Source organism: Pelophylax lessonae (assembly GCF_965119305.1).
Source record: "Pelophylax lessonae genome assembly, chromosome: 2".
NCBI lineage: Eukaryota > Metazoa > Chordata > Amphibia > Anura > Ranidae > Pelophylax > Pelophylax lessonae.
Window position 1 is genome coordinate 266,214,476 of NC_138769.1, and position 288,358 is coordinate 266,502,833.

Consider the following 288,358-nt stretch of genomic DNA (forward strand, 5'->3'; position numbering starts at 1 on the left):
ATGTGGGTCGGTGGTTCCGTTACAATTACATTTATAGAATTTTTTTATGCACTTATAATTTTGTGGGTGGAACACATACATATATTGTGTTTTTGAATTGCACTTATTAGTTGGTACTAGTGCTGTTCTTTAGCACATTCAAATATATAAATAGCAGGATTTTATCCAGGCCATAGCCAGTTGCCTCTTGGGGGATCAGAATTGTCTTTTTTTTCACTCGCTAGAGCAAATAAGATCATGCTTTAGATTTTTTTTTTTGTCCTTCTTTAGATCAACTGTGGGTATAAGATCGTGGGAGGATTTCTATACCTTTATCTTTTGGTTAAAAGATAGACTTGTGTCTTTTTATATCTAACTCTGTAACTATGTAATACAATGTTGTTTGTGTCACTTCCACATTAAAAATATGAAAGAAAAAAAGAGTTGAAATTGAAAAAAAAAATGAATTTATTTCTTTTGTTTTACAGTGATTAAAAAAGACAGGAAACGAGGAACGGACAACAGACAGATATAAACTGATTAGTGGTGCTCATGCAGTTCTCTGCTTGCTCCAAACAAACATAAAAAGGATTCAATGATACCTTTTTTTGTGAAAAAACATTGATTATTCATTTTTCAACGAGGGGGACACTACTGTCTTGGAGGACTTTGCAGCATCTCTAGCAAGAAGATTATTTATTACAAATTTCAACTCTGGCAAGTAAACCCGCTCAGCGGAAGAAAGTCGTTTTATTTGTTTAGTACCAAGAATCTATATGGGCAAACCAACATTCCATTGGTATAAACGTGATTAATGTATAATGATTAGATATAAATATATTAATGTTTCTCTGAGTGGTATTTAAACATGGATTTAAGTTACTATTTACAAGTCTTACTCAAACATAAAAAATGAAGGAATAGTTAGTGCAAAAGGAGAGACAAGGCCGAGTGTTATATAAGTATAGTTGGGACATCTTTGTACCACTATTACACAAGATGTGGGTGAAGGCACCCTTTTAATTTTGGGTGACTGTTAAGGCCCAATTTGGCAAAGCTTCAGAACACAGCTTAAGATATACTAAGGCAGTGCCAGCTCCCCTTAATTTGAACACACTCTGATATGGTACAGTATAGGCAGTGGAAGTTCCAGCCTTCTCCTTACACTCGATATGCATTAGTAGGACAGTATGTCTGTCACCACTATTTTGCTAGCATACTTGTCTGTAACAATATGGAAACACATACAATATTGTAAGGGTGCCACACCCACAGAGAAAAATAAGCTCTTATATGTATGCATATGCATAAGCATTCCCATTAGTGTATACAGTTTCACTTTGGATCTTTTGCAGTTCCCCTACCTTAGAACACAAATTGCTTATAACTTTCATTCAACATCTGATTTCTTATAATCACAAGCATTTACAAATACGGGCACTGCCAAGTCTTCTTCTTTACACACCCTTAATCGGTGCTGGTCCCATCTCCACGATTCTAATGAAAATGTTCTTCAAAATTAAAAGTAGATGAAAATTTGGGTGATCCAAACAGAAGACAAGACAGGAACAGATATGTTCTGCATAGATTGTTAGTGCCACAGACAGTAAAGGTTTATGTATGTCATATTGTTTTTTCACGTTCTTTGTACCTCTACTGTGTTGCTCCTTATATCCTTCTTGCAGAAAAGAGGTTAATGGCAGGAGTTGGCTCTTACACACTGAGATAGTGGGATATGTAAAGATAGCAGCTACAATCAAAGGTCCATGTGACTGGGATTTGTTCAATGGTAGTACCGTGTTCCCCATAAGCAGTAAAAAGAGTAAATTACACTGTCTGTGGGGAATTATAATGAAGCAACACAAATCCAGAGTGTCTTATTGCCCTATCTGTTATACATGTCATATTACAGAATACTCTGGAGCAGAGCATATAACTCATATTAAAATTGGAGGTAGGGAAAAAATTAATCGTTACCACATATTTGTTATATAGGGATTAAGTAAATAGCTGACCATCAATTATACTGCTGCAATGTCACATTATAAAGTAGGAAATGTTCAACTCAGTCTGGGAAAAGTTTGACTTTTGGAACAAATACTGTGAACTTTAGGAGAAGTTAGACAGCCCCTTTCTGAAGAAATTCCTATATATTTTGAATATCAGACAGTCATCCACCTGAGGAACTCAATGGAACTACAATTAACAGATTGCAAGGCAAGGCTCAAGGATGTCCCAGCAGGTAATAATACTGTGTAGGGCTTGTACAGGAACTGCAGCAGCTGTAGGAGGGGATTGCGCTCTACACTTCCATGGCTCCTAGTTGCATTTTGGATGGTAGTTGTCCTTTGAATGTTAGCATAATCAACACTCATGTGCAGGCTTACAATCTGAATTTTGCACGGTGAAGATGGAACCTGTGCTCCAAGGAGAGGCAAAGACATGGAGGTGGTAGTAGAGGAATAGGGAAGGTAAGAACCAGTGTCCTATGCCAAAGAATAAATGGCATTAACTGGTGAAGTGGCTTCTGAACTTTCATTTCCTTCTGTTTCATCTTTGTCCTTTTTAACTGTATACTGCCCTATAAATGATCCATCTTCATTAAACTGTCCTTCTCCTCCTTCACCATAATCAACAAGGCTGTCATCACTTTCCTGCTGCTTTATGGTTCCATCTATTGAAGTCTGGCTGCCCTGCAGTGGCTTGTTGTCTTCGTCACTTATTAAAAAAAAAAAAAAAAGAAAAATATATTACTTAAACAGTTCTATTTATTAGAGAGGTGAAACAACGTGCAGAAAACCATATCATACCCAGATTTTAATTTACACCTGTTTAGAATGCTTAGGGCAATTACAATTATTGCAGCTTGATTGCTAGGAATTAGTACATACTTAAATAAATTAAAGTATATCTAAAACCATTTTATTGGTAGAGTGGAGAAATATTGAAACCCTTCTAATATTTCTTCTGCAGTCTGCGTCCTTACTGACTAGACAACCCCTCTGTAGTTGTCTTGATGGCCATTGTCACTGGGACAGAAACGAATACGAAATCAAAAATATTACAGTTTTAACTTAAACGAGAAGTTATGGGATATCTTCCAATCATTACACTTATAGCAAAAAGAGAATTTCCCCTTACTTTGACAAGATTTCTGCTCAACCCCCCTATTGTGCCTTCATAACAGGAAGTGAAGCGCCATTTCCTTAATAGGACACAAAACGCAAAAAAAAAAAAAAACAGACAGGACTTTTAACTCTATCCCACTTTATCCAACACCTAAAAATGTGGTTTTAAATATACATTAATAATTATCTACTGCTGCAGAAAGGAAAATAAAGCAAGAAAAAGTTAAACCAGCTTGGCTCATATTATGTTATTGTTAAACATTTCTTAAAGTGGTATTAAACACAAAAACAACAATGTAATATATTGCAGCTTATTAATCATTGGATGTGGTGGCTGCATTCCCATCTGTGTTCACCTAGTGAACCGTCCAGTAACACACCTCCTGTATTAGAGTGTCTACATTCCGTATGAAGGAGCAACAGAGACATTATCGGACAGTAACACCATCAGTCTGGGGGTAGGGGAGTGTTAGATGTACTAGCAGATTTAGATACACTAACAAATCAAAGGCAAACTCCAACACACACTTTATAAGACATTACAGCAGCTGTTTTGTTTCTTTTAGGACAGGGATTCCCAAACCACGGCCCTGCAGTTGTTCAGAAACTACAATTCCCATCATGCCTAGTCATGTATGTGAATGTCAGAGTTTTACAATGCCTCATGGGATGTGTAGTTCCGCAACAGCTGCAGGGCTGTAGTTTGGGAATCCTTGTTTTAGGATAAAGGTTTACATAAATAAATAAAATCTTAATATTGTAAGTACCCTTGTCAGTGATAAATGGTTTGATCAACCCTCTAACTGCTAAACTGCAGGCTTACTGGTTGGATTACCAGGTCAAAATAAAAGAAAGCCTAAAGAAGAAAACTAATGCAGCCATCACATCTAAGAAGCTGCAATATAATACATGATTGCTTTTGGGTTTAATACTACTTTAGGAAAGCGAGAAAGGATGTTACATAGCATATGCATATAGTTAGTGAGATATGTAGGTCGTTGGCTACAGAACTATGAAGATTATGAGTGAGGTGTATCACGTCTCTACTGCAATAATTTCCTTTACCTGTAACATGTTAGGATGAATTTTTATTTATTTGTTCTATTATTCGGTGGAATTAAAAACTTTTATTACACTACTGAGTTAAAAGGATTCATAAAGCCTATGTAAACATCTCATGCTTCAGAAATAAATGTTGTTGGTTGTGCCTCATCCTTTTATATATAAGTATTAGACCCCATTCACACTGGGCCGACCTGTCAGGCGACCTGGTCGCCTGACAGGTCGCCGTAGGTCGCCTCCCATAGGGAAGCTGCGGACCCGTTCTAATAGGAGCGACACAAGTCACTCCGACTTAGAAAAAGGGTCCGGAGCTTCTTTGGGGTGACCTGGAGCGACCTGCATTGATTTCAATGTTATGAAGTCCGTGCCGGCCGCTCCGAGGTCGCGGTGCGAGCTGCGCGCCGCGACCTGTGAGGTCGCCCCGGCAAGTCGGATCGCCCCAGTGTGAACGGGGTCTTAGACAAGTATGTTTGTAAACCATTTTCTTTAGGGCCTAGGCACAAAATGTGTTTTAGAATCCCAGCGGGGTTGCAGTTTTTACAGAATGCACATTAAAATCTATATTTATAATAACTATGAATAAACATTGCAGTAAGTAACCTATTTAAAAATGCTTCTGAAAAATATAAATGCTGACAGTTATATGTTTCTAAAAAAAGGTCAAAGCTGACAAAGCAAAAGCATGCGTACGTCATGACCACATATGAAAAGGGCATTCAATCCATACATGTGAGGTATCGCCACAAACGTTAAAGTGAGAACAACAATTATAGCCAAAGACCTCCTCTGTAACTCTAAACTGGTAACCTGTAAAAAAATTTAAAGCGTTGCTTAAAGAGATTTTTAAGTACCGAAGTTTGGCGTCATTCCATGAGTGTGCGCAATTTTAAAGCGTGACACATTAGGTATCTATTTACTCAGCGTAACATCATATTTCACATTATACAAAAAAAATTGGGCTAACTGTAGTGTTTTATTTTTTTAAAATTTATAAAACAATTTTTTTTTTTAAATAAAAAACGCATTTGCAACTTTTTATGTCACACGGTATTTGTGCAGAAAATTTTCAATGACCACCATTTTATTCCCTAGGGTCTCTGCTAAAAAATATATATATATATATATAATGTTTGGGGGTTCTGAGTAATTTTCTACTTGTAGGAGCGGAAGTGCCAGAAATGGCCCGGCATGGAAGCAGTTAAGTGAATTTATTACAAATAGTAGTAAAACGTAGGGACCTGAGTTCCTCCAATCCTTTTTTATATGAGCAGCATAAATACTAATGTATAATCCTTATCACAGATTTGTATAAAAAAAAAAAAAATTGCTGAAACAGCATTGTTGGATGTGACTTATCTGTCTGACAACAGATCATTTACTGCACTGAGATGCTTAAATAGAATGCCTGGGGTGCTTCACAGCAGCTTCTTCACTATCAAGTCCTAACTTTAATAAATTGGATAGAAATCATGTGAGATTCCACAGTACAAATGGGGAAGGGAAGTGTTAACTTAAGGTGTCATAAAATAAAGTCTCCCTTTGCTTTATAGCATGATTAAATTACAGCGGTACATAATGTGGCTTACTTAATGTATGATAACAAGCTTATTAAACATCTCAAGGAAAGGCAGGATCTTGCATAAAATTTTATATTGACACAAAGAAAATGTATCAATTATACAAATGAATATGGTGTTCAGTTTATGAACTATAACTTGTTTATCAAGTTTTATCAAGAAAATGAAATTTGGTACTGTGCAAAGATTAAAGTATAACTAAATGTAAAACTTTTATTTTAGTTTTGGATGGAGTGGAGAGGGATTAGAACACGCACCTGTCAGATTTTTATTGCTGTTAAGGAGATTCTCTATGTGTCCTGTTTACTATTATCATTAAAATTGAAAGTAAAAGAAAAACCCAAAGTTTGGGTCATCCCTAGAAAAGTAATAGAGGGGAAATCTACCAATAGGGAACTAGTTCTGGTGACAAGAGGCAGCTCTTCAATTAGGCAAATTAGGTGGTCGCCTAAGGCGTGACGCTCACAAGGGCCTCACAGCCACCTAATTTGCCTAACATATTATCCCAGGATTTTTACTGTGAATTCTATCCATTCAGTCCAGGCCCTTAGGTCTGGTATGGATTTTGAGGGGAATTCCATGTCATAATTGAAAAAAAAAAAAAAAATGGCGTGGGGTTTCTCCCAAAGCAACCCCCCATGATGAGGGCATGTTGTCTGGTATGGTTCAGGAGGGGGGGGGGCACTCGCTTGTCTCCCCCTTTTCTTGGCCTGCCAGGCTGCATGCTTGGATAAGGGTCTGGTATGGATTTAGGGTGAAACCCCACACTATATTTTTTTCATTTTGGAGTGGAGTTCCCTTTAAAAATCTATACAAGAGCCAAAAGGCCTGGTATGGATTGGGGGGAGAAAACCACGCTGTTTTTTTTTTTTCTTTGTTTTTCATTGCCAGCAATTATTTTAATTACATTCAGCTGTCAGCAGGGAACCCGATTCATCAGTGGTTAAGGACCCGGTAGCCGGCTTTCCGGCCCACTTCTTAACAACCAGCTATTGTTAAAGATTTGCTCTGAAAATTTGCATCTGAACTGTATGTGGAAATCACAGCTGAACTGCTGCTTTGGAAATTCACAGTGACAATGGATGAGGAATTTGCACTGTACCTGTGTGAACCTAGTCTAAGACTCCTGGAGATAGGACCACCAGCCAATGAGGAGTGATGTTGCGTCTGCGCGCGTCACCCCTCCTATCCACCGCAAAAAGGTCTCAAGCTTGGAAGGCCTACTGAGGATCTCAATTTTGTAAGGCCTGCTGCGTAGCTAAAGGGTGGATGGACAGATGGATAGTAGGTGTAGTTCATAGGATTTAGGGTGCCTAAAATATGTAATTTATACAGTTAATTGTTGTCGCTTTAATTATTTTACCCATTATGGACATGAGTGGGGCCTCAGATTTAACCACTTTACCGCTGAGTACCGTAGTACTACTGCGGCAAAGTGGCTCTTGTAGGTCTGACGACGTAGACCTACGTCGCCAGACTCCTCCCCCTGTAGGCGGCGCTCGCGCGCCACCGGAGGCGCGCTCCCGCTGTTTTCATTCACAGCGGGAGTCGGGCCAGGGGAGGAGCAGCGGCGATCGCCGCTGCTCTGCCCCGATCGTCGGGGAATCCAGTTTGGAGATCCGCCCGCCTGTGTAAACAGAGCGGGCGGATCTCCTAAGTGACAGGGAGTGACAGATCGGAGTGTTCAGCATAGCTGGACATCCGATCTGTCCCTGTCTCACACAGTCACCTCCCCCCCCACACGTCAGTAAGCACCAGGCATACATTAACCCCTCCCTCTCCAATAAAATTAACCCCTTCCCTGCCAGTGTCATTTTTACAGTAACAGTGCATATATATAGCACTGATTACTGCAGTAATGTCACTGGTACCCCCAAAAGTGTCAAAAATGTCAGTCAAGGGTCCGATCTGTCCGCCGCAATGTCGCAGTCCCGCAAAAAAAATCGCAGATCGCCGCCATTACTCGTTAAAAAAAAACACCAAAAATGACATAAATCTTTCCCTTAGTTAGTAAACGCAATAACTCTTGCGCAAACCAATCAAAATACGCTTATTGCGATTTTTTTTACCAAACATATGTAGCAGAAAACAAATTGGCCAAAAATTTAAAAAAAAATTAGTTTTTACATCTTTTTTGGGGGGAATTTCATATAAAAAAATTTTTAAAAATATTGTTATTTTTTCAAAATAAACGCTATTTTTTTGTTTATAGCGCAAAAAGTAAAAATCGCACAGGTGATCAAATACCACCAAAAGAAAGCTCTGTTTGTGGGAAAAAAAGGACGTAAATTTCGTTTGGGTACGGCGTCGCACGACCGCGCAATTGTCAGTTAAATTCGCACAGCGCCGAATCGCAAAAAGTGGCCCAGACGTAAGACAGCAAAATGCTCTAGTGGTAAAGTGGTTAAGTTTTGCCTAAAGCCTCACAAAGTCTAGAGCTATCTCTGCTATTGTTCCTTTAGGAATTCCCCTAATTTCCTGTTTGGCTATGGGGCAGGAAGTGAAGGGATCTCCGCAATGGGCCACAGACGGTGAAAAAAAATCTGACAGGGGTTATAACCCTACCGTGCTCCATCCAAAGTTAAAAGAAAAGTTTTGCCTATAGTTCTACTTTAAATATATAGATGCAAAGAGGAAAAAAAATGACAGCATGATACCTTTAGTGACTAAATAAAAAATCTTAAATACAAGCTGTTGGAGCAACACTCTTCTTTGTCAGGTATACTCACCTAGTGAAGAATATGAGGACTCTGAACAGTATTTTAATTTTTTTATTAATGTTAGCTTCTGGAAGCACATAAACTGATCAACCATAACATTATGACCACCCACCATAACCCGTCAAGGCATGGACTCCACTAAACCTCTGAAGGTATGCTGTGGTATCTGGCAAAAAGCCATCAGTAGCAGAACTTTAAGTCCTATAAGTTGTACAGTGGGGCCTACATGGATTCAACATCATTTTCCAGCACATCCCACAAACATCCAAATGGATTGAGATCTGGAACTTACTGTGTTCCTCAAACCATTCTTAGCCACTTAAGCCCCAGAGGATTTGGCTGCTCAAAGACCAGGGCCTATTTTGCGATTCGGCACTGCAAGATTTTAACGGACAATTGCGCGGTCCTGCAAACCTGTACCCAAATGAAATTGACATCCTTATTTTCCTACAAACAGAGCTTTCTTTTGGTGGTATTTGATCACCTGTGCTATTTTTACTTTTTGCGCTATAAACAAAAAAAGACAATTTTGAAAAAATAACAATATTTTTCACATTTTTTTATATGAAATTCCCCCCCAAAAATTTAAAAATCAAAATTTTTTACCATTTTAGGCCAATTTGTTTTCTGCTACATATTTTTGGTAAAAAAAGATCACAATTTTGATTGGTTTGCGCAAAAGTTATTGCGTTTACTAACTACGGGAACGATTTATGTCATTTTTATTGTATTTTTTTAACTAGTAATGGCGGCGATCTGCGATTTTTTTTGCGGGACTGCGACATTGCGGCGGACAGATCGGACCCCTGACTGACATTTTTGACACTTTTGGGGGTACTAGTGACATTACTACAGTAATCAGTGCTATACATATGCACTGTTACTGTAAAAATGACACTGGCAGGGAAGGGGTTAACTTTATTGGTGATCAGTGGGTTAAATGTATCCCTAGGGGCGTGATTCTAACTGTGGGGAGGCATGGCTTGTGATGTAACCACAGAGACATACGATCCTACATAGCAGGATCGTATAGTCTCTGCAGTTACACAGGGGAGAATGACAGGCCGCTTTGTTTACATTAGCCATCTGCCTTTCTCCCTCTCCAGCGGGAAATCACGAGTGGCCGGCGGATATCGGAGCCACCGGTCACACACGCGGGGATGCCCGCGAACGAGCGGGGGCGGGAGCGCGCCTCCGGCGGCGCACGCTCGCCCCTACAGGCTCCTGGGTGAGCGACGTAGCCCTACTCCGGTTTGCCCAGGAGTGGCTGGCCGCCGCAGTAAATAGTCGTGCGGCTGTCGGCAAGTGGTTAAATTCATCAGACCAGGCTATATTTCTCCATTGCTCCATGGTCCAGTTCTCATGCTGACATGTCCATTGTAGGTGCCTTTGCCTGTGAACACAGGTCCACAGACAAAAGCACCTCACGGGACACACTGACTGGTCTACGGCTACACAGCCACGTACACAACAAACTGCAATGTGTTGCCTATTCTGACACCTTTCTATCAGAACCAGCATTAACTTTTCAGCAATTTGAGCTACAGTGGCAGATCGGTAGGCCTACACAGACCAGCCTTCGCTCACCACATGTTTCAATAAACCCTGGCCGCACATGGCCCTGCCCTGGTTTTCCTTACTTGGACCACTTTTGGTAGGCTCTGACCACTGCAGACCAGAAACATCTCACAAGAGCTGCAATTTTTGAGCTCCTCTGACCCAGTCATCTAGCCATTACAATTTGATCCTTGTCAAAGATGCTCAAATCCTTATGCTTGAGCGTAAGGGACAAAATGTTCACTTGCTGCCTTGTGCCTAATATATCCCATCCACTTTCAGGTGCCATAGTAACAAGATAATTAAAGCGGAGTTCCACCCAAAAGTGGAACTTCCGCTTTAGGGAGTCCTGACCCCCCGACATGCCACATTTGGCATGTCATTTTTTGGGGGGGGGAGCGGGTACCTAGTTTTGACAGGTACCCGCTCCCACTTCCGCTCGGAGCGCCGCGGCGCCCTGAGCGGAAGTTCTCCTCTCCCCCTCCCTCCCTGCAATCTTCTGGGACACGTCAGAGGTCCCAGAAGATTGCCGGCCAATCACGGCGCGCAGCGCGACTCGCGCATGCGCAGTGGGTACCCGGCTGTGAAGCCGCAAACTGTAACAGCCGGGTGCCCACAGCAGTGATGCCGGCGCCGAGGGAGAGGATCGAGGCTTCCGGTGGCCGCATCGCTGGACCGTTGGACAGGTGAGTAAATGGCTGGAACTCCGCTTTAATGTGATTCACTTTACCTGTCAGTGGTAAAAATGCTTTGGCTGATCGGTGTCCAGTAGGATTCAAGTTAGTTTGAAAAGGTTAATGTTGTTATTTCTTACCCTTCTTTATGTCACAAGCTACTGGAGTGACTAGGTTATTTTATAAACATTAGTATCAACAAGGAAAGGTTTACTTTAACAGACAAATAACTTTATCCTACCTTCCAAAAAACCTTAAATGGGAACAAATAGAAATATGATAATTATTTAGGAAAGGCGAATAAAGAGAATACAGAGACAAGAAAACCAATAAAAGGTAGGACACATATAAGAGATGGAGAAAGAGAAGCACACGTACTGATATAACATGGACACATCTATAGAGAAATCTGTTTCAATGAATCAAAGGAAACAATCCACTAGCTTATGAAAAAATGATGTTCAACTTGTATTACAGTTAAGAGATTGAACCTGGCTTGATAGTCAGATTTTGCTTAGTGCATTGTTTATCTTTACAATCCAAAGAGATGCACACATGACTTTATAGATTTTGCTCAAAAACAAAGCAGACTATTGGTTGTTTCATAGGCAGGTTGCTGGCACACATAACGCACAGAAGGTGACACGTAAGCAATGACGTGCCTCACCTGTGCTCTTTCCTGGAGAGCAGGAAGGAAACAAAGGCACACGTTATATGCACAGGCTGGTATGACAAAGCGGCAGAGAACTGTCCTTTGTGTGACACTGTGACTCTGTGTGTTGGCCACTGACCATGTCTGACTGATACTGACATATTTCTGAACCATTCTGTTTGCTGAAAACAAATATGTGACAATTATGAACTGTCTTGAATAAGTGCAATTTATTACACATATTATGTATCTATCATATAAGTGTACTTACAGATAAAGAAGCATACAATTATTATATTACATATTGATTTATTAGTGGTATTTATCTGTAAGGTATATACTGTACATGTCAGATTGTTTACAGGTAATAATACTACATTTTGAAACCTAACCTTACCTGTAATCAAATGATCCATCTTCATCCTTTTGATCTTCAGGACCCAAAGCCACTTCCTTTTTCTCTCGCACTAAAGTGTACAGCAGAAAGAAAGTTGACTTTATAAATATTTCCATGGGGCTCTATCACTGAATTTATGCACTAGCAGAAATGTGTCTATGTTCTAAAATAGGCATTGTTGGGGATACCAAGAACAAACAGTACTGCTTCATGAAGCAGTATGTGCAGGAGAGGAGTATTGGGCAGTATAGCAGCAGACAGTATGTGCAGAAGAGGAGTATTGGGTAGTATAGCAGCAGAGAGTATGTGCAGGAGAGGAGTATTGGGCAGTATAGCAGCAGACAGTATGTGCAGAAGAGAAGTATTGGGTAGTATAGCAGCAGAGAGTATGTGCAGGAGAGGAGTATTGGGCAGTATAGCAGCAGACAGTATGTGCAGAAGAGAAGTATTGGGTAGTATAGCAGCAGAGAGTATGTGCAGGAGAGGAGTATTGGGCAGTATAGCAGCAGACAGTATGTGCAGAAGAGAAGTATTGGGTAGTATAGCAGCAGACAGTATGTGCAGAAGAGGGTAACGGGCAGTATAGCAGCAGACAGTATGTGCAGGAGAGGAGTATTGGGCAGTATAGCAGCAGACAGTATGTGCAGGAGAGGAGTATTGGGCAGTATAGCAGAAGACAGTAAGTGCAGGAGAGGAGTATTGGGCAGTATAGCAGCAGACAGTATGTGCAGGAGAGGAGTATTGGGCAGTATAAGAGCAGACAGTATGTGCAGAAGAGGGTAATCGGCAGTATAGCAGCAGACAGTATGTACAGGAGAGGAGTGGCTAGTGTACAATGATGGGGAATATGTGGGGGAAAGGAAAGCCTACAGTATGACAGAGAGCAATATGTGCAAGAAATGGAGTGCCTGAGAATCAAGCATGAGACAAGATGCTCAAGACATGAGTGCCAGATCAAATGAGGGCAGACAGTATGCGCCGGATAAGAGTGAAAAGATTATGAAGGCAGAAAGTGTGTGCTGGGAAGGAGTTTGGATGGTAAGTAAGCAGAAGAGGAGAGAGAAGGGTATAAGGGCAGGCAGTATGCGTAGAAGTGCTTGAGGGTATGATAATGGGCAGGATGTGCAGTAATGGAGTGCTATAGGGTAATATGGCTGCCAATATGTGCAGGAGATGACTCTGGGGAGATATTTACAGGGCAGTATGTACAACAGAGAAGTATTGAGGATATAAGGGCATGCAGAATTTACAGAACAGAAGTGTGAGGGGTATAAGGATGGACAGTACCTAGAAGAGAGGAGTGGAGAGCAGGATAGAAGTGCAGAGTATATGAGGTGGCGCAGTATGTGCAGGTGGGGCATGTCAGAAGGTATAGGCTTGGGTAGCATGTCATCATGAGCAGGACAGAAGTGTGTAGAGCACGAGAACGTGCAGTATGTACAGCAAATGAGGCAAAACAATATGTACAGGACATAAGTGCAGACAGCATAATGGGGGCAATGTGAACCCTCAGCACAGCAGATAAGTGTACAGTGTGTATTGGTGTGCTGGGGGCATGCTAGTGGGCAATGTAAGACAGAAGTGCAAGCAATGACCTTGCATACATTTTGCATTTGTTGAAAAACGAGATATACTTTGGCCAATCTGATTTCTTTAAGCTATTTCTGGCAACTAGTAAAAGGGATGCCATGTAGATTGTCTTATGACATTGTGGTAAATTAGTGTTTCTAGAGTATGCTATATTTTATTTACATTTTCTGACATCTTACAGTGTACTCAATTTTTTTTTTTCCTAATAGATTTATTTATTTTTTTAAATTGTATTATTTTTTTACATCATATATAATATTGCGTTAAGATAAAATACTCAGGTCTCTATGAATATTTGCAACTGAGCTGTTAATCCTAATGGAAATCAATAAGTGGATATTAAAATACATATGCAGGATATACAATATATATGATGTAGATAGAATATGATACATTTTAGATAACATTTAAACTATTACTTTTGTTATTGCTAATGTAAACTCCCTCCAGAGGTGGTTCTGGCCAGTTCAGCAGATTCATTCCTATGTGAACATACTATAACTGGGTACTAATACTTATAGGTAAAGTTGATCCAGAGAATATCCGATTGCCTCTCGGGGGATCAGGAAGGAATTTTTTCCCTGCTGTAGCAAATTGGATCATGCCATGCTGGTGTTTTTCACCTTTCACTGGATCAACTGCGGATATAGGATTGTGTATATGGGATTGTATGTTTGTGTTTTCTTTTTTGTTTTTTTTATTGGTTGAGCTAGATGGACTTGCATCTTTTTTCAGCCTAACTATGTAACTATGTAATGTAGTGATATATAGACAACAAATATATTGAATACTTTAGAAATGTTGTCTGTGATCAACAGAATAATGATTGCATATAATTTAATAATATTAATGCTGCAAGTTCTAGTTTAGCTTGGCTTTGCTTTAGTATTTTTAATATATATATATATATACACACACATGATATCTCACAAAAGTGAGTACACCCCTACCATTTTTGTAAATATTTTATTATATATTTTCATGTGACAACACTAAAGAAATTACGCTTTGCTACAATGTAAAGTAGTGAGTGTACAGCTTGTATGACAGTGTACATTTGCTGTCCCCTCAAAATAACTTAACACACAGCCATTAATGTCTAAAGTGCTGGCAACAAAAGTGAGTACACCCCTCAATTAACATGTCCAAATTGGGCCCAAAGTGTCAATATTTTGTTTGGCCACCATTATTTTCCAGAACTGCCTTAACCCTCTTGGGCATGGAGTTCACCAGAGCTTCACAGGTTGCCACTGGAGTCCTCCTTCACTTCTCCATTACGACATCACGGAACTGGCAAAAGTTAGAGACCTTGCGTTCCTCAACCTTTCATTTGAGGATGCCCCACGGATGTTCAATGGGGTTTAGGTCTGGAGACATGCTTGGTCAGTCCATCACCTTTACCCTCAGCTTCTTTAGCAAGGCAATGGTCATCTTGGAGAAGTGTTTGGGATCGTTATCATGTTGGAATACTGCCCTGCAGCCTAGTCTCTGAAGGGAGGGGATCATGCTCTGCTTCAGTATGTCACAGTACATGTTGGCATTTATAGTTCCCTCAATTAACTTTAGCTCCCCAGTGCCAGCAGCACTCTGCAGCCCCAGACCATGATACTCCCACCACCATGCTTGACTGTAAGCAAGACACATTTGGCTTTGTAGTCCTCACCTGACTGCCACCACACACGCTTGACACCATCTGAACCAACTAAGTTTATCTTGGCCTCATCAGACCACAGAACATGGTTCCAGTAATTCATGTCCTTAGTCTGATTGTCTTTAGCAAACTGTTTGTGGGCTTTCTTGTGCATCATCTTTAGAAGAGGCTTCCTTCTTGGATGACAGCCATGCAGACCAGTTTGATACAGTGTGCGGTGTATGCTCTGAGCACTGACAGGCTGACCACCCACCCCTTCAACCTCTGCAGCAATGCTGTTAGCACTCATTAGTCTATTTCCCAAAGACAACCTCTAGATATGATGCTGAGCACGTGCTCTCAACTTCCTTGGTTGACCATAGCGAGGCCTGTTCTGAGCAGAACCTGACCGCTGTATGGTCTTGGCCACCGTGCTGCAGCTCATTTTCAGGGTCTTGGCAATCTTCTTATAACCAAGGCCATCTTTATGTAGAGCAACAATTCTTTTTTCAGATCCTCAGAGAGTTCTTTGCCATGAGGTGCCATGTTGAACTTCCAGTGACCAGTATGAGAGAGTGAGAGCGCTAACACCAAATTTAACACACCTGAGACCTTGTAACACTAACGAGTCACACAAAACCAGGGAGGGAAAATGGCTAATTGAGTCCAATTTGGACATTTTCACTTAGGGGTGTACTCACTTTTGTTGCCAATAGTTTAGACATTAATGGCTGTGTGTTGAGTTATTTTGAGGGGACAGCAAATTTACACTGTTATGTACACTCACTACTTTACATTGTAGCAAAGTGTAATTTCTTCAGTGTTGTCACATGAAAAGTTATACTAAAATATTTACAAAAATGTTAGGGGTGTACTCACTTTTTGTGAGATACTGTATATATATATATATATATATATATATATATATACTGTATAGACATATACAATGGGTAAAATAAGTATTAAACACTAAAATATGCATTCTATCAGGCTTTATATACTTTTTCTATTATTGCCCCCCATGTCTACTCCTAGATAAAAATCGAACTAATTTTACCACACATCTGTGATGCAGCCAAAAATGTTCTACTTACCTGGATATTTTCCTCCTCGACTCCTCTTAATGAAGCACACAATCAACAGGATAAGTACAAGCAGAGCCACAGCACACATGAGCCCAATGAACCAGCCTTGAGTGGCAATGTCTACTTGGTTTTTTGTATACGCTGCCAGAAGTAGAAAAAAAACATCAGTCATAAAGAAAAACTATACCTGGTGTAAACATGGCAAACAGCAATGTTTATGTACAACAAATAATACATAACCCACACAAGGAGGAAGAAAACAGTTTTAACAGTATTCAAAGAATGATGAAAGCTCGTATATCATCAGGACTGTAGAAGACAGAGCCCCATCCTTGTCCTTCAACTCAGACAGTAGTCTTTTTAGAGTCTCTTTACAGGATAGAAGGTGGGTATGTATGGGTCAATCACACAGTTTCTCTGGAGCTCATGTGAAGAGACCAAGTAACCAGGTTTTTTAGGGGGCTGTTGAGGATCGAAGAAAGGAACCTCTGTAGTTAGACAATCAAAACAGCAAAGGAGAAAAAACAGAACTTAGCCTAAAGTAATAGAACAAAAATGTGTGGACAAAATTTACTTGAGTATTTCTTTTACAAAGAGACATCTTGCAAGAAACTGAAGTATAAAACAACATAGTGCTTACATGTAAAACATGTATTAACAGCATATGATTTAAGGAAAATTTAGTTTACAAGTTAAATCACAAATACTCCTATGCTTAATTAAACGGGAGATCATATCCACACACATATTTTGCAGTTTGGTAAGGAAGATCCCTAATGGCACTTTTCCACTGCAAGCACCGGCTCGGCTCTACTCGGCCCTGCATGGCCCTGCTTGGCCCGGTTTGCTTTTCCACTGCTGGTACCGCATGGTACGGTTCGATACGGTACGGTATGGTTTGCTTTTCCACTAAAGTAGTACTAAAGTTAAGTGGGTGGGATAACAACGATTCTCTGACCAACCAGTGGCTAGTAGTGACTGCATGCAAAGGATTGTGGGATATGGTACCGGGTATGGTACCTCTTGGAACCACAATGCAGGTGGTACTGTTTTTGAGAGCCGTACCGTTCGGTTCCATGCAGTGGAAAAGCGCCGCCGTACCGAACCGTTCCTACACCGTACCATGCGGTACCAGCAGTGGAAAAGCACAAAAGCGAGCCGAACCGTTCGGTTCCATGCAGTGGAAAAGCGCCATAATATTTTTAACTGATCACTTAATAGTAGGTCAGATATTTTTCAATGAAAATGTGTCTTTCTGTTAACAAATGTTAAAGCTTAATCAAACAAGGAAGATATCTGAAGCGCCGGTCAAGAAGGTATTAGCATACACTAAAAAATAACAACTTACATTGAAAACTGATAAAAGCAGCTTGAAGTCTTAAATGCACCTCATCATTTTATGCTTCACTGATGAACAAGCTTGTTTAACAACATATTAAGCCATAGCAACCAATTTAAATGTATTTTCTTTAGTACAATTAAAAATAGTTTCTAATTACTTGCTATTACATACTGAACTATGCTCTGCTTTTTTTAAATGCCTTATTAGCCTGAATAAGCCCATAAAGGACATATAAAAAGCAAATGACCCTCCTAAAATTATTGACTAGGTAAAAGCTTCAAGCTCTACCTTCATTTGGTAAACTGGTTAAATTGTGCACGCAAAAAAAAATGTATATAGAAATATATATATATTTATTTTACAAAATATGAAATTAGTCCTAAAGTCACACACAGATTGGTGGATAGGTACAATAGTGCAGATAGACAGATTGGACAAACAGAGACAGAGAAACCTTACAGATAGTATGGTAATGTATTGTATGTATTCACAAAATATAAAAATATCTCAAAGTGTACCTTTCCCCTTTACACCTTTATCTTAAAAACTGTATTGCTTTTCAATTTGAATTTTGTTTTACAAATTATTTTTGTCATTACAATGATCAGAAAGATTGTACCTGTGTTGCCATTGAAGGAACACAAAGCCCTCACCTGAGCTGGTCTCGAACGTCACGTATGGGCTTGTGACTGAGTGGTGCTCCCGGGAATAAACCCGTACTCGGTAGGTCATCCCGGGGACCAGGTCAGACAGCTGAATTGAGGGGGGATGACCCTTAACGGGAACAGTTCTGTTCATGTTATTACCTGATAGGAAAGAGCTAAGGATGAATGTCGGCTGAGTTGACAGCAGAAGATGGAGAGGAAAGCCAGAGCAAAAATTTCATGCAATGTGCTGCAGACCCACATACGCACATAAAAAAAAAAACAAAAAAAAAAACTGTGCTATCAAACACTCTTGCTGCAAAAACTGCTAACCACAATGCTCAAATTGTAAAAATCTTACATGTAAACCTAAAGAAACATCCCTGATTTCGTTCCCAGACCTTGCCTTGTTTCTACAGGGGTACAAACACAATGCTTTTTTTTTGTATTCAGGGGAAGGGTTAGAAAACGTCAATTTATGATATTTCTCCTCATTTTATTTTTTTACCACTTGACCTCTGGAAGATTTTACCCCCTCCAGGCCATTTTTAGCTATACTGCACTGAGCTACTTTAACTGGTAATTGCGCGGTCATGCAACACCGTGAACAAATTAAATGTATATTTGCGTAAAAACTATAGCGTTATATATATATACGGTATGTACTGTATACTGGAATTTTTATTTTCTTTTTAAACTAGTAATGGCGGCGATCAGTGACTAGTGCGGCGGACAGTCTGACACCAGCTGATACTTTGTGGCCACAGACTAGCTGACACTGACATCTCCAGTGACACTAATAAAGTGATCAGTACTAAAAATATGCACTGTCACTTTACTAATGGCACTACATATTTTAAGGGGTTCAAACCTGGGGTAATAAAAGGGTTAACTGTGTGCCTAGCACGTGTAACTGTGTTAACTGTGTGCTGTTTTAGCTAAGGGATGTGGCAGTTTTTATTCCCTGCTTTGCAGGGAGACAAAAACCACCACATCCCCATTGAGATCTGTGTTGTTTCCTAACAATCCTGTATTCTGATCCAATGATTGGCGGGTCCCAGCCATGAATCATTGGCCGGGACCTACTGATCGGCATCTAAGGAAGCCAGTGAGAGCACAGCTGGGTGAGCACACTTCTATTGATGATGCCCTGGAAGGTGGGGCAAAACACGTCGATGTATTTCCGGGCACGCAGTAAGCATTGACGTCACTTCCTGTTATCCGTGGAATGCACACTAGTCGTGTCCCTATTCACTGTTTCAGGTCCGATTTCAGTCCGAATTTTTGGCTGAATTCCGACCTGAAATGGACCAGAAGACACACAGGACTCCTGTGCGATTGGCTCCGGAGATATGTGAACTGGCTCCATAGAAAGCCGGTCACAATCTCCTGACATGCGAATTGGATGCGGGGAAACCCTCATCCAATTCGCAATAGCGTGAACCCAGCCTTACGGTGACCTATAAAATGATTTCTTCTTTAAGCTAGCCAAATTTCACATTTAGATCAGGGCATCCCAGAAGCCAGGAACTTCTTCTATTTTGATATGGAAAGGGAGTTGCAATGCACTTTACATAAAGTAGAATTTCTAAAGTAGAAGACATAAACAACAGTATTTCCTTTACTCGTAAGCAAAAATATAATATAAATGAAAAGCCTTGTAGGGAACGGGAGCCTGTATTTTAGGCTGCATAAGTGTATTATGGCATTGGCAAAGCCATCAATCACCCTCCGGAGGTGGTTCTGGCCAGCTCACTAGATTACTTTAAAAAAAGCCCGGATTCTTTCCTAGGTGTACATAATATAAATGGGTACTAATATTTATAGGTAAAGTTGATCCAGGGAATATCCGATAGCCTCACGGGGGGTCAGGAAGGATTTTTCTCCCCCTGCTGTAGCAAATTGGATCATACTATGCTGGGGTTTTGCGCCACCCTCTGGATAAACTGCGGGTATAGGATTGTGTACATGGGATTGTATGGTTGTATTTTCATTACTGTTTTTTGTTTTTTATTGGTTGAGCCAGATGGGCTTTTGTCTTTTTTCAACCTGACTAACTATGTCACTATGTAATCTATGTTACATAAGCTTTATCATATGAATCTGATCCACTATATATCATATTTGTTATTCTTTTATAGATATAGAAGTGCACAATACACATATGCATAAACCAGGCATGTAGGCATATTGGCCATTTGTTTTTTACAATTCTTTGTATAGTGTTCCTAAACCTTCTACTACGTGCAACTGATGCCAAACAATCTGTCAAAGACAAGTGGAAAACCATTAAAACATCATTCTAGCAGACGACTGCATTGCTGTCTGTACACCACTTGGTAGAAACACATGTATAACTGTGCACAATACTTATCATTGGTTAATCTATGCTCATAACATCACAAGACACTTCCATTTTAAAAGTCTCTTCGCCACTAGTGCATCCATGTGGCTCTGTCTGTCAGTAGTGAACAATACGGATGCTGTTGACATGAAGCATTACAAATGAACACACACGCAAAGCAAATTCAGCGCAATGCATATCAGCCAAAAAACTCTTTGATATATGAGGTGACGAGACCTTTTTTAACTGTAAGAAAACATAATGAATGGGCAAAATGCCATGCCAAACACATTCATTTACCATAAGCAACTGGCCACCTTATATATACTGTATATATTCTATCTCAAACTCACAGTCATATATAGGAACTTCCAACCTAGAGAAAGGTGAAAACATCCTACTGTGCTTTTGTTGTGTTGTCGGTCTAGAATATTGTTATTTAAGACAGTTTTGCAAATTTGGAGCTGTGGTTTTTTTCGAATCATGGCAACACCAAAAAAATTTTATATTCTCTTGTAGGTTTGTATAATTTTTTTTACTCTCAAAAAACATATGATGAAAGTTCCTATAGATTTCTATGCAAAGACATAGCACTTAACCTGATCTTATAAGCTGATTAAATGCAAAATAGACACTCCAGGAGCAGGACGCTTAGGGTCAGATTTAAAAAATAGTGAATCTGACATTCACCAAACATTCATTGCTGGTGAATCTTCCTGCTTCCAAATTTCAGTGATTGATTTACCACCAGTAAATGTTTGTTGAAAGTCATATGAACTGCCTTATAAATGTGCCCATTAGAGCAAGCTAAATGAATTAAGTACCCAGGATTTCCAGGATTTATGTTGATATTACAAAGCAATTGCTGACCTGTTCTTCTGGAGATGTTAGTTGCCTGATAATTTGGCCTCAATACGCGTGTGTGTATGTGTGTGCCTCTAATACATATATAAGATACTCCTTTAATTGCAAGTGAGTGCAGGCATATAAAGAGTGTTAAGAGCCAGCTCCTGAAGTGCCTTTTTGTGCTTTGCTCAGTCATGGGTGCAGCAGTAGGTGATTGTATGTAGTAGCTAACAAAATCCATTATGGCTACACACAATACACATGCTGAAGTGATGCTTACTATCAATATACTCAACCATAAACTCAGAGCCAGGCCCTAAGTTATGCATCCAGGTGATGTTTGCCCAGTGGCTGTTGGGCAAAGCTGTGATGTTCCAAATAGGTTGTCCCGATGTCGCTAGGAAAGTGATTTAAAACAGGTTAGGACGAACAGCATTTTGATTAGGGCAACATCCTTGCAAACTGGGTGCCTAGTATTTCAAAGTATACCAACTTTATTTTGTTATTTAAAGAAAACAAATTCACTTAAAAAATGATTTTTCTCTGCAAGGGTCCAATCACACCACAGTAGACCTACTAGTGTGCACATTATGAGCACGTAATTGTGGGCATTTTACCTTGTGCTGACACGCAGTTTTAACACATATTGAAGTGTTTTTCTTTTCTTTTTATCTCTAATTGTTAATACTTAGTGCTGCAGCACATTGTGATGCATTCAGCATGTCGGATGGTTGCACCCGATTTCAGGGTGGAACATGTAACATGTTCCAGGTGCTGCAGTCGCCACCCACCAACCCCTCCCCCCCCCCCTGTGAAGTTCCCTGTACTAGTTGTGACTGTTTGAAAACAGTGCGGCTGTGCGGGGGCTTTGCTCACATGGCCGTGTCATTCATACACACAGCTCTGTGTATCCAAATGAACTACAAACCCCAAATCCTTAGCGGCTGTAGGTTTGTGGTTCTTAATGAACTACCACGGTGCTGTGGAGCACTGAGGAAGTTCATTAAGTCTTCCTGTCAGCGAGTATCAGCCTACCCGTACGGCATGGCATCACATTTCTTTACCTGCAAAAAAGATGTGCATTTATTATTTTTTGTAGAAAGGTGAACTTTTTCTTTAAACCACAGGGGTTGCTTGAGACTGCATTGGACAACTTAGCCCAACACAACCTAACACTGCTGGTGTGAATGGGCCCTAATTGCTGTTATATTGTACAATATAATTAATATTGCAAATATCTTATAATATACTGTACATCTTTGTCTTTTAATTAATACTTCTTTTTTTCTTTACTATTAACAGATATGCCTTGTTCAATGTATGCTTTGTAATGTGATAAATACAATATAGTGCTTTATGTACAAAAATACTGTGCTCTTGTATTCAAAGACAGTGATTATCGCTAGCAGCTATAGCAGCCGCTAGTGATAATTACAAGCAGATCTAGCGGGCTGATTGTACCAAAGTTGATCGATTGAACCGTGTTTGACTGGCCTAAGCTACTGTGGACCCACTTTTTAGGTTAAAAAGGAAGTAAACCCTCCTCTGACACTTTTACCTATAGGTAAGCCTATGATGAGGCTTACCTATAGGTACTGTAAATATCTCCTAAACATGCACCGCTTAGGAGATATTTACCTTACATGCAGCCAGTGACGTCAATGGCGCATGCGCTCTGAAGGAACGGCCGCTGGTGCCGTTTCTTCAGAGCCCCGTGCTGTGACTGTCGGCTCCCGCGCGCGTGCGCGGGAGTGACGTCACCGCGGCTCCGGCCAATCAGATGGCCGGATGCCGCGATCCCGGAAGATGGGCGACTGGACATGTCGCCTGTCATACAGGTAAGAGGGCGGCACGGCGGGGGCTCGTTCTAAGGTAAGTATTTCATAATGAGCTAGTATGCGATGCATACTAGCTCATTATGTGTTTCTCTTACAGGTTGCAAAAAAAAAAGTTGTATGGGTTTACAACCTCTTTAACCACTTAAGCCCCGGAGGATTTGGCTGCTAAAGGACCAGGGGTTTTTTTGCGATTTTTTACTGCGTGACTTTAACGGACAATTGCGCGGTCGTGCGACGCTGTACCTAAACGAATTTGACGTCCTTTTTTTCCCACAAACAGAGCTTTCTTTTGGTGGTATTTGATCACCTGTGCGATTTTTTGATCACGCGCTATAAACAAAAAAAGAGCGTAAATTTTGCAAAAATAACAATATTTTTCACATTTTTTTATATGAAATTCCCCAAAAAAAAAAGTAAAAATCAAAATTTTTTAACATTTTTCGGCCAATTTGTTTTATGCTACCTATGTTTGGTAAAAAAAATCGCAAAAAGCGTATTTTGATTGGTTTGCGCAAAAGTTATCGCGTTTACTAACAAAGAGAAAGATTTTTGTCATTTTTGGTGTTTTTTTTTTTAACGCGTAATGGCGGCGATCTGCGATTTTTTTTTCGGTACTGCGACATTGCGGCGGACAGATCGGACCCTTGACTGACATTTTTGACACTTTTGGGGTTACCAGTGACATTACTGCAGTAATCAGTGCTATACATATGCACTGTTACTGCAAAAATGACACTGGCAGGGAAGGGGTTAACTTTATTGGACAGGGAGGGGTTAAGTGTGTCCTAGGGGCGTGCTTTCTACTGTGTAGGGACATTCCTATTGGTGTAAAAGCAAAGATCAACCGTTCTACATAGTAGAACGGTCAGATCTTTACTTTTACACAGGGAGAACTGACAGGCAGCTTGTTTACACAAGCTGCTCTGTCTTTCTCCCTTCACAGGAGCGATCGCAGTGTGACTGGCGGACATCGAGTCCGCCGGTCACACGCACTGACTTGCCTGTGAACGAGCCGCGGCGGGCGCGCGCCTCGGCGGGCGCGCGCCTCGGCGGGCGCGCGCCCGCCCGCGATAGGCTCGCAAGTCAGTGACAGGCGAGTGACGTACCAATACGTCACTCTGCCTGGCCGGGGCTGACCGCCGCAGTATATAGTCGTGCGGCGGTCGGCAACCGGTTAAGAAGGTCATGAAGGCCTGGTGAGTGCACATTTTGAGTATGAAACCCATACTCTCTTGGTGCTCACACTCAGAGAAGGAGCTGTTTTGTAGTCCACTGCACATGGTTTGCTGGAAGCACATATTGAGATAATTTATTTAAATATAAAGGACACACTGGATGGACTTGATGGACTGAATTCACTTTATGGTTTTTCACTGGATAGTTATGACGTTAAAAAGGTTGATTATTTATCACATATGTTTTTTCACTTTGATTACAAGAGTACAGTATTTAAGTACATAAAGGGAGCACAACAATTTATTGTATTTATCACAAAATAACTTAGATAGGGGATATATTGTTAACAGTGCTAGCAGCGTCCAGGGCGTAGGAACACCACAGTAGTAGTATCAGCATAGTATCTTTGCTGTTTTCCACCATCCTTAGTAATGTAAATGAGAGGTATTTTCAGAAAGTAATCATTCCTATCGTTTAAAAAGGGCAGATGATCGCTGCTAATACTGTATTACTTATAGAGAATCTTAACAATAAACTGAAAGGTTTTTCTGTAAGAGTGTGTATAGACAAAACATGGAGAAGTAACAGTGCCAGACTTTTACATTGCAGTTTATTTAGAGAATTTACCTCCTCATCATTTTGTGTATGTCCTCATACAGGTCATATAAACAGAAATTGGTAAAAGCCAATAAAAAAATCTGTGTTCATGGATCTTCTATAGCACCAAGTAACTTCTGGAATTGTATTGATACTAATTCGGGTAATTTACTAAAGAAATCTGTTCACTTTGCAAAATGCATTTAGATGAGTGAATAAGGTGAAGTTGTGCAATCTCAATCATCTATTCAATCATAAATCATCTAACATTCTACAAAAAAGTGAGCTGCCATCTAGCCATTTAGATTGGGGGAGGCCAATGGGTGTGTTGTATCTGGATTTTGCAAAATAACTCAATACAGTTCCCCATAAACACTTTATCTACAAGCCGAGGTCTGTTGGCATGGACTATAAGGTTTGTTCTTGGATAGAAAATATGGTTACGGGGGCACGTCCAAAGGGTAGTGATAAATAATGTGTACTCAGGTCTGGATTGGTAAGTGGGGTACCCCAAAGCTTTGTCTTGGGACCAATTCTGTTTAATTTATTCTTAAATGATGAAGAGGATGGGATACATAGCTTAATCTCAGTTTTTTTCAGACAACACAAAAATAAGCAGGGCAATAACATCACATCAGGATATAGGAATTTTACAGAAAGACCTGACTAAAATAATGGAGTGGGGAACTACATGGTAAATTAGGTTTAATGTGGAGAAATAAAAGCACTTGGGGCAAAAAACACAAGCGCAAACTACTCACTAGGGGGAGAACCTCTGGAGGAATCAAGGATGGAGAAAGATCTGTGGGTCCTAGTAGAAGACAGACTGAGCAATAGCATGCATGTCAAACTGCAGCTATCAAAGCCAGCAGAACATCTGCATGCTTAAAAAAGGGGATATACTCCAGAGATACAACTATAATCCTGCCACTTTATAAAACTCTGGTTAGGCCACACCCGGAGTATTCCCTCCAGTTCTGGTCACTAGTCCTCAGAAGGGATGTGCTGGAGATGGAAAGAGTCCAAAGAAGGGCAACTAAATTATTACGGAGATTGGAGATTGGAGGACCTCAATTATGAGGAATATATTCTCACTGGAGATTAGACACTTGAGAGGGGATATGATAGCTATTTACAAATACCTCAATGGTGATCCCAGCATAGAAAAAATGATTTAGTCTCAGGGAGTGTGGAAGGAATCTATCTTTATTTATAGTATTGTCTTTATTGTGACTAATATGCTGTTCTTTAATTTCATAGCCAATCTCAATGCAGTACTCATAAATACTCCTGAAGAAGCCATAGGCTGGCGAAACATGTAGAGCGGGAGTTACTACATGCATACACTATCCGTATGATTATTGTACCATGCTTTTATTACATGTAAATTTGTTTTAAATGAATTGTTTCAATAAAACTTGTTATATTTTTTTCTATAATCCTTGTTCTTTTTTGGCTCTCATAAAATCCCATTTCTCTTTTGTTCATTGACAGACACAGCTTCATATCTTATTTGACTGATGGGCTATACTGTTCTCCTTAGGAGTAGGTCACTAGGCAGAAAAGAGTTAAAAAGCTTGACTACGCCTATAGGACAGTCCCAGGGGGTATACTCCCACTTCCTGCTATAGGATCTCAGTTTTTTTCTGCCTAGTCAAGAGTAAGGACCTAGCTCCTTGCTGGGATCTATGGTCCTAGCATTATTTCTTTTTAAACTGAACTTTTTTCCTTTTATTGTTTTCTTCTACAATCAAGTGTGTTTTCCTGTGAGAACTACAATCAACTGGGTGACGCACTGGATATCCTAGATCCTTACGTACTGCCCAGTCTGGCCAGTGAGCGCGTGCTGGCTGCAGCTCCACGCTAGGTCACCCGCGACATAGCCCCGCAGGACGGGGGCTGGTATGTGAGTGAGACAACTCGCGAAGACGAACATAACCTGGTCCCGGCCTGAGTCGCAGTGTACCTCTGGTCAACAGCACCCCCCATTCCAAGATGGGGAGGTGATCTGCCAGGAGTGGTGCCCGACCGGTTCCAAAGGTGGCCCCCGACGATCTTGGTACGCAGGCCAGGTAAGACTGGTAGCCGATGCCCCATAGCGACTTTCTCTCAGAGGAGATCTCAAGGACCGATCTTCCATCCTGCTTTACAGTCGCTGGCTTTAATGGCCTGGCTACTGAAAGCCAGGTACTGAAGGACAGGGGGTTGTCAGATTCGGTAAATCCTACTCTGTTGAATGGTAGGAAGACTTACCATCAAGTTTGGGAGGTGTACATTGCTTGGTGTGAGTCTCAGGGGTTTCCCCCCCCCTGTTCCTTTTTGATATCATGTCTGCTGGAGTTTCTAAAAAGAGGTGTTGATCAACGTTTGGCCCTGGGCACCATCAAGGGCCAGATTTCAGCCTTGGCAATTTTCTTCCAACGGCCGTTGGCCACAAATTCCTTGGTTCACACTTTCGTTCAGGGAGTTCGCTCCTCTGGTATGGTCCCTAGTGCCTCCATGGGATCTTAATCTTGTGCTGTCGGTTCTTCAAAAAACACTTTTCCAAAACATCCATGAGATCCCTCTACTTATCTTTTCACAGAGGGTTGCCTTCTTGGTAGCTATTACTTCTGCATGCAGGGTTTCAGAGCTGGCTGCGTTGTCCTGTCGGTCACCTTACCTTGTGGTTCACAGGGGCAAAGTGGTGCTCCGTCCCTGCCAGTCGTTCCTTCCTAAGGTTGTTTTTCAGGGTTCCATCTAAATTAAGACATTGTGTTGCCTTCATTGTGTCCTAAGCCTAAACATCCAAAAGAAATTGCCTTGCATTCCCTGGATGTAGTTCGGGCCATTAGGGTGTATCTGGCAGCGACTATTCGCAAATCGGATTCCTTATTTGTCCTTACAGATGGTTCTCGTAAGGGGCAGGGTGCATCCGCTGCGACCATCTCCAGATGGATCAGGCAGATGGTAGTGCAGGCTTATTTCATTAAGGGTCAGGTTCCTCCTTTTCCTGTTAAGGCCCATTCCACAAGGGCGCTTAGTGCCTCCTGGGCTTTCCGTCATCAGGCGTCAGTGGTCCAGGTTTGCAAAGCGGCCACTTGGTCATCTGTACACACATTCACTAAGTTTAACAAGGTGGATATTTTCGCATCTGCAGATGCTGCTTTTGGCCATAAAGTTTTTCAGGCCGCTGTTGCAGAGGCTTCAGCCTCTTGAGGGTGTAATTTTCTTGGTAGGTGAGCTCCAGTTGCTGACACTGCTTTGGGACGTCCCATCGTTCAAAGAAGATATTAAGCTGTGTCCGTCAATAAATTAAAGAGAAAACTGGATTGGTCTTACCATAAAATCCTTTTTTCTGATGTTCATTGATGGACACAGCACCCACCCCTCTGTAGACTTGGGTTATGTATTCTTCTGACACTGCTTGTTACAAAACTGAGATCCTAAAGCAGGAAGTGGGAGTATACCCCTTGGGACTGCCCTATAGGCACAGTCAAGCTTTCTAACTCTTTTCCACCTAGTGTCCTACTCCTAAGGAGAGCAGCATAACCCAAAGGTCAAAGAAGATATAATGCTGTGATCAGAGAAAAGAATTTTACAGTAAGACAAAAAATCCAGTTTATCATATTTCTCAAATATTAGTGAAAATCAACTTTACCAAGTGAACACGCATTACTCTTAGTAAACCAACTCCATTATGTATTAAACAAGATTAAATTGTGTATCTGCGAAACACACAAACCCCTTTATAACAAAATAACCAGTCAAATCGAATTCTTGGTAAATTTAGGTTTTTATAATCTACATAGAAAAATTGCACAGCTATGTGTGGTATGTTGGTTATAAAAGCAATCCTTTTAGGTGGTTTGTACCTATTTCGTGGATGCTAGCCACTGTTGATTGCCTGATTTCAGTAGCAGTAATGAAGGTAGTTGTAGAGAGTGTGGTTGTGCTAGTCGTAGTAGTAACAGTGGTTGTAGTACCAGGAGTGGTCAGGGGAACAGTTGGTATTTCTGTAGGCGCCTCGGTGGGAGATACTGGAGACGTAGGGGCAACTAAGAATGAGACGAGAAAGCAGAAGAGAAAGATGCAAGCCTTATACAAGAGGTATAAAGCATACATTGTGATATTAGGTCCAAAGATACATTCATGAATGTAAATGTTAGAATTCTACACACATGCACTGTGTCTTTTAAGCGCCTTTCAAATATATTTGTTGCAATGTGTTTACTTTCGCTGAAATGAAGCTAATACATGTATTACATGCATTGGGCAATGATAATATGTCCATTATAAAGTCAGAACAAAGCATCCCTATATATTGTAAATTAACCACTCCCCAACAGAATCCACAAAATATTTAAGAACCTAGCTCGTGATTCAACCAATCATTATCCATTTAATACAATATCACTTTTTTTTTTAAAGAAAATGCACTTTCAAAACAAATGCAGTTCACGTTTCTAAATTTTCAGTGCTACTGCATAACAATACAAGGGGTAGGTAGAGAAAGATGTGGGGATGGAGTGTTAGGCTGGATCCTATAAATTATTGGCCACTCTGGTACAAACTATTTACATCATCTTCCTACTGCTTCTACCCTTTGTGTTTATTATGCAGGAGACCATTAAAGATGCCAACACTGTGCTAGTGCTGTACTAGCTGGGCGGCTCAAAGAAATGCTTCTTTTTTGAACAGGTACAATTTTTTTTATACCTTGGCAAGATACGGCCTGCCTATGGCAGAAATGCATTTTCTTTATTTTAAATGCAGTTATCCTTAAAATTCTGGAGTAAACCAGCCGAAAAAGTCACAAAGAGTAAGCCTCGTGTGGATAAAACAAAGAAATACAAGAATCTAGATAAAAAGTAATGTAAACAATTAGGTAAAATGTAGAGCAAAAGTGATTATCTATCAAGAGAGTAAGCATACAGTAACTGTATGGCATGCGGAAAAAAAAAAAAAAAAAACAGGAATCATACAAGAAAAGGGTATGACCAAACAAGCTAATTTTTTTATTTTTACACCAACTTACCCAACAATTATATGTTAAATGTCTCTGCACAGCTTTATTTTGGGAACTATACAATCTGGCGATATCTCTCCGGTCAGGTCAACTCATATGCTATGCATTAACCTTTAAACAAAATTTAAAACTGTGTACTCAGTAAGGTTAGGTATACATTTTTTACTGCAGTGCGATGAATAGTTTGCATTTAGAAAAAAATGCAAAAGTATATTGATCTTGTACCAGTTTTAGAAAGTTTGAGATACAGTAGATCCTTATGCTGTATGTAATCCTCCTTTCACCCTTTTTGCTTGCACAGAATTCATTCTTACATAAAATGATTTCACAATAGTGGTTAAATCCCAGCCAAAGTTTTTTTGTAAGGGAGGGTTTTATTGTTGCCTTTGCCCTGTCTAGGGAGAGTTCTCCTCACCTCCTGTTCCAAATTCCATACATATGAAAACTGGCTGATCTGTCACTTTAATGCTGGAAGATATAAAGTAGAAATAGTACTTTAGCAGAACTAAACCCTTGAATCCTTTTCAACCCTCCTATCCTTTTCAGCCAGGGAAGCTGCCATCTTAGCCTCTGTTTGATCTGCAACTGCTATGGTGCTGCACATGTGATCTGATCAATTATGATTTCAGCCATTTGATGGTTTGACAGTTTGGTTGAAAGCACAAGTAAATGTGACAGTTAGCATTCCCGGCATGCTGGGAATGTAACTTTTTTTTTTAAACAGTTAAATTGATGGGTATAGTTCCGATTTAATTCTGTTATGTATTTATTGCAGTTATAAAGCACTGGGAGGGAAAGAGTCAAAACCTCAAAAAAAAATCAACTTTGCACAGTACTGTCAATCAACAGTTTGAAAATGTTTACAGGAGCAGGGAGCAGAGTGGGTTTGGTGTTTGAACCACAAAGCTGGCTAAACACAGATACAGTCCTTGGCAAATGAAACAGTCTAAGCTAAAATGCGTGTGCGCTGTGTACATTATGTAGGGGGAGTGAGGAGCGAGGTATTGTTAAGCTGGATACACACTACGCGACTTTTGTCGTTCGATTTCCTTTAGATTTACCTTCAACTACGTAGTGCAAGGGCCTGCCTAATTGCATACAAATTGAAAGTGTTTCGATTTGACCTCATATTATATGGTTTTGGTAAATCTAAAGGAAAAAAATCTAAAGACAATTGTATAGTGTGTATAGCTCATTACAATGCATTGCAATGTTTACATTTTCCCTCTCTTTTTTAAATAAAAAATTATATTTCAACTCTGTTCACTGCAGCATGTTGCAACACACTGTGGTGCAGTGACATAGGATGGTGTAAAAATGGGCCTGGATTGTGGAGAAAAAACCCTGATACTCATCAACATGGTATGAAATCCCCCCATGTCTTCAATTATATCATAGATGCTCTAACATCAGTATTTTGTTTTTTTTTTTTTTATGATGTGCAGTAATGGACATTCATTTGTTCTTTTGTACTCCCTACTCATTCCTTATATATCTAATGCAAATTGACAGTGATGTAATTGACCATAAACATGATGTCATGGTATTGTTTCTTGTTGCATACCATTAAACAAAGAATAAAAAAAAAAAAAAAACATTTGTTATTTGCCCTTCAAATACTTACCTGAGTCCTGTATCAATCCAGCACTGTTCCCACATGCCGGTCTTCTTTCATTTCTCCCCCCTCCCACAAGCTTGGTTGAGAGCAGCACGAGCCATTGGCTTCTGCTGCTGTCAATCCTGTGAATAGAAAGCAGGGTGGGGGTGGGGTCAATGGACACACAGCCCAGCTCGGGATAGAGCCTTCACACCTGCCCCTACAGCAAACATTTACAATGGGGGCAGACACAGAAGAGAAGGAGCTAAGATCGCCGACAGGAAACACCAGAAGAGGAGTTTTGGGGTTGCTCTGTGCAATACCATTGCACAGACAGGTGAGTACAACATGTTTAATATTTAACTTTAGAATGATTGCCTTTACAAATGATTTAACCACCTCCTTCCTAAGCCTATTCTGACACTTCGCTCCTACATGTAAAAATCTAAATTTTATTTGCTAGAATATTACTTAGAACCCCCAAACATCATATATATATTTTTTTTAGCAGAGACCCTATAGAATAATATGGTGTGTGTTGCAATTTTTTATGTCATATGGTATTTGCGCAGCGATTTTTCAAACGCAATTTTGGAAAAAGAACATATTCATGGATAAAAAAAAAAAACAAAACAGTAAAGTTAACTTAATTTTTTTGTATAATGTGAAAGAGGATGTTACACCGAATAAATAGATACCCAAAATGTCATGCTTTAAAATTGCATAGCCAATGCTAAAATTATTGCTCTCGCTCTGAGGTTCACAACAATACCTCACATGTGTGGTGCGATCACAGTTTACATATGCGTGCGGGAGTAACCTATGCATTCAAATTTGCGCATAAATATATGAACAATATCCCTTGTGATAGCATGGGCCGTGACAGGTCCTCTTTATGGAGAGATTTGGGGTCTATTAGACCCCAAATCTCTCATCTGGCCCCCCATGCAGCCAATCAGACCGAGATTGGTCTGATCGGTTGCTTCTCTGGCCGTTGGTGGCCAGGTAAACAAGGAAGCGGAACTGGAATGCATAGAATGCATTAAGATAAAAAAAACTTCTGACTTTAAAATCCCTTTAAGCCCAGTGTGCAAGGGCCTTAAATTTGCTAGGCTAACACTATCTTCTCCTCAGACTGCCAATGCTGCTGTCCAAAGGTGTCTGCTCTATTATTTTATCCAGAATGCAGACACCTTTACCACTTGCCGACCGTATAACTTACATATACGGTGGCAAAGTGGCACTGCTGCACAGGATCACATACCTTGTACGTGATCCTGTACTTCCAAGTCTGGGACGCGCATGCGCGCTGCCAGTGGCCGGCTCCCACTGATACATATAAGTGTCTAATGTCTAAATATAATACAAGACACTGCTGAGTTTTTCACAAGCTGTTATACATTGGAACTTGGAGGCCACCTTGGGTAAAAGAGGTACAAAGCTTGGATGTTGTTTTGGTACACTTGTTTAAAGTGGTTGTAGGGGATAAAGGTTTTTTTTTTTACCTTAAAGCAGAGTTCCACTCATTTTTGTGTTTATTAAAAGTCAGCAGCTACAAAAAATCTGTTGACTTTGAATAAAACAGCCACTCACCTGTCCCACAATCCAGTGATGCAGCCGGCCGAAGCCTCGCTCCTCTCCCTCTCCTCTCGGTGGCGCCGGCATCACTAGTGTGGGCACCCGGCTGTGACAGCTTGTGGCTTCATAGCTGGGTGCACACTGAATGGCCAGTCAATATTCTGGGACCTCTGCCGTGTCCCAGAAGATTGCAGGGTGGGAGGGGGAGAGAGGAGAACTTCTGCTCGAGCTGCCTAAGTGGCCCGAGTGGAAATGGGAGCCAGATACCCGCCCCCCCCCCCCCAAAAAATGTCGAATGTGGCATTTCAGGGGGTCAGGAGTACTTCAAGCGGAAGTTCCACTTTTGGGTGGAATTTTGCTTTAATGGATTCTCTGCTCCTCCTTAGCCCCTCTTTAAATACTTACCTGAGCCTGAACTCAATTCAGCGCTGTGCTTGAAAGCAGCAGTGCTGCTCTTTCTCTCTCTCCTCACTGGGACTCAGGAAGCAGCGGGAGCCATTCTGTGAAGCGGGAGCCATTCTGTGAAGAGGGAGGAGGGGCGGGGCCAAGCTGCACTGTGTATCAATAGACGCACACACAAGCCTGGCTCGGGATTGAGCCCGCACAAGTGCCGCCATAGGAAGCAGGTTTCTATGGGGGGCACACAGAGAAGAGAAGGAGCTGAGAAAGCCAGAAGTGGACCCCAGAAGAGGAGGTTCCACTGCACAGAGAAGGTTAAGTATAACATGTTTGTTTTTCTTTTTTTTTTTTTTAAACAATCCTTTACTATCACTTTAAGTGCATCTTTACAGAAATTAAGTATCATCAGGTTAAAATAAAAAAATCCCATTTCTGTCCTTGTTGATCCTTTGTTGCTTGATGGTAAAAAGTATATGTGTACATAAAAAAGAAACGTCTTAATACACATTTGTTTAAAATGTTGCCCACATTTATGCAAAGTACGGTCACGATGCGGCATGTCCGAATGCCAACCACATCTGAAATAATTTCCTGGATGAAAGATAGACAGTCATGCAAAAATTTAAACTGTAAACATGCATGAAACCCCCATGCATGTTACCTTGCTGTTACTACTTTACCTGACGTGGGGGGAACTGTAGACCTCACAGAAAGCCAAGAGTAAGGAAAAGCAAGGAAGAATAGAGAAAAGAAAGAAATAGAGTGGAACACATAAACACACATACTAGAGAGTATAAGTATCAAAGACAATGAGAAATCAGTCCAGCAAGGTATTTCTGCATGTGAATGACCCCACATTTATATAAGTGGCCGCACTCCAACATCTAAGAAATGAAAATATATCACAACACTTGATAACTATATACAGACATCTAGTCCATGGAAAAACATTTCCAAATGACACCAGTCACAATAAATGGCAAAATGTAAAATTTTCATTTACACCTTGATGCACTGTATATTAAAACGTTTGCAATATGAAATATTCTACTATTAAAGCACTGGACACATCTACCAGGCTCTGTCTTTTACCTTCATCTGGTTTAAGAGGTGTATCAACAGTGACAACTTCTCCAGCTCCAACCTGGGTCCTGGCGCTGAGCGTGAGTCGATAGCGTGAGATGGGATCTGTTCTTGTCAAGGTGTATTTTGTCTGATTTGGTGACAGCGTCTCTACCACTGGTCTTGCAAATCTGGTTCCATTAACTGATTGTAAAATGTAATAAAAATTAACAGATTATTAAATGAAATAGTGCTTGACTATACTTGATTGCATATTATATTCCCTAAATATTTAAATTATACATTCTCCCATATTACACTTGCAATTCCCCCATAAAGTGGTTTTCAAGTGTTAACCACTTGGGTGCCCAGGCCTTTTTCTCTCCAAATCTATCCCTGTACCACAGAGCATCTTTTTTTTTCTGTGATGTCTTGGTTCTGCATGTAACACCTTTTGGGTTCCATTCACACAGGGAAAATCCAGCAGCAAGAATCAGTCATAAATAACTGCAGCTGCTATCTGCCTGTCATTGCATTGTGCTGGCCTGAGCAGCCGCAGCTCTTCAAATGCAGTTTCTTTCCACTGGAATTAACAAGGTGTGCTTTTTTGGGGGACAGTTGGTAACAGATTTGGAAACAAAATTTTTAGTTCCTTTGAGAAGCGAACATTTTAAAAGAAAATGCATTTTGCTGTCATTTTTCCTAAAGAAAAGCTTACATAACTTGTGCCCCCCCCCCCCCCAATATTTACCCTAAAATATAATCAACAAAGTCAACTATTATGTCATTTAGCAGAACGGTAAAGCTCATGCAATTTTATGCATTTTACTTTAGGAAAACCTTATTCCCTTACTAATGTTACGTTGCTAAGTAATAAACCAAACTTAAAGACAAGTTGGTTTGGCAGGGGCCCAAATTAGCGTGACAACAACTTTTATATATGTTTGCAATTGCTAAAAATCCAAACGATTTGGGTTCACTTACTTAAAGAGGAACTGCAGTCTGCTCACATAATTTGTAATAAAAACATAGTTGCCATTCTGAAGCTTCCATCTAACCAATTTGCATAATATTTTATATATACTACGACTCTGTACTTGCCAAATAAGCTGCAAAAATCTCCCTCCACTAAGTCTGACCGCAGCCATTTTAACTGTGGGCAGCTGGAGCTGCTGCCTGTTCACTTCCCTGATTTACACAGACACACAGAGGCACACAGACAGACACACTCACACCACTTATTGCCTGCACATTTCTTCTCTCTTGATGAATACGCATAGATCTCTGCATTCTCCTGTTATCTCTGCCCTTATCCAGACCCCTCCAACTCTGTAGCTCTCCTTGGTTCTCCAATAACTCAACCCTCCTCCCTTGCTGGCAAAATTTTACGAGAGTGTATCTGCTACAAGATTATCTTAGTGCCCAGGCTTAGTTTCGGACCTGAACTTCTACCAGGACGCGCAGGAACTACTGATTCAGGAGCAGGAGCCACCGACTAAAACAACATTGGGAAGTAAAGATACACTCTACTAGCACCTGTTAAACAAGTACTGGTGACTCAAGTAGTTGAACAAAATGCATTTAAGTGTATAGAAATGCAACTGTGCATTTACAGTGTCTAAATCTCCCTTATAGCACATGAACCCTTTGTAGGATAAACATGCTCTATTCCTTTAGTAAGAGAGCCAAAAAGTAAACTGTCACCTACATAGGAAATTTTCACTTACCTTAGAAAATGTGGTGAACATTAACTTTGCAAAAAATACCACGTGCAAAGAAAAAAAATAGGATTTGTACTTGTACATGATTAGACAATAGAGGTCAGCACAGTTTGAAGTAAAGGGGAAATTCCCTTGCAAAGTGAAAGTTCTCTTTGCAAATGAACATGCTCTACTTCTTTAGTAAATCAGCCACTATGCCTCCAAAAAACCTTCACAGGTGCAAAACAGGTAGAGCTGTGTTAGGTTCTTTATACTCACATGCTTGGTAGCGTAGATTATATCCAGTTAGATTTCCATTTGGGTGCTCTGGAGGGCTCCATTCCAATATAATGGATTCACGATTTGGCTCACTGAATCTAAAGTTCTTAGGTTGACTAGGTGCTGCAAAAAAGGAAAGTTCTGTTAGATTGCATGTAAAAGTTGTAAGAGTAGTGTCCACTTGATATACAGTGCCTCGAAAAAGTATTCACACCCCTTGAAATTTTTCACATTTTGTCATGTTACAACCAAAGACGTAAATTTACTTTATTGGGATTTTATGTGATAGACCAACACAAAGTGGCACATATTTGTAAAGTGGAAGAAAAATGATAAATGGTTTTCAAATTTTTTTACAAATAAATATCTGAAAAGTGTGGCTGCATTTGTATTCAGCCCCCCTGAGTCAATACTTTGTAGAACCCCCTTTCGCTGCATTTACAGCTGCAAGTCTTTTTGAGTATGTCTCTACCAGCTTTGCACATCAAGAGAGTGAAATTTGTGCCCAATCTTCTTTGCAAAATAACTCAAGTGGTGTCAGATTGGATTGAGAGCATCTGTGAACAGCAATTTTCAAGTCTTGCCATAGATTCTCAAATGGATTTAGGTCTGGACTTTGACTGGGCCATTCTAACACATGAGTATGCTTTAATCTAAACCATTCAATTGTAGCTCTGGCTGTATGTTTAGGGTAGTTGTCCTTCTGGAAGATGAACCTCTGCTCCAGTCTCAAGTCTTTTGCAAACTCTAAAAGTTTTTCTTCTAAGATTGCCCTGTATTTCACTCCATCCATCTTCCCATCAACTCTGACCAGCTTCCCTGCCCATGCTAAAGAAAAGCATCTCCACAGCATGATGCTGCCACTACCATGTTTCACATGTGGGGAAGGTGTGTTTAGGGTAATGTGCAGTGTTAGTTTCCCGCCACACATAGCGTTTTGCTTTTGAGTGAAAAAGTTCAATTTTGGTCTCATCTGACCAGAGCACCTTCTTCCACATGCTTGCTGTGTCCCCCACGTGGCTTCTCCCAAACTGCAAATGGGACACAGCTTTCTTTCAACAATGGCTTTCTTCTTGCACAATCTTCCATAAAGGCCAGATTTATGGAGTGCACGAATAATAGTTGTCCTGTGGACAGATTCTCCCACCTGAGCTGTGGATCTCTACAGCTCCTCCAGAGTGACAATGGGCCTCTTGGCCGCTTCTCTGATTAATGCTTCCCTTGCCCAGCCTGTCAGTCTTGGTAGGTTTGTAGTTGTAACATACTCTTCCATTTTCGGATAATGGATTGAACAGTGCTCCCTGAGATGTTCAAAGCTTGGGATACGTTTTTATAACCTAAATTTCTCCACAACTTTATCCCTGACCTGTTTGGTGTGTTCCTTGGCCTTCATGATGCTGTTTGTTCACTAAGGTTCTCTAACAAACCTCTGAGGGCTTTACAGAAGACCTGTATTTATATAGAGATTAAATTACACACAGGTGGACTCTATTTACTATTTAGGTGACTTCTAAAGGCAATTGGTTCCAATAGATTTTAGTTAGGGGTATCAGAGTAAAGGGGGCTGAATACAAATGCATGCCAAACTTCAGATATTTATTTAAAAAAAAATGGAAAGCCATGTATCATTTTCCTCCCACTTCACAATTATGTGGCATTTTGTGTCGGTCAATCACATAAAATCCCAATAAAATACATTTACGTTTTTGGTTGTTGTAACATGAAAAAATATGGAAAATGTCAAGTGGTATGAATACTTTTTCAAGGCACTGTATATACTGCTTAGGTTTTGGAATGCAATTTTCTTTTTAAAATAAAACCATAAATACCTTTTTGCACATATCTGTAAAAAGAAAATAAGCTCTTACATTTATCAGCATTAGATAACAAATGACGGTTCCTATGTGTAATCTTAACAAAATGTAATTCTGCATGTTATATGGAAAAACGTACAGTCCTCTGGTATGGAGAAACTTACCGCCCTCTGGTGTAGTAAACTCCTTAATATCACTCTTCGGGCCATCCCCTCGCCCATTCACTGCTACCATGTATAATTTGTAGTTGCTGTAAGGTATCAGGAATGACACAATCCCCCGCACGCGATCTCCGATAAAACTCTGCTGTAACTTCTTTCGAGAGACCCAGTGTCCCCTCAGCAAACTACTCTCCCTCCAGTAATAGGCCTTCAAGATACACAACTCAATCATTTAGGAGCTAACATTTTATTATTAGTGGGAAGTTGATTGGGTTCTCAGGGAGTTAAGACAGTCAAGGGTTCACTGGTTAACATCGGAATTTTGAATAAACAACAGTCACATCCTTGGCACTGCACAATGGTTAGACATGGCTCAGATGGTATAAGAGCAAATACAGTACTGCCTTATAGATTATTTATCAATTCAATATTGGTTAGCTGGTAATTGGATCACACTGGGGAACATATGTTTAAAATTAATAAGTTTTTTTTTTCCATATTAATATTATTTAGATATCAGTGGAGTGTTATAAGTAGTAGGTGGAGGTTCTGCTCACTCTGTATTCCATGAGGCTTCCTTGGATAGAAGCAGGGGTCACACGACTCCACTGAAGGGAGATGGCAGTGCTGTTCATGACCCTTAATTTAATGTCAGAGGGTGCAGCCTTAGGATCTGAGGGTAAAGAAAAGCTTTAAACAAAGCTAACTATAAAATAGCTTCAGTCCTATAGAGACATTCCTTCTCATTCTTTAGACTTGCTTTACTGTTCCTTCCTGCTCCTCCTTATTTACTTCTTGATTAGACTGCTATTAAACAAAAAATTTTAGTTTTCATTGAAACATGTTTTTTAAATGCAGCTACCATTTTACTAAAAAGTACTACGCTATGCCAAGATATGGAGTATTAACAGGATCACCTAGAGTCCTCTCAAACTTCCTCTCTCCAGCTTGATTCACTGAAAATTTAATTGGGGTGTTGGCTATTTATGTTTTGATTCTGTGTATGGTACCAGATATTGATTGATTGATTCTGTGTATGGTACCCTCAGAGCTATTCATTACTTACTAATAGCTTTAATTATAAAGATTGGTGTCAGAAAAAATTGGATTTTTGTCTTACTGTAAAATCTTTTTCTCTGATGTTGACAGACACAGCTCCAGATCTTCTTGACTATTGGGTTATGTTGCCCTCTACAGGAGTAGGACACTAGGCAGGAAAAAGCTTTACCATGCCTATGGGGCAGTCCCAGGGGGTATACTCCCACTTCCTGCTATAGGCATTCAGTTTTGTTGCAAGCAGTGTCAGAAGAAAAATAATCCAACTCAATAGAGGGGTGGGTGCTGTGTCCGTCAATAAAAATCAGATAAAAAAAAGAAAAAAAAGCTTTTTCTTTAGTTACACTTTAAGTGCAGCTACTGCTTTTGGAGGAAACTCACAAACAAAACCGATCGTGAAGACAATAACACAAGGTGCATAGAGGTAGAGCAGTGTTGAGGATTACCAAAAGCAGCTGGAACTGCTTTTTTTTGCACTTCACAATCAGAGCATAGATTTCAAATTTGGAATAATTTTTTTTACAATCTCCTGTATAGCATCATGTTCTGGTCTTGCATATAACAGCTTTGCTTTAACAGCTAACCAGTGAAATAGAAATGATGGTGGAAGAAGGCTTGACAATAAAGTTGAACTACAGGCAAGCCTCTAAACACAAAACTTAATACAGATTCTGGATACCTCTCTCACAGGAAGCACAGCAATATCTTAAATCACTGCAGCATCACCAGCACAGTTTGGTCCAGAACAATTGCCCAATACATACCCATATCTTCCTGAATTGTCAATGAAACATCAGCAGTATTCTGATGGAGTAATTATAGGAGATTCATTTCAAAACAAAGCACTAGTTCATTTAAAATGCATTTCATTACCAATAATGGCTGTATTGATAGGGTTTCTTTATTTCTGACTAGGGTTAGCTTTAACGTAAATATTCATACTTTTATCCCCAAGCTGTACCATTAATCAAAAACCCTATAAGGGGTAAAATATATGGACTTTATTTGGTGTCTGTGGCTCTGAGCTAATCTCCCCACAGAAGTCAATGTGAATAGAAAAGCAACACAAAAAAGTTTAATGCAATGCAATGCAGTTTATTGGAGCTGCTCCTAACCTGCATTGAGCTGCTTCTTCAGCAAAGCAAGAGTACCTGAAAGCATACTGAATTTTACTTGATATCTACATAAGCCCTCCTGTTTTGCAGGCAAATATACAGCAACATAAGGTGTACAGTATATCAGAGTAATTAAAGCTGTCTTTTTATGTTACTGTGTCTTCTAGTACTTACAGTCTTCTCCTGAGTATCCAATGACAGTGTTCGGCTCTTGAGCTCTGCCATACTCATTTTCTGCCTGTACTCGTATCTCGTAAGGTGTGTACACTGGGGTGTTCCAAATAACATGCCTGTTATTCCAAACAGTGACATTATTCCAGGCTTCTCCTGATTGACGCTGTCGCCATTTCACATTGTATCGCAAGTTTGGCCCATATGCCTGTGTGGAGTTCAGTGGCTGTTGGTCGTAAAGAAAAATACACAAATATAAATGTAGTGTCCATGTAAAAACAGTTGAGCTTGTCTTACTAGCTACTTTAAATTGGACTCATACTCTCTTATCATTAAATGGTATCAAAACCATAATGTTCTTTGCTCATAAGCAAAATATTTCTTATTCGGAAATGCTGTAAAGCAGGGGTAGGCAACCTTTCAGAGGCTGAGTCGGACTGGACAACATGGAGGAAATCAAAGATCCCCCGGTGAAAGGGGGCACCCTTTAACCACTTGCTCATATAAGTTACTTATACTGTGGCAAGGTGGTACTGCTGTGCTGGATCACGTACCAAGTATGTGATCCAATTCTTCTGGTTCTAGGGGGCACATGTGCACTGCCGGTGACCCACTCCTGCTATAAACAGCAGGAGCTGATCTGCGGGTACCGCGCACTCTATGTCGGCTGGCACCCACCAATGATTCAGCACAGGGGCAGAACCGCGATCTGCCGATGTAAACAAGGCAGATCGCCATTCTGTCAGTAGGGAAGGCATGGATCCTGTGTTCCTGCAAAGCGGGGACATGGATCCATGCCTTCCCTAGTAAAAGCACCTTGACAGTACACAAACACACTAGCTAACACACACAGGCACAGAGTTATCCCTTTGAACTCCCCTGATGTTTAATCCCTTCCCAGCCAGTGTCATTAGTACAGTGACAGTCCATATTTTTAGCATTGATCACTGTATTAGTGTCACTGGTCCCTAAAAAGTGTCACAAGTGTCAGTTAGTGTCCATTTGTCCGCCACAATATCACAGTCCCGCTATCAGTCGCTGATCGCCACCATTACTAGTAAAATACATAAATAAAAACATCCCATAGTTTGTAAACTATCAAATTTTTCCGCAAAGTAATTTAACCACTTGCTGACCGCCCGCGCCCATTAGGAAGCGGAGAAGCCGATCCACGGGACCAATGGCCGCGTATGCTGCCGGGCACCCACGATCATTCCCCTCTGAGAGAGAACGACGGTCTGCTGTTTTAAACACATTACATTAACAAGGTGGTGATTGGTTGCTAGGACTCCCCGGCAGTGAAAAGTCAATTCCAGCAGCTCCCGCCCTCTATCCAGTACTGTGACTCTTCCAGCTCTCCGCTTTTTAGTGAATAGGACAGCATCGGAGGCTGGGGGAAGGACTGTGTGCAGGGTTGTGTTCCCGATTAACCTGATGATCGACTGCTCGCTGTCAACAGGTCAATCGCGATCGACGGCTTGCTGACCCCCCGCTGTAGAGTATTGCTGAATATTTCATGAACACAGAATCGCAAGAAAAGGATAAGAAATACACTATTGTTCCTTTCTAAAGATTTAGAGTATCTGCAACAGTGATCCAGACAGAAATAAAAATCTAACCGGGGTTCTACTATGGGGCTAAATACTCTACTAAAGAATTTTTTTTCTGTTTGTGATGCTGTCTGATAAAATATCAGCAGGACACAAAGTGAAGAAAAAAAGGGTCTCGATAGAGTATCTGACAGGGGTTCTAACACTAGCTTTATCCAAAACTAAGAAAAAGGCTTTGAATGGCTATACACTTATATTTACCTGTCAAGTGTGTTTTTTAATATAAAACCTAACACATTTTTATGAGAGGTAACCTTTGGTGGCTAAACATAAGAAAAAGTTGTATACATGGGTGTAAAATAAAACTGAAGCACAGCAATGATGTGCTCTTTCTACTTTTTAATGTAGCAATAAATATTGAAGGAAGAAGAATTACAACTGAGGTAAGCAGAAGGAAATGATAAAACCCTTGATTTACCTATTTATTTGTAGTACATGTAATCCAGTTATAAAGAGTGTTGTCAGATGTTAGTGAAATGCAGTTATAAACAGGGCTGCCCCAAGGCTGGCGAGATAACTGAATTAACATCTAACAAGTTACTTAAATTTTCGAAAAAGACATGATTGCTGATAACATTTATGAGACTACGTGTATCAGAAACTGAAATCGGTAAGTGCTGTCTAATGCAAGATGTATGTGCTTGCTAAACACTTGCAAAATATTACCGACAATAAATTAAGACTATATAAAAATCTAAACTGTTGCAATACCTTTTTAGGTATAAAAATAAAGTATACACTTGCATTAACTGTAGATAATGTATCGGCAACAATAAAGTGACACCAAGGGGTTGTTTTAATAAAACTGGAGAGTAGAGATGGGCTTAGGTGTGCTTAGGATCCTAGTTCCAATCCACCTGCCCTATCCTGCCAGGAAGCCTACACTACACACCGCTAAATCACAGGCAGTGAGACATTTCCAAGTCTGCAGCTGCACACATCGGGAAATCTCTCAATATCTGTGATTAGCGGTGTGCAGTGAGCTTCCTAGTGGTATCGGGCAGGTGCGTTAGGACTAGGATCCCGAACATGACTGAGCCCATCTCTAGTACAAAATCTGGTACAGCCGTGCATGGTAGACAATCAGCTTCAAACCTTAGCTTGTTCAATTAAGCTTTGACAAAAACATCTGGAAGCTGATTGGTTATTTTGCAGAGCTGCACCAGGTTTTGCTTCTCCAGTTTTAGTAAATCCTCCCCCAACTGTCTCCCATTATATTGTACGGAGAATGCAGTCTGTGAGGTCTGGGAGATGCAGGGCCATCTTATCGAATGGGCAGGCTGGGAAGTGGCCCAGGGGCCCCACTTGCCCGGATGGCCCCACCTGCCCAGCGAGCCAGCCACAGCCAAGCATTATTCCAGATTCCCGCGTGCATCCCGCCTTAGCAGATGGCAACTTAGCAGGTGGTAAGCGCCTGTCAGCCCTGCGCTGCTGTCAGGCCACTTGGCCCATGGAGGGGAAGCCCACAACTGCAGGAATGCCTGTCGGCCTCCACGGGAACAGGCACACACAGGACAGTCAAGTCTGACTCCCATCCATGTGTGAGCTCACCAGACCCAGCCGCCGAACTTGGAAACTGTCATTGGCCTGGCACTGCTGTACCAATAAATATCACCTTATCTATAATTTGCATTGCCCGGGGCCCTTTAATGCTCTTTAGATGGCACTGGGGAGATATTTTTGGTATGGTCAGAAAAACCCTGAAAGTGTCTAGTGTCACAAACGTGTCCATGGTAAGGAAGTGTAGAGATGTGGTGGACCGAGTCTAAACAAGTAAAATACATAGTTACATAGTTAGTCAGGTTGAAAAAAGACACAAGTCCATCTGGCTCAACCAATAAAAAAAAAAAAAAAAACAGTAATGAAAACCCAACCATACAATCCCATATACACAATCTTATACGTGCAGTTGATCCAGAGGAAGGCGGAAAAACCCCAGCAAAGCATGATCCAATTTGCTACAGCAGGGGAAAAAATTCCTTCCTGATCCCCCAAGAGGCAATCTGATATTCCCTGGATCAACTTTACCTATGAATATTAGTACCCACTTATATTGAGTACACCCAGGAAAGAATCCAGGCCTTTTTTAAAGCAATCTAGTGAGCTAGCCAGAACCACCTCTGGAGGGAGTCTATTCCACATTTTCACAGCTCTTACGGTGAATAAACCTTTCCGTATTTGGAGACAAATTCTCTTTTCCTCTAGACGTAAAGAGTGCCCCTTGTCCTCTGTGTTGACCTTAAAGTGAACAACTCAACACCAAGCTCACTATATGGACCCCTCAAGTATTTATACATGTTGATCATATCCCCTCTCAATCTCCTCTTCTCAAGAGAGAATAAATTTAGTTCCTCTAATCTTTTCTCATAGCTGAGCTCCTCCATGCCTCCTATCAGTTTGGTTGCCCTTCTCTGCACTTTCTCCAGTTCCCCGATATCCTTTTTAAGAACTGGTGCCCAAAACTGAACTGCATTCTCCAGATGAGGTCTTACTAATGATCTGTACAGGGGCAAAATGATATCTCTCTCTCTCTCTTTCTGGAGTCCATGCCGATATTAATACAAGAAAGGACTTTGCTTGCTTTGGAAACCACAGCTTGGCATTGCATGCTATTATTAAGCCTCTGATCTAACAGAACACCCAGATCCTTCTCCGCTATGGATTCCCCCAGTTCTACTCCACCTAGTGTGTATGATGCATGCATATCCCCCCCCCCCCCCCCCGATGCATAACTTTACATTTATCAACATTGAACCTCATTTGCCACATAGTTGCCCAATGAAACAGTGCATTGATGTCAGCTTGTAAGTTGGAGACATCTTACATATATAAGACGATAATAAAGGAGGATAATCAAATGTCGCTAGAGCCTAAAGCAAGCTCAGATGATAGAAAAAGATAAATCTTGGAGTTAATTTACAAAAACTGGAGAGTGAAAAATCTGGTGCAGCTGTGCATTGTAGCCAATCAGATTCTAACGTCAGCTTGTTCAATTAGGCTTTGACAATAAAACCTGTAAGCTGATTGGTTTCTATACAGAGCTACAAAAGGTTTTGCACTCTTCAGTTTTAGTAAATCAACTCCACTGTAACAATGAGTCAATAATAAGTTACAATGAAACAATGGCTCTTTCATAAACATCTGAGAATGTATAAGTAATGTATAAAAATATTTGTAAAAAGGAAATAAAGGCATATAACCAAATAGTAGTAAAAGATTAAAGCAGAACACTAATAATGGTAAAAAAAATAATAATCACAAGCAAGATTATGGGAAAAAAAAAAACTAGTGCAATGGTCAGCAAAATATCCTGTATGTAATATAAAATATATGCAGGGTAGCAGAAATGGAGGACATGAACTGAGGTAATGGACTATAAATAGGGATAAATATGGCAGTAAGCAAAATAAGTAAAGTACAATCACAAAAAGTCAACACAAGTCAACAGACACCTTCATAAATCTACAGAAACACTGGGCAGATAGGAGACAAAACACCACAAGAAATTTTAAAAGGAACAAACTGAACATCCTTCAAAACACATACTCAATACCCAAAACCCTCTTGAATGTTCTTACAAAAAAAAAGTGTTTTTACCAAACCACCCAACAAATGCCAGTTCCTGAACATCATTCTAACTTAGATCCTTCAATCTCCTAACCTATAACCCACAAAACTACTGAAAAGCATTTAGACACTACAGACGTTTCCTACATGCATAGTCCATTAATTTTTATAACTCCTGTCTAACCCAGTTAAATCCTAACCTGGTACACCGGAAAACAACAACTAAAACAACAAGACATTACTTAAAGTGGTTGTAAAGTCTTGTTTTTTTTTTTTTTTAATAACAAACACGTTATACTTACCTCCTCTGTGCAGTTTGTATTGCAAAGAGCAGCCCAGATCCTTCTCTTCTTGGGTCCCACTTTTCTGCTCCTGGCCTCTCCCTCCTATTGAGTGCCTCCACAGCAAACAGCTTGCTATGGGGGCACCTGAGCCGAGCTGCAGTTCTGTGTGTTCATTCAGACACGGAGCTGCCGCTCGGCCCTGCCCCCTCTCTCTCCTGATTGGCTCACTGACTTTGATTAACAGCTGTGGGAGCCAATGGCGCCACGGCTGTATCTCAGCCAATCAGAAGGGAGAGTCCCAGTATGGCCGAGGGACTCGTGGAAATCGCTGGACAGAGAGGGGGCATAGGTAAGTATTAGAGGTGCTGAGGAGGCTATACACAGAAGGCTTTTTATCTTAAAGCATAAAATGCATTAGGATAAAAAACCTTCCTGACTTTACAACTCCTTTAATTCTTCAAGCCCCTCAATACCTTAAAAGGTATCTATTTTTTTACTTTCACATCAAACGCCTTAAGAGTTCCCTTCACTGGTACTAAGGGGCCAAGCTCAACCCCTAAAAAACAATCCCACACCATAATCCCCCTTCAACCAAATGATTTGGACCAGTGCACAAAGCAAGGTCCATAAAGACATGGATGAGCGAGTTTGGGGTGGAGGAACTTGGCCAGCCCTGCACAAAGTCCTGACCTCAACCTGATAGAATATCTTTGGGATAAATTAGAGTGGAAACTGTGAGCCAGGCCTTCTCTTCTACAAAAGACCCAACATGCCTCTTTGAAAATACCTTGGGGTGATTGCTTTCCAAAATGTGGCCATTTTGTGAGTATTTCCACTGTTCTGGTTCTCCAGGGATTTAAAAAATGTGATTGGTAGTCAGGTAATTAAAATTTGTCATGTATGCCCCTGGAACGCCTGAAGATGCTCCTTGTATTTTAAGCCCCTCTATGTGGGTAGGCTGTGAAAAAGTCTCACACATGTGCTATTGTCATACTTGGAAGGAGTAGCAGAATGTGTTTTGGGGTGCAATTCTAAATATGTCCATGACGCGTGTTAGAATTATCTTAATAATTGACAACTTTCAGGGAAGAAATACATTTTAATTTTCTATACTGATTTTCCAAAGAATTGTGGCAAATATGACATTTTTCCATAGACTCACTATGCCCTCCAGTAAATACCTTGGAGTGTTTGCTTTCTAAAACAGTGCCATTTTGTGGGTGTTTGCACTGTTCTGGTGCTGCAGGGCCTCTAAAAATGTGATAAGTAGTCAGGAAATTGGATGTATAATTTATGCCTCTGGAGTGCTTGAAGGTGCTCCTTGGATTTTAGGCCCCTCTATGTATCAAGGCTGTTAAAAAGTCTCACACATGTTTTATCTCCATACTCAGAAGTCATAGCAGAATGTGTTTAGGAGTGTAATTGTAAATATGCCAATGCTATGTATGAAAAATAACTTAAACGGTAACTTAAAAGTTAAAATGACCACTTGTGACAGTGAAAAGAAAATGTATTTAATTTCTTCTTTTTCCAAGAAATTGTGACAAAAAAAATTACAATTTAAAAAACTCACTATGCCTCTTACTAAATAACTTGATCTTTCTACTTTCCAAAAAGGGGTCAGATTATTTGGGGGTAGGATTATTTGTACTGACCTGGCATTTTAGGGCCTCAAGAAATGAGATAGGCAGTCATTACATCAGGAATGATTAATTGATAAATATATACACCATAGTTTGTAAATTTTAGCACATTCACACAGAGTAAAAAGAATACACTGACTTAGTTTTTTTTTGACAAAATAAATGTAGCAGAAAACATTCTCTCCCAAATGTATGAAGAAAGAATATTTATTACAAAATGTTATCTAATCTCTAACAAGCAGGGCCTACTGATTCCTACTGTATTAAAGTGTATTGTACTTGTACTGTGTATCCTCAAGTTGAAAAGCGCTGCATAAACTGTTGGCGCTATATAAATCCTCTATAATAATAATAATAAATAACAGCAACTAAAAAAGTTTTTTTTTTTTTTTTTCTAAATCTTTAGTCTTTTTTCATATGTAGCAAAAAATAAACAATACCACCAAAAAATGCTATATATGTCTAAACAAATATACACAATTATTTTGGTTACAGAGTTGCATGAATCTTGAATTGGTTATATAACAGGTGTACCAGGAAGATTTCTGTAGCTGTAGGAGCTCTAAAAGACTTGAGGCCTGGAACAGCACTGGCTTATCCTCTAAATGAAGGGTAGAACACACTGCATCAACCCCTTATAAATAAGACTCATATGCAGGTAGCTGAAAAACAGCCTTTCCAGGAGTAGACCTTTAAACTGAATATTAATCAGCGATGGTAACAGGGACCTCAAACAAAAAATGATTTAGGGGCCCAGGAATGTCACAGATGGACTCTTTTAGGCATGGCCCCAGAGCACACTCCTCTGTGAACACATTGGTCTGGCACACATAGATAAAAAGTCTGAACTGGACAGAGAGTTCATGGTGAACACAAGGGAGGCCTTGACCCTGTCTGACAGAGCTGAAGAAGGTTCAGATGAAGATGAACCTGCAACAATGGGGGTCCCAGGTTCTCAGAAGGATATTGGGCAAGTGCCCCCAGAACCAAAAGGAGGGTATGGTCTGAGGCCACCAACAGCAGTGGGACTGTCCTCACTTGTGTGTATTTGAGAAGACATGTTGCACCGCATACCAAAAGCAGCTCATCTAGGCCCATTGTTAGGTAGACCTAAAAGCAGCTAGGCCCAATGTGAGGTGGACCCATCTAGAAGTTGGCCCTCTGCAGTTATCCAACATAATATACTCAGGTCTTGAAGGTGACATGCACATTGCAGGCGATTGTCCAAATTAGCAGGGTCTGGGCACAGCCTCCATAGCTGTTGATAAGGAGGTACTATTCAGGATAGATGCCATGTAGAAACCAGCTCAAGCACTAACATAAAAATCTTCATTGAAAACACTGAGGAAAATACATCAGCAGTGTCCACGAATAGGGAAAGTAATAGTGGGTGTATGCTACAGGCCCCCCAACCTGAGGGATGAGGGGGAGTCTGACTTCCTATTACAGTTAGGAATGGTGGCAAGGGAGGGAAATGTTATTATAATGGGGGATTTCAATTATCCAGATATTGACTGGACGGAAGGAACTACTCATGCATCTAAGGCTCGCCATTTCCTAAATGTCTTGCGGGATAATTTCATGGGTCAGTTGGTAAATTTTCCAATAAGAGAAAATGCATTACTAGACCTACTGATTACAAACAACACAGACCTGATCTGATGTGGAAATAGGGAGCAGCTTAGGAAACAGCGATCACAGGTTAATTCCATTCCCTATAAACCACAGGAAAAGGAAACTCAAGGGTAATACATTTACACTAAGTTTCAAAAGAACCAACTATCCTAAACTACGCTCTATACTACACGATATTGGGGATACAATCCTAGGAACTAGGAACACTGAGGAAAAATTGGAGGGCTTTAAGAACATACTAAAGGTTTTGGCCAATGTATTCCAATGAGCAATAAATATAAAAGAGCCAAGATTAAACCTGGGTAGCTAAACTATAATGTAAAAATGGAAAAGAAAAAAATGCCTTAAAAAAAAAAAAAAAAGGCTGAGGGGTCATTGGCTGCATTCCAACAATACAAGGAAAGCAATAAGAAGTGTAAGAGAGCAAATCAGAGTGGCTGAAATAGACCATGAAAAGCACATAGTGAAGGAGAGTAAAAAAACTCCCAAAATGTAAATACATTAATGCTAAGAAACTGAGGCCAGAGCATATTGACCCCATTAAGGATGATGAAGGGAATTTGGTTACAAAAGACATAGAGAAGGCAACCGTTTTAATTGCATTCTTCTCCTCTTCCTTTTCACAAAGGAAAAAGAGGGATATAGTAACCAAGACTGTAATGTTGAGAACACATCACAGAATGCACCCTTATGGGTCACAGAAGCTAGTATCAGAAATAGACTTGAAAACCTTTGCCCAAATAAATCACCAGGATCAGATGGCTAGACCATTGTTCCTGATTTTTCTAGACAGTTTATGGAATGGAATGATTACAGCTGACTGCAGGAAAGCCAATGTGGTACCAATGCCTAACAAAGGGCCAAGATATATCCTTGGAAACTACAGATCATAAACAGTTTGCAAGCTTTTGGAGGGGATGATAAGGGGTAATATCCAAGAATTTGCTGACAAAAACGGTATCATTAGTAGTAATCAGCATGGATTCATGAAGGACTGTTCTTGCCTAACCAATCTATTATCATTCTATGATAAGATGAGCTGCCATCTAGATAAACAAAGACCTAAATAAAATAATGGAATGTGGAAATAAGGTTTAATGTTGAAAAATGTAAAGTAATGCACTTGGGTGCGAAAAAAATACAAATGCAAGTCACTCACTAGGGGGAGAACCTCTGGGAGAATCCAGGATGGAAAAAGATCTGGGGGTCATTGTGAATGACAGGTTCAGCAATGGCATGCGATGCCAAGCTGCTGCAAGCAAAGGCAACAGAATAATAGTGTGTATTATAAAGGTGATTTACTCCAGAGATAAAACTATAATTTTCCCACTATACAAGACCCTGGTTCAGCCACATTTTCAGTATCCTGTCCAGTTCTGGGCACCAGTCCTCAAGAAGGATGTGCTGGAACTGGAAAGAGTTCAAAGAAGGGCAACAAGGCTAATAAGGGGACTGGAGGACCTCAGTTGTGGGGAAAGACTACAAGCATTAAACTCATTCTCTCTGAAGAAGAGACGCTTGGGAGGAGGTATGATAGCGATATTTAAATACCTTACCAGTGACCTTAGCATAGAAAAAAAATATTTCAGTGGGAGGGAGTTTAACTACTTGCCTACTGTGCACTTTCACCCCCTTCCTGCCTAGGCCAATTTTCAGCTTTCAGCGCTGTCACACTTTGAATGACATTGTGCGGTCATGCAATGTTGTACCCAAGCGTTGATAGTTTAAAAAAACTATTAGATGGGCAACTTAGCGATCACAACATACAGGGATATGCGTTTCATTATTGACATAAACGCACAAACACACACACACTGGATGTGCTGGTGTCTTTAGTCAACTTTACCAACTATGTAACTATGTAATTTTGATTGAGGTCACCAAGAAAAAAATATCACAAAGTCTAGCAAAAAAATAGTTAAACTTTTTTCAGCAGAGCCTGAAAAAAAGGCATCCAACCTTTTAGGACACTAACAAAAACACTGAGGCAAGATGGATAAAGGAGGGGTTTTATAGGGGGCTGGCTTACAACCTGTTCTGTTTGCCCCTGTTGTCCCAACGTCCTGTAGGTGACAGTATAAACCAAATGTTTCTGAATCCCCTAGTGTCCCTCAGTGGACAAATGAGAAACACACTTTGCTTATATAATGGTAGAGAGAATAGCATCCTGTAATCATTGCAACTCAACGCCTCAAATACAGCAAAGAGGATGGCAAGTGTGCCCGACCTTTCCAGAAGGAAGTCCATATGGGACTTGCGGGCTTATAGGGTCAGTCAGTTAGACCTCTCCAAATGTAAAAAGAACATTTACTCATTTCAGTTGCAGCAGAAGCCCTCAGCTGACCAATCTTGGGGAAAAGGTTGATGGGACAGGGTAGAACTGTCCAAAAAACATGCCTCCAGTTGTCAGCTCACATATTATTATGTGAAAAGAGTGGAATAAATTGCGCTCAACACTTAAAACACAACCAAAAAGTGCTTGTGTGCATGAATATGTGAATAAATGGTTATAAATAAATAAATATATACAGAATCCTAAACGTGAAAAAAGTCCTTGGTAAATAAATATATATATCAACAGTCTTTAAAGTGCCCAGTGCAATACAGATCTCTCAGCAATGACTGAATATCACTCCAACTTCAAGTGGGGGACCTCCACCTTAAGAGACTTTTCTCCACCCAGTGCTCGGGGTAAATACTTCTTACCAAAGCTGGTGGACCCCTTAATTACAGGGGGTCTAAAGCAGCGTAAATGGTCCACAAATGCCTCCAAGCTATCCTTCAGGTCCCTTGATATATGGCTCAGCTCGCATAAGGAACTCCAAGTATTTCAGGATATTGTGGGGAGAAAGATAAGGAAACTCCAATAGTGTAGTATGTTCTGATAATTAGGGTTTATTAATGAAATTGCACTTACTCAAACATTAGAATCAAATGCCTTCATGCAGTAAATGCAGCATGGGTTCGGTGTACGGGACGCTCCTCTGCTCCTGCGTATCACCAACCCGGAACTCCACAGATCAAGGGACCTGAAGGATAGCTTGGAGGCATTTGTGGACCATTTACGCTGCTTTAGACCCCCTGTAATTAAGGGGTCCACCAGCTTTGGTAAGAAGTATTTACCCCGAGCACTGGGTGGAGAAAAGTCTCTTAAGGTGGAGGTCCCTCACTTGAAGTTGGAGTGATATTCAGTCATTGCTGAGAGATCTGTATTGCACTGGGCACTTTAAAGACTGTTGATATATATATTTATTTACCAAGGACTTTTTTCACGTTTAGGATTCTGTATATATTTATTTATTTATAACCATTTATTCACATATTCATGCACACAAGCACTTTTTGGTTGTGTTTTAAGTGTTGAGCGCAATTTATTCCACTCTTTTCACATTTATGCGTTTTATACGTTTTTATTGCAGCTTGCACTATGGAAGCAATTCCTCTTATATATATTTAATTAATTAATTTATGACAATTTGATTGATTAATTTATTATCGAATATCACCATTTTTGCGCAGTTTCTTTTGGGCCACCAAAATTTTTTTCACATATTATTATAGCTAAATCTGGCTATCGTGTAGATATGTACACTTGCCATTAATCTTTGCTAAACACACAAATAGCTTAATGGCATTTGATTACTTTTGGTCTCTAGTTTAAAAACTGGCACTAAGTATACTCACTGTCCATGTTATCTCCATGTTGTCTTTCCGAGTGCCTGCTCCACGGACTTCGCTTGGGTTAACCTCTGGGGCTGAAATTGTAAATCAGGGTCAGTCGTAATGAAGATCAAATGAGAAAATATATGAAGTGGTGCAGTAATATTGAGAGCACTGATAAAGTAACCTTTGATTCCTTATCTGCTCACAGAGGCTTGGACTTGTTTTATCCTAAATAAATCCTAGTATGTTAGCAGGACAATGAGGCACACAACATTTTCATAACATGAATTGAAGTGTTGTGCTACACCCACACAAATTACAATAAGTATATCATTTTCTATATAGTTAATTACTGTATAAGCATAGAAATGTTTTGACTAATACATGGATTTAATTATAAATTAAATAAAAAGCTAGAAAGTTAAAACAGTATTTTTAGATGTGATTACTGGATTTGTTTCCCGTTTTTAGGCTTTTTTTTCTATTTTTCTATCTGGTGCTCCAGCTGGCAAGTCTGTTGATTTTCACAAGCTCTAGCTCTCCTCTCCAGCTGAATGTATCAAGTATATGGATGAGACAACCCATTTAATACTGGGTGCTTACACTGATCAGCTTTTATTTATTTATTTATGCAAAACCTTTAGGCTGCATTCACATGTCAGCGTATGGATCGCGGGCAGAAAAATTGTGGGACGCAATACGCTCCAAAGAAGCTCTTGTACTTTTTTGGGCGTAATGCATCCCGCGATTTTTTTTGCGCGATGTTACCGCGATTCCGCAGGCGGAAATCGCGGCAACATCGCTCAGCGTTTGGGGTGCTATTGCAAATCACAGGCAACGCACAGGCGTCCAGCGATTTGCAATGATCTCCGGATCGCGGGCGGAATCGCGTCGCGATCCATACGCTGACATGTGAATGCAGCCTTAGGCTCCGTTCACATGTAGGCGTTTTGGGGCGTTTTTGGGGAGTTTTTCTGCTCTAGGATCAGCTCTCAAAATGCCCAACAAGACAAATCCTATTCATTTCAATGGCCCCTGTTCACATCTGAGTGTTTTGACGCTGTGAGCAAAACGCCCAACGCTCAAAAAAGTACATGAGCTTCTTTTTGGGCAGATTACAGGCGTTTTCCATTGGTCTCTATTCAATCTAAAAACGCCTGCACAAAAAACGCCTGTAAAAACGCCTGTAAATCGCGTTAAAAAACACGCGAAAACGCTACGCTCAGGTGTGAATGGAGCCTTATCCCAACAGGAAAAAGATTGTTTGCTGTAACAGATTATAAAGTGTGAGCTGGAATTTAGCTTCAATTTGTTAGTGTATCTAAATCTGATAATACATTTAACACTAACAACCCCTCCCCCAAATGACAATGCTGCCTGTGCTCATTCCTCCAGAGTTGTCTCTCACTAACACCGGAGTTGTGTTTTTGCCAGGCCAGATCACCAGGTGAAAACACAGGGTAAAAAGTCAAAGAAAAGGAAACTGATGCAGCCACCACATCTAATGATTAGTAATTTGCAATATAATACATTTTTGGTTTCCGGTTTAATACTGCTCTAAGTAAGAAACACTGGAGTCTTGAGAAGTGTTGGACTAAAGGAAATAAAATATTCCACAATTTGGAATATAAACTTCTCTTTGCAGTTACTGTCTTTACTGCTGTTTTTTACTAAGACTTTTTTAGTTTTAAGCATATGTTTGCATTTTTTAACTATTTAAAAAATCAGGAAACACTGGATACAATTAAATTGTTTTAGAATAGTTTAAGGTACTCACGTGCCCCATTGGTCTGATATCTTTCAGAAGTTGTGCTTGGCATGCTGCTTCCAAGATCATTTATTGCCAGTACCCGAAATTGGTAGTTGACATATGGTGCGAGACGAAGCAAAGCAGAGTTTACATTACCAGGAACAGAGGCAAGGTTATGCCATGTGCCTGGCTGATAACGATCCTCTTCAAATTGTACAATAAAACCTGATAAATGAAAAATATTTTGGCAGAAGAAATAAAAAAAAATTAAGAAAACAGCATGACAGTTAGCGTGGTTCTAAAGTCAGTAGTTTTTTTTCTCGAATGCATTTTATGCATTAAAGTGTTACTAAGCCCAGGACCCTGCATTCACAATATCTGGTCTCCCACATTACACAGAACATGGAAATGCAACTATTTTAGTAAATATGAACTGCTAAATACATTTTTTCATCAGCAGCACATGACTTTCCTATCAGGATGCAGGACCCCCGACCCTCTATCAGGACAGTCTTGATTGGCCCTGTGCTGATCATATGCATCCTCCCAAGAAAAAAAAAAACTCTCTAGCAATACACACCAATCTGAGCATGTGCAGCCTGTCCCCTGGCTCCGTATCATAAGAAAATATATTGGGGACAGTGAAAAGAGGAGGGGATCAGAGGAGACAGGATCAAACAGCCTTTTTAGACAGTGCAAAGGATTAAACCCTTTGGTTCCACAGTGAGTATAACAAGCATGCTTTACTGTATATATAGACTGATTTTACTGTTGTTTAGTGAGTTTAGTAACACTTTAAGATAAAAAAAACACCTGTGTGCAGCAGTCCCCCTCAGCCCCCCTAAAATTTACACGAGCTCCATATTGATCCAGTGAGGTTGCACGAGAGTCTCAGCTGCGTGGCACTCTGCCTCCTCATTGGCTGAGACAGCAGTGGGGCACCATTGACTCCCGCTGCTGTCAATCAAAGTCTGTGAGCCAATAAGGAGAGAGAGGGGGCAGGGCCGAGCCACAGCTCAGTGTCTGAATGGACACACAGAGCAACAGGAGTGCTGACGAGGGACCCGAGTAGAGGAGGATCAGGGCTGCTCTGTGCAAAACCACTGCACAGATCAGGTAAGTATAACATCTTTGTTATTTTTTAATGGAAAAAAAAATTAGACTTTTGTAGCACTTTAAAAAATATATATAGTAAGAATGGCACAAGCAACATAAATAAAACTGAAGTATGCACCTTTTTGCATTAAGTGGTTAAAAATCAACTTTAAATAGTTTGAACTATCAAGCCCAGAACAATAACAAGTGTATCCAGCAATTTAAATTAATGTTTAATTTTACTCATTTAAGCAAAACTGAAATAACACTAACACTAATAAACAGCATTGCATTAGGGTTACTTTCACACTGCTCCGTTTTTACTATTATTTTGCCGCGTTTCTGGTGTGTTTTGCCCCAATAAAAACAAGACATATAACTTAAAATCCTCACCAGAAACACAACCAAGGTCCATTTTTGATTCATTTTTGCCAGATTTATTATAGGGTCACCAGCTGACAATCACCAGCTCTCTGCTGACGGAGCACTGAGAACTGAGCGATCAGCGTTGTTTGATCGCTCAATTCTCAGTCTTAGAGCTGGCGGGGGACAGATGCCACATCAGACCGATGCTGCCTCTACCTAGGTAAGTATGACTTTCAAAAAAAGTTAAAAAGTTTAAAAAAAATAAATAAACCTAAACTTCTCTTTTAAACACTGTGCTACCAAACTCTTAGCCCTGGTTCACACCAGTGCAGCTTTGAAAGTGCACTACTTCAACATGATTTCAAAGCTGCACATGTGTGCAATTTGCACAGCTGATTTCATTGCGGCTTGCGACTTCATTTCAAAGAAGTCTATGCAAGTTGCAAATAAATTAGTAAAAGTAGTATCCGTTTATATCACAACGACTTATGTCGCAGAAATTATGAAAAAGGTTCCTTAAGTCGTTGTGATATAAACGGTTCCATTGCTGCAATGGGGGTGCGACTTCTAAATGAGAAGTTGCAGTGCCAAGACATTCCTATGTCTGCAGTGTGAGCTAATCCAAGGCATATCCTACTCACCCCTGCTTCAAATGATTACTTTTCTTATTAAATTCAGAGTTTCTTCTTGAGTGACTGTGATGGTCTTTTCTGAGGGATTTCTAGAGTAGAAGCTGTACCTGAGGACCTGCAGTGCTTACTTACTTACTTCATACTAAGCAGCACTACCATCTCTCCTGCTGCCTGTTGATCATTCCCTCTACCAGCCATAAATAAGTAGCAGTTTGTTCATTTATCACCAGTCTTCAGAGCAGGCAGATCTGAGGCTGAGGGATATTAAATAATTTCTGGGGAAAAGATCAGCTTCTGGGAATATAACCGGTGACCAGTAATAATCTGACTACCATAGGTGTGCGCACAGGGTGTGCCAGGTGTGCCCAGGCACACCCTAATCACCCTGTGCAGCACAGATTCCCCCTACTGCATGGGCTCCACTCCCCCTTACCCCCACAGATCTTCTGGTTTCCCTCCACTCCTCTCCAGCCGGCTGTTGCTGTGGGGATGTTTTAAGATGAGCGGGGAAAGGGGCCGGTAAATATATAATTTGCCGTCCCCTTCCCTTTCTGAATGAACATTGTGAGTGATCGGTAGTCTGTGTTTGAGCTTTGGTGTGCACACCCTAAAGCCGCGCACATCTATGCTGACTACATTAACCTAAAATCTGTTTGGTTGCTTTAGGTTACTGTTCTTTGTAAATTATCATTGTTCTTTGCACTGTCTTACTGAATAAGCCTGTAAAATCCAAATCACATACAAATCTGAAAAGTCACTTAGCAAGTAACACCATTCACCTGTTATGGGACTGTTATTATCATCACCCGGGGTCCACGTAAGACGAACACTTCTTTCTGCAAGATCTGTCAGCTCCAAATCCATGGGTGAGTCTGGTTTGTCTATATATCAAAAGTGCGTAAATATATATTAAAAACTCAATCCTGAAACATGATGTGTGTTTACATATATGTGTGTGTGTGTGTGTTGTGTATGTGTGTGTCTTGAGAATGAATGAGAGGGTAAATGAGAAACATTTTTGGAACATATGTATAGATGGTAATAGTGTTGTTGGATTTTGATTCAGGTAGCTTGGCAACTATAGTAAAACTCAAATTCGTGGCTCTCACTCTAGAAAAATGGCAATCATTTGTGTACATGGAAACACAAGAGAGTACCAAGTGGCAACACTCTTTCAAGACCTCCCTTGGTAACCTGTGTCATCAGGTGGGTCTGTTTTCCCAACACTTATTTGACACCTTTGTGGGAAGGGATTTTCCACAATTCTGAAACTCGGGAACTCTGGGATTGCCCATGTCCCTTATCAAGTGCTTCATTAGAGCATGAAGATATTCCCAGGGAATCCTCTAATGGTTGTAAAGGTTTTCCTACATTTCCCTCGTCAATGTTAACAGGGGAAACAACAGGACCGAGGGAGAAGCCTTCATCCTTAGAAGAATAAAACAACCTCTTCTGTTTGCTCCAGGAGCTAAATGATGATGTCAAATTGATGAAACGTACGTAGAGGCCGAACATCCGGTGCGCAACTTCCGGTCCTAAACTTCCTGGTCAGTGGAATACACGCTGGCTCCTGGACACGATCAGGGCATTCTTATTTATATTGATATATGGCAGGATACATTAGTGCCTATGGATGGGCACTTTTTAATTTGAGCACATTGTCATATTATTATTTATTTTAATAAACCTACTTCACTATATACGATTACCATCTCTTTTGGTTTTCATGGTGGAGTGGAGGAGACATCAGGGGACTGATTAGATATCTGTGCCCCAATTGAAGTATGTTTTGAAGAATTTTTTACCTATATCTGAGGAGCCAGTGTGGTGTGAGGAGAAAACAAAGATAGAGCCTGTATTGACCTTTTTTTGGATTAAAGAAGTCAACATCATCTAGTGAGTGATCCATTCACAGGGGCACTTTGGTGTGAAGTAACACAGTATGCTGGAAGATTATTTGGCACTTTATTGTTATAATATGCATTGTATTGTTGTTTAGCATAGAAGGTTTAGCAGAAGGTTAATAAGACACACAATAGCGCCCCCTATATATTTTACAAGAAGAGAATTTGTGCTCCGCAATAAAGAGGTGTTTCAAGAATTGTCTGGTTGGGAATCCCAGACTGAACATGACATTACTATCCCAACAGGGAAAATGGCTAAGCTGAAACCCCATCAGATTCCAGAGGCCAGACAATAGGCAAAATTGCTTGAACTGGGAATTATAGAGGGGTCCAATAGTGATTGGTTCAGACCTAAAGTGTTAGTGCCCAAATCAGATGGAAACTCATGATTTTGCAATGACTTCCACCAATTGAAAAAAGATCACTAAGTTTGACACCTATCCGATGCCTCGCATAAATAAATTTATTGTTTATCTGGGGACAGCCAGGTATATGACAATGCTGGACCTGACCAAAGATTATTGGAATTTTTCCCTCTCTGAATTAGCCAAGGAAAAACAAAACACATTTGCAACTCCGGGTGGGTCCTTCATGTATTAGAGGATGGCTTTTGGGTTACAGAATGTTCCTGCAACATTTCAGCTGGCAATGGATAAGGCACTTCCATCCCCTCAATCCCATGCAGCTGCTTACTTAGCTGACATGATTATCCATAATGACGATTGGGACTCACATTTTCCAAAGGTTCAGGCTGTGTTAAACTCTATCTGAAAAAGTTGGGTTTACAGCCAATCCAAAACAATGTACCACTGGGTTAGAGGAGGTAAAGTATCTGGGTTATACCAATGAGAAAGGTATAATAAAACAGCATGTAAATGAAGTTGACATGATTATAAATTGGCCACGCCTCACCAACAAGAAGCAAGTTCTGGCATTTTTAGGGATTGCTGGCCATTACTGGCATTTTATTCTCTATTTTGCCTCCCAGGCTGCTCCCCCGACCAACATTTTACTCCCCTGATTTTTTGGGGGTCTTTGTGGTTTAGATGGATGTGTCAGATGTTGGGTTTGAAGTTGTATTGTCTAAGGTTTGGAAGGGGGAAAAACACCTCCTCATTTACCTCAACAGGAAACCGAAGTTCCATGAAGTAAAGTATGCCACCATTGAAAGAGCATTTAGCAGTAAAGTGGGTTTTAGATTCCCTCCAACACTACCTCTTGGGTGGACATTTTTAGAAGATTATGATTCATGCTCCTAAAGTGGATGGCACAAAAGAGACCAATAGGAAGGTGAATATGTAGTTCCAGGTCCTTCAAGAATTTAGCTTTACAATAAAATACTGCCCAGGTGTTTGGATGAGAAATGCAGATGCCTTCTCCAGGGTTCAAGCATGCCTGGCAACATGTGTCCCAACCCCAGGGGTGCAACAAGAGGTGGGGACAGGGATAACTTCTGGTTGTGTCCAGGCACTATTTGTCCCAGGTTCAGGTAGTATGCAGATGTTTTCCTTTTTCTGCTGTGTAGTGAGCTTGCTGGACTGGTTGAGGGGTTAACAAGCCCAGCTGAAGCAAATTTGGTTAATCTGGGCTCTATAAAACCCCCAGTCGGCTTAGGGAAGCAGCTCCACCCTGCAATCCATGTCAGATTTTGTGTGTCAGGCTGGGGAGCAGACAAATCACCTGTGTGGTAACAACCACATCCTGTGCAGATAGGACTGTTTTTCTATGTGACATTTACAGTCTATGTACCTGAGCAGCAGTAGGCTGCTCCAGGATAGTAAATCAGAGCCCAATGTGTTTGTTAGCAAGTCACCCAAAATGGAAAGGAATTAGTTTCTGGTTTTGTGTTTGTTGTGATGCCCGTACATCTTGGAAATATTTGCTGTAAAAAAACATCACATGCGTTTTCATCAAGACCTGCTGCTTGCCATGCTTATTACACATGCTATAGACTCATCCAAGGGTTATGCACACCTAGGTAATCCCTCACTAATTTCTTCTGCTCTATAAGAAGATCAGTTTAGAAAACTGGAATTATATACGTTGGTAAATTACACATAATGTATATGCCATGGTAGTAAACATTAGTTATTACGCTAACATTTCCAGTTTCCAGAAGGTTGACAGTGTTAGTAAGGAATGGTTACCTCTTAGTATTGTTGTCAGATGACTAGTAGGTGAGGAAGATGTTTCTGTGAAGCAACAGGGATATGTTAAAAACATAAAGGGTTATTGTTAAAGCAAATGCCTCAACCTACATTTTACCTGGAAACAAGGAAGACTTTCCTAGGGAAAAAAAAATTCTACCCACCAATAATAGCATATGCATCGAAGGAAAACATAAACTCAATTAGGGTATATAGTAGCAAAAAAAATCCCTCTATCATACCTTAGGTAAAGCTCCTTGTGGTGGTTGGTTGTTATGCATAGTTTAATATTTATGGTTAAGAATTGTTAAGCAGCTATCAACATAAGAAAGACCAGCAATGGACAGTGCATTGGACCACTACAACACATCTCTAATAATGATATACCCCTTTATATTTGGTTTTATAGACAACGTTGTCTTTTTTTTAATGGTGTGGGTCAGTGGATTTTGGAATTGGTGTTTATTTAATTGAATAAAGTATACCTTGATTATACCCAGGTGTCCTGTGTTGATCTTCTCCTTTCCCCCCTTTTTTTCATATGGATATATGTCAACAGACTGTACCCTAGTGGTCACTTCGGTACATGGGTTAAAGCAGTGGTCCTCAACCCTGGCCTACAGGGCCCACTAACAGGCCAGATTTGCAAGATAACTGAAATACATCCCAGGTGATATCATTTGCTGCTCAGTGATTGCAGTACTCTAGTCTGCATCTCCCCAAGGTAATACCTAAAATCTGGCCTGTTAGTGGGCCCTGTAGGCCAGGGTTGAGGACCACTGGGTTAAAGGGTCAGGATAATTACTATATGATATACCCCTGACTAAATTGGGAATTAAAGGTGTGATATTCTATTGATAATGATATAGGGTGGGTAAGCTGACTCATTTTTGTCACTGAAGCTAGTCTCTTAGCTGCTAGGGTACAAGCCTTTAGATGTTAGACAGAGAGGGCCCACTGACACCACGCTGCTTATCCGCTGCTTGGTTTTCACACAGAAGTCTGCTTGGCCACTACAAGCTTTTGCAGCTGCCAACATGCCATTGTTGCTTGCAGTAAAATAAATATTTTCTGGCATTTACTAGCTCTCAGTTTTATTAAGGTAAAGTGTAAGACCAGTTTTGTTGAGAAATATAAACAATCCTCTTGTGGTCGGATATATACAAATGCAAGGATTTTTACACATTGTAGTGCAAAGCTCAACCTGCTTCTATTTCTGTGGAGAATTTAAGAATTCTATTCACTCCCTACTATGGGTAGGCACTTGCTACCTCTTGAGTGCTGAGCAGGCGGTTTTGTCTGGAATTGTAACATGACTCACAGTTGTAACAAGAGAAAAGCCAACACAAAAAGCAGTCAACCAATTATACAAGTGGAAAATTACATTTCTGTGGGACTTCTGTACACAATAATGTACCGAATCCTGCCACTGTTGTAATGTTTGCCATAGTAAGCCAAATTCAATTTATTTTTTGACAGTTTTAGAAAATGTTAACTGGGTGAAGATTGAAATGGAAAGGTAAGTAACAGTAACAGTACTATACAAAATGGCTTATAGTAATTATATATTATACATTTTAAACACAAAATAAATATTTAGGATGTTCTTCTGCTTTACAGCTATAAGCTTACAAGACATGTAGATTTTATATTTTAAAAAGGGCTAACAAATTCAGTAAAAGAAATTACCCAGGATAGTGAGATATGCTTTTGCAAAGTCCTGATCCAGTTCTGTTTTAGCCACACAGGTATACGCTCCCTGATCCTTCTCTGCTACTCCAAATATGGTCAAGCCATCATCTTCCTTCTTCATTCTACAGTAAAATAAAAACAGCATTCCACAAAGTTTTTATTCTGTATGCAAAAATATGTGACATAACTATATTTAGAGGTCTATATGTAAAGGCAAGCAATTTGAAATGCCTTTCACTCATTTTTTAAAGTGCCTTTAAATATTTTTCCTCCATAAAACAGGTAACACACCTGCATTTCTTGTTTTTTTCTATAAATTTGCCTACCCTGTGTACAGTTGTAGTTCAAGGGGAAGCACATTAACAGGGCAGAAATACAACTGTAGTTTCAGCGTGGCTGGAAGACAGTTTCAAAAGTTAGCTCAGAAGTGGGAATGTATAGGAAAAACAGATAATGCATATGTTAATAGTTGTAAAAAAGGGAAAAAACTGTGCCAAGTAAAAAATATAATGTAGGGAAGTGTTCTTTCGTACACTGTCTGCAAGGTTGTTTACATTCATGCCTGGTAACTACCATAGAGTTCTTGTTACAGATTCTTCCTGTTAAGAGGTTGTTTCCTGTCTCTGCTTAAAGGTCAGGAAACCCTTCAAGAATATATATATATATATATATATATATATATATATATATACACAGTATATACTCAAGTATAAGCCGACCCGAATATAAGCCGAGGCACCTCATTTTACCACAAAAAAAAAATAGGAAAACTTATTGACTTGAGTATAAGCCTAGGGTGGGAAATGCAGCAGCTACTGGACCCAACTGGACCACCACGAGACCCCAAACAGGGGCTGCGGGCATGGTGCAGGGGCTGTGGACATGGTACAGGAGATGCAGGGCTGTGGGCATCGTACAGAAGATGGTACAGGAGATTGTACAGGCATGGCGCACAAGATGGTTCAGGCATGATACAGGAGATGGTAAAGGCATGGCACAGGAGATGGTACAGGCATAGCAAAGGAGATGGCACAGGTATGGCACAGGCATGGCACAGATATGGCACAGATGGTACAGGCATGGCACAGATGGTACAGAAGATGCAGTGCTGCGGGCATGGTAAAGGAGAATCTCCTGTATCATGCCCGTAGCACTGCATCTCCTGAGGAGATGCAGGGGGTGCGGAGGAGTCTCACTTACCTTTCCGCCTTACATTTAAAAATGGCGCCATCTGCCAGGGAATAGCCGAACGTGTATGGGCTTTCCTGAGCGACGCATGCGCACTGACTGGGAAAAAGGTAAGTGAGACCGTGACTCGAGTATAAGCCGAGGAGGGCTTTTTCAGCATAAAAAAACATGCTGAAAAAAGCGCCTTATACTTAAGTATATACGGTATATATATATATATATATATATATATATATATATATATATATATATATATATGTTCTATCAGAATACCGCTACCTATCAGATCCTGCAACTGGAAGTGACGTACAGACTAGAACAACTTACTGTGCATGCACCATGCATTCCAACATGGCCGCTATGCATTCCAATAGGTTTCCTATTGTGACAGAACACGAAGCAGAGGCGGACATCTTCTTACACCCGCAAGTCTTGAATTTTACATTTATTTTAGCAGTAAACTCACCTTGTATACTGAATCACAGTATTATATTTGTATTTTATATTGTATTCTAGTAAGTATAGCAAGAAACCTGCAGATAGAAGGTTGCAACGGCCATCTTTGTACACCCCGCACTGCTCAGCGACAAACTGATTATATAGTGAAATATAATATTTCACTCAGTCGCCGTGAAATAATCTATTTTAATACATAAGGTGAGTTTACTGCTAAAATAAATGTTAAATTCAAGACTTTTGTGGGTGTAAGAAGATGTCCGCCTCTGCTTCGTGTTCTGTCACATTAGGAGCCCTATTGGAACACATAGCAGCCATGTTGGAACGCATGGTGCATTCGCAAAAAGTTGTTCTCGTCCAAATGTCACTTCCGGTTGCAGAATCTGATAGGTATGATATTTTTACAGGAAGTGTAAAGATGTTTTACAGGAAGTGGAGAGGAGAGTGTGGCCAGCCACATGCTGTGCAAGCCAGAGGTGCTGAAAGCTGATTTTGTGTTGTATCTATCCAGATTGAAAAGGGATAAGTGTTACTGCACTGTGTAGCTCACTGTTTGTTATGTTACTGTCACTCCCATGTAACCACTCCTGTGTGGGAATCAGAGATATCTGTTAGAGGCTTCTCTGATTCGCTGAAACTTTCTTTTTGAATACTGCAATATACTTGGCTATTCTCAAGTGTATGAGACCAAAGCTCATTTAATTATAACCTATCAAGTGACTAGTTTGTGTTGAAGTGTATATCTACCACTTCATTATTTAAAGCAACAGTGTCCCATTTTGGACTGGGGAGTTCCTAGCTAGTATTAGCCTAGGGAACAGTAAACAGCTCAATGCAGCGACAGGATAGGCTTCTGATGGCCATTTAGATAGGTAGAGGCTCGGTAGCATTGATATCCTATAGTAAGGTTAGGGACCAAGAGATAGGTTAGATAGGCCTGATTTGCTTTTCAGGTGGTGCGTTCCAGACTTCTTCGCCATCGGTGTATTCGTCTGTACATGCGTCCCCAGGAAGCCACCACTACACAGATGTGTCTGCGTTTGTTCTTTTAAGCCGGATTGTGTTACCTACCATTGCTTTACTCTTAGAAATCTATGCTTGGTGTATTAGTATTACTACTGTCAGTTATTTTGGGTGAGTTACTACTTATTGTCCTAGAAAGGGATCACCTCTACATAGGCTGGAGCCCTGTTCTAGGTGGAGGCACTGCCAATTATATATATTCATAGTCCACTCTTCCTTTAGTGAAGGCTCTGGCTCATTTGGTTACCTGCTGGTTAGCGCCATAGCCTGTGTAGAGAGGACAACTTCATATGACCCCCCCATAACAGGGATATTTCGTGTTTATTTATTTATTTATTTATTCATTTTTTTGTGTGTTTGTTTTGCCCTGGTTGTTATGAATGTATTACTATGTTGTATAACTGAAAAAAAATAAATGTCTCAATAAAATTATAACTAAAAAGAAAAAAGGGGGAGGAAAAAAAAAAAAAGAATACAAAACCTCCTCTGAATGGTTAGCAGTGCTCAGCCCAACTCAGTATTGCTCCAGGAGTGAGAGGGGAAGTACTCATCCCCCTGGCAGAACACAGCGCTGCATACGGTATGTAGCTGAGGCTACATACAGTTTATACAGCACACACAGCTGCTGCAAAGTTAAGGAGTTTGTTTAGACTTTTGGTAAAGTCCAATGAAATGAAACATTAAAGGGGATGTAATGTCAGAAAGTTTTTTTTATCTTATGCATTCTATGCATGAAGATAAAAAACCTTTTGTGTGCAGCAGCCCCCCTCAGCCCCCCTAATGCTTACCTGAGCCCCCTCTCGATCCAGCAAAATCCACAATGGTCTCAGCCAGCCAGGACCCCCCTGCTCATTGGCTAAGACAAAACAGTGGTGCCACTGGCTCCCGCTGCTGTCAAACAAAGTCAGCTAGCCTTATGGACTTCTACAGACCAATCAGCAAATGTTACTCTCGTCAAGCCTCAAAATATAATAAGATTATGACTGGAATATCCAAAAAGTATAGAGAATATATCTCTAGAAAGTAGGGGACTTTAAAGGGAGTGATGATGTCATTGGAGGTCAGCATATGCAATGAAGGTATTTAACATTTTATCAAAATGTACTCATATTTCAAATAATTTAAAAGAAAAAACGAATATCACCAAATACAATAAAATCACATTCGCAGCTGGGACTGCGCAATTCAGTGTATAGACAGTGATGTTCGTAGATGTGGTCCAACGCGTTTCACAGAACACTGCTTCTTCAGGGAACCAATTTGTACATCTACATCTGCGAATGTGATTTTATTGTATTAGGGGATATTATTTTTTCTTTTAAATAATTTGAAATATGAATACATTTTGATAAAATTTGAAATACCTTTGTTGCATATGCTTACCTACAATGACGTCATCACTCCCTTCAAATTCCCAAACTCTCTAGAGCAGCGATCACTAAATGGCGGCCCGCCGTCCATTGGCAGACCGCACGATGCTTCCGCCCGGACCGCGAGGCCGCTACCTGTATTCAGTCATTGGTTTGCTGGGACCGCGGGTGTCCCAGCAACCAGTGACGTGCTGTGTGTGCGCCACACCCCCTCCTTACTGCTGCTCCCGGCTCACTCCCAGCCGGTGTCCTGTAGGGCCGCTATTAGGGGCGTGACGTCACGCGCGCGCCCTGCCCCCTGCTCCTGACTGCGGCTCCCTCTCAGCCGGGCAGCAAGTTAGGGCGTGACACTATGTGCACGCCCCGCCCCCCTGTTTGCGGCTTCTGGCTCAGCTCCTGGTTCCAGGTATGTGGAGCACATTTTAGGGGAGAATAGCTGCACTTTAAAAAAAACCTCTCCTAAGCTTTAACAAGTGTGCAGACTGATGGGCATATTTTGTTGTGCTCATTAGAGTGCCCCATAAAAAAAAAATGTGCCCATTAGAGTGCCCCCTAACATAAAATGTGCCCATCAGTGTGCACCTTATTTTATGCTAGGGGACACACTGATGGGCATATTTTATTTTAAGGGGCACTCTGATGGGCATATTTAATGTTAAGGGGCACTCTGATAGGCATATTTTATGTTAAGGGGCACTCTAATGGCCATATTTTATGTTAAGCGCAACGCCGGTCTAACGTTTTGTTTTGCCCATCAGAGTACCCCCTAACATAAAATGCGCCCATCAGCGTGCACCTTATTTTATGTTAGGGGACACACTGATGGGCATATTTTATGTTAAGGGGCACTCTGATGGGCATTTTTAATGTTAAGGGGCACTCTGATGGGCATATTTTATGTTATGTGCAACGCCGGTCTAACGTTTTGTTTTGCCCATCAGAGTGCCCCCTAACATAAAATGTGCCCATCAGCGTGCCCCTTATTTTATGTTAATGGTCACGCTGATGGGAATATTTTATGATAAAGGGCACTCTGATGGGCATATTTTATGTTAAGGAGCATGCTGATGTGCATATTTATGCTGTGGTACACACTGATGGGCATATTTTATGTTAAGGGGAACTCTGATGGGCATATTCTATGTTAAGAGCAACGCTGATTTACACGTTTTGTTTTGCCCATCAGCGATCCCACCATCATAAAATGTGCCCATCAGAGTGCCCCCTAACCTAAAATATGCCCATCAGCGTGCCCCTTATTTTATGTTAAGGGTCACGCTGATAGGCAAATGTTATGCTAAGGGGCACGCTGATGGGCATATTTTATGTTAAGGGTCACACTGGTGGGCACATTTTGTTCTGTCCATCAGAGTGCCCCTAACATAAAATGTGCTTATCAGCTTGCCCCTTATTTTATGCTATGGGGCACACTGATGGGCATATTTTATGTTAAGGGACACTCTGATGGGCACAATTTATGTTAAGGGGCACACTGATGGGGACAACTGATGTAAGGGGGCACTCTGACGGGAATGCCTGACGTAAGGTGGCCCTGTGATGGGGACACCTGATGTAAAGAAGCACTGCGATGGAGACCCCTGATGTAAGGGGGGCCCTCTGAAGGGAATGCCTGACGTAAGGTGGCACTGTGATGGGGACACCCAATGTAAAGGAGCACTGTCATGGGGACACCTAAAGTAAAGGAGTACTGTGATGGGGACACCTGATGTAAGGGGGCACTCTGACAGGAATGCCTGATGAAGGTGGTACTGTGATGGGGACACCCGATGTAAAGGAGCACTGTCATGGGGACACCCGATGTAAAGGAGCACTGTCATGGGGACACCTGATGTAAAGGAGTACTGTGATGGGCACATTTTTTTTGTGCCCAACAGCGTGCCCCTTAACATAAAATGTGCCCATCAGCGTGCCCCTTAACATAAAATGTGCCCATTAGAGTGCCCCTTAACATAAAATGTGCCTAGCATATTGCCACTTATATTATGTTAAGGAGCACGCTGATGGGCACATTTTATGTTAAGGGGCACGCTGATGGGCACATTTTATGTTAAGGGTCACGCTGATGGGCACATTTTATGTTAAGGGTCACACTGATGGGGATATCTGATGTAAGGCGGTACGCTGACGAGAATGCCTGATGTAAGGGAGCACTGTGATGGGGACACCTGATGTAAAGGGGCACTCTCATGGGCACACATAATCAAAAGGGCACTTTGATGGGTACACCTGATGTGGTGGGGATACCTGATGTAAGGAGGCCCCCCTATGGTGACACCTAATGTAAGGGGGCACTGTGATGGGGGAACCTTATATAATGGGGTACTCTGATGGGGACAAAAGATGTAAGGGGGAACACTAATGGGAGACACCAGATGTAAGAGGGCTTTCCATTGCAGAAACCTTATGTAATTGTACATGTCTCATTTTTTGATAAGACATACGGTGACTACAATCTTTCTGAGTCAGCACAGACTTGAGATTCGGACCTCGGCCCAATGAAAATTTTAGCGACCGGACCTCCTTGAATTTTAATTCATTACCCCTGCTCTAGAGATATATTCTCTATACTTTTTGGATATTTGAATGAAATGGGATGTGGGAGTGAAAGCCGTCTCTAGAGCTGGTATAAGTCATATAATGTTATAAAGATTATGACTGGAATAACTCCCCACAAAAGGTCTGTTTCATCATACAAAATCCTAAAAACACATACTACTACTACTACTACTATTTTAAAACATTCTGGACAGCTGGGTACCCAGTATAATGGTGCATATTTTATATCACCTTACCAGCTTGTAACAACCTTCCAATGTACGTAAGATGGTTCAAATCTCATCAAGCCAACTATATACAGTAGATCCACCCAAGTTCCCATCTGTTTTGCAAAGTGAGCAAATGAATCCTTTCTTAAGACAAGATTATATCAGGCAAAATACAGTATGTCAAATGAGCCCCATTGATGTCCACCAAGCTTCATATAAGCTATGTTAATTATGCTTCTAAAGTCATTATCTTGCTGGGCATCAGGCATACTTTTCTTAAAGAACTCAACCCAGCTTGCTCACATTGTCCATATTCTTTTGATATCCTCAGGGGTATATTCCACCACTGATGTTGATAATCACTTCACAAAGTAGCCATCTTCAAGGCCATGCATTTATGTTCTCTAGAGTGTTTTACTATACCAGAATGGTAAGATTTTGTAAAAATAAACAGGCATTTTGTAGGAAGAAGCTCCAGTCTCTATTGTATGAATTTTTGTTGTTTGATAACATTTGCTGACTGATTTCTGGAGTTCTTCCTTACATTGTACCCTATATTGGAGAGGAGTTTATGTCTCAGTTGGACCCTGTAGTAGGTTTTTGCCACCGTCCCAGAAGATTCTAAAATTGTGGTGGATGTGGGTGCCTCAAACCCAGGTAAGGGGACTTTAAGGGCAAGAGTAGGTTAGAAAATAACGTTGAAAAAGAAGAAAATTTATTGATAATAATAATAATAATAACAGATTACATATTAAAGATGGGATGACCCATAGACAATTGGTGTATGGGTAAAGCCCATAGTGTGAAAGTATGGAAAAATTGTGACTTGAAAACGGTGATAGAGATCCACCTATTTTGCTGTTTCTATTTTCCAGGTTGGGGATAAACAGAATCCAAAGCAAAATAAGGGAAAAGGATCTTGGGTATGATCCTAGTAATTCCTACGCGTTTCGGCCCGATGAGGGCCTTTCTCAAGGATAAATCACCAATTCTACAAAGCAATAATAGAAGTGTTATCATTTGATGCATAAACTCATAAAGTGAAATTAATGCAAAACAATGAAAATGATAATAATGAAGATTAATAACATACATGTTTTTAAGCCCGAATGTTGCATGTCAATGCACCTTTCTTTGATACTCAAACTGCAGCGGAAACCGTATGCTGCTAACAGGCGGCGTCACCCTCCTGTGTTGTGAACGAAAACAGAATGTTTATGGGAATTGAGTAGGGTTGATTTAAAAAAAAAAAAAGTGATAATAAAAATATTACTTTACTTTTGCAAAGAACTGTGTGATCCTGGTGGATTTCGTCACAGTTTGCATAATGTGTCAGAGGCTTCAATCCGTTGACTGAGTACGTTTCTAAGAAAATATATGGTATATAATAATTTCTTGGTCAGCTATTGTATTTAAAAGTAATCAATAGTGACAGTATTCATTTTTAGGGTGTATATTTCAAATAAAGTATTTTTGTATTATTACTTGTGTATCCAGTGTTGAAAATCCTGGTTACTTCAACTTTTTGTTACATCAGCAGAGAGATGCAAACTGTAGGGGTAAAAGTATAGGTAAAGTTCCCATTTAAATAATGGAGCAGCAATGTTTCCTTTTCCCAGGAGCTGGAAAGGACAACTAGGTAAGCTTCATTCCAGCTCCTGGGAAAAGGAAACATTGCTGCTCCATTATTTAAATGGGAACTTTACCTATACTTTTACCCCTACAGTTTGCATCTCTCTGCTGATGTAACAAAAAGTCAAAGTAACCAGGATTTTCAACACTGGATACACAAGTAATAATACAAAAATACTTTATTTGAAATATACACCCTAAAAATGAATACTGTCACTATTGATTACTTTTAAATACAATAGCTGACCAAGAAATTATTATATACCATATATTTTCTTAGAAACGTACTCAGTCAACGGATTGAAGCCTCTGACACATTATGCAAACTGTGACGAAATCCACCAGGATCACACAGTTCTTTGCAAAAGTAAAGTAATTTTTTTATTATTACTTTTTTTTTTTTTTAAATCAACCCTACTCAATTCCCATAAACATTCTGTTTTCGTTCACAACACAGGAGGGTGACGCCGCCTGTTAGCAGCATACGGTTCCCGCTGCAGTTTGAATATCAAAGAAAGGTGCATTGACATGCAACATTCGGGCTTAAAAACATGTATGTTATTAATCTTCATTATTATCATTTTCATTGTTTTGCATAAATTTCACTTTATGAGTTTATGCATCAAATGATAACACTTCTATTATTGCTTTGTAGAATTGGTGATTTATCCTTGAGAAAGGCCCTCATCGGGCCGAAACGCGTAGGACTTACTAGGATCATACCCAAGATCCTTTTCCCTTATTTTGCTTTGGATTCTGTTTATCCCCAACCTGGAAAATAGAAACAGCAAAATAGGTGGATCTCTATCACCGTTTTCAAGTCACAATTTTTCCATACTTTCACACTATGGGCTTTACCCATACACCAATTGTCTATGGGTCATCCCATCTTTAATATGTAATCTGTTATTATTATTATTATCAATAAATTTTCTTCTTTTTCAACGTTATTTTCTAACCTACTCTTGCCCTTATAGTCCCCTTACCTGGGTTTGAGGCACCCACATCCATCACAATTTTACATTGTACCCTATGCTGTCTTCTTGTATCTCATCCAGTCACCTCACCAAAATTCCTAGTTATGCCCAATTGTCTTGGCCAATATAATGCCAAATTGTGGTACACAGACACATTCTGATTCTCTATAATTCTGAAACAAAAAGATGAGGACAACATGTCTATATGTGTGATATGGCCTTATGGTGGTTAGTAAAGTGAGAAAGTAATGTCATAGATATTAAAAGTTGACAGGTGAATCAAACACCGGTCATCGCCCAAAACTTTAACAGGAATTTGTCAGTATAAATACATATGAGATGCCATTGCTGACTTTTTTTATTTTTTTTAAAGGTGCATACTCCGGGGTTGTCATATTTATCATTTATTTACTACTAGGAGCAGTATTAAACCCAAAAGCAAACATTTATTATATTGCAGCTTACCAATGCAGCTTACCAATTCTTAGATGTGATGGCTGCAATAGTTTTCTTTTTTTTTTTAGGGTTTCTTTCTTTTATATTGACCTGGTGATCTGGCCAGTATGTCTGTTGTTTACAAAAGAACAAGCTGTTCTACACATGTAGCAGTTATAGGGTTAAGACAAACCATTTACCACTGACAAGGGCACTTGCAATGATCAACTTATATTTATGTAATTTTTTTTTTTTAGGGTTTCTTTCTTTTATATTGACCTGGTGATCTGGCCAGTATGTCTGTTGTTTACAAAAGAACAAGCTGTTCTACACATGTAGCAGTTATAGGGTTAAGACAAACCATTTACCACTGACAGGGGAACTTGCAATGATCAACTTATATTTATGTACGTAAAACCTTTATCCCAAAAGAAAAAACCTGTTGTAAATGCACTTTAAGGTGGAGTTTGGCTTCAATTTCTTAGTGTTTCTAAATCTGATAGCACATTTAATACTCCCCTCCCTCCAGACTGACAAAAGTGCCCCTGTGCTCCTTCATGTTACTGGGCAGATAGATCACCAGGTGAAAACAGTGGGTAAAAGACTAAAAAAGAGAACTAATGCAGCCACCACATCAAAAGATTGGTAAGCTACAATGTATTCGATTTTTGGTTTTGAGCCTACTGCTGCTTTAATACTGCAGTACTACTGCAGTAATATGTGTGTGTGTGTGTGTGTGTGTATATATATATATATATATATAATATACACACATATATATATATATATATATACACACACACACACACACACACACACACATTTTACATTTTCATTTACCTTTGTGGCTCCTGCACTATGGCCTTAATTACTTGACACTTAATTAAATAACACAGATATGCCCAACAAGAGCTCAAACAATGCATTTTTCAATGTTCAGCATGTTTTAGAAGTAGTTGTAAGTATTTTAAAGTAGTTGTAAATTCACAAGTGAAATATGAACAAAGCACATCCCTCTAGTGTGTGGTTCTAAGTGTGGAGCTCTAAGTGTCATTTATGTCCCGTTTCATTCCTCTGCTATCAGCATGAGTCACTTCTGACAAGTTTTCCTGACACCAAGAGATAAAATGGTGGGGGATCTCCAGCTGACTGATAGCCTTAGCTCTGTTCATGTGTGCTGTGTGAAGTGGGGTGTGTCTCTTCTCTCCAATCAGCTCTCAGAGCTCCCCTCACTGAGGTCTGCAGTGTACCTTCAGCTCTCCACCCCCTTTTTTCTGAACTCTCAGACAAGCTCTGTAAATTTGGCACTTTGAACAGACATAGAGAAGATGGACGTGCAGATAAACAGGTACAACTTATGTAGGATGATTTTGTAATTTGTATGTTTCTAAACACATAATGTAGTTTGTTTAGACAAACCTGTTGCCTATGTACAGCTGAGTATCATCCTTCATCCAAGTGACTGTTAGTCTCAGTGTATTATCCCACCTAACACGACAGTCCAACCGAACAGTTGAGCCACGTCTAGCAATCTGATCTTCTGGGCCCTTCACAATGCGAGTTGGCTCTGGAGAAAAATATTAGGAAAGTGGACTTGCATAATATACTCTCGTCATTTACAAGGTGAAGTTATTAAAATGTATGAAAAATATGATGTGCGATATGTGGGAATCTGCCTATATATTATCTTCCTATAATACCTTGAACAGCAGGATTGGGAAAGAGAAGGACTGCAGTGAGAGCCTTGCACAATGCTTCAAGGCTTTAAGCCTGAGTAAAAGGAAACAGCAGAATGACGACTTCATCATTGTGCTGAAGCACCTTCACTGTCCAATTAGCAGACTGGAAAGGCTGGGTTACAGTGGGGAAAAGTGAGGCCTGCAATCTGTGCTGTCTGGCAGGGGTGGCTGGATCAAAAGAACAAAATTACAAAATGTTGACAAGTAAACAGTGCAAATGTCAACTGTGCAATTTTATTCATCTGAAGTTCAGGTTTGAAATGAAAACTGTTATATATAACAACTATACAAGGGACACCCCAGATGTCTATTTACTAAATGCAGGTAGACTGTTGAGCAACAATTTGGCCATCCACACTGATACCCAAATCTGACAGATAAGAGTGAATCAGACAGGTGTCAACCATTTGGCTATCAGTGGAAGATTTGTTATCAAGGACACATATTTGTAACGCTATAGCTAAATGACTTAATAACTAAATGAAAGTGATTATAAAAGAAAAAAGTTTCTTACCTTAATGCAGAGAGTGAGCACATCAGAAAAAAAAAAACGTTCAAAAGCTGCGTTCCCAATGAAGAGTTCACCTGTAGGAACAAGTTACGTGTTCCACCCGTATTTAGGTTGGAACATGTAACATGTTCCAGCAGCTGCACCCTCTCTACCTCCCCCAATGACAGCAAGTGGGGAATCTTCTGATCACTCCCGCTATCACTATTTGAAAATTACACAGTTGTGTGGGGCTCCTCCCACGCAGCCGCGTCATTCATTCATTCATTCGCAGTTTCTAGTGAATGCAGGAACTCCAACTGCCAACTGAAGATCACCATCACTTTCCTAAAGACACCTATAGGTGAAGGGATTCACCATCTACACGCCAATAGGACATTTACATTCCTATTGAGCTGTTTGTTAATTTTACACAATTTTGGCAAATATATATTTTGTCACTTACTTTATGGATTTTCATTGGTGACATGAATATATGCTGAAAAATGATTTTATATGAAATTTAGAGCACCATTACTCCACAATTGTATGGACACTGAGCACTTTGTTTATTGATTTTTTTTATATTATCACCATTTTTTACCATGTATATGAAATACTTGTATTCATGATTATGTTATGCATTTTATGAAATTTTATAACGCGGATACAGCAATATTTCATTTATAATATTTAACCATTCATAGGAAGGTACACCTTTATTATAGTCACATTGCACTTTGTAAGAGGCAGCACTGCACTATATCTCATATTGTACAACTACCATCAGTCATTATGGAACTGTAAGGCCCCTTTCACACGGTCCGCATTCCGTTGCGGACTATGCTCTGCTCAGTGGGGATCGATCCGCTGATCCCCGCTGAGCCGGCGGATGACAGCTCCGTCTCCGCACTGTGTGCGGAGAGGGAGGTGTCAGAGCCCCGCTGCTCTCTATGGAGAATCGGATGAAAGCGGACCGCCTGTCCGCTCTCATCCGATCCGATCCCCAGGACGGATGGAAAATAGGGTTTCCATCCGTCCGGATTTCACGGACAGGATCGGATGCGGATGGCAGCGGGCGTCAGCGGACATGTCACCGCTGACATCCGCTGCTCCATAGGGCTGAATGGGGCATCAGATCCGCCTAAAAAACTGACAGGCGGATCTGATTGGAACGCCCATGTGAAAGAGCCCTTACAGGGGAACATTTCAATAGGGACGGTTGTTCCTGAAAAAATTGTCTAAATAGGAATATCTATCACATTTGAAAACATCACTTTACTTCCTATTGAGTTTACAGGACAGAATGTAAAGGAACATCTCCCTGTGAGATACAGATGATAAAAAACTGATAGTGGTTTTAACCCTTCCCTACTCTACCCAAAACAGAATATATATATATATATTTGTTGGCTTTAGATATAATTGCCCAACTTTGTCATCCTCAGTTATTTCTCTGCCCCCAAGAACTGGCAGTAGTTCAAACACTGACCCATTATCAGTATGGGAAGTCTAAAAACTACATTTCTCTGCTGCTAATCTGCCCATAAACAATAGGCCACTAACCATGAATGTGATTCATTACCTAATGCTGTATATCCAACAATGTAAATTCACACCACCTAAGATGATTCTCTTTAGGTCAAAAGCTTCTATAGAAGCTTAAAACCTTCTTGTTCCATATCAGTTAAACATTCGCCCATATAATCTGTGAGATTACTGTGATTACACACAATTACACACTTGAAAACATGGTGAAAAACAATACTTGAATATTTTGATTACTACAGACAAAGTAGAGACAGTAGTAGAAAAAAATAACTTTCTGCCCATAATCCTACCTTTGACTTCCAGCCTTACGGTGTTTTCAGCATTGCCAAGGATGTTTGTAGCAACACAAGTGTATTTGCCTTGATCCTCCTTTCGCACAGTATTAATCTCCAGTGTACCATTTTCATGCACTCTGTAATTTCCTCCATCCAGGTTACTGCCCTGTCCGTTCTTAAACCTACCATGTCCGTTGAAACAGAGTAAAATAAAATGTATGATGTGGATCCAATTGTACAGCTGTCAAAAGTAAAATCCTGTTCTGCTTTTACTTGATATTCTCTTTAAAAGAATATTCAAAAACCACAATAGAGAAAGACATGTTGGCTACTTGCAGTACAAGCCTTACCAGCGAAGAGTAGGTATAGGAGATCCAAAAAAGGGGCAGTCTAACTGAGTCCTATTATATTCAATTACTCTAATGAACTGGTTCCGAGGGCCCAACATTCGCGATGGAATATCTACAATAGGGAACACAGAAGCACTGTAAATGTATGTATTTGTTCACAAGCCATCAGATGTAAAAATACTTTCTAAAGCAGGAATATACAGACAGCATGGTAGGGTGATAGAAAAATGTAGGGTGCCAAGAGATGCATGTAATGCTAGCAGTCTAAACAGTTATATATCGCTTTCATGGGTAGGATCAAAACACGGTGATAAATCAAAGTGCTGAACATCTGCATTCCAAAGAATTCCTAATTTCATATAAAAAAAACAGCACATTTCTATTTCATACCTCCAAACTCAAGAACTTCAAGTACAACTATAGGCAACTCTTTTTTTTTTCATTTTGGATAGAGTAGAGTTATAACTCCTGTAAGGTTAATTTTTGCCATTGGGGTCCTATTGGGGTGATTTACCTTTACTTCCTGTACCATAGCCAAACAGGAAGTGGGATGAAATCCCTGCAGGTTAGGAGAATCTTTTGGGGACCCCCAGGTCATCACAACTGCCTTATATCCTAAACTAAAAAAAAAACAAAAGTGTTGCCTTTAGTTGTACTTTAACAAAGAAGCCCACCTTAGAAAGAGGAGGTCCTGCGCACAGCTGGACCCAGTGAAAAGCGGGCACTACACTTAATACTGTAGGTAACAGAGGGGTTTGTTAGTCAGTTTCAGCTGCTTTGGTGTTAATTAAATTAAAATCAGGTGCTCTAGATGGGCAACAATGAGACAACCTCCAAAACAGGAATGGTTTTACAGGTGGAGGCAAATGGCATTTTTTACCCTGCACATCTTTTCTGACTGCTTTTCACTAGTTTTGCATTTGGATAGGGTCAGTGTCACTACTGGATGCATGAGGCAGTACCTGGACCCTATAGAGGCTGCACAGGCAGTCCAACTCCTCCAGGATGGCACATTAATACGTGCCATTGCCAGAAGGGCAAGAGCATGGAGGAGATTCCAGGAGACAGGCAGTTACTCTAGGGGAGCTGGACAGGGCCATAGCAGAACCAGTATCTGCTCCATTGTGCAAGGAGGAACAGGATGAGCACTGGCAGAACCCTACAAAATGACCTCCAGCAGGCCACTGGTGTGAATGTCTCTGATCAAACAATCAGAAACAGACTTCATGAGGGTGGCCTGGGGGCCCGACGACGTCCTCTAGTGGGCCCTGTGCTCACTGCCCGGCACCATGGAGCTTTATTTACACTTGCCATTGAACAGCTGAATTGGCAGGTCTGCCACTGGAGCACTGTGCTTTTCACAGAGGATAGTAGGTTCACTCTGAGCACATGTGACAGACGTGACAGGGTCTGAAGAAGCTGTGGAGAATTTTATGCTGCCTGTAACATCGTTTAGCATGACCGGTTTGGTGGTGGGTCAAGGATGGTCTGGGCATATCCATGGAGAGACGCACAGACCTCTACAGGCTAGACAATAGCACCCTGACTGCCATTTGGTATCAGGATGAAATCCTTGGACCCATTGTCAGATCCTATGCTGATGCTGTGGGTCCTGGATTCCTCCTGGTGCATGACAATGACCGGCCTCATGTGGCGAGAGCATGCAGCAAGTTCCTGGAGGATGAAGGAACTGATACCATTGAATGGTCCTCACACTCGCCTGACCTAAATCCAATAGAGCACCTCTGGGACATTATGTTTCGGTTAATCCGACGCCGCCAGGTTGCACCTGAGTCTGTTCAGGAGCTCAGTGATGCCCTGGTCCAGATCTGGGAGGAAATACCCTAGGACATTATTATTAGAAGCATGCCCCGATGCTGTCAGGCATGCATACATGAACGTGGGGCCATACAAACTACTGAGTACCATTTTGAGTTGCTGCAAGCACATTTCAGCAAAATGGACTCGCCTGCTGCATAATTATCACTTTGAGTTTTGGGTTGTCTTTGAATTCAGCCCTCTGTAGGTTTATCATTTTCATTTCCATCAACAATGTGGCATCCTTTCGTTCCTAACACATTACTTAGTCGATATCAATATAGATATCCAGCTTGATATATTTCCCCATTGAGATCTGATATGTTTTCAAAGAGTTCCTTTCATTTTTTTGAGCAGTATATACAGTATATATACATATATATATATGTGGCGAGGACTTGGGGTGGGCTATCATTCCCAACTCATGTGTGAACTGTGCTATCCTACATTCTCAAATAACCATATGTTCATAATATACCATAAACTTCATCCGCCTGGGATCTTGAGCTCTTCTCCAGTGTAGTGTGCTCATCCCCACCAGGGCGAGTGGGGATCAGCCAGAACATGTAGACCTGCCACAGCAGCTTCCCTGCACCACTCTGCATCAGGGAATCGCTCCTGTGCCCTCTTGACACCACAGTACTGTGCCCTTCTGACCCCCTAGTTCTGTGCCCTCTTGACCCCCCCCCCCTTCCCCATACCATGCCCCTCTGACTTTCCAAAACTGTGCCAAAGCTTATTTTATGACAAGTGAGAGAAGGAATGTTTCCTCAGTGGTACACAGACAAAATAAACTGGCAGGGGTTTTAACTTTTCCCTACTCTACTCAAAACTAAAGTTTTGAGTAGCCCGATGGAAGGCCTGACCCTCCATACATTAAGTGATATGTTGCTGTTTTGTTATGATTCTCTTCTGTACCATAATTCACGTAAAAAACCTAATAAAATACTTGCAAAAGAAAAATAAAGTTTTAGCTATACATACACATTAATTATATCTCTTTAGGCTATGTCAACTGTTTAGCTTGCTGTGGCCTAGCACAACACTATGTGCTGCAGCTTCTCAGTGATGTAGTGTGCCCCAGGGGGTTATAGTCTGTTTTATAATGACACCGTAATTGCTTATCAAATAGAATTATATAATTACATTTTCTGACTAAGCATCTCATAATATGGTATGTCTGACTTTATTTTAACATGGGATTCACTTTTTTTTTTTATCCTCCTCTGGTATATTAATTGAAGAAGATACCAGGTACTTCAGGGTATAGCGGAGCATGTGGTGATTCATTTTCCTTCCATGGGTAAAGCACAGGTTTGCATCCAGGGAATGGCCAAAACGACACAATAAAGGAACAAGAGATAGACAGAATATATGGTAACTTAATTTGACCTGACTACACCAACTACAGATGGACAGAAGATATAAGCCAATGTTCTGGATTTCATGTGGAATAACAGAGGCTGTTCCATGAAAACTGTAAAGGTTATACATAAACATCAACAAATTGGTCACATTTAATATAATCAATTTTTACTATTATATGCATACATATCTCTGCCAGATTGGTAAGCACTTATAAACAGATCACATCTGATACAGTATCTCACAAAAGTGAGTACACCCCTCACATTTTTGTAAATATTTTATTATATCTTTTCCTGTGACAACACTGAAGAAATTACACTTTGCTACAATGTAAAGTAGTGAGTGAACAGCTTGTATAACAGTCCAAATACGGAAAGGTTTCTTCACCATAAGAGCTGTGAAAATGTGGAATAGACTCCCTCCAGAGGTGGTTCTGGCTAGCTCACTAGATTGCTTTAAAAAAGGCCTGGATTCTTTCCTAGGTGTACATAATATAAATGGGTACTAAAAATTTTTTTTGATAAAGTGGATCCAGGGAATATCCGATTGCCTCTTGGGGGATCAGGAAGGAATTTTTTTCCCCTGCTGTAGCAAATTGGATCATGCCTAGCTGGGGTTTATTTCCGCCTTCCTCTGGATCAACAGCGGGTGTAGGATTGTGTATATGGGATTGTATGGTAGGGTTTTCAATACTGGGTTTTTTTTTTTTGTATGGTTGAACCGGATGAACTTGTGTCTTTTTTTAACCTGACTAACTATGTAACTTTGTATATTTGCTGTCCCCTCAAAATAACTCAACACACAGCCAATACCGTCTAAACCGCTGGCAACAAAAGTGAGCACACTCCTAAGAGAGAATGTCCAAACTGGGCCCAATTAGACATTTTCACTCACCGGTGTCATGTGACTCATTAGTGTTACAAGGCCTCAGGTGTGATTGGGGAGCAGGTGTGTTAAATTTGGTGTTATTGCTTTCACTCTCTCATACTGGTCACTGGAAGTTCAACATAGCACCTCCTGGCAAAGAACTCTGAGGATCTGAAAAAAAAAATTTGTTGCTCTACAGAAAGATGGCCTAGGCTATAAGAAGATTGCCAAGACCCTGAAACTGAGCTGCATCACGGTGGCCAAGACCATACAGCGGTTTAACAGGACAGGTTCCATCCAGAACAGTCCTCGCCATGGTTGACCAAAGAGGTTGAGTGCACGTACTCAGCGTCATATCCAGAGGTTGTCTTTGGGAAATAAACATATGAGTACTGCCAGCATTGCTGTAGAGGTTAAAGGGGTGGGGGGACAGCCTGTCAGTGCTCAGATCATACGCCACACACTGCATCAAAATGGTCTGCATGGCTGTTGTCTCAGAAGGAAGCCTCTTCTAAAGCACAAGTAAGCCCGCAAACAGTACAAAAAGCCCACCTGATGCACAAGAAAGCCCCCAAACAGTTTTCTGGAGACAATCAGACTAAGGACATGGATTACTGGAACCATGTCCTGTTGTCTGATGAGACCAAGGTAAACGCATTAGGTTCAGATGGCGTCAAGCGTGTGTGGTGGCAACCAGAATAGGAGTACAAAGACAAGTGTGTCTTGCCTACAGTTAAGCATGGTGGTGGGAGTGTCATGGTCTGGGGCTGCATGAGTGCTGCCAGCACTGGGGAGCTACAGTTCATTGAGGGAACCATAAATGATAATATGTACTGTGACATACTGAAGCAGAGCATGATCCCCTCCCTTCGGAGAATGGACCACAGGGCATTATTCCAACATGATAACGACCCCAAACAAACCTCCAAGACGACCACTGCCTTGCTAAAAAGCTAAGGGTAAAGGTGATGGACTGGGCAAGCATGTCTCCAGACCGTAATCCTATTGAGCATCTGTGGGGCATCCTCAAATGGAAGGTGGAAGAGCGCAAGGTCTCTAACAAACACCAGCTCCATGATGTCGTCATGGAGGAGTGGAAGAGGACTCCAGGGGCAACCTGTGAAGCTCTGGTGAACTCCATGCCCAAGAGGGTTAAGGCAGTCCTGGAAAATAATGGTGGCCACACAAAATATTAACACTTTGGGCCCAATTTGGAAATTTTGACTTAGGGGTGTACTCACTTTTGTTGCCAGCAGTTTAGACATTAATGGCTGTGTGTTGAATTATTTTGAGGGGACAGCAAATGTACACTGTTATACAAGCTGTACACTCCCTACATTACATTGTAGCAAAGTGTCATTTCTTCAGTGTTGTCACATGAAAAGACATAATATATTTTTACAAAAATGTGAAGGGTGTACTCATTTTTGTGAGATACTGTAATTCAGACATAAATAAATAAAGAAATACAATTTGAAATGACCTCACTTAAGAAAACTGTTAAATTTACCTGGTGTTTTATTATAATACAAAACAAATAATTAAACACTATGTTGTTATACTGTAGTGTACTTTACTTTTCTTACCAAGTATGGAGACAAAAGCATTAGCCAAAAGATATCCATGGGCATTAGAAGCATTACACTGAAAAACTGCGCTGTTACCAGTCTGCACATCTCGGAAAATGATAGTGTCACCAGCAACTTCAAAATTTGGGTTTGGAGCTGTTACAATGGAAATAACAAAACATTAAATAGTATCCTGCATTTGATAATAGTAAATTACTTTTTACTCAAAATTTCTCTAAACTCCTACAACATTCATCAGATATACCATACTATCAGTGGCGTAGGACAACATGGTAATGCAAAATAAATTATTTTACTTCAAACCAATAAACATATGCTTCTGCAATGCAGTGAATGTCCTTTTGAACTTAAGTGGAACTTTACCCGAAACAATTTGATAACAAATAATATTCTTTAACAAAAGAACATACATTCCACATTAAAACAATAAACTACCAAAATGAGTGTATACTGTAAATTTCCTCCAGCATTGTTTCTTCTTCCCAGAGCAGTCACTTCCTTTTTGGAAACTCTCTCCCTCTCCTTGGTCTCAAAAAATATATCACTTCCTTCATTTAAAAAAATGTGCATTTCTACCAGAATTTGTCCTGTCACTTCCCCTGCTTTTATTTTTTTTCCTTCCTAATCTATGTTCCTTCTGCAAAGTCTGCCATTCATGTTGCTTTCTTCCCCCTTCAGCTGACAGCTTAAAGATTAAAGCCTCGTACACACGCACCGATTGTTGGCCGACCGATCGGCCGTCTTTTGTCCAGTGTTGTTGTGTTGGTTGAAATGTGCTCTAGACTGCACATGAATTTTGTCGGCCAACAACAACCAACTGCAGAAGTGATGTCATGTTCTGGTTTACTTTCCGTGTGTTTTTTCTTCTCTGAGCATGCCCAGTCTTGCTCATCACATTTTTGTCTGCCGAAATCTGTACTGACTGAAGAACAATCGGCCGTCCTGGTGACGGCCAACAAAAATTTTATAGCATGCACATGATTTTGTTCGGCCGAAAAGTCGCAGTCGGTTGTCGGAAGCATCATACTAACAAGCCGACAATCGGCCGATCGGACGTTGGCCGAAAATTCACGGCCAACAATCGGTGCGTGTGTACGAGGCTTTAATCTTTAAGCTGTCAGCAGATTGGCCTCTACTGGCTCTGATTTTAGGCACAGTGTCAAGAATAGACAGCAACTGGGTATGTGCACAGCAGGGTGATACAGTACTGGATTGTTAATAGTATAGACAATTTGTAATGTTTTACATATACAGTGCCTTGCGAAAGTATTCTGCCCCCTTGATCTTTGCAACCTTTTGCCACATTTCAGGCTTCAAACATAAAGATATAAAACTGTAATGTTTTGGGAAGAATCAACAACAAGTGGGACACAATCATGAAATTTATTGGATATTTCAAACTTTTTTAACAAATAAAAAACTGAAAAATTGGGCGTGCAAAATTATTCAGCCCCCTTAAGTTAATACTTTGTAGCGCCACCTTTTGCTGCGATTACAGCTGTAAGTCGCTTGGCGTATGTCTCTATCAGTTTTTCACATCGAGAGACTGAAATTTTTGCCCATTCCTCCTTGCAAAACAGCTCAAGCTCAGTGAGGTTGGATGAAGAGCGTTTGTGAACAGCAGTTTTCAATTCTTTCAACAGATTCTCAATTGGATTCAGGTCTGGACTTTGACTTGGCCATTCTAACACCTGGATATGTTTATTTGTGAACAATTCCATTGTAGATTTTGCTTTATGTTTTGGATCATTGTCTTGTTGGAAGACAAATCTCTATCCCAGTCTCAGGTCTTTTGCAGACTCCATCAGGTTTTCTTCCAGAATGGTCCTGTATTTGGCTCCATCCATCTTCCCATCAATTCTAACCATCTTCCCTTTCCCTGCTGAAGAAAAGCAGGCCCAAACCATGATGCTGCCACCACCATGTTTGACAGTGGGGATGGTGTGTTCAGGGTGATGAGCTGTGTTGCTTTTACGCCAAACCTAACGTTTTGCATTCTTGCCAAAAAGTTTGATTTTTGTTTCATCTGACCAGAGCACCTTCTTCCACATGTTTCGTGTGTCTCCCAGGTGGCTTGGGGCAAACTTTAAACGACAATTTTTATGGATATCTTTAAGAAATGGCTTTCTTCTTGCCACTCTTCCATAAAGGCCAGATTTGTGCAGTATACGACTGATTGTTGTCCTATGGACAGAGTCTCCCACCTCAGCTGCAGATCTCTGCAGTTCATCCAGAGTGATCATGGGCCTCTTGGCTGCATCTCTGATCAGTCTTCTCCTTGTATGAGCTGAAAGTTTAGAGGGATGGCCAGGTCTTCGTAGATTTGCAGTGGTCTGATACTCCTTCCATTTCAATATTATCGCTTGCACAGTGCTCCTTGGGATGTTTAAAGCTTGGGAAATCTTTTTGTATCCAAATCCGGCTTTAAACTTCTCCACAACAGTATCTTGGACCTGCCTGGTGTGTTCCTTGTTCTTCATGATGCTCTCTGCGGTTTAAACGGACCCCTGAGACTATCACAGTGCAGGTGCATTTATACGGAGACTTGATTACACACAGGTGGATTCTATTTATCATCATTAGTCATTTAGGTCAACATTGGATCATTCAGAGATCCTCACTGAACTTCTGGAGAGAGTTTGCTGCACTGAAAGTAAAGGGGCTGAATAATTTTGCACGCCCAATTTTCCCGTTTTTTATTTGTTAACAAAGTTTGAAATATCCAATAAATTTCATTCCACTTCATGATTGTGTCCCACTTGTTGTTGATTCTTCACAAAAAATTACAGTTTTATATCTTTGTGTTTGAAGCCTGAAATGTGGCAAAAGTTCGCAAAGTTCAAGGAGGCCGAATACTTTCGTAAGGCACTGTACCTGTATATTGCAATACCTACAAAAGGGGCAAGTCTGAAGTGATCTATCAAGACTTAATTTTCTGAGTAAACTTCCACTTTAAGTAATGCATTTATTTCACAACAAAAAGTTTCTGCTGTCTTACCAGTAAGTAAATGAACTTGTATTTTAACATCTGATAAGGTTCTTCAAGATGAAAAATTGACAAAAGGACACTGGATATCACACAAATACCCAATGATAGTGCCCTGGGAGTATCCATATAGGCTCTTACTGGTAATATGGGGGTCAGCAGGAGGAACCAGTGAGAGCTGCAGGACACCCAGGAGATTTTCCTGTGGACTTTAGAAGAGGTCTTTTACAAGAATGCCTTAATTTCAAATGTTTACTATAGTGAGTGACAGAGTTTTTTTTAGGTACTTTAAAACTGAAAGTCCTAGTATGCACGTCCAGTCAAAATGTTTTGAGATCTGTAGTTTCACAGTGGCTACAGAGCAACATATTGCAAAAAATACCTTTTTTTGCTGAAACACTAAAATTGCATTGATGTACTTCTACTCAGATTGTGCTGGGTCTTGTTTTTCAGCTGTCACTGGGAAGCCAGGTGGTTTGGGAAAGTCTACCCTCTCATTGTTGCGAAACTACAAGTCCTAACATCCTCTATTTGGAGTGTTTTGGGATATGTAATTTTACATCAGCTAGAAGTTTGTGATAGTGGGTCTGGTTCAATATTATATGAGAGCAATAACAAATCTTCAGGTAGTTTGGAGGCACACATTATCATATGCAGAGGAGAACTGTCCACACATGCATGAGACCCCAGTCCTTCTGATATCACACTGCATTACTAAGTTAGATGTAACAGACATACATAATGAATGCAGCACCATACATTAAATTAACTTAAATAACAATTAAAATAAAATAGACCATAAATGTTCACCTGTGCCATACATACTGTTTTAGAAATCAATTATTAAACATATATACAGTTTTTAAAAAACTTGTTTAAAATTGAAAAGTATTTTAATTAAATAAAATTCCATCAATTCGTCAAATTACCAAACCACCATCAACACTCTGCACTTTCGAAAAGGGAGGCTTCCTGCCTGCCTATTATATTTTGTTAACTTTCCAATACTATGTTTTCTTAAAAGTTTGCCCTTTCTATGATGGGTTTTCATCTCTTAATATAATTGGTTTAGGGTATGCACAAGGGTAGATAGATATTTACAATGGAAATGGATTAATACATTATTTAAAATTGAAATGTAATGAAATGTTGTTTCAATATGTTGAATTTGTGGTACGGAATGTTGTCTTTTTGCTCAGTCTGCTATGTGTCCACTAGATGGCATTGTGAAATTCAACATAATTAAGAAAGTAAATTTTTGCAATCTTTACAACTTTTTGCTAATTTGCAATTAATGGATGGGTGACCATACGGTCGCCCGGGGGGCAGTGAGTACTCTGGTCATAGTCGTTTGCCTGACTGTTGTGGCAGGATATAGACACTGCCCTGATATGACTGCTGGTGTGCTGTCATCTTCCTCCCCTCTGCTGGCATAATCCTTGGCTGTGGATGGTTGAGGATTTTCCAAGATGGCGTCGGTTGAGGTTCAGTGTCATTTGACATCACTTCCGTCACCATCTTGCGCATGCGCAGTGGCAAATACCAGCGTCTGTGCCTCCATGAGCCTCCTAATGGACGCTGGAGGTGAGAGGTACAAATATGGGGGAGGAATGCAGAGCCAATGGCGCTGCAACCACCAGGGGAAACGGTGGTGTTCAAAGAACAGGACAACCTAGTTAAGATGATACAAACTATTTTAAAAGGACTGGTGTTTTTGTGACTTGGTTGTGGGATTGATACAAAATTGTCTTATTGCAGGTGCTTGGAAGGGCTCTTTTGGCCCTCCATAATAAATGGAAAAGATACCTCTCTAATATTTAAAAGTCAGCTGGTGTTTTTGCTGTATCTCCGAGGCGGCCCAGAGAGATGCGTGTGCAATCCTTTTGAGTGGGCATTAGCAATTTAAGGTACTTTTTTGTATAAAAGAATCATTGGATTATCAGGCATAAAAAGTTCAGATAAAATTGATTTAATTAGTTTAATCCTGTTAATCTTGTTTCCTCAGGTGTTCAGAATCTGACTCCCAGTACTTCAAGCAAGGGAAGCAGGAGTGTGTAAGCCGTGCGAAAAATGTGCTGCAAATGCACCAAAAAGCATAGTAAAAACACACCATGCTCTGCTAAAAAAAAGTGCTTATGCTTCTTTGGGGTAATTGCCGCGCAGCCCAATCAAGTGATGCCATGTGTGGAAAAGCGGTTTCCTGCTATGCGAAGATGTGAACAGGGCCCAACAGCTCAGTGTCTCTGTCCACTCCATCCTCCTATGTAGTTGTATAAAGCTGGCCATACGTTATGCAATCAAAAACAGGAGGACCCACCTGAACAATCTATTAAATTTGTATTAAATCAGACAGGCTCTTGCAATACAAAGCTGATGGTAGATCTAAAGGAGATTGTATAATCAGATTGTACAGAAAGTGGGTGGAAATAAAACAGGAGGTGGTATAGTAATGAGGAAGGTGTCGTCCAGAGTGGTGAACACACCCCTATCATGCCCTATTCTGTGATGCAGCAAACTAGTGCATATTAGGATTTAGAGCTTCCTAATGTCATATGATCTACAAGAAGTTATGGAAGCAGAAAACATATTTTAAGCACTAAAATAGACAGATGAAATTTCAAAGCTGCTATAGATAAGGTAAGTGAAAGCTTAGCACATTGGGATGGCTTGGACAGAAATAACATTCTAAAACGCTTCTATTTATCATGAAAAGTGAAATTTTGCCTGAAAAGGTGAACTAAGGCCCCTTTCACACACTCCGTCCGTCAAATCGGATGGGAACGGATGTAAAATAGGGTTTCCATCCATCCAGATTTGACGGATCGGATGTCAGCGGACATATCTCCCATAGGGATGAATGGGGGGACTGTTCAGATCCGCCAAAAAAATTGGCGGATCTGAACGGTCCGCCTGTGTGAAAGAGCCCTTAGGCCCTTAGGGCTCTTTCACACACGGGCGATCCGATCAGATCCGCCTGTCAGTTTTTTAGGCGGATCTGATCGGATCCTCCATGCAGCTCTATGGGGCAGCGGATGTCAGCGGAGACACCTCCGCTGACACCCGCTGCCATACGTATCCGATCCTGTCCATGAAATCTGGACGGATGGAAACCCTATTTTTCCAACCGTTCAGGGATCGGATGAGAGCGGACAGACGGTCCGCTCTCATCCGATCCCCCATAGAGAGCAACGGGAGCTGTGACACCTCCCTCTCCACACTGCAAGCGGAGACGGAGCTGTCATCCGCCGGCTCAGCGGGGATCGGCGGATCGATCCCCGCTAAGCAGCACGGATCCGCCTACGGAGGCGGACCGTGTGAAAGAGCCCTTAGTCTTTAAGCAGCAGCCAGCTTTTTTGGGCTTCACCACAAGAGGCAGTAGTGGACATTGTGTCTATATGGAAAAAAAAAACCTCAAAAAGCGTATTTATTATTTATAGATTTTGAGCAAGTTTTTACAAATATTTATTGATTCATTGATTTTAATATATTTATTTATTCATTGATTTTAATACAGTATGAATTGGCACAGGTGAACATTTATGGATTATTTTATTTTAGTTGTTGTCTAGGTTCATTTAATTTGTGGTGCTCTATTTATTATCGACAGTATTTATGAAGGAGGGTTTTACATATTGACCTCTATCAGCGAGCTGCCTGTTCTCTTACAGCGCTGACCTCTTTTTTTTAACATTTGCTTAGATGTAACAGGTTTTGTAGTACTTGTATATCATCCATGCTGTAATCTCAACTCTTTCATTATATAAAAACCTAAAGTATCTAAAGAGCATTTCCATATGAAAATAATTTTCTCAGTATTTAAAAAATAAAAATAAAATGTACATCTATGCAGTTAAATCTAGAAATAGAAATGAAAAATGTGTCACACAGACCTTTCCAAAGCTGTCCATAAAATCTTACCTGAGATTGCTTCTCCATTCATAAGCCACTGAATGGTGGGTTTGGGGTTGCCACTGGCTCGACAGACCAAGCGACCATTTTCTCCTGGGGCTAAGATCAAGTTTTTTGGTTCATCAAGCCAATAAGGAGCAGCTGAGGTAACAAAACCAAGATTTCGAATTTTACCAGCATTTTAATAAATTTCAGAATAAAATGGAAGTAAGACTGATGCATTTAATTTTACATGTAGTTCACTGCATGACTTTGCTACTTAGGATGCTCACAGATTATACTAAACAAAAAGCAAAATTATCCAGTTCTCTTTGAGAGAAAGTATACTGTAGGTTTAGATTCAGAAAGGCAGTCTCCTAGAGCTACACCACCTCAGGGTACAGGATTACATCAACAATAAAATGTATGACAAACAAATTAATCTTAAAACACATTAATATATATATATATATATATATATATATATATATATATATATATATATATATATTACTGTGCAAAAATCTTAGGTGGGTGTGAAAAAATTTATTATGAGTGCTTTCAGGAATAAAAGTGTTAATAGTTTACTTTTATCAATTAACAATATGGAAAGAAAATGAACACAAGAGAAATCCAAATCAAACTATTATTGGGTGTGACCACCCTTTGCCTTCAAAACAGCATCAGCTCTTCAATACGTCTAGGTACACTTGCACACAGTTTTTGAAAGAAATAGGCAGGTAGGTTGATCCTAATGTCTTGGAGAACTAACCACAGATCTTATGTGGATGCAGGCTGCTCTAAATCCTGCAGTCTCTTCATGTAATCCCGGATAGTTGAGTTGCTTAGCCTTTTTTCTCATGTCATATGTATGAAACATAGGAACTGGCATGCCGGAAAATGGCAGCAGGTGCTCTGGACTGATGAGTTACAATTTGAAATATTTGACTGTAGCAAAAGGCAGTTTGTTCATGAAGGGCTGGAGAGTTGTACAGGCAACAGTGAAGAAAGGGGCTGCATTTCTGGAAATGAAGTTGGAGGTTTGGTCGGAATCTGTGGTTTCCTCAATGCTGAAACATACAAGCAGATACTTATCCGTCATGCCATACCATCAAGGAGGCGTGTGATTGACCCCAAATTTATTCTGCAGCAGGACAACGACCCCGAACATGCAGACAATGTCATTAAGAACTATCTTCAGTGTAAATAAGAACAAGGAGTCCTGGAAGTGATGGTTTGGCTACCACAGAGCCCTGATTTCAACATTATCGAGTCTGCCTGGGATTACATGAAGAGGCAGAAAGATTTTAGGCAGCCTACATTTACAAAAGAACTGTGGTTAGTTCTCCAATATGTTTGGAACAACCTATCTGCCATGTTCATTCAAAAACTGTGCGCATGTGTTCCTAGAGGAGTTGATTCTGCTTTGAGGGCAAGGGGTGATCCCACCAAATATTGATTTGATTTTGATTTGTCTTCTATTAATTTACTTTCCATTTTGTTAATCAATGAAAATAAACTATAAACTTCTATTTCTGAAAGCATTCTTAATTTACAGCATTTTTCACACCTGCCTAAACTTTTTGCACAGTACGGTTATTATACAGTATATATATATATATATATATATATATATATATATATATATATAAAACACTCAGGTGATCAGAGAACATATATTATGCTAAGAGAGTGGTCATTGCCTTAGCCCATACAACTAAAGAAATACCCACAGGCCTGTGTTGGGTCTTACTACATTTGTACAATCTAATTCTGTAGTTAACACATACAGTAGGTATATGGGCATAGATATATTCATAACTGTATGTTTGAAGTTGTATCAAGGCTCTAAAGGTAACACACTGCACTCAAGAAAAATAAAAGGGAGGGGGGGGGGGGGTTGAATGAATGAGGGTAAATACGTGGTAGTTAAACTTAAATTGCAACTGCATCTTTGGAAAAGTTAAACTTTTATGGTAGTCCCCCATCCAAGTCTTTTACTCACCTGTGCCCGATCTACAGATTGCTCACCACATGTACAGTACTCTGCCCCTGAAATTCTGTGGTTAGTTGATATTTCTGCCACAGAGATATGAATGTTTGTTGAATAGCTGTGTGCACATTCCCTTAACCAGCAACAGTGTAACTCTTTGAGATCACCCTTTATAATCTGTTACATATATATATATACGGCATTTTACAACACAATTTACAATTTTCAGCTTTACCATAATTGGAAGGTGGGGGCTGGGGGGTAAGGCTACCCTATATAGAAGGTTTTTATTTCTGTACATGTCCCCATTGAGGAGAAGCTCCTTTACTTCCTACCCCTGTCACGTCCATACCAAAAAAGGGTGGGGGGAGTGCCATCATCAGGACATCGACATTTAGATAGCTATAAAAGCATTGTCAAAAAGATCTAACACTTCCCTACTCTACCACAATAAAATAAAAAAAGTCAGCATAATATTTATTACAATCCTACAGTGTCTAGCATATGCATATTATATATAGCTATAAAAAAAATGGATTTTTAAGAAAATGCAGAACGAGACATTCTAGCTACCTAACAGACTGGAATGGATAGGGAATATAGAAAAAACAAAAAATATTTTTTCATAACATTTACAAGCATTTATTACCTCTCACCCTTGACAATGCCATAATCTGCCCTTCTTTCCAGAAGGCTGGCAATATCTGTGCTCAGACTTCGTTTGGGATCAGAATCTCCTTTCTGGATTGAGATGATCATAGTGGCTCAGGGATAACACAATCATGCATATTCCTGTGCCTACGTAGTTGTTTGCTGTGTACACAACTAAAAACTCCACAATCAGTGAGATTTCAGCCAAAATTTTACTTTTTAGCACACTGATGGGAAAGTGCAGAAACCAAAAGTGAACAATCAGAAATAAAGATTATTTTTTCATATTTTTCAATTAGATCAGTAAAAGATGAATTCTGATTTGCTTTGGGCTACTGCATGTTCAAATTTAATATAAACTCACATAGTTTTCCTAAAAATTTGGTATATTTACATTACCAATGTTGTCCAATTTTCTTGTGCCTTACCCTTAACACGAACAGAAATGGTGTGTCTGATACTTCCCATCCTGTTTGATGCCTGGCAGAAATACTCCCCACTGTCTTCCTCAGAAACAGGTGAAATACGCAGGGTCTTGTTGTAATTCTCAAACTTCAGTTTCTGACTGGGCAGCTCTCCTCCTTTCTTATACCACATTATTTCTGGTGTGGGTCTGTTAAAAACACAAAATCACTACAAATTCAAGAAGATTTATAGGTTACATATTTTGATGTGTGCAAGAAAGATTATTTCCAGAGTTAGGATGAGTTCATGACAATCTAAAAACATGCACAGTACATGTGTATTGTGACGCAGAACTACATTTATTTTTGCCTGTTTTCTATTACAACTATTAGACTCGATTCACACCAGCGCGACTTGTCAGGCGACTTGTCAGCCTGACAGGTCGCGGTCCCTAGCGGGCCATTGACTGCTACAGGACCCGTTATAATAGGAGCGACACAAGTCGCTCCGACTTAGAAAAAGGGTCCTGTACTACTTCGGGGCGACCTCGGAGCGACTTGCATAGACATTCATTATATGAAGTCCGCGCAAGTCGCGCCGAAGTCGCGGTGCAGGGGACTTCACTGGTCGCCCCCGAAGTAGTACAGAGTCGTGTCGCCATAGTGTGAACCGACTCTTAAATAGTAATTAACAATTTCAGTTAAATCTAAACTATATTTTGAAAACACAGTTGACGAGGCAAAAATACACAACAGTACATGGGCTGGTTTACTGGAAGATTATATTTCACTAGACTATGCCAACTTTAAATATCTAATCAAGTTCAGATAAAACTAAAATCTGAAATTCCTGAGAACCTGATTATGTAGTTTAAGTGGGGGGAGCTAGGATAAATATTGCTTAATTGGTAAATAAAGCGTGGCTTCCCTGCCCGGGACAACGGACGCTGGCGCTTCCCTTGATACAAACTGTGAATCAGTAGGACAAAAGGAAGGACAATGATCATTTGGCCCCCTTCTCATTTGTTAAAGGTTGTTATAAAGGACCCCTACTTTTGGATGTTTTAAATGCAACAAGAATTTCTGTGAATGGAATTATATCTGATCCCCCTCTCTATGAGGCAATTTAGGACCTGAATATATACAAACAATCGTTTATCCCCCACAATCCAAACCCTAATACGCAATTGATGGTGTCTGGAAAACAGCAATGAGGTGTCCTGCTGGGACTTCCCTTGTTGCTCCGGTGCCACCCAGAGGGCCATATATACTGTATGCGGTGCTGATAGGATTGCTGTACTACATTTAAATGTCCTGATTAAGCTTAACTTCGGTGAAATGTGTTGACACATGAGGATCTCCCTTACAGTGGATTTTTCAAGCAAGAGCATTATATATGCTTTATGTACAGTTGATCAATTAAGTGCCATAAATAAATGTTTTTATGATATTTTCTGGTTTTAAAGACATAGGGGGTTTATTTACTAAAGGCAAATCTATTGTGCACTACAAGTGCACTTGGAAGTGCAGTTGCTCTAGATCTGAGGTAAAGCTCAGAAATGAGGGGAAGCTGTGCTGATTTCTATCATCCAATTATGTGCAAGTAAAAATGCTGTCTTTTATTTTCATTGCATGTACCCCCCCTCTGATCTACAGCAACTGCACTTCAAAGTGCACTTCCAAGGGCACTTGCAGTCACTTGTTGTGCACAGTGGATTTGCCTTTAGTAAATAAACCCCTATGTATAATCAAAAGTAGAATTTTATTTAAGACTCCTTGTCTGGCCTACATAGTCCGACCCGACTTCTTTTCTTATTTTGATTTGGTAAATAGGGCCACACAGTCTGAATGTGTGGTATATTTTTAGTATAATGTTGACTATTTAATTTTCTTTCATTGTCTGAAGTTGACTTTCTTCTAGGCACTATTGTAATTACTACTTTATTATTTGGCTTTAATTTATCTTAATACATCTGTATTTCAAGCAAACATCCAATATTATTCTGGGGAATGTTGTATCAATTCATCTTGTGCACACGTGGGTGCTTGAAATAAACCTAAATTATATGGGCTTAGTGAAAACATTCTTGTAGTAAACTACCTTCAAGTAAGTTATTAGAGTCAAACTAGCAGGGGTATGCATAAAGTACTGCATTCCTGAGAAACCTTTTTTAGACATGGTCAAACTTCCCAGTTTGAACAACTGTTTTAATGTCTATAATGTTGTTTTCTGTCATCTAAGTAATAGGATTTATATTGATAGTAGGTCAAAAGCAACTAGACCTTCTATGTAACCTTAAAAATGTTTCACCACTCATTTGACTAAACTCCTTGGCTCAGCTGAATCATAGCAAATTTCCTGGTATATGACCTCTTCTGGGTAAAGAAATTTGTTGGTACTGTAAACCATTCACAAGAATGGCTATGGATTCACTGGGAAAAATTGGATTTTTGACTTACCGTAAAATCCATTTCTCTAAAGTTCATTGATGGACACAGCTCTTCATCTTCATGACAGTAGGTTATACTGCCCCCTACAGGAGTGGGACACTAGGCAGAGAAAAAAGCTTGAGCACGCCTATGGGGCAGTCCCTGGGGGTATACTCCTACTTCATAGTTACATAGTTACATAGTAGGTGAGGTTGAATAAAGACAATAGTCCATCCAGTTCAACCTGTGTAGGTGTGTGTGACTGTAATCATCTAACATAGCCCTTAATCTCCTGATCCTTGAGATGTAAGTCTAAGAGTCTTTTGAAAGTCACCATACTACCCGCAGAAACCACCTCTTGTGGTAGACAATTCCACAATCTTGTAGCCCTAACAGTAAAGAACCCTCCTCGTTGCCTGAGGTTAAAACGCTTCTCCTCTAATCGCATTGTATGTCCTCGAGTCCTCATGCAATTCCTTCGAATGAACAGCTTTTTTTCAAAGCTGAGATCCCCATTAAGATATTTATAAATTGCTATCATGTCCCCTCTCAGACGTCTCTTCTCCAGGGAAAATAAATCGAGCGATTGCAGCCGCTCTTCATAGTTAAGGTCCTCCAACCCCCTAATCAGTTTAGTTGCCCTTCTCTGGACTTTCTCCAGCTCCAACACATCCCTCCTGAGGACTGGCGACCAGAACTGGACAGAATACTCCAGATGCGGTCGGACCAGAGTTTTATGAAGTGGAAGGATTATAGTCTTATCTCTGGAATACATCCCTTTCTTTATGCATGCTAATATTCTGTTGCCTTTGGAAGCTGCCGTTTGACATTGCATGCTGTTGCCTAATCTATCATCAACCAAGACTCCCAGATCTTTCTCCATTTTTGATTCCCCCAAGGGTTCCCCTCCTAACGTGTATTGTGTTTTTATGTTTTTAGTCCCCAAGTGCAGAACCTTACACTTCTGCACGTTAAACCTCATTTGCCATGTCGTTGCCCACTCCGTAATTTTGTCCAGGTCATTCTGTAGGATATCTGCTTCATGCTGTGCAGTTATTGCCCTGGCCAATTTTGTGTCATTTGCAAAAACTGATAACGAACTACTGATCCGTACTTCCTGCTATAAATATTCAGTTTTGTAACAAGCAGTGTCAGAAGAAAAAAACAACAACTCCAAAGGGGGGGGGGGGCGGATGCTGTGTCCGTCAATGAATATCAGAGAAATGGATTTTACAGTAAGTCAAATATTGAATTTTCTTTTTCGTTCATTGACGGACACAGTTCTTCATCTTCATGATCGTAGGAACGTCTCAAAGCAGTGTCAAACATGAGGGGTGGGAACAGCAGAAAACAAACTTTCCCAACGCTAAACATAGCCACCCCGGTAACTTGGAGCTCAACTGTTAACGACTAGAGCTCACCTGAAAAAAACACCCTCAAAGAGGACAAGTCCTCTAAACAGCAGTCTGCAAAACTTTGCGACCAAAAGAAGCAACTGCAGATGCCAAAACATCCACTTTATAAAACTCTGTGAATGTGTGCACAGACGACCAGGTGACCGCCTTGCAAACCTGCACCACTGATGCCTGACAGGGAAAGGAGGAACCTGACCGTTAATAGAATAAGCCTGAACCACACTCTGTCTGATCCATCTGAAAATGGTCGCAGCAGAAGCAGTCAGCCCCTTGTGAGGTCCATCTGTGAGGACAAATAGTGAGTCTGACTTCCTAAACGACTGCGTAGCTGCCAGGTACACCCTTATTGCCCGAACCCCATTTATGGAATGCAAGGCAGCTTCCTTAGGATGCTAAGGCTTGGGACACAGGGAGGGCAACACAATGTCTTCATTCAAATGAAAATCAGGGACGACCTTTGGAAGGAACGACGGACATGGCCGAAGAACCACCTTATCCTTGTGAACCACAAGATAAGGTGAACGACAAGACAGCGCCGCCAGCTCAGACACCCTGCGTACAGAAGTAATAGCCACCAAAAAGGCCACCTTCCGGGACAACGTAAGCAGGGGAATCATCCAAATATTTTCAAAGGGCGGTTTTTGGAGAACTGACAACACCAATTTGAGGTCCCAAGGCGGCCTTGGAGACCACACCGGGAGAACCAAGGAGTAAGTGACGTTGAAAGGAAATGGCCAAGGAAGACACTTGCCCCTTGATGGTACTCAAGGCCAGACGCTGCTTGACCCCTCGCTGGAAAAAGTCAAGATCTGAGTCACCGAACATGAGCGAGGGTAGACCCGTAGGGATTCACACCATGCAATGTACGTCTTCCAAGTACGATGGTAAATAAATCCAGACCCCCCTGAGCACACTCCTCCGACCTATCAGCCGGATCAGAGAATACCAGGGACTCTTCAACCAGTATTACAGTGGTTTTATTCAGCGTGAAAACTGGGGAGTCCACTACAGGAGGTACCGTCCATTTATTAGGGAGGGTCTCCCCATAAGGGTACCTCATTGCAAAATGCTTATGGATTGCAAAGGTGCGTTTTGGGCACCCCCACTGTTTTCAGACAATATCATCAAAGTAGGCGGGAAAGGGGAACACCCTCGCCTCTTTGGAGGACTTGTGGGTGCCAAAGGTGACCCATGCCTCGGATACTGCATTAGTCGCATCTACCATATGTAAGGTCTCCCACACCGATACAATCAGTGCATCCACTAGCGCCTTTTCATGTGTGGCTAGAGGAACAGAGAAACCATCCTTACTATCTGAGCATGCAGGGTGCGTGGTGCAGACCCCGAAAGGTAACTAGGATCCGCAGCAGCCGAATCAGACTCTGGATCTGATGAGACAGAGGAAGCAGGTGAAGGTGGGGAATGCTTTTTGCTAGCCCGTTTACCCAGGACCAAATCCACTTTAGACACCAAGGACTCTAGGACTGCCGTCAGTGCAGTCAGTTGTCGGACCCTGGAGGGCCGGACAGCCTCTGAAAGGTGGTGAAACATTGTTTAGCGACTCCATGAATAGAGAGGGGAACCCACACAAAAAAGTGTAAAAACACTGCAAGGGACACCCCACCGTGCTGTCGGCACAACAAGGCCCAGCACAGCACTACCGTTGCAATAGCAGAAAGAGAGAAAGAAAACCCCACAAGGCACTCACCACCCACAGTCAGCTCACAGCCCGAACTATCTGCACATCATGTGGCTCAGGAAGAGGAATATCCCACTATCAGCACTAGAGGCAGAGGAAGGGCTTCCCACCGCTGAATCACCACCCATCTGACTCCAAAAACATGGCCTCCGCTATTTGCAATGAAAAACTATAAGAAAAATGGCCACAGAGGCTATACAAACATGGCTGCTAAATATGTAGCACACAAGGCTACAAGAAAATGGCAGCGCTACGTGGCTCATAGGGGTCCTGGGAGGGTCCCAGAGCCAGAAAAAAATTAGCCCAAAAGTGAGGGGGGCCCTGGCAGGCGCCCCCACCAAGCCATTGCCCACCTGAAGAGTGCCCCCACCAAGCCATTGCCCCCCCCATCCCCATCGCCAGAGCAGCACCCCATTTAATACAAAAAATGTATGTTTGCTCCGGAGGGGGGAAGGGGGGTGTGTGGGCAGATGGGGGGCACAGGCCGCAATAGATTACCAAAATGGGGGGAGGGAGACGCGAATTGGGAGGGAGGGGAGCCCGGCGGTCCAAATATCCCAGGGATGGGCTCACGTCCACCCCAAAACCCTCCAGGGGTAGAAGGGAGCCAGCTACTTACCACACCAAGAAAAGGGTGGGCACTGCTCCAGACAGGACCTTGCTCCATCGTAAAGGAAACGCTGTGGCTCAGGTTGAAGTCAGTTTGTATGCACCCTCACGAGATGTTTAAATCACAGGCCAGCCCCCGTCCAGTGGGGCTATGTCGCGGCCAACCTAGCATGGAGCTGTGGTCTGCACGCGCTCGCTGGCCGGACCCTAAGGATCTAGATTATCCAGTTTGTCGCCCAGTCTGTGTCTGTTTATAGACATTACATTTCAATTTTAAGCAGATGAGAGTCCAGCAAAGGCCATACTTAGTATGAGCTAAGCTCCATTATGATACACAGAATGTTATCTTAGTATAGATATCTGGTAAGTGTCTCAACTGCCTATATATTAGGTATGAATGTGAAAAATGGTATTATATAATAGGGCACTACAGTCTAGGGATAGACCGATATGTTTTTTTTTTATGGCCGATACCGATGTTTTGGTCACTAAGTATTGGTATCGGCCGATATGGGCCAATATTTTGTACATTTAAAGTTTTGAAAAATAAAGACAATTTTTGACACAAATCTGGTATTGAACATGTTAATGTTTGTTTATTAACATTTTTAACAATACAGGGTCATTCTTCACACCTTACCTGCATGAAAACTAATAGGAAAACCGCACAGCTTTCACTTGCAGGGACATCAGTTTCACATCATGTGATTGTGAATGTACTGCAGCATAAACTGCTGCGGTAGTGCACTCACTCACTGCAATGATTTTAAATCACTACTGCAGTGCAGTCAGTGCAAAACTGCTAGAAAAACTGGTAGACAAAAGCTAGACAGTGGATTGGAGTGGACACTAGTACTACTACACTTTTCAATAGGCCCAGTTAAGTAGAACAGTAATATAGTACAGAAAGCATAACATTTCAGCATGTTCACCTGTTAAACGGTTTCTGTTTTTTTCATATATTGCTGCCACTTCATAAACATGCTCACTTGGTACAGGAGAGGAAAGAGGAGCAGAGAGGTATCTTCTAGCATGAAAGGCAAGTCTTTTGTAGTGTGCCTCATTTTCTTTCCACCACTGAAGAGGATCATCACTTCTGTCAATTACTGGTTCCTTCAAATAGAGATGAAGTTCATCATCCAGACTTATTATTGCAGATTCAGAAGAATCCTCCACATGAGGCCCCAATAAAACACTGAACATGCCATCAATTCAACCACGATGAAGATTCTCTTCTGTTCGTTGTCTTCTTTTTGGACATTTTTCTGTGTTTGCAGCATCCTGCTGCTCTTCCAGATTATAAAAATGCTGTTCTGGACCTGACTTTTCGGCAGAAACCTCCTGCATCTCCTGTTGAATATCTTCTGTCAGCCATTGTTTTGCCTTGGCCAATACATCATCAGAAAATAAAGCATGGTTCTTGTATCAAGGATCCAAAAGACTTGCCAGCACAACATTTTTAATCTCTTCATGCTTCTCAAAACATATATCAATCAAAGCTCTCTGGCTTGACAGACCATCATTTAGAAGTTGGAGGGTGTTGTGTGCCATGCAACTGAGGTCTGACACATCAGCAAGGCCTCATTCCTTTCCGCATGTTTGCTCCGCTGTCTCGGAGGAGCACAAGCATCACTCAGTCTTTGTTGATTCCCAAATCTTCAAGCATGCATAGAAACATTTCTCTATTGTGCTCAGTGTGCTGTCAATAAAGTGGCATGTAAGATTCATTAGAGACTCTCTTTGTCTTGACCAGCAGTCAGTCATGAATGAGAGTGAGTTGCCAGCATTCTCTGGTTGCAGCATAGTCTTTACTTTCTCAACAACCTTTTGGTGAATCTTTCCCAGTATTTTGGTTCGATAATACTTCTTACTCTTCAGTGTGTACCTTGGTTCAGCTATGGACATCAACCGCTTAAATCCAGAGTCAGACACCATTGTAAATAGCTGGTTATCAGTGACCATCATCTCTGTGATTACTCTGTCCAGCAGTTGGGATCTTCCATCTGAATGTATCCACCCGTTTTTTTTTCTGAAACATATCTCTTATTGTTGCCGTAGATAGTGGAGGAGGTATTTCACATTGTTATTGTGACTCATTTTGTTTCTGTGCTGCATTATATAATTCAACATGAAGAACTTATAGATGGACCCAAAGATTTTACATATTTTTGTTTTTTGCAGTTACTGATTCCATGCTTACATTGTGCATGTGTTGCACACTGCTGCTTTTCCTGGAGATGGTTGAGATGAGAAATAGTCCCAGATCACACTTTCACTTTTTCTGTCTGCATCCATCTCCACTGCAATTTGAAAGAGACAATATAAGGTTAAAAAAAATACTAACTGGCTGGCTGCTGGCACCCTGCTGTTGGTGGCTGGCTTGCTGGCTGGCTGGCACCCTGTTGTGGGTGGCTGGCTTGGTGTCACCCTGTTGTGGGTGGCTGGCTTGCTGGCACCCTGTTTTGGGGTGGGTGACTGGCTGGCACCCTACTGTGGCTGCTGGCTGTCTGGCACCCTGCTGTGGCTGCTGGCTGGCTGGCACCCTGCTGTGCGTGCCTGCTGGGTGTCACCCTGTTGTGGGTGGCCGCCTTGGTGTCACCTTGTTGTGGGTGGCTGGCTTGGTGTCACCCTGTTGTGGGTGGCTGGCTTGCTGGAACCCTGTTGTGGGGTGGGTGGATGGCCGCCTTGGTGTCACCTTGTTGTGGGTGGCTGGCTTGCTGGAACTCTGTTGTGGGTGGCTGGCTTGCTGGAACCCTGTTGTGGGTGGCTGGCTTGCTGGAACTCTGTTGTGGGTGGCTGGCTTGCTGGAACCCTGTTGTGGGTGGCTGGCTTGCTGTCACCCTGTTGTGGGTGGCTGGCTTGGTGTCACCCTGTTGTGGGTGGCTGGCTTGCTGGAACCCTGTTGTGGGGTGGGAGGGTGGCTTGCTGGAACCCTGTTGTGGGGTGGGTGGCTGGCTGCTGGCACCCTGTTGTGGGGTGGGTGGCTGGCTGGCACCCTGCTGTGGCTGCTGGTTGGCTGGCACCCTGTTGCAGGTGGGTGGCTGATTTGCTGGCACCCTGTTGAGGGGTGGGTGGGTGGCTTGCCGCTGGCACCCTGCTGTGGCTGGCTGGCACCCTGTGGTGGGTGGGTGGGTGGCTGGCACAGGGGCTGTGGGTGGCTGAGGCCAGGGTCTGTGGGTGGCTGGCTGGCACAGGGCTGCTGTGGGTGCCTGGGTGGGTGGCTGGCTGGCTGGCACCCGACTGCTGTGGGTGGCTGGATGGCTGCTTGCTGCTGGTCCGTTGCTATGCAGAATTGCGGATGCACAGCACAGTGCACCACTGTGACTGCACGCTGCCTGAGGCAAGGGAGGCGGCCTAAGAAGACAGAACGTGAAAAAGCTACGTGTGTTGTAGCGCAACGCGTCAGAGACAAGCCGCATTGACGTCACTTCCGGTCTACGGCCGAGACCGGAAGTATCGGAGTTCACCGCATCAGCGGCTGTTGGATGTACACTGCTCATTGTTCCTTGCCTTGTAGTAAGTGACCTGTACTTTTATAAATAAATGTTTACCCTTATATACTACACCATGAGAGCTTCTGTTTTGGAGTGAATGATAGATGTACCGTGGGATAGGAAGGAGATCGTGATATATCTGAGCTGGAATCAATATAATATTAACCCTGAATAAACGGCATAAGGATTGGAGATATAACAAGTTTACAGTTGTTGGAGAAGATTGAGATGTTTGAGAAGAGAAAAGATTGCATCTAAAACGCTCATTTGAGTGTAAATGGAGGTGAGCGGCCATTTCACTTAATGTCGGATTGCTAGCTCACCTACCCACGCACCTGGCTGTTATTGGAAAATTGAGCACCCAGCACTTTAATCACTGTAAAGATTTGTTAAAGGACTTTATGGACCTCTGTGCACCTTACTCAGCACTATAGCACTTTCCTACATTAATTGTCTGTTAATTTCGTATAGAATTAACTATTTTACTTTTTAGATCGGCACGTGTTATTCACCATTGTGTATTTATAGTTTTTCATCTACTTTTCACCACTGTATTTTTTATTATAATAAGCTGAATTATTGCTACATATTTGGATAAGAAATTGTCACTTTTTGTCACCCCTTTATTACGTTGTGACACATCAATATACCATTAAGCTGGCATCACTGTTTATTGTTTACATTTAGAACACCACTGTGACTTGTTTATTTATGATTGCTCCCACAGTTATTTTATGCTTTTAAGATACTCTTGAGGATATTAGAATAATATTACCATTCGATTGGTATATTATATTTTATATGTCAACACATAGAATACTTTTTATCTAGTGTTTTATTTTCCTTGCATTGTGCGTTTGTTTGTGTATAAGCGCCTGGAGTTATATTTATTACGAATTATTTATTCTCTTTAACGTTTTTTTATTTATGTAGAGTGGTCCATCTTTTAAAGGAGTTGAGCGCTGATTTCCTTTTTTCTTATGAATCATTGTGGTATGTGGTGACACTATCAAATCGGCTGCTCTATCCGTGGTGTTCCACGATAGTTTTTGTATTGATCGACCCTTTCCTCATATCCAGCAGGTCTTATACCTTATTTTAGCGCATAAGTTTACTTTTGTTAAATCCCTGATATGTTGTTATTGCTAATAGATGTTGGTGTACTTTTGATATAATAATTGATAGCATTGAGATAGTACAAAGATCTGATTAGATTCTAACTTTGAATTATCACCTGTGTTTGTATCTAAGAACATAAGATTGGGTCATTACTAAGATGTTCATAACATGAAAATGTTATTTATTTATTTTCTTTTTGTTTTCTGAAAATGTTTGAGCTTGTAATTTTACTAAAAATCCCCAAATACATTTGTTTAGCGACCGTTTGATAAAAATTCCAATTCCTTACAAAAAAGAGCTTACAGTACTTACACGCCAGATGCAATGCACTCCAGAAGTAGATCTTCATCACGCAGAACCAGTTTGGTGCTTGATGTCCCCATAGGCAGTAAGAATGTTGGTATACGCTCTGGTACCCCTCGAGCTGGAAAATGAACATACCAGAGATTAAACCTTTATTACAAAACTTTAAGGATTCCTGAACACAATCATATTTGATGTGTCTGTAAAGATGCACCATCCCTTACATAAATTAACTGATAGTAAAATTGTATGATCTCTCTAAAGCAGCAATTTATACTCTCCACATCGCAATAAAATGCTATATAAAACAGCCACCAACCCCCTTGCAAGACGTGTGAACACTATTACTGATTCTGTCATTATCTTTAGCCTTTATTAAGGCAAGGTGTTCTTCTATTGCTACATTAATCAAACAGTTCCAATAATAAACCATTAGAATCTAAATTTATAAGCAAGGTAGCAATATTAGAATTATAATCAATAGTATAAAATAAATGTATCCAGTAATATTATATTTATATTAGAACAAATTGCTGCTTTAGTCTGCCACACTGGAATTCAGTTGAGTCTTGGGTGAGATTTAAATTGTTATAAAGATCACAATACATGCTTATTAAGATGGACGGACAGATACACAGACAGACAGAGGTCTGTATGCTGTTCCTAATACAGTTTAGTTTATGTTGGGTAAACATGTGTGGTTTATACCTTTGTTTCCTATTGGCACATGTCACAGTATTAAATCCAAAAGCAAACGTTTATTATATTGCATCTTACCAATTCTAAAGATGTGATGGCTGTATAAGTTTTCTTTTTAAGCTTCCTTTCTTTTATTTTCATCTGGTAATACAGCCAGTAAGTCTGTTGTTTTTCAAAAGAACAAGCTCGCTTGCAGTTACAGGGATGAAACAAGCCATTTGACAGGGGCACTTATACTAAACAGATTTTATTTATTCGTGTAGAAAAAAACTTTTATCCCAAAAGTAAAGAAAATGTTTGTTGTATCTGCTTATAAAGTGTTATCTGGAGTTTGGCTTTAATTTGTTAGTGTATCTAAATCTGAAAGCACTGTACATTTAAGGAAAAAATACAATAAATGGTGGTTCCGCGATATGAAATTAAGTGTGAAACAAATTTAATATATATATATATACAGTGATCTGTATGTGTATGTTTCCTAGAAGCTCCTGTGTCCACTTAGAACAATTACCTAAGTAGATGTCATGAAATGAAGGAAAATGGGGGTTAAGTGGGTATGGCGCTGCTTGTTTGAGAGGTGCTGTAGTTATAGCTAATGCGTGTCACATAAGCTATATAGTAAACCAAAAATGAATAGAACTTAATAAAACTGCAACGTGCTATGTGCATTACAACATGTGCAATTCATGTGAAAAACATATAAAATATTATATTATTGTTAATCCATAAACAGTAAGTGTAGCAAAAAATAAGTGATAGATTTTCAATTATCATTCATGTGCCACTACATCAAAAATGCATTGGTAAATCAATCCCTTCGTGAGATTACATACAGTCCATAAGTGGTTTGAAAAAAGTGGCAAGTACCTAATTAGAGTTCATATAAAATTCATTGAAAATCACATAAAGTCAAAAAAAGTGCTGACAAGGTTTGCGCAGTCGAGCGGTGTGTCCGTGTCTCACTTGTGCTCCCCTCTTCCTTGCAGCACTCACCAGATGGAACTCCCCCTAGGGGGAAGTCAGCAATCACAGTACCCAAGGCTATAAGAAAGGTCCTCAGTCGAGAGGATGCCTTCTTAATCTCCACTGTCCCAGTGATCTCATGTAAAGATAATAAAGGCTCCCATAGCGTAATCCCATAATACAATGCTTCAATAGTCAAGTAAATATTGTACTTACAACAATCCAGGTAATAACAAGCGTCTGTGTAGATAAATCAGGAAGTCCGGGACGCCTTTGCATTCCACGGACCAAAACTGGATGTGACATAATGACGCTGTAGCTTCACCTTACGCGTTTCATCACGAAGACATCAACATGTAACCAGCGAACATCCTAAATTATGTTTTATCATTTTAAACGTAATAATATTAACCCCTAAAACCCTTTAACATTGTTTACAAGTTTTATCATTAAAGTATATATTTGTGGTCTTTTACTTTTTTCCCCCTTTTTGCTTTTTTCCCCCTCATTTTATATATGAATAAATATACTTGTAAACAATGTTAAATGTAGCAACAGAGATGACCCACTAACCCCGAGATGAGATGCTATTTCTTTAGATTTGTATTATTTAGGTTTTAGGGGTTAATATTATAACGTTTAAAATGATGAAACCCAGTGTAACATAATTTAAGATGGCTGCTGGTCACGTCTAGAGGTTGCTTGGTTACAGCACTCAATATATACCGGATGGTGTAGTAAGATGGCGCCCCTTCTGATGACATCTTTGTGATGGAATGCGTAAGGCAGGGCTACAGCCTCATTATGTCACATCTGGTTTTAGTCCATGAAACACACCATGTCCTGGACTTCCTGATTTATCTACACAAATGCGTGTTATTACCTGGATTGTTGTAAGTGCCATATTTACTATTAAAGCATTGCATTACGCTATGGGAGCCTTTTTTATCTTTATATGAGATCACTGGGACAGTGGAGATTAAGGAGGCATCCGCTTGACCGAGGACCTTTCTTACGGTCTTGGGCACTGTGATTGCTGGGTACCCCCTAGGGGGAAGTTCCATCTGGTGAATTGTGCAAGGAAGGAGGAGCACAAGTGAGACACGGACACACCGCTCGGCTGCGCAAACCTTGTCAGCAGTTTTCCACTTGATATGATTTTCAATGATTTTTATATGAACTCTATTTAAGCACTTGTCTCTTTTTTTAACCACTTGCCGCCCACCCACTGTCAAATGACAGCGGAGTGGTGCGGCTCTCGTTCTGGGACTAATTCATATGACGGCGCCCCAAAATGGGAGCTCTGGTTACAGTAAACCCAGAGTAGTGCCCATCAATGACACCAAACAGTGCCCATCAGTGACCCCAATCAGTGCCCATCAGTGACCCCAATCAGTGCCCATTAGTGATGCCAGTCAGTGCCTCTCAGTGCCTGCTTATCTATGCTGCCCATTAGTGCTGCCCATCAGTGCCGCCCACCAGTGCCGCCTATCAGTTTTCATCAATGCTGCCTATCAGTGCCAATCAGTGCCACCTATCAGTGCTCATCAGTGCCACATATCAGTGCCACCTATCAGTGCCCATCAGTGCAGCATTTTAGTGCCTCCTCATCAGTGCCGCCCAATCAGTGCCCTTCAGTGCCGCCTCATCAGTGTCCAAGAGTGCCACCTCATCAATGCCCATCAGTGCCACCTCTTTAGCGCACATCAGTGAAGGAGAAAAATTACTTATTTACAAAATTTACTGACAACTAAGAAAACCTTTTTTTTTCTCAAAATTTCCAGTCTTTTTTTTTTTTTTGTAAAAAATAAAAACCCAGCAGTGATTTCATACCACCAAAAGAAAGCTCTATTTGTGTGAAAAAAAATAATAATAATACAAATTTAATTTGGGTACAGCATTGCATGAATTGTCATTAAAAGTGTGACATCACTGAAAGCTGAAAACTGGCCAAGGGAAGAAGGGGGTGAAAGTGCTCTGTATTGAAGTGGTTAAACAATTTATGGACTTCATGAAATATCACGAAGGGATTCGTTTACCAATACATTATTTTATGTAGTGGCACGTGAATGATAAGTATTGGAACCTTCTTTGAATATATTTTATTATTGTTGTCTGTTATACCATTTGCACATTTTGTCACGGACTTAGCACTTTGAAAATCTATCATTTATCTTTTGCTACACTTACTGTTTATGGATTAACAATAATATATTATTTAATATATTTTTCACATGAATTGCACATGTTGTAATGCACCTAGCACTTTGCAGTCTTATTAATTTTTGGTTTACTATATAGCTTATGTAACACGCATTAGCTATAACTACAGCACCTATCTAACAAGCAGCACCATATCCATTTACCTCCCATTTTCCTTCAGTGTGCATTTAACACTCCCCTCCTCCCAGGCTGACAATGCTAAATCTGTCCTCTGTGCTCATTCAGGCTCGGTTCACACTAGATGCGGTGCCAATTCACAGGAAATTTACTCCACACCGCATCAAAATCGCAACCTGTCCATGCGAACTGATTGCGCAGTGTATGTTAAGTTTACACTCCGCAATCATTTTGCAAAACACAGTGCGATTTGCAGAATCAGAACACCCATGCGATCCTATTCTGGTGTGGACAAAAAAAAGGATCCTGCACAAGTTAGGTGTGAATCAATGCCATACAAATTATTGGTTCAAATTGTACCCCAGAGAAAACACATGTAATTCGCACAGGGATATGCTGCGATTCCGTTGCAAATGACATGCGGTGTCCCACAATGCATCAGTATGAACCCGGCCTCATCCAAAATGAGGGCACTCTAATACAGGAGGTGTGTTACTGGCCAGTTCATTAGGTTAAACACAAAAAACTTTAAAAAGAAAACTAATGCAGATAACACATCTAATGATTTGTTACATAGTTACATAGTTACATAGTAGGTGAGGTTGAATAAAGACAATAGTCCATCCAGTTCAACCTGTGTAGGTGTGTGTGACTGTAATCATCTCACATAGCCCTCAATCTCCTGATCCTTGAGATGTAAGTCTAAGAGTCTTTTGAAAGTCACCATACTACCCGCAGAAACCACCTCTTGTGGTAGACAATTCCACAATCTTGTAGCCCTAACAGTAAAGAACCCCCCACGTTGCCTGAGGTTAAAACGCTTCTCCTCTAATCGCATTGTATGTCCTCGAGTCCTCATGCAATTCCTTCGAATGAACAGCTTTTCTTCTAAGCTGAGATCCCCATTAAGATATTTATAAATTGCTATCATGTCCCCTCTCAGACGTCTTTTCTCCAGGGAAAATAAATCGAGCGATTGCAGCCGCTCTTCATAGGTAAGGTCCTCCAACCCCCTAATTAGTTTAGTTGCCCTTCTCTGGACTTTCTCCAGCTCCAACACATCCCTCCTGAGGACTGGCGACCAGAACTGGACAGAATACTCCAGATGCGGTCGGACCAGAGTTTTATAAAGTGGAAGGATTATAGTCTTATCTCTGGAATACATCCCTTTCTTTATGCATGCTAATATTCTGTTGGCTTTGGAAGCTGCCGCTTGGCATTGCATGCTGTTGCCTAATCTATCATCAACTAAGACTCCCAGATCCTTCTCCATTTTTGATTCCCCCAAGGGTTCCCCTCCTAACGTGTATTGTGTTTTTATGTTTTTGGTCCCCAAGTGCAAAACCTTACACTTCTCCACATTAAACCTCATTTGCCATGTCGTTGCCCACTCCGTAATTTTGTCCAGGTCATTCTGTAGGATATCTGCTTCATGCTGTGCAGTTATTGCCCTGGCCAATTTTGTGTCATCTGCAAAAACTGATAACGAACTACTGATCCCGTCCTCAATGCTGTTTATGAATAAATTGAACAAGGTTGGTCCCAGGACTGAGCCCTGGGGCACCCCGCTTACTACCTCAGACCAGTCTGAGTATTTGTAAGCTACAGTATATTCCATTTTTAGTTTTAGGTTTAATACCGCTTAAACTAGTGCCTCTGGCTGCAAGAAATAACAATTATCACCAACAGGAAAACTCTACGTCTTGACTTTCACCCAATTTTCAATTTGGCTAGAATAGAGCTGGGTATGGTCACTATAATACACTGCCTGGCCAAAAAAAAAAGTTGCCACCTGGAATTAACTTAGCATCTAACTAAACTAAGCATGCAGTAACTATCCTATTGGATAATTACTGCGTGTGCCCAAAGAATGAGGTCAGCTGACTACCTGAATATACTGAATGACCAGGTGATTCCATCAATGGATTTTTTCTTCCCTGATGGCACGGGCATATTCCAAGATGACAATGCTAGGATTGATCGGGCTCAAATTGTTAAAGAGTGGTTCAGGGAGCATGAGACATTATTTTCATACATGAATTGGCCACCACAGAGTCCAGAACCTAATACCATTGAGAATCTTTGGGATGTGCTGGAGAAGGCTTTGCGCAGTGGTCCGACTCTCCCATCATTAATACAAAATCTTGTTGAAAATTAAATGCAACACTGGACAAAAATAAATCTTGTGACATTGCAAAAGCTTATCGAAACAATGACACAGCAAATGCATGCCGTAATCAAAGCCATAGATATATAAATAATTAGAATTAAATAAAAATATTAGAGTGTGTGTGACCTTTTTTTTTTTTGGTGGCGACTTTTTTTTTTTTTGGCCAATCAGTGTATTATCTGCTCACTTATCTATATACAGAATTAGTAAATTGCATGTTACAATTTATGTAACATGTTGTGCTCTCAATAAGTGCTAATTCATGAAAAAAATGTAGTTAATATTTAGGAAACCTTGATGACTTTTTAATTAAAAATGAGCGGAGGGAGCATTTTCTTAGAATGCTGATATCCTATGTCTTTTGTCATTTTGATCCAGATATTGAAACTTGGAGAAATCTGAAATCATTTTATGCAAACAATCATGTTCTTGCTGAATTACAATTCCAGACATTTATGATATTTACGTTAATGATCATTGTAAAAAAATTAAATATCAACAATGCATATCTGAACAATCTTGGTGAAAAATGTCTCCTACAGGGAAGAGAGGAAAACAATCTTAGCACCTAAGTAAAAGTGGAGGTTTCCTTTTTTATAGCCATATTTGCTTTTTTTAGTCTCACTACTATACTTTATTTTGAGTTTTAAACTGCACTATTTTATAACTACCACTGAGAGAAGATGTAAAAAAAGAAATGGTTTATGTTTTTTTTTAAAAGGAGGAATTTTGGATGCTCTTTCAGAAACAAAACAAAGGGTATAAAAGTTTCTATGATCACTTTTTAATGTAGGCATTAACTAATCACTTCAGCTCTCAGATCTGTATACTCCTTATGGGGCAGTGTAACTTTTGCATTTTTGCTAGGGACCATTGCGCCATTGATAACTGTGTTACTACATAATATAACAAAGTAATACGTATATTGTTTTATTTTTTCTGTACCAACGAATACCACTAAGTCTTTCTCTTGGCAATATTGTCTTTCAAAAAAAATGTTCTTTTCTATACAATATAGAGACAAAATAGAAGAAAAACAAAAAAACATGTTTTTTTCTAGATTGACTAGTGTTAGTTTTTAAATGTCTAAGTGTTGCTGTAGCTCAAAAGTAAACCTTATAGAGGGGGCATGGCGACCACGAGCGTGGATGGTTGCATTCTGAGAAGGCTTTATCAGGCCCCAAGCTAATCCTCCTCCATCCGAGCTCATCACAGCCTGAGAGACCTCAATCTTCTCCCCATGTGTGCCAGGGACCAGGGGGGATGACCTTCCGAAGGAATGACCCGCTGATTCCCCAAAAAATGGATGGCTTCTTCAAACCTGTAGGCCTCAGTCTCCAACAAAATGGCGGAGGCTGGGAGATGCAAGTGAATCATAACGAAGCACTTCCACAGCACCAGCTGAACCCCTTAGGCAGTGGGGACTCCTCTGGAACATCTCCTCCCTCCTCTAGGAGCCCCTTTAAGTCTAAACCCTGCACGGTATCTCCCCCAGGGCCCACACAGTCTTTCAATATGGAGGTGAGTGCAACTAACCCTCCACAGGTCTCTGCCACAGTCCAACACACAGACCCCTTCCTGAACTTCCCCACACAAGGGCAGCCCGTATCAGATACTACCCTGAAGGAGATGCTTATTTCTTTAGGATCATCACTGCAATCTGATATCATAACTTGTATACATCAATGCAAATCTAAAATTCATCAGATAGGAGATAGAGTGGATAAAGTGGAAAACGCATTAAGTGAATATACAGCATCCTTCAACACTATGGTAGATGCTCATGCTGCCTATACAGATGAAATTGCACGGTTGAAAGATAAAGTTGCAGATCTGGAAGATAGGTCCAGGAGGAATAACAAGATACGTGGTATCCCCGAGACCATCTCAGCACCCCAGCTTCCTCTTTTCATACCAGAGCTATTTTCAAATCTTTCAGGCCTTGAGCTATCCATAGATAGGATACACAGGCTGCCTAAACCCTCGTTCATATCAACGGACGCTCCCAGAGATGTTCTATTACGCGTGCACTTCTACCAGGCCAAAAAGAGAATTATGATGGCCTTTCGCCAGACTGAACATATCCCAAAGCTATACTCTACCTTACAACTACTCCCAGACTTATCACGCCATACACTGCAAAGACAAAGAAACCTGGCCACAATAACGAAAGCCCTACGTAATCACAGCATCTCCAAATGGAGACACCCAACCACCTTATCCATTACCTATAATGAAGTATCATCCACCATCTCCACACTAGAAGAAGGATTACCCCTCAATGGGCGATAATTCCTGAGTCACTACCTCAACCTTCTCACCTTCCCCATCTGGATCCACTGGAACAAGTATGGCAAAAAGTCTCGCGAAAGAGCTCAGCTAAAAAATCTTTACATCAATCTGGAAGTTCGGGACACGACCTACAGACATCCAATTAAACTTGGGGCCTAGATGTGCCTAATTACTCTGTTTGTTCCCCAACATGCTCTTTGCGCAGCATTGCTGTACCTGTATCTCCTCTGAGAATACCCTTTTACCAGTTTTTTGTTTTTGTTTATATGTTTAATTGCCGTTAACCCTTCCAAGTTATGCAGTATTAGTACAACCAAGTGTATAACCCAAAACCCTCACACAATGACTTACTAGCACGCTTTCATCCTAGCTACAACATCCTACCCACAGCCTTGGTATGGGGATCGTCCAGCTATCATCATCATGAATACATATCTTGATACCCAACTTACCACAGTCTACAACCCTCACAAATATCAATATGCCACTAAAATGTATCTCCATCAATGTGAAAGTTTTAAACCATCCTGGTAAATGTTTTTCTTTATGGAAAGAGGCATCCAAAACAAAAGCAGATATTGTCTGTGCTCATGAAACGCACTACCTCAAAACTGCAATACCCAAATGCTCTCACAGAGACTATACTTTTTTCTGGCCAGTGCCCAGGAGAAAAAAAACGAGGAGTCTTAATGGCCTTTGGAAAGGCCAGCTGAAAAACTCCTACTCAGATAAAGAAGGTCGCTACAGCCTAGTCACAGGGGACTTAAAGCCGTTGTATACTCATGGAAAAAAAAAAAGGCATAATGAGCTAGTATGCATCGCAAGCGGGAGTTTCACTTTCCGGCCTTCAGAGCGCATGCCCCGCTGACGTCAGCGGCTGCATGCAGGTTGAATATCTCCTACACCATGCAGGTTTAGGAGATATTAATTGTACCTACAGGTAAGTTTTATTATAGGCTTACCTGTAGGTAAAAGTCAAATAGCGGAGTATACTACCGCTTTAAACAATGTATCCTACACCTTAGTTTCAGTGTATGCTCCGAACTCTCACCAATAAAGCTTATTGCTCAAGTCAAGTATTGGAGATTATTGATGTGTGGGGACTTTAACCTGACTGTTGATCCAACTTTGGACACCAGCTCGCCAACTCCAAGGCAACCACACACACTAAAAGATTTGTTACATACTGAGGAGATGTATGATGTCTGGAGGTGTAAACATGCCAATGAGCGAGACTACACTTTCTTCTCCCCCAGACATCATACATACTCCCGTATTGACTTAGTCATAGTGGATAAATGGCTATTACAAAATATCTCCTACTCCTCTATCCAGGACATCAATTGGTCTGACCATGCCGCAATAACAATAACAATGGGGGAGCAGGAAAGGGTAAATAGATCATCAATATTGCATTATAATGTAAACATCTTACAGGAGAAGGGACCACTTGAAACTATTTCTCAGCATCTCAGAGAATTCTTTGCTAACAACAAAGATTCAGTATCTGACCCTTTTATACTCTGAAAGGCTCACAAAGCCTTTATCAGAGGCATATGTATTCAACAAGGAGCTAGAACTAAAAAGGCCTATGCTTCTAAACTTAACTAACTGCTATCAGAAATCCACACATTAGAAATCAAGACCAAAGCTGCACCATCTTCCAACACCTCTCACTCCCTCGAGAGAAGAGTTGAGATCCTACCTGATAGACCAGTTTGACAAACACATGCATCGTATCAAATAAAATCACTATGCAGGGGCCAACAAAACAGGGAAATACTTAGCTAACAAACTCAAGTCAATAAAGGCAAGATCTAGGATATCACACCTAATCCACCCCACTCTAAAACACCACATCAATAACCCTAAGGAGATGACAATTTTGCAAATTACTATGGGGCTCTATATAACCTCCAGGAGGACCCCAACACCCCTCAACCCACACCTCCTGACATTCAAGAATTCTTATCCTCCATATAACTCCCTACACTTTCAGAAGCTCAACTCGAGGATCTCAATGCACCTATATCAAGCTTAGAAATAGCTAAAATAATTAAAGCACTTCCCAATGGCAAATCACCTGGCTCCGATGGCCTACCCAATGAATACTACAAGGTCCTAGGTCACATTCTAACACATCATCTAAAAGATATCTTTAAAACAGCAGCTGACAAATCACTGTTTCCCTCTGAGATGCTGAGAGCACTTGTGGTCACCTTACCCAAACCCGGAAAAGACCCGATAACACCAGCCAATTTCCGTCCAATTTCTTTGCTAATTTCGGATACCAAAATATATGCAAAACTACTGGCCATGCATCTGATGAAGATACTTCCATCATTAATTAAAAAAGATCAAACAGGGAGAGTCATAGACATTATCCACCATGCAGAAAAGATTTGATCGCCCTCTCTGCTGTTAGCAATTGACGCAGAGAAGGCGTTCGGTAGAGTAAATTGGTTATATATGACAATGGTATTGCAGAAGTTTGGTTTCCGCCTATCCGTTATCCCTTAAAATCCAAATATTTGAGACCCTAATCTCTAACCTATCAACCAAAACATTAACTGAACAAGGCATTATTCACTTAGAAGATATAGTAGTCAGAAAATCCCCTTATAGCCTGGAAGAATTGACCTCCAAACACCTTCTATCCACCCAAATGCAATTCTCCTACATAGGAACTCTACATTTCATGAAGAAACACAACACACCTAAGCTCGAATTACACCCCAAAGCATGGGAATTTTTCCTTTCACCCGAGCTTAAAACCAAAAGGTATTTCCCTGTTCTGCAATTTATTACAAAATAAAACTTTCTTTAGCAAATCAGATCCTATGCTTAAGTGGGAAAAAAGATTATTACTGGGCAGCACATCTGGTCCAAATCAAACATTTGTTCTCCCCAGAGAATCTTTCTCACCTGAACAATGGAAAGCAGCACTATGCTCAGTATCTCAAGCTTCTCACTGCTCAGGTATTCGAGAACTTTCTATGAAAATTACCAGTAGATAGTACTACACCCCTTATAGGCTAGCAAAAATGTCCATCTCCCAATCCCCTTTGTGCTGGCGCAAATGCGGGGTAGTTGAAAATCTTATCCACTCCTTTCCACTTGTACCAGAATTATAATTGAACCCACCCCTACTCTAGCAGTCTTAAACCTGGGAATCAACTGCTTTCCACCTTGACAAAGGACAGTAACATCTTACATACTATTGGCAGCGGGCCTTCTGATCCCAATAAATTGGAGATGCTCCTTATCCCTAAATGTCTCAGAGGTAGAAAAAATGGTTGAACACAATTATTACTTTGAGCGCATGATAGCACTAGGTATGACTAGCATAAAATGTAACAAAGCATGGAATATATGGCAAAATAGGAAAAAACCCTCATGTAATTGAGCTTCCTATGACAGTCAATAGCATATGCAAGTTTGATGGTTACTGTACTGCATTTTTCATAACCAGGTTCGTTAAGGTCCTACTTAAATAATTTACTTAAACATTCCTACTTCTATTCTAGTAAACACATCAAGATTCGGGGGAAGCAAGCAATCCCTTTAGTGGACTGGGTTGGTCCTATCCCCAGGCACAGCTTGCTCCCAGAGGGGGTGTCTGGGTAGGCTGATAATCCCAGATCCACTACTACTTAATTCGCAAGAAACTTCTAGCAAATGTTCATATTGTTATCCCTCGCTATTGCCTCCATTTGTTTCTCATACCCACCAATCTGTTGTAACAACCTGTGTTTTTAAATCTGTACACTGTTTAATGGAACATGTTTTCTTACTTTGTACTTTTGAAAACTCTAAGAAAAATGTATTACAAAAAAGTCAACTTTTTACTCTATAATTTTACAGTTAACAGTGACATTATATTTATGTTGCCAATACAAAGTGTTCCATACAAAGGAAACAAATTAAAACTGAAAATACTTTAACGTTAAAAAAATAAATATAGAAAAAAATAGCAAAATGATAGCTAAGGAAAGGAAGGAGTTAAAAAAAAATAATTTGGGATACAGTAAATCCCTTAAGTTTTAATTGCTGTGTTCCTGCTGGGAAGCTTCACCCCTCTATTTGTCCTAGTGACCAATATCACAGGACTAGAAAGTAAGAGGAAATATTTTAGAGCAAAAGACGAGGAAAAAAATCTTCCAGCGGAGACACCTGTTCCAGTGCCAACTTTCTAAGACTGGAATCCCAACCATATTAAAGAGATTTCCGCTCATGTCCTTTTGCTTTTTCAGGACAAAACACAACATTTCCCAACAAGGACACAGTCAGCAAAAAAAAAAATATATATATTTTAACCCTTTCCTACTCTATCTAAAAGTATAAAGACAATTGCTTGATTTACAGTAAAGACTGGAAAAAAAAGGGGGGGTGTTAATAAGGAGTTACATAGGGACACCATTTATTAAAATACATTTTTTACTTGCAAGGTTGCATTGACTGAGAGCACATTGAGATCAACATTCATCTCTTTGATCTGTTGTGAAAGAGTCAGACTAATTACAATGTAGCAACAGTAACTTTGCTACATCATAAGTATTATGACACATCCTGTTCTGTGAGTGTCTATTTACACAGGAACACATAAAGCTATCAAAGAGACAGCCAAGCCAGGAAATTTTCTTTCTGTTTTATTGTACAGGTTTATGTTGTCACACTACTTGTATATTGTCCGTGAACAATGTGGGAGGTACTTGAAAATTCCTCATTTATAAACAATAACAATTAACTTCAGTAGTAAAAAAAATTAGCTCCAAGGATGTGAGTATCTTGCTGTCTTAAAACCAATGACAAGAACTTGCTTGAAAACATGGAAGCCACAAATCACAAGTGCAAAGCCAGCTTTGGTTACAGGCACACACATAAAGCATCAGCCAGGCATATATTAAACTAGAAATAGAAGCAAAGCAAATGCATCTTTTAGGAAAACATACCTAGAACGTTTACTTAACAGCATTAAAATAGTTGGGGGAAATCTAGAGATAACACAATAATATGTTCATGTAACAATTATTTACATGTAGTTTCCCAGATCACCAGATCAGCTTGTCTGCGAAAATAGACAATGATTTAATCAAGATGAACATTAATATTTTTGTATAACCACATTAAATAATCATATGTCCTCTCAAACACCACATTGCTGTTTGAAGCTTACTTTTTAATTTGAAAAATGATGATCATGTCACAACTGCCTTAAGTCTCTTATTACTTTTTTAATACAAGCATGCCATAGTTTTATAAACTCCTGCCTTTGAGATAGAAAGAGGGTGGCTTTTTTTAAGGAAATGTATTATGGTTAGAAAGACTAAAAATGATGTAAAAATCAGCTTATTTCCTTCTAGACGGGTAAATATTTATAGGTAAAGTTGATCCAGGGAATATCTAGTTGCCTCTTGAAGGATCAGGAAGGTTCCCCCCCCCCGTGGGTATAGGATTGTGTATATGGAGGTTTTCGATGTGTGTGGTTTTTTTTTTTTCTCTATGGGTTGAACTGGATGGACAAGTGCCTTTTTCAACCAGACTAAGGCCCCTTTCACACAGGCGGACCGTTCAGATCCGCCTGTCCGTTTTTTTGGCGGATCTGAACGGTCCCGCCATGCATTCCTATGGGGCATCGGATGGCAGCGGAGACATGTCAAATCTGGACGGATGGAAACCCTATTTTCCATCCGTCCAGCGGATCGGATCGGATGGCATCGGGTGAGAACGGACTGACGGTCTGTTAACATCCGATTTCCCCCATAGAGATGCATGGGGAACTGTCAGCTGTGTCTCCGCACACAGCGCGGAGACACAGCTGTCCTCCTGCTGCTCAGCGGGGGATCGGCGGCTCGATCCCCCGCTGAGAAAAACGGACTCCGTCCAACAATAAAGCAGATATAGACAATTATAGTTTCTCTTAGTATGGGAAAAATCAATATGGGCACAAATACCTGGAAGGTATTTTAATTACCTGTATTTTTTTTAATTCACTTGCATTTTAATGACCATCATGGCGATGGAAACCAGGGTTAGTAATATTTTGTCTTCTTATTTATTTTTCCTCTTGAGTATTTAGGAGAAACATAGTTTCCTAAGACCTCTGTAACACATACTCCTTAAATTGAAACTATAATCATTTTGATTTGAGCTTGTGGATTTATGGATTTTTTAACATGTCACATTTTACAGCCCCTAGATCCTGCCTTTTTCCATTATATTATTATTAAGACTGGCTATATAAGCATCAGTCACTTTTGCTCAATCAAATCCCTTTTATTTACCTACATAAATATATTTCTACATTTGGAATTTATTAAGAGGATCAGAAGATCATGTAGGCTGGCAGTCATATAAACATTTCTAGTAAATCTAGCACCTACATTTCATATTTTTGAATAATGACCTGACTGTAGTTTTTACCTTTATGAAATGTTATAAGTATAATGAATACTGTTAGCTACAAGGTGAGTTAGATTGGAAGTCATAAGACCCCAAGGACTCACCATGATACATAATAGTATGGTTCACGGAATGTACTGCAGAGTCATTACGGGAATTCTCTGTAATAAACAAAACATGGTGAGAGCCCTGGAGAAAGTGATAGATATGAAGAAGAAAATATATAGGGAATAAAAAAACATGTAGGAACACTGGAAAGCTAGAAAGCAAAAAAAAAAAAAATACAAATGAAAGATTTAAGGACGTGAAAGATTGGGGCCTCTTTACAAAGGTTCTAATTGCTATCTCACTTTATTTTTTATACACAAAAATATGGTATATTAAATAGAAGGAAACTGCAAAAGAAGTTTCCTAAAGTTGGCATACATTTTTATACATTTTGGCAATTTTTAAGTGCTTTTTATTAATAATTTTTTAACCAATGTACTGTTTACCAATTTTGCTCTGAAGTCAAACCTTCCCATTTTGAAGTTTATAAATGTAATGAAATGCAATGAAGCAAATGGCAATCAGTCTTTATAAATAGGCCCCGTGGTAAGTATTTCAAAGACAATAGGCGTGAGTGTGCTCGCAAAAGCATGTAGCAAATATTCATTAGAAATTGTACCTTAAAAGTAGACACAATTAATAAGAACATTTCTTTAGTTGAAACAGATCACAAAAACAAGTGATAAAAGACAGAAGAATGAAACATTCTGGTCAGAAGAATGAAACATTCCACTATGCTAACATAGCTGAAATTAAAAACAGCAAGGCATTCTCAGCAGCAGCAACAAGCAAAATGCAATTATTACACAAAATTGTATTTTCCCTAAAGAGCATGGAAGCTCTAGTAAAATAAAAAGAAAAATATTAAATAACTTAAAACAAATAACAGCAATTTCTTGTGGCATATGGCAAAAACCATTTACCAATATGATCCAAAGGAGAACTTTGTCACACAGTTCAGGAAAAAAATGAAAGGTAACACATTATCAAATTCAACGTGACACGCTATTGACATCCTTAATACTGAGTGGCAGTGTAGGCCTTCTGACTTTCTTACATATACAGTACAGTACATAAGGATACAACTTAGTGGTGTCACTAGCTTCCAGTGCAGTCATGTGCTCTTATAACTATAGATGACAGTTACTGCTAATAAATGGATATTGATTTTGGAGATTTTTGTTGACCTTAGGCAGCCTATACATAAATCAGTTTTTTCTTCAACCAGCAGGTTGAAAGAAAAAATCTGACTCAATTCCCCCATCCACAAAATTGAGATGGATAGGGAAATCCTCCCCGCTGAGCTATTGTATTCTGACAGCTTGAAGACTTCCCTGCCTTCCGAATACACTGATAAGCGCTGCCAGCTATAGCCGGCAGCACTGATCGAGAAGCAAAACTTCCGACAGGATGGTTGTACATAAGCCGATCAGTAGACTGAGATCGGTACAACCACCCTGCCCATACCTTGATCGAAATTCTGCCAGAACCAGATGAATTTCGATCCATGTATGGCCAGCTTTAGGTATTATGAAGCTTTCTAAATATGTATATATTAAAAAAGGTCATAAAGCAGATTTTTTTTAAAGAAGTATAGATAAAGATTGCATAATGATGCCTAATATAGCATTATAACAGGTAACAGGGACTTGGTGTTGAATTAGGCTCTTCTTGAATGCAAGTGGATACCTTTGAAAAAAAAAATGTAATAAAACAAAGATTTGGGTCTATAAAATATAAAAGCTCACTTACTGGTCAGTACTTTTAAAGTATACGGATTTTTCAGCTGTATGGTATGTGTAAAATGGGAGCGAGCATTGCAGCTATAATCTTTCACAGCATCCTCCCGCAAGACGTTAGAGAAATACAGGTCTCCGTTCAGACCCTGGGACACTCTTCGGTTCTGCAAAATTGGTTCCATTGCTAGACAAGCAAGAAAGGTAATAGATTTTGAATGTCAGGTAAGGATAACTGAGCACATCTCCTGTCTTAAGTATTGTAAATACATTCAAAGTAGATAAAAAACAGAAGGTTTCCAATTTGTAATCTCAAAATTAGTTATTTCACTAAAAAACATAATTTACTGAATGAGTTAAAAATGAATTATTTGGGATATTTAGCCCTTAAATGTAATTTTACATTGTATGATGTTTTATTGCAATATGCTTTTTCACAGGCTAAGGCCCCTTTCACACTAGCGTACCAATCGGGTCCGCCTGTCGGTTTTCTGACCCTCCAGTCTCCTATATGGAGCGGCGAACATGTGCCCATTACACCTGCTGACATCTGATCCAAACCTATCCTTTAAAAACAGACAAATGGGGATCTGTTCCCCATCTGTCTGGCGGATTGGATCGGTTGGCAATCGGGTGTGAATAGACAGGTGGCCCGTTTACATCTGATAGCCCATAGAGGAGTGTGGGCTGTGTCTGTGGATGAGCCATCCGCCTATTCAGAAGGGATCAACAGACAGATTCCCCGCTTGGCAGGTGGACACCAACAGAGTCCATCCCATGTGGAAGGGGCCAAATACTGCATCAGATGGAGATCGTTCTGTGAAGGATGGCACACAGAGTTATTGTAAAATTATGAAAACATTTTAGTGTGTCTTCATTCCAGAGCTACAAGAAAACATACATTTCCCATGGGACTTTATATGAGGTGCAACACACTCAAAAGGTAAATATTTATTGGTAAATACAATTTCCACAGATCAACAGTAACATAATGCCATATAGTCAAGCAGATTGGTCAATATATACATATTAATTCCGTAGCCAGGTACAGTGTTACAAAGATCAATCAATAATTGGTGTGAACTTGCATCTATGTAACCCGAAACGTTTCGTGACATGACTTAACTTCCTCAGGGGTTGATGCACACACAATTGTAAATCTGCAAGACATCAAATACTCATGTGTGCAGGCTCTCCACGGTGGTCGGCTACATTATTCCTCACTCCTTGTCAGCATATCTCACTATGTCATTACAGTGGAGGACTTGTTGGATTGCTTTCCATGCCAGCCGTTTCATCTTGTCCTGTTTGTACACCCACAGTTCCTGGGTCAGACAATTCCAGGTGACTACCATTAGGTCATGAGAATTTGATGTTTTCCAGATTTACAATTGTGTGTGCATCAACCCCTGAGGAAGTGATGTCATGCCACAAAACGCATTGGGTTACATAGATGCAAGTTCACACCAATTATTGATTGATCTTTGTAACACTGTACCTGGCTACGGAATTAATATGTATATATTGACCAATCTACTTGACTATATGGCATTATGTTACTGTTGATCTGTGGAAATTGTATTTACCAATAAATATTTACCTTTTGAGTGTGTTGCACCTCATATAAAGTCCCATGGGAAATGTATGTTTTCTTGTAGCTCTGGAATGAAGACACACTAAAATGTTTTCATAATTTTACAATAACTCTGTGTGCCATCCTTCACAGAACGATCTCCATCTGATGCAGTATTTGGCCCCTTCTACATGGGATGGACTCTGTTGGTGTCCACCTGCCAAGCGGGGAATCTGTCTGTTGATCCCTTCTGAATAGGCGGATGGCTCATCCACAGACACAGCCCACTCTCCTCTATGGGCTATCAGATGTAAACGGGCCACCTGTCTATTCACACCCGATTGCCATCGGGTCATGAGAATGAGAATTTGATGTTTTCCAGATTTACAATTGTGTGTGCATCAACCTCTGAGGAAGTGATGTCATGCCACAAAACGCATTGGGTTACATAGATAAAAGTTCACAACTGTTATTGATTGATCTTTGTAACACTGTACCTGGCTATGGAATTAATATGTTTTATTTGACTAATTTGTTTGTTACTGTTGATATGTTGAAATTGTATTTACCAATAAAGCTTTACCTTGTTGTTTTTACAATTGAATGTGTTGTGCCTCAAATAAAGTCCCATGGAAATTTATGTTTTCTCGTGTTTATTAAGGCCCCTTTCACACTTGTGCGACTTCAAAGTCGTGCGATTTTGCCGCGACTTTTTGCCGCGACTTTTGCCACGATTTTGACTAGGCTTGAATGTCTTTGGCCTCAAAATTGTGCCAAAGTAGTGCAGGGACTACTTTGAAGTCGGATATGAATGGGGCTCATTGGAAATAATGGAGAACGACTTATTTACCAAATTTGCATGATTTTCCGCAAATTCAATATTTTTTGTTGATGAATTAATTATTTTATTATTGTCTATTTCATTTTTATCCCCCCCCCCCCCAAAAAAAAATAAAAAAAAACAGTATTATATAACAGGCAAACTTATAATTATCACTATTAAAGAGCAGTTCAATAGGTTTCCATGTAGTTATATCTGACACTTGGCCTGCCTGCTTTTTGCATATTCAGTCTAATGAGAGAGCTCTCATTAAATAATGATGCCCTTATTAGGCTGTACATACACCAATGAGCCATAAAATTATGACCACTCACCATAACCCCATGATGCATAGACTCCTTTGGAGTATGCTGTGGTTTTTTTGGTTTGTGAAGTAGGCCTTCATTGGATTAGATTTGTTTTTCCAGCACATCCCACAGATATTCGATTGGATTGAGATCTGGAGAATTTAGGGGCCAAGTCAACACCTTAAACTCATTGTTGTGTTCCTCAAATCATTCTTAAATTCATCTCACGAGGCCACCTTCTTCCATTTCTCTGTGGTCCAGTTCTGATGCTCAGATCTTTATTGTGGGCGCTTTAGGATATTGGCATGGTTACCCTGACTGGTCTGCAGGCTATGCAGACCCATACACAACATACTGTGATGCACTGTGTTTTCGGATTAGGGATGTATAATTTTTGGAAAATTTTAAAGCCAGGGCAGAATTTTACGGTAAGGCAAAAATCCAATTTTCTGGGGGAAAAATATAGGGAAAAAATTATTTTTCCCCCCCAGAAAATTGGATTTTTGCCTTACCGTAAAATTCTGCCTAGTGTCCGTAATTTACCACGCCTATAGGGCAGTCCCAGCAGGTATACTCCCACTTCCTGCTATAGGCACTCAGTTTTGTTGCAAGCAGTGTCAGAAGAATATATACCCCAACTCAATAGTTGAAACACATACTTACAGCTGCTCATCCAGAATATGACTGGAGGAGGGAGACCAGGAGGGGGGTTGCATTGCAGAATGAGAGATGTCCCTTCATTTATAACAATCGGATCTAAGTTTTCTTTTGGCCATAGTGGAGATCCTGTGAAATAAAGGCATGTGGCAAGGTTATGAGATATAACAAGAAGCAAGAGATCTGAGGTGCACTTTCATACATTGATTATTATTCAATCACTAAGTATGTTAGAATAGGCATTTTATTTGTTTCTATAAGAATAAAAAATCCAAACAATCAAGCAACAATTTTAAGATCCTGTATGAAAATTTCAATGTCCAGTATTTAATAAATGAAATAAGTTGTTATAAATAGTACATCTATTCATTTCTTCATAATTCACTGAAGAAGTCCCAGTGGATCATGAAATCTGTTACTGGTTCAGATCTAGTCACTTAATGCCATATATTGTAAAGCACTGCTCAAAATGTGGGCGCTATCTAAATTGTGAATAATAATAATAATATTATACCGGAGGAGGAATGGTGGCATGCAGTAACATATATAATATGCCTGTATACAGTATATAAAATCTGGCTTTTAGGGGAATAACATCCTACATGTACGCTTTTACAGAATGGGTTGAAGCTTACTGGAGCTGTTTAAGCATAAAAGCAAGAAAACAAATTTCTTAGTTTGATATGAATTACTGACTTTTCCCCTAACTCTCAGAACTGGGAACCTACTAGAAACCTGAAGTAAGATTTTATTCGAAAGGGCTGTCCCGTGCTGGTTGCGAGCAAAGCACTGATATTCCCCTTCATAATCTTCTGGTCTACCACCCCCATAAATGTCTATGACAAGGGTTCCTGAACGTCTGCGAAATGAAACTTTTGGATCCTTAGCAACATTATAAAATTTTCCATTCTTGGTCCATGTAAATCTGGAAAAAAAATCAGAATGTTATAGGTAGATAGACAGTCAGGCAAAATTAATTCTATAGGTAGTTATGTAAATAATATGTGGTATTAATATTATTTATGTGCACTTTACACAGACACAGACATTTCCTTAATATAATTATGTCCCCCCACTTACTGCGACAGCTACACCAGTTAGCTAAATAACATACATAAAGACTAAATAACATTCATAAAGACTAAATAATATTCATAAGGAGTAAATAACATACATAAAGAATAAATAATATTCATAAGGAGTAAATAACATACATAAAGAATAAATAATATTCATAAGGAGTAAATAACATACATAAAGAATAAATAATATTCATAAGGAGTAAATAACATACATAAAAATTAAATAATATATGTAAAGAATGTATGTATAGCGCTCATGTGGCATGTGATAAAAATCTATTTTGTTTCAAACTATTTAAAGCTAATATTTAATCTGCTAATATTTTGCTTCCCCTAGCTCCTCCTTTCCCCTCTCATCACCATGCTAATTACATTTTGAAATAAAATTCCTTTTTAATGATATACCTTATTTTATACCCAGTCATTTCATCACTGGGTCCTTAAAACAACACAGCACCCTGCCTCATTACACCCCCTCAAAAGCCCTTATCTCTGATTTAAACAGTAGGCTGTCACTTAGGAGGAGTTATGCAAATATTAAAATGCCTTAAAGGGTGGATGTCAATCTGGAGGAGACTGCATGCAGACTGCCCTAGGTAAAGATGCTGAGCCTATAGAACTGAAATAAAAGTGGATACTATATGACCTCCACCCAGGAAAGTTTTCTTACAATTTTCTTGAAATTGACCTTCAACTATGTAGTACAGAGGCCTGCCTAATGGCGCTTTTCCACTGCATAGAACCGTACCGGCTCCGCACGCTTTTGTGCTTTTCCACTGCGGTACCGCATGGTATAGGGTCGGAACGGTTCGGTACGGTACGGTATAGGTTTGCTTTTCCACTGCATGGAACCGAACGGTACGGTACAGCTCTGAAAAAACAGTACCTACTCGATTGTGGTTCCAACAGGTACCAAACTGGTACCATATCCCACAATCCTTTGCATGCAGTCACTACTAGCCACAGATTGGTCAGAGAATCACACCCACCCCGTTGTTATCCCACCCACTTAACTTTAGTACTACTTTAGTGGAAAAGCAAACCTATACCGTACCGTACCGTACCGAACCGTTCCGACACTATACCATGCGGTACCGCAGTGGAAAAGCAAACCGGGCCAAGCAGGGCCAAGTAGAGCCGAGCCGGTACTAGCCGGTACTTGCAGTGGAAAAGTGCCATAATTGGATACAAGTGAAAGTGTTGTTTAGCTTTGACTTCAAGTTATGTGGTTTGTGGTAAGTCTAACAGAAAATTGTACATGTATAGCCAGCCTTACTCCGCCATCATTAAAAAATTAAATGTTCACCAACACATCCTATAAGGCTTAGGTAGCATGCTACATGTACTAATTTCATGCCTGTTACCTGTATTAAGTAGTATATGACCATTATAGGTCATTAAGTGGTTAAATGTATTGTTGCAAGCAAAGCAATTCATATTTTAAAAATGAAACATGGACAAAAAGAATCATGCAGGCCAGTGTATAAATTGGGGGAGCAAAAAAGAAGCCCTAATTATAGGAAGCTTTTTAAATGAAGGTGACCCTGCAATCAGACTGTGTATTAACCACTTTAGCACTACTCACATTGCTGCTACTGCAGCAATGTGGCACGATCCCGTCCAGCGACGTAGACCTACGTCGCTGTTTTCAGTCACAGCGGGAGTCGGGCCAGGGGAGGAGCGGCGGTGATCACCGCCGCTCTTCCCCGATCGTCGGGGAATCGAGTGTGGAGATCCGCCCGCTTGTGTTAACAAAGCGGGCGGATCTCCTGAGTGACAGGCAGGGACAGATTGCAGAGTTCAGCATAGCTGAACCCTGGATCTGTCCTTGTGTCACACAGTCACCTCCCCCCATACATGTCAGTAAGCACCAGGCATACATTAACCCCTCCCTCTCCAATAAAATTAACCCCTTCCCTGCCAGTGTCATTTTTACAGTAACAGTGCATATTTGTAGCACTGATTACTGTAGTAATGTCACTGGTAAACCCAAAAGTGTCAAAAATGTCAGTCAAGGGTCCGATCTGTCCGCCGCGATGTCGCAGTGCCGAAAAAAAAATCGCAGATCGCCGCCATTACTCGTTAAAAAAAAAATACCAAAAATGACAGAAATCTTTCCCTTAGTTAGTAAACGCAATAACTTTTGCGCAAACCAATCAAAATATGCTTATTACGTTTTTTTTTACCAAAAATATGTAGCAGAAAACAAACTGGCCAAAAATGATAAAAAAATTTGATTTTTTTACATTTTTTTGGGGGAATTTTATATAAAAAAAATGTGAAAATATTGTTATTTTTTCAAAATTTTCGCTCTTTTTTGTTTATAGCGCAAAAAGTAAAAATCGCACAGGTGATCAAATACCACCAAAAGAAAGCCCTGTTTGTGGGAAAAAAAGGAAGTAAATTTTGTTTGGGTACGGCGTTGCATGACCGCACTATTGTCAGTTAAAGTTGCGCAGTGCCGAATCGCAAAAAGTGGCCTGGACATAAGACAGCAAAATCCTCCGGTGGTAAAGTGGTTAAAATCCGACTTTTCAATAAAGCAGACAACTCCTGCCAATTTTTGAAAACACCACTTCGGGCACCTCTATTGAAACCATCGAAAGGCCTTTTTTGGGCTGATTCCTCTTTTTTGGTCGCATACTCCTGCTCAAGACCTGTGAGTGTCCCTACTACTTTCTATCAAAACAATATAGAATATAAAATACACACACACACACACTATATACACATTTTTGAATGTAATGCAGCTGTTTTTTTTCCTTAAATACAGGAAAATTTTACTTTACCTAGTCTGATCTCCTTTTACTTTTTTTATTTACTTACGTGGGATGTGGATTTCCCTGAGCTTCACACTCAATGATAATGTTATCACGTGGATCAACAATATAATTTTTCACAGATTGCTTAGTAATGGTTGGCGGCTGAATAACTGTAGAATAAAAAAAGGTAAAGTTAGAATATTAGACATTTAATCCATGAGATTTTGACATTCCAAATCCCATTTTCTAATGCAATATTCCAATGCTCAATTTCTAAACAAAACATAACCAAATATGAGCAACCTGGCAGACGACATCTAAGTAAACACCAGTACTACTACAAATCTTTATTTGTCTTCTTTAGGCCCCTTTCACACTTGTGCACCTTAAAAGTTGCGTGAATTTACGGCGATTTTACCGTGATTTTGACTGGGCTTGAAGCAATGCCTATGTCTTTGGACGTCAAAACGCATTAAAATCGGACCAAAGTAGTGCAGGAAATACTTTAAAGTTGGTGCAACTTCAAATTGCACAGATATGAACGGTACTTATTGGAAATAATGGAGAACAACTTGTCATGCGATTTTGCAGTCCAAAATTGCAGGACAAGTGTGAAAGGGGTCTTAAAGAAACCTTGCCCTTGCTATTTAGCCTTTAAAGCGCATGAATAGACATCGACTTACTGTACATATTTGTTCTGAATTCTCTTACCAATCTGCTCAGTGTTATTTATTTTATTCAGGTTATTTGGCATCTTTTTGCATGCATTATGCTCATTGAAAAAAGGGAAAAAAAGCGTGCTCAGTCATCTGAATTTTCATTTTCATTTGGTTATCACTGATCTATTTAACAAGCAAACACATGATAAAAGAGTGACAGTTTTTAAAAAATCATGCAGCTAGACAGTAGCTCTGTGTATTTTTCACTTTGTGGCAAGATAGAAACAAATCGGGCTTCTAAATGAAACTTACGCTCTCGTTGAATGATTGCTGTTAATTTCCATGACAGCAAATAGAAAGTTGAAGAAGAGATAAAGTTAGTAAAACAAAAATACATACATTAATGTACAAGTACTGCTGCAAACTATCAAAAAATAAAGAAATAAAACAAAGATGGCAACTTTTTTTTTTCTTTTTATAGAAATCTTGATTTTCATACTGAGGGGCGCTTGTTTGCTTACCTTGTCCTTTTTAAGACATACTGCAGTCATGTTCCTCACTCCCAAGTTTTGTTGCTCATCAGACATAACTGGTCAGAATTCTCAGACCTACTTTCTAATTGAATCTGCTAAAACATGATCCCTTTTTTTTTTTTAAGTGATCACATCCCCTCTGTTCTCAGCAGTATAACAGCTGGGGGGAGGAGAAGCAGCAGCACACTGAAATTCCCATTGAATGGCTGTGCAGCAGGGGCATGTCAGGACAAGTCTGATCATTGGAGGACAGTACACTGGTACACTGGGTTCCCAGCATAGCTAGAGAACTGAACTGACCACGTTGTGCTCTCCTGCTTAGTGTGGTCAGTTTTTAATAGGAAAGCAAGGGGACTAGCAGGAACACCAGGGATTTCACAAAAAGGAAGCAATACAAAGAGAACAGGATACTTTATCATACAAATACATGGTATAGCAGGTACATATCAGGAATATGAAGTGTTAGGGTAACAAGCGCTTGCCTGCTAGCACTGACCAGTGTTCTGGAGTAAGTACAGCGAGCACTGCCCGAGCTCCTCAGTTTTTTTTTTCTTCATCCCACTTGGTTGAACAAAAAAAAACTCAAAGTGTGTACCATGCCTTAGATATGTGTTTAAAAAAATTGCAGTGTCAGGACAGTATGGCTTAAGAAAGAACACGCAGTTTTCCGTAAAAAAAAAAAAAAAGAAGTAAAGTGGCCAGACAGCTTTATATGTTGTACATCAGTGACAACAGGCTAAAATACAGAAAAATACAAGACATAGGCAGATTTTTTCCTAGAAAAAAACTATGTTTTTTTCAGATACAGCTGTGTAAAAATTGTGAAAACATGGCCAAATGTTGAAATAGAAGGCATAGAGAGGTGTCTCCAAAAAAGAAAAAAATTATTTGTAAGTGCTCAGGTACAAGTGTATAAAAATTGTAGAGACCACACACCGCTCCAGGTGGAAATGCCTTCAAAAATCCTCACAGGTGTAGGGTGCAGGCACAATGTGCAAGCCATATAAAACAAAAAGTATGTCTGGACAGCCGCACTTCAATGCAAATATTTATTGAAAAGAGGATAAAAATACCACAGTATAGAGAGGTACGGATCAAAGACTGCTGACGCGTTTCACACTACTAACAGCACTTAATCATAGCTATATGAATGTAAAAAAAATTGAGCAGTGGCAGAACAATATGGCTTCAGGGAGAACATAGGCAAATGTTAAGACAGAAGGGAAAATGAGAAAATGAATGCATCAGCTCATTTTGGATATTATGGGTTTTATTGCTTTTTTGGCAAACAGGAAGCAAATAAGGAGGAGAACTGCAAGAAGGAGGCAATGTTTAGTCTTTTTCTGGTAAAATAGATGCTACATTTGTTTGGTAATTCTCTGTGATCTAGGCCTGATTAGTTTTAATAAAATTAAGCTCGTCAGTGCTGTCTGGGGACTGCTCAACTCACTGTCTACCTCCATATGCCAATCTTCCTTGGGGGAAGATATAAGAACTGCACATCAATGTGTAATCTTCCTTCTGTAGCAAATTAGAAACGGAATGATCAAATAGATCAACCATCTCCCGATTTTGCACGGGTTTAGTGGGATTAGCTGAGGAAGGGAGTTCATCAAAGACTCTGGCAGAAAACTGGCTGCTCTGTGTCTAGGAAAAGATAAAGGATGCAGACTTTAAGAGCCAGCCATCCATGCTGTGCGTGGATGAGTGGACCACTTTGTCCAAGGAAAAGTAGACGTGCTTTGCCTCTGCTGTGCATTGCCCTACAACTACTTTATCCTGCAGCACCTGTTTTCCCCTTACTACATTATATGTTGCACCACTGCCACTGCTTTTAGGCTTGCCCGTCATTTTTAGTTTTTGGTGAGGTGTATGCCCTCCTTTTTTAAACTAGTGATGGGAGGGTAAGGTAAATGTGAGTTACATGTGGTCCTTTTGGTGCACACTTTTTTGCACAATACAGTGGTATGCTACAAAGTAAAGCCAGCTCCAAGAGCAGTTATGCAGCAAGTGAATCAACACCTACTGACCCAATATGAAAAAACAACATACCCCCCACATCAATAAAAACCTTGCAGCAAAAAAGCAGCTTTGATTAAAAAAAAAAAGATGTATGTTTGATTGGCTCCTGCTTAAATTGAACTATATGTAGCACCCTTGTCCTAAACAGGGCTGCTAATAAGTTTAGCTGTGCTAGGTGGTAGTTAGCCTGGCTAAGTTGTAGCCTTTGTGATCATTGGATTTTCCTCCTAAGCCTGGTTTAGCTGTGCTTTCTCCCTTTTGTCAATAGGTGGCACTGTTACATTTGGCATTAGTGTGATGAATTACAGTGAGTCTAGGATATGTATACTTTTCTCAGTCAATCATACTGGTTGCTGAGCATGCTGGGAGAATGTATTTATTTGGAGGAAGTTATGTGATCTATGTCCTTTTCTGGAGGCAAAAGGAAAAGATGGAGACCTGAGATGAAGTACCAGAAATTACTCTTGCATGGACTGGGGAAACCATGGAGAGCCTGGGAAAGCGTCAAGATGGAATCATCCAGAGAGTTCCTGCACCTTCTGTGAGTTGAGTATTGTTACTATAGGAGACAGCTTATGCTACAAAGTACAGATTGCTGGTTCAAATTTAAAGGCTCTTTTTCTGTACTGCTGTCTACTTTTTCTATGTTTCTGTCTAAGGAGTCTGCCAATCTGCTAGTCCGCTGTTGTTTTTGACTAAGGGTGTCCTGTGCCCTACCCCTCTCTCCCACATTTTCCTGTTGTGAGACATAAACTTCTCTTTGTTCAAGCATTAAAGAGACTGATGCCCATCTTTCTACCTTGTACACCACCCACAATGCCTAGCAACTTGTACCCCGAGGAGGAATGTCGGCCCCAACTGCCTTTGGAGGTCACCACCAGGCCTCTGGAGGTCGGGGAGGCTCTACATATATGTTTCTGTATTACTGTTGTAGGAGAACCAGCTAGCCTGGGAACAGTTGCCGGTGATGTGAATGTTTTAATGTAATGTGTTGCAGTATGTAGAATTAAATAGCCTCTAGATATTGCATGCCACCTAGTTCTTTCACTGTACAGTTTAATTTACAGCTGCTCTTATCAAGACCAGGTGGTGGCTACATAAATTGTCTGGTCACATGCTGGACTAATAAGTCTGTAGGAAGAAACTGGACTGCATAGGGTGATTTAAAAAAAATGTGCACTGCAGGAAAAGCTGGGTAATGCTAAACCGTTTAAAAATCATGGCTTAAAAATGGTACTTGGTCATATTTACATACAGAATGGAATAGAACAGAATAAGTATAGAAAAGAATAAGAATAAAAACCAAAACAGCAAAAAAAACAACTACTGCATTTGATGGGGACTGTCCAACAAAATATAGGCAACCTGGCAACTAGGGAAGAGGGGTTAGTCGGGTCTCTGGTCAATAAGAGGGTATAAGGGAGATTTGTGTATTAAAGCAGGGTGATTGCATGTACAGTGCCTTGCGAAAGTATTCGGCCCCCTTGAACTTTGCGACCTTTTTCCACATCTCAGGCTTCAAACATAAAGATATAAAACTGTAATGTTTTGTGAAGAATCAACAACAAGTGGGACACAATCATGAAGTGGAACGAAATTTATTGGATAGTTCAAACATTTTTAACAAATAAAAAACTGAAAAATTGGGCGTGCAAAATTATTCAGCCCCCTTAAGTTAATACTTTGTAGCGCCACCTTTTGCTGCGATTACAGCTGTAAGTCGTTTGGGGTATGTCTCTATCAGTTTTGCACATCGAGAGATTGAAATTTTTGCCTATTCCTCCTTGCAAAACAGCTAAAGCTCAGTGAGGTTGGATGGAGAGCGTTTGTGAACAGCAGTTTTCAGTTCTTTCCACAGATTCTCGATTGGATTCAGGTCTGGACTTTGACTTGGCCATTCTAACACCTGGATATGTTTATTTGTGAACCATTCCATTGTAGATTTTGCTTTATGTTTTGGATCATTGTCTTGTTGGAAGACAAATCTCCGTCCCAGTCTCAGGTCTTTTGCAGACTCCATCAGGTTTTCTTCCAGAATGGTCCTGTATTTGGCTCCATCCATCTTCCCATCAATTTTAACCATCTTCCCTGTCCCTGCTGAAGAAAAGCAAGCCCAAACCATGATGCTGCCACCACCATGTTTGACAGTGGGGATGGTGTGTTCAGGATGATGAGCTGTGTTGCTTTTACGCCAAACATAACGTTTTGCATTGTTGCCAAAAAGTTAGATTTTGGTTTCATCTAACCAGAGCACCTTCTTCCACATGTTTGGTGTGTCTCCCAGGTGGCTTGTGGCAAACTTTAAATGACACTTTTTATGGATATCTTTAAGAAATGGCTTTCTTCTTGCCACTCTTCCATAAAGGCCAGATTTGTGCAGTATACGACTGATTGTTGTCCTATGGACAGAGTCTCCCACCTCAGCTGTAGATCTCTGCAGTTTATCCAGAGTGATCATGGGCCACTTGGCTGCATCTCTGATCAGTCTTCTCCTTGTATGAGCTGAAAGTTTAGAGGGACGGCCAGGTCTTCGTAGATTTGCAGTGGTCTGATACTCCTTAAAATTTCAATATTATCGCTTGCACAGTGCTCCTTGGGATGTTTAAAGCTTGGGAAATCTTTTTGTATCCAAATCCAGCTTTAAACTTCTCCACAACAGTATCTCGGACCTGCCTGATGTGTTCCTTGTTCTTCATGATGCTCTCTGCGCTTTAAACGGACCTCTGAGACTATCACAGTGCAGGTGCATTTATACGGAGACTTGATTACACACAGGTGGATTCTATTTATCATCATTAGTCATTTAGGTCAACATTGGATCATTCAGAGATCCTCACTGAACTTCTGGAGAGAGTTTGCTGCACTGAAAGTAAAGGGGCTGAATAATTTTGCACGCCGAATTTTTCAGTTTTTTATTTGTTAACAAAGCTTGAAATATCCAATAAATTTTGTTCCACTTCATGATTGTGTCCCACTTATTGTTGATTCTTCACAAAAAATTACAGTTTTTTATCTTTATGTTTGAAGCCTGAAATGTGGCAAAAGGTCGCAAAGTTCAAGGGGGCCGAATACTTTCGCAAGGCACTGTATTTTATGGTGAGTTGACAGGTTAAACATAGATGAATTGTATAGAACTATCTGAATCTAGATTTACCTTGTATATAAAATATTCAAATAAATATTTACAATAAATAACCCAAAGAAAATAAAATGTTAACATAGAATGAGCAATTCAAGTAGAATAAGGGACAACACATTTTTTTTCCATTTTGTATAGAGTAAGTGGGGGTTATAACTAATGTCTGTTTTTTTTTTTCGATCTGTGTCCCATTGCAGGGATTTCCCTTCACTTCCTGTCCCATAGCCAAATCAGGAAGTGAGTGGCCGTTCCTTCAAAATGAGTGAGACCCTGGTTGTCACCAAAACTATTGCATCCATTTAATGTTTTACCCTTTATTTCTGTTGGTGGCAACACAAAATTTGGGATTTTCTTTCACTTTCACTCTTGGTGATATCGGTACACAGGACAAATAAAGAGGTTAAGCCTCTCAAACATGGCGCAGACAGAAAAAAATAAATAAATACTAAGTGTTCTAATCCCTCTCCACTCTATCCAAAACTAAAAAAAAAATTCCTTTAGTTATAACTATTCAACAATAGCATCCCGACACAGCTATAATATTCTTTATAACTTACGGTCCAAAGGAACTTCAATAGCATAAGCAAGATGGAAAATAAAAATAAAGGGTGTCCATAAAACAGTTTCAGACTTCATTTTGCTTCTTAGGATTAAACGCAAGCTGCCTTAAAGCTTTCTATAATCAGATCTGAAGAGACACAAAAGCATTAGTCAATAAAGCAATTGAATATATTCTAAAAACACCCAAATAATCCTACAACTTGATTAAGATCACAAGTTCTGTGGCAGTACATGTAGGCAGGTTTTGCGCTGCCATCAATACATTTCTCAGTTGCACTTGAGATTGGTGAATGCATGTGTATGCTTTCTCACAAGACATTGCTTTCATTTCCAATCATTTTTATTGAGTACTTGAAGCTGGATACACACAATACAACTTTTGTTGTTAGATTTCCTTTAGATTTACCTTCAACTATGAAGTGCAAGGGTTGCCTGACTGCATACTAATTGAAAGTGTTTAGATTTGACCTCATATTATATGGTTTTGGTAAATCTAAAGGAAAAAATCTAAAGACAATTGTATAATGTGTATGCAGCTTTTGATGAGATTCAAAAGCCAGCATCAGAACATATGGCAATAGAGAGAGAAAACAAAAGTGTGCTTGGATGTATACAGGAATACAAAATTGTAGTTGAAAACAAAAAAAATAATGTATACTCCAGTTCTAGATTGTAAGCTCTAACGAACGAGCAGGGCCCTCTAGTTCCTCCTGTTTTGAATTGTATTGTAACTGTATTGTCTTCCCTCACATTGTAAAGTGCTGCGCAAACTGTTGGCACTATATAAATCCTGTATAATAATATAATAATAATACATATGGATCTCCCCAATTTGCAATACAATAAACATAAATGTTAAACAATGGGTTTATAAAAACTCTCACAAGACGTCCCAGATATAGAAAGAGCGTTGATTTGAATCAATATTATAACAGAAGTAAGACTTCCCATACTTTATATATTTAGTTAGAGGGGGCAATGCAAAGTATACATCCAGCTGAGCCTCATTAACTGGGCTTGACTCCAACCATGAGCAAGACTCTGGGCATCACATTTATCTTTTTATGCCGCAGTTATCAGCTTAAGAGTCGGTTCACACTGGAGCGACACGACTCCTTACTACTTTGGGAGGCGACTTGTCAGTCCCGTGCACCACGACTTCGGAGCGACTTGCAGGGACTTCACATAATGGAAGTCTATGCAAGTAGCTCCGAGGTCGCCCCGAAGTAGTACAGGACCCTTTTTCTAAGTCGGAGCGACTTGTGTCGCTCCTATTAGAACGGGTCCTGTAGCGGTCAATGGACCGCAAGGGAGCGCGACTTGTCAAGCTGACAAGTCGCGCTAATGTGAACCGGCTCTAAGAGCCATATGAAAGTCATAAAAGTAAATAAGAAACAAAGAAAGGAACTGTTAGAAATTAAGACAGAAGGAAAGAGATCACCCAATTCGGCTGAGGCATGGGCCATTCGATTCTCAAGAGGAATCCGAAAAATATTTAATCCAGGGATGCCAGATTTTCAAAAAGATTTGAACCTTGTGGCCAAGAAGAGTGATGTCAGGCTTGATTCTCCCTCATAATTTGGTCCTTGATCTTATTAAAGTGTGACTTAACAATCACATCTCAGTCGAGTTCAAGGTTGTGAGGCAGTATATCAGGGATCAAATCCTGTATCAGAGAGTGTATGGACAATTCCAGATCTACAACAGTTCTTGAAAGGCCCCATACCCTGAAATTGTATTGAGACCTAGTTTCCAGGTCTTCAATTTTAACATTATCCTAACTGTTCCTGGAGGAAGGAGATCATATTGGTATTTTGATTTACTCTTTTAATTGCACCATCTATCTTGGACTCTATGGTATCCAATTGTTTGCCAATTCCAAAAAGGTTGCCCTTGAGGCCTGTATTAATAATATCACATGTCTTGGACAGTTCCTGTTGTAGGAGTGCAGAGAATATGGCAAGCAGAGCAGCATCTCCAGAGTAAGTAACTGTGGGCAGAGAAAGCTTTTTTGATGTTGAGCTGGTTTGGCTGATAATTCTGCCATGTTTTTTCCCCATGGGAGAGGCTGGAGAAGCCACTCCTTCAATCCCCACTCCTGGGGAGGCAGAAGAAGGGGAAAGCTGAGTTATCATAACAAGTGATGTGGCCAGCAGCTCATCCAGAGATTGGGAAAAGAAAGGATCCCGGGCTGTGTCTTCTGGGGAAGCTACAGGTGTGTGAGGTGAGACGTTTTGCTGAGCCAGCAGGCTGCTAAATGGTGTCTCTCATTTTCCCTTTGCCATCTTAGCTGGAGTAGGCCGCTGTTGAGAGAAAGTGGGGCGTGCCGATCAGGACTGCTGTGCGGGGTGATGTTTTTTCCTCACCTTTCCCACTGTCCTCCACTGCATTTCCGATGCGGTTAGTGTAGTGTTCCCACCCCCGCTTCCTGTGCCCCAGTTGCTGTTTTTAAGCCGGATGGGTCAGAGACCTACAGAGCCCAGCTAGTGCATGTCCTCTCCTAGGGCTGCATGCAGGCGCACTCAAGAAATTGCTTCAAACACTGTGGTCAAGCTCTAGGGATAATCAAATCAAGAGAATCACTGTTTCATCATTACTATATGGTAAAAAAACAGTATACTTTATATGATTCTCCACAGACTTGACACATCTTTATGCAAATGCAAGAGAACAGAAGCATTTGCTCATCATTATCGATCTCTTGGATTTTTTAAAATGAAAACTGCTGTGAACTGGATCACTTATTTTTTAAACAAATACTGTAAACTCTGCATATTATGTATGGACTCCAGCATTGACTCTATAGAATAAGAGAGGGTTTTAAACCATGTTGATTTTTTATTTTATTTTTGCCATTTTCATCCCATTAGGGAGATTGCTTGTGCTATTAAATTTATTTAAATTTATTTCAGTAAGGGTTTTTGGTCATGTGGTGCTTACAAACACCCAACTTTCCACCTTTCCCAGGTCAAAGTGCCTGTAGAAGATGAACTGCTCATAGATTACTTTTTTCTTTTTAGGTTCTCATAGATGAGGATGAAGTGAAGGCTCATGAGCCTGCATAAACCTGAAACACAACTGAAGTTGGGTGGAGAAAAATGTAAACTTGCTTACATATTCACCTCCATGGTCAGGATCCTTCCAGAGCCTTGAGCAGCTTTAGACAGCTTTTAACCACTGTTGGATGGTTTTGGGTCAAGGGAGTATGTGTGAAGGGAGCCTTAGAAAACAAAATGTCACCTAGGGTTGACACTCTGGTTAAGCACTACCATAGGCACACTGGCAACCTTAGATAGGGCTTGGAGAGATTAAAGTCCCACTCCTTTATCTAGGATCTCCTTATGCCTCGTACACACGCAACGATTATCGGCCGACCGATCGTCCGACTTTTGTCCAGAGTGGTGTTTTGTTGGTTGGAATGTGCCTAGACTGCACACGAATTTTCTCGGCCAACAAAAATCTACTTCAGAAGTGATGTCATGTTCTGGTTTACTTTCCATGTGTTTTTTCTTCTCTGAGCATGCCCAGTCTTGCTCATCAGATTTTTGTCTGCCGAAATCTGTACTGACTGACGGAAAATCGGCCGTTGTGTTGACGGCCAACAAAAATTTTATAGCCTGCACACCAGATTATTTTCGGCCGAAAAGTCGGAGTCGGTTGTCGGAAGCATCATACTAACAAGCCGAAAATCGGCCGATCAGACGTTGGCCGAAAATTCCCAGCCAAAAATCGATGCGTGTGTACGAGGCATTCATTTCAGGATTCAGCTGCAGAGACACTTGGTCCTGCAGGTTATTTGTGGTATGGTACAAATCTGTTTTGCTATTGCTGCTCTGTTTTGTTGCCTTGTTGAGATTATCTCCAAAATAAATCTTTCTTATTTAGCCTAGGTGTGTCAGAGGGAGCGTGGCATTGGCAGAAAGGTCATTGTCATCTGAAATCAGAGGACCCAAATATCAGTGGTTCCTTCGAGGGTAAGCACTACTTCTGGGGGCTCCTCCAGAAAGGGCCACAGACTGGCGCTACAAGTGTTATCAGCCCTGGGGATCAGGGGCCAAGGCCCAAGGTGTAATTCAAATGCGAATAGTTACTGTCACTCAGGATTATTAGTGCATTGTGAAAACTGTCTGTGTTGCCTGTGTATCTTTACCAGTATATGCAGTTTTATTTATTTTATATTATGATTATTGAAGAGTTAAAGACAGAGACAGTGCTTCTGAAAAGCAGATTGGTGATACTGCATATTGGTCATGCCTTTTTTAATTTGCTATATTTTTTGGGTATATTTGGTTGGAGTTCTCTTAAGCACGGAAGAAGCAGGCTCAGAAAAGAGTTTAGCATATGGAATAGCCCAAACAATACTTGTTCACTAGCTGAATTAGGCCATAGAGGAACTATGCAATGCCAAAAGAAAATCCACTGAACAAACGTTTAAAAAGTATTGAATGCCATGGTAAAAAATTGTTATATTATACTATAAAATGTATTCAGCAGCAATAGCATCCTAATTGTGTGACATTACATGGAAAATATTAAGGCAGGAAAAATAATTGAATTCCAGTGATTAAAAAGAGCGAGGAACAGACAGCAGACAGATATAAACTGTTTTCTGCTACTCATGCAGTTCTCTGCTTGTTTCAAACAAATATACAGTAACTGGGATTCGAATATACTTTTTCGGGGAACAAAAAAACATTTATTATTCATTTTTCAATGAGGGGGTCACTTTTGCCTTGTTGTTCAGTCTGGATCTATCTAAAAAACTAACATCTGAACCTATATATTTTGGAAAGTCTGCTAAAATTTAGATACCCCGATCTGTATACTTGGTGGTAACCATGCAACTAGCTTTTTCAGAAAAAAAAAAAAAAACCTCAGCAATGACAGCTTCCTTGTTTCATGTCAGGTTTGCCTTGCCTTGTTATTATTAAATAACAAATACTGTATTTGTACATTTTAAATTGCGCCTTTTTTAGAAATAGTGAAAATTGGACGTACGCAAACATTTCTCTAAAAATCTGGAGGTTTTCCTTTTTCACTTACAGCTTTCAGAGTTTATAAAAGAACTCCAAACCATATATATGGCCAGTAGGATAGAAAAGAGGTGCTACTGGTTTTTAAGGCACCACGATATTTGGGCAAATGTTTATCAAACCAATATTTTCGTTAAAAATACACAAATCATTATTAGTGGATTCATACATGGCAAAATGTACAAAATTCCTACTAAATATAAAAGTTAAAACTGTTTTGAGTTAATAAATAACAAATATTTGAACCAATATTTGTACATTTTAAATTGCGCCTTTTTGTGAAATGGTGAAAATTGAACGTACGCAAAATTGTAAATAAAAACAATTTACTCTAAGTGCCGGTTCACACTAGGGCCTCCCATAGGGAAGCTGCGGACCCGTTCTAATAGGAGCGACACAAGTCGCTCCGACCTAGAAAAAGGGTCCGGAGCTTCTTTGGGGTGACCCGGAGGCGACCGCCATAGACTTCAATGTTATGAAGTCCGTGGCGGCCGCTCCGAGGTAGCGGCGCGCTGCTCGCACCGCGACCTCGGAGGTCGCGGTGCGAAGTAGCGTCGCTGCAGTGTGAACCGGGTGTAAAAATCCAGAGTTTACCATTTTCCACTTACAGTTTTCAGAACCGGAAAAGTCCCCTCAGGCTCGGTTCACACTGGTGCCATATGGGAAACCCTGCGAATCCAGTGCGGGTTCCCGTATCGCACCTGAATCGCTGGCAGTTCACAGTGCCCTCTCCAAACTGCTGTGAGTGTCAATACAAAATTAATGACATCCCCAGATTGGTTTGCAGATCGCAGTGCGAACTGTGAATTCAGAAAGGAATCAAATCGCATGGGTGTGAACACCTATGCGATCTAATTCTGGTGTGGACAAAAAAAGGGTCCTGCGCGAAATTTGGTCCGAATGCGATGCAAATTCAGCCATACAGGTTCTATGGCTGAATTTGCATCGCACAGACATCTGCCCAGCAATGTGGTGTTCATCACATGTGATGTCTGGCATCGCACCAGTGTGAACTGGCCCTCAAACGAGACATTTTCTGAAAGCACATGACCTATAGAATCAAAAAAGTGCTACTGTTTTTTGGGCCCCGCAAAAATTGCACAAATGTTGATCATATCACTATTTTCACTAAAAATACACTAAAATCATTAATAGTGCACATAAACACAACATAACTTGCAAAGTTCCTGCTAAATTACTACTAAAGCATCATTCACAAGTAGCATACTAAAGTGTACGCCTATAGAGGGCTATTTTTACCTGCACAGGTGTTCCGTGCATCCCTGTACAGGTAGTCCCGTTTATGTCAATTGGGATGCCACGGCTGCACAGGCATAGCTGCTGTTCCCAATCTAACACGACCCCAAAGGCAGACAGTGTGAGCTCAGGGACATGCACACGGACCTACATGGATGTCAAATTGGGAGCAACGGCTCTGTTCCTGCAGTTGCCACAAATGACACCAAGGGACTGCCTACACAGAGATGCATGGAACACCTGTGCATCCCTGTAAAGGTACGCTGGGTATGCCCGGTGTGAACAAGGCCTTAGGCCCCTTCCACACAAGCAGACCAATCAGGTCTGCCTGTCTGTTTTTCAAGCGGGCCCAATCGGACCCCCCATTGTGTTCTATGGAGAGGCTGATGTAAATGGACATGTGCTCGTTTACACCTGCCTAGCAAATCGGATCGGATTAAAATGGACAGGCAGTCCGTTTCCATACAACCCCATAGAGAACAGTGGGCTGTGCCTGTGTCCGCTCAGCATCAGCGGAGGGGACATGGACCTGTCATTCACCTGCTCAGCGTGGATCAGCAGAGAGATTCCCCGCTGAGCAGGCAGATCTGCTTGACAGAGTCCTCTCCATTTTTTTTTTTTTATATATAAATTTTTTTTTGGGGGGGGCGGATGTCTTTGGGGAGATATCATAGGTTCAAACAGACCCCCATATCTCTTTTTTTTTTAGACAAAAAGGGACTTAAGAATGTCAAATTCTCTGCAGCACTTTACATGTATAGAGACTCCCTATCCATTCATAGTCTGACAGTCTGACATAGTAAACACTTGGTTTACTATGATCAGCTAATCAGCTGTAAGTGGACATAGAAGCCATTGGTAGCAATGGCTGCCTCAGTCCACTGTACTACAGGGAGGGGGCTAGTAAACACATGTTTACCAAGCCCCCCTAAGCCCCAGCTTCACCCGTACCCTCCCCCCCCTCCCCCCGCTAAGCCTGACAGCTCGCCAGAGTGCTGGTCAGCAGCTGTAGGCGGCAGGAAGGAAAGGGAGGGATGCCGCCGGAGGGATGGATGGATCGAGGGGTACCGGGGTCGGTACAGGGGAGGATCAGTTTTGCAGGGGGGATCCCTTCTAAGCCCCTGCAGCACCTGAAGCCTGTTGTGGAAATTTTAAAAGGATTAGCGTGGACATTTTTCAGAATGTGTTTTATTTATATTGTCATTATGACTCCTGTTGTCGGTTTGCTTGCAATACACTCATCAGAGCGTGTACCGGTGAACTGGCATTGAGGAAAGACTATTGGCAATGAAAACCTTCCCTTAGATGTGTAGACGCGTTCGCTCTACATACACATCTCCGCAGGCGAACACTCCATGCGCTATGCGTGGATCTGTATAGATCTATGTGTATTGCTGTGCGGAGTCAGTATCATTTTTATATCTATCTGCCTTTATGAAGAGATACATGCCCATGTTTTTCAACTATACCTTTTTACCATAGTGGAAACCGCTCTTTCCCTGCAGATAGCCTCATGTCTATGGGAACAGTAGTATAATCCGATTAGACATTGTTCTCTGAAGCTTTGCTAAATGGGATTCACACCAGTAGTAGTGGTGGGAGTGCATGCGCGAGTTTGATCACAGCAGCGTTCACTGTTCTACAGAGTTGTATAAAGTACTCGAAACCCATACTTGAGTGCAAGTGCTCAATCAAAAAGTGACTTGAGTAGAAGTACTAAAGTATTCAGCATTTTTTGTACTTAAGTATTGCAAGTAGTTTTTTTTTTTAATTTTACTACTCAAGTACTGAAAGTAAAAGTACCAGTAGTTTTGAAAAACAATTGCTACTCAAGTACTGAAAGTAACTTGAGTAGCAACCCCTCCCCTCCCCCTGCCTCAGCGTCCCTCTCGTCAGTACACCCTCCCCCCCCTGCCTCAGCGTCCTCTCCTACTCACTCAGCTCCTCCGGTCCTCTGGCCGGCGGCCCACCTCCCGGTGATGTCACTACTACTACGATCTGTGCATGAATGAACTGACACACCGGGCGGGAGGGCGGGCGAGCGGCCGCTAATAGCTGTAACTATGTGAGAGCTTCACTTCCCTGTCAGCGGACGATGTGCATGAATGAACTGAACTGACACACCGGGCGGGGGGAGCGGCCGCTAATAACTATAACTTTGTGAGCGCTTCACTTCCCTGTCAGAGGAGATACCCGCCTGATAGTGAAGTGAAGCTCTCACATAGTTATAGTTATTAGCGGCCGCTCCCCCCGCCCTCCCGCCCGGTGTGTCAGTTAAGTTCATTCATGCACATCGTCCGCTGACAGGGAAGTGAAGTGAAGGCTCACATAGTTACAGCTATTAGCGGCCGCTCGCCCACCCTCCTGCCTGGTCTGTTAGTTAATTCATGAACAGATCGTAGTAGTAGGGACATCATTGAGAGGCGGGCGGCCGGCCAGAGGTGCGTCATTTCAAACCTGCGATGCGCCTTCCTCCTTCCTCACGGCGGCCATTAATTTCTGCATTTTTAACCCATTTTCGGCTGCAATGGGATAGGCCCATTTTCGGCCGAAAATTTTGGTGGCCGAAATTTCAGTGCATCCCTACAACAGACATTCTCATATTTCTGCACTGTAGCAAAAAAACTCTTTTTTTTTTTTCAACTCTCTGGTTTCAGAGTTTTGATGAATAAAAACATTTGGTGACCCAGCTGAGATGAATAACTGAAATGCTATATGCAGCTCCATTTATACTTGTACCTCAAGCAGTTGCGATTTTTTGCGGGACTGCGACATTGCGGCGGACTAACATTTTTGACACTTTTGGGGGTACCAGTGACATTACTACAGTAATCAGTGCTAAAAATATGCACTGTTACTGTAAAAATGACACTGGCAGGGAAGGGGTTAATACTATTCAAGGGGTTAAATGTAAGCCTAGAGGAGTGATTCTATCTGTGGGGAGGCGGGGCTTTTGAAATAATCATAGAGACCTATGATCCTATATAGCACGATGGCATGGTCTCTGTAATAATCTGAGGGAGAAGGACAGACGGCTGTGTTTACATCAGAGATGTAAGGGGGGAGATCGCCGGTGTCCGGCAATCGGAGCCACCTGACACCCACACTGGCAGCGCGCACTCGCCCCCTAGTTGCCTCCCAGGCAGATTACGTTTATTAACGCGATTTTGCCTGGGAGAGCCACACTGCCGACGTAAATAGGCAGTGCAGCGATGGCAAGTGGTAAAGTACTGAAAGCTGTAAAATATTTTTGTGCACCAGATGGACATAATTAGTAGAGGGCTATGGACTCAGATGGAAGTACTACAAGTTGGAGACAGTGACACAAATCCAACAAACATTTTCATACTTTTACACTGTAGCAAAACTATAAAAATAAAGTTTGGTCTCTTTTCTAAGCATATTGTACATAATTATTTCAACATGTTTTGTCATTTCTACAAAGGATTATATATATATGTGGGACTTTTCTTTTTTAACAAAGCTTGTGAAATTAATACAGTGTATGGCCAGAAAATCTTTTTCAATAAAAACATTTATTTTTTAAAATGATTCATACAATAAACTTACTCCAGGCAAGGATTATCTGCTCCTTACGTTTTGTCAGTCTTCCCCTTACAATCCGAATTTCAATCTACAAGAAAGCACATAGGATTTGTCATTTTTTTAATATTCTGTGCACCTACAGCTTTACAACTTATCCTAACAATAGGCAAAAAGAAAATCCCTGACCCATTTCAAATAACAAAAAGTATTTAGTTAAAACATCCTACTTCTCCTTGGACACCAACTGCTCCTGAAGTTGAAACACGCTTCTGTGGTCTAAAGTTTTCTAACATTGAAACAGTCTCTGGTCTCCTAAGAAGGCTAGGTGACTGACTTACCCTTGCAGAAAAGAAATTGATCACAAAGATCACTATTAAAATAAATTGTAATTTACTGAAAAGTACGTTTCTGAAAAAGGACGACTCATGCCTCTAGCTGACTCTCATACATGAAAAGTAACACAATTAATTTGGGAAGCCCTATTACTATTAGAAGCATTAAATTCTGTAGCAATGATGTGAAATAGACTCCCTCCAGAGGTGGTTCTGGCTAGCTCACTAGATTGCTTTAAAAAAGACCTGGATTATTTCCTAGGTGTACATAATATAAATGGGTACTAATATTTATAGGTAAAGTTGATCCAGGGAATATCCGATTGCCTCTCGGGGGATCAGGAAGGCATTTTTTTTCCCCTGCTATAGCAAATTGGATCATGCTTTGCTGGAGTTTTTTTGCCTTCCTCTGGATCAACTGCGGGTATAGGATTGTGTATATGGGATTGTTTTCTTTACTGTTTTACTTTTTTTCAACCTAACTATGTAACTACCATATTTATTCGAGTATAACGCGCAAAATTTTCTACCAAAAAAAGAAATTAAAGTTTGGGTGCGCGTTATAAACGAGGGCTGGGGTGGGGTGGCAGTGGCGGCCGGTCCATTGAGGGCGCAGGCGAATTGTGAGTTCGCACTGCGCCTTTTCCGGGCTGCAGCCGCTCACTGTACGTGAGGGCGAAGAAAAAAAAAACGTCCCCTCGTCGCGTACAGTGGGCGGCCCGAACTGGGGGTGAGAATTCTTATTATCCGCTGTATGGTCGCCGCTTCATTTCCTCGCCTCGCCCACACGTTACGGTAAGCATTGCTTTTGTACAATTCAGTGTTTTGCGTACCGTAATTCAGTGTTCTTCATATTTTAATTGATATACTGGTACCCGTTAGATGGCAACTCAGGGTATCAAGAGAAAATTACCGGTAATTTTATTTCGGTATTGTGTTTATACCAGTTTACGTTGTCAATAAATGATTTTTATCATGGCCGCACGTGTTCAACAACGTTTTTTTGTCAATTACAATGCTTGGTGTGAAACAAAATTTTATACCGATTTTTAATCGAAAATTAGGGGTGCGCGTTATACACGTGTGCTCGTTATACTCGAATAAATACAGTATGTAATTCTATGATGGGTATTTATCAAAACAATCCTTTTGTTTGCGGTTTCTAATCCATTGCTTCTTTTATTTCTATTGCAAGTTAGGGAAGGATTTATCTTCTGCCTGCAATTTTTATAATTGATTATCCACTGAACATTTCTGTGTGTGTTTAAAAAAGTGCCTCTTACCACTTCTAAGTTCTACACAAGTTCTGAGGTTAAATCTCATCACTAAATATGTACTCGCAGTTGATGCGCAAAAAAGACGATAGGCTGACATTTGCTTTTTTGACTGCATTATCATGCAAAACAAAAGCCAATGTGTTTGTCTCAAAATAAACCCAAAGATTAATGCTAACATTTCTGCAAGCAAATTGCACATGTATGGCACACAACTGCATTTTTGTTTTATGATTCAATAGATTTTTATTAGAATTTTTCAAGAAACAAAACATATGAACTTTAAAGAACATACAGTGGGAATACAGAAAACAAGTAGTGTAAACAACTAAAGGGAGTCAAGGGACCTCGCTGATAGGGCCCCCGTACCCCTCATTTATAGTCCATGGTACAGTGCCAATTACAGTAAATTTCCCCTGCAAGAGGCAGCCAAAAATACAGTCACTTGGTTATGCAAAGCAGTGAATCAATGACTAAGAATGACATGACCTGCCGGGGCTCCAGAGAGACGCCCCCAGCACCCGGGCACCCCAACTGGGATCAAACATCGCCCAGCAGCCGGCGGCCCCATCCACAGCCCGCCTACAATGCCCCTTGGGGCCTATAATTCTACAACAGGTGGTGCATTTTTGTTTTAGCCAGAGTGTTTGTAAATTTAAAGTTTGTTAGGATGCCAGGTTTCCGGCAAAAACTTGGTGTGCAGTGTTTGAAAGCTTGGAGAGGCTGGACCCAGAGAAAAGTAAAAAAAAAAAAACAAGCATTTTTCCAGCCTGCTCTATTTCTCACTGCATGCAACCCCCCCCCCCCCCCCTTCTTCAGGCCCTATAGCAAATACATGGACCGATATGGAGGTAGTTATACAGTCAGATAGTGTACATATTCAGTGCCCAATTAAAAAAACATTATAATTTGTAACTTACAATTACATTTACAATTTTTTTTTTTAATTAAATCCATCCTATTTGATAAACACATAGCTTGGCATCATTATGAATTAAACTTGATTATTGAACTTATTGGGTTTGCAAAGATGATGGATAACAGTCCAGAGCTACAAAAATTATTGCTAGATTTTTAGAGATATCTAGTTAAAGTGAAACTTTGCAAAAAAACTGTGAACAGGCAGGGTTCAAAAGAGACATGCTTATATCACTTCTGCATTAAATTTACTTACTTGCCTATCTGCCCCTGCATGCACTGCTCATTGTAGGAGTTTTGGCAATGCTGGGATGACTGATCTGATGTCATCTCGGCCCAGCCAATGGAAATGTTCAGGGATCAATACCTGAAAGCTGTCAGGCTGAAGATGTCAGGGGTCGATGTGAAGCTTTGGGACATCACAGAGCTGGAGAACAGGTGAGTATAATTTTGCTTTCATTAAGACTGGCATGGGATAGACCTATTCTAAAGATTAGACTTAATCCCTCTTTTGCAATCTGTGGACCCAGAACCCACCAATGTTCATATATACCAATTAATCCAATTATCTGAAAAAGGTGCAAGCTTCACCTGCTAGGAGTATAAGTCATATTTAAGTATTGATATTCAAGTCTGCAACTGATTCTGTATCAGGGGTACGTTGTTCCTGCAGATGTATGTATCGCTAACCATAGAAAATCTTTTTGGAGAAATGTCTAAACTTATATGTTAGGATTTATGTATAATGACATCTTCAGAGATTGGTTAAAAAAAAAGGAACCCATTATCTTGCCATAATTACAGATTCATATTTAATTAGGTAGCAACAGTTGCTTAAATTCTGACATTTGGGAAGACATGGTCCCTTAGCTTCTCTGGGAAATAGAAATTTTAGATCATAATGAAAAATTACATGTAAGGCTTGTTTATACAACGAGTAAAATGAACCAAAGCGAAAGGAGAGTACATTAGCTTGAGGGCTTGGTTCACGCTAGTGCAATTTCAGATGCAACTTGAGTCGCACAAAATCACATGGAAATGTAAATCACATTGTTTACAATGATGTCCATTCACATCAATGCATCACAGCATGGCGCGATTTTGGAAAAGGGTCTTATGCTACTTTGGTTCACTTCCAGCTGGGTTTTGGGCCACCAGAATTTGCAAACAAAATGAAACCAAGTTGCACTACATAATCACACAAGAAAGAATTGCTCAAGGGACTTTGTGAGGCACAAACACAAAAAAAAACGAACTTTTTTTTTTTAACATGTCACCTCAGAAATAAAAAAAATCAAAAGTAAGGATTATGGCAAACCCAACCTGACCATCAATCAATATAGAGCTCTTACACATATTTTGGATAGGAAGGATTTCGTTTAAAAAAAAAAAAACTCTGATAAAGAGGGCAGCATTGTAGTGATGGATGTGGAAAAATATCAAAAGATGTGCCATAAGGTTTTGTCCAATAAGAACTGGTACATACAAGTTGGAGCAGATAAAATATCCAAAATTAGTTTTGAATTCTACAAATTGGCTGAGGAGGTATCATTTCTAAACAAATATGGGAGTTCATTCGAAAAATCTGTCAAATGGAAGGTGGAGGAGCACAAGGTCTCTAACATCCACCAGCTCCGTGATGTCATCATGGAGGAGTGGAAGAGGATTCCAGTGGCAACCTGTGAAGCTCTGGTGAACTCCATGCCCAAGAGGGTTAAGGCAGTGTTGGAAAATAATGGTGGCAACACAAAATATTGACACTTTGGGCCAATTTTGACATTTTAACTTAGGGTTGTACTCACTTTTGTTGCCAGAGGTCTAGACATGAATGGCTGTGTATTGGGATATTTTGAGGGGACAGCAACTTTACACTGTTATACAAGCTGTATTCTCACTACTTTACATTGTAGCAAAGTGTCATTTCTTCAGTGTTGTCACATGAAAATATATAATAAAATATTTACAAAAATGTGGGAGTGTACTCACTTTTGTGAGATACTGTATATCTGCAATTACAGTGCCTTGCAAAAATATTCGGCCCCCTTGAACTTTTCGACCTTTTGCCACATTTCAGGCTTCAAACATAAAGATATAAAACTGTAATTTTTTTAATGAAGAATCAACAACAAGTGGGACACAATCATGAAGTGGAACGAAATTTATTGGATATTTCAAACTTTTTTAACAAATAAAAAACTGAAAAATTGGGCGTGCAAAATTATTCAGCCCATTTACTTTCAGTGCAGCAAACTCTCTCCAGAAGTTCAGTGAGGATCTCTGAATGATCCAATGTTGACCTAAATGACTAATGATGATAAATAGAATCCACCTGTGTGTAATCAAGTCTCAGTATAAATGCACTGTGATAGTCTCAGAGGTCCGTTTAAAGCGCAGAGAGCATCATGAAGAACAAGGAACACACCAGGCAGGTCCGAGATACTGTTGTGTAAGTTTAAAGCCGGATTTGGATACAAAAAGATTTCCCAAGCTTTAAACATCCCAAGGAGCACTGTGCAAGCGAAAATATTGAAATGGAAGGAGTATCAGACCACTGCAAATCTATGAAGACCTGGCAGTCCCTCTAAACTTTCAGCTCATACAAGGAGAAGACTGATCAGAGATGCAGCCAAGAGGCCCATGATCACTCTGGATGAACTGCAGAGATCTACAGCTGAGGTGGGAGACTCTGTCCATAGGACAACAATCAGTCGTATACTGCACAAATCTGGTGTGACAATTTAGGACTGAGACACTCCTATGCCCTACATATGCCAGCTCATTCTTTGAGAACTACATAATCACACTGAAAATCTGATCAAATCAGAGCCGCAGTAGTATGAACCTAGTTTTAACATCCAGTTACCAACAGGGAAACATATTTATTTGCACATTTCCATGTTAGTTTCAGCTGGACCAACATGATAGAAACATTACAGTTTGTACATGTTGAAATTTCAAATAAATACAGTATGTGTGCCACATTATAAACACTAGATGTTATGACCTTTAGCCAGTAAATCAAAATTATTCAATCAACACATTTTTTTTTTTTTTTTTTTTAATTTTTTTAAACATATATTTAAAAGAAATGATTGAGGGTGTACTCACACTAGGCATGATTGCCAAGTATAATTGCTCCCACTCCCCTGCTGGTCTGCACGCTCATTGTTCTGGACCCAAGCAAACTTACAGTAAATCATTACCTCTGCCAGCTAGACTACAGTGATCCCTGTGCCTCCATGCTATGTAAATGTTGAGTGATTGGGCAGCATGAGTGATCCAACATAAGGTAAAGTGCTGCAGTACAACAGAACCAGACCATCTCTTTGAAGTGGGCCAGTGCACAGTGTGTTGAACTGTGTCTGAGCACGGTATAGAGCGATCACATCTCCTTAACCAGTTTTATATTCAGGTACATACCATGTCATCAATTCCAAAGACCTTGGCAAGGTAAGTTTTCCTTAATTTTTTTCAATGGGAAGCCACTGATTGGGACAAGGGGGAGGGCTGTATAGTTAATGTAAATTTTATTTTTTATCTGACGCTCATGGACCCCCTAAAACCCATCCATGGATCCCAAAGTTACCAACCACTGTTCAAGAGAGAACCCACAGGTGTCATGCCTTGGCTGGGAGTCGATCTTGTGATCGGGTGTTTTCTGGGTCGTTTTCCTGCTGCCTGGGCCACTGGGGTATTCCAGATTTGGGCAGGCATCTCATTATCTTTTGAACAAGGGTTTGTTGTATGGGTGCTTCCCTTCCATGGAATACAGCAGGCTTTAAGTGAGACACTGTACTTCAGCAGCACTGGAGAGGAGAAGCTGCTCTGAAAGTGATCAAGATAAAAAGATAAAAAGACAAAGCGCCTCTAAGTGCAGTAGGCTCACATTCACCAAATGTGAGTGCTTTTATACTTTAAACCTAATAAATACTCAGAGCCTACTGCACTTAGAGGTGCCTTGTCTTTTTATCTCTATCTCATTATCTTTTACCTTTTGATATGTGACTCTTGCTCCACTCTGTGGCCAGCTGTAGTTAGTTACCTGATCTTGTGACCTATAAATACTCTCTTCCACTTCCTGCTGGTGCCTTAGTATAGGTTTTGTTTCCTGTTTAGACTGCTGCTTATGTTCTGTTTTGTTACTGACCCTGGCTTTCCTAGACCACTCTTCGGATCTCCCCTTTGGATTGTACCAACACTGGTTATCGACCTTGGCTCGCTCTTGAATACCCTTCAGATCACACCTTTGAATTGCACGGTCTCCTGTTTTCATCTCGGGTCACTCCCATCCTCTCTTCTGGATTTCGCTCCCTTGGGGCCTGGCTTCCGACCTACAGCTCCTAACCGTGAGTCATATTCTTTCCGTTGTTCCCTGAATTTGCTTGTGGCACTTTCTTTTGTGGTCCTGATATTTCAGCTGCAGGACCCTATCCGCTTCTCCACCTGATACCGGGATAACATGACTACTGGTCAGGAAACTCAGAGGGGCAGTTGGTATCTCAGGCAGGCCTAACGGTATACTAAGGCCAGATGGACCACAAGTTGGTGTGGGCAGTCTCCCTTCAGGGACAACTACTGGGTGAACAGGCCAACCAGGTAAAGTCGTTGGAGGAGAAACTAGTGGCCATCACGACTATGTTGTCCTCCATGTCTACTGCGCATGGTCCCAGTCGTGCTGCTCCCATCATTTAAGGGGCTGTAGCTAGGGAATTGGTTGCCGTGGTAAACACCGCAGGTCCGCAGGCTCCAAAGATACCTCTCCTGAAAGGTACGATAGTACCTTTCCTAAAGTTGCACTTTAGGAATCAGCCCTTTGCTTTTGCCTCTGCTCAGACTAAGGTGACATTTATAATTTTCTTACTTAAAGGCAAAGCTTTGTCCTGGGTGTCACCTCTTCTGAAAGAAATTTTTTTTTTTTTTTTATAAATTCTTTATTTAAAGGTATGCCAAAAACAAGTACAGCAAGCATAACAAAACATAGGATCAGAACACGTGAAACATAAATTGCAATGTAGGACCTGAAGGGATGCCCGCATTGGTTAGAAACGACCCCTGCAGTCCCCAATCATTAAACATAGAAAAAATATAAGATAGAGTGCTAAATGTCAGGCACATATGTTAGGAATCCCAGTCATGTATCGTGCACAGGTGGGACGAGGATAGTGACCCAGAGGTCCCCATAGAGGGCTATGATCCCCACCGGCATCTGTCTCCTGGCCGACTTACAGGGATCGGGATTTCCACGTGGCAGGGACCCAAAGGTATATGCAAAGTATTTCCACCACGAGAGAAGGCACACCATAAACATTTTTCAAGTGTTTTCATTGGAGAGGAGAAGGAGACAAAGACATAAAAAAAAAAGCCAAGAGGAAGAGAAAAGGAGTGAGAGAGCGAGAGAGAGAGACAGGGGAGAGAAGAGAGAAAAAAAAGGGGGGGGGGTAGGGGGAAAATAATGGTAGAAGAGGAACATGACCTGCGGGTGGCAGGAGTCAGAAGGGGCTAGGCAGCCTAACCTCCAAGAGCTGAATAAGTTCAGGGGTTATCCAACAACATACTCAGAGCTATGCCATTTCACAACATGATCTTTTTGTAGTCTTCTGAGTAGACAAACCCATGCCAATAATGCCACCGTTCAAGAAACTGCTCCCTCGTGCCCCGTTCCGTCCTCCGTTTCACTAACGTTGGCCATTTTCTGAAGCCACACCTTCACCGACGGCGGCTGCGATTGCGACTGCTTCCAAAACAGAGGAATACAGCTCCTCGCTGTCATTATCAGGAGGGGCAAGATGGATCTCTTATAGGACCTAGTCAGAAACCGGTGATGGTGCAGGAGAAAAAGAGCAGGGTCTAAAGTGAGAGTGTGATCCGTGAAGCTCTGGATAATATTTAAGACATCCGCCCAAAAGGTCCCCAGAAGCTCCCTCCTCTCCACAACTCCAACACCGGTCTGAGCAATTGGGGAACATCTTACGTAGTTTCACCGAAGTGTGATACCATCTGGTCAGGAGTTTATAGCTAGATTCCTGGTACTTGGAGAATATTGATGTTTTGTGTGAGAAGAGTAGAAGTCTATCCACCTGCGCATCCGTAAGCGACAACCCCAGGTCCTTTTCCCACTAAGCAATGTAGGGAAGTCAGAATGCAGGGGGAGGACCCGTCAACAATCGGTAAGTCAAAGAAACCGCGTGTAGCATCGGCCAGCGCGCTGAACACCAGGGCTCAAATGCAGTGAGCCGCCACGAATAGGTTTCCGCCGGTGACAGAGAGCCGAGGAAGTGCGACAACTGAATCTTCTGCCAAAAGGAAAGTCTAGAGATGTTGTCTGGTGAACCATTTCCCATGCTCAATAAAATGTCTAGATTGATATATCCCTGACGCCTTCAAGTCTTTGAAGCGGGCATCCTCCAGTAGCGGTTCAAAGGCTGGGTTGACCACCACCGGGAAAAGCAGGGAGAGCCCAAAGGCATGGAATGCGCTCCTGCCAATCTTCAACGTCGTGCCCACAGTGGAATGTGTGACAATCCTTGCAGGCAGGACCGAAGTGCACCAGGGGAGAGTCTCCAGCGGGGCGCCCACCAAGGAGCATTCAATCTGCACCCACTGTTTGGAGGAACCATGGCAGCACTAATCCAGTATTCTGGTCAGGTGTCATGCCGAGTGGTACAAAACAGCATCCTGAGGGCCAATCCCCCCTGCAGTTTTGGCATTCGCAGGATCCTGTGTGCCAACCAGGGCGGGTGAAGAGCACACATGAAGTCACTGAAAATCCGGTTGAGCCTTTTTAGAAAGGAGCGGGGGACATGAGTGGGAAGCCCCTGGAGCACATAGAGCAGATGTGGCAGGACATTCATTTTAGATCTGTATAATAGGTAAAAAGGCGCTGGTAATCTTTTGCTGGATATAGATACTAAGGTATCACGTATTTCATAAATATTAAAAATAAAATAGTATGACAATATAAAATTATACGTGCTTATATAAAGTGCAAAATGTGATTCATATGTATCAAGGTGCTTACTAGTGCTGCAATTATAGGTGCTAGCTTTTACTAGTGCATATATTATTATCCAATTAGTGCAACAAGCAAAAAAGTGCTTACAGGTGCATAATCTATTTAAAGTGCAAGTGCTGACCTTGATTTTTACAAAAAACTTATTATAAATAAATCAACAAAGTGCTTGCTGGTGTATCCACCAATAAATTAAATCACATATAATAACAATAAGTGCTCAAAATAGTGTCTCTAAAAATCCGGGCAATTCATGTAACCAGATTGTGCTTTTTAAATCTTTGATTTTTTCTTTTTCACAGTGCTCCAGGTGCTGGGGTGTATCACACGTGGCCTCTTACCAGCTTCCAACAGGTCACAAGGACCCCCAACGCCTGTGATCCCTTTAACTGGGTGGATCAGACCTCTCCTCGATTCCTTGAATATCCTGCTCCTATGTTACTCGAAATGGACCATATAGTCCCCACATATAAAGATATAGAAGAGAATAGCCTCCAATAGTGAAATATTGTTTATTCCATTAAAACATACACTAAAGGATAACAATTAGCCTCTTACTATTTGTTGTGCCCTCCTGGCACTGGGCAATTCGGCAGTACAAATTGTTTTAGGTATTGGGAAGATATCCTCCGGGGATCTGCAGCACCCTCCTGTATCTCCTTTCCCTATTTTGTATTGCGGCGGTCGGCGTGCGTCCCAGCCACTGCTACGAATGCCTGTATTACTGTTTCTGGGTTTAGCAATGACCACAATGCATTTCGCTCTTGTGCGTCATCAGGCGGTCTCTGCTAGCCCGGATTGTCATGCACTAAGTATCGCTGTCCTTGTTTTGATTGGCTGATGTTCGATTTCACTACCACATCGCCATTCCTTTTTATTTTTCAGCTGACACTAAATACCGATGTTTTCTTTTTTCAAATAGTATCGGTTTTTATGTAATCCATTGGTTTTATCTCTTACAGTAGGATTTTGCTGCAAATCATCCGGGTATGTTCCCACTACCCGCATCGGCCATACAGCAATTATTAACGATCCATAATTATCAAACATAGTTCTTATACATACATATATCTAAAATCAAATTATATTCATTCATAAAATCTTTATTAATATTGTATTATTTAAAATTGTATATTTTATATTTTAAGTTAATTCCTTTCGGTACTAATTCGGCTAATATCGCTATCTAGTGGACATATATAGGAACATATTTTTATTTTATTCTTATGAACGGGAATGTTTTATCACTATTCCAATAGGACAATCTTTTCCTATACTAAAAACATAATGTATAAAAATCATCAATAATAAAATATTAAAAATATTAATATCATAAAAGGTTTATTTATTCGCTTATTAATACTAAATATTAAAAATTGGAAAAGGTAGGAATAAAATGCAAGGGATGTTATTTATTAATAGTCATTTAAAACTGTAAAATCCTTTAAAAATTATTAAGAAAGCAATTGAGATCTATGTCTGCATTTATCCCCATAGGTTTTAGTGTTTTTAATCTATGTATCCATACGGTTTCATTCTGCAATATCATTTTTCTAATATCTGAGCCTCTCCAATGGTTAAATATTTTGTCTATTCCACAAAACCAAAGGAGGGAAGGGTCCTGGTTGTGGTGTATTCTAAAGTGATTGGATAGGCTATGCTTTTTGAAACCTTTCTTTATATTATCGACATGCTCTCCTATTCTTATTGCTAAGGTGCGAGTAGTGCATCCAATGTATTTTAGCCCACAGGGGCAAATACACATATATGTAACAAATCTGGTATCACAAGTAATGAATTGTTTGATCTCAAACTCTCGATTATCTGAGGAAAAAAACTTGTGCTCAATCCTTTTCTTAAATTTGCTCGTCCTGCAGGCTTTGCATCTTCTGCACCTATAAAAGCCATTTTTTGCAAAGAACATCTGTGGTCTTTTAGGTGGGTCTGGTACATTTTTTGATAAAATATTGCGTAATCCCGGGGCCCTTTTATAAATAAATTTCGGATTTTTTGGGAGGAGTGTTTTCAGTGTATCATCTCTTAGCAAAATGTGCCAGTTTTTCTTCATACAGTTTTCAACTTCTTTATATTGTGTGTTAAACCCCGCAATGAAAGCCAATTCAAACTTAGAATTTTCTTTTTTCTTTTTCTTCTTGTTCTTTAGGAGGTCTTTTCTCTTCACTTCGGATATTTTCTTTTGGGTGGTTTTCAGGTCCTTTTCTTTATATCCTTTCTATTAATTTATCTGTCTGTGTATTGTAATCTTTCAGATCCGTACAATTCCTTCTTATCCGGGTGAATTGTCCTTTTGGTATTGCTTGTATCCACGCCGGATGGTGGCAGCTTCTTTTTGAGATATATCCGTTTGTATCCACCTTTTTGAAGAAGGTTCTTGTATTTAAAGTGCCGTTGTGCTTGTAAATCTCCAGGTCTAGAAATTGTACCGTATTCTTGTCCATGTTACCTGTGAATTTTATCTGGTATCTGTTTTTGTTAATTTTTTTGAAGAATTGTTCCAGGGATTCTTGGGATCCTTCCCACACAACCAATATATCATCGAGATATCGACGGTAATATCTCCGTTGTTTTGGGAATTTTGAATAAATTTCTTCCTCTTCCCATTTGGCTAAAAATATGTTTGCTACACTGGGAGCATAACATGCTCCCATGGCTACACCCTTTATTTGGTTATAGTATTCATTCTTATACCAAAAATGGTGATTTGACATAGCCATATTTAAGCCTTCCAATAAAAATTCTCTTTGGGGTTCTTTTAAATTTGTATAATTTTCTAAAGCCCATTTGGTTGCACTTAATGCGTCCTTCTGTCTGATGTTGGTATATAATGATTCCACATCGATCGATGCCAATATTGTGTGTTCGGTGATATTTATATTCTCTAGTGAAGTTATTGTTTCCTTGGTGTCCTTTAAAAAGGCTCTTCCAATAGCAGCTATAGGCTGAAAAAATTTATCCAAATATTCACCAATCCTAGCATATAAAGATTCTATGCCACTGATTATTGGTCTTCCCGGTGGCTGCTGTAAATTTTTGTGAATCTTCGGGATTTGATATATCACCGGCATACGTGGGGCTTTTATATTCAAGTATTTTCCTTCTTTTTTATTTAAGAGGCCCTTTTTTATCCCTTTATTAATCCACTGTATCATTTTTGCTTTCAATTTGTTAGTTGGATTTCCAGATAATTTCACGTACGTTTCTTGATCGTTTACAATACGATCTAGTTCTTTGATGTAATCCTCTTTGTTGAGGATCACTAGGCCACCTCCTTTATCAGCTGATCTGATAATAATATTTTTCCTTTTTTCCAGACTTCTAATGGCTTCCCAAACTTCTTTTGTGTTTTTGGTTGGTTTTCTTTTCAACATCTGTACTTCTTTTTGAACAATATTCCTAAACACTTGGATATATTGGTATGTACTGGATTTGGGGTTAAATACTGATTTATTTCGAAGTTGGGTGTGTTGATATTCTGATTCTTCTTCTCTTCCTATCCCTTTCTTTTGTTGTTCTGCAAAAAATTTCTTAATATTTAGTTTTCGTGTGAATTTTTCTAGATCAATAAAAGTCTCAAAATGATCTAGAGATTTAGCAGGGGCAAATTTCAAACCTTCTTGTAGTATTTTCAATTCAGATGTTGTAAGTTCCACCCCTGCTAAATTAAAAATCCCTTGCTCTAGCCGTCCCTTTTCCGTTTTTTTTCTCCCTCCTCTGCATCCTCTTTTCTTGCGTTTTCTCGCATGTTGGCCCAATAGTTGTCTTTCCAGGATTTCTCTTCCCCCTGTTGCTTAAATTGTCCCGAGGGACCTGGTTTTTGTCCTGGGGGTGGGGGTATATATATTGTCCTGAAGGTCCTGGTTTTTGGCCATCGGAGGGGTGTGGGTAATTGTATTGATTGTTCCTATATTCCTGATGTGAGGGGAGTCGTTCTCTCTCTCTATATGCTCCCGAGGGTTCCTGTCTCGTTCTATCTGGAGGGTAGTTATAGTAGTCTTGATCGTTTCTATATGATGACGGTCTTTCTCCTCCTCTAGGTTGTTGGTAATTATTGTAGTTGTCATATTGATAGTTATTATTTTTCCTATATCCTCTCCCTCTTCCACGTCCTCTTCCTCTCCCCCTACCTCTACCTCTCACAGGTTTGTATTGGGGTTGTTGGAAGGTATGTTGAGGAGCGTAAGGTGTAGAGTTAGAATTCCTCCATTCATAATCGTGGTTCTCCCTTGTTTTTGGGTATTCCATATATCTAGGAGTAGAGAATTCTTCTCTATTTCTTAAGGGTGAAAATCTATTACTGGTAGGGACCAGAATAGTATTCACTGTGGTATCACCCTCATCATCTTCACAAATGGTAGGAGTCATCTCCTCTCTCCTTAGATTGCTATGCGGTGTTACCCTAAAATCTTTCATGAGGTTATGTCTTACTTCCAGGCTACTATGTTCCCTTTCTGGGGATGATTCCCTTGAATTAGCACCAATCACCTCCTGCCATTTGTAGGCTAAACCTTTTTTATAGTCTTCAATATCACGCTGGTATTTTTTTATTTTTTTATTTTTTATCTCAGTGTCATATTGTGCGATATGCTTTTGCATCATTATAATTTTATCTTTATATTCTTTATATTCTTGGGTATCAGTAAGTGGGGCTAGTTTTTCTTTGATATTCTGTATCTTTGATTCTATAATGGTTAGTTTAGTTTTCCTTCTTTTTATTAGGAGTTCCATTAGTTGTTTTTCTTTACTATTAAAGAATTTGAACCATTCCTCCATAGAGGTTTTATCCTCTATCCCATCATTGGGATTCACATCCCATCTTAGGCATCTGGGGGTAATATCTTCCTCAATATACCTATCAAAGGTAGTGATATCCCACCAGGTCCTGATTTGTCTCTCCAGATTATACTGTAGCTGCTTAAAATTTTGGGACATGTTTACTTCATTGATTGATCTTTGTTGAAAGATCTCACCGGAATTATAGGTTCTCTCTTTTAGTAAATTAAATACATCCATTGTTCCGGTTGATTTTGAGCCGGCTGCCATTCAATAAGGTGCTTAGTAAGTACCCAAGGTATCAACAAAAAATTGGCGAAGGCGCCTGGCCCTTTAAGAAAAGATATTATAACCTGCTGCCCCTTTAATTGTTTAAAACAATAAATAGGTATGTATAATAGGTAAAAAGGCGCTGGTAATCTTTTGCTGGATATAGATACTAAGGTATCACGTATTTCATAAATATTAAAAATAAAATAGTATGACAATATAAAATTATACGTGCTTATATAAAGTGCAAAATGTGATTCATATGTATCAAGGTGCTTACTAGTGCTGCAATTATAGGTGCTAGCTTTTACTAGTGCATATATTATTATCCAATTAGTGCAACAAGCAAAAACGTGCTTACAGGTGCATAATCTATTTAAAGTGCAAGTGCTGACCTTGATTTTTACAAAAAACTTATTATAAATAAATCAACAAAGTGCTTGCTGGTGTATCCACCAATAAATTAAATCACATATAATAACAATAAGTGCTCAAAATAGTGTCTCTAAAAATCCGGGCAATTCATGCAACCAGATTGTGCTTTTTAAATCTTTGATTTTTTCTTTTTCACAGTGCTCCAGGTGCTGGGGTGTATCACACGTGGCCTCTTACCAGCTTCCAACAGGTCACAAGGACCCCCAACGCCTGTGATCCCTTTAACTGGGTGGATCAGACCTCTCCTCGATTCCTTGAATATCCTGCTCCTATGTTACTCGAAATGGACCATATAGTCCCCACATATAAAGATATAGAAGAGAATAGCCTCCAATAGTGAAATATTGTTTATTCCATTAAAACATACACTAAAGGATAACAATTAGCCTCTTACTATTTGTTGTGCCCTCCCTCCTACCTTTTCCAATTTTTAATATTTAGTATTAATAAGCGAATAAATAAACCTTTTATGATATTAATATTTTTAATATTTTATTATTGATGATTTTTATACATTATATTTTTAGTATAGGAAAAGATTGTCCTATTAGAATAGTGATAAAACATTCCGTTCATAAGAATAAAATAAAAATATGTTCCTATATATGTCCACTAGATGGCGATATTAGCCGAATTAGTACCGAAAGGAATTAACTTAAAATATAAAATATACAATTTTAAATAATACAATATTAATAAAGATTTTATGAATGAATATAATTTGATTTTAGATATATGTATGTATAAGAACTATGTTTGATAATTATGGATCGTTAATAATTGCTGTATGGCCGATGCGGGTAGTGGGAACATACCCGGATGATTTGCAGCAAAATCCTACTGTAAGAGATAAAACAAATGGATTACATAAAAACCGATACTATTTGAAAAAAGAAAACATCGGTATTTAGTGTCAGCTGAAAAATAAAAAGGAATGGCGATGTGGTAGTGAAATCGAACATCAGCCAATCAAAACAAGGACAGCGATACTTAGTGCATAACAATCCGGGCTAGCAGAGACCGCCTGATGACGCACAAGAGCGAAATGCATTGTGGTCATTGCTAAACACGGAAACAGTAATACAGGCATTCGTAGCAGTGGCTGGGACGCACGTCGACCGCCGCAATACAAAATAGGGAAAGGAGATACAGGAGGGTGCTGCAGATCCCCGGAGGATATCTTCCCAATACCTAACACAATTTGTACTGCCGAATTGTCCAGTGCCAGGAGGGCACAACAAATAGTAAGAGGCTAATTGTTATCCTTTAGTGTATGTTTTAATGGAATAAACAATATTTCACTATTGGAGGCTATTCTCTTCTATATCTTTATATGTGGGGACTATATGGTCCATTTCGAGTAACATAGGAGCAGGATATTCAAGGAATCGAGGAGAGGTCTGATCCACCCAGTTAAAGGGATCACAGGCGTTGGGGGTCCTTGTGACCTGTTGGAAGCTGGTAAGAGGCCACGTGTGATACACCCCAGCACCTGGAGCACTGTGAAAAAGAAAAAAATCAAAGATTAAAAAAGCACAATCTGGTTGCATGAATTGCCCGGATTTTTAGAGACACTATTTTGAGCACTTATTGTTATTATATGTGATTTAATTTATTGGTGGATACACCAGCAAGCACTTTGTTGATGTATTTATAAGTTTTTTGTAAAAATCAAGGTCAGCACTTGCACTTTAAATAGATTATGCACCTGTAAGCACTTTTTTGCTTGTTGCACTAATTGGATAATAATATATGCACTAGTAAAAGCTAGCACCTATAATTGCAGCACTAGTAAGCACCTTGATACATATGAATCACATTTTGCACTTTATATAAGCACGTATAATTTTATATTGTCATACTATTTTATTTTTAATATTTATGAAATACGTGATACCTTAGTATCTATATCCAGCAAAAGATTACCAGCGCCTTTTTACCTATTATACATACCTATTTATTGTTTTAAACAATTAAAGGGGCAGCAGGTTATAATATCTTTTCTTAAAGGGCCAGGCGCCTTCGCCAATTTTTTGTTGATTCATTTTAGATCGTCAGCATAAGCTGCTATCTTGGGAGAGAATGAGGAATTGACCGAAAGACCCGTAATATCTGCATTGGCACGCACTGTTCTCAGAAAGGGTTCAAGGTCAAGGATAAAGATCAGAGGGGATGGGGGAAACCCTGGCGTGTGCCATTCTTGATGTCAAAAGAAGACTAGAGAAAAACCATTCACTCTGACCCGTGCCGATGGATGTGAATAGAGGGCCCCAATCCAGTGCATCATTCGCTGACCCAGACCTATATGAAGCAGAGTCTCAGTCAGAAAGATCTTGTCAACCCTGTCGAAAGCTTTCTCTGCATCGTTCAACAGGAGCAGCAAGGGGATTTTCTGGGGATGGGATGCATGGATCAGGTTGATTGTCTTCATCGTGTTGTCTCTTGCTTCTCTTGTGGGAACAAAGCCCACTTGATCTGAGTTGATCAGCTGGGGGATAAAAGTAGCCAAGTGCATTGCAAGAATTTTGGCGAAAAGCTTGAAATCCATGTTTAAAAGCTTTTGACAGAGCAGCGGATACTTACCCTCCTTCGATATCATAGTAATGTGCTCCTTGATGGTATCGGCAGGGACAGCCGTGCCTTGAAAGCATTTCTGAAGCACCTGGCAGGAGGTCTGCGGTGGAGTCTAGTATCCTGGATTTATATCAGGGTAAACGCATGGTAGCGTCCTATGCTATTGGATTCTGCATATTGGCGGCAGAGACCTCCTGGGGTGATAATGCCCTTAAGCCTTCCTTCCGCAGGGGTCTTGCTCAACACATTAAGGATGAATTGACCTACCGAAAGATTCCTGAACCTCTGGAGGATTTCATTATTCTTTGTATCAGGGTGGACGCTCGCTTTTCTGAACATCAAGCAGAATCACTGTCCTCCTCCACAGCTTTCGCTGGTTCCTTCATTCCTTTTCCCGTCTCTTTTGTAGAAGAACCCAGGGACGTAAATGTGCGGTGCGGTTGTCCAATGATGAATGTACTAAACGCAGGACCCTAGGCCTCTGCCTCTATTGTGGGAAGCAGGGACATTTCTTGTGTGCTTGTCCTGTTTCAGCCGGAAGACTGCCAGGCTTAATAGGGGATCGAGGAGTTCCATTAAGTCAGGCAGTTTTGAATGCTCCTCAAGAGAGGCTATTAATTCCTATTTCCCTATCCTGGGCATACCAGTGCTTTTCTGCCATGGCCTTTATAGATTCTGGTGCTGGTGGTGTGTTCCTTGATGCAGCACTGGTTAAAAGACTTCAAATTCCTATTGTTCCAAAGAAATTTTCACTTTGTGCAACCACTCTCAAGGTGGCGATCCTCTGGGCAATAAGCTTATTAGCCACCAGTTCAAACCACTCTCTGTCCTATTGGGTGCATTGCATTAGGAAATCGTAACGTTTGACGTAATTTTGTCCCCGAGACACCCAGTAGTTCTCGGGTTCCCATGGCTATGTGAACACAACCCGTCTCCTGACTGGTCTACATGTCAAATTTCTGCCTGGAGCACCTCCTGTCTTGCCCACTGCCTCCATAAGGTAGTACATAATGTTTCCATTCCTGAGGTGTCGTCGGACTCAGTGGTATCCTTTGCCTATGCTGAGTTTGCCAATGTGTTGTCTGAACAAGATGCTGAGGGGCTTCCGCCACATTGCCACTATGTGCCATAGATCTGCTTCCTGGGGGGAAGACATATCCTCTTAACCTTGCGGAGATGAAGACAATGGAGGAATACATTGAGCACATTCTTAGGAAAGGGTTAATTTGGCCCTCTACCTCTCCCATGGGTGCAGGTTTCTTCTTCGTGGAGAAGATAGACGGTGGACTCAGATCCTGTATCGACTTCAGAGCCCTCAATCATATTATAATAAAGAATCGGCATCCTCTTCCTCTCATTACCAGCTCCTAAACGTGAGTCCTACTCTTTCCATTGTTCCTTGAGTTTGCTTGTGGCACTTTCTTTTGTGGTCCCAATATTTCGGCTGTAGGTTCCTATTCGCTCCCCCACCTGGTACCGAGATAACAAGACTACCGGTCAGGAAACCGGAGGGGTGGTTGGCGTCTCAGGCAGACCTAACAACAGGTAGGGTATATGCATAGTTACCTTGGGCCAAGCTTGGCCAAAGTAACTATGTAAAAATGCTATACCTGGAATTATTCTTTAAAGTGATTGAAAAGTTTTTTGTTTTTGTTTTAATACCAAGCATGTGGTACATGATTTTACACAGGGAATCCCCAATCCTCCTGTTCTGGGGTCCCCTGGCAGTCCTCTGGGGTCCAATGGTGGCACACGTGTGGGCTAAACACACACAGTGCAGCTCGCTCCCTCCTCACTGGATTTGACTGACAGCAGCAGGAGTCAATGGCTCCCGATGCTCTTACTGAGCTCAGCAAGAAGGAAAAGCGAGAGCAGCATCGCACACAGCACTGGATTGGGCTTAGGTAACTATTTGGGGGGGGGGACTATCAATAGCAGATTTTTTACCTTAATTCAGAGAATGCATTAAAGCGGAGTTCCACTCAAAAGTGGAAATCCGCTTTAAGGCCTCCTGACCCCCTGACATGCCACATTTGGTATGTCTTTTTTTTTGGGGGGGGGGGGGCAGGTACCTAGTTTTGACAGGCACCTGCTCCCACTTCCATGCGATTCGAGCAGAAGTTCTCCTCTCCCTCCTTGCAATCGTCTGGGACACGTCACAGTTTCCAGAAGATTGCCTGTCCACTCAGGACGCGCAGTACGACTCGTACATGCACCCGGCTATAAAGCCGCAAGCTATCACAGCCGGATGCCCACAGTAGTAATGCCGGCGCTGCGGGGAGAAGAGGGAGAGAACTGAGGCTCCCGCCGGTCGCATCGCTGGACCGTGGGATAGGTGAGTGTGTGTTTATTAAAAGTCAGCGGCTACACTTTTTGTATTTAACAAGTTAGGAGCTTATATGAGATTTTAGTGATTGCATTAACATGTACTTCAATATTGTCCTCGTCGACATGGAATAGAGTAGGAGTAAACAGAACAAAACATTCTGTACTGCTACTATTATGGTGACATTTTTGTTCATCCCTTGCTATATTGTAATTTATACTTTACTAAAGAAAATATTTACCATAATGTGACTGTAGCTGTAATGTACACCGAATTACCAAAAAACTTTAGAAAAATAAGCCCACTTAGAGGCACAAACAGAAATCGCAAAAACAAAGTAACAACACAAAACTTCTCCCTGCTATTGTGATGGTCTTCGTTTCCACTCGTTATTTTTCATTAACAAAAAAAGGATTCAGTCTGTACACAGCATTACATTCCTACATCCCACGCGCAAATTCCTAACCTCTTTCTTTGTATCTCAATGAAGCATGTACACAAGTTCATAATCTTGGGTGTTATAATGATGTTCTCATTAAAATACTATTTACATAACTACCGATCTGTCTATAAACGCTCCCTTCATAGCTTTCTTTTTTTTTTCTAGCAGCGTAAAATTAGTTCATTTAGCCTCTAACCTTTGTAGACTGTGTTTCAGTTGCTAATACTGATTCTTGTTTCTTTTCTGAAAACCATAAACATGTGAATTGAGCCTGGAGTGTTTCTGTGCAGATGGAAGGAAGCCAGCCTGTCTGGTTACAGGAGATCAGCAGGCAGACCTGTTAATATGCAGATGAGATCCGAGGATTGTCCTCCCCCCCTTAGGCAGGCCAGCCTCATCCATATGTATTTGTGACTGCAGTGTGGGTGTAGATGGCCAAGACAACTAGAGATTCATCAATTATTTCATGTTCTGTTATAAAAATATCTGTGTGTTTTTAATATTGCCTTTACATTTCCTAGTAAACAAAATGATGGTTCCCCATGAGCAATGAATCATCTTCATTATTCTGGACATTTGCACCTGCTGTTGATAAATCAATAAACCGTATTGCCTTGTTGAATCTCCCGTGCTATCAAGAGACTGGCTAAAATGTTATCTTTGTGACAACAAATACTAATCTCCCACAAGACTCAGGGCTAGGGGGAATAATAAATGATAAACCCATGAAACAAGTTCATATACATATAAGAACCCTTATGAAAAGGGAGAATTACAGCAAGACTTTTCTAAAGTGAGTTTTATGCCTGCTCTACAAAACAGACGCATACACAAGCAAGCATTAGTGCTGGCCTAGCAGCCTTTACTGTGGGTCAATTGGATGAGGACTTTAAAATATTTATAGAGCAGAGCCATACTCCTTTGTTACAAAGGAGCTCTTATTTATTTGCCTCTCCTTCAATCCAAATGACAAAGCTTCCATTTCATATCTGTTTTTACAATAGGGCTTTTCTTCTTGACCATTTTGTTAACCTTTTCCTTGCGTTAAAAGAAAAAAATCTCCAAATTCCAAGATACTAAAACAAAAAGCAGCACTTTACAGTATGTAAAAGAAATGTATACCTAGGTTCATTTGAATTAAATTTAAATATAGATACGGATTTACTAATGTAGTTGAGAATGTTGACAGAATAAATTGTGTAAATATTCACTTCAATTATCCAATCATCTGCAGATGAATTCGGTAAACAGTAATCTGCTTTTCACATCATTGGATAATTGAAGTGACTTTGAAGAATTTACTGTGTGAACATTAAATCATCTTTATTTTATGAGTCATGTTTTTTTTCTTTATTAGCAGAGAGAGACAGAGATTGACAGTTCTAGGAACTGATTGTGGAATTTAAAAGAGGGGTGGGAGGGGCTTGGGCCAGTGGATCCCATGGAAACGACTGTAATCCCGGGATAATGTATAAATTTGTTGGCACTAAAATGTGTACATTAAAACACTATTCAAATGACATTTCATTTTGTCCTTGTACACCTCAAAGGAAAATGCAAAGTAACTTCATCTAATAATAACAAATTGTACAGGGGTGATAAGTGCAAGGTTGCATGTTTGTTAGGCACATTGGTTGGAATTCAAAGCTGCTGCGCCACTTTCTGACGGTAATTGCTCCTGATAATGTGTTGTGCCTGATTCAAAAAACATCTGTGACAGTTTTAGTTCTGACCATGACTCATGCGCCAAATTCAAGTAGTTCTAACATGCTCCACTTTAAACATTGTGATGCAATTTGTACCACATTTAAAATAAAATACTGACAGTTCTTATCTTACAAAAGTGTAGTTACTGTATTTATTGGCGTATAACACTCCCGTTTTCCCCCTGAAAATAGAGGGAAAATCATGTGTGCGTATTATACGTCAATATTTTACCTGGCTGCCTCGGAGGGGAAATGGGTTGGGGGCGAGTGCCGAATACAGAGCCGGGATCTCCTGATTACTTGGTGCTCGCAGTCACACACAGTCCTGCCTCCTGGACCAGCTCTAAGGATAGACATCACATGTCCTGGCATTGGACCAGTGTTCTGTCTATCCAAGCTGTCCCAAGAGGTGGGATTGTGTGTGACTGCGAACGCTGAGTGAACAGGAGATCCCTCTGTGTTATCCGCCACTGATCAGGCTGCATTGATGGGAAATGGCAAGGCTGCAGATGGGCACTGATCAGGCTGCATTGATGGGCAATGGCAAGGCTGCAGAAGGGCACTGATCAGGCTGCATTAATGGGCAATGGTGGGGCTGCAGATGGGTACCGATCAGGCTGCATTAATGGGCAATGGTGAGGCTGCAGATGGGCACTGATCAGGCTGCATTGATGGGCAATGGTAAGGCTGCAGATGGGCACTGATTAGGCTGCATTAATGGGCAATGGTGGGGCTGCAGATGGGCACTGATCAGGCTGCATTAATGAGCAATGGTGAGGCTGAAGATGGACACTGATCAGGGTGCATTGATGGGCAATTGTAAAGCTGCAGATGGGCACTGATCAGGCTGCATTGATGGGCAATGGTGAGGCTGCAGATGGTCACTGATCAGACTGCATTGATGGGCACTGATCAGGCTGCATTGTTGGGCTATGGAGAGGGTGCGCTGATGGGCACTGGTGAGGCAGCAGATGGGCACTGATAAGGCTGCATTGATGGGCACTGACCTTTATTTTGCTTTGAAGTTCTTTATTATTAATGCTGATAAATACTGTACAGTAATTAAGATCAACTTTCTTTTGGCATACAGAGACAGATTTTGTAAAAGTGTCTTGCATGCGTTCTAAAAGTGTCAGAGCACGTGTCAAATTCACAAATAAGTTCTAGACAGGTGAAACATTGCGCCACTTTTAGAACACATGCAAGATATTTTTGCTGACTTGACTGCTGGCAATGCCTAGGAAGCAGAGATGTGGCTGCTTTTCTCTACACAGGTCATCAAACAGTAAAGTAAAAATGCATCTTTTTTGGGACCTTTTTTGCAAAAATGACTCAGAAATGTGTTGCAGCTTAATGCCCAAAACAAAATCAATATTTTGTAGACTGGTATTGATTTACTAAGTACAAATAGACCGTGCACTTACAAAGTGCAGTTGCTCCAGAGCTTAATAAATGAGCAGGAGCTCTGCTGACTGCCATCATCCAAAAAATTCAGTATTTTTTTTTATTTTCCTTGCATGTGATTGAGTTTTCTTTGCAAAGTGAAGATTTACCTAATTTACTAAGCTCTGGACCAATTGCAGCAAGTGCACAGTCTATTTGCCTTTAGTAAACCAACCCCATTATGTCAATTTATTTGTCATTTGTCTTTCTCATTGCTTGTAATTAATGGGGGTATTTCATCTTCTTTTTTTTTTTTTTCACAGAACATTCCATGGGAATGTAATTTCAATATAAAGCTTTTTAATTTACCATGTTATATTAGCAAAATTAACCCATGACACCTGCTGCTGCCTGTGTGTCCTGTGAGAAGAGGAAGAGAGAAGAGGAAGAAAGGCGAACGAGGCTGCAGGTGGGCACAGCGCTGGATCAAGAGGGCTCAGGTGAGGCTGGGCTCACACTATTGCAAATTGGATGCCCTTCACATGTTAGGAGATTGCGACCGGTTCTCCATGGATTCGGTTCGCACATCTCTGGAGCGGCTCTGGTGCGAATTGCATAGGAGTCCTGTGCGTCTTCTGGTCTGTTTCAGGTCTGAATTTAGCCAAAAATTTGGGCTGAAATTGGACCTGAATCGGTGAACAGGGACGCTCTGGACCCCTACTGTGAGCGGCTCCGTGCAGCAGTGTGAACCCAGCCCAAGTGTTTAGGGACAGGGAGGGAGGAAATTAGTATTGGAGCATTGTTTAACTTAATGCATCGAATGCATTAAGTTAAAAACATTAAGACTTTAGAACAACATTTGATAAATATTTGTCTGCAAGCCTAAAGTATATCTAAAGGCAAAACTGGAGATTAATTAGAACACCTATTAGGTTTTCATTGCTGTCCATGCCTCCATCAGAGAGATTCACCCTCTCTAATTTTCATGTTTACCATTATCATCCAAAGTAAAAGAAAATTCCAAATTTGGGTTCTCCACAGAATAATAATAAAGGGGAATTCTACCAATGGGGACACTAATTCTTGTGTTTCTGCTGACAACCCAGGATTCCCTCACTTCAGAGCAGATTTCCTCTCACTTCTCAATTTGCCTACGGGACAGGAAGCGAAGGGAAAGCCCCCCAATCGGACAAAGATGGCAAAAAAAAAAAAAATGACCGGTTATAATCCACTGTTAAGTGGGGTACACACTATAAGAAAATTGGGCGAACGATAGTCTGATTTTTCAACGTTTTACAGCAAATTGAAACTGATGAACGAAAATTTGTACATAAATTCTCATATGACAAAGGCTCTTTTTTGTTGTTTCTGATCATGCGCAGTCTTTCTTTTTTGATTTTTCTTGTACGAAAATTGTAAGAAAACGGTACACATTAAACGAAAATCGTTCGTTCTGTACCCGTACAAAAAACATTTTATAGTTTGTCCCTTTGGGAATTTTCGTTTGAAAAGTCAGAATCAACTGTCAAAAGTTGTGTACATTTGTACGAAAGTTCTTTGGACGAAAATTCTCGCCCGATTTTTTTAGTGTGTATACTCTAAACAAAATGAAAAAAAAAAAGTTTTGCCTTTAGCTCTATATTAAATAATGCAGAGAACAGACTATAAACTCTTTTTAAGATAAGCTATGAGTGTTGCTTCAATAGGTTAAGTGGGTGTTAATGTTTTCATAATATGTTCAAACCACAATGTTCTCTATGGTGCTTTTTTTTTTTTTTTTTACAGTCTTTGAAGTATTTGTTGGGAGATTTCTTCTCACTTTCTGACTGGTTAGTGGGAAATATATATATATATATATATATATATATATATATATATATATATATATATACGCACACTGAACAAAATAAAAAATGCAACATTTTTGTTTTTGCCCACATTTTTCATGAGCTGAACTCAAAGATCTAAGACTTTTTGTATATATACACAAAAGGCCTATTTCTCTCAAATATTATTCACAAATCTGTCTAATCTGTGCTAGTGAGCACTTCTCCTTTGCCGAGATAATCCATCCACCTTACAGGTGTGGAATATCAAGATGCTGTCCCCTCAAAATAACTCAACGCACAGCCAATAATGTCAAAACCGCTGGCAACAAAAGTGAGTACACCCTAAGTGACAATGTCCAAATTGGGCCCAATTAGCCATTTTCCCTCCCTGATGTCATGTGACTTGTTAGTGTTACAAGGTTTCAGGTGTGAATGGGGAGCAGGTGTGGTAAATTTGGTGTTATCGCTCTCACTCTCCCATACTGGTCACTGGAAGTTTAACATGGCACCTCATGGCAAAGAACTCACTGAAGCTCTGAAAAAAAAAAGTGTTGCTCTACATAAAGATGGATATAAGGATAGGATATAGCATATAAGAAGTTTGCCAAGACCTTGAAACTGAGCTGCAGTACGGTGGCCAAGACCATACAGCGGTTTAACAGGACAGGTTCCACTCAGAACAGGCCTCCCCATGGTGGACCAAGGAAGTTGAGTGGATGTGCTCAGCATCCAATCCAGAGGTTGTCTTTGGGAAATAAACATTTGAGTGCTGCCAGCATTGCTGTAGAGTTTGAAGGGGTGGGGGGTCAGCCTATCAGTGCTCAGACCATACGCCACACACTGCATCAAATTGGTCTGCATGGCTGTCATCCTAGAAGGAAGCCTCTTCTTAAGATGATGCACAAGAAAGCCCGCAACCAGTTTGCTGAAGACAAGCAGACTAAGGACAGGGATTACTGAAACCATGTACTGTGGTCTGACGAGACCAAGATAAACTTGTTTGGTTCAGATGGTGTCAGGCGTGTGTGGCGGCAACCAGGCGAGGAGTACAAAGACAAGTGTGTCTTGCCCACAGTCAAGCATGGTGGTGGGAGTGTCATGGTCTGGGACTGCATGAGTGCTGCCGGCACTGGGGAGCTACAGTTCATTGAGAGAACCATGAATACAAACATGTACTGTGACATACCGAAGCAGAGCATGATCCCCTCCATTTAGAGACTGGGCCACAGGGCAGTATTCCAACATGATAACGACCCAAAACACACCCCCAAGACGACCACTGCCTTGCTAAAGAAGCTGAGGGTAAAGGTGATGGACTGGCCAAGCATGTCTCCAGACCTAAACCCTATTGGGCATCTGTGGGGCAACCTCAAATAGAAGGGGGAGGAGTGCAAGGTCTCCAACATCCACCAGCTCCGTGATGCCGTCATGGAGGAGTGGAAGAGGACTCCAGTGTCAACCTGTAAAGCTCTGTTGAACCACATGCCTAAGAGGGTTAAGACAGTGCTGGAAAAAAAATGGTGGCCACACAAAATATTGACACTTTGGGCCCACTTTTGTTGCTAGCGGCTTAGACATTAATGGCTGTGTGTTGAGTTATTTTGAGGGGACAGCAAATTTACATTGTTATACAAGCTGTACACTCACTACTTTACATTGTAGCAAAGTGTCATTTCTTCAGTTCATGAGAAAATGAGAAAATATCCAGTGAGGGGCAGTTGTGTGGGTGAAAATGCCTTGCTGATGTCAGGTCAGAGGAGAATGGGCAGACTGGTTTGATATGATAGAAAGGCAACAGTAACTCAAATAACTACTCGTTACAACCAAGATATGCAGAACACCATCTCTGAATGCACAACATATAGAACTTTGAAGCAGATGGGCTACAGCAACAGGAGACCACATTGGGGGCCACTCCTGTCAGCTAAGAACAGGAAACTGAGGCTACAATTTGCACAGTGGCAATTGGACAATAGAAGATTGAAAAAACGTTGCCTGGTTTAATGAGTCTCCATTTCAGCTGCGACATTCAGATGGTAGGGTCAGAATTTGGCGTAAACAACATAAAAGCATGGATCCATCCTGCCTTGTATCAATGGTTCAGGCTGGTGGTGTAATGGTGTGGGGGATATTTTCTTGGCACACTTTGGGCCCCTTAGTACCAATTGAGCATCGTTTTAAATGCCATGGCTTACCTGACTATTGTTGCTGACCGTGTCCATCCCTTTATGACTACAGTGTACCCATCTTCTGATGGCTCCTTCCAGCAGGATAATGCACCATGTTACAAAGCTCAGATTAACTCAATCTGTTTTTTTGACCATGACAATGAGTACACTGTACTCCAATGGCCTCCACAGTCACCAGATCTCAATCATATAGAGCACCTTTGGGATGTGTTGGAATGGAAGATTCACGTCATGGATGTTCAGCCAATAAATCTGCAGCAACTGCATGATGCTATATTGTCATTATGAACCAAAATCTCAGGGGAAGGATTCCAACACCTTGTTAAATCTATGCCACGAAGAATTAAGGCAGTTCTGAAGGCAAAAGAGGGTCTGACCCAGTACTAGCCAGGTGTACCTAATAAAGTGGCCAGTGAGTGTATATACATATGGGATGTCTTATCTGCCAAAGGAAGTGTATTCCTGTCCATTCAGTTCTGAGGTTTGAGATTTATGGAGCATGACAACACAGCACAGCCAGCCTAGTGACCTGACCTTTCTTTGTAGAAGTTAAGCAACAAAGTCTGCCCTCTCTGCCCTACCCTCTGATTGAACAGTGAGGGATCAGCAAAATATTGATAAGCTCATCCCTCCTGTTAGTATTTTCCTTGTCAGTACATACAGTATGAACACAGGGCATTTGTTGGCCCCAAGATACATCCCTAGTCATATACATACTGTATGTACAGCATGTACAGTATATAATTAACCAATTCAGCCCCGGAAGGTTTTACCCCCTTAATGACCAGGTCATTTTTTGCGATTCTGCACTGCGTTGCTTTAACTGACAATTGCGCGGTCATGCAACACCGTACCCAAATACAATTGACGTCCTTTTTTTTCCTACAAATAGAGTTTTCTTTTGGTGGTATTTGATCACCTGCGGTTTTTCGTTTTTGCGCTATAAACAAAAAAAGAGCGCAAATTATGAAAAAACACCAATAAAATCTAATTTTTTTTATCAGTTTAGGCCAATTTGTATTCTGCTACATATTTTTGGTAAAAAAAAAATCCCATAAAGCATATAAAATTGGTTTGTGCAAACATTATAGCGTTTACAAACTACGGGATAGATTTATGGACTTTTAATTTTTTTTCTTTTTTTTTTTATTAGTAATGGCGGCCATCAGCGATTTTTATCAGGACTGCGGCATTGTAGCGACAAATCTGACACTAAGTGACACTTTTTGGGGACCAGTGACATTAATACAGTGATCAGTGCTAAAAAAATGTGCATTGTTACTGTATAAATAACGCTGGCAGGGAAGGGGTTAACACTAGGGGTGATTAAGGGGCTAAATGTGTTCCCTATTTGTGCTTACTAACTGGGGGGGGGGGGTGATTTAACAGAGGCAGAGAGAGATCTGTGATTCAGCTTAGCTGAATCACATAATCTTTCCCTGCCTCTCCAACAGAGGAGCCGTCTTGCATTGTTTACATTCCAGACAGCTCTCTTGTCAGTTTAGTCGAAGATCGCGGGAGGGGGAGGGTGGGGAGTAGAGGGGTAAGTTAGGGCAGTTGAGGCCCGGGTGGGGTGGAATAGGGATTGTTGTGTGGGAGAGTTGGAGGGAAGAGGACGGGGATGGGAGGGTCATTGGGAGACATGGGGGCAGAGCTGACAGCTGGTGGAGGGAAGGAGGAGGCAACAGGCAGAACTTACAGCTGGCTGGAGGGGATGGAACCTGCCAGAGATGACAGCTGGCCAGAGGGGAGGAGTGTCAGGCTACCAGGAAACCAGATCACACAGAGATGCAGGTAAAATAAAGTTGTTTATTGGAGCAATAAACGCACATCGAGAGTGGAAAGCGAGATGAGGGACAAGCTGGGGTCAAATCCAGAAGCGGGTAGTCATCCAAGCTGGTGTCAAGTTCAGAAGCAGGTAGTCTGCAGACGCCAGGTCATGATGCAGGGTCACCTGCCGATGCAGGGTCATCTGCCGAGAGCCAGGAGAGTTGTCAGCCAAGCCAGGTCATACACGGAGGAACAAGAGGAACAGAAGACTGCTAGCAGAGATGCACCTTGAAACATAAACGCAAGGGCAAGAACTGCAACCCATCAGCAGTGTTATTTTTGGCAGCAAATTTCAAATTAGTTTGAGTCTTAGTCTTAGGACTAAAATGGCATTTTAGTTTTAGTCCCATTTTAGTCTTCTGCAAGTGTTTAAGTTTTAGTCGTATTTAGTCGACTAATTCTCCAGTACATTTTAGTCGACTAAAACATCCTACATTTTAGTCGACTAAAACTCATTTTAGTCATCTTAAATCGAATGGGTGTAGTTCAATTGTAATTTGTAATGCATTATTTAAGGATTTCTCTACAATTTCCAAACTCATTATATACTACTGCTGGAGTGAAAAATCGAATATGTTACTATTTATGGTTTAAGCTTTGAGCATGCACTACAGACAGGGTGCTCTGCTCTGGATGTGGGTGGGTGGGTGAGTCGGGACTCTGGAGGCCTGGCTGTATGCACAGTGCTGCAGTGCTCTGCTATCTTGCAGTCATCACGTCACGGGGCACGCCACAAAGTCACTTGCTTGCTGGGAGCGGAAGACCGTGAAAACCTGGAAGTTGGGTAAACGTCCCTGCCTCACATTCTCGTTTCATTTTCGTTCGTTAACGAAAATGGATTTGATTTTTGTCATAGTTTTCGTCAGTTGACTAAAAGGTGCTATACTTTGCATTTCGTTTTCGTCACTGTAAAAATGCCGTTGACGAAAACGTTTTCGTTGACGAAATTAACACTGCCCATCAGGTGATTGATAGAGATAGTCAGATGTGCAGCATCATCACTGTGCGGCACCCAGGCTGCAGGCAAGTGATGATGCAGTCCAAGTTTATAAGAGGCAGCAGTCTGCACATGTCCAAGATGGCTGCCAACAGGAGGGCAAGGCAAGACCTTGACAAGGAGGAGGCTGGGATGGCACCCGTCAGAGGAGACAGTTGGCCAGGGGAGAGGAGGAGGCAGGAATGGCACCCGCCAGAGAAGGCAGCTGGCCGGAAGGGAGGAGGTGGTAGGGATGGCACCCACCAGAGAAGACAACCAAGCTGACGTCACTTCCGGTATTGGTTTCGGGTATCAGAGCGTTTGCTACCAATACTCACGCAAATGCTTAGTATCAGCACCGATACTGGTATCGGTGCAACCCTACTTAAAACCTTTTTATCAAAAAAGATACAAAACCTGTTGTTGTAACTACCTAAATTATTAGCTGGAGTTTGGTTTTAATGTATCTCTTATGCCCCATACACACGTGCAGATTATCTGCAGACTTTTGTCTGCAGACTTACCAAAACCATATAATATGAGGTCAAACCTAAACACTTTCAATTTGTATGCAATCAGGCAGGCCCTTGCACTACATAGAAAAGGTAAGTCTGCAGACAAAAGTCTGCAGATAATCTGCACGTGTGTACGGGGCATTACTGAAAGTTTATTTAAAACTACAGGTCCATCTTTGACTACCCTGACCACAGGGTGACAATGTGAGAAATTATTTCAGAACAAACAGCATTGTTATCCTGACAAAGCCTAAAGCCTCGTACACACGCGTCGAAATTCGGCAGGGAATTTTCGTCCGACGACCGATCTGCCGATTTTCGGCTTGTTAGTATGATGCTTCCGACAACCGACTCCGAGTTTTCGGCCGAAAAAAATCTGGTGTGCAGGCTATAAAATTTTTGTCCTCCCTCAAAACACGGCCGATTTTCGTGCAGTCAGTACAGATTTTGACAGGGAAAAATCTTATGAGCAAGACTGGGCATGCTCAGAGAAGAAAGAACACAAAGAAAGCAAACCAACACATGACATCACTTCTGAAGTAGAATTTTGTCAGCCCGGGAAAATTTGTGTGCAGTCTAGGCACGTTCCAACCAACAAAACACCACTCTGGACAAAAGACGGACGACCGGTCAGCGGATATTCGTTACGTGTGTACTAGGCTTAAGTTTACCTTAAAAAAAAAAAAAAAAAAAAATACAAAAAAAGCACAAGGGACATTACTTACCTTATCCCTCATTTCTGCAGGCTTCCCCTTAGCTGCAAGACCGGTCCCCCAAAGTAGATTCCCTTTGCCAGTTGCAGAGGGGACAGACAAATTTCTTGTACAATTTTCCTTTAGATTTACCAAAATCATATAATATGAGGTCAAACCTAAAATGTTTTAATTTGCATGCAGTCAGGTAAGCTCTTGCACTACACAGTTGAAGGTAAATCTCAAGGAAATTGAATAGGAAGACTGTTAATTAGGGAAAGAAAACAACCCCTAATTGATTTTACAACTTTATGTGACATATTTTATTTTTTTTTACATCCATAGATGTATCAATATATGTAATTTCATTTGGTATATACCGGCATAATGCATCTGTTCATTTCTTTCATTATCTATCAATTTATTTGCCTTTTTCTTTCTTTCAACATAAATGTGGGGATTAAAAGCTAAATGTGTAAAGAAATATGGTAATTACTTGAAGTGAGTGAAACAAATTGCAATTATTGCTCACAGTAGTTTGTACAAAGAGTGCCAACAAAGCACTATGAAACAAACAAGTACAAACTCATTTATACAACATCTTCCTTCTATCTTGCTAATGAAAATATCTAAACTTTACATAACAGCTGATCACAAAAAAAACCAGCTATGAAAGCCGTTTTAGGGATTATGAATGTAACCTCTATAAACAGATAGCTATAACAACTTTATAATACATACAAAAAGGCATATATATCCATTTTAAAACAAGTCTTACTGTTCTTTAACAGGAAATAGCTCATTCTTCTTCAGAATGCGGTTATTCATTAGCCAGAGTTGAAAAAAAAAAGTAATATGCAAATGAAGTATATCAAATGAAGTATATATTATCTGTAGTACAGCTATTTTATAATCACTGGCTGAAACAAATCAACAAACTCAGATTTGTATTTTTGAATAATGGTGTTCGGGGTCAGTTGAACCAGTATTTAAAAGCTTACACAAGTGATCTGGGGTGGCTAAAATTACAAAAGCCAGCTATAACTGCCATATTATACTCTGTCACTGACCACACAAAGGTCTACTACATGGCAAATGTTCTACTCTCCAATAATTATGTTCTTGGTGTGTTTCCAAAATGTAAAATAACATTTTTCAGCATTTTTATTTGAATGGTTAATTATTGTTACACTTTACACGACAGTTTGCCTTACAAATTAACAAAGCACACGTAATGAATACAGCAGGATCCTGTTTTTCAATAATCCAGTGTTCTGTCTAAATAGACTCATTTTAATACAAGTAAATGTTATGCTTAGTAAATTTTAGTTAAACATATTCCATTAACTGTAGTCAGACCAGTACAGCCATGCCCCTTTTTTGGGTCTAACATAACCTAGGCATACAAACTAGTGATCAACTGATTATCGGCAAAGCCGATATATCGAGGGCCGATATGCACTTTCCCCGATATATCGGAATCAGCCACCAACGTGACCGATATTGCCGATATTTGTACTTGTACCGGATTGATGCCTGCAGCTAGAGCACAGGTGTCAAACACAAGGCCCGCGGGCCGAATGCGGCCCCCCAGGCCATTTTATGTGTCCCTCGCACCTCTCCTGCAGCTGCGGCACCCCCCAGGTCTCTGCTCCCACCTTGTCCCTGAAGTCGGCAGCATTGAGGACAGAACTCCTTTGCCAGATCCTGCACTCCTCTGTGCAGCTGCAGAAAGGCTCGTCTTTGCCCACCCCCCCTTCTCAGCAGTCTGCAGCAGAGATAAGGGCAGAACTCCTCCTACAGACCCTGCACCTCTCTGTGCAGCCACAACACCACCTTGCCTTTGCCTCCCCTGGTCTCAGCATTCAGCAGACTCTGGAAGCTGACTCCAGCCCTCCTCTGGTTCTCCTCCAGACCCTGCACTTCTTCCCAGATCCACCCGCATCTTCTTCCTATCTTATTCCTGGCAGAAGCACAAGGTAAGGGGGTGCATTGTGATGTAAGGAAGGGTGGGTGACTCTTGACTTCTGATAGTGGGCGGGGGCTCATGACATCTCATGTAAGGGGGCGTGGGGTGCTCTGGACATCTAATCCTACAGATATAACCGACCCTTTGAGGGCAACCATAATGTTGATGCGGCCCATGATGAAACTGAGTTTGACACCTCTGAGCAAGAGGCATCACCCCGGTGTCTATAGCCGAGGGTCGGCTGTCTTGTAATGACAACCGATGCAGCTGAGAAGCCACTCGGCTGTCATTATAAGGAGCGAGAGGGGAACGTCCCCTCCTCCCGTCACCTTCCGTGGCTCGCCCGGGTCTCCCATCCCACCTGCACGGCCGCCGAAGACCCGATCAAAGCTGCATTCGGCTTTGATCAGGTCTCCATGTAAAAACCCGGAAGTGATGTCATGACAAAAAATGACAGCATTCAAAACAGCCAAACTTGGCGTTTTGAATGCTTTTAAGTACAGAGGAGGGGTTTTGGGTATTTTAGACCCCCAGATCCCTCCACAAGAGTACCTGTCAAGTGATAAAAATAAAAAAAATTAAATTTTTTAACTGTACGAAAATATCGCCCAATATCGGCCGATACCGATACGCAATGGCCAAAATATCGGTATCGGCAACCAAAAACCGATATCGGTCGATCGCTAATACAAACCCACTGACCACTAAATCTGAAGGCAAAAATAACTTTGCATTATTTCAAGCTTCAGTGCTTACTTTGTATTATGATTTTTTTTTTTTTTTTTTATCTATTAGGCTTCAAGCACGCTATCTAAATCTACATTTATATGTCCATGCTCAAATTTACAGAAGTTTAGAGGCAGGGCGTTTAAAAGCAGACAAAAAAAAAAACACTTGTGGGTTCAAGAGAAGAGCGTTTTTGGCAGAAAAACACCCAGGAAAAACACCTGATGAGCCTAAAAGGGGGTAAACATGTAAATGCATCTAAGCGCACCCATGCGCTAGGTGTATTTAGCTCACGGGTTTTTTTTTTTTTTGTTTTCATTTCAATAGCCAGAATAAATTAATATTTTGGCCAATGGAATGAATAGATTGACAATTGCACCACCACAGAATGGTGCTGTGGGGGTATAAATGGTAGTAACCGATGCCACATCCTAGTGACTAAAGCGTATATATCGGTAATTGGAAAGGAAATATGGATTTTCTAGGCACCAATGATAAAAACAAAACCTTTATTAATAACAATTACTGTACATAAAACACACGTATAAATAATAAAATTACAATTCAACATCTCAAATGAATCCAGCTCTGACCGCTGGGTTAAGGCTGATGTAATGTACGCAAACACACACACACATCATAGGTTGAACTGGATGGACTGGTGTCATTTTTCAACTTCACTATGTAACTATGCAATAACAAACCCTGGTTGAATCCCGCTGGAGAGTTGAAGTACAGTATATTAAAGATGAAAGCTCAACATGTTTTATTATTATTATTTATTATTTTAATTTGCAATTTATAAATGGATAGAAATTTATCAATAAATATAGATGAAGCACCCTACAAGGTAGGTGCTAGGTATATTATAGTGGGGCCTTGCCTGCTTAACAGCAGGGCTATATTGTTCAGATAAGCTGACATGTGCTCTCAGGTGTGTCTGTTGTGTCGGGGAGTCTCCGCACTGTAACCCAATGAGGGCTCTCATTGGGCAGTGGAGGAAACCTGACCAATAGCACACCAAGGCTTGTATCCATCCTGGAAGGGCAGATTCTGCCGCACAGCATTCTGGGAGGGGGGTATAAGTCTGTGAGGGGCGCATGGCAGATTGTCTTTGGCAGGAAGCAGAGTCCCAGGAGGGAGGTGACGGCTGTCTCTCCTCCTGTCAAGAGGAATCGGGTATCCCAGGCGGCTTGCCTGAGGGGATACAGGGCTGAGCTGAGCTGCAGAGAAGGATCCAGTGTGCTGAGGACCAGCGGAGCTGTTGAGGGACGAGTTTCAGGAAAGCATTCTAAATCGTGAGTACTGCAAACTGCCCCTGGGGTGTGCCTAGGAGAGGGGACCACTCCGGAGAAGGTCAGAGGGATCCAGGAGCTAGCTAGCCAGGCAGCGGTGACAGTGAAGGGGGTGCCAGAGTTAACCCTGAAGAGTAAAGGGGTGCCAGCGGTTGGGCCCTGAAGTGTAAAGTGTTAAGTGTTGCAGCAGTAATTGCAAGTGGCTACCTCAGTCAGGGAGAACTGGAGGAAGCAGTGAAAAAGGATTCTTGAGCTAACCGGAATGTCAGAAGTCAGTTTCAGTTTAGTGACCAAAACCACCTTTGGAAGAAAGGACGGGTTAGGTCGCAAGACCACCTTATCCCTATGAACCACCAGGTAAGGGGAGCTGCAGGACAACGCCGCCAATTCAGGACTAGGGATGATCGAATCAAAAAACACCATTTTGAAGCCCTAAAACCCAATAAATGCCCCTAAAAAGTGCCTAGGGTTCTGGGTCATACCCCAGGGACTATTAATCACACAAAAAAAGTTCTTAAAAATTGTCATTTTTGATAGAGAGCCAATCATTGAAAAAATTAAAAAAAAAAAAAAATGTATTTAGATTTAGTATCTGGGGGGGGGGGGGGCTGTCTAAAAAGTGTACCTGTGACGTTTCAGCTCTGTAGCATGTCCAGAACCATAAAAAAAAGATTGTTTGTATTAGGTCACTTATAGAACAGGATAGTGGCTTTTCTCTTTTCACACCTTGCCGGTTTAGTAGCAAGCGTTTTTTTGGGCATTTTTTTGGGTCTTTTGAGGCAGGCAAAACATCTGAACATGTGTATACGGGTATATATACACACATACTTATATGTGTATATATACACCTAGACATATATAGGTGTGAGAGTAGCAGAAATATATGCTTGCGCTAATGAAATAATTAACACTAATATGGTTACGCTCCTATAACACCTATATATGTGTAAGTGTAAAATACATATAAGTATGTGTGTATATATACCACTATACACAAGTTCAGATGTTTTGCCTACCTCCAAAGAACCCCAAAAAATGCCCAAAAAAACCCTAGCGCCAAAAAAAAAAAAAAACGCCCAGGTGTGTTGTTGCAGGCATTTTTTTGGGGTTTTTGGAGGCAGGCAAAACATATGAACTTGTGTATAGTGGTATATATACACACATACTTATATGTATTTTACACTTACACATATATAGGTGTTATAGGAGCGTAACCATATTAGTGTTAATTATTTCATTAGCGCAAGCATATATTTCTGCTACTATCACACCTATATATGTCTAGGTGTATATATACATATAAGTATGTGTGTATATATACCCGTATACACAAGTTCAGATGTTTTGCCTGCCTCCAAAGAACCCATAAAAATGCCCAAAAAAATGCTAGCGCTAAAAAAAGCGCCCAGGTGTGTTGTTGCAGGCATTTTTTTGGGGGTTTTGGAGGCAGGCAAAACATCTGAACTTGTGTATAGTGGTATATATGCACACATACTTATATGTATTTTACACTTACACATATATAGGTGTTATAGGAGCGGAGACATATTAGTGTTAATTATTTCATTAGCGCAAGCATATATTTCTGCTACTATCACACCTATATATGTCTAGGTGTATATATACATATAAGTATGTGTGTATATATACCCGTATACACAAGTTCAGATGTTTTGCCTGCCTCCAAAAACCCCCAAAAAATGCCTGCAACAACACACCTGGGTGTTTTTTTTTTGGTGCTAGCGTTTTTTTGGGTATTTTTTTGGGTTCTTTGGAGGCAGGCAAAACATCTGAACTTCTGTATACGGGTATATATACACACATACTTATATGTATATATACACCTAGACATATATAGGTGTGATAGTAGCAGAAATATATGCTTGCGCTAATGAAATAATTAACACTAATATGGCTCCGCTCCTATAACACCTATATATGTGTAAGTGTAAAATACATATAAGTATGTGTGTATATATACCACTATACACAAGTCCAGATGTTTTGCCTGCCTCCAAAAACCCCCAAAAAATGCCTGCAACAACACACCTGGGCGTTTTTTTTTGGCGCTAGCGTTTTTTTGGGCATTTTTTTGGGTTCTTTGGAGGCAGGCAAAACATCTGAACTTGTGTATAGGGGTATATATATACACACACACACTTATATGTATTTTACACATACACATAATATAGGTGTGATAGGAGCGTAACTATATTGGTGTTAATTATTTCATTAGCGCAAGTAGTGTTTTCTGCTCCTTTCACACCTATATATGTGCAGGTGTATATATACATACATGGGTGTGTATATATACCCCCTATACACATGTTCAGATGTCATGCCTGACTCCAAACATGTGCTCAAAAAATCCCTATAAACGCCTGCAGCCAAAAAGCAAGCTGACCGGTGAGAAGCCATATTCCTGCACCGAATGTGACTTAAGAGAAACTATCTTTTCTCGATAGCGGTCACCCTGATATGGAAGGGTTTGGTCACCTTGCCATAGCAGTCAGTGTCAGTTAACCCTACACTACACTACAGTCCCCTTACACTTAACACTTTCCCTACAGAAACTAAATTTTTGCATCTAACTAAAGTGTAAAAGAGCACCCTAACTACACTAGATATCCCTTTCCTCACACTAATAAATGCTAAATGACACTTTTAAAGTAAAATTAACAGAACTGCTTCCACTCTCTTCCATGTCCCTGTATTACAATGCTAGAAATTTCCCGGGGCTATCTTATATACTGGGGGGCGTATTCACTAATGATTGGTCTAGGGACCCCCTAGTCCCTCCAATCACATTCCTAGCATTCTCCTGCCCCCTCAATTGGCTTTTGCTATTGGTTCTGGTCCAATCATGGGCTTTTAAAGCCCATTTCCTGTCCCATTGCATTTTAGTCGGTTCTGGTTGCCGAATTCCGAACTTTTTCAGCAAAAAGTTCTAAATTCGGCTGAACCTCCAACAGTCAATGTTCAGGTTTGAACCGATGGTCGAACGGAACCGTTCGATCATCCCTATTCAGGACACTCTGCGAGCCGAAGTGATCGCCACCAGAAAGGAAACCCTTTTAGACAGCAGAGGTAACGAAATTTCCCTGATGTTTTCAAACGGGGAACGTTGTAACACGGACAGAACCAAGTTCAAGTCCCATGGAGGTAAGGGCTCCCTTCTAGGAGGGCCAAGTGACGCACACCTTGAATGAAGGTGCGAATCAAAGAATTACACGCCACAGGGCGCTGGAAAAGAACAGCCAGTGCAGATACCTGGCCCTTAATTGTGGCCAACGCAAGCTGCTGGTCCACACCAGACTGAAGGAAAGCCAACACTCTCGCCACAGAGTAAGAACGAGGAGAGAAGCCCCTGGACTCACACCAGGCAAAATAAGCTTTCCATGTACGGTAATAGATCTTACCAGACGAGGCTTTTCTAGCCTTGAAGTAGGAATGACCTCTGAGGAGAGACCCCTGTCTCTCAGGACCTGGCTTTCAACAGCCATGCTGTTAAAGCCAGCGACTGTAAAGCAGGATGGAAGATCGGTCCCTGAGACAGTAGATCTGCTCGCATTGGCTCGCAGCTGCCATGGAGGCTCGACGGCCAGTCGAACGATGTCCGCGTACCAGGACCGGCGTGAATCGGAGGAAAGGCATATATCAGACGATACTGATGCCAAGGCACCACCAGCGCATCCGCGGCATCTGCCAGAGGATCACGTGTTCTTGCTACAAACCTTTCCACCTTGTTGTTTAGCCGAGACATGAACAGATCCAGATCCGGGGATCCCCATTTCGCACACAGCATTTGAAATACCCCCTGGTCCAGGGTCTGGCCGCTAAGATAATCGGCCTGCCAATTCTCTACCCCCGGAGTGTGAACTGCCGAAATCGCCGGGACATGAGTCTCGGCCCAAGACAGAATACTGGTCACTTCCTGGGCTGCCTGGGCACTCCTGGTGCCCCCTTGGTGGTTGATGTAAGCCACCGCAATGGCATTGTCCGTCTGCACCTGTACAGGACGGCCCTGAAGACGATCCGACCAGTGGAGCAGGCACAGCCTGATCGCTCTCAATTCCAAAATGTTTATCGGAAGGGTGGAGTTCTCCTCCGACCAAGTGCCCTGGGCAGACAGGTTGCCCAGGACGCCACCCCAGCCCGACAGGCTGACATCTGTGGTTATCACTGTCCACAGAATTGGCCGGAAGGATTTTCCTTCCGACACAGCCGGGGACTGAAGCCACCACAAGAGATCCATTCTGGTTTGGCGACTCAGAGACACTCTCAGGTCCAAGGACTGAGGTAGTCTGTCCCACCTGGCCAGGATCTCCGCTTGGAGAGATCGCGTGTGAAACTGTGCAAATGGTATCGCTTCAAAGGCTGATACCATCAACCCCAGGGACCGCATACAGGTCCTGAGTGACGAGGATTCGTTGTCCCTGAGGGACCTGACCTCAGACTGCAGGGTCCGGAGCTTGTCCTCTGGTAAGAACACCTTTGCTTGAGCAGAGTCCAGAACCATTCCCAAATATGGGAGACGAAGTGAAGGAGACAAGGTCGACTTCTGAACATTGATGGTCCAACCGAACTCCTGTAGCGTCTGGACCGTAGTGGACAGATCGCGCAACAGGCTCTGACTGGCACTCGATCTTAACAGGAGATCGTCCAGATATCCCAAGACCGCAATGCCCTGTGCCCGCAATAGGCCCAGAACAGGCGCCAACACTTTGGTAAAGACCCTTGGTGCAGAAGTGAGACCAAAAGGTAACACTACAAGCTAATAATAATCCTCTGTGATAGCGAATCGGAGGTACCTCTGATGACCCTCGAAAATGGGGATGTGTAGATACGCATCCTTTAGATCGATAGAGGCCAGGAATTCTCCCGGACCACCATCGGCCACCACCGAGCAGAGCGATTCCATGCGGAACTTTCGAACGCGCACAAATCGGTTCAGAGCTTTTAAGTCCAGAATCGGACGCACTTTGCCCTCCTTTCTGGGCACAGTGAACAGATTCGAGTAAAACCCCCGAAATCTGTCCCAATGAGGCACCGGGACGATTACCTCCTGGGCGAGGAGATCCTGTACCGCTTGATGCAGGTCTTGTAACCGCCCTGGGGTCAAATGAAGATTTGAGGGAAAGAATCTTTCTGCCGGCCGTGAAAGAAATTCGATCTTGTACCCTGATGGAACGATTTCCTGAACCCACCTGTCCGGAATTTTGAGCAGCCATGGTTGGAGGAAACCGCGCAAACGCCCCCCCACCCCTGAAATGGGTGAGGGCGCCCCTTCAGGCAGAGGCGGACTGATCCGCCGCACCAGCTTCGCCGGATTTTGGTGTGCCGGCCCAGGGCTTTCTCAGGCCACCCTGGCCCTTGAAGGGTTTTCCCTTGTTCTGTGCCTTGAAGGCACGAAATGACCCCTGATTTGGTTTAAAGGCGGGACCCCGCTTGCCGCAGAAAAACTTGCCCTTAGGATTCTGGGGCAGCAGAGTGCTCTTTCCCCAGTGACTCCTTTAACCAATTCATCCAGGGAGTCTCCAAAAAGGCGAGACCCCGCATAGGGAATATCAGCCACCGTCTTTCTGGATTTCTGGTCAGCCGACCAGATCTTCAACCAGATCAGTCGACGGTTGATTACCGCGACACTGGACAGGCGCGCAGCCAATGGGGCCTCATTTAAGGCCGCATCGCACAAATACATGACCGCTTGATAAATCTGGTCCACCATCTCCACGGTAGTGGGGGGGGGGGGAGGCAGAATCAGCCACGAGGGTGCGTCTGAGCACCTTGGTCCAATCCGCCACAGCCTGAGCCACCATAACAGAGGCAAAAATAGGTTTTAGCATGGAACCCGCCACCATGTAAGCATGGCGGGCAAGAGATTCCAGCCTCCTATCCATAGGATCCCTAAATACCGGAGAATCTTCGGTGGGAACCAGAGTAGCCTTATTCAATCTGGCCACAGTGTGATCCACTTGAGGAGCCACACACCAGCGGGAAACCGTAGGAGACGCAAAAGGGTAAAGAAGTTGAAACCTTTTTGGCACCGTGAAGGTGTGTTTCAAACTGTGCCATTGCTCATTCACTGTGTGATGAAACTCAGCGGGGCAAGGAAAAACCTGTGCCGTCTTGCGGGTCCTGTGTGTACCAAAGGAAGACACAATGCCCGGAGGATTGGGCTCATCCTATAAATGTAGTGTTTCTTTTAGGGCAAGAATCAACGCATCCATAGCTGCGCGTTCTTCGGGCGACCCAGGGGGGGAATCATCCACCCCTGCAACCTCCGCCTCCCCCTTTAGACTGAGAAGAGCGAGACCCTGAAAGGGGCACGCTACCTACAGCAACCATGTCACATTCAGAATCAGAAGAAAAACAAAACCTAGGCCTTTTTCTAGCAGCACGTTCAGTCATCAGCACATCCATTTTGGACACCAAAGTCGCCACTACAGCAGACAAATTAGTCAGGGCAGAGGATTCAGAGGAACCTGAATCCCCCACCAAGGCTGGAGGAAATTTGCTGTCCTGGGATTTCATTGCAAAAAAAGTTACGGACCCCGCAGCACACCGTTACAATGACTGTGGAACACAGACCCCCCGCAGGGACAAACTGAAAGCCAGGAAGATTGTACAAGGGAGGACAAAAGGACAGTAGAATAGAGCCCTACAAGTGTGTTACCACCGCAGTCGGTCACTCCTGAGTGAAAGAAGGAAGTGATGTCACCGCCAGAGACTGAATTGAGGCTGCAAGCTAAGGAAAAATGGTTGCCTATGGAAAGTAATGGGAGGCTTAGGTAAAATGGCCGCCGACATGTGCTCGGAACGATCGTTTGCCACACACAAGATGGCGCCATGCTGTATAAGCGCCCATAGTGAAGCCAGACATGCTGCCCACACCTAAAATGGCGGACCGGCGGTTTTTAACTCCACAGCGGTCGCCGCACGTGTCTGTACCTCCAAGCACCCTAAAGTGACACAGGAGAGGGACCCCCAAAAATCCACACCGCGCTGGCTGTAAGAGAAAAAAACCCACGCAGGGCCCGGGATCAGGGAGCCCAAAATGCACAGACATAAGGGGACACCACAGACACACAGGACTGCCAGCCCCAGACAGAGGCCCCACATAGAGTGTACTTACCTGTACTCGATTAAACTGGAAACCGCCCCCCCTCAGATGGCAGGGGAGTGCCGTCAGCCAAAAAGCGCAGGACACCAGTAGTGCACGGTCGAACCGTGAATGTGTCCGGTGAGGTAGCCACCTCGTTTGAGAGGCCAGGGTGAACACATAGCCTGCTAAATGCTCAATGGTGGGCTGGGATTCCATCTGACCCTCTTTCCCGGAGGACCAGGACGACCAGTCCGATTCCCAGCTCCGCAAACACCGTCTTCATCCGAAGATCCGACTAACTAATGCTGACAAAATAAAACAGCTAGTAATGCAAAGAAAAAATGACATATGCAGAAAATAAAATCATAAAATAGAAGAAGAAGGCTGAGACTGTAGCCCCAGCACAGGGAAGCCTATCTACTCCTTAACTAGGCAGAAGACAAACTGAGTTGGGATGGCTATTGCAGGGGGGTATTGGACCAGTGGGACAGCCCCCATGGGTGTGTCTATGTAAATGCAACAAGAAAGTGAAGGCCTCTGGGAGATGGCCTACAGGAACAGAAAGCTGTGAGACGATCTACAGGAAGTGATGGAATCTGAAAATCATTTTAAAAATTCCAATAAGCTGACAAGATTTTCAACCTCCTGTGGATAAAGTAAGTGAAAGAAAAGCACATTGGGAGGCTGGGCTAAAAATGGCATTGGAAAACACTTCTAATTATTACGAAAAGTGAAATTCTGCCGGAAAAGGTAAACTTATCCTTTAAGTCCTGATTTAACCACTTGCCGACCAGGCCATAGTCACATGACGACTACAGCGCGGTCAGCTTATTTTGGGAGGGTGTACAATGACTTCCTCCCAGAATTGCACTTCCCAGAATTGTGTCTGTGCTCGCCGGGGCAAATGACAGTGGCCCCTTACCACATGATTGCTCTGTCGGAGCAATCAGTTGTCAACAAACTGCCACAAGTCCGGTTCAGTTCTCTCCTTTCCTCACATGCTGTACGCATCGATCGATACAGCGTGAGAGGAATGGAGAGAGACCACAGCACTGCTCACCCCTGCCTCCTCCATGCCTCGGTCATGCCCATCCGTGCTTCAATCATGCCAATCTGTGCCTCAATCATGCCAATCTATGCCTCAATTATGCCTCATTCAAACTAATCCGTGCCACACCTATGCCTCATCTGTGCCCACCCATGCCACCTCAGTGCCCATCCGTGCCACATCAGTGCTCATCTGTGCCACATCAGTGCTCATCCGCACCACATCAGTGCTCATCCATGCCTCATCAGTGCTCATCTGTGCCACAACCATGCCACATCAGTGCTCATCCATGCCCTGTCAGTGCTCATCCGTGCCACATCCATGCCACGTCAGTGCTCATCCATGCCATGTCAGTGCTCATCCGTTCCACATCCATGCCACGTCAGTGCTCATCCATGCCACGTCAGTGCTCATCCATGCCACGTCAGCTGCCTTCTGAAAACGGGTCACAGGAGTACAGAATTATCTGCACTCCTGTAATGCACAGGAGATGTACAGCCAAACGACCTTTGTCTGTAATTCTTTTTCTTGTTGAAAGTATTTTATTAGGGTTATGTACATACAATAGATACAACAGAAGTGTAAAAAAGAATACAACAAAAATGTAAAGAATATAGAGTCCAAATATAGAGTGGACAAATGGTATACAGGATATAGAGAGAGTCAATGAGCGATAATGAAAAGTTAATAAGTATAATAAATAATGTAGAAGTGGAAGTCAATGGGGTTGCAATAATAGGAATAGCGTGTCCGTGTCCTCCCTATGGGTCACCACTAATGGGTTCAAACTGTGACCAAGAAGGAGAACAGGTAATGGGAACCTTCCACAAATAAAGGATCTTCGAAAAAGTTACATATCTTGACTAATAAAAGTATCTCATAGAACATATGAAGAACAGCCTAATATAGCATGGCACGTAGTTATCCAATTGTTCAAAATAAACGAGGACTCAAATTTAGTAGAGAAAGTAAATTGTTGTATCGAAAGATTACTAGAAACCAAATAAAAATAAAAAAGAAAAAGAGGGGAGGAGAAGAAAACAGAAAGCAAGAATGCCAGAAAGGAAAAAGAGTGGAAGATAGAGAAAAGAAGTGGGAACAATTATTGGGAATAAGGCAAGGCAGAAGGAAACAATATAATAGAACGTGTAGGAATGTTACCAAGAAAGTAAAACAGCTTCATTGAAGTCTGGGGGAAGCATCTTGGAAATCCAAGGTTTCCAAAGAATGTTGAATTTATTCAAAGTGCTATTATCCAAGGCCGACATCTTGGCATGTATCATCGAAATGTTCACTCATTTAGTTTCACAAAAGTTTAAGGAAGATGATTTCCATGCTTTGGCAATAGTCTGTTTAGCGGCTGTTAAGAGTTGCATAAGGAGTTTAAACTGAGTGCGTGTAAGAATGTCTGATTTTGCATTTAAAAGTGCAATCGTTGGGTCTGGCAGTAGTGGCATATCAAACAGCTTAGAGGCCAGTTGAAAGGCTTCTCCCCAAAAAGAGGAAACAATCGGGCATAGCCACCAGGTGTGAAAGTGGTTACCAACCTCCGAACAACTGTGAAAACAGAGTGCTGAGAGTTGTGGTGCAAATTTAGCCATTCTGGAGGGCACCAAATACCAACGCATGAATACTTTATAAGAAGCCTCCAACGCAATAATGTTGGTGGAAGAGGATTTCGTATTAGACCATATATCCCCGACCATTCTGTGTTATTCAAAGGGCGACCCAGATCAGATTCCCATTTTACTACATAATCAGGGGGTCCTTCTTCAAGTTTAACAAGAAGTTGCAAGTATAGTTGCGACATAAGGCCCTTAACGTGGGGGTTCCTTTTAGCAAACTCTGCGAAAGCTGATTCAGAGGGCCAGTTGCAGAGGGAAGTTGGGAAAAATAAGTTTTTAATTTGTAAAAGTTGAAAAAGTTCAGAGGAAGGGAGAGAAGTGGAAGCACTTAAATCCGGAAAAGGTTTAAAATCGGATGCAGAGACCAAATTGCAAAGTCTAGTTAGTCCCAATGAGACCCAGTTGCGGAAAGATGACGGGGATACCCACACTGGGTAGAAGCAAGGATTTCTAAGAAAGGAGAGCAAAGGGTTATGTGTTAATTGGAGGCCGTATGGTGTTTTCATTCTGTCCCAGATTGAAAGTGTATGTTTGATAATAGGATTGCAAATATGTGAACGAGATTTGGGTTTTAGCCATATAAGATTGGAGATTGAGAGAGGATCAATTTCAGTAGATTCAATAGCAACCCACAATGGTATTTCCTGTGTTGCATGGTAGTTGGTGACTGGTGCAATCTGAGCAGCTATATAGTAGATATTAAAGTTAGGGAACCCTAAACCACCTCGAATTTTCGGAAGGAATAAAGTCTTACTAGCAATCCTTGGTCTAGTACCACCCAAAGTGAAATTCAAAGTTTTCCGTTTTAAAATACCTAGAAAATGAGCTGGTATTGGTATCGGAATGACTCTGAATAGATACAGAAATTTAAGATGTATCGACATTTTAATAACTGCAATCCTTCCAAACCAGGAGAGGGGAGGAGATGTCCAATATTTAAAGATATCATTAATCTTTTTCAGCAAGGGGGGGGTAGTTGGCCGAGAACAAACTAGATATGTCAGCTGTAAGTTTGATTCCAAGATAAGGAAGGTGGTGTGAGGACCAGGAAAAGGGCAATGCGGACTGGGTCAAGTGGAGTTCTTCTGTGGATAAGGAAATATCCAATGATGTAAACGTAAGTCAGTGACAGATTCAGGGATGCCCCTAATGCGCAGATTAGAGCGCCAAGCCCTATTTTCAAAATCTTCCAGGCGATATTGTAGTGAAAGATTTTCCTCCTTAAGAGATTCAATTTCTGCAGTATAATTTTGGGTATCGTTTTCTATATCATCCACTCTGGTTTCAAAGTCAGATATCCTAAAGCCCAAATCTCTAATTTACTTATGGCACTTTTCCACTGCAAGTACCGGCTCGGCTCTACTCGGCCCTGCTTGGCCCTGCTTGGCCCGGTTTGCTTTTCCACTGCTTGTACCGCATGGTACGGTGTTGGAACGGTTCGGTACGGTACGGTATGGTTTGCTTTTCCACTAAAGTAGTACTGAAGTTAAGTGGGTGGGATAACAACGGGGTGGGTGGGATTCTCTGACCAATCAGTGGCTAGTAGTGACTGCATGAAAAGGATTGTGAGATATGGTACCGGGTATGGTACCTCTTGGAACCACAATCGAGGTGGTACTGTTTTTGAGAGCCATACCGTTCGGTTCCAAGCAGTGGAAAAGCGCCGCCGTACCGTACCGAACCGTTCCTACACCGTGCCATGCGGTACCAACAGTGGAAAAGCGCAAAAGCAAGCCGAACCGTTCGGTTCCATGCAGTGGAAAAGCGCCATTAGTGAGGCTATTTGTGATGTGGTCAGACGTTTGGGATAATAGTTTTTGAAACATATTTTCCATCTGTTGTAACAGTGCTGGAGATTCTATCACAATATTAACATTTCCCTGTGAGGATAAATTGTGGTCAAACTGATGAGAGAGTGACCCAGAAATCTGAGGAGAAATGGAACACGGGCAGGCCTCACGGGGTGTACAGGCACACCTGCAGCAGCTCAGGTATTAGCTATAGCTGCTGCCATTTTCATAGGAGAGCGCGGCAGTGTCTCTTTAAGGGATTTCGTTTTAATTTTGTGCCGGTTCGTAACCTAAAACCATAGAGTTGAATTTTGTGATCAGTAGTCCTCTGTTTAATGTGGTTATCTTCTTGTCAGGAGCGGAGCTTCAGCCAGACATTACCGCCTCAGCCGCCTCCGCGCATGCACTCCTTGTCTGTAAAGCCCCGTACACACGTACCGAATGTCGGCCGAACGATCGGCCGTCTTTTGTCCGGTGCTGTCCTGTCGGTTGAAAAGTGCTAAAGACTGCACACGAATTTTGTCGGCCAACAACAGCCGACTGCAGAAGTGATGTCATGTGATGGTTAACTTTCCGTGTTTTTTTTTCTTCCCTGAGCATGCCCAGTCTTGCTCATCTGCTGTTAGTCGGCCGAATTCTGTACTGACTGGCGAACAATCGGCCGTTCTGGTGACGGCCAACAAAAATTTTATAGCCTGCACACCCGATTCTGTTCGGCCGAAAAGTCGCAGTCGGTTGTCGGAAGCATCATACTAACAAGCCGACAATCGGCCGATCGTTCGGCGGCCGAATATTTACGGCCGACAATCGCTACGTGTTAATTTGCAGATTTTTCCTTCCACTTTCTGTTTTGGCTATGGGGCAAGAAGTGAAGGTAAATCTCCCCAACAGGACACTGATGGACAGATGGCATTAAAAAAAAAAAACTGACAGAGTTTATAGGGTTATTCAAAATGAAAAAAAAAGTTTTACCTATCTACTTTGTTTAAAACAAAAAACAAAAATAGAAAAAAATCCCTATATTGAAGGGAAATAAAACATTTAGCAGTAAAAGCAAAGTAGCAGGTACCAACTCTTCTGTTATTTTATTCATAGGTGTCACACATGGCTTTACAAACAGCAGATGTTGTCCAGTGGCCAAGAGGTCTTTTGTCATTAAGTGGACAAAGGCTCTAGTTTCTTTTGCCAGACAGCTGTTCTTTAGCCACACACAATTTGAGTCCATTAGTCACCAATGACAGTCAATAGCATGTAACTGACATCCCTTTTTGTGTTGTCTCAATGTACAACACTGATAAGAAGTAGGCCTTACACTTACATATTTTGAAAGTTTTTTTTTACCTACAAAGTGGCCTACTTGATTAGACATAAATGTGCAGTTTAGGTATACCCTTGCACTTATTGCTAATAAAGCGCAACCATAACATATGCTGCCATTTTAAAGTATATATACAGTGCCTTGCGAAAGTATTCGGCCCCCTTGAACTTTGCGACCTTTTGCCACATTTCAGGCTTCAAACATAAATATATAAAACTGTCATTTTTTGTGAAGAATCAACAACAAGTGGGACACAATCATGAAGTGGAACGAAATTTATTGGATATTTCAAACTTTGTTAACAAACAAAAAACTGAAAAATTGGGCGTGCAAAATTATTCAGCCCCTTTACTTTCAGTGCAGCAAACTCTCTCCAGAAGTTCAGTGAGGATCTCTGAATGATCCAATGTTGACCTAAATGACTAATGATGATAAATAGAATCCACCTGTGTGTAATCAAGTCTCCATATAAATGCACCTGCACTGTGATAGTCTCAGAGGTCCGTTTAAAGCGCAAAGAGCATCATGAAGAACAAGGAACACACCAGGCAGGTCCGAGATACTGTTGTGGAGAAGTTTAAAGCCGGATTTGGATACAAAAAGATTTCCCAAGCTTTAAACATCCCAAGGAGAACTGTGCAAGCGATAATGTTGAAATGGAAGGAGTATCAGACCACTGCAAATCTACGAAGTCCTGGCCGTCCCTCTAAACTTTCAGCTCATACAAGGAGAAGACTGATCAGAGATGCAGCCAAGAGGCCCAAGATCACTCTGGATGAACTGCAGAGATCTACAGCTGAGGTGGGAGACTCTGTCCATAGGACAACAATCAGTCGTATACTGAACAAATCTGGCCTTTATGGAAGAGTGGCAATAAGAAAGCCATTTCTTAAAGATATCCATAAAAAGTGTCGTTTAAAGTTTGCCACAAGCCACCTGGGAGACACAGCAAACATGTGGAAGAAGGTGCTCTGGTCAGATGAAACCAAAATCGAACTTTTTGGCAACAATGCAAAACGTTATGTTTGGCTTAAAAGCAACACAGCTCATCACCCTGAACACACCATCCCCACTGTCAAACATGGTGGTGGCAGCATCACGGTTTGGGCCCGCTTTTCTTCAGCAGGGACAGAGCAAGATGGTTAAAATTGATAGGAAGATGGATGGAGCCAAATACAGGACCATTCTGGAAGAAAACCTGATGAAGTCTGCAAAAGACCTGAAACTGGGACGGAGATTTGTCTTCCAATAAGACAATGATCCAAAACATAAAGCAAAATCTACAATGGAATGGGTCACAAATAAACATATCCAGGTGTTAGAATGGCCAAGTCAAAGTCCAGACCTGAATCCAATCGAGAATCTGTGGAAAGAACTGAAAACTGCTGTTCACAAACGCTCTCCATCCAACCTCACTGAGCTCGAGCTGTTTTGCAAGGAGGAATGGCCAAAAATTTCAGTCTTTCGATGTGCAAAACTGATAGAGACATACCCCAAGCGACTTACAGCTGTAATCGCAGCAAAAGGTGGCGCTACAAAGTATTAACTTAAGGGGGCTGAATAATTTTGCACGCCCAATTTTTCAGTTTTTTATTTGTTAAAAAAGTTTGAAATATCCAATAAATTTCTTTCCACTTCATGATTGTGTCCCACTTGTTGATTCTTCACAAAAAATTACAGTTTTATATCTTTATGTTTGAAGCCTGAAATGTGGCAAAAGGTCGCAAAGTTCAAGGGGGCCGAATACTTTCGCAAGGCACTGTATATATATATATATATATATATATATATATATATATATATATATATATATGATGTACGATATGTAATTACACTTTTTAAGAAGGTGGCAGAGACACCATGGGGTTGATTTACAAAATCAAATTCCAGCTTTTTTTTTGGTCAAAAGTTAATTGAACAAGCTGAAGCCCCCATGCTTCTATACCTACAAAAAATAAATGAGAGCAAAAATATACTGGGCTATGTAGCGGCAAAGTGCTTAGTAATTTGCACTGCGCTGTCACACGGGGAAGGAAGACAGCCTACACAGGCCTTTTGCTGTGAGTAAAATTGACAACACTTTAAAGAGGATGTAAACCCTCTCTTGGAAGTTGTTCCTATAGGTAAGCCTTTAACAAGGCTTACCTATAGGTACTCTAAATATCTCCTAAACATGTACCGTTTAGGAGATATTTACTTTTAATGCAGCAGATGACGTTATCGGCACATGCGCTCTGAAGGAACGGCCACTCGTGCTGTTCCTTCAGAGCCCTGTGCCATGAACGGCAGCCCCTGTGCCCATGCACGGTAGTGATGTCATCGCACCTCTGGCCAATCAGATGACCGGAGGACATGAACCAGGAAGGTCGAACATGTCGGCCAGCTCACCGCTGAACAGGCGGCACTGCGGGAGCTTAGTTCTAAGGTAAGTATTTCATAATGAGCTAGTATGCGATGCATACTAGCTCATTATGCCTTTGTCTTATAGGGTTTTTTTGGGTTTACAACCTCTTTAAAGACTGTTGGTATAATCCCAATGTAATGTGTACAATACTGCTCCAGATGAGCCCGCCACACAGTTCCTTTCACCTCCGGTATATTCCGGTGCAAGCACCACTCATCCAGCCATGTGGAACAAATGCAATAGGTTCCAAAGGGCTGCAAACTTGAAAACTGCATCCACTTGTTTGATAATCTTTAAAACGCCATATACAGTAACAGTAGACACCATGGGAGCAAGGAAGCACAAACTGTTCCCTTACTCCCACAGTGTCTACTGTCTACTTAAAGATTATCAACAATGTGGATGCAGTTTTCAAGTGTGCAGCCCTTTGGAACCTATTGTATTTGTTCCATAATCCCAACGTAATTTTAGCTATGTCCCTACAACTGCTGCATAACAGGAATCTCACTTAGTACCACTGCATTTAAAATGATTATAAAGTCTTGTTTTTTTTTTAGTTAAAAATAAAAAACATGTAATACTTTCCTGCTCATTGAGTGGATTTGCACAAAAGCAGCCCCAATCCTCCATTCAGACACGGAGTGGCGGCCCCGCCCCAATCCCTTTTCTCTCCTGATTGGCTGACTGACTTTGATTGACAGCAGCAGAAGCCAATGGCACCGCGTTGTTGTCTCAGCCACTGAGGAAGGGAGTCCCGGACAGCAGAGACACTCCTGCATCGCTGGATAGAGATGGGGCTCAGGTAAGTATTAGGGGGGGCTTCTGCACACAGAAGGCTTTTTATCTTAATGCAATAATTGAATTAAGAAAAAATAACTTCTGACTTTACAGCCACTTTAAGACCTCACTGATAGTTACAAACTAAGATCCCAGCGTCTGATTTCTTTCCAGTGGTGCAGTTCCTTTACCTCTCTCATTTCTCTTGCAAGAACAGGGCATGCCAAAGTAAAGGGGTCGAATAAGCCCTTTACTTGTATTTCCTCTTGTTCTCTAATTCATCATTACCTACTACAGTATATATTCAGGCTGTTCACTGCTGTTTTAGGGCTTGTTCACGCACTATGGGCACATTCGATTGTGCACATTTACGAGTGGTGCGTTTCCAGCATCCTATTAACTTCAATGTGCCATCAAACACATGGGAACACACAAAAAGTACAGCAGACGCAATTTTTACAATTTGTTAGATGCATGGGAATGTCAATAATAATAATTAGCATCCACAAGCGCGTTTCCATTTGGTTTAAAAAAACATTCACTCTTGTACACATTTCTGCACCACAAGTGGAGTGAACTAGCCCTTATGATTTCCCTCTCACCCCTTAAAACCAGTTTAATGTACCTATACTTGTTTTAAAGTGATTACAAAGGTTGTATTTTACATTTTTTTTTTCAATTAACAAACATGTTATACTTACTTGCTCTGTGCAGTGGTTTTGCACACAGAAGCCCCCTTCTTCTCAGGTCCCCCACCGGTGCTGCTGGCTCTTGCTATGGGGACACACGAGCAGGGTCACTTCCAAACTGTTCTCCTGTGATTGGACATTGTCTATTCATACACAGTGAGTGGCTCTGCCCTGCTCCCCCCTCCCCCCCCACTCTATGCCCATTGGCTCACTGGATGTGACTTACAGCAGCAGGAGCCAATGGCTCCCACTCTTGTGTGAGCCAATGAGAGGAGACAGAGCTGCTTCTCTCATGCACATCGCTGGATTGAGATGGTGCTCAGGAAAGTGTAAGGAGGGGCTGGGGAAGCTGCACCCAAAAGGTTTTTTTACAGTGCTTTCAGCCCATCTTTACAGTAGTGATAGACCGATATCCGTTTTTTGTTGCTGATACCGATACCGATATTTTGGCCAATGCATATTGGTATCTGCCAAAATTTTTGTACATTGAAAAACTTTTTTTTTTTTTTTTTGACAGGTACTTTTGTGGAGGGACCCCAAACCCCAACTCTGCACTTAAAGGCATTAAAAATGCCAAGTTTGGCTGTTTTGAATGCTGACATTTTTTTTAATCTGGCGTCAGATAGAACCCGGAAGTGATGTCACTCATGACATCACTTCAGGGTTTTTGCATGGAGACCCGATCAGAGCCGAATGCGGCTTTGATCGGGTTTTCGGCGGCCGTGCAGGCTGGTTGTCCGGGTCACCCGGTGGGACGGGAGACCCGGGCGAACCGCGGAGGGCGGCGGGAGGGGGGGGGAGTCCCCTCCTGCTCCTTGTAATGCCAGCCGAGCGGCTTCTCAGTCACATCGGTTGTCCTTACAAGACAGCCGACTGTCGGCTATGGGCGCTGGTACCGGGGTGATGCCTCTAGCTGCAGGCATCACTCCAGTACATGCACTTTCCCGAAATATCAGCAATATCTGTAACTTCCGGGGCCGATTCCGATATAAAGTGCATATCGGCCCTCGATATATCGGCTTTGCCGATAGTCGGCCAATCCCTACTGTACAGTAATGGAATGCTTTTAATTATTTAATACATGTGAGCCAAATGCAGCCAAGTCAATCTCTAGTTGTCAGTTACGTTGTCTTTTTTGCACAAAAACAAATCAATGGCTTCTTATATGGCCATTCCACCATATATATAAAAAAAAAAACACAAGGGTAGATGCATGTGATGCTGTGCAGGCAGCTGACGGTAAGACAGAAGGAGAAACAGCAGGGGATTTAAAGAAAAAGAAGAACAAAGAACTGTGAAGAAACTAGCATGGCAAAGGAACAAAGCATATAGCAGGATGAAGAAAAGGACCGAGCAGATGTAGAGGAGGATCTGGTGGAACAGATGAACATATATATTGATTATATTGAAGAGTAGAGCATGTGGTGAATGAAAATAATAGGGCTTATTTCTTCACTCTCTCCTATTTCATATGGAGCTTGTCAGTGAACGATCTCACACACAGAAAAGCCAAGGGCCTGGCACCACCACCATTCATAAGAAATACACTGAAACCTTTATATAAGGGAGTAAAGGTTTTCAGCTGTCCATGTTGCACAATAGGGGACCGATACAAATTATTTTACTGAGGCCACAAGCTTTGATATCATGGCATTATAAAGTTAATAATTTAATGAGGATAAGGGATTTGATATTTAAATAGCATCTTTAAATAGACCCACACATTTATTATTGGGGGTTCATATGTACAAACTTGAGAAAATGCTAGTTTTAGGTTGACTACGAATAGATAATAAGATTCTTTTTCTCAGTTGCAGCAAATATCTGCTGCAATTAAAATATACCTTTCTTTCCTTTATTTTTGAAATATATGTCCAGATATTTTCTATACTTCTGAATTAAATATTTTGCATAAGTGCACATCGCACTAACATTGTTCCAAAAAGAAATGTAGACAGACTGTGTAACTAAATAATCAAATTGCTCTAACCATAGAACAATACTAAAAACACTGCAGCAAAATACTTTAAAGCTGAACCGTAGACAGATATAAAATACATTTATTGCAGCTCTGCACTCATTAATAAATATTTACATTATTTTTTTAATTAATTTGTTTAAATTTTAATTAATTATTTAATTAGTAATTTAGGTACTTGAATTTGACCTGGTATCAGTTTTGATATTCAGCTTGCAGTCCCTGTACAGCAGGGCTTGAGTGTGGGAAGAATAAGCAGTACAAGGAGCCAACCAATGTTCTGACAAGAAGCATGCTGATGGGAAGAGGAAGCAGAGTGACAAAGAGATGAGCTTATTACTTATAAGATTCTCCTTCCACTGTCCAATCACAGACTGGGGTGGGTCTAAAATGATATGGACTCAGAGGAAGTAGGTTTGGTCTTGGCCATGGTGGAGAGATTGGAATCTGATTGATTGCTTCTGTGGATAGGTGTCTTTTATACAGGTAACAAGCTGAGATTTGGAGCACTCCCTTTAAGAGAGTGCTCCCAATCTTAGCTCATTACCTGTATAGAAGACACCTGGAAGCCAGACATCTTGCTGATTGATAGGGGATTGAATACTTATTTCACTCATTAAAATGCAAATCAATTTATAACTTTTTTGAAATGCCTTTTTATGGATATTGTTGTTGTTATTCTGCCTCTCACTGTTAGAATAAACCTACCATTAAAATTATCAACTGATCATTTATTTGTCAGTGGGCAAACTTACAAAATCAGCAGGGGATCAAATACTTTTTTCCCTCACCGTATAGCAGTCTTGTAACTTACATCAGTGTCTGGTTAAAGCTTGTAGGAGGAGTTTTCATTCTCCCCTGATTGTTCTATGAGGCTGAAGGACCTCTGACCCTCTGTCTGGAAAGTGCTGATTGGCCCTGTGCTGATCACATGCACTCTCACAAGAAGAAAAACCAAACTCTCTAGCAATACACACCAAACTGAGCATGTGCCGCTTGCCCCCAGGGCTCTGTACTTTCAAGAGACGGTTTGGGGACAGTGGAAAAAAGGAAGGATCAGAGAAGACATGATCAAACTGCCATTTTACCTAATTCAGAGGATTAATTAATTAATTAATTAATATAACAAGCATGCTTTACTGCATATACAGACTTATTTTACTGTTGTGGGTTTAATACCACTTTAAGAACGAGTCATATGTAAATTGGATGTTGGTAACTCGCGGACCGCTTGTATACTGTGTATGATTGGCTTGTTCTTACCCTGCTCTTCCTTGCTGCTGTTTTGGTACTGTTTAAACTCTGATCTACTTGTGTATGACTCAGCTTGTTCTGACCCTGCTCTTTCCTTGCTGCTGATTCAGTACCATTTGAACTCTAAGCTACATGTGTAAAACCCAGCTTGTCTGGACCACCCTTTTGCCTGTCCCTTCTGTGTTACCAGGTGCACCATTAAATGGCTGTTCTGACCTCCTCCTACTCATTAGTTTACCCTTCTTCTCCACTCCCATAGCTTACATATATCACCTTCACTCTTACCCTCTCTCTTCTACTGCAGTCATCACCTCCGTCAAATACTTATAACCACTTTCAAACACCAGGACAGTGCCCTCATAAACACCCTACTCCCATCTTACTTTCCCCATCCTCCTCCTTCTCCTAATCTCTGGTGATATCTCCCCTAAGCCTGGCCCTCTAGAATATCACTGCCACCCCCTCATTGAGCACCCTCCATCCTCTGGCAACAGCCTTGAGCCACTCAGTTTAATCTCTAACTCCCTGCTTCCAAAAGCCAACCCCACCTTTTCATGTGCCCACTGGAATGCCTGCTCTGTCTGCAACATGCTCATTTCTGTACATTACCTATTTGTCTCCCATTCCTTTAACCTTCCCGCCAATGCTGAAACCTGGCTTTAAATGTCTGACTCTGCCCTCTCCTATGGAGGCCTCCACTTGACTCACTCACCCAGACCCAGTAGACAGAAAGGAGGTGGAGTTGGTTTGCTTCTATCCCCACTGTACATCTTTCACTTCCTTCCTACACTTTCCTCCCTATCCCTCTCTTCTTTTATGACTCACTAAATTTGTCTGTATTTTTCCATTTTCTCTAAGGTTGCAGTGATCTTTTAGCCTCCTGGACCAATGCCATGCTTCCTTATTGACTTCTCTGCATGACTACCCTACTTTCTCGCCTCTGAAATACCCATTATCATTCTTGGAAACTTTACCATCCCCATTAATGTTAACAGTCTGTCTACATCTTACCTTTTTAACTTACCCTTATATTTTGACCTAATACAATGGACAGTACTCAACTCACTCTGATGGTAACACCCTTGACCTTGTTTTCTCTAATCTTTGCACTCTCTGCAACCTAACACACCATTTCCTCTCTCTGATAACAACCTCATTACTTTCACACTGTCCCTGTCTTCAACCATTTATCCCTCCAAGCAAAAAACAATTACCCATAGAAACATTCGCCACTTTAACTCTTCTCTTTTCTATTCTGCTACTGACCTCCTGTATCACACTCATGTAGTGGCCTGACCTGGCCAGTTCTGCCTACAAAAGTTCACACTCATCCTCACTGGATGTACTTGCTCTTCTTGCTATGTGCAGAATCAGGCTCCTTACCATTACAACCTTGGCAGACTGCAAAATCAAAAATCCCAAGAGACAAAACCATGCACTGGAGAGATTGTGGCGTAAAACCAAATCCCTGCAAGCCTTCACCTTATATTAATCTTCCTTCCTAAAATACATTTTCTCCCTCTTTGCTGCCAAACAAGCCTTACTTTGTCACTCTCATTAATGCCCATCCAGTCTTCGTTGACTCTTCTTTAACTCTCTACTTTGTCCACCGCCACTTCTACCCAGTAACTTACTGCTCAGGAGATTGCCAATCACTTAAAACAAGATTGATGTCATTCGTGTGGACATTTCCATCCCGCTTGACATACCCTGTACAAAACCACAGTCAATACTTCCCTTTTTTGACCTTGTTAATAGAGATGGGGTCACCAAATTTTGTCACAAGCCCCTCCTACTACTTGTCCACTGTTCCCCCACAACTACTTGAGTCACCCTCTCACTCTGTCCTATGCTCCTTAACTCATATCTTCAATCACTCCCTCTTTACTGGCATCTTCCCCTACCCTCAAAAGCATGTGCTGATCACCCGCATACTTTAAAAGCCCTTACTGAACCCCCACCGGCCTGAACAACTAAAGATCCATCTCCTTGCTCCCATTTACCTCTACAATTTTAAAACAGCTAGCCTTCATCTGTCTGAGCTCCTACCTCACTAACAATAACCTTTTTGAACCCTTACAGTTGTAATGATTAAGCACAAGATGTATGTGTGAAACGCATCTACGAGACTTCATGCTGGTGTCTTTGGTGTCATCATTTGCAACTTTTGGAAATAAAGGTATTTGAAACCTATTGGAATCCCTGGATGTGCGGCTAATTCTTTTCCTACAAGTGTTCCCACGGAGGCAGCCCGGGGCCAGCACTCTACTGGATAATCTATCTCCTGGCAATCACCACACACTATACACCTGGAGCAGTGTCTTTCCTTTCTTCAGTATACAGTCTAGCTTTCGCTCTCTATACTCCACCAAATCTGCCCTGTTAAAACTCACTAACAATTAACTAACTGCTAAAATCAATGGCAACTACTCCAGAAACAAATAAATCTTTCTGCTGACTTTGATACTATTGACCACCCCCTCCTCCTCAAAACGCCACTCTCCTGGCCTCCAAGATTCTGCTCTTTCCTAGTTCTTCTATCTATCACAGTGTTCCTTCAGTGTTGTCTACAACTCTGTCTCCTCCCCTCCAATTCTTCTTTCTATCGGGGTCCCCCAAAGTTCTGTTCACGGACATATCCTATTCTCCTTCTACACTTTCTCCCTTAGTCACTTGCTAAACTCTCACAGCTTCCAATACCATCTCTATGCTGATGACACCAAAATCTATTTTTCTACTCCCCATCTCACCCTACGCTCTGTGACAGTGTGAGGCCCTGCCACTGTGAAAATGGTTGGAAAAAGGACACAGAGTTTGCACGTGTCCAGAGTGCGGGACTCTAGGGTATTGAATATGAGTGGAAATAAAGGTTTTTTCAGCCTCTCTGGATTTTGGTAATCCCAGAGTGGTATTTGTAGTTTGGAGATTTCAAAGTGTCTTGGAAGGGAAGAAATTTCCAATCCAGGGTTCAGGTTTGGTACAGACCAGCAGGGTGCGTGTCCAGGTGCACACAGCCCTTATAATGAAAGCTTGAGGATAGTTTAGGGCACATGTGTCAAACACAAGGCCCGCGGGCCGAATCCGGCCCTCCAGGCCATTTCACGTGGCCCTCACACCTCTCCTGCAGCTGCAGGAGAGCTCAAGCCCCTGTACTTTTTGCTTTCCAGCAATGCCTACAGCTTCTTCTCAGCAGCTGCACAAGATGAGGGGGATTCACTACTGTAGGGAAGGGTGAGGGACTCAACTTCTGATGGTGGTGAGGCTCTTAACATCTTATGTAAGGGTAGGGGATGCTCTGGACATCGTCTTACATATACAACCGGCCCTTTTGAGGGCAATTATATTGCTGATGCGGCCCGCGATTAAATTGATTTTGACACCCCTGGTTTAGGGCATTTGCGGCCACTCAGAAACACAGTCTTGAAGTGAAGATAGTGGTGTGGTCCAGCAAGGAGGGGTGACTAAATATATATTTTTTTTATTTTAACTAATCTTCAAGCCTAAAATGTGCATTTTAACTTGCAGGGAAAAAAAATCAAAAACAGCTCTGGTAATAAACCAGTGAATGTGTTACCTTTCCAGGGTCTGCTTTTGTCCTGTGGCACAAGTTTGGCTTTCCTTTTTTGTAGAAACCCAAGAATTGTTTTGCTCCAATCATTTGCTTTTCAGAAGGAGGGAGGGTTACAGCCGAAACGCAGCACTGAATCATGTTAGTTGATTGCTGAAGTTTCTGTTGTGCAGTGAGAATTTACATGACATGGCTAGGAATCCTGGGGGTTGATCAATTGGCATATAACATTGACGGGAAATGCTGGCTAGACCCTCCAACCCCCTCCCCACCCCTGAAAATATCAAAACAATATTTTCCCTAAAAATACACTAAAATCATTATTAGGGTACACACACACCACATACTGTAACTTGCAAAATCCCTGCTAAATCTAAAAGATAAAACTGTATTGAGTTAACAAATAAAGCTGCTGTGTGCATGAGGTCATGGGGATCATCCTTATGGATGCTGTGGCATGTAGAGTGTGAATCAGCTGAGTTTATTTAAGGGTTGGCACTGCACGCAGCCTATGTTACTCCATGTGTATGCAGTTCTGTACTAACATAGCTGTAGATCCTAATTTGGCAGGCATGTGGGTGCAGATCTACAGCCCTCAACACAGTGTGCATTTGGGGCCACTTGCCCGCACTTGAATACCTGTAAAATTAGGACCTGCAGCTTCATGGAATAACAGGTAGCTCCAGCCACACAAACACTAATTCCCACTGTATGGGCCAGAGAACCTGTGTGCATGAGCCTTTAATTATGTGTTTTTTATTTGTATTTTTTTTACAGGTTTATTTTGTATTATTTTTTTTTTTACAATTTTATTTTTTATTATTTTTTGCAATTTAATTTTTATTATTTTTTTAACCACTTCCATACCGCTGGACTTCATATGACGTCCTGAGCTCTGAGTGGGTATATCTGAATGATGCCTTTCAGACTTTCCAGCCTGTAGGAAAGATCTGAGGTCTTCTTGAACTCAGATCTCTCCATAGAGAGGACCTGTCATGCACTATTCATATTACAAGAGATGTTTACATTCCTTGTAATAGGAATAAAAGTGATAAGAAAAAAAGAAAAAAGGTAAAGTGTAAAAAAACAAATAATTAAAAAATGCAAAGTGAAAGCATACGTCGAGGCACCCACATATGTAAACGCCGTTCAGTCCATACATGTGAGTTATTGCCGTGAACGTTAGTGCAGGGGCAACAATTCTAGCCAAAGAGCTCCTCTGTAACTCTTAACTGGTAGCCTGCAAAAATGTTTAAAGCGTTGCCTATGGAGATTTTTAAGTACCGAAGTTTAGCGCCATTCCACGAGTGTGCGCAATTTTAAAGTGTGCTATGTTAGGTATCTTTTTACTCTCTTTAATCTTTCACGCTATACAAACAAATTGGGCTAACTTTTATGCTTTTTTTTAAATTCATGTTTTATTTCCACAAAAAACGCGTTTGAAAAATTGCTGCACAAATACTGTGTGACATACAAAATTGCAAAGACCGCCATTTTATTTCCTAGGGTCTCTGCTAAAAAAACATGTATAATAATTGGTGGTTCTGAGTAATTTTCTAGCAAAGAAATTGGATTTTTGGAGTAGGACTAGGCAGAACAAAAAACACCTGGCTATGCCCATGGGCTGTCCTCAGCTGGTAAATAACCCCTTCTCTGCTCTAGGTAATCAGTTGCGTAGCAAGCAGTATTAGAAGTATCAGAACTCCATAGAGGGGTGGGTTCTGTGTCTGTCAATGAACTCAGAGTAATGGATTTTACGGTAAGTACAAAAATCCCATTTTCTCTTTCATTCATCGACGGACACAGCGCTCCATAAATCATAACTAGTGTGACGTCCAAAAACAGTGTCAAAAGGAAAATGATGGGTGGGGAAGATAACCCAAGGCTAAACATAAGAGCCCTTAACCTGGACACAAGAGCCTTAATCGGGTCATAGGAGCCCCATCTGAAAAATAAAGATTTAAAGAAAAAACACCCCTCAAGAGGGAACAGCCCCTCTTAAACAGCAGCCTCCAAAAGAAACATCCGCAGATGCCAAAGTATCTACCTTATAGAGTTTTGTAAAGCTATGCACGGATGACCAAGTGGCCGCCTTGCAAACTTGCGATATTGAAGCCTGCCCAGTGCCCAAGTAGAATGTGCTGTGACAGGGAAAGAGTGAACCTGACCTTAAATGGAATAGGCCTGAGTCACCGTCTGTGTGATCTATCTGGAGATGGTAGCTGAAGAAGGGGCCAGCCCTTTTCTTGGTCCGTCCGCAACCACAAAAAGCGAGTCTGATCTCCCAAAGGACTCAGTAGCTGCCAGATACACCCGAATCGCACAAACCACATCCAAGGTCTGCAAGGCAAATTCCTCAGGATAAGCTGACTTGGGACAAAAGGAAGGCAAAACAATGTCCTCATTCAAATGGAAGTCAGAGACAACTTTTGGGCAGGAATGATGGAGAGGGATGAAGAACCACTTTATCAGTATGGACCACTAAATAGGGAATGCGACAGGATAATGCCGCCAATTCCGATACCCTGCGGGCCGAGGGAATAGCAACCAAGAATGTCACCTTCTGGGATAAGGTAGGCAAGAGAATCTCCTGAATATTCTCAAATGGAGGTTTTTGGAGAACCGAAAGTACTACATTTAAATCCTATGGTGGCAAGAGACCATACAGTTGGAGCCACATGTCAAACCCCCTAAATGCAGGTACGAACAAAAGAGTGCACGGCTAGGGGTCGCTGAAGAAGATTGCCAGGACAGACACCTGGCCCATAATGGTACTCAAGGCCAACTTCTGATGAATGCACTGTTGAAGAAAGGTTATGATCCGAGCCACAGAAAAGGATCGAGGATGAGCGCCAATCGACTCACACCAAGAAATGTATGCTTTACATGCACAATGGTATATCTTGCTGGAAGTCTACTTCCTCCTCTTCACCATAGTAGGGATCACTGATCCAGACAGACGTCTATCCCTCAGTACCTGGCTTTCAATAGCTAAGCCATTAAAACCAGCAAATGTAAAGCAGGATGGTAGATTATCCCTTGGGACAACTGGTCTTCTCTGAGAGAAAGCCCCCAATGGACGTTTACAGCCACCAGGATTATTGGAAGATCCTTGCTCGATTCCTCGCAGGAACTGCAGAAGAAGCTTTAGCCGAGGATGATACTGGCCTTACGATGGCCCTTGGACGCCTGCGGCATCTATCAGTGGACCCCGTGACCTCTTCACGAACTTCGGTAGCCTTTTGTGGAGCCGAACCCGCTAAAGGCGCTGCATGTAAGACTGTGCAAACAGAACTGTCTTGAAGGTGGATACCACCAGACTCAGAACCTGTATGTAAAATGGGAGAGAGAACTGTCTGTGTGACAGCAGCCGGTGAATCACAGCCTGTGGTCCCTGAAGTTTGTGCAGATGTAGGGCCACCCTGGTCAGAAATAGAATCAGACCTAAGTAAATCAATTCCCTGGACAGGGATAGGGGGAACCTTAGGTAGTTCAGACATCACCTGAACATTTGCAGGAATTAAATCCGCACAAGGAGACTCGGGACCTAAAAAACCTGAAAAGGACAAGCTTTGTCCCCCTTTCTGAGTACCCCAAAAGAAACATTTTGCGGACATCCTTGAAGCTCACCAAAGAAGTCCCCAGGGCTGTAAACCAGCGAAGATGTCCCCCCACCCCAATAATGGGTGAGGGCAGACCTTCATGCTAAAGGAGTCTTGTCTGCTAGTCCGGGGAAGCTAGCTCTTGGCTTACCCGAACAAGGTTGCATGGAACCTCCCGGGGAAGATTTAAAAGATCTATTTCCCTTATTTTCTGTACCAGAAGCACAAAATAATTTTCTATGAGCTGAGAAGGATGGCCCCCCTCTGCGGCGAGGCTCCTTCCCTTTCCTTGACTGTGGCAGGGAGATACTCTTTCCTCCCCGTGATACCCTTAATGATGTCATCCAGGGTAGCCCCAAACAAGCGATTGCCTTGAAAGGGCAGATCAATTAGAGCTTTCTTAGAGGCTTGGTCTGCGGACTTATTCTTAAGTCATAGCACCACCGCTGAAACAAAGTTTGGACAGCACACGATCTGTATCCAAAGCTGCATCACGAATAAACTGAAGCCCATGGACCAACTGGTCTGCTAAATCAACATAAGTAATGAGGAACTGCTCACCTCCCAGGCCCTGGCGCAAAAGCTTGGCCCATTAAGTTAGGGTCTGAGACACCAGGGCTGAGGCAAAGACTGGCCGCAATGTTGAACCAGCCATAGTAAACATGCTGCGTGCCACGGCCTCCGCTTTCTTGTCAGCCGGGTCTTTAAGGGACAGGGAATCCTCTACTGGGATCATGATTGCTGTATTCAACCTGGAAACAGGAGGGTCCACCACTGGTGGACCAGCCCACTTTTTTAAAAGTGACTCCTTAAAAGGGTAACGTACAGCAAAACGTTTGGGGACCTTAAAGGGTAATTTTGGTTGTTCCCATTCCTTACAGATAAACCTATCAAAATAAGACACATAAGGAAACACCTTTGGAGTATAATGTGACTTGTGCATACCAAACGACACAGCCACATCCGTGGCTACATCAGCCGCATCCTCCATTTTTAAAATCTCACGCACTGCAGTGATAAGTGCGTCTAGCAGCAATTTTTCATTCACTGCTGCCACCATGCTTAGTAAGGAACCATCCTTACTATAGGATGGATCAGGGGATGTGATATTAAATCCCCCTGGATGGGCTGCGTCCACGGCGGCATCAGGCTCAGAATTAGATGAGACAGCCTGAGCAGGGGAAGGCGGAGGACGCTTCCTCCTGAGCCTTTGCCCACAGGCCACTTCCACCCGGGACACTAAGGACTGCAGGACCTCTGTCAGTGCAACCATGTGTAGCTGGGGTTCCAAAGGACCTGCCACCTCCATGAGGGGATCAGTGGGGGAGATGTGACCCTGAGGCTCCATAAGGAAAGGAAGACCTTGCAGTACAAAAACGATCTTTTGGCACCCCTAATGGATCCCCTCAAGGCTCAGGGTACCTATCAGCAGAGAGAGAGAGATAACAGGGACCCCCAAAGACTCACCCTACTGACCAGAGGAGCGCCGAGAATTTGAACCCAGCATCCTCATGGATGCTATCCCTGTTCATATGTCCTGGGCACAGGAAGAGGAAACTAAGGAGGAAGAGGAAGAGCTTTGGCATCCCCACAAGGCTTCAGTTGTCTCCAGCATCTCCCAGACTAAGGGAAAATGGCCCCGTGACATCACCTGACTACACAAACATGGCCGCCAACTGGAGACCAGCCAGACTAAGGTAAAATGGCCACCATCAGCTACAAACACTGAAGTATGCTGCCAGGATCTTTCCTGCACCCTCTGCAATGGGACCCTCCTTGAAGGTAGGACACACATTTAGGGGAGACTCTGCTGTGCACTCTGCACCAGTCTCTGCACTGGGACCCCCCCCCCCGCACTATACCCACACTGCAAACAGCAGGGCATTCACCTAGGGGTCTCCTACACTGGGACCCCTCCAGACTACCAGGGCAGGACACACACTATCCCAGGACCCTTACAGAGGGGATAGTGGGGGAGATCCCAGGGGTCTCTGCTGCATTCTCTGTCCTGGGACCCCCACCAAACTCTAGGTTCAGACAGGGGGGGGGGAATGGGAATGGGGGAAGCCCAGCTCAGTGAGGGATTTAAGGATGGGAGAAGGGAACCTGCAGGCAGGTCCAACTGTCCCTGGAGGTTACCTGCCTCCACCCCAAAGAGAACCACCAAAAGGGGAGAGAGTGGACTGTACTTACCCTTACATGGTGTGGGTAATGCTCCAGACAGAACTCCTCGCCACAGAAGTAGGGCAGCTGTTGGCCAAGGGACCGCTGTAACTCAGACCCAAGCCCGGTCATCTGGGACCCTGCGAGACGTTTAACTCGCGGGCCAGCCTCTGTCCGTGGGGCTATGTCGCGGCCGATCTAGCGCATAATTGCAGTCTGCACGCGCTCACTGGCTGGGCTGGGGGGACCACTGGATCTAGATTTTCCAGCCCGTCACCCAGCCTGGCAATTAATTGTAGATCTCCCGAGAGAACACAAAAAAGATGTAAGGAAGGAGAAAATTGCTAGGACCAGAGATCCCAGCCAGGAGCCTAGGTCCTTACTTCTGACTGGACAGATTAAATCTGATTACCTAGAGCAGAGAGGGGGGTTATATACCAGCTGAGGACAGCCTATGGGCTTAGCCAGGTGTTTTTTGTTCTGCCTAGTCCTACTCCTGGAGGAGGCAATATAACCCACTAATTATGATTTATGGAGCGCTGTGTCCATCGATGAACGAAAGAGAAATTATGATTTTTACATGTAGAAGCAGATTGCCAGAATTGGCCCCGGTATGGAAGCGGTTACATTTTTTTAACAGCCCTGTTTGGGGGAATTTGATGAAATATCAGGGGTCTAAACAGGCCCCTGATGTGTCACCCTTGAGATAGAGAAAGCAATTGAGTACACAGTTCTCAATCTCTATTTCTCAAGCCTCCGCTGTACAGAATGAAAGATCAGGAAGAGCTCTGCTCAGTCTCCCTGTTCATTCACAGATTGAAACATAGAAAACACTTTGCTTCAGTTATAAATGAACACAGTTATGCATGAACTTCAGTTATGAATGAAAACAGTGAATGATAGGTACCCATCACACACTGTATTCATTCAAAAAAGGAAGGGGCCTTTAAATATGACATATTTACAGGCCTCGTTCCCCGCTCTCCATTCTGACACTGATCCCCCTGTGTGCCCCCAGCAGCTGGCAGGCAGGAGAGAAGGGGAAGCCAGCAGCGCTTCGTGGTGGGGGTGGGGCCCTGGCAGCAAAATAAAGGGGAATCTAGATAGGAGGGAGTGCAGCATTTATTAGAACCGATCTACTGTAGTTCCCTCCTACAGCAGCTGAAAGCCGTTGTGAGGGTAAAGGGGAGAAGCTGGCTGCAGGGGGGAACTACAGGGGATCAGTTCCATTAAATGCTGCCCCTTATGCACCAATCACCCCTTCCTACCGCTTGTCAGCAAGCCCCCTCCCCAATGAACTGATGCCAAGCCCCATACAGGAAGACCGTTGTTACCCTCTTATCAGTGACCCTGATTCCCGCTAAAACATATGCAAAAGCGATCCTCCATCATCTTCTGAATGCCGCTAAATTTTGTATTCCCCTGACATGGAAGACCACCAACACTTTGGCTACACAAAGTCGATGAAATCTGTTGCCATGGAAGACCTAATCCTCTATTCTCAAAACAAACAAGAATCCTTTTAAAAAGACCTAGTTCTACTAAATTGGCTTCACATTTTGAGAGGAAGGTAAGATTGATGTTTGAGGACACTTGACTCTTCTTGCTCGCAGCCTTCTCACCATTACTCTTTACCAGTGATGGGAATAACGGTGTTATAAGTAAATGGCGTTACTACCGGCGTTACTTTTACAGTAACTAGTAATCAAACTAATTACAGTTTCCCCGGTAGTAACGCCGTTACCGTTACTGACAATAAAAATGCGGCGTTACTATTCAGCTAGTTACAGAACGTTCCTATTAAATATTTTAGCCCGCTGGATGTGTATACAGTAGGCTTCGGCTACTTACAGAACATCCCTGTTCTGTAATACTTTGTACCGGGCTGATCCAATCGCGGCAAGCGGTGTATTCTATTAATGCATACAAAGCCTCCTCGGATTGGCTAAAACATCCTTTGCCAATCCGAGCAGGCTTTGTATGCATTAATCCAGTGGGCTACAATATTAATAATACAGAATTTCTGTATGTAGCAGAATCTACAGTATATATTAGGGCACATCCAGTGGGCTAAAATATTTAATAGGGATGTTCTATAAGTACGGTAGCCAAAGCTACAGTTCTGACTGTATCACATCCAGCGGTAGCTGAACTTAAGATGTCAGAGGATGAACATGATGAGGATTTTGAAAGATTTTAAGTACCGGTAAGTCATAACCATTTTAATTAAAATTATTTACGGTAAATCAAAACTGATGTTATGAAATGGTGTTGCCTCAGAAGAGGGGGTAACTCAATAGTTACTTTCCCTGGAAATGAGTTACTTTTTTAATGATGTAACTCAGTTACTAACTCAATTACTTTTTGTGAGAAGTAACTAGTAACTATAACTAATTACTTTTTTTAAGGGACATGCCCAACACTGCTCTTTACAATAGCTTTATTTCTCTTTGCCCTGTATGGGCAGGCTCAGTGTACCCAAGTTGATTGATCAACTTGGGTACACTGAGCCTGCCCATACACGGTTGGAATCTCAGCAGGTCCCGGCTGAATCAGCAAAGTCTTGAACAATCTATGGCCAGCTTAAAGCTGATTGTAACCCATAGGCATACTATGAATTTAAACCTTGCAGTGCGGGGGGCCTACTCCAAGGGTGGACATTTTAATTTTCCCAGAGTTGGGCTTTAAGGATTAACTTCTTCATTTCAAAGAAAAGGATCCATTTCTAAAGAAGACATGCCTTCCTCAATATGTAAATGACGATTTGATAGAGAATGAAAACTGCAGTGTTGAAATGTATGATATGAGAAAACTGTCTTAATGATATGAACCATCAATGAAGTGACTGTATATAAGGGCAAAGTTGGCATCCGGCCCAAGTAAGTATGAGGAAATACCACACAGGCAGAGGAGGGGAGAAAAAGGGGACTTTGGCAATGCCCAAAAAAACTGTTCAATGGTAATAAGAATAAAATTAAAATATTTATTGAGGTAAACATTAAAATAACACCCAAGTATACCTCATGGGAGGAACTTTAAAAACATGACACATAACAGCATAAAAACACTACAAATGTGAAAGCGGTAGAAGAAGGTAACTAGTAGTGGATTTCCAAGCGTGAAATGATGAGATCCCAATGGTGTGCTTCCAGAGCCCCGACAATGTTTCAACTTAATCAGTCTTCCTCAGGGAAATGGTAAATATTGGCATCACATTAGTATCTCTAAAAGACATAGATATGCAAGTATATACAATCAAGTTGTGTATATACTGTACTTACATATCTAGGTCTTCTTTCATTTTTTGCACACATGGTAATAGCTGCATTTTTGGCTATAAAATAATATTACATATTTTGTAAATGCAGAGGCCTTATAGAATAAAAAGATGGCTGTTGCAATGTTTTATGTAACATGTATAAACTGTTATCAAGCACATATTTAGAAAAAAAAAAAAAACACTACAATGAATTTTAGTAAAAAAACACAAAATAATACCCAGTTTTTGGGAAAATATAAAAGATGGAGTTATAGCTAGTATAGCAAGTTGTTACATACCATGCATGTCAAGTCTTAAAATTGGGTGCACCCATGATATTTCAAAAAGCCACAGTGTTTGTTGCTTGTTATATTAATACAAATGACGGGGGTTTAGGGTTTCATTTGGAGTTGTAATTCAGGGTGTTATCAATCTGAACAGCTATTTACTCTTGCACATTGCTATCTTCCTTAGACCAGTGCTTCTGTCTATGTGCAGTGGGAATCTAGATCTGACAATAGACTGTCCCTTTTTATGATGTTTTTTCAAGGAAACAGCAAATATATACTTATGTGAGAGTCACCTTGGCCTTGATCTTGGCCTTCCTTTAATATTGTAGAAACACTTTGCACCATATGGTACAACAGCTAACTAACATACTCAGCAATTAATCACGGAATTCTATCCTATCATCTATTCCAGGGGTCTTCAAACTATGGCCCTCCAGTTGCTCAGGAACTACAATTCCCATCATATCTAGTCATGTCTGTGAATGTGCGAGTTTTACAATGCCTCATGGGGTGTGTAGTTTCACAACAGCTGGAGGGCAGTAGTTTGAGGATCCCTGATCTACTCTATCATATCATCATCGATAATTAGGCTCTGGTACAGGCATATAAGTGTACTCGATGGATGCAGTACTTCGCTATGTTTATTGTCACTTGCTATGTACATGTCATTGATTATGATGCTTCTTTTTTTTAAAGATAGGCCAATGCTTTTTGCTGAAAACACTAAGATGTCCTGAAAAAGCAATGTTTACGAAACGCGTTGACCTCTAGCAATATATTATGTTAATACTAGCAGTTCTAGCGTTTACAATTGTTTAGGCCAAACCAAGCATTTTTCTATGTTTTTAAAAATGTTCTTTACGGATTTGTCATAAAATGTATTTTTGATCTATACTGCTGTCACCATCCTTCTCTGGTACCTGTAAAGTCCACTAGGTTCCTATTAGTTTCTTGGCTGTTATCATTTATGGATGAGGTACTGTAATTAGCCTGTTCAGTTTTTTAGACTTTTAATATAAGGGCACTTACCTGTCCAGGGATCCCGCAATGTCCTTACCCAAGTTGATTCTTCAATTGGCTTTGGGTGCAGGCGCCGGCATCTCTAGTAAGAGAAAAAAGCCTGTTTCCTACTGCACATGCGCGAGTTGCGCACCGACTTGGAAATGGCCCTATAATCTTCTGGGACCTGTGATGTGTTTCAGAAGACTGAGGAGGGGCTGTACTTGTCTCAGTTTGCCGCAGCGATCTGAGCCAGAAGTGGGAGCGGGTACCTGTCAAAACCAGGCAAAGGAGGGGGGGGGTGCAAACAAGGGGGAGCTCCACTTCAAAGATATTACAGAGGGTTTAAAGGTTGACAATTTAGGGTGAAAATGATGTGGGTAGAGCTAAAGAGCACAATAACCACCCAAACATTGCTAAACTCTACCTATCTAATGTCAACATCTTGAGGACTGGCAGAAGCAATAATTACAGCATTTACCACTGGTCATAATCCCCATCATACTTAGCGACAATTGCTTGACAAATGAATGTGTTTTTAATTTTCCTGTCATATGTTTCTCCCCTTTGTTATATTCATCTTTGTGGTTTGAGCACAATAATGTATAAATCAGACAAAACCATTGTATATATACAGTAGGGATCGACTGATTATTGGCAAAGCCGATATATATCGAGGGCCGACGGGACTTTCCCTGATATATCGGAATCGGCCACTATATCGAGGGCCGATATGCACTTTCCCCGATTTATCGGAATTGGCCACCAAGGTGACCGATATTGCCGATATTTCGGGAAAGTGCTTGTACCAGAGTGACCTGCAGCTAGAGGCATCCCCCACCGGTACCGGCGTCCATAGCCGACAGTCGGTTGTCTTGTAATGACAACCGATGCTACTGAGAAGCCACTCGGCTGTCATTACAAGGAGGATGTCCCCCCCCCCCCTCCGCCTCCCGGGGCTTGTCCGGACAACCAGCCTGCACGGCCGCCGAAGTCCCGATCAGGTCGCCGGCTCTGATCAGGTCTCCATGCAAAAACCCGGAAGTGATGTCATGAGTGACCTCATTTCCGGCATAGTTGCCAACATTTGAAAAAAATTTCCAGGGACACTTTGCAGCACAGCTATCAATTACTTACTACACCCACTTCCCTGAAGCTCCATCCACTCCGATTAATCTCCACCTACTTATCAGATTATAGGGTCTACTCAATATAGAGAGAATTACAGGAAATTAAAAAGGGAATTTCAAACTTAAGGCCAAAGTAGCAGAGTTGGAATAATTCTCCCATTCAGCTGCACTACTTCTGCGTAACATTTACGGGCAGCCCGATTAACGGGCGCCTCCAGGGACAATGTAAATTACCCGGGACATGCTCCTATTTGCCGGGACTGTCCCGGGAAAAACGGGACAGTTGGCAAGTATGGTACTGTCTGGCGCCAGATTAAAAAAAATGACAACATTCAAAACAGCCAAACTTGGTGTTTTGAATGCTTTTAAGTGCAGAGGAGGGGTTTGGAGGCTTTTAGACCCCCAGATCCCTCCACAAAAGTACCTGTACAAAAATATCGGCCGATACCGATATGCATTGGCCAAAATATTGGTATCGGTAACGAAAAACCGATATCGGTTAATCACTAATATACAGTATATAATTGTGTTAGAAATACAGGGCAAATTCTAATTCTTTTGTGTTAATTTGTGGCATCAGAAACAGAGGTAATGTTATTGGATAAAGACTGTAGTTGTGTCGTTTTTAAAAATGTAATGGGTTACCAAGAGTGGACCCCCAGACTAAAAATCTCCCTGTGGGCCTCCGGGTCCCAGGCCTCCCCAGGTTCCAGGTACTGGTTTTATTTGGTAAAAGTGAAATCTAATGGTATACTCTTAGTCAATACAGAAATGCAAAGTCACTGTGCAACGCACAGATAAAGTTGCTTAGTCGATGCCACAGGCCTATAGGAAAACATTTTTACAACCCAGGTTTTTACTCTTGCAGAAAGGACTCTTGAACCCATCTTTCCTATAGCAGTTTGAATTGATATACTGTATATATTTTTACTGCTAGACAACAGGCCATTCAGCTGTTACTACCAGCTGCACCAAAAGTCATCAGCCTTCCATCATCCATAATGGCTAATTGTTTTCATTAGGATCATTATGGAATAGTGAACTTCCTGCAGATGGTTTCATAAATGTGCAGAAGAGCTAGTAACAAGAATTGTGTTAAAATCACCAGAAATCATATTAAAATCCTATCATAGCTGATAAAAAGAGTGAAGACTTGCTTTAATACCTTTTGATAATTATGTAAATATAAATGCTTGCCTATGAATGCACAGTATATAAAGTGCTGCCTAGTTTGTTAGCACTAAATATTGAGCCCTAAGATAAGCTAGTTATAAATAATCACCCATAAATACTAAAAATGTAACTAAACCGAAGAACAAAAAGCTTACCGGTCCTTAGATGAGGTCCTTAGATGAAGCGGTTGCAGTCGTTTCCTTTTTCACTGCTTTTTCCTTTATTTCAGCCTGTTTATTCTGCCACAATTCACATATTGTGTAGGGTGACAACTGTACTGAGCAGCGTTGTCACCCTAAGACAGGGGGTGTATTAGAACTATGATATTGTGTTAGAACTACATAACTCCCTCTCTTCTACGTAAAAGGGGGAGGTGTTGTGTAGTCCACCAAGATAGCTGGGAACAATGCTAACTGATGAGTACAGGAAATGATCAGATCGTAAGATTTTATTTGCACTTGTTCAACAGATTTATTAAAAAGCTGTCAATGGAAAATGTAAAAGACCAGAAGGGATTTGATAGCTAAGGTATAACTAGGTTCTATTTTATATCTGGTTCTTTGATGTTCTCTATGAGTTCACTGCCTCCTGGAGTCTATTTCACTCAGGCAATATTTGAGAAATTGGTGTTAAATAAAAATATCCCAAAGCTCTCCAAATGAACTGAATCTGATACATTGTTTTATTACTGACATGTAGAGTTAGTGCCGGTTCACACTACCGCAGCACGACTTCGGGGGCGACCTGTGAAGTCCCGTGCACCGCGAGTTCGGCGCGACTTGCACTACATATAATGAATGTCAATGCAAGTCGCTCCGATGTCGCCCCGAAGTAGTACGGAACTATTTTCTATGTCGGAGCGACTTGAGTCGCCCTATTAGAACGGTTCCCGTAGCACTGCATGGACCGCGACTTGTCAGGCTGACCAGTCGCCTGACAAGTCGCAGTAGTGTGAATGGGCACTTAGGCTCCATTCACACCTAAGTGTATCGTTTTTCAGGCGTTTTTCAGGTGTTTTTTGCTGGTGTCTGGAGGCAGGCATTGACATCTAACAAAAACGCTTGTAATCTGCCAAAAAAGAAGCTCATGTACTTTTTTGAGCTTCAGGCGTTTTGCTTCAGGTGACAAATGCTCGTATGTGAAGAGGGGCCATTGAAATGAATGGGATTTTGCTTGTTGGGCGTTTTGAGACTTCAGAGATGAGCGTTTTACAAGCTGAAAAATGCTTAGTCCCTCTTCACACCTAAGCGTATTTCAGCTCGTAAAATGCTCATCTCTGAAGTCTCAAAACGCCCAACAAGCCAAATCCTATTCATTTCAATGGCCCCTCTTCACATATGAGCGTTTTGGCACCTGAAGCAATACGCCTCAACGTCAAAAAAGTACATGAGCTTCTTCTTTTGGCTGATTACAAGCGTTTCTGTTAGATGCCAATGCCTGCCTCCAGACACCAGCAAATAAACGCCTGAAAAAAGCCCAAATAAATCGCCTGAAGCTCAAAAAAGTACATGAGCTTATTTTTTGGCAGATTACAAGCATTTCTGTTTTCTGAAAAAAGCCCAAATAAAACGCCTGAAAGAACGCCTGAAAACAGCCCAAAAAAACGCCTGAAAACGATATGCTCAGATGTGATTGGAGCCTAAGTGTCGGTTCACACTATGGCGATCCGACTTCGGGGGCGACCTGTGAGGTCGCGTGCACCGCGACTTTGGCGCAAATTGCACGGACTTCACATAATGGAAGTCTGCTCCGATGTCGCCCCGAAGTAGTACAGGAACTATTTTCTAAGTCGGAGCGACTTGAGTTTCCCGTAGCAGTCAATGGACCGCGACTTGTCAGGCTGACCAGTCGCCTTACAAGTCGCGGTAGTGTGAACCGGGACTAATGGCTCGTTTCCACTGAGCTTTCTGGCACGGTTTGGTTCGGTACGGTACGCTATTTATGCCGTTTCCATTGTGAATGGTACCCTAATTCCGAACTGTACCATACCACTTTTTGGTACCCTTTCGTTGGGGTACCAAGCACATTAGTACCGTACCAACAGGGTGGAGCTACACTCTGCAGAACTTTGATTGGTTGACAGAGAATCGTCTATCACAGCTTTCCTGCTACACCATGCCTATCATGAAAGGGTACTATTGGCAGTGGAAACGCAATGTGTACCGTACTGAACCGAACCGTACCGTACCACTCAGTGGAAACGAGGCATAAGAGAATTATTTGAAAGCAAACAAATAGCCACCTTTTTATTATCAGATTCCACATTTTAGTATTAAAGTGTACATAAATTTGAAACGATACATGTCTCTCATTTGCTCTCTTTCGGCCTGTTAAATGTGCTATTAAAAGTTTTTTATTCTATCTGTTGGACATTTGAAAAAAGAAAAGCTATTGATCCAGCCAGAAATCTTGTCAGCTGATAGCAGTCCAGAGGCAGAGAGTACAGGAAGTTATCAGTCAGCATTGTTCCCTGTGATCTTGGAGGACTACAAAACACCTCCCCCTGTTATGGGCATAGGAGGTGTTATGTAGTCCTAACACACTCCCTGTCCTAGGGTGACAGCACTGCTCAGTATGGTTGTCACCCTAGGAAAGGAAATGTGTTGATGGCAGAATTACCAGGTTAAAATAAAGGGTAAAAAAAGCATAATTAAATGAATGCAGCCATGACATCTAAGTAAGCTCCAATACTATTCATTTTTGTTCTTGTGTTATACAGGATTGGACATCTTTAGGCTTTTTTCTGGGCACAAGTGACACATAATAGGAGCTGGAAGTGTACACTAGCAGTGTATAATGTGAAGTCTATTCACACAAAGACACAGAGAAAGATGAGAACAGGGGCTAGTAGGCAGACAAAGAAAGATTAGCAGCTATAGGAACATTGATTGTGAATCTACTAGCACACAATCCTAGTATCAGTGACAAGCCTAGGCAATAATAAGTACCCCCTCCCTCCCACCTAGATCCGCAGTGCTGACCTGTCATCTCTCCTTGGATGGGGTGCTGATGTGCAGGCCCTGGGATGAAGTCCTCCTCCTTCCTGGCTCACCCTTAGATCCAGCAGTATGGATGATGGTGGTGATCGCTTGCAGGATGGGTGGTGCAGAGAGCAGATCCAGTTGCCTAATCCATTCTTTTCTGGCGATGATGATGCTTTCTTTAGAAATAGGAGAGGAGGATGGTGATAGGCAGAGAGATCCGGGCACAGCTGTCACTGGTGCTGAGAAGGATGCAGCAGTAAGCAGCTGCTGGATGGATGGCTCGGTCTGTGCTCAGGGTGGGTGTCGCTCTTTCACGCCCTCTGCTAGGCTGGATCTCCTAGATGTGGATTTAATTTCCCTTTCAGTATGTTGAATAGGATGTCTTGTGGCTGATCTTGTAGTGCGTATGTGACAGGCAGCGGCAGGCAGGGCTCCGCATTAGGGCAAAAGGCAGAGCGTGATCAGCGCATTCCCGCAGTGCCATGCACGCCCCTCATCCCTCTCTGTTAGTGGATTGCTGCTGTGCGCGTGCCCTGAGCTCAGCACATCATCATCCTCATCCTCCTCATCATCAGGGACGGTTCCTTCCTACAATCTGCTAACCACAGGCCCAGTGGTCCACCTAGCGTCTGAGACACCTGGGGGCAGATCCCTACACCCCCTTATCTATACTTCAGAATCATTTTCAGTAATAATCATCAGATCAATTGAATTGGTTTTAAGGGCCAGAACAGATACGAATAATGTGATGTTTTATTTGTTCGGAGCTTTAGATATCTATAAGCATGCCCCCTCCCCCCAAAAAAATAAAATTGATGGAATGATAATGGTGAAACACAGGGCTGATGTGGGGGGCATCAGAGAATGGGAGGTTAGCAGGTCAGTGTACACGGGGGCATCAGAGAATGGGAGGTTAGCAGGTCAGTGTACAGGGGGGCATCAGAGAATGGGAGGTTAGCAGGTCAGTGTACAGAGGGGCATCAGAGAATGGGAGGTTAGCAGGTCAGTGTACAGGGGGGCATCAGAGAATGGGAGGTTAGCAGGTCAGTGTACAGGGGGGCATCAGAGAATGGGAGGTTAGAAGGTCAGTGTACACGGGGGCATCAGAGAATGGGAGGTTAGCAGGTCAGTGTACAGAGGGGCATCAGAGAATGGGAGGTTAGCAGGTCAGTGTACAGGGGGGCATCAGAGAATGGGAGGTTAGCAGGTCAGTGTACAGGGGGGCATCAGAGAATAGGAGGTTAGCAGGTCAGTGTACAGGGGGGCATTAGAGAATGGGAGGTTAGCAGGTCAGTGTACAGAGGGGGGCATCAGGGAATGGGAGGTTAGCAGGTCAGTGTACAGGGGGGCATCAGAGAATGGGACATTAGCAGGACAGTGTACAGGGGGGCATCAGAGAATGGGAGGTTAGAAGGTCAGTGTACAGGGGGGCATCAGAGAATGGGAGGTTAGCAGGTCAGTGTACAGGGGGGCATCAGAGAATGGGAGGTTAGCAGGTCAGTGTACACGGGGGCATCAGAGAATGGGAGGTTAGCAGGTCAGTGTACAGGGGGGCATCAGAGAATGGGAGGTTAGAAGGTCAGTGTACAGAGGGGCATCAGAGAATGGGAGGTTAGCAGGTCAGTGTACAGAGGGGGGCATCAGGGAATGGGAGGTTAGCAGGTCAGTGTACAGGGGGGCATCAGAGAATGGGACATTAGCAGGACAGTGTACAGGGGGGCATCAGAGAATGGGAGGTTAGAAGGTCAGTGTACAGGGGGGCATCAGAGAATGGGAGGTTAGCAGGTCAGTGTACACGGGGGCATCAGAGAATGGGAGGTTAGCAGGTCAGTGTACAGGGGGGCATCAGAGAATGGGAGGTTAGAAGGTCAGTGTACAGAGGGGGGCATCAGGGAATGGGAGGTTAGCAGGTCAGTGTACAGGGGGCATCAGAGAATGGGACATTAGCAGGACAGTGTACAGGGGGGCATCAGAGAATGGGAGGTTAGAAGGTCAGTGTACACGGGGGCATCATAGAATGGGAGGTTTTTTTTTTTTTTTTTTTTTTTTTTTTACAGTTAAATTTTTATTTTATTGTTAAACATATAAACAACACAAATATTACAATACAATACATTACTCTGCACAAAACATAATATTATCCATACATATAAACACAAAAAAAAAAAAAAAATATATATATTCTTTAGGGATGGGAAGGGTAGGGGAATATCAATAAACCAGTTTAGGAGCAGGAAAAAAAAAAAAAAAAAAAAATTAATTATCATCTAATTAGTTAATAAATACCTACTTATGTCATTATGGAACAGGTGACATTGGCACACCTACTGCGTCAATCCAGGCTGACCAGACTTTATCAAATTTTTTTGGGCAATTCCTACTACCGTATGTGAAACGGTAGAATGGAAGTGTCTTAGTAACGGCAGCTATCCAGGATAATCGGGTAGGAGGTTCGGGTAACTTCCATCGCAGAAGGATTTCTCTCCTGGCATAAAACAGGGTATATGTAATGCACTTTTTAGCATATTTATCCCCTGCCAGTTCTGTAAGGTTACTCAATAAAGTTACCTTTGGGTCCAAAGGGATCATAATGTCAAAGATTTCGCCAATAGTGTCCGTCACTTCTTTCCAAAAGGTTGCCAGGTCGGGACACGACCAAACAACGTGTAAGAATGTACCTATTCCATGCCCACATCTAATGCACAAGGGATCTTTCATGGGATATATCCTAGCAAGACGTTGCGGCGTATAATATGCTCTATGTAAGAATTTAAGTTGTATAAATCTGTCCCTGGCCGCTATCATTGAGGGAATATAATTATTCACCGAATCCTCCCACTCTTCAATAGTCAGATCTGGAATGTCCTCCTTCCATTTATTATAGGTTTTCTCAGAGGATTGACTATGATCTGTTGAGAGTATGGAATATATAGCAGAGAGAGTTTTCCCTATTACCTTAAAAGTTAACATTTTCTCCAAGGGGTCTGATTCCAGGACAACAAGGCCTTGGAACTGAGCCCGCATAGCATGACTAAGCTGGCGGTAACGAAACCCCATGGTGGGAGGTAATGAATGGGTAGACTGAAGAACATTAAAGCCCTGAAGTCTTCCATCTTTAATAACATGTTTCATAGTCAAAATCCCTCTAGCAGCCCATACCTGTGGATCAGGGAGATGATATAGATGTTTTAAATTAGGATTACCCCACAACGGAGTGTGGGGGGATATGTGCAATGGTGTGTTATATATCACCCGCGCCCGAGTCCATATCCGCAGCACAGTCTTCATCAGACTGGTTATTTGAGGATGTGCCTGTTCACCCCGAAAAACAAGATTACTAAGGGCCGCATATGAACCCAGTAGTGCTGCTTCTAGTGTAACTGCGGAGTTAGTTTTGGGCTGGGAGAACCACCACCGGACCGTCACCAGAACAGCCGCCCAAAAATACAATTTAAAGTTAGGAAGCGCTAAACCTCCTCTTGCAAGAGGAAGATATAGCGTACGCCTTGCGACTCGTGGAGTTCGCCCAGCCCATACAAAAGTTGTTACAATACTATCTAATCTCGAAAAAAAGGTTCTAGTCATATCAATGGGGGAATTACGAAAAAGATACAAAAATTTCGGAAGATAATTCATTTTTATTAAATTAATTCTGCCAACGGGGGACAAGGGAAGCATGCGCCAAGACGCACACTTTTTATTTAATTGTAAAACTAAAGGGTCAATGTTATTTTGTTGGTACACCTCCAATGTTGGGCCCACTTTGATGCCTAAGTACACCATATCCTGTACCCATTTCAACGGTGTCTGAGTATCGATTAAAGGTATCGATGGGTGTAGTGGAAAGAGGACGGACTTAGACCAATTAATACTTATACCTGAAAAACGACCAAAGATGTCAAATAATTGTAAGGCCCTATGTAATGATGTGGAAGCATCCGCCAAATATATCAAGGTGTCGTCTGCATATAAAGACAACTTCTCTTCAATGACTCCCACCTTAATGCCTCGGACTTGTGGGTCCGCTCGCAACATAATCGCGAGCGGCTCCAAAGCCAAGGCAAACAAGGCTGGGGATAACGGACATCCCTGTCGGGTACCCCTCAGTAGAGGGAATTTATCCGACAGAGATGTATTAGTGCGTACTCTAGCCGTAGGGTTCTCATAGAGAAGCTTAATCCATGAGACAAAATTAGGGCCAAACCCGAAGCTAGCTAGGATCCTCCAAAGAAATGGCCACTCAACAGAATCGAATGCCTTCTCGGCGTCGAGGGAGGCGACCACCCCTGCTCCCTCCCCCGACGCCAAGGCCATATGTGTAAACAATCTCCGGATATTGATATCAGTGCCCCGTTCAGGTATAAATCCAGTTTGGTCCGGATGAATCAAGCCTGTGATAACACTATTAGGTCGAGTGGCCAAGACTTTTGAAAGGATCTTCCCATCAACATTTAATAAAGAGATAGGTCTGTATGATGAACATAATGATGGGTCCTTCCCTGGTTTAGGGATCACAACAATAATCGCTTCGCTCATTGTTTTAGGGAGTTCCCCATCATTTAGAGATCCTAGAAGAGTGGCTAATAAATGCGGGCCCAAAAGGTCCATATGGGCCTTATAGAATTCAACAGGAATTCCATCCGGTCCTGGTGTTTTATCGGGTTGTAGGGAGGCCACCACTTCCTGGATCTCCAAAAGAGTAATAGGGGCATCTAATTTGGCCCTATCTCTACCAGTTAAAACTGGAAAGTCCACTGCCTGTAGATAATGATCGAGTTCATCTCCTGAATAATTAACCCTGGTATTATATAGGGCCCGATAATAATCAGTGAAGTTATGATTAATAGTTTCTGGATTGGAGTGAAGAGTACCTGATTGATCCTGAATATGTGCTATACTATACCCACTTGTCTGTTCCCTAGAAATTTGCGCCAGCATTTTACCGTTATACTCTCCATGTACGAAAATATGTTGAGATTGAGAAAGTAGAATGGGAGGTTAGCAGGTCAGTGTACAGGGGGGCATCAGAGAATGGGAGGTTAGAAGGTCAGTGTACAGAGGGGCATCAGAGAATGGAAGGTTAGCAGGTCAGTGTACAGAGGGGGGCATCAGGGAATGGGAGGTTAGCAGGTCAGTGTACAGGGGGGCATCAGAGAATGGGACATTAGCAGGACAGTGTACAGGGGGGCATCAGAGAATGGGAGGTTAGAAGGTCAGTGTACAGGGGGGCATCAGAGAATGGGAGGTTAGCAGGTCAGTGTACAGGGGGGCATCAGAGAATGGGAGGTTAGCAGGTCAGTGTACAGGGGGGCATCAGAGAATGGGAGGTTAGCAGGTCAGTGTACAGGGGGGCATCAGAGAATGGGAGGTTAGCAGGTCAGTGTACAGAGGGGGGCATCAGGGAATGGGAGGTTAGCAGGTCAGTGTACAGGGGGCATCAGAGAATGGGACATTAGCAGGACAGTGTACAGGGGGGCATCAGACAATGGGAGGTTAGAAGGTCAGTGTACACGGGGGCATCAGAGAATGGGAGGTTAGCAGGTCAGTGTACAGGGGGGCATCAGAGAATGGGAGGTTAGCAGGTCAGTGTACAGGGGGGCATCAGAGAATGGGAGGTTAGCAGGTCAGTGTACAGGGGGGGCATCAGAGAATGGGAGGTTAGAAGGTCAGTGTACAGGGGGGCATCAGAGAATGGGAGGTTAGAAGGTCAGTGTACACGGGGGCATCAGAGAATGGGAGGTTAGCAGGTCAGTGTACAGGGGGGCATCAGAGAATGGGAGGTTAGCAGGTCAGTGTACAGGGGGGCATCAGAGAATGGGAGGTTAGCAGGTCAGTGTACAGGGGGGGCATCAGAGAATGGGAGGTTAGCAGGTCAGTGTACAGAGGGGGGCATCAGGGAATGGGAGGTTAGCAGGTCAGTGTACAGGGGGCATCAGAGAATCGGACATTAGCAGGACAGTGTACAGGGGGGCATCAGAGAATGGGACATTAGCAGGACAGTGTACAGGGGGGCATCAGAGAATGGGAGGTTAGAAGGTCAGTGTACACGGGGGCATCAGAGAATGGGAGGTTAGCAGGTCAGTGTACAGGGGGGCATCAGAGAATGGGAGGTTAGCAGGTCAGTGTACAGGGGGGCATCAGAGAATGGGAGGTTAGCAGGTCAGTGTACAGCGGGGCATCAGAGAATGGGAGATTAGCAGGTCAGTGTACAGGGGGGCATCAGAGAATGGGAGGTTAGCAGGTCAGTGTACAGGGGGGCATCAGAGAATGATAGGTTAGCAGGTCAGTGTACAGGGGGGCATCAGAGAATGGGAGGTTAGCAGGTCAGTGTACAGGGGGGCATCAGAGAATGATAGGTTAGCAGGTCAGTGTACAGGGGGGCATCAGAGAATGGGAGGTTAGCAGGTCAGTTTACAGGGGGGCATCAGAGAATGGGAGGTTAGCAGGTCAGTGTACAGGGGGGGCATCAGAGAATGGGAGATTAGCAGGTCAGTGTACAGGGGGGCATCAGAGAATGGGAGGTTAGCAGGTCAGTGTACAGGGGGGCATCAGAGAATGATAGGTTAGCAGGTCAGTGTACAGGGGGGCATCAGAGAATGGGAGGTTAGCAGGTCAGTGTACAGGGGGGCATCAGAGAATGGGAGGTTAGCAGGTCAGTGTACAGGGGGGCATCAGAGAATGGGAGGTTAGCAGGTCAGTGTACAGGGGGGCATCAGAGAATGGGACATTAGCAGGACAGTGTACAGAGGGGCATCAGAGAATGGGAGGTTAGCAGGTCAGTGTACAAGGGGGCATCAGAGAATGGGAGGTTAGCAGGTCAGTGTACACGGGGGCATCAGAGAATGGGAGGTTAGCAGGTCAGTATACAGGGGGGCATCAGAGAATGGGAGGTTAGTAGGTCAGTGTACAGGGGGGCATCAGAGAATGGGAGGTTAGCAGGTCAGTGTACAGGGGGGCATCAGAGAATGGGAGGTTAGCAGGTCAGTGTACAGGAGGGCATCAGAGAATGGGAGGTTAGCAGGTCAGTGTACAAGGGGGCATCAGAGAATGGGAGGTTAGCAGGTCAGTGTACACGGGGGCATCAGAGAATGGGAGGTTAGCAGGTCAGTGTACAGGGGGGCAGCAGGGAAGAAAATAGGATTAGCAGTTTGTAGAGCAGTGCACAGTGACAGGGGCTATTGGTTTTTAGGGAAGTGTACAGGGGGACAGTAGGGCAGAAAATAGGATCAGCAGTTTGTAGGGCAGTGCACAGTGACAGGGGCTATTGGTTTTTAGGGACGTGTACAGGAGTCAGCAGGGCAGAAGACAGGGGGCACTGGGCAGTGTACATGGGCGTCCGCAGAACTTTTTCCAGGACGGGGGCATCATTTAAAGGTCAGCCATGCTCTGCCCCTTTTCAACAATGTCATGAAGGGGAGGGACTTATTATCACTTAAGCCCCTTTCACACGGGTGATCCGATCCGATCCATGGACCTAATCGGATGCTCCATACATCCCTAAAGGGCAGCAGAGACATCTCCGCTGACTGCCGCTGCTATCCGATTCCGATCCTGTCTGTGAAATCAGGACAGATGGAAACTCTATTTTCCATCCGTCTGGAGGATCAGATCGAATGGGATCGGATGAGAACAGACAGGCGGTCCGTTGTCATCCGATCTCCCCATAGAGGACAGCGGGGATTGGACAGCTCTGCACACAGAGCGGAGACGGGGCTGTCATCCGCCTGCTCAGCGGGGATCGGCAGATCGATCCCCCGCTGAGCAGAACGGACTCCGTCGCCGTGTGAAAGGGACCTTAAAGCACAGGCATTCAAAGGTTTGAGAAACCTGATGCAAAAGCAAAGCTGACCCTCTCTGTTTTGGGTTTGTGCAGGTGGCGCATACATGCACGTGATGTCAGTACATGCTGGGACGTCACGTGCTGTGCCTCTGTGCACGGGGCCACAAATCTCCTCAATTTCCTTGCCCCGGGCTCCCCCTCTCCTGGATTGATAGCACCGGGGCCTGGGGCTGAGGACAGTGGTCCACATGGCTGCCGATGTCAGTCACAGCGCAAGCTGCGACTCGTGAATATTTATTTTTACAGGGGAAAAAAAGACTACTAAGCTGGATCCTCTAGATGTGGACTTAATTTCCCTTTCAGTATCTTGAATAGGAACGCTTGGGGCTGATCGTGTAGTGCGTATGTGTCAGGCAGGCAGGCAGGGCTCCGTGTTAGGGCAAAAGCCAGAGCGTGATCAGCGCATTCCCGCAGTGCCATGACCACCCCTGCTCCATCTCCGTTACCAGTTTTCAGAGTGCTGATTGCCGCTCACGTGACCCACCTCCTCTCTTCTTCTCTGGGCCTCTCCTCCTCCCCTCCCGATTGAGGTCAGTGGGGAATCCTCAGCCCCACCCACTGCAGGCAGCTGTCAGACAGGGAGAGGAGAGAGGCGGTGGGTCACGTGAGTGGCGATCGGTGCTCTGAAAACTGGTAAAGAATGGCTTATTTTTTAAAAACACAGACACAGGGGCACGGGCACATAGGATTATTAAACAGACCAGACAGGATAGTACATAGTGGCTTAACAACCAATTTAAAGGGGAAGTTGAGATTCCAGGGGAGGGGGGCATCATGCGGATGCCCGTGGCAGTGTATAAGGGGTCACTGTAGCTGGCCAGCTAGAACCTGTCCTAGGTTGCTAATATGACCTACATGTATATACAGCTAGACCTGCTAATAATATTAATACAGTGCATATGTTTATGTGTGAGAGACAAAAGCAGAGTTATTTACTGTGATTTCATGTTTGGATGTCACATAACAATTGTATATTGTGTTCACAGAAGCAAAAGAAAATATGCCTGTAAGATTCATTTGTATGCATATAAGGTAAGCCCAGACACAGCAGAGTTGAAACCAGAAAGCACAGGGTTAAACTTTATTACCCATAAGGAGTTTGTGGCCAATCACAGCCAGCCTTACACCCATTTTCTTTCTCTGAAGCCTCATGCTTCAGCCTCCCTTCTCTCATTCCACTACAGAGCGAGAGAACTGAATAGACACACAGATCCACAGAGCAGTTTTATGGAAGCAAGTGGCCAAAAATAGGTAATTAACAGTTATACATGTTCCTATTGTTAGTAATGTGATAAGAGCTGTATACTGAAAGAGTTATGTGTTCACTTGTAGTTCCACCGAACCCGAATCAAACTCGAACAATCTATCAAACCAAATTATCAAATTATCGAACGAACTCAAGCAAATTCAAACTCTAACGTCATAGCAAATTCAAACAAACCCAAGCAAACAAACTCAAACAGCAAACAGCAATAGAGAGAGAAATATATCCACCATTTGTTATACTGTATTCAGCACATGTTGTACATGGACTGTCTGCTGCAAAGTGTCAGTGCTATCTATGAAGAAAAGTTGAAGTTAATAAAGAAGATATTTTAAGCGTTTGGTGTGCTCTTTAAACCTACTGCTTTCCATAGAACGGTATTGGAGGAATTTATAGAGTAACAGACAGTCTGGTTAGACTGAAGTCAGAGAAATCCAATTCTTCTAATGCCACAGTGCATAAGGCACTTTGTAGTGCTGCGCCTGCCACAGTCACCAGGGCAAAGGATGGAAGATCAGCAGGTTTGGTACATAGCAATAGGCACATAGCAGTAGATCCCGGCTGGATAATAGGTGAGTCTGAACACCCCACCTCCACTTTGACAATTGCAGATGTCCCTCCCTCTGCTGCTCTGAGTCTCTGATTATAAAAGACTGCCACTCCTCTAATCCTCTAAAAAGCAATCCACACACTGATTTGTTGTCAGAGGCCTTTGACAGGCAGTGAGGAGGCGATATGTCGTCTTCTCATCACCTGTTTTAACCCCCTAACTGCTGCATCACCCCACCGCAACCACATACATATCATGAGGTTGCGGGGAGGTTGCAGAGCTGACCTTTTTATTTTAATAGTTTGCGTTCACTGAGCGGTAGTGCCTGCCAAATCAACTGGGGGTATAATTTGCCGCACGTGTAAACCCACGGCTGCTTTCTTGTCAGATAAAGATTCATTGATTGGATCAGAGAGGGTACTGTCCAGCATTTCAGGTGCTGCAGCAAGACATGTACTCTAAACTCAATCCCCACTGCAGCACTGCTGGCTTCCCTCTGCTTCCACTTGATGCTGCAGGGCATAGAGGATCTTCAAAAGAAGAGTGGGAGCGGTATATTTATTATACTAACTGGCGCCTTTCTTCCAGTACTGATCACTCAGTGTGTTCATTCATAACTGAAGCAAAGCAAACTGTGTAAAAATCTGGTGCATGGTAGCCAATCAGCTTCTAACATCAGCTTGTTCAATAAGGCTGTTTTCACACTTATGCGAATTGGATAAGGGTTTCCCTGCATCCAATTTGCATGACAGGAGAGTGTGACCGGCTCTTAATGGAGCTGGTTCACACATCTCCAAGGTGGCTGTGGAGCCCAATGCAGAAGGATCCTGTTTGTCTTTGGTTTCATTTCAGATCTTAATTCAGGCACAAATTTGGACCTAAAACGTTGAATGGGGACGCACCACACCCCCTGAGGCTGTAATGTTCTGGTACCTTTGGGTACCCTAATTACTCTTTCATAAGTGTATGCGCCCCACCATTCTCTTTTGGTAAGGTGCGCATACACCTTTAAGACTGATGCTGTCATCACTGAGCGCCGGACTGGATGGCTATTTAGATCGCCGGCTCTCACTCACATGTGTTCGTTCAAACTGCTTTGTGCCTTGATGCTAACCTGTCTTGAAGCTCACATGCTTGCAAGCATACCTCGCTGTCGGAACCACGCTGCGCTGATCCCTGTATCCCGCTACCGGATCATCCGCTCTTGCCGAACCTCTCCTCTGCTACATTGCTATTAGTGATAAGTACCCCACAGGGGAAACCTCTATAACCTTTATACTAAAGCTTACACTATCTAGCTCTGCATACTCAGGACTATTACTACATCTGCATTATCTAAGATTGCTAGCTCTTGAGCCTACTACCACCTGTTCTTGCACTGGGTTGATCTCTCTTGTATGTCCACCTGCTACTCTGTCATCTACTACCATACATGATTGCTAAACCTATCTGCATCCCATCTGCTACTATCTTACTTTCAAGAACATTTCCTTTCAAGTGTCTGTCATCTACCATCTCTACCCAACCTGTCTCTTCAGCCTATCATCACTGTGTTACTATATACATAAGTCACTCTAGGAAACATCTTATTGAGTGTGTGTATTTACTTGCTGAATTGAGATCATCCACACATGATGAGTCATTGAGAGTTGGGAATGGTGTCTCAGCGTTTCTCTACATGACTACTGAAGTGGAATATTTGTGCAGCTGAAAAATCCACATCATACGTAAAACGCAGGAGCGTTACAGATTGAACGAACCCCAAATGGATTCAGCAGAAATAACCAGATGACACAATTAAAACAGCAAGTACCTGCGTTAATACACGCACTTGCTGAATTAAAAGAAGACAATCAGGCTCTGTCGCAGCAGGTAATTAGACTGACACGACTTACCACTGCTCAGTCCCCTGAACCCAAAATAAATCCTCCTTTGGTATTTACAGGCGATCGCAAAAAATTTCGCGAATTTAAAAACGCATGTGAGTTACTTTTCTTGCTAAAACCCCGTACCTACCTTACTGATCACATTAAGGTTTGAACTATTATTTCTTACCTAACAGGCGATCCTCGGGCCTGGGCAGACTCTCTTTTTGAGAAAAGCGACCAGCTTCTCAACTCCTATGCCTTGTTCCTAGCAGAACTCACTAGCCTATACGATGATCCCAATAGGCAGAGTACTGCCGATCTTCAATTAAGATCCTTGAAACATGGTGGGAGACCTGTAGAAGACTTTGTCGCAGAATTCATGAGATGGACCCTTGATTCAGAATGGAATGATGCATCTCTGAAATCCCAATTTAGGCTTGGCCTATCAGAGGCCGTTAAAGACGAGCTCGCCCGAGCGGATCTGCCAAAAACCCTGGATGCATCGATACAACTCAGTATCACCATAGATAGAAGACTACGAGAAAGAAAGGCTGAGAAAATGGGAATGCCATTATCCAGTTCTTCTCGGATTTCGGCCGTTGACCCCGTTCCAATGGAGGTAGGAACCATACGCCCACCTCTATCAACTATGGAAAGAGCCAGAAGACGATCTGGTAATCTCTGCTTGTACTGTGCATCCCCGGATCACAAGATAAACGTCTGTCCCCTAGTCTACAAAAAGAAGGGTGAGTGTTCACATGTCCTCCTAGGGGGATTGACAACTTCAATCACTAACCCTTACCTTTCTGTTTGCTTAACATTACAGTGGGACCAGAACAGGATTACTACTAAGGCCATGATTGACACAGGATCTTGTGGAAATTATATTGACATACGTTTTGCTGCTTTAAATAAAGTTCCTATTATTTCTAAACTTAAACCTGTCTCAGTGAGTCTTATTAACGGTGTTCCTTTATCCTCTGGTCCGATCACTGATCAGACACAGGCACTCCTAGTCACTACTAACGGGTCTCATATGGAGACCACTACCTTCGATCTAATACCTTCACCCCACTTTCCCATTGTTTTGGGACTTCCCTGGTTGCACACACATCAACCAACCATAGATTGGAAGGAACGGACCCTGACCTTCCTCTCTTGCTATTGCGAGGGTACGTGTAACCTCCAGTCTTTCGGGAAGATCCTGTCTGTGGTGACAGATGAGATTGCACCACTATGTTATCAGGATCTCTCTGAGGTTTTTCTTGAGAAAAATGCTCAAGCACTACCTCCCCATCGAGACTATGATTGTAGCATTGATCTACTCCCAAATAGCAAATTGCCGTTCGGTCATGTTTATCCTCTTTCACAGGATGAACTTTCCCATCTCAAAGACTATTTGGATGAGAATTTGGAAAAAGGTTTTATTAGACCTTCCACTTCTTCCACAGCAGCAGGACTCTTTTTTGTCCGCAATAAGGACTCAAGTCTCAGGCCTATCATCGACTATAGGCAATTGAATGCTATTACAATAAAAGATCGCTATCCTCTACCGCTTATCCCTGAGCTCATTGAGCAGGTGCGTGGAGCTACCTATTTTTCAAAATTGGACCTGAAAGGAGCATACAATCTCATTCGAATCCGTGATGGACACGAGTGGAAGACTGCATTCAGAACCAGATACGGATTGTTCGAATATCTTGTAATGCCCTTCGGGCTATGCAACGCCCCTGCAGTTTTTCAACGATTTATAAACGATATTTTCAGAGACTTACTAGATGTCTGTGTTGTGGTATATCTGGACGATATACTTATATATTCACGATCCCTGTCTGAACACATAAGACATGTAAGACTAGTATTATCGAGATTGCTTGCACACAACCTTTATGTGAAACTGAAAAAATGCTTGTTTCATAAAGAAGAGGTACTGTTTCTAGGCTACATCATATCCAAAACAGGAATCGAGATGGACATGAGTAAGATATCCTGCATTCAGGATTGGCCTACACCAACCACACGCAAGGCGCTACAGCGATTCCTTGGATTTTCGAATTTCTACAGGAAGTTCATTAGAAACTTCTCTGCCATTGTGAGACCCCTCACACAGCTCACTAGCATTAAAAAAACATTCAAATGGTCAGATGAAGCAAATAAAGCTTTTCACCTGTTAAAGACAAGGTTTACTTCTGCTCCCATACTACGCCATCCAGACCCATCCCTCCAATACATTCTGGAAGTAGATGCGTCAAACATGGCAGTAGGAGCAATACTCTCCCAACGACCAACTCACACTTCACCACTTCATCCAGTCGCCTTTTTTTCTAAATCCCTAAGCAGTCCAGAGATAAATTACCCCGTGGGTGAAAAGGAACTGCTTGCTATAAAATTGGCTCTGGAGAATTGGCGACATCTACTCGAAGGCACCCAATTACCAATACATATATACACGGACCATAAAAATCTCCAATATCTTCAGACTAACAAAACTCTCTCGCACCGACAGGTACGATGGTCACTATTCTTTCTAAGGTTTAACTTCCTAGTGACCTACACACCTGCAGATAAGAACAAAAAGGCGGATGCACTATCACGACTAACTGAAGAAAACTACTTCGAAATCCCTTCCGTTCCTATAATACCTCACAAACGCATTATTGGAGTTGTCCGTTCCTTGAAGGAAGAGGTTTTGCATGGTATAAGTTTGGATTCACCCCCACCACAGCTAAATACTGATGCAGAAGGCTTCCTCTACTACAACGACAAACTTTACATACCACCTACCATACGCACCAAGATCTTGGAATTATCGCATGATGTGCCTATGGCAGGACATATGGGTATGACAAAGACTCTTAATCTGATTACCAGGCAATTCTGGTGGCCTGACATGAAAACATCTATACAAAAATTCGTCTCTTCATGCAATGTCTGTGCCAGGTCCAAAATTGACACTACGAGACCATCCGGTCTACTATGCAGTCTACCAATACCCCAAACACCATGGGAAGTTGTGTCCTTGGACTTTATAGTGGAATTGCCTCCTTCCAAAGGATTTAATACCATCTTAGTGTCAGTGGACCATCTGACAAAAATGGCACATTTCATTGCTATTCGCAGACTACCTTCGTCCAAACAAACGGCAGAACTCCTGATGAAACATGTCTTTAAGTTACATGGTATCCCAAAAACTCTTCTGTCTGACCGTGGATCACAATTTATTTCCAAATTCTGGCAAGAACTATGTCACATACTACGGATCGAGCGGAAGCTCACTTCTCCTTACCATCCGCAGACCAACGGAAAGACTGAAAGAGTCAACCAATGCATCGAGCAATATTTACGTTGTTACACTTCTTACCAACAGAATGATTGGGTGGATCTTCTCCCTCTGGCAGAATTTGCCTACAACAACGCAACCCACAGTACGACCAAGCAGAGTCCGTTCTACTTGAACTATGGGTTTCATCCCTCTATTTTTCCACCACGCATCCTTCCTTCAAATAACCCAGTAGCTTCAGACTATCTTACCCAAATAAAGGACTCTCTGGGTTTGCTTAATACTACCATTGCACACGCTCATAGTCAACAAAAGAAGTACTATGATCTTCGCAGAAGACCTTCTCCTCAGTACGCTATCGGGGACCTCGTTTGGCTCTCAACAAAAAATTTAAGACTGAAAATCCCTAGCAAAAAGCTTGGACCTCTGTTCTTGGGACCTTTCCCAATCAAGAAACTTATTGGAAAAGCTGCAGTACAGCTTACATTGCCAATAGACCTCAAAATACATCCCATTTTCCATGTGTCGCTACTGAAGCCCCATGTTCCTGACCAAGGAATAAGGCCTACTATCCCTCCTCCTCCTCCTGTACAAGTTGAAGGTGGAGAAGAATATGAGATAAAAGAAATTCTGGATTCTCGTATCCACAGAGGAAGACTTCAGTACTTGGTTTGATGGAAGAACTATGGGCCCCAAGACGACACCTGGCTAAACACCTCTGACATACATGCCTCTAGATTAATCCGCAATTTTCATGCGAAGTAACCAGACAAACCAGCTCCAGAGGCCTTCAGGAGCCGGCCTTAAGGGGGGGGGTACTGTAATGTTCTGGTACCTTTGGGTACCCTAATTACTCTTTCATAAGTGTATGCTCCCCATCATTCTCTTTTGGTAAGGTGCGCATACACCTTTAAGACTGATGCTGTCATCACTGAGCGCCGGACTGGATGGCTATTTAGATCGCCGGCTCTCACTCACATGTGTTCGTTCAAACTGCTTTGTGCCTTGATGCTAACCTGTCTTGAAGCTCACATGCTTGCAAGCATACCTCGCTGTCGGAACCACGCTGCGCTGATCCCTGTATCCCGCTACCGGATCATCCGCTCTTGCCGAACCTTTCCTCTGCTACATTGCTATTAGTGATAAGTACCCCACAGGGGAAACCTCTATAACCTTTATACTAAAGCTTACACTATCTAGCTCTGCATACTAAGGACTATTACTACATCTGCATTATCTAAGATTGCTAGCTCTTGAGCCTACTACCACCTGTTCTTGCACTGGGTTGATCTCTCTTGTATGTCCACCTGCTACTCTGTCATCTACTACCATACATGATTGCTAAACCTATCTGCATCCCATCTGCTACTATCTTACTTTCAAGAACATTTCCTTTCAAGTGTCTGTCATCTACCATCTCTACCCAACCTGTCTCTTCAGCCTATCATCACTGTGTTACTATATACATAAGTCACTCTAGGAAACATCTTATTGAGTGTGTGTATTTACTTGCTGAATTGAGATCATCCACACATGATGAGTCATTGAGAGTTGGGAATGGTGTCTCAGCGTTTCTCTACATGACTACTGAAGTGGAATATTTCTGCAGCTGAAAAATCCACATCATACGTAAAACGCAGGAGCGTTACAGAGGCAAGCTTCTCTGCACATTGTGTGAACCAGGCCTTAAGCTTTGATAGAAAAAACCTGGAATCTGATTGGTTTCTATGCAGAGCTGCGCCAGGCAGGTTTCTGGGCAGTGGTAGGCTGTTCCAGGACAAGTAGTTAGGTTTCTGTGTTTGTAGTTAGACGCCCAAGGTGGCAAGGGTTTATTTTTGCTTTTGATACCTGCACTTTGCAAACACAGAGTTTTTAAATAAACCACAAATGTGTTTCACCAAGATTCTGCGGTCTTCCTGTGTCTTATTCATTGTGCTTTGACTCATCCGGGGGGTCACGCAGGGCCGCTGATATGACAGTACAACCAGTCCTGCTGTACTGGGCCCAGGCCCCATCAGCTAAACAGGGGGGCCCAAGGCAGCTTTATTGTTTATTTCTGCCTAAATTTTTACTAGACCACAACCCCCTCCTACTTGCTTACCAGGTCTTAAACTACATTTCCCTAGGCCCTATCAGGTTAACAGAGAGGCCCAGAAGGTGGGAGCAGAGGAGGGAATTTTTTTTTTATTTCTGGGGTGTAGATGGATAAAGGCTTTTCCTCTGTAGACCGGGGTGGGGTGTAGGCTTGGTTGGGGGACCCCATCAGGAAGGCTGTATGGGGCCCCATCATTTCTAACAGCTGCCCTGGGTTCACACACATCTCGCTACTGATCGAATTCCTCACAGTGTACCCAAATGTTTTTTTCATTGCTATTATAAACTGAATGAGTTGTTTTACAAGGTGAGGGTTTACGTATACTTTAAAGCGGAACTTTACCTATAACAGCTTGATAAAAAAAAAGTTCTTTCACAAGGAACATACATTCTACCTTAATAATTATGGTACCAAAATGATTGTGTGCTGTATATTTCCTCAACCAATGTTCCGGTTTCTTCTTGCTGGAGGCTGCCATTTTGCCCAAGCCCAGAGCCCCTAACCAGCTGTAAATCTTTAGGCTGTCAGCAGATCAGTCTCTAGTGGCTCTGATTTTAGGCACAGTGCTGAAAAATATGGATTTTTTCTACAGCTTACCTGTAAAATTAATTTCTTGGAGTACATCACGGGACACAGAGCCATATTCAATACGTATGTCTTATAGGCCACCTTCATATGAATGGACCCTGGCAACCAATCAGACAGGAAGTCCCCTATATAACCCCTCCTATACAGGAAGTACCTCAGTTTTGTAGCAATCTACAAATACCCCATACAAGAAGGTAGGGACCTCTGTGTCCCATGATATACTCCAAGAAAGAGCCATAATCATTATGTATGGGATGTCCTATAGCAATGCACCTGAGGGGAGGGGGGCACCATCAATACCGCCATCAGACCACAAAAGGTCTCCATAGCTGCCTGCAGAACACTGCGGCCAAATGCAAACTCCTCCTGGGTCCTAACATCCACTTAGTAGACTCTAGTGAAGGTATGCACTAAAGACCAAGGCTTTGCAAATTTGAGCCATAGAAGCTTGATGGCGAACTGCCCAAGAGGCACATACTCTTCTGGTAGAGTGTGCCTTTATCGTAAAAGGTGTAACCTTCCCTTTTAGACCATACGCCTGGATAATAACCTGGAGAATCCAACGAGAATTCATACACTTAGATGCTGCCTGCGCTTTCCTGAGCCCTTCTGGCAGTATGAACAAAAGATCAGTCTTACGCATCTGACATTTTCAAGTAAATCTTAAGAGCACGTACTACATCAAGAGAATGTAGCAACCTTTCCTCCTCTGTTTGAGGATCTGGAGAAAAGGAAGGCAGTACTATGTCTTGATTTAAGTGAAACGCGGACACCACCTTGGGCAAAAAATCTGGGTGTGGACGTAGAGTCACTCTATCTTGATGTAAAATCAAGAATGGCTCTTTACAAGGAAGAGCTGTTAGTTCTGATACTTTTCTAGCTAAAGTTATCACAATCAAAAAGACCAATTTTCTGGTCAAAAGAACCATGGGCTCAAAAGGCTGTTTTTGTAAAACTGCCAGCACCAAATTTAGGTTCCAAGGACACAATGGTGGCTTCACTGGTGGAAGCATACGTAATATCCCTTGAACCAAGGTTTGAACCAAGGAATGTGAAGCGATCGGTCTCTGGAAAAAAACAGACAAGGCTGAAATTTGACCCTTAATAGTGCTTAAGACTAATTTCATATCTACCCCTACTTGCAAGAAAGCTAGAATTGGCCCGATGATATACTTGCGGGGATGACATTTCCTGTCTTCACACCAGGCAATGTAAGATTTACAGACTCTTTAATAAATGCCTCTAGAGACTGGTTTTCTAGCATTTATCAGGGTATAAACTGCAGGGCCAGAGATACCCCACTCTTTCAAAATCAAGGCTTCAATAGGCAAGTCATCAAGTTTACAGAATGTAAAACAGGGGGAAATCTCGGACCTTGAGAGACCAGGTCCGGACGCAGTGGAAGAACCCAAGGCCTTGCCACTGACAGTTTTTTAATTTGTGCATACCAAAACCTTTTCGGATATGCTGGAGCTACCAGGATTACTGGTTTTCCCTCTGGTTGGATTCTGCGTAACAGACCTGGCAGCAGCGGAACCGGAGGAAAGGCATAGATCAGGGAAAACTCCTCCCAAGGAGTCACCAAAGCATCCACCCCGACTGCGAGTGGATCCCTGGTCCTGGACACAAATCTCTTAAACTTGTTGTTTAACCTGGATGCCAACAGATCTACATCTGGGACCCCCCAGCGTTTGCAGATAAATGAAAAGATCACGGGTTGTAAGGACCATTCCCTCAGGAAACATCTGTTGGCGACTCAGAAAGTCTGCCTGCCAGTTTTCTGTTCCTGGAATGAAAACCACGATAGGCATTGAACTAATTTTTCTGCCCAGGATAGGATCATATCTACCTCTTTCTTGGCTGACTGAATTTTGGTGCCTCCTTGATGGTTGATATAAGCCACAACTGTGGCATTTTCGGATTGTACCCTGACAGGGAAATCCCGAAGTCTGGGCGTCCAAAATTTCAAAGCCCGACAAACTGCTTGGATTTCCAAAACATTGATGGGGGGACTTTTCTCTACCCAAGACCACTTTCCTTGGACCGTGACCTCCTCCAGAACTTCTCCCCCACCGAAGAGACTGGCATCTGTAGTCACTACTTTCCAGACTACTGGAAGAAAGAATTTCCTTTTTTCAAAATTTCTTACAGATTGGACCAGATCCTTCAGGTCTGACCTTTCTTGATGGCAAAAATACCTTTGCCTGTATTGTGTCCACATGGAAACCCAGATACTCCAGACGCTGAACCGGCTATAATGCTGACTTTGCCAAGTTCAGAATTCAACCCAAACTTTCTAAGAACTGAACTGTCTGGAAAACATTTCGGCTTAGAGCTGAAGCCGATCAATCTATTAGTAATAGATTGTCTAGATCTGGAGCTAGGATCTTTTGAACACTCTTGGAGCTGTGGCTCTGCCCAAAGGGCAGGGCCACAAACTGAAAATTAAGGTTTTCTACTGCAAAGTGTTATATACCTTTGATGGCCCTGAAAAATAGGCACATAAAGGTATGCTTTCTTGATGTCTATGGATGCTAGAAATTCCTCTACCTGCAGAGCGGTCATGACTGAACGAATTGACTCGATACGGAAAGTACGAATGTTCAGAAACTGGTTTAGAGCTTTGAGATCCAGAATAGGTCTCACGTCTTTGTTTGGCTTAGGGACTACGAAAAGGTTTGAGTAAAAACCCCTAAATCTTTAATCCCCGGCATTTCTGTAATCACTCTTTGAGACCTTAAATGGTCTAGAGCCAGAAAAAGAGATCTTCTTTTTGGAGGATCTGCAGGTATGTTTGACTTTACAAACCGAGGATGCGGGAACACCCGAAATTCCAGTTTGTATCCCTGCAAGCTGGTGGAAATAACCCAGTTGTCCTGAATTATTTCTACCCAGGCCTTAGAGAACCATAGCAGCCTTTCCCCCACCGGATTCAGGTAGGGGGGAAGGAAGGCTTAGAGGTAGACTTGGTAGATCTCTGGGCCCAGGGTTCCTAGTACCCTTGCCCTGAAGGCTTGGTCCTAGATCCAGATGGCTGGGGCTGTCGTAACTGCCTGGGATTAGAAGGACTGGGATACAGCTTATCACACAAAGCACTGATTATCCAAAAAATACAGAACCTGACTGCGCCTGTAAACATGCACCCACAGTGACTCACGCAACCCAGCTGCTGGTGCTTTGTGTCCTACCAGCCTTTTGACAGGGGCTTGCGCATATGAAGTATCTGCTTTTAAAATTATGGCGTTTGCGGTTGTACTGCGCATGCGCGGCTTGCTACGTGGCTCCATATGTACGCTTGCTTTTAAATAGCGAATATTTGCATGCGCGTGGACGATTCTTTGACACAGGCACCTCACTAAGAGCGCTGCTTGATATGAAGCTTCTGAGGAGACGGATGCGCGGGCGCTTTCACGCCAAGGCAAAAATCTACATGCCAAATAACATGGGGTGGGAACAGCTTAAGCAACCAAATGCACTTTGTCACAGCTGATACCTTACAGGTAATCAGCCCAGGGTGAAAACATTGTGTTTAAACAAACAAGGTGTGTTTTAACATAGCTGATACACATACTGTTTTGCACAGGGCACAAAGAAAATGTTTAAATAAAGTAGGTGTGCTTTGACACAGCTGATACACCTTCTGCTTTGCACAGGGAGAGCAAAAATGTTTAAACAAACCAGTTGTGCTTTGACATAGCTAATATACCTATTGTCTCTTGTAGAGACTAACATGGCACTCGTTATCTGTTATCTTAAAGGGAACAATGCATAAAAATATTTTTACAAATATTTTTAAAGTGGACTTACCAGTCCCGCCGCGGGATTCTGTTTTGTAACAAGAATCCAATCTTCACCGATCACTGTTAGTTACTGTCACTTGCCGACCTTCAAGGACTGGGTCCCCTTGTTTTGAGGAGCCACTCCCTTGGACCTGTAGAGCACAGTGCCAGGAGCACCTTTGCGATTGGTTATACCAAGGGTCTGGATCCCAGGGTCCAGTGCCTAAAAAGGACAAAGCTACAGGCAAAACCTAGTATCTGCTTTCCCGAGGCTCAGGTACCATCTTTTTAGTCATTGACTTTTTTAAATGGATCTCATTGCTAACCCCTTAGATTCAGCGATCTTTGATCGGGGTATGTAGGCATAATCTTCTTTCTTCTTTAGAAAAAACATAAAATTTGGAGAGCTTCTCCATTGCGACCATCACTTTTAAAACACTGGCGAAAAAATTGAGGTACTTCCTGTATAGGAGGGGTTATATAGGGGGACTTCCTGTCTGATTGGTTGCCAGTTTCCATTCACCTGAAGGTGGCCTATAACCCATACGTAATGAATATGGCTCTGTCTCCTGTGATGTAAGATAAAGAAATAGAGAGCAATTGAGCATTTGCAGAGCAGGGTGAGACAGTGTTTTACTTGATTTAAAATAGTAAAGGCACTTATTTTTACTGTTTTTACAAAGTTATACCTGCAAAAAGGGCCCGCATGAAGTAATCTAGCTACACTTAAATTTCCCAACGTAGGTCTGTTGGCATTGATTATAGTATACATACCTAGATAGAAAATTGGTCACAGTAGCATTTTCAGACGGTGGTGATAAATAACATATCTTCTGAATGGTCTAGAGTTGCAAGCAGGGTACCACAATATTTTCAGAAATAATATAGAGGATGGTATCAATAGTTCAATCTCAGTGTTCACTGATGATATAAGCTAAGCAGGGTAATAACTTCATAGCAGGATATAGAAACTTTACAGGAGGACCTCCGCAGATATACTGCGGCAAGCTGGCTTGGCTGTGCGAATCGCATACCTGTCCCTGCAATGTTTTGATTCGGTTCAGAACCGATCAGTCATCAGGTCTGGGCCAATGATTTTTGACCTGGACCTGTTGATTGGTTCTGACTAATGGCAGAACATCCTGTGCCTGTGAAAAAAAAAGGCACAGGATATGACGCAATCTCCTCTCCTGATGTCCTTTTCGGTTCCAGCGTGAGAGGAGATAATATCAGCTGTAAGTGCAGAAGCACTACACTGACACCAGTAAACATAGGCACACATTTAAACCCCTGATGAACTCCCAATTAACCCTTTCACTTCCTGTCACAGTGTACACTATATATAGTACAGACAAAATTTACTGATCAATGTATTAGTGTCACTTGTGACTTCAAAGAGGTTTAGGGCCCCCGCCATATATCCCCCCAATAAATATTTAACCCCCGATCATCCCCCGTTAACCCTTTCACTCCGTGTCACAGTGCATACTGTATACAGACAATTTACTGAACACTGTATTAGTGTCACTTGTGACATCAGTTAGCGTCAATTCAGGACAGCGTCAGATTGCCTGCCACATATTTAGTAATACACTTTAATCCCTTGCTTGCCAGTGACACACAAACTAAACCCCTCCATTACTAGTATAGTGTCTGAATGGATCAATATCTTTGATCTGATCAGAACTATACTAGCATTCCCAATAGTTTATAGTTTAGCATAGTGTTCCTAAAATGCAGCATTAGCAGGATCAGCCCCGACATCTGCCAGCACCTGAGTTTAGCCCCTCCGCCCCCCCCCCCCTCCCCAAAGAGTGCAGAATTAGCAGATTACTGTCACTTCCAATACACAGCACACTAAACCGCAGCCTTAGCATAGTTAAGCCTGACCTCTGCTAGCAGTAGCAGTTAATTTTTTTGGTAGCGGTTCAAACAGTTGAAACCAGGTGCTTTTTTACCTGTGAGTAATGTATTGGCCAAAATATCCAAACAGAGGTACACTAGTGAAGAGGCCTACACGATGCTGAGCATGACAGATGAGAGCGATGAGGATGCCTCAATGTCAGAATCAGGCTCAGTATGTGAACCTGTAGACAGCAGCAGCACCCTGACAGATAGCTCTGATGACTGAGTAGTGGTCCCTGCTAAGATCAGGCATACCGACCCGGTCCTTCTGTTGCTGAGGTGCAGCAACCGCAGGGTTCTCGTATACAGCAGTGTCGGTACTAGTGCCGATCAACCTCCTGGTGAACTGGCAAGCACCAGCGACCTAGTACATCCAGGTCATAGTCAAACCAGCACTGTAGTAACACTTGGTGACGTGGCAAGTCCCATAAGCGCAGGTCAAGCTGGTACGGTGGCTAGCACAAGTAGTGTCCCGCAGCCACCAATACTTCAAAGACAGGACCGTAGAGCCCATAGTGTCCCTCCTGATGTGCTTGCAAATCCTGATTGGGAGCCCACCACTTCTGCAGCGCCCGTACTTCCCCCCATTCACTGGCAAACCGGGAATTCTTTTGGAAACAGCCAATTTTTCTTCCCTTGATTTTTATGAGCTGTTTTTCACGGAAGATCTTTACAGATCTATTGTGGACCAAAGCAATTTATATGCCGATCAAGTCATCGCCGCAAATACAAACTTGACCCTTGCCAGAGAATTTGCATGCAAACGTATCACGGTTTCTGAATTTAAAACTTTTCTGGGCCTATCCCTCCTCATGGGCATTACTAAAAAGAGTGAGTTATGGTCATATTGGTCCACTGACCCAATTCACCATATGCCCGTGTTCTCTGCTGCCATAGCCATGACTAGATACGAGCAAATCTTGTGGTTCATGCACTTCAGTGACAATGAACTCTGTCATCCTCAGGCAGACCCTGGATATGACCGGCTACACAAAATTCGGCACCTTGTAAACCACTTCAACCAGAAGTTTGCAGCCTTGTATACACCCCAACAAGCTGTCTGCATTGATGAGTCCCTGATTACATTTTCTGGTTGCCTTGCTTTCAGTTTCTCCCCAGCAAGGGTGCCAGATATGGGGTAAAGATGTATAATCTCTGTGACAGGGCAACAGGCTATAAATGTAGTTTCTGGGTTTATGAGGGAAAAGATAGCAATGTGGAGCCCCCCAACTGCCCAGGCTACATGGGGAACAGTGGCAAAATTGTTTGGGTCTTGGTGTCACCTCTATTTGGAAAGGGGTACCATTTATACGTGGACAAATTCTATATAAGCGTGCCACTTTTTAGACACCTTTTGGATTTTTGGAATCGGTGCATATGGCACCGTATGACCTAATCGCTGGGGCTACCCCCAACGGCTTTTCGATTCCCGACTTCGATGGGGGGAGAAAGCTTGCTTGAAGTCTGATAAATTGCTTGCAGTGAAGTGGAGGGACACGCGGAATGTTTTGTTTCTGTCCTCCATTCACGCAGATACGACAGTCCAAGTTGCAACGGCGACTGGTGTTGTTGAGAAGCCCCTTTGTGTCTGCAAATACAACCTTAACATGGGAGGGGTGGACTTCAATGACCAGATGATGGCGCCGTACCTAGTTGCCCATAAGGCCAGGCGCTGGTACAAAAAAGTGTCTGTATACTTATTTCAATTGGCTCTGCTGAACGCTTATGTGCTATACAAAGCGTCAGGAAAAGTGGATCCTTCCTAAAGTTCCAGGAAGAGATCAGCACAGCCTTTCTGTATACAGGAGGTGCTGTGGCCCAAATTCACAGTGCAGTGAGCCGGCTGCATGAGAGACATTTTCCGGATGTACTCTCTAGTACCCACACCCAAAGAGGGCCACAAAGAAGATGTCGTATCTGCAGAAAACACGGATTTAGGCGTGACACCTGCTATTTTTCTCCCTCCTATCCTGGCCAACTTGGTCTCTGCATCTGGGATTGTTTCCGTCGCCACCACACACTAGTAGAGTATAGGGTACAGGGTACAACACGGTACAGTCTGAGGCACACTTTTTCACACAGGGTCTCAAAAGATGTTGGCTAGCTCATTTTGAGAGACGCTAGTCTGGAACAGTTGTTTTACAGTTACACAAAAAGTGTAAAGAAATAGTTAAAAAAAAAAAATAAGCCAAAAACAGTTGTCGTTTTATTGATGACCACCAAGTTGGAGGGGCTTTTAAACTAGGAGACAGGGGGGAGGGATCAGAAGTAGAGTAAGTCAGGAGGGAGCAAAAGACAGAAGGTATTATTAGGGTCAGCAGCGACAGTAGATCCAAAACGTCAATTGGGGGGTCTGTGCAGGCTAACCTCAGACCATACAGGAATACAAACAGGAATAAAAATAAGCCTAGTTTAATAAAAATAAGCACCATTCACTACCAACTTCCACAAATCTAAGAGGGGTATATGCAAATGCCAGGAGCCTAGCCAATAAAATGGATGAGTTGGAAATGTTAGTACATGAGGAGGACATTGACCTTGTGGGAATAACAGAAACTTGGTTCGACCCCTCACATGACTGGCTGGCCAATATTCAAGGGTATTCTGTGTACCAGAAGGACAGGGTAGGAAAAAGAGGGAGAGGGGTATGTCTCTATGTCAAGAATAATTTAAGGGTGATAGAGAGGAATGATATTATGGAAGATTATGGATGATTACGGAGTTAGAATCCATGTGGGTAGAACTCCATAGGGAAGAAGTAAAGGGAAAAGTAATTGTTATAGGCCACCCAACCAAAGGGAGGAGTTGGAGCTGGAATTTATATCACTGTTGGGTAAAGCAGCAAAGCTGGGATCAGTCATCATATTAGGGGACTTCAATTATCTCGACTGACTGGGAAGAGGGGACTACACACTCACAGAAGGCCCGTCTCTTCATGGAAACCTTACAGGACAACTACATGTCTCAGTTGGTGGATTCTCCTACTAGAGATAATGCAGTGCTGGATCTATTGATCACTAATGACCCAGACCTAATCTCGGAGGTAGGCGTCCAAGACAACCTGGGCTCTAGCGATCGCAGGATGATCACATTTAACGTAAATAACAATATAACAAGGCAAGAGGGGAACATAAGAACTCTAAACTTCAGAAGGGCAAATTTTCCCAAATTGTGCTCAGTGATGGAAAGGGTAAACTGGGACCAAACCCTAGGAACACTGACCACGGAGGAAAAATGGGAATGCTTTAGAAACATATTAAACAAATGCATCTCGCAGTGCATTCCTATGGGAAATAAATTTAGAAGAGACAAAGCCAAACCTGGCTGGATGAACCGTAATGTTAAAAACCGTATTAGGGGAAAAAATGGCCTTCAAGAAATATAAATCAGAGGGCACGTTATCAGCTTTCCAGCAATACAAGAGGCAAATAAGAAAAGTAAATACGAAATCAAAATGGCTAAAATCAACTTCGAGAGACAAATAGCGGAGGATAGTAAAAAGAACCCTAAGAAATTCTTTAAATATATAACAGCAAAAAAACAAGGGCAGAGCATGTTGTACACATAATTAACGATGAGGGGAGGTTGGTTACAGTGGACGCTGAAAAGGCAACCGTGCTTAAGGCTTTTTTCTCCTCAGTCTTTTCACAGGAAAAGGAGGGGTACACTGACCATGACTGTATGGTTAGAAGTAATTCACCGGACCTGATGGCGTACATCCGAGAGTACTCAAAGAACTTAGTAAAACTATATCTAGACCACTGTTCCTGATCTTTGCTGACAGTATTATGACAGGAAATGTACCGGGGGATTGGAGGAAAGCTAACGTGATACTGATATTCAAAAAAGGGCAGAGGCATGTCCCGGGAAATTATAGGCCGGTCAGTCTGACATCGATAGTATGTAAACTTCTGGAGGGGATGATAAGGGACTATATCGTAGAGTTTGCTAAAGACAACAACATCATCAGCAGTAATCATCACGGGTTTACTAAAGGGCGTTCTTGTCAAACCAATCTCTTAACATTCTACGAGGAGGTGAGCTGTGAGCTAGATAGGGGGAGACCAGTGGATGTGGTGTACCTGGATTTCGCTATGGCGTTTGATACAGTTCCCCACAAGCGCTTAATTTATAAAATAAGGTCTGCAGGCATCGACCACAAGGTTTGCTCTTGGATACGGAACTGGCTAAAAGGGCGTGTCCAAAGGGTGGTAATAAATAGCACATATTCAGACTGGTCTAGGGTGGTAAGAGGGGTCCCCCAAGGCTCAGTCCTGGGACCAACCCTGTTCAATTTATTCATAAACAGCATTGAGGACAGGATCAGTAGTTCCATATCAGTTTTTGCAGATGACACAAAATTGGGCAGGGCAATAACTGCACAGCATGAGGCAGATATCCTACAGAATGGCCTGAACAAAATAACAGAGTGGGCAGCGACATGGCAAATGAGGCTTAATGTGGAGAAGTGTAAGGTTTTGCACTTGGGGACTAAAAAATAAAAGCACAATACACTTTAGGGGGGGGGACCTTTGGGGGAGTCAAGAATGGAGAAAGATCTGGGAGTCTTGGTAGAGGATACAAGGTAAAGTCCTTAAATGTCACAGAGCCAAGCTTGAGAAATAAAGGAGACCCGTGCTGTAAAGGATGAAATATTGCACCTCTTCATTTGTGATTCCATCACCATAAGTGCTAGCCTCTCACCTCAATTACCTGACCTCTAGGTTCATTGTGCAGTGTATTGCCAAATACCGGATGGGCTCCCAATCTCCAAAGCAATGCCTCCAATCTCAGAGCGTTTAACAGTATTGCATTCCACCAAAAAGAAGGAACAAAAGACATCTAGTGCTCTCCGTTTGGTCAATATTTAATGCATATTAAAATCAGTGTACTTACAAACACAGCACTTTCCAAGTGCATAACGATCAGCTAATACAAAGATACACAACAGGCTGTGTGCTCGATGTGAGATCCCTTCGGAGCGTCGCGGGTGACGTCACAGCTCCTCCCCCCCGTACGCGTTGCGTCAGTGGGTGTGACTTCTTCAGCGGGGTACATGGAGGGCGGCACCCGCACGCTATTTATCGATGCTGCTTGGCAACCAGATGCTAAATCCCGGGGCGGAACAGGAAACACTCAGATTTCCATTTTGAAATTGGGAAACCCGCCCTATTTCCGGGAGGCTCCGGAGCCATCAAAGCCAATATATTATAAACCGGAAACTGGGAATAAAAACAAGGATCAGAAACACCCAGACCCGATCGGTATAATATTGGGCAGACATGCATGATATTGCACTTATTCCATAATGCATAAACCTACGGTAGTAGGAAAAAAACATAGCCATACAAAGTGCATGCAATGTTTTTAAATATAATGTTTTTTAAATAATTAAAAATAATTTAAAAATTTCTTAAAGGTAATGACTACCTAAAGTTAGGGATAGTGAATAAAATTCTAAAATCACCTCATAAGAAGCTATAAAAGAAGCTTTACAGCACGGGTCTCCTTTATTTCTCAAGCTTGGCTCTGTGACATTTAAGGACTTTACCTTGTATTTATGTCTATTTATTGACTGTGATTGGATTGTTTCAAGGACTCCTTTATATCCATATCCTTGAGTGTATATATTCATATTCTTATTTATTGTAGCGCTGCACCCGCTTTGTATTTTATGCCTACTGGGACTTGATAGATTTGACCTTTACTGGTGTCCAGCAGCTTTATTCCATTTTATTGATTATAGCTCTGAATGAGTCCTTTATCATTGGTAGAGGATAGACTAAGCAATAGCATGCAATGTCAAGTGGCAGCTGCCAAAGCCGGCAGAATATTAGCATGCATAAAGAAAGGGATGTATTCCAGAGATAAAACTATAATACTACAACTTTATAAAACTCTGGTCCGACCGCATCTGGAGTATTCTGTCCAGTTCTGGTCACTAGTCCTCATGAGGGATGTGTTGGAGCTGGAGAGAGTCCAGAGAAGGGCAACTAAACTAATTAGGGGATTGGAGGACCTTAATTATGAAGAGCGTCTACAATCGCTTAATTTATTCTCCCTGGAGAAGAGATGCCTGACATGATACAATTTATTCAGTCTCAAAGATTGCATGAGAACTCGAGGACATACAATGCGATTAGAGGAGAAGCGTTTGGACCTCAGGCAACGCAGGGGGTTCTTTACTGTTAGGGCTACAAGATTGTGGAATTCTCTACCACAAGAGGTAGTTTCTGCGGGAAGTATGGCTACTTTTAAAAGACTCTTGGACGTACATCTCAAGGATCAGAACATTAAGGGGTATGAGAGATGATTTCGGCCACGCGCGCCTACACAGGTTGTATTCAATGGACTATTGTCTTTATTCAACTTCAACTACTATGTAACTATCTAAATATATATATATGCATGGGCTGAAGGAAAAAAAAAAGAGCATTGCATGTATGCCCATCAATAGAAGTGGGTGGATGCTGGCAGGTCTAATTGTGGTCATATCCACACACTTTCTGGTATTGTTTTTTACAGCCAGCTTTCATGTAAAAGCAATCCTAGCTAGTAAAGGGCCGAACCCCCCCCCCCCCCCGGTTTGGTACGCAACAGAACATCTCGAACAGGGGAAAAGTTCTAGCGAACATTCAAACCCTATTAAAGGCTATGGGACACGAACATGAAAAATCAAAAGTCCTCATTTTAAAGGCTTTATAAGCAAGTTACTGCCATAAAAAGTGTATGGGGACCTGGGTACTACCTTGGGGGTCATGCATCAATGCAAAAAAATGTTTTTAAAACAATAGTTATTAAAGGAGCAGTGATTTTAATAATGCTTAAAGTGAAAAAATAAAAATGAAAAATTCCTTTAAATATCGTGCCTGGGGGATCCCCTTAATGTGTCTGTAAAGTGGGGCATCTGTACAATGTATGTAGCTCGTTGCAGCAATAGTGACATTTCTAAAGGAAAAAATTTAATTTAAACTAGCTCACGGCTGTAATGTATTGTCAGCTCTCGTAAATACAGACAAAAATTTTTTAAAAAATGGCTTAGGTTCCCCCTCTTCCCAGTCCATACCCGGACCTTCCGGTCGGGTATGGATTTTAAGGGGAACCCCACGACAACATTTTTCTTAAAAAGGGTCTCCCAAGCTAATTTTACCCCAATTTTTTTAAATTTACATTTTCTTTTTGCAATTATTTTTTTTAATTCAGCTCTCAACAGGGAAGCCTTAACAACCGTTTGACTGTGCGCTCGGCAGGTGAACATCCCGCTAAGTAACGAGAAAGTTCAGATGTTAGACGAGTAACTGAATGGGCGATGTTTGGCCAAACTTATGCTCGCCCAAACCCGTTCACCCATCCCTAGTGTGCCTGAACACTGTAAACCCTCACAGTTACTCTTGCTGGGCGCAGGAACAGGCCCTGCTGTTAAAAAATTAGAAACAAAAATTGAAATTAAATGTACTTGTCATACAGGTGCAGAAAAATTGGGCCTTGGGTGTTGGTGGTGTGTGAACACTTTAACCACTCAAAGTTACTCTTGCTGGGAGCAGGAACAGACCCTGCTGTTAAAAATTAGAAACAATCATTGAAATTGCATGTACTTTTCATACAGGTGCAGGAAAATTGGGTCTTGGGTGGTGGTGGTGACTGAAAACAGTAAACCCCCTCAGTTACTCTTGTTGGGCGCAGGAACAGCCCTGCTGTTAAAAATTAGAAACAAACATTGAACTTACATTCACCTGTTATACAGGTACAGAAAAAATGGGCCTTGGGTGTTGGTGCTGCTTGAACACTGGAATCCCTCACAATTACTCTAGCTGGGTTCAGGAACAGGCCCTGCTGTTAAAATTTAGAAACAAACATTTACATTTCTCTGATACAGTTGCTGAAAAATTGGGCCTTGGTTGTTGGTGGTGCCTGAACACCACAACCCCTCGCAGTTACTCTTGCTGGGCACAGGAACAGGCCCTGCTGTTAAAAATTAGAAACAAAAATTTAAATTACATGCACCTGTGATAAAGGTGCACAAACATTGTGCCTTGGGCGTTGGTGGTGCCGTAAACCAAAAACATTGTTGGAAGCTAGCATAATCAAGATTAAGGAATAGGTTAGGCAGCATAGGCAGTCTTCAAGGGATCCCAGTTCCCTAGCAAATTCATTTGGTTACATCAGCATGAGCGGCTTAATAGCTGCTGTTGATCCAGGACTGATTAATTTTTATATATGTCAGCCAATCAACGGAGTTTGTGGACAGACGCACTGTTTTATCCATCACAAAACCTCCAGCAGCACTGAATGTTCATTCGGAAAGCACGCTGGAAGCAGGACAAGCCAGTAGCTCGATTGCATATTGAACAAGTTCTGGCCAGTGGTCCATCTTCAAGAACCAGTAAGCCAGTGGGTGCTCAGTTGGAAAGGTCTCCAAGTCTGCTCTTGCCCCTAGATAATCTTGCACCATATGTTGCAGATGCTGCCGATGGTTGCTTAAATCTAACAGCCCTGGGCGCTGAGGACTAAAGAATTGTTTAAAGGCATCGCCCAGCCGGCCACCTTCTCCACCACTCCTCCTTTGCGTGAACGAAGCCTCCAAAACACGTTGTCCAGAAAATTGTAACCTCCCAGTGTCTGGAAAGGCGTCCTCAAGATGTTTCATCCTCTGCTCCCTCTGCGAAGGCAGGATGAGCTCTGCAACTTTATCCTTGTAACATGAATCAAGAAGGATAGCCAACCAGTAATCATCCATCTCCTTGATACCACGAATCCTCAGGTCCTTTCACAGGCTTTGCAGAATCAAGGAGCCCATGCAGCATAAGTTTGAGGCATGTGATTTTGAGTACTTTGGTTCACTAAGGATGACATTGTCAGAAGCAACCCCTCCCCAGCCACGTACAGCTCCAGGGATTTCTGGGGAATGAAAACCATCCTTTGAAGACTGCTGTATGTTATCCTCTACATCCATGCTGCCACAATCCTCCTTCTCCTGTGTGTTTTGTGGCCCCGCAGGAATGTTATCTGCATAAAGGGGGCCTTGTGAAGAAAGGATGTCCTCTTCCTCCCGCTGTTCTGCCTCAAATGTCCTGTCCATGATTCCACTAAGCGTGTGCTCCAGCAGGAAGATTGGAGGGGCAATGTTACTGATGTATGCATCATCTCAGCTTTCCATCTTTGTGACCAAATGGTGACAGGACAGTGCATGCATCCTTTATCAGCAGCCACTGGTGTGGCAAAAAGAAGCCAAGCTCCCCTGAGCCTGTCCTTGAACCATACACACACATGGCCCTCTGCTGTGCGTGCAGCCGCTCCAACATTGCCAATGTTGAGTTCCACCTGGTGGGCATGTTAAAAATGAGGCGATTGGTGAACAGGTTGAATTCCCATTCAATGTCAGCCAGGTGAGCATTGTCATTGTAGAACCGCTGGAAATGGCCACAGACATTTCTGGCCTGCTTCAGAAGATCTTGTAAGCCCGGGTACCTGTTCAAGAAATGCTGCACCACCAAATTCAGGACATGTGCTAAGCATTGAACATGTGCCAAGTGTCCCTGTTGGAGAGCGGAGAGAAGGTGGTGCCATTAATTATCGCATACAACCATTCCTGGCTCAAGCTGCCATGGCATCAACAACCTCTGAGCTTGCTCCTGCAGAGCTGACAGAACCTTTGCCCCGATGTGGCTCCTGTCCCCTAGACAGACCAACTGAAGCACTGCATGACATCTTTTAGGCTGACTGCTTGTGTAGCCCCTTGAACGCTTAGGCAGCACTGCTGCTTTAGAGGACAATTCAGCAGAAGAGACCATAGAGGAAGAAGAGGTGGAGAAGACAGATGTGGCAGAATCACTACCAATGTTTTGGAGGTGTGATGGCGGAACAAGCTCCAGCACTGAATCCTGTCCTGCGTCCTTCCCAGCTGCCAGCAGAGTTACCCAGTGCACCGTGAAGGAAATGTAACATCCCTGACCATGCCTTCTGGACCATGAGTCAGCAGTAATGTGAACCTTCCTGCTGACCGCTCTGTCTAACGAGGCCCCAACATTGCCTTCCACATGATGGTACAGAGCTGGAATGACCTTACGTGAAAATAAATTTATTTTTGGAACCTTCCACTGGGGTACAGCACATTCCGCAAATTCACAATGCTAGCATTTAGACGCTGAGCATGTGGATAGCTAAGAAAGGATTTTTTTTTTTATGGTTCAGCAACTGGGGTAGCAAAATTTGCCTGCTGGTTAAATCAACAGATGGTGTACTGATAGCGTACTGATAGCAGATTGGGTGCAAGTACCTGTAGCACCCATTGTTATACCATCATCCCTCTCAGTGCAGGTTTTTGAGAAGACTTGAGGTATAGTAGGAGAAGAGATCCCAAATGAGGAGCAAGGAGAAGTCTGCATTTTTTATGATGTGGGTCTTTAAGGTACTGTTGCCAACGGACTGCATGGCAGGTCGTCATATGCCTTGTCAAGCATGTGGTGCCCAAGCGGCTGGTGTTCTGGACACGCTTGATCAGCTTTAGACAGAGATTGCAAACAGCAACGCTGCGGTCTGCTGCACATGTGTTAAAAAAGCCCACACCAATGAACTTTTGAAAGTCGGCGGGGAGTTAGCAGTGCCCTGTACCTTTGGAGCTCTGTGGTGTGATGCAATAGGGTGACTGCCCTTAAGCCGGCCCCTGGAGGACATCCTCCCTCATTGGAGTTGTGCCACTGTGTAACGCTCCTGCGTTTTTGTTATACGGGTGAGACACACACCGCTCCCCACGGTGTGTTAGTCTGCATCCCTTTCCACTCTTGCTGCACCATCCGGTCCGGCTCAGACTAAACAGGAAGCGGAAGTGTATCTCTATACTTCCGGTTTCGTCCCCCGTGTCGGTGGAGCGCAGATGCCGATCCCGCCCACACCACGTCACGCCGCTAGCGTATCACGTGGGTTGTGGGCGGTCTCGGCACCGGCGCTCCAGGAAGTCCTCTGGATGCCAGCTGATTCCCTTTACCCATAACGAGTGAGCATTTAAAACAGCTGCCTCTCCTCACAGCCAGCCAGCGCATTTGTCTGCTGGCTGCTATGTGGAGAGGACGCTCACCTAAATCCACCTGTCGATAAGGTATTGTCACTGGTTCAATTGTTCTTTTTTCCTTTATGGTTACTTGTATTCATCCCAATTTTGGATCCTTTTGGACCACTCTGCAATGATTCTTCATTTATTCCTTACAAGAATAAATCTTTTTGCACCCCATTCAAGTAAAATCCATACCATTTACCAGCAATTATTTGCCTATCTCTTTTAGATCAGTCATATCCTGTTTCTCTGTGGATACGCACACCATATGGGATTGCCCCTGGCTCCTCCTTTTCCAGGACTTCAGATGTCCAGCTAACATTAGGGCACCCTCTCAATTCCATCAATTAAGACATTACGGATTGATCATAAGTGCAATTCACTCTACCACATATTTTGCCGGACAGGTCCATACCTTCAGTTGCTTTTAATCATTATGTCTACCGTGTAAGCTTTACTCTGACTTAAAACTCTGTAAGTACTCATTAATTATTTATTTATTATGTTTTGCAAAATGCAAGAACATTGTATAACATTCAATTCTCCATAAAATATGGGTCTCATACCTCTATTTTTATATTATTAGAGTACCGCTTTTGGAAAAAAAACCCTGAAGAAGGAGCAAATTATGTTTATGGCTTCGAAACATGTTGGGTATCCACTGTAGCGATATGAGTTTTTTTGTCTTGTTGTCCATTATCTACACATGGTATTTTATTGTCTCTATTGTATTACTTATTTAATAAAAGATTTTTTTATATCATTATATTTTTCTATATCTTTCAAAACTTATGTGCCTTTAAAGTCCCACTTAGGGGAACTATCTTCTTTTGTGCATTCAATTAGGGATGTGGCACTTCTTACATACCTAGGTCCTCAGCACCCCTTGCGTTTTTGTTATAGGCTGGATTTGCAGCTGCAAAATCTCCACTCAGTAGTCATGTAGAGATGTTTTGAATACCAGATCCAACTCTCCACGACTCATCACCGTGGGCCTATCAGCTTCAACATACAGATATATACACACTCAATGAGATGTTCCTGGAGTGATAGGATGTATATGATAGTATGAAGGTGATGTGCTGAAGGGACAGGTGTGAACAGTGACAAGGATGGTAAGCACTTGATGGGTTTGTACAGGAGAGTTCAAGATGGTATTTAGGAATACAGATAGGTTAGTATCGAGTATGCTAACAGGTGGTGAGGACAGCAGATGACAAATACAGGATAGACTAACCCAGTGCAAGGATAGATAGTAGTAGACAGGAGAGCTAGCAATCTATGCAGCAGTGCAGATGATAGATGGTAGTAGTCTCAAGAGCTAGCAATCTATGTAACAGTGCAGATGATAGGATAGTATGGATAGGTAGTAACAGTCCTTAATGCAATAGTAGTAGTGTAAGTTATGGAGGTTTCCCCTGCGGGGTACTTATCACTATAGTATAGTAGTAGAAGGGTCCGGTGATGAGGAAGTGATCCAGTAGTGAGATACAGGGATCAGTAGCGAGGTTCGGGTCTGAGGAAGTGATCCTGGTAGCGAGATACAGGGATCTGTAGCGAGGTTCCACAGCGAGACACGCTTGTAAGCATAGATGCAAGGCAGGTTGAACGAACATGTGAGTGAGAACGCCAGCGGTTGAAATAGCCGCTCTGCGGCGCTCAGTGATGACAGCATCGGTCTTAAAGGTGTATGCGCACCTACCAGAAGAGAATGGTGGGACGCATACACGGAATGGAAAGTGGAATAAGGGTACCAGAGGTACCAGAACATTACAGCACCCCCCCCCCTTAAGGCCGGCTCCGGAAGGCCTCTAGAACTGGTTTTTCCAGGTATTTCGAGTGAAAATTGCGAATCAGTCTAGGGGCATGTATATCAGAGATATCCAGCCAGGTGTCGTCTTGGGGCCCATAGTTCTTCCATCGTACTAGATATTGGAGTCTTCTTCTGTGGATACGAGAATCCAGAATCTCCTTTATCTCATATTCTTCTCCGCCTTCAACTTGTACAGGAGGTGGAGGTGGGATGGTAGGCCTTATTCCTTGGTTAGGAACATGTGGCTTCAATAGCGACACATGGAAGATGGGATGGATCTTGAGATCTGCCGGTAAGGTGAGCTGTACTGCAGCTTTTCCAATTAGTTTCCTGATTAGGAAGGGTCCCAAGAATAAAGGCCCAAGCTTTTTGCTAGGGATCTTTAATCTTAAATTTTTTGTTGATAGCCAAACGAGGTCCCCAATAACATACTGAGGAGAAGGTCTTCTACGAAGGTCGTAGTACCTTTTTTGTTGACTATGAGCGTGTGATATGGTAGTATTGAGTAAACCCAAAGAGTCTTTTATTTGGGTAAGGTAATCCGAGGCTACTGGGTTACTCAAAGGCAGGATGCGTGGTGGAAGAAGAGTGGGATGAAACCCATAGTTCAAGTAGAACGGACTTTGCTTCGTAGTACTGTGGGTTGCGCTGTTGTAAGCAAATTCCGCTAGAGGAAGGAGATCCACCCAATCATCCTGCAGGTATGATGTGTAGCAGCGTAAATATTGCTCAATGCACTGGTTGACTCTTTCAGTCTGTCCGTTGGTCTGAGGATGGTAGGGAGAAGTGAGCTTTCGCTCAATGCGTAAAATTTGACAAAGTGCTTGCCAAAATTTAGAGATAAATTGTGAACCACGGTCGGACAAAAGAGTCTTTGGAATTCCATGCAACTTGAACACATGTTTCATCGGTAGTTCCGCTGTTTGTTTGGATGAAGGTAGTCTACGGATAGCGATGAAATGTGCCATCTTTGTCAAGTGGTCCACTGACACTAGGATGGTATTAAATCCTTTGGAAGGTGGTAGTTCTACTATGAAATCTAAGGACACAACTTCCCATGGAACCTGGGGTATTGGTAGACTACAAAGTAGTCCAGATGGTTTTGTAGTGTCAATTTTGGACCTTGCACAGATGTCACATGAAGAAACAAATTTTTGTACAGACGTCTTCATATCAGGCAACCAAAACTGCCTGGTGAGCAAATTAAAGGTTTTCGTCATACCCATATGTCCTGCCATGGGTACATCATGCGATAACTCCAAGATCTTGGTGCGCATAGTAGGGGGTATGTAAAGTTTGTCATTGTAATAGAGGAAGCCTTCTGCATCAGTACTTAGTTGTGGTGGAGGTGAATCCATTCCTATACTGTGCAAAATCTCTTCCTTCAAGGATCGGACAACACCAATAATGCGTTCATAGGTTATTATGGGGATGGAAGGGATTTCGGCGCAGTTATCTTCGGTTAGTCGTGATAGCGCATCTGCTTTTTTATTTTTGTCTGCAGGCGTATAGGTCACTAAGAAATTAAATCTTAAAAAGAATAATGACCATCGTACCTGCCGGTGGGAAAGAGTCTTGTTAGTCTGGAGGTATTGAAGGTTTTTATGATCTGTATATATGAGTATTGGTAACTGGGTACCTTCGAGCAGATGTCGCCAATTCTCCAGTGCCAATTTTATGGCAAGCAACTCCTTTTCACCCACTGGGTAATTCACCTCTGGGCTGCTTAGTGATTTTGAAAAGAAAGCAACTGGGTGGAGTGATGAAGTGTTTGTTGGTCGTTGGGAGAGAACTGCTCCTACTGCCATATTTGACGCATCTACCTCTAGAATATATTGGAGGGATGGGTCTGGATGGCGTAGTATGGGAGCAGAAGTGAAGCTTGATTTTAACAAGCAGAAAGCTTGATTTGCTTCTTCTGACCATTTGAATAGTTTTTTTATACTTGTCAGTTGTGTGAGAGGTCTCACAATGGCGGAAAAGTTCTTGATGAACTTCCTATAGAAGTTCGAGAATCCTAGGAATCGTTGTAGGGCCTTACGAGTTGTTGGTATAGGCCAGTCTAGAATACAGGATATCTTACTCATATCCATCTTAATTCCAGTTTTGGATATGAAGTATCCTAGAAATAATATTTCCTCTTTATGAAATAGGCGTTTTTTTAATTTCACGTATAGACTGTGTGAGAGCAGTCTGGACAACACAAGTCTTACATGTTTTATGTGTTCAGACATAGATCGAGAATAGATAAGTATATCGTCTAGGTATACTACAACACAGACATCAAGTAAGTCTCTAAAGATGTCGTTTATGAATCTTTGGAAAGCTGCGGAAGCATTACATAGCCCGAATGGCATCACAAGGTATTCGAATAGTCCGTATCTGGTTCTGAATGCTGTTTTCCACTCATCCCCGTCACGGATTCGGATTAGGTTGTATGCCCCTTTCAGGTCTAATTTGGTGAAATAAGTAGCCCCACGCACTTGTTCAATAAGTTCAGGGATAAGCGGCAAAGGATAGCGATCCTTTATCGTAATCGTGTTTAATTGCCTATAATCGATAATAGGCCTGAGACTGGAATCCTTATTGCGGACAAAGAAAAGTCCTGCAGCAGTGGAAGAAGTAGAGGGTCTAATGAACCCCTTTGTCAAATTCTCATCGAAGTATTCCTTGAGATGAGAAAGTTCATCCTGTGAAAGGGGATAAACATGACCGAAAGGCAATTTGCTGTTAAGGAGTAGATCGATAGTGCAATCGTAATCCCTATGGGGAGGCAACACTTGAGCATTTTTCTCAAGGAACACTTTGGACAGATCCTGATAGCATAGTGGTGCAATTTCATCTGACACCACAGACAGAATCTTCCCATAAGATGGGAGGTTACACGTATTTTCACAATAGTGAGAAGGGAAAACCAAAGTCCGTTTTTTCCAATCTATGATTGGTTGGTGTGTGTGTAACCAGGGAAGTCCCAAAATAATAGGAAAATGGGGTGAGGATAGTATATCAAAAGTGATAGTCTCCACATGTGACTCGTTGGTAGTGGCAAGGAGTGCCTGTGTCAGGTTGGTGATTGGACCAGAAGACAGTGGAATACCATTAATGAAACTAACAGAAACAGGCTTAGATTTTGAAATAATAGGTATTTTATTTAAGGTAACAAAGCGTGTATCAATATAGTTTCCACAAGATCCAGTGTCGACCATAGCCTTGGTGGTGATCCTAGTTTGGTCCCACTGTAATATTAAATGAACAAAAAGATAGGGGTTAGAAAAGGAAGTCGTTAATCCTCCCAGCAAGACATGTGAACACTCACTCTCTTTTTTGCGAACAAGGGGACAGGTGCTTATCAAATGATCCGGGGATGCGCAATACATGCAGAGATTTCTGGATGTTCTTCTAGCTCGTTCAGTAGTCGTTAAAGGTGGGCATATGGTTCCTACATCCATGGGAGTAGGGTCAACGGCCGAAATCCGAGAAGGACTAGACAATGGCATTCCCATCTTTTCAGCCCTTCTTTCTCGCAGTCGTCTGTCGATGTTGATACTAAGTTGTATCAAGGCCTCCAAGGTGCCAGGTAAATCCGCTCGGGCGAGCTCGTCTTTAACAGCTTCCGATAACCCGAGTCTGAATTGAGTTCGCAAAGATGTGTCATTCCACCCTGAATCAAGGGTCCATCTTTTGAACTCAGATACAAAGTCTTCTGCAGGTCTCCTTCCTTGTTTCAAGGCCCTCAACTGCATATCAGCAGTACTCTGCCTATTGGGGTCATTGTATAAGCTGGTGAGTTGCGCTAGGAATAAAGAATAGGTGTTGAGAATCTGATCATTATTCTCAAAGAGAGAGTCTGCCCAGGCCCGTGGATCACCCGTCAAGTATGAAATAACGGTACAGACTTTTATTTGATCAGTGTGGTATGTACGAGGCTTTAACAAAAAAAGCAATTGACATGCGTTTTTGAATTCCCGAAATTTTTTCCGGTCGCCTGTAAACACTAGAGGGGGGTTTATTTTAGGTTCAGGAGGCTGAACAGCAGTAAGCCGTGAGAGCTGGGTTACCTGCTGTGTTAGAGTCTGATTCTTTTCTTGTACGTCAGTCAGAGCAAGTATTAACGCTTTTACTTGTTGTGTTAATTGTGTCACTTGAGTGGGTAATTCTGCTGAATCCATTTTTAAGGTTTGTTCAATCTGTAACGCTCCTGCGTTTTTGTTATAGGCTGGATTTGCAGCTGCAAAATCTCCACTCAGTAGTCATGTAGAGATGTGTTGAATACCAGATCCAACTCTCCAGGACTCATCACCGTGGGCCTGTCAGCTTCAACATACAGATATATACACACTCAATGAGATGTTCCTGGAGTGATAGGATGTATATGATAGTATGAAGGTGATGGGCTGAAGGGACAGGTGTGAACAGTGACAAGGATGGTAAGCACTTCAAGATGGTATTTAGGAATACAGATAGGTTAGTATCGAGTATGCTAACAGGTGGTGAGGACAGCAGATGACAAATACAGGATAGACTAACCCAGTGCAAGGATAGATAGTAGTAGACAGGAGAGCTAGCAATCTATGCAGCAGTGCAGATGATAGATGGTAGTAGTCTCAAGAGCTAGCAATCTATGTAACAGTGCAGATGATAGGATAGTATGGATAGGTAGTAACAGTCCTTAATGCAATAGTAGTAGTGTAAGTTATGGAGGTTTCCCCTGCGGGGTACTTATCACTATAGTATAGTAGTAGAAGGGTCCGGTGATGAGGAAGTGATCCAGTAGCGAGATACAGGGATCAGTAGCGAGGTTCGGGTCTGAGGAAGTGATCCTGGTAGCGAGATACAGGGATCTGTAGCGAGGTTCCACAGCGAGACACGCTTGTAAGCATAGATGCAAGGCAGGTTGAACGAACATGTGAGTGAGAACGCCGGCGGTTGAAATAGCCGCTCTGCGGCGCTCAGTGATGACAGTCGGTCTTAAAGGTGTATGCGCACCTACCAGAAGAGAATGGTGGGACGCATACACGGAATGGAAAGTGGAATAAGGGTACCAGAGGTACCAGAACATTACACACTGCCTCCTCCTCTTCACTTTCCTCCTCTATTCTCTCAGGAACCCAGGTACGGTCCGCGATCATCCCCTCCCTCCTCATCACTGGAGCAAACTTTGCAGTATGCTGCAGATTTTGGAACATGACTGCTAGTTTCTTGTCCGTCATTGTCACCCTCTCTCTCTAGGCAGTGCTGTATTCTGGCATAGGCCAACAAGGCCCACGCCTAGGGCGGCACTTTGCAGGAGGGCAGCAAAAAAATATTTAATTATTTGTATAATGACTATGGGCTTCCTATTTAATATACAAATAAGTGAAATAATCCTATAATTACAATCAGTGGCAGCAAACACAAGTCCAAATATCTTAAAAGAGTAATGTTACTAATCCCGTGACATAAGGCTGTACTAATGGGCACTGATAAGGCTGCACTGGTGGCCACTGATGGGGCTGCACTGGTGACAACTGATGAGGCCACACTGAAATGCTGCACTGGATGGCAGTAAACAGGTGGCACAGATAAGGCTGCACTGATGAGGCTGAACTTATGGGAACTGATGAAGCTACACTGATGGGCACTGATAGACTGTGGTTATGGTCTGTTGTTTACAGATGACAGGGTGGGTCATAATCAGGAAAGGGTGTGGCCTTTACAGGAAGGGGTGGGTCATATTTAAATTAGGGGGTGCACAAGTTTAGTCAGGCCTAGGGCAGCATAAAACCTAAATACCCCACTGTCTCTAGGCTCACGTTATTCCCTTCCTCAACCTGGGAACCAACATCGGAGCATTCATATTGCTGCGTATCCTCCAGCATCATGTAACTGACACTATGATCAAATAATTCAGGTGACTCCTCTATGCACGATGGTGAGGCTACGCAATGAGTAGCTGTGGACAAGGAGCCTGTGGAATAGGCTGCTTTGGCAGCTGCGGTGGAAGGCAAACTATTATGAGCCTGGGTGACAAAGGATGAGGAGGATGGTGACGGCTTAGTGATCCACTCCACCAACTCTTCTGCATGTTGTGAATCAATACACATGGCAGGCACCAGAAACCAGAGGATGAACCATGTGCACAACCACCACTTTTCACTGTGGGCACAGAGGTTGCTTGCCCACTTTTAGTGGCCTGTAAGAGTCTGCCTCTCCTTGTTGGCCTTTCAGACATGATGGGTATTTTGGGAGGGGTTTTATACCTTTTTATTTACAATGTGGGATGGAAAAATGATGCTTGGGTGCAATACTTTTGTGCTTGGTGCACTATAAACCGTTTTATTATTGTTTTTATTTTTTTGGGGGCGATTTTTATAACTTATTATTATAGAGTGTGGGAAGGGAATATGGTGCTTGGATATAATACTTTTGTACTTGGTGCACTATAAACCATTTTATTATATATTTTTTTTTAGCAAAGAAAAACCTAATAAAGCAAAAAAAAAAAAAAAGAATGCAGAAGGAATAGCACCTGCGACACAAAAGGGGGACAGCAATTATACCCTAAATACAATTAGTGCTGCTTCACCAAAGAAAAAAAAACCCACTGCTGACGTAGAAGGAATAGCACCTGCGACACAAAAGGAGGGGCAGCAATCAGGCCCTAAATACAATTAGTGCTGCTGCGGCACAAAAACAAAAAAAAAACACTGCTGAGGCAGAATGAATAGCCCCTGTGACACAAAAGGGAGGACAGCAATTATGCCCTAAATAAAATTGGTGCTGCTGCACCACAAAAAAAAAAAAAAACACTGCTGATGCAGAAGGTAAAGCACCTGTGACACCAAAGGGGGACAGCATTTATGCTCCAAATACAATTAGTGCTTCTGCACCACAAAAAAACCCCACTGCTGACGCAGAAGGAATAGCACCTGCGACACAACAGGAGGGGCAGCAATTAGGCCCTAAATGCAATTAGTGCTGCTGCGCCACAAAAAAACCCACTGCTGACAAAGAAGGAATAGCACCTGCGACACAAAAATTGGGGCAGCAATTATGCCCTAATTAAAATTATTGTTGCTGCACCACAGAAGAAAAAAACCCACTGCTGATGCAGAACTAATAGCACCTGCAACACAGAAGGGGGAGTACTAATTTTGCAGCAACAGAACCTAAAGCTGCAAAAAAAAATAAAAAATCAATGTAAAAAATAAAATAAAATGGGATCAGTGGGGTGACACAGACGTGTTGTGTACACCAACACTTTAGTGGCCCCACTACACTGTGTTACACAAGAATCACAGCACAGCACTACACTGTGTTATACAAAAATCAGCCCTACACTACCCTGCAGTACACTGTGTCATACAAGATAAATCAGCACAGCACTACACTACACTGACTGCCCTACACACAAGAATCAGCACAGTGCTACACTAAACTGACTGCAGTACACTGTGTTATACAAGAATTAGCCCTACACTACACTGCACTGACTGAATTAAATATGAAAGCACAATCCACAAACTGCCTGCCTAATCTCCACTCCTAATCTCCACTAACACACTACACACGGCTGCCATGTAAGCAGCCTTATATAGTGTGGGGTGTGGACTTAGCCCCTGAGCAATGATTGGCTAAAGGTACCCTGCCTTTGGCCAAACATGGCTCTGACATTGTGCTATGATTGGCAGAAGCATACACGTCAGGTGCATGCTTTGGCCAATCACAAGCACTTAATGCACTGCAATAGCGCAGTGCATTATGGGGCGCTCATCGGAGGGTAAACTTCCCGCTGAGCACCACATTTGTTTGTGTGTTCGGCGAACACATGAACACCCACTGTTCAAGTCAAACTTCCGTTTGGGTCAAACGTTCAGCCCATCCCTAATCCTAGCAGATAATTAGCCACTAGACTGCTTTTACGAGCAGTGGGAGGGGACTTCCCCCCCCCCCTCCTTCCCCTCCCGCTGCCTTCCACAGTTTTCTCTGTCTCTTCTGTCCCACCGGGTAACCCAAGACTACAGCCGGAGGTAGATGACCATAGAGCTGATTGGAGACCAGAATGGCTCCAATCATCTGTATGGCCTAAGATACCAGAAGCTATGAGTATTTCATGGCTTTGGTTTCGCCAGATCTAAACAGTGCCATTGGGAGATTGGGAAAGCATCTTATCACACCAATCCTGGTATGGTCAGATGCTTTAAGAGCAGAGGAAAGATCTAGAGTCCAATAGACTCCATTTTTTTTAAAAAGAGTACCTGTCACTCCTTTTTGCTATCATAGGGGATATTTAAATTCCCTGTGATAACAATAAAAATAATAAAAAAATCAAAGGTGTCAAAATAAAATAAAAAAGTGAAATAAATGATAAAAAAAAAAAAAACATTTAACCACCCCTGTCCCCCCGCGTTTGTGCACAAAGGGGAACGCAAGCATCGGTCTGGTGTCATATGTAAACAGCAACTGTGCCATGCATGTGAGGTATCACTGCAAACATCAAGGGCAGTAATTCTTGCAGTAGACCTCCTCTGTAAATCTAAAGAGGTAACCCGTAAAGGCTTTTCAAGGCTTTTAAAAATGTAGGTAGTTTGTTTCCGCTAGACGGGCATGCGCAATTTTAAAGTATGTCCTGTTTGGTATCTATGTACTCGGCATAAGATCATCTTTTATATTTTACCAAACAATTGGGCATTATATAGTGTATTTGTGCACTCAATTAAAAAAAAGTGATTTTTTCCAAAAAAATTGCATTTGAAAAATATCTGCGCAAATACCGTGTGACCAAAAAAAAATTGCAACATCCACCATTTTGTTCTATAGGGCCTCTGCTTTTTTTAAAAAATATATAATGTTTAGGGGTTCAAAGTAATTTTTTAGCAAAACAATTTTTTTTCATGTAAACAAAAAATGTCAGAAAGGGCTTGGTCTTCAAATAGTTAGAAGAGTGGGTGATGTGTGGCATAAGCTTCTAATATTGGGCATAAAATGTCAGGACAGTTCAAACACCCCCCCCCAAATTAACCCTTTTCAGAAAGTAGACCCCCCAAGCTATTTGCTGAGAGACATGTTGAGTCCATGGAATATTTTATATTTTGCCACAAATTTTGGGAAATGACAATTTTGTTTTGTACAAAGTTCTCACTTAATGATTTTTTCTCACACCTGCCATGGTTATATGTAGAATGACACCCCAAAATACATTCTGCTGCTTCTCCTGAGTACAGGGACACCACATGTGTGAGACTTTTTGGGAACCTAATTGTGTACAAGACCCCAAAAACCAATCCCCGCCTTCAGGTTTTCTAAGGGCATAAAGTGCCTTTTTTACTTCCTCACTACCTATCACAATTTCGGAGGCCTTGAAATTTCAAGATAGCACAACCCCCCCCCCCCCCAAATAACCTAATTTTGGAAAGTAGGCACTCCAAGCTATTTGCTGAGAGGCATTTTGAGTCCGTGGAATATTTTATATATTGCGGCAAGTATCGGGAAAATGCCAACATTTTTTTTTTTTTACACAAAGTTATCACTTAAATGATATATTGCTCACACATGCCATGGCTATATTTGAAAAGACACCCCAAAATACATTCTACTGCTTCTCCTGAGTATGGGGATACCACATGTTTGAGACTTTTTGGCAGTCTAGCTGCGTACAAGACCCCGAAAACCAATCACCACCTTCAGGCTTTCTAAGGGCGTAAATTGTTGGTTTCACTCCTCACTATCTATCACAGTTTCGGAGGCCATGAAATGCCAAGATAGCACAACCCCCCCCCCCCCCAATTACCCCTTTTCAGAAAGTAGAAACCCTAAGCTATTTGCTGAGAGGCATGCTGAGTCTATGGAATATTTTATATTTTGCCACAAGTTTTGGGAAAATTCAAAATTTTTATTTTTTTTGTTTTTACACAAATTTGTCACTTAAATTATATATTGCTCAAAGTTATATTCAAGCTATTGTGTATATACTGAAATGTACGCAGCTTTTACTCTCTGACTGCCTATCTCATTTCTTGAAGTGCTAAAATATCAGGGCAGTACCAACCCCCCCCCCCCCCAAATTGCCCCTTTTTGGAAAGTAGACACCCCAAGGAGTTTTCTGAGAGACATGTTGAGTCCATTGAATATTAAATTTTTTTATCACAGGTGTTTGGAAAATGTTTACACAAAATAGTCATTGAAATGATATATTGCTCACACATACCATGGATATATGTAGAATTACACTCTAAAATACATTCTGCTGCTTCTGAGTACAGGGATAACCCATGTGTCAGACTTTTTGGCAGTCTAGCTTCGTACTGGACCCCGAAAACTTATCACCGCCTTCAGGCTTTCTAAGAGCGTAAACCCCCCAAATTGACCCCTTTTCTGAAAGTAGAAACCCTAAGCTGTTTAAGCTGTGTTGAGATATTTTGTGGGGACAGAAAATGTACACTGTTATACAAGCTGTACACTCACTACTTTACATTGTAGCAAAGTGTAATTTCTTCAGTGTTGTCCCATGAAAAGATATAATTAAATATTTACAAAACTGCGAGGGGTGTACTCACTTTTGTGAGATACTGTATATGTAACTATATGTACTGCCCTCTTAAAGTAGAACTATAGGCAAAACTTTTTTTTTCTATTTTGGATAGAGCAAGAAAGGGTTATACCCCTTGTCATGTATACCCCGAGGGAGGAGCTGATAATGTATGACGCTGGTGCATGCTGGGATATGGCGGGCATCTTGTTGGCTTAAAATGCCGAATTGATATATTCAGACACTTCAAATTTTTACCACTATTATGTGAGTGAATATTTTATTTTTTAATGAATTAGTTTGTGATGTCTACACCATGAGGAGTGTTTTATTTATCCTGATGTTATGATCGTGGAGAGGATCGCTAGAGGATTATTGGAGTATTCCACTATCATCTTTGCCCGCAGTATATAACACAGCTTACATAAACCTTTGTAGTGAGGGTCTGTTATATATGGTAAGAGGCTGTGTGATTGGGTGTTGGTGGTGGTCCTCACATACGGATTGAAGATATGCTCTATGCTTTCCACTGGGAATCTCTCTCTCTATGTAGAGGTAAGCGAATGAGAAGGGAATTGCAGTAGTTGAGACACGATATGACCAGGGAGTGAACTAGGAGCTTTGTTGTGTCATTGGTTAGAAAGGGGCGTATTTTGGAGATGTTGCAGAGGTTGAGGTGGCAAGATTTGGACAGTGGACATTTTATTTTCACTTTCAATGATAATAGGAAACAGGACAAATAGAGAAGGTGAATTTTCCTAATGGGGGCACAGACAGCAATAAAAACTGACAGGTAATCTCTCCACTCTATCGACAACTAAAAAAAAAAGTTTTGCCTTTGGTTATACTTTAAGTGTCTCTTTTCCAGGAAGCAGTGGCGGCTGGTGAAGTTTTAAGATGGGGGGGGGGGCGCAAGACCCCGCCCTTCCATTTTGACCCCTCCCATTTCTCAGAGGCCCCACCCCTTATAGACTCCACCCATTTTGTCCCCTGTATTTTGCTTGCTTGAACCAATTCTCCCAATATATCACATATTAAGGGGTCCATCAGTACTAGTATATCCCATAATAGGGAACAGGGGCCCTATAATAGGATATACTGTGAGAGACATCCTATTATGGGATACATGGACTTAGAGTGGCAGAAACCCCACAGTACAGACCCCCCCCCCAGCACAAACCCCTCAAGCACAAACCCCGCACAAACAACTCAAGCACAAACCCCACAGTACAGTCCCTCTAGCATAAACCCCACAGTACAGGCCCCTAGCACAAACCCCACAGTACATGCCCCCTTCAATATAGTGACCAGTATAAATGCCCCCTTTAACTGCTTGCCGACCGCCGCAAGTAGATTTACTGCGGCGGTCAGCCCCTGCCAGGCAGAGTGACGTTAATTAACGTCACTAGCCTGGGAGGGTCTGGGGAGCAAGCGCGCGCCCGCGGAGGCGCGCTCCCGCGCGGTCACGCACCCCTCCGCGCGTGTGACCGGCGGACCCGATGTCCGCCGGCCACTCGACGATCGTCGGGGGAAGAGGGAGAATGTCAGGCAGCTTGTGTAATCAAGCTGCCTGTCATTCTCCTCGCTGTAAAGACACTGATTACACGGATCTAGTATGTAGATCCGTTGATCAGTGTCCTTACAGCTAGAGCCACAGCCAATCACAGTAAGAATCACGCCCCTAGGGACACACACAGCCCCTCCCTCCCAAATAAAGTTAACCCCTTCACTGCCAGTGTATTTTTACAGTAACAGTGCATATGTATAGCACTGATTACTGTAGAAATATCACTGGTAACCCCAAAAGTGTCAAAAATGTCAGTCAAGGGTCCGATCTGTCCGCCGCAATGTCGCAGTACCGCAAAAAAAATCGCAGATCGCCGCCATTACGCGTTAAAAAAAAAAACAACAAAAATGACAAAAATCTTTCCCTTTGTTAGTAAACGCGATAACTTTTGCGCAAACCAATCAAAATACGCTTTTTGCGATTTTTTTTACCAAACATAGGTAGGATAAAACAAATTGGCCAAAAATGTTAAAAAATTTTGATTTTTACATTTTTTTTGGGGAATTTCATATAAAAAAATGTGAAAAATATTGCTATTTTTGCAAAATTGTCGCTCTTTTTTTGTTTATAGCGCGTGATCAAAAAATCGCACAGTTGATCAAATACCACCAAAAGAAAGCTCTGTTTGTGGGAAAAAAAGGACGTCAAATTTGTTTAGGTACAGCGTCGCACGACCGCGCAATTGTCCGTTAAAGTCACGCAGTGCCGAATCGCAAAATACCCCCTGGTCTTTTAGCAGGAAAATCCTCTGGGGCTTAAGTGGTTAAATGTAGTGACCAGCATACATGTCCCCAATGCAGTGACCAGTATACATGTCCCCAATGCAGAGCTATGCGTGCGTGCCTCCAATGCAGTGACCACCAGTGTACATGTCCCCAATGCAGAGCTATGCGTGCGTGCCTCCAGTGCAGGCAGTGACCACCAGCATACATGTCCCCCAATGCAGAGCTATGCGTGCGTGCCTCCAGTGCAGCCAGTGACCACCAGCATACATGTCCCCCAATGCAGAGCTATGCGTGTGTGCCTCCAGTGCAGCCAGTGACCACCAGTATACATGTCCCCCAATGCAGAGCTATGCGTGCGTGCCTCCAGTGCAGCCAGTGACCACCAGCATACATGTCCCCCAATGCAGAGCTATGTGTGCGTGCCTCCAGTGCAGTGACCACCAGCATACATGTCCCCCAATGCAGAGCTATGCGTGCGTGCCTCCAGGGCAGCCAGTGACCACCAGCATACATGTCCCCCAATGCAGAGCTATGCGTGCGTGCCTCCAGTGCAGCCAGTGACCACCATTATACATGTCCCCCAATGCAGAGCTATGCGTGCGTGCCTCCAGTGCAGTGACCACCAGCATACATGCCCCCCAATGCAGAGCTATGCGTGTGTGCCTCCAGTGCAGCCAGTGACCACCAGTATACATGCCCCCCAATGCAGAGCTATGCGTGCGTTCCTCCAGTGCAGTGACCACCAGCAAACATGTCCCCCAATGCAGAGCTATGCGTGCATGCCTCCAGTGCAGCCAGTGACCACCAGCATACATGTCCCCCAATGCAGAGCTATGCGTGTGTGCCTCCAGTGCAGTGACCACCAGCATACATGTCCCCCAATGCAGAGCTATGCGTGCGTGCCTCCAGTGCAGCCAGTGACCACCAGCATACATGTTCCCCAATGCAGAGCTATGCGTGCGTGCCTCCAGTGCAGTGACCACCAGCATACATGTCCCCCAATGCAGAGCTATGCGTGCGTGCCTCCAGTGCAGTGACCACCAGCATACATGTTCCCAATGCAGAGCTAGCGTGCGTGCCTCCAGTGCAGTGACCACCAGCATACATGTCCCCAATGCAGAGCTAGCGTGCGTGCCTCCAGTGCAGTGACCACAAGCATACATGTCCCCAATGCAGAGCTATGCGTGCGTGCCTCTAGTGCAGTGACCACAAGTATACATGTCCCCCAATGCAGAGCTATGTGTGCGTGCCTCCAGTGCAGTGACCACCAGCATACATGTCCCCAATGCAGAGCTAGCGTGCGTGCCTCCAGTGCAGTGACCACCAGCATACATGTCCCCAATGCAGAGCTATGCGTGCGTGCCTCTAGTGCAGTGACCACAAGTATACATGTCCCCCAATGCAGAGCTATGCGTGCGTGCCCGACAGAGCAGTGCACTTACCTGGAGGCTGGAGCCCTGTGAGTCACGACGGCTTCTCCCTCTCCTCTTCTCCGGTCTCCGCTCTCTGCAATGCCGGTGCCGCCGTCACTCCCGCCGTGACCGTCCGTCCACCGCGTCCAGTCCAGTGTCCACTCCAGTCAGTGCGTCAGCGTGACTGACGCACACGACGTCAGCGGGGTCAGCATGGGGCCATGGGATGTCCTGGATGATGATTGGTCCAGGCTGTAGACTGGACCAATCACAACCAGGATATCAGGAAAGTTGGGGTGTCCTAGCGCAATGACTTGCGCCCAGGTTACGCCCCCAGAAGGCAGCCAATCGGCGCCTCTTCTGGGTCGTAAACCCCCCCCCCCCCATAGCCACCACATAGGCCGGTGTACCAGCGAACACAATTTTTTTTTTTTTCTCAAAACTTTATTTGTTTTTTTTTGTAATTTTTTTTTCTTTTTTTAGGGGTAGGGGGGGGGCGGCGCCCTGGCACCCCCTATGCATGGGCCGCCACTGCCAGGAAGGTTAGGTGAGGCTAATTTATTGCATCAAACAAACATCCGTATCCTTAATGTTCTTATCCGTAATGACTTATAATAGTAGATTAGAGCCATGACAACATGTTTATGAAGCATTTGGTATATTCTTTCTGTTTTCGCCTCCTGTTTAGTGTTGTATAGTACAGTCTTATTTAGTCCCTCCATGTTTTTTTTGAAACACTAGGACACTAGGCTGGGGGGTAATTTTTTTCTTTATACTTTAGGAGACTGGAAAAACATCCTTTTCCTGTACTCTGAGAAGTAAAACTGTAATGGACTCAACTTCTATGTCTTAATTTAGAGTTTAGCTGTCTGTGTGTATTCTGCTAAATCAGCAGGTAACCATACTGTCTGGACAGATTGAGATCTATGGAAATATGTCAATGCATTAAGCCGTATTTGAAAAAAAGAGCAAGTCTTTCTTCAGTTTGGAAATCCATGCATGCTTTGGAATTTCTGTTTATTTAACTGCTTGTGCAAATTCAGTACCTGTCACTTCTGCATTTATTCCTGCTGTCAGAATTACTGTGCTGTGATAGACTGTATTGTTTTTTGATGTTTCCTCTATATTTATACATCAAATTATCTGCATTTAGACAAATACATCCATAAAAGAAGTGTCATTAGAATGTCCAATCAAAATACAGACAATTTGGTATACAGGGGGTATAAAACCATATAAAAGAGAAAACAAACATACAAACAAGTAAACAATGAAGCAAAAAACTGTATTCCCCTTGTGTTATTATATTATACATGTAATAAATATGTAAAAGAAATCATTGTGTCAGGTGCTATTTTGTCTCCCATCAGTACCGGTAACACTTCCAACACATTTAAGTTGTGAACCCAGGTGTGAGAACTGTGACAATGACTATTCCAGCATCTTTGGTTTGTTTAGTTTTATTGTATTTAGGAGATGGGAGAAGGGAATGAGTGGGATACTCCTGTGGCTCTTCTAGGCTTAACTGGTACTTTGTACAAAAAATGCTTGCTAACGTTGTCTTGGTGCCAGCTAAATGCCGACCAGCGCTTCCTGACGCTTCAAATGCTGCTTGACTGAATTAGTGCTGGAACCTGGACTTTCACTTGGATTCTTAGCTCAGAAGCTCCAGGACTGTAGAACTCTTGACTCCTGATACTTAGGGCCTAATTCACTAAGAGTTTGAACTAGAGCTGCTCACTTCTCCAAAACGAACTCCAAGCTAAACTCATTAGCATATCAATTGGGTGAAGCTGCCAGAGTTAAAACTTCAACTAGGTGCTTTAGTGAATTAGGGTTTGGAGTTAACCAAATAATGAATTTGGGTTTGGAGTTGACCAAATTCTGTTTGTGTTTTACATAAAAGAAAATTTGTCTATTCTGAATCACTATTACACAACAATGTCATCTATTATGGTTTATTTTATTTTTTAGGTATAGTTATTTATCTTATGTGTTTTAACCTTTAGATTTACTAATAGCAGACTACACAGCTGTCTAATTATCAATCTTCATTCTATATTCATCTGAAACTTTCAGGCATGTCTGATTGTATTCAGCACTTTGGTGTAGTGGTCTATGCTCATGGACAAAGATTGCTAGGTCATGAGTTCAAGGCCCAACCATGCTAACAGTTGTGTGTCATTAAATTTTTTGCCACATAGTAATACATTGGCTACATCACCTAAAATTGCATGTCAATGGCCACATATATTCAAGAAACAGACATCCATATGTGCCGGGTGCAATTATGCATTTGCCAAGTTTTAGTATTTATTTACAGCTGTCTAAAATTTAAGGCGGTGATGGCATACTTGGGATTTGAACTCATGCTCTCAGTGATTATAGATAGGAGCACTAACCACTAAACCATTGAGCTGAGCATGATTAGCTTTGGAATATTGAGTCCCCATGTTTCAATAGTTAACCACTTCCTTGCAGGGCAGTTACACCCCTTCCTGCCCAGGCCAATTTTCAGCTTTTTATGCTGTTGCATTTTGAATGACAATTGCACGGTCATGTAACCCTGTACCTAACCCAAATTTATGACATTTTTTTTCACACAAATAGTGCTTTCTTTTGGTGGTATTTGATCATTGCAAGGTTTTATTTTTTTTGCTAAAAGAAGACCTAAATGTTTGACCCCTAAAAAAAATTGTTTTTGTTGCACTGACGAGCATTGATGAGGCTGCACTGGCAGGCACTGATGAGACACTAATATGCATCACTGATGGACATTGATAGGTGGCACTGATGGGCAATGATGAGCACTGGTGGGCAGCACTGATAGATGGTAATGATGGGCAGCACTGATGAGGAGGGCACAACAGGCTCCCTGAGCACTGATTGGCATCAGTGGTGGTATGGGTGGGCATCCCTGGTGGCCATGGGTCACCAATCCCTGGTGGCTCTAGTGGCATCCCCCAAGGGTTTGCACTGGTAATCAATGCTCTCATTACAAGCACAGACCCCCCCCCCCCCACACTTACTTTGCATATGAATGCCTTTTCTTCATGGCTGAAAGTGGCCCTCACCATGATTAGCCAGTTGATTGCGACCACCTCCTGGAATGTGTGCAACCAAATTTGGTGTCATTTCTGGTCCAAGGCGAATGCCTATGTGCCATTTGCAATTTATTTTAAAGGGATTTTGCTTTATTTTAAAAATGGTGCACACAGACAACTAAAATGTATTGGAAATGTTTTACCTAGGCCAGTGATGGTAACCCTTAACCCCCCCTAGATGTTTTTGCCCTACATTTCCCATAATGCTCATGTACTCTGCAGTGTAGGTGAGCATCGTGGGAAATGTTGTTACAAAACACCTGTGTTGCCAAGGTTCACTAACACTGACCTAGGCCAACTAAAAAGGTGAGTCAGTCATGCATGAATACAGCGCTGTAGCAATCTCTTATTTAGTAATCATTTTTTGGGATTTTATGTTTAATTTTTTTGTTACATTCATCCACAGAGGCTGAACGGAAATTTTGTATTATTCCTTTATTTATATATATTTTTAGCTAAATCTATACAAACACTTTTTTAAAATATTTCTTACAATTTGGCCATACACCCCCCACACACACACACCCACATCCCCCCACACACACACCTACCCCCCACACACACACCCGCACATCCCCCCCCTCACACACACACCCACACACACACACACCCCCCACACCCCCACACACACACCCCACACTCACCCCCACACACACCCCCCCAACACACACACACACCCCCCCCCCCACACACACACACACCCCATACACACACACCCCCCATGCCACACACACACCCCCATACACACTTCACTGGAGTATAGGGAGGGAGCCATACACACTTCACTGGAGTATAGGTAGGGAGCCATACACATGTTCATACTGTACTGGCATTGCACACATGCCAAAAATACAAGAAATGGATTTTACATTCAAAAGACACAAAACATATCTGAATTACATCCAGACAAATATGAAGAAAAGAAAACAAAAAACCAGGAGCTGTGCACAAATGAATAAGCTTTATTGAACATGTATAAAACATCAATAATCACTCAAGCAGGCAGGTGAAATGCCCCCCCCCCCAAACCCCCAAATCAAGTATTCTTTATTCAAATTACAGTGCAAAGATATAACATATGATAAATAGATATAGAGCTTACAATATCCAACAGTCAAGCAAAATAAGATGTAGATACCTTAGTATTAAGCATAAAACATACCCAACATACTTTTATGGTTAGTGTTTGCATTAACCTATCTTTCCATTTAAGCTACCATCAAATCACTAGAAGATACAGCTACACAGAGGAATGAAAAGAAAGAAACATAAGTATAGAGTGCAGAAAAACACACTTTGCAAAAACTATACAAAACCTTTAGAGCATGAAAGGTATTCATCAAACAAAATACACTTACTGCAATATGGGTCCTTAGGCATGCCAGCAAACCCCCTACCCCCAAAACTAAAAGCCAATTCGGACAGAAAGACATGTGGCCCTTTCAGAGGGCAAATGATCTGCTCTAGACCATGCCTTTATATAACATTGGTTAAACTACATCCACCCAGTAAAGGAAACACCCAGCAAAGTAATTAATTGTGTCTGGTGGTTCCTAATGCAAAGCACCAGTTTACTAATGAATGAAAGTGTTTGTCAAAATGAAAAAGCCACTTTGTGCTCATGAGATTATTGAAAGCATTTCTTATGTGAGTAGAGTTGATGTAGTATTTTTGGAACAGAAAACTGTGCAAAATAGCAAATGGTTTGAGCATGACCAGCTAAACCCAGAACTCTTTCTGAAAAAAAAAAAAAAATATATATATATATATATATATATATATATATATATAGAAATTATATTTTGAGGATATATTTATATATACAATTTGTTATTTTTTGGGGGGAGCCATTTTATTGTTGCTTGTCATATGGAACAACAGAGACAGTTGTAGGTAGTTTAGGGATTGGAACACCCAAATACACTGTTGCACGGCAGATTTGCTAACCACTTTTTTTTAAAGCATCTGTGACTTGGGTAGACGGCTTTCTTAAAAAAAATATATATATAAATATACATGGGGATGAAGACGTTAGTTGTAACGAAATGTACGTAGGGAAGGCGTGCTGACGTCACTACTCTACATCCGGAAGCCGGGCTTTTTTGAAATTTTTTGAAATCTTTGACAAGCGCATATCATCTGAATAATTGTGAGTGCATTTACGTTGTTTTACCTATTAAATTGTATTAGACCATCTGCACTATTGTGGCCCCTTTTTTCTCTGCATATTTATGGCCAATTAATAATTTGGACGAGGTGGCTGGTGCTTTTCTCCTGCTGGATGTGGTGGTTCCTAGTACTCAACAGGACTTGGTCAGGAGAGGTGGTCCCTTCTGTAGCTGGCTTGTTTGAGAGTATACAATGCTGGTAATCCTTTCTTATCTGGTAAGCGCATAGCATGCTTCACTGTGGCTGTTAGAAGTGACCCTTGGTGGCGGATTCACCATCTCCTCATCTGCACTATTGGAATCTTTATTTCCTGGACTGTCCTATTGAATGCATATGTTCAATCTGTGCTATTTGTCTGGACTTTTTATTATGACCTCTGAGTATTTGAACTATTGCTGATTGATTTTCAGTGTATCAATTGTGTAGCGCAGCTTTTCCATCTACATATTTATTCATAGTGATTCCCACTACAGCTGCAGCTTTTCATTTGTTTAGCTTAGCGCAGTTATTTACTTTTTACTAAACATATCCAGGTGTTAGAATGGCCAAGTCAAAGTCTAGACCTGAATCCAATCGAGAATCTGTGGAAAGAACTGAAAACTGCTGTTCACAAACGCTCTCCATCCAACCTCACTGAGCTCGAGCTGTTTTGCAAGGAGGAATGGGCAAACATTTCAGTCTCTCGATGTGCAAAACTGATAGAGACATACCCCAAGCAACTTACAGCTGTAATCGCAGCAAAAGGTGGCGCTACAAATTATTAACTTAAGGGGGCTGAATAATTTTGCACGCCTAATTTTTCAGTTTTTTATTTGTTAAAGTTCGAAATATCCCATAAATTTCCTTCCACTTCATGATTTTGTCCCACTTGTTGTTGATTCTTCACCAAAAATTACAGTTTTATATCTTTATGTTTGAAGCCTGAAATGTGGCAAAAGGTCGAAAAGTTCAAGGGGGCCAAATACTTTTGCAAGGCACTGTATATATATATATATATATATATATATATATATATATATATGTGTATATAGAGAGAGAGAGATATATACATATACTGTATATATCTGTGTGTATATCTATATGTGTGTATATATATATATATATATCTTTTTTTAATAATGTTTTAGTTTTGTTTTCTATCTATATATATATATATATATATATATATATGTTTGAAGGTGATGGTGCGCTTTTCAATAATTGTGAAATATACCCAAAATATATTATACACAGTTAACGTATAAATGTTGTGACAGTGGAAAAAAACCACAATAATATCCAAATAAAGTTGAACAGTGAACAAATAGTCCCATAAAATTCAACCTATAAGTGAATCAAACAAATGATGCATAGGAAATAAAGTCCATTTAAAGTGAAGTGATGATAACAAAAATATGAGTGGAGAGTCCAAATAATAAATCTTTCAAGTGATTGTGATGTTCCCTCCACCTGGTGAAATGTCTCCTTACCCGGCGGAAAAGAAGATAAGTGCCTGGTTGAAACAATTCCTGTGAAAGTGATGCCGATATCCTAATATCCACCTACCACACGTGCACGGTCACAGAGGTGATAAAATTGATGAAATACAGACGAACCCCAACATTGCGGCATTCATAACGCAGGTGACAAAACAAATTGAGGCTATTCAGATACCAAAAAATAGTAAAAATAACCTTACCCAACAGCAAAAACAAGCCCTGTTGTCTCTGAGCACCAACGACAAAATCGTGGTGAAACCCGCCGATAAAGGCGGCAATATTGTCGTAATGGATGGGGAACAGTACAGAGACATGTGCTTGAACATTTTAAATAACAGGGAATGGTATAGGCTGATAGAATCAGAAATGGTAAATACACTACAAAAAGATTTTGCTCAGTTACTTTTTAGAGCACAATTTGGAGGCCTCATAGATAAAGATACATACCAGGCGATATATGTTAAAAATCCCAAAGTTCCAACCTTTTATGCGTTACCGAAAACGCATAAAAATTTAAGATCACCCCCGGGTAGACCGATAATATCAGGAATAGGATCATACACAGAGCCAACTAGCCAGTATATAGATCTAATTCTTAGAGAACATGTGACATCCCTGCCATCATATATAAAAGATACTCCAGACCTTCTCAAACGCTTAGAAGGCCTAGTGGTACCACCGGGCACGATTTTGGTGGCCGTTGATATCGAGGCCTTATATAGTAGCATACCGCATACCAGGGGTCTGTCTGTGATAGGGGAATTTTTGCATGAACGCCCCCTCAAACAGAGGGGCTATATTGATTTTATTTTGGAGGCCTTGGCCTTTATTTTGACAGGGAACGCCTTCGTCTTTGATCGCTCCCACTACCTCCAGGTACAGGGGGTGGCGATGGGGACTTCCTGTGCCCCATCGTATGCCAACCTGTACCTGGGGGGGTGGGAGCGAACCCTCTTCTCAGACGAAGGCCTAGCCCAATTTTTTCCGCATGTCCTCCTCTGGCTCCGCTACATAGATGACGTGTTCATGTTGTGGTCGGGGCCGGAGGAGGACCTGCGGAAATTCCTCAAATCTTTAAACAATAACCAATTCAACTTGAAATTTACCAATCAATGGAGTCAAAAATCCATTCCCTTTCTTGACATCACAATATCCATCACAGAAATAGGAAAAGTAGAGACAACTCTGTATCGCAAACCAACAGCTGGAAACACTGTGCTTCATGCACATAGCTTCCATCCAAAATCACTGGTACAAAGTATACCGTACTCGCAGTACCTGCGACTTCGACGAATATGCTCAAATGATGAGCAGTTCCGTCTGGAAGCAAACAAACTTAGAAGCAGGTTACGAGCAAGGGGATATACAACCACAACATTACGAAAAGCGTATAACAGGGCATTCCAAAAAACGAGAGAGGAAACTCTCTTTTACAAAAAAGATAAAAATCAAGAGGGAAGGATACGTATTATCACTCCATATCATCGTCAACATCACTTAGTTCGCAATATCCTACAGCAACATTGGTACCTGCTCAAAAATGATAGCATTCTAAGTAAATATGTGAAGGATTATCCAGAGATTACTTTTAAAAAAGTTAAGTCAATCAGGGATAGAGTCATCAGAAGCCACTTTGATGATAAAAGAGAGAAACCAGTTGAGGATATACCAGGTACATGGCGCTGTGGGAATTGCAAATTCTGTGAATGGATCTATGAAAACCAATCATTATACCTACCCAATGGACAACTTCATTCTATAAAACACTATGTTGACTGTCAAACAATAGGCATAGTATATATTATGTTCTGCGATTGTGGCGCATACTATATAGGAAAAACAATACGAAATTTCTGGCGCCGTATCAAGGACCATATAGGATATGGAAAAAATAATCTTTTGTCCACACCTATTGGAAGACATCTGGGGGTGTATCACAAAAATAATACAAAAGTAGTGAAATTCGCAGCCCTAGAACGTATATTGGAAAACCCGAGAGGGGGGGAATTCGATAAAATTATATTACAACGCGAAGCACGTTGGATTTATCTGTTAAAAGCTACAACAAGCCCAGGGCTAAATGAGGCACTAAGTTTTAAACCTTTTCTTTGAGGGGCTTCTTTGAAGGGCCCCCTTGAGGAATTATCCCCCCCTCATACGTGAGATAATTCCCCTTCATAGATAGAATAAAATAAGGACCAAAAAACAACTCTTTCTAGAATGATTTTGGTGTGATAAGAGACATAATAATTGTGATGTTGTCTGATTTCCTTTATTTCTCTTTTTCTCCTTTCCTCTCATTGTTATATTATACGATGTATTTGTAGCAATAATATTCTCCTTGACTTCCTGTAAAGAGTCCTAGATATAAGCCATATTCATAATACAAAAGTACCCCAAAAAAATCCAATTCAAATGTTGATATATGATGTATATGTAATTTATAACTAAAAGTATTATATATGCCTCAGATAAAAATATGAAATGTTCTCTCATAGAGTGGATATATAGATTATAATATGCAATAAAAATGCGAATGACACAATGTTAATTTGACCCCTCTCTTTTATGCAGAAGCCGTTGTTATAGTGGTCACAGTGATCTCATTTGCAATTAGAGCCACTAAGGACCTATCTGCGTTTAGTGACAGGACGGCGATGACCCACCCTCTTAGGAGGTTGTTGGTGAGCGCACGTCACTTCCGCGGATCACTCCTGGCCTCATTGACGCTTCCGGCGGGTGTTTTTTCCGCCGAGCGTCATGACCGGATGTAAACAAAGGACGCACTTCCGGTCGCGTCCTAAGGTAAGAGATGAAGGCGGGAAAATGACGCACTTCCGGTGCGCGGAGAGCGACAAACAAACACCAGATCACAATTCATTAGGTAATGATCAGGTATATATACGATATGCACACACATCTTGGACATGGCGGGACACGAGCAGGCTGATGGAGGCTTTTGGCGCAGTAAGTTTTGTGAGCTTTTTGAAACCATCTACCTCAATTTTGGCAATATAGTCAAACTAATTTAGATATGCTCTTCTATTTAAATCGTCTTAGGATGCCCCCTTCTGAACCAGATGGTTATACTTTTTCTATCCCTGGGGACTATATTCACAAGTAACTTCAGCTGTAATATTCATAATACCATTGCATTATACTGGAGTACACCCTACTATGTAAGTAACAAATATCTATATATATATATATACATATATATACATTTACATAGAGGACTTAAATCGAGATATATACTCCTTTATGTGAATATAATCCACTATTATCTGATTACATCCTAGCGGATACACTACAAGACTGGGGGAATTTTTCCAGCTAACTTTACAAGACACCTATATCTACTGCTATGAGGGGACTGGGTCCCAATATGGTCTAATATTAGACAGAAGGATACAAGGTAAAATGAATCAATTTGTAGATGTAATTATATGTATAGAACCTTGTGGTTTTATATTTTTATGTTTTTGTCTCTCCACTTCTATTGAATGGATGAGACGGAGATATGGGGATATAAATAAATATATACACTACTTCTTTTATTAGACCTTCATGTGATACAGCCAATAGCAGCCTCCATATCACAACTCTGGTCCCGACCTGAATCCTTGATAGGTTCCAGTGTGGGAATTGAGGTAAATATAACACAAACCATTACCAATATTTGAGGATACGTAGATACCCTTTCGAGATTTATATGTTTCCCCTTTGCCCCATATATATAGGTGGCCTATTCCATCAGTTTTTGGGCTCTCGCTCTCCTTCCTCGCTTCCCGCTTATTTTTCACTATTCTATGATCAATATGATATACTGATACTGATGACCACGGATTACACGGGTTTCTGCATTTTGAGAGGTGTTGTTTTGACTAATAATCTGATAAAAAGATAAGGAATAAAATGTAACATAAAATGCTTTGTACTAATTGCATGTTTCTGTTTCTACTAAAAGAGATAAATTATATTTGCGTCTGAGGTCCAGAAGAAGCTAAGGCGAAACGCGTCGACCTCTTCAGACCACTATCCTAATACTCACAAAGTGTAACTACTACAATATCTGTATATCTAATATTTTGACCTATAGATACAATGAATGTTCTTATTCCTAAAAAAATATGTATGTCATTGTATAATTTTGTTTCTTGAACTTTTTGTTCTTTTTTTTTTTTTTTTTTAAAAACTTTGGTTAAATAAAAGAATATATGTTTTTTATACCTATGGTAGTTTTTTGCCCACTTAACATGTGCCCTTAAAGTCCACTAAATCTTTATCTCTCTGAGCAAACTTGTTTTGTATCATGGAGTTCCTTTTTTCTAATTAATAGGATTATGGCACACAAGGGTTAGCTCAACAAAAAACCCCCCTCTTTTCTGTGATAAAATTGATGTAAGCCTCTTACCAGATAATAGAGAAAAAACAGCCTCTAAATTGGTAGATGACGTTGTAGGCACTCTATTTATCCCTTTATGATGCGGATGGATGGCTCACACTTTTTCCCATTACTCAAACAAAGGTAGCCTCTTGATCCCTTAAGATGAGCATAAATGCTTCCCACGATATTCCAGTGTACATGTAAGGCATAAATAGGACTAATGGTGCATTACCTTTGGTATAGTTTATTTAATAAACAAGATTGCACTTACAATTAGTTGAGTATTTGCGAGCAGGAAATTATTGAAATGACAGGCAGAGGATCTCTATTTCGCCTCGGGTCCGGCTGCAGCACGGACTCCGAGTGACGCAATGACGGCACGCCTCCCTCCTGACGCGTTTCCTCCAATAGGGCTTCGACTGAGATGGGAGATTCTACTCCAACCCGCCTTAACCTCAGAAGAAAGAGGATGCAAGCAGCAAAACAATCTCTGTCTTTACTGTGGGGTGTCAGGCCACTACCTACGCGACTGTCCGGTTCGGCCAAGTAAGTCCAGGTTCTTGTACCCTTTTTATCTTCAGCTATCCGGGACACTATCTGCTCACATTATTCTCCCCCATCTCTCTGCAGGTGGCTGGAAGGGAGATCAAACTGAGGGCATTAATTGACTCTGGAGCTTGCAGCTGCTTCCTGGACATCAACCTGGCTAAAGACCTGCACATTCCTCTGACCACCAAAGATCAAAGACTAGACATACACCTAGGTGATGGTAGTCCACCCAGTTCAGGACCTATTACCAAAGAAAGGGTCCCTAATCTCACAGACACAGGGCACCAGGAACTTCCTTGTTTTGATGTGATCAGGTCTCCCGTTTTCCCAGCTATTCTTGGAATACCGTGGCTACAAGCCCACAACCCATCAGTGGACTGGTCCCGAGGGGAAGTTACCTTCTCATCCAGCTACTGCCATCAGCATTGCAGTATTCCTATGCAAACCAACTTCCATACTTGCCTGACCATTCAACCAGTAACAGACACCAGTCTAGTAGTCCCTTCTGTCTACCATGACTACCTTGATGTCTTTGACAAAAAGAAAGCCAAAACCCTGCTTTCACACCGGTCCTATGACTATCCTATTGAGCTACTCCCTGGAGCAGAAATTCCCTTTGGGCGCATCTTCCATTTGTCCGAGGTGGAATTTGAGGCTTTCAGACAGTACATCAATGAGAACCTAGCCAAAGGTTTCATTCGTCCCTTTTCCTCACCTGCTGGAGCAGGCATCTTCTTTGTTGAAAAAAAGACCACTTCCTCAGACCTTGCATCGACTACCGGGAGCTCACATGAGAAATTCCCTTCGGGCGCATCTTCCCTTTGTCCGAGGTGGAATTGAAGGCTCTCAGACAGTACATTGATGAGAACCTAGCCAAAGGTTTCATTCGTCCCTCTTCCTCACCTGCTGGAGCAGGCATCTTGTTTGTTGAAAAAAAGACCACTCCCTCAGACCTTGCATCGACTACCGGGAGCTCAACAAAATTACCATCAAGAATAGGTACCCTCTTACCCTCGTTCCCTTGATCCAGAGTTGTTCCAGAGGTTTTGAGCAGCCCGGGTATTTACGAAACTGGACTTGAGAGGGGCATATAATCTGGTCCGCAGGAGAGGGGGTGGAGTGGAAAATGGCCTTCAGCCATTGGCCACTTTGAATACCTCGTGATGCCCTTTGGGCTATGCAGGCCCCCGCAACATTTCAATACCTGGTCAATGATATCATCTGGGAGTACCTTGACTTATTTCTGATCGTCTACCTGGATGATATCTTGATCTTCTCCACCTCTCTCGAGCTCCACCGAGTCCCCGTCAAGAAGGTGTTGAATACCCTTCGCAGGCATGGTTTGTACGCCAAAGCAGAGAAGTGCGATTTTGAGAAACAATCTATTCAATTTTTGAGACTCATAATCTCAGTTGAAGGTATTTCCACGGATCCCCAGAAGGTCTCAGCAATCCTAGATTGGCCCGCACTGTCAGACCGAACGGAAGTCCAAAGATTCGTAGGCTTTGCCAATTTCTACAGGAGATTTATTAAAGACTTCTCAACTATCATTGCCCCAATTACTCAACTCACATGTCTCCATACCCATTTCATCTGGAATCAGGAAGCCCAAGTAGCCTTTGAAAAACTCAAAACCTTGTTTACCTCTTCTCCGGGATTGCAACACCCAGACCCAGACCCAGACCGAGAGCTTCTGGCTATTAAAGTGGCCTTTGAAGAGAGGAGATATCTATTGGAGTGCGCCAATCACCAGATCATGATCTTTGCTGACCACAAAAACTAAGTACCTGAGGTCCGCCAAACGTCTAAGACCCCAACAGGCTAGATGGACATTATTCTTCTCAAGATTTCACTTCCATTTAACATATAGACCAGGATCCAAGAACTGGAAGGCAGACGCCTTGTCTGGGAGGTTCCCTGGATCTACGGACACCTGCTTCACCGAGCACCATTCTTTCAGCCCACATCTTTTTATTGATTCAACCCAGCTTGAAATCCATCATTGACCGAGCTTCTGCTTCATGCCCTGAATCTGAACAGGCCTTGTTAAGGAAACAAGATGGATTACTCTGGCATCAGGATAAGGTCTTCATACCTCGGGAGGCAAGACTTCAGGTCTTCAAGACGTACCACAACCACCAGTTTGGAGCTCGTAAAACAAGTGAGCTCATCCAATGGTCCTTCTGGTGGCCCAACCTTAGTCGGGACTGTAGAGCCTATGTCAGATCCTGTTCAGTGTGCCTACGTAGCAAGGGCAACAAGAAAAGGCCCTGGGGACTATTGAGACCCTTATCTATACCTAATCGTCTGTGGGAAATGATCTCCATGGATTTTATTGTGGAGCTTTCACCCTCGGGGGGTTTTACTGCCATTATGGTGGTGATGGACCACCTGTCGAAAATGGCCCATTTCCTACCCTCGGTAGGCACACCTTCAGCAACCGAGACCGCACACATATTCATCAAGGAAATTGTGAGACTCCATGTCTTTCCCAGTAGCATTGTTTCAGATCGGGAGGTACAATTTACCTCAAGGTTTTGGAAAGCTCTTTTGTAAGGCCCTGAAAATAGAACTTTGCCTCTCATACCTACCATCCTCAGAGCAACGGACAAACAGAGCGTACGAATCAAACCTTGGAGCAGTACCTCCGCTGTTTCTCATCCTTTTCACAGGACGTCTGGGCTTCGTTGCTCCAACTAGCGGAGTTTGCTTATAACAATTCCCTACACTCAACCACAAACCAGTCTCCGTTCTGGGCCAACTACGGATTCCACCCGCTTGCCATTCCTGAAACTATATCCGAATTTGCAGTACCTGCTGTTCAGGACAGACTTGCTTTTATACAACCGAACCCTCCAAGAATGCATACTGAAGGCTCAAACTGACTACAAAAAGTTTTTTGATAAGACCAGTAACTGTTGGTGAAGAAATAGATGAGGTGAAGTCAATATTGGATTGCAGGAAGCAAGGCAGACAAATCCAATATCTGATCAAATGGAAGGGGTATCCACCTGAAGAAAGCTTCTGGGAACCGAACATCAACATCCATGCCCCTAGAGTCCTTCGGGAAAAGAATGCCAGATATCCGAGAAAGATAGCCAAGTTGGGAATCCATAGGCTGCCCGTCACACTGTCAGGGCACCAATAGCAGGAGGGCTCTAGGATCCAGCATCTCCGCCAGTACTTCATCTGGCCTTTATCAGGGAGCCAGCCCTTGTCTAAAGTGCTGTTTGATCTACAGCTGCTACCAACGTTCCCGTTTTTCCTGTTTCCTGTGACTCCTGGTTACCGACTCATCTTGTTCCAGATCTGTCTCCGGCTCACTCCCTGACTTTGACCTCAGCTTGTTTAACGGATCTCCTCGGCCTGCTACCCATCCTGACTTTGGCTTCCACTTGACCTTGTCTCCTCTGCTACCCACCTGGCACCGAACCTTGACTTGAATTGTCTACCGAAAGACAACAAGAAGGGCGCACCAACCTTGTGCATTATCACTAAAAAGTTTATTAAAATTGAAATAGGTAGCATTCATTATACTCACAAATGTAAGATGTATACATGCATGTAGGAAATAGGAACCAATAGCCTCCAGAACACATCTCTACTGCTGGATGGCGTGATGGCGTCCACAAGGACCTGGCTTGGCTTTAGCTTTAGATCCTGAGGGGGCCGCAAGACCTCCTTATCTGTGCTAAAAAGACCATTCAGACCACTCACCTTCCCGCATACCACTTGAGCGCAGGAGAGATACTGTTTTTTGAATTGTCTACCCCCTTTCTCAGCGATCCTAGTTACTTGCTACATCACACAGGTGCCACCTGCCTGCAGTAGCCCCACAGCAAAACAGCGGTGTTCCTGAAGCTCTTTTCTGCAAGCAACTCTGCAGGCAACCTCTGCGACTTTGGGCCTGACTCCAGGGGAGTCTGGAACTTAGCTGCAAGGGAAGCCCTCTCTCCGTTGGCCTCCAGCACTTGATACCAGATACCTGGCCCCACTGAACAGAAACAAAAGGGCAGAGCTGCGCATGCTGGCTTTTACCACATGCCCATATTTAGTTATCAGTGTAATCCAGCGCGTGTCTTGCCATTGTTTCAGTTGTGTTGCAGCTGGGGATGTAATCACAAGGAAGCATACAAGCGGCGGTGGCTGTTGGAAAAATCTTAAAGCTGGAGGAGAAATAATTCTAATTTTGAATTACAGCAGACAACAGTGGATAAAATATTTTACTATGGGCATGTGTCTATAGTTAGAGACTAAAAATTGCATGTCAGGGAGATTAATTTATCTTCTGTTGTGACTAGCAACAGGAAAATGAGGGGACTTTGTGACTTGGTTTATATGATGGTGAGATGGTTTATGTTGAAGTGGACGAGTACACATACAACATGTACAGGCCTAGTATACCTGCCCACATTCACTACACTTCTCTGTGGTTGATGGGAGCTCCAGATTAATTTCACTGTAGAGAGAGAGTGGAGGATAGGATGTTATACCTCCATGGCAGGGCAGATACTGTTATCTTTTGCACAACAAAGATAACATAATGAAAATTCAATTAGACTTCTCTTCTTAATGGTGAGGATTTTCAAAATGTTATTAACAATTTTGTGTTTTATATAGGGGGTGTACTAATGGATGATTTTTTTTTTGCCTATCCCATAGTTCTTTGAGTCAAAAGGCCTCAAAACATTAGGCGCTATATATCTCGGAACCGAAGTTACAAAATTTTCAAAATTGGAAGGATTCACAAAGGATTAATGAACTGGCCCTTACAGAAAAAAACCAAAACCCTGCTCTACCGACCACAACATGTCTTTGCATCTGAAAATAGGAATGGTTAATTACTAGGTTTTTTTTTTTCTTAGCAAAGCCTGTTCGTAGGATTTTTGACCATAACTCTGTTCTACACACATCCCCTGACCAGATCGCGGATGCCTATCTTTGTTTTTATTCTAAATTGTGCAAGCTGCAGGCGTGCTATGACCCCCATGATCCTTCCAAATATTTAGTCATATCATAGTCATAGTCCATATCCATACCTACTTTAGTCTATACACAGAAATTGCTCCTGAACAAGCCTAAAACTAGTGATGAAAAAGCACATGCTCAGAGCACATTAGCCAAACACAAAATGCCAGACCCGGGTGGCTTTCCCATTGAGTGGTACCTAACACTTAAGGACAGATTGTTACCGTGATTAGCAGCCGTTAATAAACTGCTTTCTGCCTGGCCAAATGCGAAATGACGTCATCCCAGTCACCTGCACCCTAGAGGCCGCACTGTGGTGTGATCTGTGATCGGCTGTGTCCACTGGTGCCGGTAACATGTGATCGATGTGACCAACCCCAGCGATCACATGACAGTTGTATTCAATGAATGGCATTCATTCATACTGCGCGCCGATCAGGGATGAGGCTCGTCCCTCAGACATAGCCCATCCCCGATCAAGGTAAACAGCCAATGAAAATTGGCTGTTTACCACGTGATCGGCTGTGTCAATCACAGCCGATCACATGAGCGGCTCCAGCACGAGCTGCTCGTTCTCTCTGCAATGTGCGCCCCCGGGGGGGGGGACGCGGTGATCGGGACGAGTACTCCGAGTACCTGTCATCGGAGTACCCAAGTACCTGTCATCGGAGTACCCAAGTACCTGTCACCAGCCCATCAGGTACTCTGATGACAGGTACTCGGGTACTCTGATGACGGGTACTTGGGTACTCTGATGGGCTGGTGAGAGGTACTCGGGTACTCTGATGGGCTGGTGACAGGTACTCGGGTACTCCGATAACAGGTACTCGGGTACTCTGATGACAGGTACTCGGGTACTTTGAGTACCTGTCATCGGAGTACCCCGAGTACCTGTCATCGGAGTACCCGAGTACCGGTCTCCAGCCCAGAGTGCCCGAGTACCTATCTGCACCCCATCAGATTACCCGAGTACCTGTCTCTAGCCCATCAGAATACCCAAGTACCTCTCTGAAGCTCATCATAGTACCTGAGTACCTTTCTGAAGCCGATCAGTGTACCTGAGTACCTATCTGCAGCCAATCAGAGTACCTATCTGCAGCCCATGCCTCCTAGATTATGTGTTGGGGTGTTTGCTTTCCAAAATGGGGTCATTTTGTGGGGGTTTCCATTGTCCTGGGGTTCCAGGGCCTTCAAAAGTGTGATTGGTTGTAATAAAATTATATGTGTAATTTATGCTCCTAGAACACCTGACGGTGCTCCTTGCATGTTGGGCCTCTGTATGTGGTTATGCTGTCACAAAGTCCCACATATGTGGTTTCACTATACTCAGGAGGAGTAGTAGAATGTATTTTGGGGTGTCATTTTTGCTATGTACATGCTATGTGTTAGAAATATCTTATAAATTGACAACTTTGTGTAAAAAAAAATGGGTTTTCATTTTCCTTCCACATTTTCCAAAACCATGTGTAAAAAAAATGACACGTTCAAAAGACTCATTATGCCTCATAGAATATACATTGGGGTGTTTGCTTTCCAAAATGGGGTAATTTTGTGGGTAATTCCATTGTCCTGGTGCTCCAGGGCCTTCAAAAGTGTGATAGGAAATGATATGTGTAATTTATGCTCCTAGAACACCTGACGGTGCTCCTTGAATGCTGGGCCTCTGTATGTGGCCAGGCTGTGTAAAAGTCTCACACATGTGGTACTTCCATACTCAGGAGGAGTAGCAGAATGTATTTTGGGGTGTAATTGCAAGTATGCATATACTGTGTGTGAGAAATAACTTGTTATTATGACAATTTTGTGTAAAAAAAAAAAAATAAATTTCTTCATTTTCCCAAGAATTTTGGGGAAAAAATGACAACTTCAAAAAACTCACCATGCCTCTTACTAAATACCCTGGAATGTTTACTTTCCAAAAAGGGGTCATTTGGGGGGTATTTGTACTGTTCTAACATTTCAGGGCCTCAAGACCGTCGGTACATCAGGTGTAATTAATTTTCAATGATTGGCACCATAGATTGTAGACTCTATAACTTTCACACAGACTAAATAATAACCACTAATTTGGAATTTTTTTTACCAAAGATATGTAGAAGTATACATTTTGGCCCAAATTTATGAAAAAAATAATTACTTATTTGCAAAATTTCATAATAGAAACTAAAACAAAATGTGTTTTTTTCAAAATTTTCGCTCTTTTTTCACTTATATTGCAAAAAATAAAAAAACCCAGTGGTGATTAAATACTACCAAAAGAAAGCTCTATTTGTGTGAAAATATTATAAAAATATTTGATTGGGCACAGCATTGTATGACTAATTATCATGTAAAGTGTGAGAGCGCTGAAAGCTGAAAATTGGTCTGGGCAGGAAGGGGGTGTAACTACTCTGTATGGAAGTGGTTAAAAATGAATATGTTTTCTATTTTCTATTGTGACTAAAATATGGGTTTATGAGATTTGAAAATCATTGCATTTTGTTTAGATTTTACACAGTGTCCCAACTATTTTGGATTTGGGCTTGTAGAGAGCAAGCAATTCTCTCTTTCCTA

General features: G+C 41.9%; 1 protein-coding gene across 14 annotated transcripts; it reads right to left on the reverse strand.

Moving 5' to 3' along the window:
* Positions 1 to 434: 434 nt before the first annotated feature.
* Positions 435 to 144,360, reverse strand: NFASC (neurofascin). Of its 14 annotated transcripts, XM_082245190.1 has the most exons (33): positions 144,295 to 144,360; positions 134,431 to 134,561; positions 128,492 to 128,509; positions 127,585 to 127,690; positions 124,405 to 124,601; positions 123,683 to 123,805; positions 120,335 to 120,505; positions 118,639 to 118,695; positions 103,678 to 103,789; positions 92,624 to 92,808; positions 89,582 to 89,713; positions 82,675 to 82,812; positions 77,036 to 77,147; positions 76,701 to 76,867; positions 74,053 to 74,200; positions 62,764 to 62,888; positions 61,075 to 61,119; positions 57,803 to 57,904; positions 54,958 to 55,155; positions 53,202 to 53,272; positions 40,782 to 41,004; positions 38,994 to 39,109; positions 38,440 to 38,644; positions 36,462 to 36,584; positions 34,513 to 34,686; positions 34,101 to 34,115; positions 28,693 to 28,875; positions 21,508 to 21,624; positions 18,047 to 18,199; positions 16,061 to 16,192; positions 11,747 to 11,816; positions 11,365 to 11,531; positions 2,561 to 2,697 (listed from the first exon to the last, which is right to left on the reverse strand). In XM_082245190.1, the coding sequence occupies exons 2-32, from the start codon at positions 134,507 to 134,509 to the stop codon at positions 11,408 to 11,410; spliced, it is 3,921 nt and encodes a 1,306-aa protein (XP_082101316.1). In that variant the 5' UTR covers positions 134,510 to 134,561; positions 144,295 to 144,360; the 3' UTR covers positions 2,561 to 2,697; positions 11,365 to 11,407. The 14 variants fall into 14 exon arrangements, 13 of the variants coding, with proteins under 13 accessions (XP_082101307.1, XP_082101312.1, XP_082101314.1 ...); XM_082245181.1 differs by lacking the exon at positions 11,365 to 11,531 and having other exon boundaries at positions 435 to 2,697; XM_082245192.1 differs by lacking the exon at positions 11,365 to 11,531 and having other exon boundaries at positions 2,576 to 2,689; positions 11,727 to 11,816.
* Between the last annotated feature and the right edge of the window lie 143,998 nt (positions 144,361 to 288,358).

What these genes read in the sequence shown, in the direction of transcription:
- NFASC (XM_082245181.1), bottom strand. Translation starts at nt 134,509, where the DNA reads ATGAAGTCTGAAACTGTTTTATGGACACCCTTTATTTTTATTTTCCAT. An exon ending in AGCATATCTCACTATCCTGG is followed by an intron (nt 61,120 to 62,763) that starts GTAATTTCTTTT and finishes GTTGCTTCACAG; the next exon opens with AAACATCTTCCTCACCTACT. An exon ending in TCGAGGAGGAAAATATCCAG is followed by an intron (nt 11,817 to 16,060) that starts GTAAGTAGAACA and finishes TGTACACTTTAG; the next exon opens with TGCGAGAGAAAAAGGAAGTG.